The 288,358-nt window shown below is 40.8% G+C and overlaps 1 protein-coding gene across 9 annotated transcripts; it reads left to right on the top strand.

The window, feature by feature from the left end:
* Nucleotides 1-124,168: 124,168 nt before the first annotated feature.
* Nucleotides 124,169-285,107, top strand: LRRC7 (leucine rich repeat containing 7). Of its 9 annotated transcripts, XM_056844359.1 has the most exons (26): nucleotides 124,178-124,366; nucleotides 133,702-133,819; nucleotides 151,935-152,013; nucleotides 157,417-157,506; nucleotides 159,540-159,596; nucleotides 192,398-192,461; nucleotides 195,122-195,196; nucleotides 198,090-198,234; nucleotides 199,172-199,244; nucleotides 204,449-204,578; nucleotides 208,617-208,732; nucleotides 218,059-218,128; nucleotides 220,447-220,546; nucleotides 222,548-222,672; nucleotides 224,896-224,946; nucleotides 226,149-226,346; nucleotides 228,242-228,353; nucleotides 230,581-230,761; nucleotides 231,458-233,135; nucleotides 245,538-245,687; nucleotides 253,566-253,685; nucleotides 257,954-258,169; nucleotides 259,737-259,829; nucleotides 265,686-265,760; nucleotides 276,045-276,102; nucleotides 276,193-276,394. In XM_056844359.1, the coding sequence occupies exons 1-26, from the start codon at nucleotides 124,178-124,180 to the stop codon at nucleotides 276,210-276,212; spliced, it is 4,383 nt and encodes a 1,460-aa protein (XP_056700337.1). In that variant the 3' UTR covers nucleotides 276,213-276,394. The 9 variants fall into 9 exon arrangements, with proteins under 9 accessions (XP_056700342.1, XP_056700343.1, XP_056700344.1 ...); XM_056844364.1 differs by lacking the exons at nucleotides 276,045-276,102; nucleotides 276,193-276,394 and adding an exon at nucleotides 284,849-285,107 and having other exon boundaries at nucleotides 124,169-124,366; XM_056844361.1 differs by lacking the exons at nucleotides 276,045-276,102; nucleotides 276,193-276,394 and adding an exon at nucleotides 284,849-284,867 and having other exon boundaries at nucleotides 265,703-265,760.
* The last annotated feature ends 3,251 nt before the right edge of the window (nucleotides 285,108-288,358 follow it).

The following is a 288,358-nucleotide window of genomic DNA, read 5'->3' as shown; positions in this document are numbered from 1 at the left end:
ACTAAAACCTAAAAAAGATTCATTTGTTTTTATGGTTTGCTAAATATCAAAACAGAGGCAGAGGTGATTAGTAATGGTACAAACTATTTACTGGCCATAATTTGAAGGCCACAAATGGTTTTCTAATGTATAAGCATTTTAGAATGTTTGATTGGTTTGAATACAAATTGTGCCACTTTCTTCTTTATTCCATCCAAACAAAGCAAGCATAATTTGGAGTAATAATCAAAGAGAAAAACCCTTACATTCTGCCTTATAATATATGGCAGTTTGTTTCTCTGAGTCACCTGGATGTGCTTTGTTAAACCTTGCATTGAGGGCACATCCGGCTTGATCGCTCTTTTTGCTTGTATTTCTGTAGCACAGGGCTCGTGATCAAAGTGCCTAAGTCTAAGAGCCTGATTCCAAAAGCCATCATGGGTCAAGACTCCCCCAGACACACACTCCTATTGCCACTGTTAGTTCTGGTCTCCACCCCTCTTCCTTTTCTCATAGTCAACTGATGTTGATGCTGCATCTTCCCATACCACCAGGGCCCATGACAACACTCGACCCTGACATTAGAATCTGAGAGTTGCTGCCATCTCCTTCACCTTGACTAGAAGTAGATAGTAGTCAGTTTTATTTATTTATAATACTGGTCTGCTGCTCCAAGGATACATGTACTTTAGGGTCCCCCCCCCCAATTTAATTTCTTAAACCCTTGTGGAGAAGTTTGTGATCTTCCAGAAGAAGAAGATAAAGAAGACAAAGAGTTGGTTTTTATATGCCTATTTTCTCTACCTTTCAAGGAAAATCAAACCAGCTTATAATCTCCTTCCCTTCCTCTCCCCACAACAGACACCTTGTGAGGTAGGTGAGGCTGAGAGAGCTCTAAGAGAACTGTGACTAGCCAAGGTCACCCAGCTGGCTTCATGTGTAGGAGTGGGAAAACCAATCTGGTTCACCAGATTATACACCGCTGCTCATGTGGAGGATTTGGGAATCAAGCCTGGTTTGCAGATTAGAGTTTTAACCACTAAACCATGCTACCCTTTAGTCAAGAACCACAGCCTGGCCATTCCTGGCCTGTAATATGAATGGCATCTATAACAATTGCATGTGTAGAATCACATTGCAGTGAATTGAACTGAACTAAAAAAAATTATGTCCCACTTCTAGTTTTGTCAGCTTCCCACTCAGCCTCTGTAGCTGTGCCTTTAATGGTGCTGGATGGGCAGGAAATAGCATTTGATGATGTTTCTGTATTGTGAAATTCTTCATCTATTGATCTGTGTACAGAAAGCTAATGAAGCATAAAATCAAGCTTGGTAAATTGGCAACCATATGTTTCCTTAATATTCTAGCAGGCTCTTTTGAAAAGAGACTATGACAAGCCTAGCTCAAAAATAAATGTCAGTACTTTGATGCTTAAGCATTGTTAGAACAACTTGAGAAGCAAACTTTATGTTCTTATACAAGATGAATAGGCATCATTTGTAAACTGAAGTACAGTCTATGAAATTCAAGATGAAGTTGATGTCAGTTAGAAAGCAGGTGAGCCTGATTGATGTTATAACTTTTACAAAATAATACACAGAGCTTTGTTCAGCAACAACTCAAATACTATTTAATGGCATTATGATAGTATAAGTGTTGACTCCCAAGGATGAATGGCATGATTTAGGTCAACATAAGGTGGAGTAGAAGAAAAAGCCTAGGAACCTTCAGGATGGAAATAGCTACAATATTATGGAATGAGACTGGAAGTACATTTTAATCATGCATAATTATTCTAGTAAAGTAATAGAAGTCCTTCTGAAGAAAGAATGGGGAATCAATCATGTTGAAGATATGCCTTGCACAGAAAACTGGCTAGATAGAACAGCATATGCTAAGCATCCCCCGGTATTGAAAAGAGCAGCTTCCCCTCACAAAAATCTCCATCTGTCCACATGTTCCCCCTAGATATTTGGGTCACAGCTGGGGGTCACAATGCTGCTGCCAGTCTGAAAAAACAATACCGAGCAAGACCAATGGTCTAAAGCAACTTCATTCTGAAGCAAATCCTATATTTTGTACTGGATTGTGGCCAAAGTAATTATGGAACCATGTATGCTGACTAGTGGCTTAGGCTATTCACGTTCCAAAACATACCTTCTTTGTCTTCTTTCCCTTCACGTGAGGGGAATTGATGGGAATATGATGAAATTGCTCTTTATCCCATAGCAGGGGTGCACACTGGAAAAATTATTTTAACTCTGCTATTGTAATTTTAAAAAGGAAAGGTGTTGTTACTGAATTATATTATATTAAATTCTGCTTTAATGTTCAAATGTTTTAACATTTTGAGATTCTCTGCCTTGGGGAAACTATTTGGGTGGAAAGGTGGCATAGAAATGTTTTTAACAAAAAAACTCTTAGGATACATCAAGTATTAGGTGTAGAAGGATGCATTTATTTCATACTTTTATTTCTTCCTTTGCTGAGTTATTGTAAACATACATCTTCTTATCAATACTTTCCCTTTGTTGTTGGTATTTCCAGGTGCTAAATAAATGTTCTTTCATTATTTGATCAATTTAGCTTTGTGCTTTATTTTTTTTAATACCAGTAATTGCCCCCCTTGGATCCATGCTTATCAGGAAAAGGAAAGAAGCCATTTATTGGATATAGATTTGCCAGCCCTGGCTAGACTCTGAGGAACTTGATTCTCCAGAAGACAAAAGGAAGCAACTAAAGGGCCCTTGTGAACAAAGTGGGGAGGTTAAATTACTGGCAGTGCATTCCTATGCAATCGTATTCCAGTCTAAACCTGTTGATGGACTTTGAATGGGGAAACTGCACAGGATTGCAAAGCAAATGACTTAAATAGTTGTTCCCCTCTAACCCCTTGTGACAGCAGCACAGAGAAACCTTATGTTTTAGGCGTTTCTATGCAGAAATACAGGAGACGGGAAATTCAGTGAGGCCTGGTAACTTGGGTCTTCATTTGGAGTTTTTCTTACACATAAAATGGGAAGCCTATAGATCCCATTCTACTTGAGGGATCTCAAGGATTACCACACAAAAATAATAGATTGTGCTTCTTTCAAAAGGTAGAGTGGACCTACCTGTGTAGTGAATATTTGGCTACTTCTTTGGTATCTGCAGTGTACAATTTTTCACACCATAGAATGTAGCCCTACTGAAACAAGAGTCTTCATAGTACTGAGAATGAAAAAACATCCTCAACATCTCTAATCTGAAGGTTATATTACAAAGCATTGCTTTTACTCTCCTTGCTGAAGCTGAAAATAAAACATCCAGGGAAGACTCTGAAGAACAGTTCTAATTGTCTTGTCCTTGTGACTTCATTGCAAGTGGCCTTCATTCATTAGATAGTGCCATAGTTCTTTGTGAATAATTCATATGTACACATGTATGTAATATAAATAGTACTGTATACATAAATTTGATTGAAAAAGAAGCAGTGCATGAATCATGGGGAATTTAGAGCAAGTCACAGTTCGGTGAGTCATTTGAGGGTTATTTTGCTAAATCCTATGTCTGGTTGAGTCGTGGGAGTGGTGGACCAGAAGTGTGATTAGTATATCTCTTTAGTCTACTATGACAGTTATGAGTAGCGGCTTTTTCTTTGTGTGCTACTGTTTAACTGCTCCAAAATATCAAGATTCGTTTCAGGTAAACAAAAAAAGGGGGGGGAAATAACCTCACAAATAATTACATTTTAAAAATAATTTCTTAAAATAATAAAAGGAATGGATTGTTCCCCAGATAGCTCCCATCCCCAGATTGAACTGTGAGGCCATTTATGCAGGGATATTTAGTTTGCAGACCCTGCTGGACTGCTTTGAGGCTTCCTTTGCATTATTCATGATTTTACGGACCTTCAGACGTGACTTCACTCTGGCCTCGTTCTTTCCCCACAGTACTGTTTTAGAACGAATTTAAATACTGCTTCGAGGCAAGAGCAATGCAAATTCCCCCTATTTCCATGCATAGCTTTTAACTTCGGGTTTTTCTCCCCATGCCCATTTTGGCTTTTCCCTCCCACGTACCTGTCCCTCCCATCCAACCTCTTCCCTCAAAGCAAAGCACAAAAGAGGGAGTTAAACCTTCATGAAATGTGCAGGAAGACACTGAAGAAGGCTGCAAAGATTGGAAGGCAGCACCCGGCAGGGACCTGTTGAAGAAAGGTGGGAAGGAATACCCAGAAAAAGCACATGCAGTCCCTTTAAGAGCTGACCCACCCCTCCAAGTAAAGTGCAACAAGGCTGCTTTTTCAGGGGAGGGACTCAGAAGCTCCGTGATTCACTGGGGATGCTTAATTAATCACAAGATATTGGGGGGGGGGACCCTCATGCATATGGTGTTTGAGAATTTGGAGCAGAAAACTGTGCAGCAAACCAAACACAAATTTCCCCTGCATAAATGACCTGAGTTTCTTAACACTGAAAAACCTACAAGGCAGTAATGGAAAAAACTGGAGTTCTCCATTTGCTTTCAGATTAGAATGTAACCTGTATCCACGAATGCACAGTCTCTTCTGCTTGCATTCATAGTTTTAACATCAGTCCCTGCCAAATCTTCTCAAATTGTACAAAAGCTTGTCATGTTTGCAGCTTGACTTTTAGATCCTGTTGGAAAGTGAGAACAGGCAGAGTTCACAAGATATTGACACAGTTTCCTGGCATCATCCTGATCTAAGCATTTTCACACATCTGATTTATTTCCAGCTGTCTACATTTTAAACTCCCAGCATGGCATTGTAATATGGCTGCTCAAACTATATTCTACTAGTCTGAAAGCCAGTGTGATATAGAAGTTACATGGTCAGACTAAGCCCTGAGAGATGTGGGTTCAAGTCTATATTCAGACAAAGGTCACCAGGTGAGGACGAAATAGGAGAGAGAACCACGCATGCCATCCTGAGCTCCTTGGAGAAAGGGTGAGAAATACATTGATCCTATGAAGAAAAACATTAAATCAACATGTTTCTAGTTAAATGGCTAACAAAATGTCATGAGGTAAGTAATAATATATTTTAGTGGACTGGTTCTAATGATCAGAATTCAGAGGGTTAATTTGGGTGTGTCCAAGATACCCAAGAAACCCAACTACTCTTTGAACAGCAGACACACACACCCTATTCACAATGCCATATTTTTCTTTGAAAGTCCAATCCATTTGAAGGGTGGTCGTTGTATGACATAATAGGATGGGTGCTGTTTGAGAAACTTAAGTCCAAAGCCTCCCTGGGCATACTGAATTCATTGCTTATATATTTCAAATTTTGTTGAAAACTTCAGAAAGAGAACTGAGGATTTTTCACCTGGAACAAAAATGAATAAAGGTCTCTCTGTGTGTAAAGTGCCGTCAAGTCGCAGCCGACTTATGCCGACCCCTTTTGGGGTTTTCATGGCAAGAGACTAACAGAGGTGGTTTTCCTCTGCACAGCAACCCTGGTATTCTGGTCTAGTAGCACCTTAAAGATGAATACAAAATTACTCCAGCATAATTATTTGTGGACTAGAACCCCCTTCTTCAGAGGCAATGTACTGGCAGAGTTTTTATATAGGAGATATGAGCAAACTCAGCAGGGTCAAGGGGCCAAGAAATGCAGAAAGCACAAGATCAAACAGAATTGTATAAAATTCAGATCTAGTCAAGACAAGTACACTAAATTTTTAAGTCAGTTCACTCCAATAATTGATGGGGAGTCTTAGGTTTTGCCAAGAATATGTATAGTGGCTTTAGTCTGATAAGACTTACTTTGAAGTAAGAGTGTTTAACACTTGCTAAGAACTTACTCTCAAGTAAGTGCATAGCCTTTTTTATTTGAAGAGAACTTGCCTGGTCTTTTCCCTTTTCAGGCAGGAACAGCACTGAAGCAAGAAAAGAGCAGATATGCCTTGCTGTAAGTATCACAGACTACCTTGAAGTCTAAAGACATTAGAGCATGCCATCTGAACTTCCATAAGAGCCACGTTTTCTTAGCATAGATTAATTATCTAACAGGACTCTTGGTAGTATGTGATGATATCAGCAGCTGCTTGGTGATATCACAGAGCGATCTGATGTGCAGAGACCATTTCCCCACCTTTTTATATATTTACATGGAAATCCACAACTACAGTTCAGTACACTGTAGTATATATTGGACGACAACAGGAAGATTCATTTCCATTAATGTACCAGTACTCATCAGATTCAGCCCAGTTCAACCCTTTTCAGACTTGCCACTTTTCATGGATGCATGGGTTGGTTGGGTTAGATCCACTAGGCTGCATCCACTTTTAGAAAAGAAATACAGGCTGCATCCACACAGTGTTGGATATTATGCTATCGTCGCACTATTGCAATTTTTCACTTCCTGGGTTGTCTGATGAACACAGAAAAATCCAGTTATGAAGGATTTCTATAGCACAATATCCAGCAGTGTGTAGATGCAATCTTTTTATAGGCTACAGAATCTGCTTAGGCTACTCTGTTTAATTCTTAAAGGTATCAATCAATCAGTCTTTATTAAAAACAGTCATAGACCAGCACAGCTCTTCACAATTTACCATTAAAACCCTTAGTGTTGCTCTCTAATCACAGGTTAATTCTTAAAGGTATGTTACAATTAAATGCTGTCTTTTCACTGTCGATTATTTCTTCACAATTCAACCGATCTGTTCTGAATTCCATCTTTGCCCCATAGGCCATAGGTACGAAAGATAACCTACACTAATCAGATGGTGTGTGAAGGGGGGAAGTGGCACATCCCAAATATATGGCGAATCTGGGTTCTACTTACTTGCCTAAACAGGAGTTCTATTTACACAAGCAATAATGCTCATAGGTGGATGCTGCTGGGGGGGGGGGGGACTTCTTGCCCAGCACCACTGCCTTCCTCAACTAGCATGCACAATGTTTGCAGAGCAAGGACTTAATACCACATTGGATCAGTGAAGTAATATCAATGGGACAGTGAGTTTAGTCTTCCATTCGTTCAGAGGCAAAAATCAAAAGGATAATGTAATACAGTTAGAGTGCTTTACATGAAACTTTAAATGAAATACTGCACCATATTATGGCATGATGAATTCGGGCATGTCTTTTCATAACTGAAACAGTGCTTGTAATGGAATGATCAGAATATAGTGTACGACTATTTCAGTTTATAACACAGTTGTGGTTTAACGGAATTTACAGTTGTGTGTGTAGATAGATTGATAATAGATGATAGATAGCCCAGGCTATCTCAGATCTCAGAAGTTAAGCAGGGTCAACTCTGGCAAGTATTTGGATGGGAGACCGCCAAGAAATACCCCACGAGGGGTCATCATAAGAGTCAGATGTGACTTGATGGGGAGGGGAATCAAATACATGAGCTTGGATACATTGGAGGATTGCTGCATAAGAGGGGATTTTTGCTGTCTCCCCCCTCAGGCTGCCCTTGTCCCCTTGGAACAGCATTTCAGGGGGTATTTGGGGTTGTAGAGGGAGGGGAAGGTGATAAAGTCTTCACAGAGATCCCTTCTGTTCACAGAAATTACTGGGAGATCCAAGCCATGCTGTCGTCTGAAGTGTTACTTGAAAGTGGTAGATGGAGAACATCTCTTTCACAGAATAAACTTTACAAACACAGAACACATTCCCCTTCACACAATGTGTAGGTTTCAACCTGAATCGTGTAATGGAGGTCAAAAGCAACAGGATGTAAAGTTCTGCATTTAGATAGGAAAAATCAAATGCATAATTATAGGATGGGGGAGACTTGTCTAAGCAGTAGTGTGTGCGAAAAGGATCTTGGGGTCTTAGTAGACAAAACACTGAACATGAGTCAGCAGTGTTATGCAGTAGCTAAAAAGGCAAATGCAATCTTGGGCTGCATCAACAGAAGTATAGTGTCCAGAATGCACAAATAGACATCTTTAGTTACAAAATGATGAAATGTTTACAGGGCTACCCTGAGTGAACTGCACATCAGAAATCCATAGGGTTGCCAAATCCAGGTTGGGAAATTCCTGGAGATTTGGGGGTGGAGCTTGGTGAGGGTGGGGTTTAGGGAGAGGAGGGACCTTATCAAGGTATAATGCCATATAGTTCATCCTCCAAAGCAGCCATTCCCACCCCCCAGGGGAAACGGATCTCTGTAGCCTGTAAATCAGCTGTAATTCTGAGAGATCTCCAGGTCCCACCTGGAGATTGGCAACACTAGAAATTCAACAGTTGAGACAGCAGCAAGTAGATAGCTATAAATGAGTCCAGTGAATTAAATACATGCAAAAAAGGCAGGAAAAAAACAGAATTAAAATAAAAAGTAGATAATACATTCAGTAGCATAAAAGAAACAGGGTGTCATGAACATTTAGAAACATGCTAGTGAGAGGTGATTAGCATTTGTAGCAGGCTCCTTTGCATTAAAATTACTATAGTGGCAGCCAAAGAAGATAGAAAAGGAAGAGGGGTGTATTTCTTTCCTCAGTTATGATTTTACTTTGAGAGAAATGCAAGTAGGAAGCCAGCCAGCTAAATTGTTATTCTCCATGCGTTGCTCTGAGGAAAACCTGCACTGCATGCTAGATACATGCTGCATACTTTTATTTGGCTAAAGCTGTACGGCACAGAAGGGTATGCGCTGCAGAATCAAGGAACTAATTTCAATTCAGTGATGGGTTTTGCTGGTAAGAACTGAAATCATTTTTAAAACCCTTGTGAATGCTGTGCCAGACTACTATAAACCTACTGGTAGAATTGGTGATTGCTGAGATGTATGGCATATTTCATGTAGCAGAACCTTTAATAATTGTGTATGGGTGGGCTGACAAAGGCAGGCATATGCTAGTTCAATTGGGCATACAGAATCTGCAGTATATAATATTGTATTCTATAAATAAGGCAATCGTTTGAGGTGTGATCTCAAGAATCCTACCTATTAGAGAGTATATTTTCTCAATACTCGAATAAAAATCATATATACAAGATCACACTTCCATATTATATTTTATGAAAGTTGTCTTTTTACTTTATCGTGCCCTGGTTACATATTCAAACTCCTTACATATTTTGGAATCACCACTTCACCCATAAACATTTACTGGCATGATAGAAAAATTCCACACTTGTATCCTCTTGTCATGGTAGTTAAAAGGTATTCTTGGATAACTAATCTATGTTAAGAGATTTTGTAAGCATCTTTGATAAAGACACTACACAGTGCAATTTGAAACAAAATTATGTCTTTCTAAGTCCATTGAAGTTTAATTCTTAGAAGACTGTAGCTCTGTTTGAGAACAAGTATGTAGAACAGTGAAGTAGAACCAAGGGCATATTATTAAAGAACTGATACAGATTAATTACCCATGAAACTCTTTAACCATCCTGACATATTTAGAGATATTTCAAGAATAATAAAAGAACTGAATTGATCTACCTTTTCAATACACTTTTACCTGAGCCAAATCACTTTCCTGAGCACAGAGATACCCAGAAAAGAAAGATTCCGAGGGTAACCATGTTGGTCTGCAGTGGAACAGTTAGAAAAGCAAGAAGGTGAAGTGGATTTTGAATGCAGTGAAATAAAAGCAGAAGACAACAATGTGCCCACCCATGGATATGTGTCCATGCAGACCCCCACCCCATGGAGGTGCCATCTCCAAAAGAGAGAGAGAGAAGAATGGGGAGCAGAACAAACAGGAAATGTTACAGATGGGTGAAGAGAGGATCAAGCTTGAAACTAGGATGGTGGTGGAAGCAGAAATGATAGAGGGGTGCAGAATAGGGTCTTGGAGCTTAGCTGAATGAGACTAGGAAGAGAGGGAGGAGAGAAGCACCCTGATACCAAGGAGCAGATCAGGAGGGACAAACAGAAGGGGAGTGGAGGGAGGGAGGAGAGAGGGATATCTGGGCTTTGAGCAAATAGGAGAACAAGCAAACAACCAGGAGAGAAATTGGCAGGGGAACCAGGCTGAAAGTGAGCATGTCTGAGGCAAGAGAGGAACAAAGAGAGAAGGATGGGGGGGGGGTGCAGTGTGTTGTTGGCTGGTATATAGATGAAGGTGTATGACGGAGACCTATCTCACCATGAAACAGCATGTTACTGCACTTTAATTCTTATTATGCTGCTGTGGTTTGATTCAAGATGGAGTCTGCCATTCCTCTGGCTGCATAGGTCCCGGGAAGGTAGGGAGCAATTATTTTAACTCATACTTCATAATACCATAGTATTTCACAATGGATATTTCTTAAAGTGTTTTGAATTAGTCTACAAAGTCCAGGGTTGCTATGCAAGGGTAGGCAATTGCAAGCCACCTCTGTCTCTTGCCTTGAAACCCTTATGGGGTTGCTATAAGTCAGCTGCAACTTGACAGCACTTTTCACCCCCACCACCAAGTGAAATTAAAGCCTACAATGATTGAATCTACCTTGTTTCTTTCTCATTCTGGCTGTATTAATAACACACATAAGGCACACATACCATGAAAGGCTCAAATGTGTTTTTAAATCACATTTGAATACCATCTCAGGTTGCATCAAAACACACTCTGTATTGTGTAGGACAAACAGTCTTCCCCTATCTTTTCTTTGACATTTTGCTCTGGCAGCTTTATCTCTGCTGTGGTGGAAGAAGTTAGGAAAACACTTCCACAAAACATAGTGTGGAGGTCAAGAAAACATGCAATCCACTGTACTCACTGAACATACTTGGTATTTTAGACTTAGCTTGTGTAGAGGTCAAAAGCGCTGGACTAGGATCTGGGAGACCCAGGTTTGAGTCTCCACTCTGCCATGGAAACTTGCTGGATGACCTTGGCCAGGCACATACTCTCAGCCTAACTTACCTCTCAGGGTTGATGTGAGGATAAAATGAAGAACGGAGAATGTTATAAGCTACTTTGGATCCTCATTGGAGAGAAAGGTGGGATATAAATGAATTAAGTAAATACATACATTTTCCCTACATAGAAATCATGAATGAAAAATCATGTACCGTATTTTTCGCTCCATAGGAAGCCCAGCTCCATAAGACGCACCTAGTTTTTAGAGGAGGAAAACAAGAAAAAATCTTGTTTTCCTCCTCTAAAAACTTGTCTTATGGAGTGAATGCCGGCTGGGCGCGTGCGCGTCAGGACTGTGCGAGCCGGCGTTCCCCACCCCGACGGCCAGCTGGGAGGTGGGAGGTGCGCACAGAGCCGGCTGGGCACGCTGGAATAACACGAGCCGGCTCTGTGCACCCCGTTCCAGCGCGCCCCGCCAGCTCTGTGCGCCCCGCCCGCCTGCCAGCTGGCCGTCTGGGAAAGGAAAGCCGGCTCGCGCTAGAACGACGCGAGCGCACAGAGCCCGCTGGGCGCGCTGGAATGACGCAAGCCGGCTTTCCCCGCCCAGACGGCCAGCTGGGAGGCAGGTGGGGTGCGCAGAGCCGGCTGGGCATGCTGGAACGGGGAGCACAGAGCCAGCTCGCGTCGTTCCAGCGAGCCCAGCCGGCTCTGTGCGCACATTCGCTCCATAAGACGCACAGACATTTCCCCTCACTTTTGAGGAGGAAAAAAGTGTGTCTTATAGAGCTAAAAATAGGGTACATCTTCACATGGGAAATGCATTTAATTATGTTTCCCTGAGTAAAACATCTAGAAAGCCACTATAGATATGAAGTTGCGATTTGAAGGAAGTGACTCATGTACTTGCAGCAAAAAGAAGAGCAGTGTACTGAACACATAATGGTTTACATTGAAATTATCTCTATGCCTATGAGACGTTATACCGTATATACTTGCGTATAAGCCGAGTTTTTCAGCCCAAAAAAAGGGCTGAAAAAGCCAGCCTCGGCTTATACACGGGTCAATACGGTAGAAGGGGGGAGGGGGGGAGGGAGGAGGGAACTTACCGCCGCCGCCGAGCCACCGCCATTTTCTCCTGCCGGGAGGGGTCTTGGGCAGCCTCTCTGCAGCCGCAGAGAGACTGCCCTGGCCCCCCCCAGGCCCCCGCTGCCATTTTCTCCTGCCGGGAGGGGTCTTGGGCAGCCTCTCTGCAGCCGCAGAGAGACTGCCCTGGCCCACCTAGGCCCCCGCCGCCATTTTCCCCCACCGGGAGAGGCCCTGGGCAGCCTCTCTGCAGTCGCAGGAAGGCTGCCCCGGCCCTCCCCGGCCCCCGCCGCCATTTTCCCCGCCGGGAAGGGCCCTGGGAGGCCCCTGCCCGTTGCGCCGCTACCGCCCACGCGCCTGGGCGCCTTCCTCCGGCCGGCAGTGGCCCGGAGGGGCCTCCTGCCGGCCCAGGAAGGACGCGCCGCCGCCGCTTCGCCGCCTCTCCAGGTAAGTAGTGGGTTCAGGGGCTTTTCCCCCTCCCCCCCTTGGATGGCACTGGGGTCGGGGTGGGTCGGGAGGGCCTGGGAGGCCGGCGGGAGGGCGACCTGGGGCAGGGGCCCTGCGCTCTAAAATGGCGGCCGCCATTTTAGAGAGCAGCATTGCGGGTAAAGGAAATTTCTTATTGCCCCTCGGCTTATACGCGAGTCAATAAGAAATTCCCTTTTCTGGCCTCTAATTTGGGGAGGTCGGCTTATACTCGGGTCGGCTTATACCCGAGTATATACGATAAGCGGTCTTTAGTGTTCTAATGTAATCTTGTGGGAACTCTGGAAAGAAGTGTCTTCCACTTTTGTCACTTACCTGTTACACAGCCTTTGTACTTATTTAATTGGAAGAAAGTCCTACTACATTCATTGGGACTTCCCTCAGGTAATTGTACATAGGATTTCAGTGAAATCACTATAGTAATGTTTAATTGTTACATATGATAATATCTTTTGCAATAGTGTTTAAGAATCCTTATCCTACATTAGAACTTTTGGTCTAAGGCAGGAGTTTCCAGCCTCTTTGAGCCTGTGACCACTTTTGGAATTCTGACACAGGATGGTAGGTGCAGCCACAAAATGGCTGCCACAGGAGGTGGCGCCAACTACACAATGGCTGCCGTAGGAGACTGAGCCAACCACAAAATGTCAGTGAGTGAGGTTATGCATAACTCTAATAGTAACTCTTCAACATTTTAGGTGGAAACTCTGTTTAACAAGGCACTTTAAAAAAGGAACATATTGTTTTTAAATATTTTCTTGCATATACACAACTTGCTTTCAGTCACACAGTGAAGATCCTTGTCCTGTGATGGTGGCAGCTGCCAAAGCAATGTTGCTGTTTTTTTAATCTGCACAGCCAATCAGATGGCGAATCAGAAGTCCTGTTCGGCAAAAGCTCCACCTGGCCCCACCCACTTTCTAAGAACATTTGGTTGGTGCCAGGAAATAATTTGGCAGCCGCCATGGTTCCCACAGGAATCATGTTGAGGTCCCCTGGTCTAAGGCATAAATTATATCAGGCATTTCCTTTTTTTTAGTAATTCCTTTGTTTTATATTTGGACATGAAGGCATAGGAGAAACATGGATCCAACCTCAAATAGCATATAATCCACCATAGGTAGTCATTGGTCACACCAAACAGCTTAGTCAAATCCAAGGTAACAATGGTATACAAAACTCTTGTTTAAGATTATTTTTTAAAAACTGCCCCTACTTAGGGCAACAAAAAGACAAGTCAAATGAATAAATAAAAAGAAACCTAGAGGGTCACCCAAATTAAAACAAAGGAAGTACAGAAAAAAATGAAATGCCCGATGTAATTTCCTGCATTTTAGCAGATTATGAAGCATTTCAAGACAAGCATTCCATGGAGAAAAGTAACCACCTCTTTGCAATAGGATAACTTGCCAGTTGCAATAATTGCTCTGTCAAAAATACCAGCAATTGCTTCATACCAAAGGTAATAAATCTATAACATCCACAAAGCACTGGAATACATTAGAAAAGTGGTTATAAAAACTGCTTAAAATAGCCAGCATCAGCATTTTTAAAACACCAAGGCAAGTTATCTTCTTCTTGACGGATCCAAACACTAAACTCCCAGCTCGCTTCTCCTTCTGATAAACTATCCCTTGTCAGCTAAGCTTTTCAAGAATGTGAACGGATAAAGCCAAAAGTGGCACTTATCCAATGTAGACAGAGGTTGCCAGTAGCTGTATTGGTTTTATCTCAAATACCTTTTTGGTTTAATTATTTAACTGCTGGCTTTTCTATTCTCAGATGGAGACTGCTTTTCCCCCCTTCTTTTTGCTGATGGCTTCAACGCACTACCCAACACCATCAGAATATGTTCTGGAACATTCCCATCAACCTGCACAGGTCTTCCTATAGAGGTTGGAAAAACACCCACCTATCTTTTTTTTTTTTTTTAATCTAGCTCTGGAGAACTCAAAATCTTATATGCTGTTGTGATGCTTCTACTGGTCTTCATAAAATATATTATACATCTTTAGTTTTTGGATCTTATCCTGGACAACAGTTACTACCAGGGTTTTCATAGAAAATGACAAACTGAATCACTATATACCACCAGTATATAGTATATTCAGTAACGTCAATATCCTTTATTTTAGAAAACCTCCGTTTCTATCTGTACCTTAGACTCCTTGCTTACCCAGACTATCAATTTTGTTGTCTCATTCGTGTGTTTGAGGGGACTCTAAATGTTCTTTCCATTGCTAGTGTGTTTCTTGAGGTAAAACCTCATATTCTTCATCACTTAAAGTCCAATATTTTGTGAATGGTAGTATATTTACCATAATACTGAATGCTGTTTGGAAGGTAATAACGCCAGTACTGTCGGAACCTATAGGCTAGCACCTTTGCCATCACCACTTACAAACAGTACCATGATTCCCAGGCCAATGCCATTTGTGGCATTCATTTAATTTTTTTTTCCATTATTTAATTTACTTTTTTAGCATCTGAGCAACTTTCACACAGTCATGTCCAAGGATGGGAATGCTCCGGAAGGCCTTAAAAAAATAACCTGCTGAACACTTGTCCCCGTGCACCAAATTGTCCACCATTTCTAGTGCAAGTATTCACAGCTCCCTGCCAAAAAGTAGCAGCAAGATGATTCTCTCTGTAGCAAGGCTGTCCCCTGGAGCAATACCACCTGTTTGTATGCATGGGCAATGGGAGAAGGGAGGGATGGTGAAAGAAAGAAGATGTTTCACTACTGGCACTGTATCATAGCTAAGAATATCATAGCTAAGAATAAAATCTGGGCTTCTTTTGTGTCATCAGTAAGAAGGTTGGAACAGAGAGTTCCAGATTTCTTTTTGACCTTTTGATCCGACAACCTGAGTCTGGTTGAAACCTGTGGTAATTCTTTCCATCAGAGAACAATTCCTGTTGTTAAAACATATAAGCTCATGCCTTGAGCCACAGGAGCCGATATGCCTTTGGGGGTAAAGATTAAGAAGAATAAAAGGAAGAACACGGCAGCACAATGATATATTCTGGAGGAACAAAAAGGATGCGGGAAATAACAGGCTCTATTCAGGAAAGGGGAAAGGCAATGAGAGCAGTGAGTTCAAAAATACAAATGGAAAGGGGAAAAGGAGAAGACGGGCAGCAAAGAGGAGAAGGCAGCAAATGGAAAGATGAAAATCAGAGTCTTTTCAGATGAGTCAGCTTTGTTTTCAATTGCTCCCCAATATAAATCTAACATCTACACTAGCTCACTGTAGTTTTTAGTATTGCATATGAAAATACTCTAATCGTGTTCAGCTTTTGCAAAATAGAGCTATACAGCAGGAATGTGGTGGGAGATGGTTCTTCAGAAACAGTGACTCATACGTCTAATGCCATGAGATTGTGGTCTTCAAATGGTAACACAAATAACTAGCAGGGATGCCGTAGGAATCTGGAATTCATTGGACAAAAATCTATTATTAGACTCACTTGTGAAAGTGACAAATGTTCCAAATGAAAGTAGCTTTTCAATTCATTGGACGTGGGAAGTGCCACAGGTGGGGATGGAACTTGGGTCTCTTAGGAACAAGATTTAAGAATCACTTACAAAAACAGTTTATAAGCTGCTTCGCTGAAAGCATTAGACCCCCTTCCCACCAAACCCCATGTACCATCATAACAGATTTCTGGTGGAAATAGCAGATTTCTGATGGAATTCTACCAAATCAAAATGTGACACCAAGGGAAACCAAGTGAAACAGGAGCAGACTGAGTGGTGAAAGCAGCCCTGAAAAAGGGCCACACACTTTCACCTGATGGAGGGCTGGGGCCAGTCATGCAAGGCTGGGACTGGCTGCCTCCCTTCGCTCAGCCTTACCAAACCAGTCCTACAGGCAATCACAACTGGCTGCGCCACCAAAGGGCAGGGCCAGCATCAAAATACTGCCAGGGCCGAGGGCTATCAACTGTCATATCCCCCCCCCCACTCCCTTGCTGGCGCTCCATCACTCATGCTCCCAGATGCTTGCATTGCTATTTGTCCCTGGACATTTCCCAGAAGGGTTAGCCCCCAACGATGGTTCCCAGATGGGTCAGTCCCCCTCTCTGCAGGGAGAAAGCATCAGAGGGTACTCAAACGAGAGGGAAAGGAGCCAGTGCACAGACTCACCCTTGCCCCACAGTCAGAGAGCTACTGACCAGCTAGGCTCCCTGGAGCAAAAAGGCAGGCAGGAACGCCCCTGATCTGTAGGGCTGATTGACAGATGGGAGAAGGGGGAAGAAAGGAAGAAGAGACTCAAAAGGGAGAAGGGTGGAGCAACCTTCCCTATAAAAAGAGAATTCTTGAAGGGCCAAGGAGGATACAGGCTGGAGGGCTATATTTCTGTGGAGCTGACCATTTGGGATTCGGGGGGATTCGGGTCGTTTAACCCTCTTCCCATCCCAATCTGAGACCCAGGGACACTCCATTGATAGGTGGCACCATGGCAGAGAAGTGGCAAGGGGAGCAGACTGTGCCAGGTGGCTACACTAAGGTTATGGGCAGTACAGCCTGGCTGTGAGCAGTGGTAGTGCTTGCAAGTGGGCAGGAGAAGGACATGCTGGCACGTGGGGAACATGCAGATGGGTGGGAAAGAAGGAGAGCAGGAGAGGAGGGCCTGGGGTGATCAGAGGAGGGGGCCCTGCGAACTCTCTGCCCAGGGATGCCCAAACCTGGAAGTGGCCCTGATCAGACAAGAACAAGCTGGCAGTGACAGGGCCAGGCACAAAGGTGCAAGGCTGGGTACTCTACCATCTGATTCTGCATGGCAGCAGGGGCCTCACTGGCCTGCTCACTGGCTAGGCAGGGGGCACAGGCGAGGCAGCCAATCAGGATTTTTCCTAGTTGTCATAATGGCCAATTCATCCCTGAAGTGAAGCAACTATATTTCACATAGGGTTGTCTGGCCCAGCCTGGCAACCAGGAGGACATCTAGGAGGGGCATGGAGGGTGGCCAGCAGCCAACGATAGATTTTCCCAGAAGTCATGTCACTCCTTTCTAGGAATTGGCCGAAACTGTATTGTAAAAACCATAGGCTTTACAGCAATTCCTAGAGAGCTGTAATGTCACTTTCAGGTTTCCCTGGAAAATATATCACACCATCAGCTAAAGGCCATTATTTTATTTTGCTTTATTTTTCTCTCTCCACCTCTTAAACCAGTGATGGGAAATGCCAGCTGGATGCAGGGGATCCCCTGCCCCCATGGGGGGTAGGGTTGCCCAGCCAATCCTGGGCCATCTGGAGACCCATCCACATCACGGAAGGCTTATGAGGATCACCTCAGGTTTTATTAAACAAGACAACAAAGAAGGCAGTCTCCCATTTGACAATACAAAAGGATGCAGTTAATAAATGAAGCCTCAAACATGTATACGTGCAAGAGAAACGCAACTGCAAGCATCATACACAGACAAAGACACTAGATCTGAATCTGGCTTCCCAATGGCCTAATATTGATGGTACAGAAATATCCTAAATAAATAAAAAATATGTGTGTGTACGAAAGCTGGGCTCACTGTTCAGGCATTACTATGCAGTAGCTAGTAAGGCTGCCAAACTCCAGGCCTGGAGTTCTCCGAGAGTTATAATAGATCTCCAGGCAACATCGATTTGCTTCTCGGAAGGCAATGGGGGCTTTGGAGCTCACTCCCCAAGCTCTGCCCCAAACTTCCAGGAATATCCCAAGCTGAAAGTGGAAACTATCCCGGGGAGACATGTTTGGTTACTAGAGACTGCCACCACCTTTGGGGGAGAGGTAAGAGTATTGGAGTGCCAGCTCCGCACATACCAAGCCCACCTTGACCTCTATTACTGTCCGGTAGGGTTGCCAGGTCCCTCTTCGCCACCGGCGGGAGGTTTTGGGGGCGGAGCCTGAGGAGGGTGGGGTTTGGGGAGAGGAGGGACTTCAATGGCACAGAGTCCAATGGCCAAAGCGGCCATATTTTCTCCAGGTAAACTGATCTCTATTGGCTGGAGATCAGTTGTAATAGCAGATTTCCAGCCACCACCTGGAGGTTAATGAAATCGATACGTATGCTGACCCAACAAAGTTGAATAAAATAACAGCACCGGCTCAAACTATTTTCATGCAATAATGTCAATCCATAGTTCACCAAGAATTCAATATCAGATAACCAAGATAAATAGTAATAACTGCATTACTAAGGTTAAAGAAACCAGGTTGCTTCACCAGTACTGGTGAAGCAACCTGGTTTTTTTAACCTTAGTAAAACAGTTATTACTATTTATCTTGGTTATCTGATATTGAATTCTTGGTGAACTATGGATTGACATTAGTGCATGAAAACAGTTTGAGCCGGTGCTACCACCTGGAGGTTGGCAACCCTACTGCCCGGCTACGCTCCTGCACGCCCTTCCCTCGCAATACATTGCGGCCACACCTCTGCAGTCCCTAATCCCGGCCCCCCGTGTCTCCGCGCGCCTCAGCTCCAGCTTTCCGAGCAGACCCAGCCGCCGGCCCACGCGCGCGCGCGCGCCCGCGGGAGAAAGAGGCCGGGGGCTCCGCCCGGATCCGCCAACACGCGGGGAGGGGCCGCGCCGAAGGCTCGCGCCGCGAAGCGGGGGCCCGGCCGCCACGTGCGCGGCAGCCAGGAGGGGGCGGGGCGCTCGTCCACGACTTCCACGCCCACTCCTCTCTCCTCCCCCGAGCGGCTCGGCGAGCGAAGGGGCGCGCGGGAGAAGCAGCGGCTCGCGCGCCCAGGCAGGAGGCTCACGCGCCCCCGTGGGGAAGGCGCCCAGGGTTGCTCCGCGGCGGGGGCAAGGGGGGCACCCTCTCCCCCCCTTCTTCGAGGGGGCCGCTCCTCCTGGCGGGCGGGGCTCGGCCACATGCGCGCGGCACAAGCCCGCCCCCCTCCCGCTCTCGCCATTCCACCTGGAAACCAAGGCGGGCGAGGGGGGAGGAGGAGGAGGAGGAGGAGGGGAGGGGGCGCGTGAAGCTGCCTCCCGCCGGAGGCCTTGAGGAAAAGACCCAGCCCGGAGCCGTTCGGGGCGGGGGGAGTCCCCCCCGCGCGCCCCCTCCCCCCGTCCCCCCTTCCGTCGCCGTGGAGATGTGAAGGCGCCTTCCCCGCATGCCCTTGCGGAGCCTCTCGCGCCCCGCACTGACGGATGCGCCGGGGAGGGGGGCGGCTCGGGCCCCCCCACGCTTTTCGCAGCGCCGTCTGCGCGGCGGCAGGAGCCCCCTTTCTCCGCTCGCCCCTCCTGGATTAACTGGATGAGGAGCTGGCGTTTGGCGGGGTCGCCTCAGCGGACCGGCGGACCGAGAGGCTCCAGCTGACAAGGTACCTGTTCGCCGGCCCCTCCGCGGAGGGGGAGGGGGAGGGGGAGGGGGAGGGAACGGACCCCGATGTTCCCCTGAAGGGTATCCGCGCCGTGCTCTGAAGCGAAAGGGGAGGGGGATCGCCGCGTCTCCCTCGCAGCCCGCTTCGCCCACCCCTTCAGCTGCGGACCCCGACCGCGTTGCAGGAGCCCCCCGTGACGGGAGCTGCGGGCGGCGGAGACGAATGGACGCTTCCTCCGCCCTGCAGTGCGAGCGTTTGCGCTGCTGCGGCGTCCCTCGGTGGGGAAGGGGCTGCTGGTTCCTACGGCCGGCGGCTGCTAGGGGCGTGTTAGCCGGGGAAGCGGGCGGAGGAGGAGGTCGCGCGCTCGCTCGCTCGCCCTCCTCTCCGCTTCCAGGATCTCCCTGGCTGGGGCTACTGTCTCAGCGGCGTGGAGGAAGCGCCCTGGGGTGCTGGTGCGGCTGCCGGTAACCGGAGGAAGTGCAGCGGTTGCTAGGGAGAGGAAGCGCTCGCTGCGAAGGAGAGCAGCGAGCAGGGAGCGTGTTCGATTCCCCGGTTACCGAAATTGTACCCTCCCCCCCCAGATCTCCACTTGTAGGTTTCGAGGGGGCGGAGTAGATGAAGAGGCGCGCAAGGTGCCAGATGCTCTTTGGTTGCAGCGAGAGAGGCTCCCGCTCGGCACTTGTGGGCAGGGAGAGTTGCGGCGTGTTAAGGTGCTGCGGGGTCTCGACTCGACGGGGGGGGGGGGAAGCGACGGCGCTAGTACGCTAACCTGGTGGCTGCGTATTGCGAAGTTTTAATGCTTTTTTTTTTTTTTTTTGGTAATGAGGACGCCTGGATAGCCTCGGTCTTGTAGTTCCAGCGTTGCATTCGAGGAAGGTGCCAAATAAACCAGGAACGCCCGTTCTCTTCTCTGCTGCCTGCGCTCCAAGAAGCGTGTGTAGGGGGGGGGGGAGGGCGGCGGCTCGCTCACTTTCACCACCTCGGGAAAGAGCGAGGTGTAAAAACGGAGTGGGAGGATCTAGGATGACATTGATCTCAATGCAGTTCGGATCGTACCTATTGGAAATCGCTCTGCAATGGTGTGTGGGCATCGCGGCCGCTTCCTGAACCTCAAGTAGTTTTTGAAGCCGTCTCCCCACCTTGCCATCTTGCTGGTTCTGTGTAAATGTGGTTTTTGAAAACGGAAACTATAATGTCCATTCTGCACGACCAGAGGCTTTGGGAACCATTTCCAACACTCTCATCCCACCAAGAAGCCTTTTTCTCCCCCCCCCCATTATTGTGACTCAGAATGGTTTGCCTCTTTTGTGTCAGTGTAAAAGAGGTGCTGTAACCTAACTTCACTTGCAGTTCCTTTCTAGCCACCCCTATTAATTAAACGCCCACAGTGTGCTTGTCATTATGTACAATTTAGTTGAATTTGGATTGCATTTGCAATCATTTGCACCAGTGTAACTGCACTCAGCTGAATGCTTCAAATGACTTCTAGAGTATTAAGGAGGGTTTTGATTGTTTTTTTTTTAAACTTAACAGGTCCCCATTAAGGATGGACGTGGTCCATTATGTCAGTCTGATGCACACGCATATCAATTGATGAAGCCCAAGTGACCTTGGGCAGGTTACAGCTCTGTTAGAGTTCCCTCAGCCCTACCTACTTCACAGGGTGTCTGTTGTAGGGAAGGGAAGGTGATTGTAAGCCAGTTTGAGTCTCCCTTAAGTGGTAGAGAAAGTCAGCATATAAAGACCAACCTTCTTATCTTAAATTTAGTGTCAGCTATAATAGTCCAGGAAATTGGAAATGTATTGGGAAATATTATTCTCCTCATTTAACTGAGGAACAAAAAGTGAACTCTAGCTTTCAGATAAAACTGAGCGACTGTATGCCATAAAGATGGTGGAATACATTATTTTAGCCAAGGAAAATACCTATAATTGTAATGTTCTCAAGGCTGTGAATTAAAGTTTTATTAAGGCCATTTAACTTTATGGAATTTTCCACTGACTACTCATCTTAAATATTTCTTGAGATCTTATTATTTAACACATATTAAATGGTTCTAATAGAAATCACACTTTACCACTTGTATCTAGTCAACTCTTTCAATAACAATCAGTGTGCAGTTCCTGGAAACTTCTGTCTCTCCACTCCCAGCTCCATGTTTTCCATTATCTGCTGACCAGGCTGTTGTAGCATTGGGGCAGGGGGTGGGGGAGAAAGTGCAGAGTTGTTTATAGCCCTTGTAACCCTGCCTGTCTATCAAAACCAAAAGGCTCATACCACACAAATCTCAATGTACTGCCACCATCTAGCTGCTGTGGCCTCTACAGCAAATTAAAATTCTTTTCTACAAAGAATCTCAATATTAACTGAGTATATCAGTTTGGTACATCTGCACCTCAGAAGTGTGTGAGTTGGTGTAATTGGGAGTTAAACCCCTCTCCCCAAAAGAATGTCAAAAGAATTCAGAGTTCCCAATTTCTCTTTTAATGCTTTTTGCCTTAAAACTAAGGTTTCCTTTGGGCAATTTTTTTCATACAGTACCTGACCTTTATAACATCAAGTAGGAACACTCCCTCCCCCAAAAAACCTGTAAGAATATTTTGGTTTCAAGCCAGTTCAAAGAGGATGGGACACCATATGACTGCCATTTCATCTACATCTAGTTCTGCAGCAAAGAAGCAACAACAACCAAAAGCAGGAAACTTAATCTTAAAAGCCCTAAGCCAGATCCTAGAAGGAAATGTTTGAACTCACACAATTTTCTCCTAGTTTTGAGCCCTTATCCTGTCTCTATTGGTGGACCAATGAAGTAAAGAACTGACAGCTAACACATTGTAGAAAATTGCAGGGTTTTAAAAAAATGTTTAATTCAACATTGTATCTATATCTGGATACACATTTACATACATTTTTGTGTGAGACTTTGTGTGAGCCTGGATTCTCCCACAAGAAGTAGAAGATACACCCCAACAGTCATACCTGTAGTCCTTACAACTGAGATGAGGTGTCCTTGGACCTTAAGAAAAAGGCACTTTTGAATTAGGATTACCAGTGTTTAGAAATCCATCCCAAAAAAGGCTGTTTCTGTCATACAGAGGCATAGGGACAACAAACATGAGCAGGTTTTGAATGAATGTATAGGCAGACACTTTGAAGTTCACTTGGGGCGAAAACGCACGGTCACTTTATCCTCCTTTAATCCCTGTTTCAGCCAGGATTCAGCCTGGATCGAACACATGCGTTTCACCTAATGTGCATTCGATCCTGGCTAAAACAGGGATTAAAGGAGGATAAAGCAACCATGCGTTTTTGCCCTTGGACTTGTAAACAGTTATGGTTCATCTTGCTTACAGATAGTCAGCCTGAACAATTCTAATGAATCTAGATATGGTATTGTCAAAGTTGATATTCCTTCAGCTTCACCAGAAGCTCAGGATGTCAAATATCGTTCTACCATGCAAGGTGTTACGTGGAGAAAATGAGATGATATTAGGCTGAAAAATGATGACTGGCTCAAGTTTATCCAGTGAGCTGCTTAGCCAAGTGAGGATTTAAATCCAGATCCTAGTCTGATACTGTAACCACCATACCACACTAGCTTTATGTATATCTGTAAGGTTTTCAACCACTTTCTATGCTTCTCTGCTCCCCCTTCCCTGATTAAATATACTTCTCCCTCTGGAATTCAGCTCTAACTGACTTTTAGGTCCTAAACTCTACCTGAAAGCTGTAGTTTTGGAGAATCTCTTCTCCTCTTCAGTTTTAAAGAGTTGCCTTGCATATAAAGTAAGAAATAGGTTTCTGCATGTAGAGTCCACTCTCAAAATAGAGACCTGTTAAGCCCTTGCTGTGTCAGGAAGTTGGCTGACACTTGGCATTTTATGTATGTAAACTCCAGGAAGTGTAAAGCACCTTTGTTGCTTGACTACCATTGAAATGGCGATCAAATACAAAATGACTTCGACAACAATAAACATGCAATATATTCCCTGAGTTGTTTGTCATGGCGGTCACTTTTCATAGTAAGGCCCAAGTACCTTGGATTAATAAGAGTTGTTTCCAGCTTACTGTTGGCGAGAATGTCATGGTTCTTCTTTGTAAGAAGCAGCCAGATTGGCATCTTTGGATGTGTCTTAGAGTTTCCTGCTTTTTAAAGTATAAGTTTCTGACTGGATAAAGTACGATAGATAAGAATATACCTTAGGTATTTCTAATGTCACCATGGAAACATTTTTCCTCCATGCTTTGTACTTGGCCTTTTCACCTAAAGAGAGCAAAACAGAGAATTCTATTTTTTTCCTCCTGGGAAGAGGTGTTGTGGGCAGTTGAAATGCAGAGAAGGAAGGTTGTTTGAATAATAACAACTGTAATATGTGTTCAAATAAGGGCAGTAACTTCTGCTGACAAGTTATGTGGGTGTTAGTTCTACGCATCAATTTATTCCAGTATTTAACAAAAGATGCAGACTTACCATGGCAACCTTTCTCTTTCTTTCCCTCCATCCATCAAATGTTGCAGTGCAAATGTTGCATTAGAAATAGCAGCACCTTCTTAAAGAAATAGCAGCACTATAATTTACATTCCAACTAACTTTACATCAATGTAGTGTTTCTTCTGAATACAATTTCACCTGCTTTGAAAAGAACTGACCTATTTTAACCTAAATTTTAATGTAGCATTTAGATTAGATTGACTTCACGTGACTATTTTTAAAAAGTTTGATGAAAGCAAATTGGTTAAGTCATGCTTTTAAGAATGTGGTTATGTTCCATCGAAGAGAGAATGCTTGGCTTTAACTGTTAATACATTAAAACAGTCATGTCCAAAGTCTGGCCCGGGGGCCAATTGCGGCCCCTGGGCCGGTTTAATACGGCCCCCCAGCCGAGAAAAGGGGGCGCGTGGGGGCTGCGCCTGTGCTTTGCATCCCCGACCGAGGGGGCGACGCTTGGGCGGAGGGTCACCTCGATTGGCTGTCTCAGCCCCCCCCCGGAATGAAGGCCAGCGAGTCTGAAACCCTAGAGAGGCCACTTCCTTCTTACCCAGAGCCCGCGCCTTTGTTGTTCTGACGCATGGAAAAGCAGCAGCAGCTGCTCCCGAGTGGGTCAAGGGTGATCCTGAGGATGGGTTGGGGGGGACACGAGGGTGGGAAAGGTGGCGGGGGGGGAAGGGAAATGCAAGAGAGGTCAGAGGCTGGCCCCAATCCGGGAGAGGAAAGACACCCCCGCCACACACACACACACACAAACACCGAAAAGCCTGGGAGTGGGGGGGCTGCTCCGTCTGGCTCGCCTTTTTCCTCCTTCCTCTCTGCAGAAGGCTGGGGTGGGGGGGAGATGCAGCCCCTTCCCTGCATTGCGGAGGCCTCGTGGGGGATCCAGATTTGCAGGATGGGTGGGAGGGAGGAGGGGAGAGACTGAATGGGTCTTGAGTGGGGGGATTGTGAGTCAAGGAAAGGCAGGGGGAGAGGGGGCTGGATTTGGGGGCGGGAAGTGTTTGAAGTCAGACCCCCCAGCAGGTTCTCTCCAAGGCAAGTGGCTGCTTCGAAAAAAGGGATGGGGTGGGGGAAATAAATGACTCCTGGCATGTATCGTGTTTGGAAATGAGGTGTGTTCAGATGGGGCTGAGTCTGCAGAGGACACCCGTGTTCATTCCGGAGGTCAAAGCCCCAAGCAGAGAGCAAAGAGGTCAGAAGGAAAGAAGAGAAGGGTTGGTTTTTATATGCCCACTTTCTCTACCACTTAAGGGTGGCTTACAATCGCCCTACCCTTCCCCCTCCCCACAACAGATACCCTGTGAGGTAGGTAAGGCTAAGAGAGCTGTGACTAGCCCAAGGTCACCCAGCTGGCTTCGGGTGTAGGAGCGGGAGAAACAAATCCAGCTCACCAGATTAGCCTCCACCGCTCATGTGGAGGAGTGGGGAAATCAGACCCGGTTCTCCAGATCAGACTCCACCGCTCCAAACCACCGCTCTTAACCACTACGCCACGCTGGCTCTCATGGGGAGAAAAACTGCACATTCCTCCCTACACGGGAGATGTCACAGTGTTTGAATCTTGGACTCCATGAGAATGAAAATTAGTTTATTTCCTGACTCAGATGAGGGGAGGACAGAATACCCCCGGCATGGTTGAAGGGAGAGAGTCGACAGTCCCAGAGAGGCACGTGAGCGGGGTGGGGGTGGGGATGGGGAGGAAGAGTTCCTGCTCCCTCCCTACAGAAGGAAGGTTGGAGATTTAGAAGCTGGGGGGCGTCCAGTGAGCTTAAAGGGGTTTTGGGGAAAGGAAGGAATGTAGCCATGGTTTTTGTGGTGCAGTCTGTAGTTATGGGCATAATAAGTATGCAATAAACTTTGCATAAAATAGTTAATTTGCATCTAATTAATTTAATTAAGAATGTCAGGCAAAATGGTCGGCCCTCACTCATGTTCACTTCATCAAATCTGGCTCTCTTTGAAAAAAGTTTGGACACCCCTGCATTAAAAGGTAAAGGTTCCCTGTTCAAGCACCGGGTCATTCCTGACCCATGGGGTGATGTCACATCCTGACGTTTACTAGGCAGACTTTGTTTACGGGGTGGTTTGCCAGTGAATTTAACAGCATTTGCTTGAAAACGTACAGCATTTTGGTTATAGAAATGTAGACATTTATCCAAAACTCTGTTCACAAGAAATCACGGATAGTCACTGTTCTCAGCTATAATCACCCTCTTACCTTCTTCATCTGTAACCCTGATAATTAACCAGCAGAATAACCCTTTATGTAAAATTAATGATTTGTTACTTGGTCATAAAGTCACTGAATTGCATGACTATTCTGTGTTGGCTTAGAAAGTTTGTAGTTTATAACAAGTCAAAATTACTTGCCCCCCTCCTAACTTTTCATTCATTAATCAGTCACACTGAAGGATAGAAGAAGGTATGGATTCCTGTAAGCTTGGGAAGATTGTGTATATATTCTAAGCTTTACACTTGTAAATTTTAATTTATTTTGCATGTTATTTTATTGAAACATGGCATTTTATAACCAATTTAGGTATGTGCCAGCCAATTTGTAGTAGTGGGGTGGTGGGGAGAAGAAAGATAAACTAACCAATATTTGAGGATTCCTGCTAAAATGGCATCAAGATTTGGTAGTATTAATAAGATAAAATACTTGGTCACAACTGTGACAGAGAGGGCCAGCGTTTTCTTGGAGTATAAAGTTATGAGTCCTTTCAGGGCACTGATTTGATTGTTTCTAACCCTTGCTAAAGCAAAGAGTATTTATGATGTTAATACACATAGTTGTGAATTTCCTGCATTGTGCATGGGGTTGGACTAGATGACCCTGGAGGTACCTTCCTACTCTATGATTCTACAATTCTAAGTAGGTGTAGGAGATGCTTTAAGAGTATATAGTGGTTTGAAGATTTTTCAGTAATGTTAGGAGAATAATACCTCGTTATATTCAACCGTTTTATGGGATATAATGTGGCCTCTGGCCTGTAACAAAACACTGGAAACTGCTGATGAAGTTGACTAAGAGTCTTGATATTAAGCTATAACAAAAAATTCTGATAACATTTTGTAATATATTTAAGTCATATAAAGAATAAATGAATGCAGACCTGATCCCCATTATGTTTTGGAATTAGTTTTAACAAACCATGGTGCTTCTTTAAAATATTTTTTGTTTGCTTACTATGAATTCCTGTAAAATGATAAAAATATAAACAGATTGATAGAGCTTCAGTAACCAGTCACTGATACCATTTGGGGAAAGTATATGTATGAATTAATTGATGAGATTGTGCATGTGATGTTCCTTTACTGTCTTCTGTATTGAAACTGTAGAAATAAAATATAGAATATTGCTGAAAGATAAAATAATATACAATGTACAGTTAAAATCTGCAATGTAAATTAACAGAGCTTCCTCCTAACCCCTCTTTTAAACACTGTATTGATCGTAGGCAATCACAACCACTCTGAAACCACAACAACCCATTGCGTATCTGTTTAGGGAGCTTTTAATGTGTGTGCTGCTTTTCATTGTAAACGTCACTTAAAATCTACACAAGTACATTAAATGCTGTGCTAAAATTAAATACTCAGTGGGGCTAAACTAAATGCTAATTTAAGACACTAAATGTTAGCTTGCTGGAAATGTGTACAGACCACTATCTGCTCTTCCTTGAACCTTTAGGTAGAATTTCATTTGAAGAGAGAAAGTATGTCCCAGGTGGTGAGGTGAATGAGACAATGGCATGTCCTTCTCTTCAGGTCATTATCCCAGTTCACAAAATGGGTTCTATTAGAAAGAAATCCAGAACAGTATTAAACTGATTTAGTTGTTACAATGCAGGAATTCCCATCAAAACACAGATTCCTCCATTTGTGTCAGTGGAGAAAAACTGTCTATGCATATATTCCTTTGCCAGATCAGTCTTCTTTATTGTCATGATATGGTGGGATATATGTAGTGTCTTGATGTCGGTATCAGAGCACTGAACCTAGGATCTGCTGCTGTGTATGTGTAGGTAAAATGAGATTTTTTAAAGTCTGACTTTTTTGAATTATACCGGATTCCTTTTTTTACCTGAAGGACTGTCTCCTCCCACCAGCTTACCAGTTAAGATCTGCCTCTTAAGCCTTGCTCTCTGTGCCCCCATCTTAAGAAGTAATGGCGCCTCACCTTTGAGTGTCCTCCCCTTTAAAGCTCACCCGGTGCCTGCTTTACTTACTTTTAGGTGCCAGACATTTTAAAGGCTTCGTAAGAAAATTGTGAAAATGTTAAAGGATCTGGAAGCCGTGTCACATGAGAGAGGCTGAATAAATTATCAAGCTAACCTTAAGAACATAAGAACAGCCATGTAGGATCAGATCAAAGGCCCATGAAGTCTGGCATTCTGTTCACATAGTGGCCAACCAGCTACCTCTGGGAAGCCCACAAACAGGAAGAATGCAACAGCATAATCCTGCCTGTATTCCCAAGCAATTGATTTAAAGAGGCATACTACCTCTGGTACTGGAGGGAGTAGATATCCATCACGAATAGTAGCCATTGATAGCCTAGTCCTCCATGAATTTGTCCACTCCCCCTTTAAAGCTCTCCAATGGCCATGACCATATCCTGCTGCAGCAAGTTCCACAAATAATACACTGTGTGAAGAAATACTTCCTTTTTTTCTGTCCAGAATCTCCCACCTTTCAGCTTTTGATATTAGTGTTATGGGAGAGGAAGAATAGTTTCTCCCTGTCCACTCTCTTCACACCATGCATAATTTTCCAATCCTCTTACCTTTTTTCTAGGCTAAACAGGCCTAAATGTTTTAACTGGTCCTAATAAAGTTGCCCTACCCCCTGATCATTTTGGTTGCTCTTTTCTGCATCTTCTCAAGTGCTGTGATTTCCTTTTAAGGTGTGGTTACCAGAACTATACACAGTATTCCAAGTGTGGTCTTTGTACATAGATTTGTACAAAGGAAGTATAATAGTAAAGGCAGTACAATGGCAGCAGTTTTATTCTCTATTCCTTGTCTAATTATGGCCAGCATGGAATTTGCCTTTTTCACAGCAACCACACACTGAGTTGACATCTTCATCAAGCTATCCACTACCACCCCTTTCTTGGTCTGTCACTGCCAGCACAGATCCTATCAGTGTATATGTGAAGTTGGGATTATTTGTCACAATATTCATCACTTTACACTTGCTCACATTGAATCTCATTTGCCATTTTAATGCCCATTCCCACAATTTGAAGATATCCTTTTGGAACTCTTCACAGTTCGTTTTTTGTATTAACCACCCTAAATAATTTGGTGTCTTCTGCAAACTTGGCCACCTCACTGCTCATACCTAACTCCAGGTCATTTATGAACAAGTTGAAAAGCACAGTTGCCAATACAGATCTCTGAGGGGCCCTGCTGCTCACATCCCTACATTTCCTTGAGAAAATAACTTATCAAATATTGTAGAGGGCATTATAATGTAGAGAAGGAAAGGCTTACTGAATTTATTGAGCAAATGACCCAAAGCCAGTTTTTTACATTAGAGAAAACAGATGCCATTGGATTGAATTGGTGGGGAAATATCCTAGTTGTAAGAGTGACTCAGCAATGAAGGAAACTATTTGGAGAATGTTTCTTGGAGGCTTTCAAGAAGAGTCTGTTGGAGAGATATATGTTGGAGTTAGGATGTGGTGTCTTGGATCATCCAGAGGCTTTTAAACCATGGCTCCCATAACTATGTAATTCTAGTAAGCCTGTCACAGGTTCTTCAATGAGAAAAACAAGAATGCTGGAGAAGCTTCCATGAAAGCCAGCTGACAAACCTCTACTAGTTCCTCCCATGGTGGGCACTTTTAGGTCACAGAAGGAGAAGCTAAGGCCTAATCCATCAGCTAGGGCCCCCACATGGCACTGTGTGCACTCTACCTGATGTCCCCAAATCTACTGCAAAAATATAGGCATTTCCTGCAGAAAAATCCCATGTTCTTTTCTCACATACTATTATGTCCCCAAAAGAGCAAGGAATGAATCACATGGAATCTAACGTTGCAAAATCTGACTCAAAATGTAGAAAATGTCTAACCAATATCCCTTTATTCCTGGTCATTCCCACAATATGTGAAATAACTATCCTGACAGGTTACTAGATCTTCAGTGGAGAGTAGGTCCTACAGCTGTCATGTGAACAATCCTAGATAAAGTACAATGCCTCATTATACCATTTTTCTGTTATGCCCACATTCAAGAAAAAAATTGAATATTGAACTGGGGTATTCAAGTTGAATGAGGGATGTTAACTGCCAATCACTTTCTTTTTTTTCTTCCTTATATACCAACTGAATTATCCTCCAGTTTAGATAACAACACTGGGCAACTGGCAGGTAGTGATGGTGCCGCCTTGCGGAGAGGCTGTTCATCTCTCCTGAATACATCAACACTAGTGCATGAATGGTAACCCTGAATGACCTTAAGTTTCAAGAATCTGATGATGCTGCCAACTTGTTGGCAGTGATTCTGGATGCTGTCGCAATGTGTATTGATGAGTCTGGTGAGAAACCAAAGAAGATAACAACACCTACATTTTGGTTATGAGGCCTTTAAAATTGGGCATTAGGTAGATGGTCAAATTTTTCTAAACACCTAAATATATCTAATACCCATTTAGTATATGAGATTTTAAAATTACAGATATTAGAAAAAATACGTAGTCCCCACTCCAGTTTTCTACTTAATTTCTGCTAATGATAGTACTGGTTGTTCTTTTGTTAAATTGTTACAAGACCTGCATTTATCCACTTGTTAAAATTATCAGTATGTTTTGGCTCACAAAATTCTGATCTAAAGATCGCAGGCATAGCTGGTGAAAATCTAGCTATTAATTTAGGATTAAGCTTGTTCTGAACTTTTATCAGTGCTGGTCATACATAGGTTGAGTATCCCTTATCCGGAATGCTTGGGACCAGAAGTGTTCCATATTTTGGATCTTTCCATATTTTAAAATATTTGCATATACATAATGAGATATCTTGGGGAGCGGTGAAGGAGAAATAAGGATGTACTAGTAACAAAAGTTGACTTTGAACTAGAACAAATAGCATCACCACATAAATGACTGGTTTTATTCCCTTTATTGCCCTTTGAATGTACACTCCAGGTATGGAAGCTGCATGGGGTGTTTCTTGGCTCTTACGGGGTGCAAAGTGTGCACACCTGAAGTGCTATGCCATGTTCCAATATAGACATGCCATATAGCTAATTTTGTGCTTGCCATATCAAACAGAAGCATGCTCATGGAAGAATAAGAATATACTTTAAAACATCTCTTTGAGAACATCTCTAGTACATTGAGGTATCATCAGACAAAATGTGCTTATCAGCTCTGGAGCTCTCATGAAAACTCAGTTTTAGTTTTGAAAATATTTTGTGCATGTAATGTGATTGAAGAGCTGACCTATTAAAAAATGTTTAGGAGGGATCGTCCTTTAGTAAGGAAAAGGTTTTAGAGATGAAGTACTTTCAGGATATTTTTATGCATACCAAAGAAGTAAGAATGAATAAATAACACATTGGAAAGCTGTTGGTAAACGTTTTGAGAGTTTAGCCGAAGTTGTTGTTTCAGAAGCTGCTGCAATAAACAGGCATTCTGCTTAACATTATGCAAAGTATTTTAATTTATGGACAGGGGCATGGCACTCTGAAGGTAGAAAGTGATGGTTGTGTTCTTGCTGAGTTGGCTGCATCGCTGTATTTGAAAGCTAAGATGTTCAGTAAAATGCTTGAGTTTCAGTGTTCTAGGTATGCTGTGAAGTATGTAAATACTGAGGTTCTTGCCTATTCCTGTGATAGTAGAGCCAGCATAGTCTCAAATAAAGAAACTGTTTAAATTCTTCACCAGTTTATGCTCATTGACCTCATAACAGTCTATTGAGATCAGGGGTTGATAACTTGCTCAGCAATGAGGTTATGCCAGGAATGCAAGCTGATGCATTATGCACATTGCAGGTGCATTCAGTAATATCCATCTCTTTAAAACTTGGGGCAAGATGCTGCAATTGTTTTGGATTTGTAAAAAGTAAAAAAAAAACAAAAAACAACTACCTTAATTGGCTCCTTAGGTAAGGTAAAGGTCCCCTGTGCAAGCACCGGGTCATTCTTGACACATGGGGTGACGTCACATCCCAACTTTTACTAGGCAGACTTTGTTTACAGGGTGGTTTGCCAGTGCCTTCCCCAGTCATCTTCCCTTTACCCCCAGCAAGCTGGGTACTCATTTTATCTATCTCGGAAGGATGGAAGGCTGAGTCAACCTTGAGCCGGCTACCTGAAACCAACTTCCGTTGGGATCGAACTCAGGTCGTGAGCAGAGTTTTGGACTGCAATACTGCAGTTTACCACTCTGCGCCACAGGGCTCCTTAATTGGCCCCTTAGAAATCATGAAATGTACTTAACAACAAAAAAGTGGAGAGATCATCTGCCTTTTGTTATATGACTGTTTTCCACATGTTGCCACCGTGTTCTTAAGCAGATGCCTTCAACACAGAGAACCAGAAGCATACGTGAATCATGAACACACAAAGCTGCCTTATACTGAATCAGATCCTCGGCCCATGAAAGTCAGTATGGTCTACTCAGACAGGCAGTGGCTCTCCAGGGTCTCAGGCAGTTCCTAAATGCTGAAATTCTCAGCTGGATGCTATAGCAAGTGAGCTTTTTAGAGAAATGGGACTCTGACAATACTTTTGAGAGATTTACATTCTTTGTGAACAAGAAAGTGTAACCCAAGCCTCTCTTCTGATCCCAAAGCAGGGAACAGTGATGGAAAACTCTATGAAGCCAAAGGTGACTATTCTATTGACTCAATGCTGTTTATCAAGTTGCCGATTCTAGTGGAGTAGCCCATGGTGCAGCAGAAAAAAAGTAGCATTGTAAAAATAGATGTACCTGTGATCCCTTGATTCTAGTTTGGTACAGGTTATCACAAGGTATTTTTGCCATTTTCAGATTTGCTGTCAAATCCTAGCAGATTGTGGTTTCAAGGCTGATTTCTGTCATGTAATGGATTTATCTGTCTTCATCTGAAAGTGTAAGCGGCTTCTTTAAAGTTCTGTATGACTTGTTATTGACAGTTCTTCTCATTTTTAAAAAGGCACAGTACCCAAAGGGTTGTGTATACCTAATAAAACCTAAAAAGGTAAAAATAAAATAAAATCATGAAACTAGCGAAGGACCCAAACTAACAGCACAATCCTAACAACACTTTCCTGGAAGTAAGCCCCATTGATTAGACATGAGTAGGATTCTGAATAGACCTTCATAAGATTACACTGACAGGGTGAGGGCAAAGCAGCTGTCTCATTTTTTTAAGACAAAAAATTTCAACTGGCAAAGGGTTATGCCATCCTCCTTCTTTCCCCCTCCCTTTCCACACTGCTGATCTTTGACAGAATGTAGCTTCAGACTGTGGTGGAAGGAAATGTCAAGGATATGAGGAAAAAATACAGTGCTACACATAATCAGTTATGTGCACCAAAGATCTACAGAGCTTATGAAGCTGCTTTGTATCAAGTTGGAGCGTTGGACCATCTATCTCAATATGGTTTCTTCTGATGTTCAGTGGCTCTCCAGAGTCTCAGGAGTGAAAGGTCTTTCCTGATGCCTGCTATCTAAGGCTGGTTTCACACGAGAGGTTTTTCCATAGTGGTCATGTTGGGCTGATGTAAGTGTTAGTCATTTAGCACTTGCGATAAAGATTCCAGATGGCACAGGATAATCCATTTTTTTCACCAGTGTTAACTGTGGCATCCCTTTCACACCAGATGTGTATCCCATCTCCCCTCTCCTGCTTTTGTCACACCCCCATAATGATTCTTTGCCCACTCCTCTTGAAAAAGTTTGGTTCAAGTGTAGCACTGCAAAGACATAGGGCAATTCTAAACTCCCATTTTAAATGAACTGTGTATTCGCTCACTTGCAGTGCTAAACAAGACATTGGGGTAGATTCCCCCCTCCCAGTCTCACTGTGTAATGAATTAATTATTTATGTATAATTGGGCTTCATTGCTGTTCTGAACAAAGCATTTGGTGCTGATTCCCTTCCACCAACCTCATGTATTGGGGTTCCATTTTGGTACTGAGCTGAAAAAGACGCTGGTGCCAATTCCCTCCCACAATTTCTTTGCTTTTGTATTGTGTACACTAGGAGCTCCAAGGTGCAGAGTGGTAAGCTGCAGTCAAAAGCTCTGCTCACGACCTGAGTTTGATCCCAAGGGAAGTCGATTTTGGGTAGCCGGCCCAAGGTTGACTCAGCCTTCCATCCTTCTGAGGTCGGTAAAATGAGTACCTAGCTTGCTGGGGGTAAAGTGTAGGTGACTGGGGAAGGCAATGGCAAACCACCCCATCAACATAGTCTGCCTAGTAAATGTTGGGATGTGACGTCACCCCATGGGTCAGTAATGACCCGGTGCTTGCACAGGGGACTACCGTTACCTTTTTTACACTAGTAGTTGTGCTATGATGTTGCCGTGACCCCCAAAATAAAAAAAAAACAACCTCAGGCAGGCAGTTCACTGTGAAAATGCAGATGAAGGGGGCATTCTTTCGGGGGGGGGGGCTCTGCTTTAAAAAAAACCCAAAAACTATTTCCTGGCATGATGTTGTCAGGATGATCTTTTTGCTTGTGTCCAAAAGAGAATGGTGAGCCTCCTCCTGCCCAACTGTGGGTTTGCCACCCTCTGTAACTCTGTTTGAGGTCAGCCTGCCTCCTTTCTGAGGCCTCAAAATGGGAAGGGGGGAAGGTTATGCCACCCAAGTCCTCTTCCTTCCCAGGACGGGTTTTCTCTTGGCTCCCTCTCTTTCAGCTGCCTCTGTAGCTCAGCCCTTTCTTTTCCTCCTCAGACAGGTGTGGACATTCCCTTTTATGGGATTTGCTGGCCCCATCCCCACCTAGCCTGTATTCAATCCCTTTCATCCTGCTCTACCTGGGAGGATATGAAAGGGAAGCCTTCCCTGCCTCTTCCCCCTGCTGCTGTGTTCCTGTCTTTCTCCTTCCTCTGGCTGTTCAGGTCTGCCTCTTAGCTCTCCCATACTGGCCTTCCCCAAGTCTGGGCTCGACTTTGCCTTCTGACCATGTCCGTCTCTGCTCCTGGCCTTGACCTCAGCTGTATTGGAGCAGTCTGTCTGGGTCCTGGCCACCTCCCTCTCCCAGTCTTCCTCACGTGGCTGAGTCAGGTCCCAGCTATCCCCAGCTGGAGCAGGGTTGAGTCAGGACTGGGCACTGACTCCCAACAAGAAGGTTTTAACGAAAGGAAATGCCCTGTTCACACCTTATGCAGGAATGGAAGATGACGTCATGTGGAGAGTTAGGTCCCTGAAATGTGGAAGATTCTCTTTGTAGAACCAGCAAAGATTTTTTAACAGGAGAGTCCAGTAGTTGAAACTGGGACCTTGCACATGCAAAGCAGACTCTCTCTTACTGAGAAAATAGAAAGGTGATGTGGGGAAGCAATTTGAGCAGCCAAAGTGGTCGAAAGGCATGTGTCCTCCACCAAGAAGAATGTCTTTGATTCTCTACAGCAGGGGTGGGGAATGTTAGGCCCGGGGGCCATTTAAGGCCCACAAAATCATTTGGTCTGGCTCTTTGTGGGTCCTGGCAGATCTCTAGCTTGGAAGGATCTAAGATAGGTGATCCGCCCCCTTCCGCGGAAAGGCATAGCCTCTATTCAAGGCAGATGTAAGTTTGTTTTGCCGAGAAAAGGAACATTTCCCCCCCTTGCAGAAGAGTCATTAGCTATGGAGCTGCTAGGACCGCCCAAAAAACTGTGTTAACCCTTTCCCACCTGGGCCATGGAGAAACGTATTCCCTCTGTATTACAAGAGGGCTGGGGGTGGAAGTGGCAACAATGGAGGGGTTAAAAGGGGCAGGGCCAGAATGCGCGTGGGGGCAAGTTCTTAGCCAGTGTGTCCTCATTTCATCCTTGCAGGCGGAGGTAGCAGGAGCCGGCTGTAGAATCCAGTCCCAACCATACGGAGCAGGAGCAACTCTGGCATGTGGCTGGACGGCTACACTCGGCTGGTGCAACAGACCATCCTGTGCCACCAGGTGGGCGAGTGCTCTACTGGTTGGATACCTGCCTGCTTGCCCGCGCAGGGGGGTGTCATCTGGGGCAGCTGCCTGCTTGGGGCTTGGTCGGCTAATTTTAAGTTGATAATTTTGTATGGCCCGTGAATTATGTTATAAATATCCATATGGCCCTTGGCAGAAAAAAGGTTCCCCACCCCTGCTCTACAAGTAAAACTTCAGAACTTATAAGATGTCTCTAATTACATTCCTGTTACTTTGAGATTCATGAGAGTTGCTTTGTTACAAGGAAGTTTTGAAAGATGTAGTTCTTTTGTTACTTCTGAGAGAGTATATAGAAGGACAACATGCACATCTCATTACATGGAGATGCTACAACTCCAGATGCAGGGATGGCTCATGTGTCCTTAGACAGTGTAAAGGTATTCTGAAACAATTTGTGTTTGCTGTCAACTCACAGCTGACTTATGTTGACCCCTCAGGGGGTTTTCAAAAGACATTCAGAGGTGATTTGCCATTGCCTGCCTCTGCGTGGGCTGAGAGAGTCATAAGAGAACTGTGACTGGCTCAAGGTCACCCAGCAGGCTTCATGTGGAGGAGTGGGGAATTGAACCCGGTTCTCCAGATCAGAGTCCACTGCTCTTAACCACTATGCCAAGCTGGCTCTCTGAGACATTATAGTGCAGTTCTACTGTCTCTTGTGAAACTTTCCAAGTTATTTTTCCATATTTTTTCTGTGACTCCTTCCTCTTCGTCGCTTCTTCATTTGGTATCTAGCTATGGTAATTTTCGTAACTATTTATTTTATTTTTACTTCACATAATTTATATCCTGTCTTTCTGCGCTCACAAAGGTCACTAAGGCAAATTGAAACAAATTGAAACATACATACAAATTACAACAGACACACTATATAAAATGCAATGCAAACATAAATACACACCTAATGCATTAGTCTGGATTTTTACCAGCATAGATTTAGACAACCAATGATCTGATGTTCCTGTTCATGTGACGTTCAGATCTACATTGTAATGCAAAGCTTTAAAAACAATGCCATTAAATTATTCAGTTTTTAAAACTCTTTACAACCTTGTGAATTTTATATTTGACAAATGGTTCTTATTCATGCCAGCACTTCAGCCTGACGTTCTGGGACTTGTGGGTGTTAGAGAACAGAACAAATTTCCATATCTGCAAATTTGATCCCACACCCGAGTTTTAAATGGGATTATTTTTGATAGTGCTTATATGGTAGATTTTTTCCCTTATAAACATGAATATCTGTATCAGTAATTATGATTTTAACATTATCAGCTATGAAAATCCTGCCAAAAATAGCTTCCAGTATTTTGTCGTATTGTATTCTTTTAAATATTTACCTTCTGATTTGAAGGTTCAGTAAACTAGACAGAAATAAAACTAGAGCGGGATATGGGTATATCTTTGGCGTGGAATGGGCTTGAAATTGTGGTTCTTACTCCTTGTAGCCTGAAGGAACGTGTTGCTCTAGAGGTCATACATCTTTGATATTCAAATTGTGTGGGGCACCTAAACCTACAAGCACAGCAGGATAGTCTTATGGTTTTCTTTCTCAGTGACCTAGTAGAGATTCAGGGCCTATATAAAGATGCAGGACCTGTTGTTCTGTGATACCACAAAATAGAGCAAATATTGCTGAGTGATTACTGCTGATATATTTTGTTTTGTGTTTTCATCACAGGATAATGTTGTGATAATAAGACCCTTTGGCAGCCAAGAATGTGAAACAAAACAAAGAGGAATAAAGAAGAGATGTGATGAAAGAGCAGCTGGGATTAGGGTGGACATCTAGTAAATATTTGTTAGTGCTGAAATGTGGAACTTGACATCCAGTTTACGGTATTAAAAGTGGGCTAGACCAAAGCTACGAAGAAGCAGTCTGGGAGAGTTGTTAAGGAGAGATCTTAGGGAACTCAAATGTGAAATTGTTGATCTACTAACCCGTATATGTTACATGTGACTAAAATCAGCAATTATACCAGAAGACTGAATAATTGCACGTTAACATCAAATTTTAAAAAAAGGGAACCAGAGGGGAACCAGGAAATTATAGGCTAGTTAGTCTAATATCTGCCCCAGACAAATTAGTAGAAATTATAGTCAAAGACAGAATTATTAAGCACATAGATGAACAAAGCCTGCTGGAGGAAAATCAATATGCCTTCTGCAAAGAGAAGTCCTGGTTCTCCAGCCTTTTGGAGTTCTTTGAGAAAGTGATCAGTGACCTGGTAGACATTATACTTGGACTTCCAAGTAGTTAAAGTTCAGACTTGGGCATTGATAATCCAATTGTAATCATTTCTATTGTTTCAATATGTAATCATTGTGGGGAAGATATAATCCTATAAATTGATGTTGTTTTGGGATTCATTCCAGATTAGAATCTAATTTACAAGGCTAAGAAAATCAAATCTAGCATCAAATAGGATTTATTTCCAAGTGGAACCAATGAAAGAAATAATTATCTAGTTGTCTTTCCAGGAACTTGTTCATACAGAATGGGCAGATATCAACGGTCAGAGAAATACATAAAAAAACTTCCTTGGGAAGGCAGGACGTCAAGTGGATTTCTGTAAGCAAAGAAAATGCTTTTTAAACATTGGGTTAGTACAATTTCTAGAGAGGTCATCGTCTGCTGCAGCAAAAACAAGTATGAGTCTTGTGGCAGCTAAAGACTGACACATTTTTATTATTGCAGAAGCTTTCATGAGCTAGAACCCACTTAACCAAATGTGTAAGGGGAATCCTTATTTGGCAGAGTGGAGAAAAGTGTTTAAACAGCAGGGATAAAAGGCTATGGAATCTAAGAAACAGTGTGATGTTATACAAAATTCAAATATAATCAAGAGAAGTTCAGCAACCATTTGCAGTAGCACTAATTTTGTTCTCATCAACCTCCTTAGAGACCCAAAGCAGCTTACTGTGGTGTGCAATTTAACTGCTCAGGGCTTGGATTAAGCATGGCCTCACCTGCGGTACAGGGACATGCAGAAACAGGGGGCTTGACTCTTCTGCGTTCCATCAGCCACTCACAGTATGATTAAGTGGGGGGTGAGTTGTTCCTTTTGGCTGCTGCAGTTCCTCACTTATAAAATAAAGTTGGCCCTAACAGTGTTGGATCCTGTTGTTCGGTATCTGGCTACATATTGATCTGCCTTTAGCAGCAGCAGCAATCATTTCTCTTCTGGCCTATCTCTCTCCAGTCACTGTATCTTTCTCTGCCCACACCACACCCAAATGTTCTACCCTCCAAGTCTGTTTTTTTTTTTTTAAAGTGTTGTGGAGATTTCACTGCTTGACTAGTAGTTCAGCATAAGTATGTTTACTTAGAAGTGTCACTGAGTTCAGTATGTCTCATATCCAAGTATGTGTGCGCAAGATTGCAGTCTTACCTTTGTATGCACATGAGCATAACAAAGAATAAAGAACAGCCAATGAAATAAGGGATGGGTATATATTTTTGTCTCACACCTCGTCATTGTTTGGAACCATTGTTTGTTGCATTAGATTTGAATAGAATGGGTTAGTCTGTTTTACTTCTGCTAGGCAGAATTGAAAATCTTTATAATTGGGTTTCTCATATGCTTTAAGTGATGACAGCTGTGCTTTAATTTCTTGAATAAAGAAATGTATTTATGACTGCACTGTCCTCTTTTTAATTAGAGCACAGTCCAAAACTAGTTAAGAATAAGCAATAAAATACTTTTCCAGAATTTGCACTCTGACCCAGTGCCGCTGAATGAGTTTGTGTTCACAAGTCCATTATATTTCCATGTCTTCGTTAATGAGGACAATATCTGATGTCTGCATGTTCTGTTTTTGTCTATGGGTTCACAGCTTCCCCCCTATAAAAGCAAAAATCAATGTATCGATATGTCTCTGTATAAGAACAAGATGGTTTAAAACTATAAAGAGGATTTGCAGGAACCTGTAATTGACAAAGCTGTGGCTTCTGTTTTCCCTAGCCCAGCTATCTGTGGCTTCCTCTCCCTTCCCTTCTGGCTGCTCTGGGCATAACTTCTGTTTTTCCCTGTTTATCACCAAGCCTCTATTAAAGACCCTGTTGGTCTTGGCAACAAATATTTACTGACCCCTTACACATGTTAAGGGAAGAAAGAGTAATGTTAATTAAGTGCCATCAAGTCACAACTGGTTTACAGCAACCCCTCATGGGTTTTCAAGGCAAGAGAGGAGCAGAGGTGATTTGCCATGGCTTTCCTCTGCATAGCAAACCTGTTCTTCCTTGGTGGTCTCCCATTTGAGTACTGACCATGCTTCGCTTCCGAGCTCTAACAAGTGTGGGCTATTTGTGCAGCCTGTCAACATAGGGTAGCACCAGTGTTTTATGCCAAATAAACGATCATATTTTATTATTTCCCTTTCATGATCACTTAATTCCCATGACTCATGTAGAGATGCGTCCTCTTGAAATGAACAAAGCAGTTCTGAAAACCTGAGTTCCCTCCTTTGTTAACAACCCAAAAGAAAAGTCTTGCAGTGTTGCTTCTGCGACTTTCAAGCTGGTTTGTAATTATAGCTTAGCTGCATCACCCAGTGCGTGGTTATCTTCATGATCCTTTTCCACTTGAACATTATTTGTCCTCTGCTGCAGTGAAGTGAGCCATTCAGACTGGCAGTTTCTAGAGTTATCATCTCAGCTTGCAACACTTGTGAAAAAGTATGCTTTTTAAACGCAGGTACTGCTGTAGGGACATGCCTCCACATGAGTTTAGCAGTTCTGACCATTTTTTTAACTGCACAAACTACTGATGTTGATCTCCCAGATAAAGTAGCTTGCAGAGAGGCAGCAAAGCAGAAAACGTTGCTCTCTTTATGTTTGGGTTAACTGTTGTGTGATATTATGTAGGTTCCTTAAAGAACACGTAACCCTCCCTCTGTGCTGTAGAGCCTGATAGCCTCAAAAATAACTTTCTTTTGGTCCCCTGCATAAAAAAACAAGAGGCCCGTTTCCTTAAGATAGCCTCCTGTCCTGAGAACCTTACAAATTTAAAAAAAATTATGCTGAGGAAACAATAAAGGTGGGGATAAATTGCAGAATAATGAGTTTGTCAGTTATGGGTATTTACATATGGTTTCATTTGGGGATAAGGAATGAAGATTTGTGCCAAAGATTGTATGGGGAAAACGGGATTCATTTAAGCTATTTATATTACACACTCTCAGTTTAAAAAACTCAATGAGGCAACTTGCAATAATAAAAGGAATAAAGCCAGGCTATTAACATCTAAAAAGATAGCAACAGTACACAGCTGTTTTGGCTGCTACTCACTGAAAGGGGCCTTGTTCACTCTCCCTTTTTCTTCAAGACTGGCCCCAGATGGAATCTGAGAGTGAAGGTGACTGTTGGCCGGGTTTTCAATAGGGGACTGGATAAAAGAGCCGGGCATTGTGGGAGCAGTTCTAGGCATAAGGCTTGGGTTGCCAGGTCCCTCTTTGCCACCGGCGGGAGGATTTTGGGGTGGAGCCTGAGGAGGGTGGGTTTGGGGAGGGGAGGGACTTCAGTGCCATAGAGCCCAATTGCCAAAGCGGCCATTTTCTGCAGGTGAACTGATCTCTATCGGCTGGAGATCAGTTGTAATAGCAGGAGATCCCCAGCTAGTACCTGGAGGTGGACAACCCTACATAAGGAGCATTGAGAGATGTATGGTGAAATTATTAGAGGGAGTTGGCGACACTCACATAGCTAAGAGTGGTGGAGTTGGAAGAACAGAGATTTTTCACTGAGATTTATTATGATATAAAGGTGAAGAGAAATGGGTGAGCAAAGGGGAACTTTTGATGGCAGCCATGAGGAATTGGTGCTGGATCTGGGAACGGGCAGAAAACTAGTGTAGGGGTTTAAGGAGGGGTGTCACTTGGTCAGAGGGATGAAAAGGTAAACTATTTTGGTGGTAGACATCTGGATAGAGGCCAGACTGCTGAGGTATAAAGACAAAAGACCAGAGGTGAGAAGATTGCAGTTGCAAACCTGGGAGGTGGCCTGAGCATGAACCAGGGTTTTGCAGATAACCCGAGAGGAAAAGCTGTGCATCAGCAATTTTGTAGAGAGCAGCAACATGAACAGCAAAGGAAAGGGAGGGCTGTGTCTTCAGCTAGTTACTTTCTATTTGTCTAATTGCTCATTCAGTTTTGCACAAGGGGAAGCTCTTTCTCTGTCCCCCCCCTTCTTACAAAAGTAATGGCTGCTGATTGTGAAAAGGCTTGCTTGAGGTCATGAGCAATGTTGTCTAAAACAGTATAGCTCATAATATTTTTGTCTAAGGTAGTAAAACTATTTTTGAATATTTAAGAAAATTATACCCTATGAGGTTGATTAAAGTTCTATTCAGTGTTAAGCATGTGCTCTGGTTCTAGCAACCAGAATGTACTTTTTATTTAGGAAGTGTCTAAATAATGGCAAAAATTCTGAATACAAGTCAGTTATTCTGAATATTGTCGAATATTGTCGAAGGCTTTCACGGTCAGAGTTCATTGGTTCTTGTAGGTTATCCGGGCTGTGTGACCGTGGTCTTGGTATTTTCTTTCCTGACGTTTCGCCAGCAGCTGTGGCAGGCATCTTCAGAGGAGTAACACTGGCGAAACGTCAGGAAAGAAAATACCAAGACCACGGTCACACAGCCCGGATAACCTACAAGAACCAGTTATTCTGACTTTTTTTTTTGGTGATTTAAATGGATTCACCCAGAAGTAAAAGGAGATAGGATCAAGAAAACCCAAGGTCTGCTTAGACAAGAACCAAGCAGTTGCCTGATGAAAGGGGGTTGAGAGGAGGCAAAACGAAGAAGAAACAGAGAGACAAAAGCAGAGAATGCAAAAATGAAGTTTTGGAGTAGACATACATAATACTCGTTCATTATTTAAAAACAGGGAGCCCTGGATAGTGGAATGAATTATATCTTGCTATAATTTGACACACTGCTGCTGAACATGCAGAAGATGAACTTAAGCTTGGATTTGGTGCACATGTGACTGAAACTGTAATTTTTGTTCTGTCTAAACATTTATAGCAGAACTTAACCAGCAGAATACTCAACTGGTGCTAATGGTCATATTACCATCGCTTCTGGATTGCAACTGCATTCATTTAAAGTAGTTTAGCCAAACTTGATGGCTCACATTTAGAAATAAATGAGTGAAGTTCAGTTGATCTATTTCTGTTACAGTAGTTCTGATCACACAGTATTTATCACTCTTTCTGATATGTCTTCTTATGATATCCCTAAAAAGAATATTTGAAAGAAATAAAGTACATATAAAAAGAGTGAGCACATAGGGTTATTAAGAGACTTCTGTCTTAACTGGAGGATAGACAAGAAAAATGGCTGTTATTAGTGCAGCTAATAAAATTTGTATAAGGAAGCCTGTAGTTAGCATTGCTTTTTTTTTTTTTTTAACGCATACCCACTAAAACAATCCTGTTTGGATAAGCAGAGATAGGTAAAACTTGCAAGTATGTTTCCTTAATGCTATGCTTTATTAATGCCATGGTTTAAATTTCTACATAGCAATTTTAAGCTGCTTTTTAAAGCAGCCGGCAAATACTTTACTTGAGCACTTAAAAGATTTGCTTTTTCACCTCTTCTAGATATCATAATAGAGCTGTGCAGCTTGATCCTGTGCATGTTTACCTGGAATCAATTTCACTGTGTTGAGCAGGGACTCCCAAGTGAGTTTATATAGGACTCTTAACTTTCTCATTAGTTGCCTGACTGACTCTGTGGTACCTGGCTCTGCGTGCAACCAGTGAAGGTGCTTATACTTGTTGTGTGAGAGGTCTGTCATGCTAAAGCCACAACATAAACCGCATATATTTCAGTGGAGTGTGCTAAAGGGAAGTGGATTTTGGATGGTAGATTTGTATTGATGTGATCAGTTCCAGCATACTTTCGTGGCAATGGGTTTGTTTCACCTTATGGCATGACTTAATGCTTTCACCTATATCACATTCATTCTTAACTGAATTCTCTGTTCTCCACTCCAGTGACGGATCAGACACTTGGCATGTTTCACACTGCTTTTATTCCCATCTAATTAATTTGGAATCATGCCTAGCTAATACAGAGATAGTGTTCACACTCCATGATATTTACAGATGAACTGATAAAACTGGAGCAATGATTAAATGCTGAAGTTGTTAGACATTAGCTAGCATCATTAGGGTCCTCTTTGACTTTCAAAAAAAACTCTGTCTCCACTCTGGTAGAATTATATTGGGGGTTTTTTAAATAGCATTTTAGATTACCTAGGAGGGACAGAAGGCACTGCATGAAGTCCTGGAACAAGAACCGTCTGTCAACAAATTAAGCGTGATCTCAATCTGCCACTCATAAGAAATTTGGAGTTGGTGCATTTAAATTTTATACCAGCTTCACTTTACGGTTTATAAAATGTTTAACCCCCCCCCCCCAATATTCTGAGGAAATCTTGTGGGATGGTTCTTTGTTTAATATGGAAACTTACACATTTGGAGAGATTAATGTAGGTGGGTAGAATTCACAATATTTTAATTTCATGTAGAAGTTAATGTTAGTCCAGACTAATGATAATTAAAAAAGCAGCCGTATACTGTCCCAAGTCCATGTGTAGCTTTGAGCTGCAGCTAGTTCCATTGTGTTCAGATACAAGCCTCACCACCATCAGGACTGCCTGTTGGGGCTTCTGTTTTGGGCTACTTGCCATGCAGGTGGCGATCCCGGTGCTCTTGTAACTGCACTTACTCACTGCCTCTATATCCACAGTTCATATCAGATACCAACACAGGTGTTTGGTAGCTTAGCTACTTCCTACCCTTTCCCCTCCTGTTAATGGATCCAAACACTTCACCTTGTAGCTTTGGCTGCTGTAAAAGATGTCTTATTCTCACCCTCCTATGTGTTTCAAATCCCAGGGGTATCTCTGGAATCAGATTGTTTTATCTATATTCAAAATTTCCATGCTGCTTTTTCAGAGAACCTTCTTGTGGTGGATTACAAAACAAAATACAATAAAAAACAAACCACATTAAAAGCTGTTAATTAAAACTGAGCTAGAGCATAAAAACAAAATATTGAGAAGTTTACAATGTGTTTTAAACAAATTTCAGGCTAAAAGGTGTGTAAATGGTTTTAAATAAATGTTTCAACCGGTGTCCCTGGCCCCAAGCCATTTAAGGTCTTAAAGGTAAGAAAGAACACTTTTGAGTTGCACCTGAAAACAAATGGACAGCCAGATTAGCTTTAGCTGCTCCAGTTCCCCCATACGTTAAGATGCTGTAGACACATGAGTGCAAGACAGTAAAAGAATTCTTGACCCTTTTTGATCATGTTTAATTGCTGAAAGCCCAATCCTTTAGAGCAAAACTTCTTAAACTGAGGGTCGTGACCCCATATGGGGTTGCATAACTGAATATGGGGGTCGTGAAAAATTTGGCAACAGTAAATGGTAAAATTATATGTATACCAAAGAATTGTTTTAAAATAAATTTCTTTATGATTTATTATCAGTAAATGTTTGATTTGTATGCCTATTTTATATACCTATATACCCAAGGTCGCGTAAAAATTTCTTGGGCGAAAAGGGGTCGCGAGTGGAAAAAGTTTAAGAAGCCCTGCTTTAGAGCATCTTTTACAAAAGGAGGAATAGCATAAAGCTACTGAAATTACCATCTCTGAATTCAACAGTATTCCTGTGCATTCTATATATCCTGGTAATCTCTCCTGGGATACATGTGCAATATTCTTTTGTTGTTGTAAAAGCTTCTGCTAATTCAGGAATTGTGTGTTAGAGAAAGCATCTAGTTGGTTTTTTCCACAGTTCTTCTGCTATTATTGCTGTTTCCTCGCCACTACAGCTGTTGCTTTGACTATCATGATCTTGCATTGTTTTATTGCCAACACTGCATTAGGTACATGGAGGAACACACATAGACTTTTCGTAGTCTAAGAAATATGGACAGGACAAAGGATGACAAGAGAAGCATTAACTTCATTGTGGTCATCATTTTTTTTCTAGTCACTGATATTTCTTTATCCTCCTTGCTAAAGGGTTCCAGACTTCGTAGCTTGTTGTTACATATAAGCCTTTCCGTTTAATACATGTTTTTATTGTCCTATCTATCTCAGTCAGATCTGGCCACAGTGATTCATGCTACGGTCACCTCCAGGCTAGACTACTGCAATTCGCTATATGCAGCACTACTCTTGAAAATGCTCCGGAAGCTTCAGGTTGTCCAGAATGCAGCTGCTAGATTTTGACCGGTGCATTGTGGCCTGCACACATGCAGCCAATACTGAGGCAGCTGCACTGGTTGTCAATTGGTTTCCAGATCAAATTCAAGGTGCTGGTTTAACCTTTAAAGCTCTAAATGGTCTGGGACCGTCACGCATGAAGGACCACCTCTCCCATTACAATCCCCCACATTACTTGTGCTCTTCATGCTATCACAGGGTGGTGCGCGGCCCTCAAATGGCTCACCTATCTTCTACCAAAGTGAGGGCCTTCTCTGTGGTGACCTTGTCCTTTTTTTTTGTCCTGATGGAATGTTTTATAAGAGGATATGCATGCCCTGCAGGACCTTGGTAGCTTCCGTGGGGCTTACAAGACAGAGCTCTTCCAGCAGGCTTTAATTAGTCATTGCGTATGTCTCACAATTCTTGTATTATTTCCACTGCATTATTTTACTTTTGGGTTGTTGGATGCAGCTATGTTTCAATAAGAGGTTTATATAGTTCATTTAAAATTGTGTTATATGTTTATTATTATTATTGCTTTTAAGTTTCTTTAATGAATTGTATTTTCCTTTGTTGTTAACCACCCCAAGCCTTGCTTGTCCAGGGAATGATGGGTTATAAATTTGATAAATAAATATTTGGCTCTCTCTCTTTCTCTCTCAGAGAGAAAGACAGTGATTAAACTGTATGCAATACTCAAAGTGTGGGTGTATTGCTGATTGATATAAATTGATAGCTATACTATTTTTACAGCTGTCTCTGATCTGATTCTTGAGTCCTTATTTAATTTAGTAGTGTGGTCTAGCAATGCGAAAGGATAGGCAGGATAAAAATTTTAGTTGAATTGCTTCCTGGCGTATCTTGATGGCTTTTCATATTGTGTGAGATTTTCTGAACACCCTTGGTGTTCAAATGACATTCAACTATCAGCCTACTCTTTTTAAAAATAAATATTGAGAATCCTTTTAAGTAAATCAGTATTCTTTATGTCTCATTGTCACTTTCTTCATTGATGGAGGGGCAGAGCTGAGCAAAGACCAAAAACAGATTATTTTACTTCCTACTTTGTGTAGTCTAGCATTTGAATTTCTGGTTTTGTTCATATGACCAATTTGAATTTATTACCATTCTAAGAGTATCCTGGAGGCTTGTTATGACTGTCAGCCTGTTGTGTTAGGTTACAAACCTAGATTCAGTTGTCACTGCAAAAATGACCCTTGATTTCCTACAGATGGGGCATATACTGCATATGCTTAATCCTTGAAACCAAATAGCTCTTTAAGTGGATAGTGCTATAAACAGAATGTGCCCCGAAGCTAATCACTAAACATTCAGAGTTCTTCCTCTACCAAAACAGCACAGAGGACAAAGTAATCTTGCTACTGGAATTCTAGAGCAACATTTAATGTTGAGTATGACTTCCAAAATTCTATTTTTTAATTTTTTTTATTTATTTTCGTAATAAAGGGGGTACAGAAAGGAAAAAGTAGGGAAAAACAGATAGGGGTTTTTGACATGTCGTTTGTTGTCTCCAGGCCCAGACTCAATCATAGCTTTAGCTTTAGCCCATATTTGATCTTAATTTAGTATTCTATTGCTTAGTTTAGTTCATTCGTTTCTATCACTACTGTCTTTGCTATAATTGCTATGCTTAACTTTATATTAAAAATAATTAGTCATTAGTTAACAAACCTGTGCTCTCCTTTCTTACTAGTTATTAAATCGTGCATGTCTATGTTAATCATTTAGCATATAACCATTCTAGCCTTAAAACTAAATACATTTACATATTCTCTATTTCTAATGTATCCTCTACACCGGTATACTGCTCCATTGTAAACATAATTCAGTCATGGAAATCTGTCAAACAATGACTGCCACTCATGTTTGTAGTCTTCCATGGGTTTGTTTCTGAAAAGGTGTGTTAATCTCGACATTGTTGCGTAGTCTTGTAATTTTGTAATCCAATCAGTTCTTTCTGGCACATTTTTTGCTTTCCAATGTTTTGCAAACACAATTCTGGCCGCGGCAACTGCATACTGGAATAATTCTGTATGGGTAGTTTTAATCTGTACTGGTACCATCCCAAGCAACATGTTTTTAGCGTTTAATTCAAATTTGACATGTAACATGTCTTGGATTTCTTGGTGTATTGCTTAACAATATTTTTGGGCTTTCTTGCATGTCCACCACTGGTGAAAAAGAGTTCCTTCTTTGTCCGAGCATTTCCAACAATTCGCTTGATTAGATTTATACATCTTCTGCAAGTCCTTTGGGGCGAGGTACCACCTGCAAATCATCTTGTACCAGTTTTCTTTTATTGCCTGTGATGATGTAAACTTAATATCCACCTTTTTGTCCACATTTCCCCCCAGTTTTGCATGGGGATCATTTCACCGAAATTCTGCATCCATTTGATCATGCATGTCTTCACTTGCTCCTCAGCCGTTTCTTGAAACAAAAGCAGTCGGTATATCTTTGACAACAAATGGTCTTCTGATTTGGTGATCAACTGTTCAGTCAGTTGGCTTTCTTTGGCTCCCCCTGTTCAAATAATCGGTTTTTAGTCCATGGACTACTTGGTGGTAAACAAACCACGAAATCTTGAAATTTTCTTGGTGAAGTTCCTGCAGTGTTTTTATTTGTCCATCTCTTCTGAGTAAATATTTATACACTATGTAGTCATTTTTGGTCCTACCCACGAAATCTAAATAGGCTTCTGTTGGTGACATCTGGGCTGAGGGAGAGGGGCTAAGTATTCCTTTCATCTGATTCCACACTTTAATTAGATGGGTTGTGATGACTTCCAAAATTCTAAAAGGGAGTTGTTTAATGGTTAGCTCATACTAGAGATTGCAGAACATGGAAGTGCTTATGGTGAAAGTGTTTTCTCCAGTGATGCATGACTCCTGTTTACATGTTACAGTGAACACATGTACATCCTGCATGTATGTGCATACACCTGAGTGCCAACACATGCTCGGTTTAAAGATGAAACTAGGGATGAATACTTGGATAAATGTGTTGTTTCAGTTACATTTTCAGCTGTATATGCATTAAATGTAACATGAGAATTACTCAACACACATATAAAGAAAAATCAAGTGTATGCTGTACCCAATTTGTATCAAGTTCACTGTAACTTTTCAACTGGGCTATGGTGATGGGTTATGTGACTGGGTGTCTTTGTCACTGTGTTCTGTGACCGTCTTCATTGCTTTCTCTTAAACTGCCCTGTGGACTACCTTTTCCCCATGCTCTGACATGACAGCTTAACTCATTGGAACAGGGCTTTCTGCAGGTGTCACCTTGCATATGGGCAAAATCAGCAACTGCCCCAATATGTGCATTCTCAGTTATGGTCCCCATCTTATGGAATGACCTGCTTGAGGAGGTCAGGAAGGTTCCCACACTCCTGGCTTTCCACTAATTATGCAAAACTGACTTATTCAAGAGGGCTTTTTACATAAGTAATAGGGCTGTTATGTAATGGTTCAGAAATGTGAACTATACTACTGTGTATAGCTTGTGCTTTTCTGTTGCTGCTAGTAGGATCCAACTATGTGAGGAGGTTTTTTTGCATTTTTTTAACATGTTATGTTAATATTTATGCTTTGTTCCAGTTTCTGTTTCAGATTTCTGGTGAGTTCCAGATTTCTACAATCCAAATTGTACTGCATTTATTGGGTATCCTGTCCTGTTGATTGTATTGGCTTACTCTCTATAATCCACCTTGAGTCCCAGTGAGAAAGGCAGACTATAAACAATGTAAATAAATAAATAAGTTGCATGGCTTACTGAACCTGATTCTTTAATAACCTGCTGATGGGCCAAAGCTTTTGTTTCTCTTATCTCATTGAGCCAGCTATTACTTGCATTGACATGGTTATGGACTGGGTGTATGCAACTTACCAGTTTAATAAGGACAGGTCACTGTACTGTCTCTTGTTGCTACCAAACTTCTTCAGTGTGAGCAATTGCTTCTTTGGACAAGGGCTTGAATTTTTTTTTTTTAATACAGATGACTTGTGTTTGTACCTCTGTCACCATGGATCTGGACCTGTTAATATGTCTTGGCCACCCACATATATCATTAGAATGATCATTGTCTCTTGATTATATCTTCCTTGGAGATGAGATTGGAAACCAAGTAGTGGCTTGAACAATGGATTCTGAACGGAGGTAATCTGATTCAAATCCTTGCTCCACCATGGAAGCTCACGGGGTGGCAACCTGGGTCAGTCAGTATCTTTCACTCTAGTTTACTTTATGGTTATTTGGAGGATAAAATGATTAAGAAGAACATCTTCTACATCTGATGTTGGAGGAAGGGTGGGGGAAATATTGATAAATGGTATTGGATAATAAGTCTATGACAGAGAGAGTTATTTTGAATAATAAGATGGCCAGAAATATTTGGTACTCGAGATACTTTTTGAAATACAACTTGAAATAGTTTTATTTGTATCTTTTAGTGGGATCTAAAAGTCAGGTTAGTAAATCTTCAGTAGCAGGAAATTTAGATTATTACAGAATAACAGAACTGAGAAGTTTGAGATGGTTAAGTTCAAGAGATATATTGTACTTCCAAATGTATCAGGGTGGTTCACATACAAGTTTTTTAAGCTTTATTTTTTTACTGAGAGTGCTTTTCTTTTGCAATCACTGGTTTGTTTCTTAAACTTAATCTTCTTTTACACATTCTTAAATTTAAGTTTCTGTTCTTTTCATGGTGGTTCTTTAGTTGCAGGAGTTAGGAACATTAACACATTCCCCTAATTTGTCTCTCAAACTAGCCTGGGATCACTTTATTCACAAGAGATACTTCCCATTAAACTCTTAAGAATCACTCTAAAAACCTTAGAACTATTTTCCCTGTATGGATCCTGTCCTGATCTAAAACCCAAAAATGTGTCCCTTTTCACTCCTCTACCAGACAGCCCATAGCTGACACAGCTGTTTCCAAGCTCCGTCTGTTAACTTCTCTCACAGTCAACTGTCAGTTCTTAACTGTCAGAGTTCTAACTGCCACTTTCAGAATTCTGTTTGAACTCTCTGTCAATCATGGGGGTTCTATGACCGGGACAACTTTTTAGAATGCAGCAGTCCATCACAAAGTCCTTTGTGCATATTTTTTAATGACTGGTTAGTTGTGATGGTTGCTTTTGGTCTCTGTGTGAGAATCTACATTTCTAGGACCAGTATTTATTCATCATTGTATAAATGGCCATTGGTGACAACAATATTCCTGAAATTATTTTCTTTCAAATATTGATGATAGACCATTTACTTGAGGGTTGCACCCATTTATTAAAGGAAAGGAATTTAAGTTTAGCTTTTGATGCTAGCAGCAAGAGCTGTCTTCATTTTAAAGACTGTATCTTTCTTTGTTGCTTAACATGCTACTTTCACTTTCTTTGCCGACCTTGATCTAGGCCATGATATTATGAATAAAATTAACACAGAACCTTACCGCTCTTGTTAGCCAGTAGACTAGCATTTAAAAGCAGGTGGTTTTTTTTTTTTTCAAGGATAGCTCAGCATGTTCTCAGAATTAAACCGCTGTAGCAATCAAGAGCTAATTGGAAATAAGGATAGGGAAAGGGTAATGTTAACAAAGATCTCCAGCACCTCTGAGTCAGCATTTCTAGTTAATCAGGCTGATCTCTGTCAAAATACTGAGACAAGTTACTGGCTCAGCTCCTCTTCTCTGACTGACTTTGAAGATCTGCTAACAACTCAGCTGTGGAAGGTTTGGATATGGCAATATTAAGATTTTGAACTTTTGCTTCCAACTTTTTAAGGAATTTTGTTTGATTTTGAACTAATTTGCATTGTAGAAAAATATGAAAAGAAAATCTTCCTTTGTGTAGCTTTACTTAGTGAAATATTTATGTGTTTTTGTTTACAGCACTGCAGAATGTTAAATGATTCTTAAGATTGTTTTGATTGAATAGTCATACTGGATTTGTTTAAGTATGTTTTGCACAGTGACAGCTAATGAGCAGTGTGTTGCTTAACTGTGACTACAATATATTTTGTTCAAATTATAATTAAAGAAATGTTGATAATCATGTTTTAGCAGTACCAATGCATGACAATAGAAGCCACATTTACTGAGCATATATGGTCAATGTGGGGCCATAGGATTGATGTAAACATTCTAAAACTGATATTTTTACTGCACTTGAAAGTTGCATTGTAGGATTAACCTGCTGTTCATTTGACTTGGCATTAGACAGGCTCAGTTGGACATTGGCACTGAGTTCTGGGCCAAATCATACTTTTTTCTGTCATGAGACAGTTGCTTTATATATCCAACTTAGCCTCAGAGTGCAGATCAAAAAACCTACACAGTGGGGTCAGGTGCCGAAAGGGTAGATGTTTCTACAAATCTGGGAATCATCCCAAAACTTTAGATGAAGGGTGTTAATACCCCCCACAAAAAAACCCCAAATGATGTCTGTTCAGCTGACAGATAGACATTGCAATTCAAACAAAAAATTATGAACAAGCTCTCACAACACAGTGTAGCAAAATCTCAGTAGTAACCTGGTTGGTGATAGCTTGGAGCAGATGAAATGCTTCAGATGCTTTGTGTCCTACCCATTTCCCCTCAGTTTAGGAGGCAATGGCATGAGGAGGAAAGCTTGGAGCAAAAAGTGACTCATGTGTCCTTTTTGTCCTCTTTTCTCCACCTCCCCAGATGATTGGGCTTTCTACTCTAAGCTCAGACTTCCTGATCAACTGACCAGTGGTGGTTGTGGATGGGCTTGGAGCTAATTGTGCTCTAAGATTCCATTTGCCACCAGCAGCCACCTGATTGGGGGTCTTAAAGCAGAAAGTACCTCTGGCACACTTTCTGATCCAAGTTCCCTGTTCACCAGGCTGCTGGTGGAGGGGATTGGCCATGTGCTCTTTCCATCCCAAGTCACCCATATTATTAGTTTGTAGTTTACCAAAACATTACATCCCTTTTTTCCCAGTGGCTCAAGTCTGCTTACAATACTTGATTAAAATGATAAATTCTCTCCCCCTCAGTGTAACACCTAATAAAATGCCTACCATCTAATCTACATTTAAAAACTCTAGTGAATAAAACAGCCTTTCAGCACCTCTTGAATATCTCCAAGCACACTGCTCCCCTGACTTCCGTGGGGAGGCCATTTCAAAGAGTGGAAGCAACAACAGGAAAAAGCACTGGGCTCTTCACCTATCACGAGGGGTGGAGGCACCAATGGACTACAGAGAATAAGATGTCCTTGTGGGTCTCCTGCATGTGATAATATATTTTTTGGAATGTTGATTTTTTTCAGGTCTGTTGGAATGCAAACTATGCATTTTATGTTCCTTTAATACATTTATACTTTTTGTGCTGCAAGTGCCTGGAAGAGGGATGGGAGGAATCAGAAACAGTATGGAGCAGGTGTTGACCCACCACTCCCTGAATATGATTTGGAAGACTATTATCACAGTAATAACTGGTGATCTTATTACATGGAGAAAAGATTGTTCCACAGTGTGTATGATTTTCTACCAGATGGATTGTTTCCAAATCGTGGTGTAATGGTCCTCTTTACCAATTGTGACCTATATAATCTAATTATTTAAGTTCTGAGGTTTCCTGGGGATGATGCCAGAGGACATTTTAGTCTTTACTCGGAGTGGATGGCTATGGAATCTGGTTTAACTTTGAGTGAAGAGAAATGCATTATAATGATCCTAGTAGAAAGTGAAAATTAGGGCACAGTGCCAAATGTGAATGTAGGACAGTTCTGTTCTTAGCAGAGTGTTAATACAACAGGAACCTTTTGTGGCTAAAAGTGCATATTAATTTCTTGACAAGAATTGATTGATGGTTTGATTGCCCGATACTGGGCAAGGCTTCTCTTTGGAGAGACATTGTTTGGTAAGCATGATGAGATTAGGCATGATCTCCTCATTCTGCTGGCTCTCGTCTATATGTTGTTGTAATCGACCAAGGTTTGTTTACTGGCCCCAAAAATGGGGAGAAGAGAAGTGGATCTTCACTTCCAAATGGAAGAGGAGATAAAGACAAGCCAAAATGGAGGCATGATAGTACCTGCTAATCTCATATTGTGTGGAATTCTGGCTGAATGACCATCCATCCAATAGCAGTGAGGGTCTACAAGGCAGTATTGGTTAAACAGATTGTTCTCAAATTATAATTAATGTTTCAGATGCATGATAAATTTAAACAATTCTGCCTCCACTGGCATATATTGGAATGGATCTCTCACTGCTGTTAGATGGATAAGGATTATTCATTCAGCATTCCTCTTTTCAGTGCTTGAACACCAAAAGAGCAATAGAAATGAGACTGTGCTTCTATTATCCAAGCAGGTCCACATTCTTAGGGACACCACATAATGCACTTCTGTTATGTGCACCCCAAGATCTAAAATTTGTTGGGGAGCTGTGACTGGCTGAATTTCTCTCCACATGATGTATGAAATGGTCATATGTCTCTGACTATTCAGTCTTGCCTGATACCTCACTGGATTTCTGCATCGGTTTTGTTCTTCTAGGTAGATGAGTAATTGAATTAGGCTAATCAGAGGCTATCAGATGTGATACACTCATACTATAGACCTTAAGCTAGGTTGTACTTGCAGGTATTACAGACTTATGCTGACATAATCTTTAATGTAAACATTGTACGATGCCCATTGTCACTGTGTTCAGGACCATACGGAGCCTGTGTGTCCAGCATCTGCATGGCCACTTAAATGGGGCACTTTTTTATTTGTATTGTTTCTCACAATTATGTACTTTGTATGTATCAGTCTGTATCCTGCCTCTTTGTAAGGCTAAAGCCTATATACAACCATTAGAGGAAGATAACAAAGTGTATATAGTTGAATTCTATATGTAAAACAAAATAATCTCATAATTCTTTGGGTTGATATTTTATTTATTTTTATTATTTTATTAAAACATTTTTATGTTGCCTTTCTACCCAATCAGGGTCTACAATGTGGCAAATATAAAAACACTGAAACAATTAAAATGCAATTAAAAATATACAGTTCAATTAAATACACACAAACAACACTAGAAGGAGGGCCGAAAACCATTATTGGGAGTATGCCAGACAAAAAAAAAAAAAGGCTTCACCTGCTGGTGAAAGACACCGATAGAGGTAGACACGAGAATCTCCCAGGAGAGTTACAAAGTTTGGTGCCGCAATGGAGAAGGCCCTTTTTCAGGTCACCACTCATCTAGCCTCAGATAGCAACTGAAGCAGGGCCTCTGAGAATGACCGGAGTGAGTGGGCAGGTTTGTATAGGAAAAGGCAGTCCTTAAGGCACGTTGGTACCAGGTTATACAGGTCTTTAGAAGTCAATCCCAGCACCTTGAATTTAGTCTGGAAGCAAATTGGAAGCCTGTGTAGGTGGAACAAGACTGGAGTGATATGGTCCCTACGACCCACTCCAGTCAACACTGTGGCCACAGCATTCTGTACCAACTGTAGCTTCCAGACAATCTTCAAGAGCAGCCCCACGTAGAGCGCATTAAAGTAATCCAGTCTAGATGTTACCAGGGCACACACCACAGTGGCGAGACCTTTACTGTCCAGGAAGGGCTGCAGCTGGCTCACCAGCCGAAGCTGTTGCAAGGCACCCCTGGCCACTGCTGCCACCTGTTTATCCAACAGCTAGGGCTAAACAAAGTCTTGCTTAATACTGGAAGGCATTCAGGATTGGAATTGGGGCAGACCTGTAGGGGAAAGGAGATCCAGAAATGCTAAAATTGCCTCTCCGTCTGCTTTTGTTCAGAGGTACTGGTGTGCTGGTACAGACAAGAAGACTGTTCCAGAGTAATGTTTATGATGGATATAAAGGAGAAACTATAGACAGACAAAAGGTTAATGGATAAGAAGGCAGACAAAAAGTAGGAGACAGAAATATTATTAATCTTCCATGAATGGATGAAAATAAGTTTTAAGCAATTTGCCCTTTCTTTAGCCTATTATCAAATTGTTCCCTTCTTAGTCTGTGCATATCTATTAGTAGGAATATTTTACATGATAAGTTACAGTCAAGGACACAAAGAAGAGTGACAGATGCCTCATTATTGCTTTGACATTTTTCCAGTATGCAAGGGAAATCTGTTGGAGGTTATTACACACATAGATCTTCAGGCTATGTTGGAAATGTGGAAGTGGACGGGACAATTTATAGTGCTTGTGTACCAGATTAAATCCCTTCCAACGAGTATATAGTTTTAAAGGGCATAAAATACAATTAATTGCAACAGAACTTTTTTTCTGCATTCATCATGACAAGATCAATTTAACCTTACTGGCTCTCATTAACCTGAATTAAATTATATTGTAGAGCAACTGTTTAATTTGTCCTGGATAAATTCAGATTAATCTGAATCTCTCAATGTTATCATTTTTTCCAAACTTGGTTTCTAAGATCCTGATTTTTCCAGTGCTGAATGAAGCAGGTCTCCCTATACAATTGGCAGATGAACTCATTGTAAATGGCTTCCTATGTCCTTGCCCCCCAGGAGCTTCCTTATTTGTTTTTCTCCCTTCTGGTTCTGAAGTGGCCCAAGAAGCAGGAGATTGGATTTGTGCAGATGTTCTTGTGCAAAGCTCATGTGGGTTGCTAGAAGAAGATAACATGGACACATCTCACAGTAAAATGAGGCAACTTCAAAGGAAAATATATATAAAGCTTTGTTATACACTACCAAAAGCCAGTAAGAGGAACAAAAACTTCATGTTAGTGTATTATGTTGCTTCTAAGTATTCTTTTTTAAATTCATGTTATCTATCACTTATCCCCAATTTTGTCCAAAAACTTGTCAGAGTAGTTTGCATTAACATCAAAACTTGAAGTACATAAAATAAGAATTTTTTTAAAAATGGCAAGATTACTTATTAGCAGTCAAAAACATTTCTTCAGCCCAATTACTACTCCTGTTTGGGCACAGATGGTGTGGAGAGCCTGTCCCCATACAGCCTGTCATTGGCAGAGCAGCCTGGGTCTGCTTTTTTGGTTCCCTTTTATTAGGTGGTACTTCTCTAATCCATGATAGTTGTTACGAAATTAAAAATAGAGTACCTAGTATAGTAGCAGAGTAGTTAATTTTTCTGCTTGTACTTCTACAGGAAAATATCTTTTATTAATCTGACAGCAACATATTTTTGCTTGAAAGTTATGTATTTTGCAGATAGAAATATTACATCGTGATAGAGTATCTGCTATTAACCCCAGAAGTATTGGTGCAATGTAACCAAGCTATTTTCATATGGAGGAATGAAGCAAGAGCCTTTGAAATTCTGAGAAGACTCAAGCAGCATCTTAGGATACAGAGAAGTGTCCTTTTTCCATCTGCACATTTAACTGGAATACATGGGCCAATGTATCTCTTCATACTTCAGTCTTCAAAGTCTTACCAAGCACCAGAGAGGAGGTCAATAAATATACAGACAATGATTTATTGGGTAAACAAATGACACAGCTTTATTGATTACAACAGATGGAGCATTGGCGATGCATAGGGAGCGGATCCACAACATCGACTGACCATTGTGTCATCCAATAGATCAATAGATCGACAGATCAATAGATCAATAACCCGATCCCAACCCACCTGTTGGGGTAGCAACCGGAGTGGCATATAAGTGGCTCCACAGGACGTAAATATCTGAGTGGAACCGATGCCACCTGGGAGTGGAGCTATGAACAGCCCCTGAGCTGGGCATTGATGATGTACTCCATCCCAAGACCCCTTAAGGGGGTCCCCAAATGGGGGAAGGTAGGTACGCTGGCACATCTTCCCCCAATTGGATCTGTCCAAATGCCAAAAACCACCTAAGCAGTGCCAAAAGAAAAGATAGAAAAACCATGAAAAAAGGGTGGGTGGGATTTACCGTCGCCAGGCACGAACTCGCCAGCTGGCTGGGTGCACCGGCTTTTAATAGGCGACGGGGGCAGAGCAACGCAGGGGTGCCTGCGTCGTCAGCCCCCAATGCTGGCACATTATTTTGCCCGCCCTGAACACAGCAATAGGCTGCTAAGTTAGAAGGGGCAGGCAAAGAACGCCCAACCACATGAAGGGGGTGAGGAGGAAACGCTTGCCCCCGTGGAGCTCCCCTTTCTTCTGGAGCCCGCCCCATTGCCGCAAAGGGCGCCCATGGTGATTCATGGGCATGGTCATTGTTCATAGTTCTCTGTTTGCTCTGCAAGTTGTTTTCTGTCTGATGGCTCACATGTGTTGGCCACATAATTTCGGCTCATAGCAGTTCTCTGCTTGAGTCAGGTTGCTGCTGTACACAGAATCCCATGTTTTTAGATGCAGCTTTTTTATATATATAAATATTTTTATTAGTTTTCAGTATTAAATAGGGATACAGGGAAAAAGAAAAGGGAAAGGGAAAACCATCGATTAAACAATATTTATCATTAAAAAAATGCATAGTTCTACCCCCTTGTAAGGTTCAATATTACATCATTTATTAACATAATACATTTGATCGTCAATTTAGCTTTCATATACCTCCTAAGATTTTGTTATTTTTTGATTTTGATATATTCTTAGAAGGAATTCCATTTGTCTTTATTTGATCTTTGAATATCTTTTTGTAATATTTCTGTTAGGTGTGCCATTGTTATACATTCGTAAGCTTTATCCAGGTTTCGATTTTTGGTATTTTATCTGTTTTCCACAGTGATGCTAAAACTGTTCTTGCCGCTGTAATTAAGTATTTTAGTATGACCTGTTGGTCTTTACTGCATTCGTCTGGTGTTTTACTCAGGAGAAATAGTTTAGGATCATATGTTATAGATTGGCCGATGATAACTTCTATATTCTTATGTATTTTCTTCCAAAATTTTTGGACTGATGCACATGTCCACCAACAGTGATAAAAGGTGCCTCTAGCTTTGCAGCACTTCGAGCACAAACCAGATGTCGAATTCATATTCTGGATATCGCTCGGCGTGATGTACCACCTATGTAACATTTTCAACCAATTTTCCTGAATCCCTTGGCAGAGGGTGAATTTAAGATTTCTACGAAAAAGCTGTTCCCACTCGTCTGTTGTTATAATCTCATTAAAATTTTCAATTCATTTGATTTGACATGACTTTATTTGTTCATCTTCTGTATCGTATGTCAGCAATAACTTATATATTTTACCTAGTAGATGTTCTGTTGGCTTACTTATTATCTGTTCGAACTCTGTTTTTCCTTTTAGTACTCCCCGAGTCCAGCAGTCCTCTTTAAATCTTGAAATTAGTTGGTGGTATGTTAGCCAGGGTATCTGCGGGTAGTTAACTTGTATCTCTAATAGTGTCTTGAGAGTGCCATCTGTTTTTACCAAATCCTGATATTGTATTGTCCCATATTTTTTCCTGTCTGTTATAGAACCATAAGCATTAAAGGGCGCCGTCAGTAATGACCCATTAAAACTTAATCTTGATTTCATTTTCCGCCAAACTGCCACCATATTTTCTACAGTTGGATGGCCTCCCATTCCTACTAAACTTTTCCTCCAATTTCCCCCCCACAGTAAATAATGCGCTCCACCTTGTAAACTTGCCAGCTCTAGTTTAGTAGTCCTATCGTTAGATGCAGCTTGAAGCTAATATGCAAGGAGTATAATCCTGCATGTAGTGGCTGCTTAATCCAGTTTGCTCAACTTTAGTGGTAATGTAAAACACTGCATTCCATACCCCAATAAACAGTATTCAGAATAATTTGATCCTATCTGATTTTTGTGCAGGGGAAAGAGGAAACCTTCCCTCTGAAAATATATTTTTAATTTCATGCCAGAACCATTACCCATGACAAGACACCTTTTGCTACAGCTTTGCCCTGTGGGCAAGATATTTTTTTCACAGAAAGAACACTTTCTTTTCCTTTTATGTTTTTTTCTAATATTCGTTTCACCATGCCACGTGAACACTACCTTAGCAGTTGTGGACATCTCTGCATGCTGCTTTTTCTTGTCAACAACATGTGCAACTTGTATTATTTCCCTCTTGAAATAAATGCTTGTCTCTAAGGACAGAGTTTCAAAAAAATGCTTTAATATTTGATGAGTCTTTTAGCCTCATTCAAGGCCACTTGTATTTTATGTGCTGTGCATGCAGGTTTTTAACCAAAACCTCCTTGCTGTTCTCCATTTTTCCACCTTCCCCAGTTATGTTAGAAATCACTCAATGAATTCTTTCATTCATTCCTCTTTTGTTGCAAAGCCCCTCACAGTAATATATTCAACATAATCTACCCCATGGGAAAGATGCATTTTTTTTTGCATACAACAGTTCTCCAAGTGCTATATAGTATATTACAGTTTTTACTTGAATTATTAGTGATTTCATATTTTAAAGCATTATGAAATAAAACCAGTTTATATTGAATTCCTTAACAGTTTTCTAAATAATAAACAGATTTCTTTGCTTGAAGCCAGGCTCATGTTCCTTAGACTGCAAAATAACATGAGTCAAAGGAGTGGTATATGATAGTGGTTTTGTGAGAAGTCTTTTGCAAAGTGAAAGATAGCTTGATTCTTTTCATTAAAATAGCTTGATTTTTTGTCCATTATGAGATTCCATTTTTGCTTTTTAGAAAATTGTATCTAAAGATGATTGAAGTATTGGCAGTATCTTCCTTTTGGCATGGCTCTAGTATACTTCAGTGTAAGTACAGTTAACTCACTATTGATGGAGGAAAAGGGAGTGCCTGCCACTGAGGGAAGAACCTGATTTTTTATTTCCTGGTTCCCATAATAGCTCTAGGCAAACCAGCATAGTAGTGAAGTTAACTACAACAGGTTGTAACATGTGCCAAATGGTTTATGCAGTTGTAAGTTAACAGGTTGTAAGTTAACTTCAGGACTAGTTAATTTATTCTTTAAAGGGGCACTTTGCACTATTATTTTTAAAAGGCTACAAAACCATGTATCTGGAAATGCACCTATCTTTTCATGTAATCAAAACCGAGGTCTAGACATAGTTCCAGAGCTACTGTGGGCATTTAACGAAGGAGGTAGTTCATCGCTGGCACTAATGAACAAGCCATGGTGTTCATTCCAAAATCTAAAAGTATGTAGAGCTGTTTAGGCTAGCCCAGGGTGTACCATGAAGTGCTAGGAAAACCTGAAAAAACAGTTTGAACATGACTCGGGTTGCCAGGTCTCTCTTTTCCATCAGCTGGAGGGGTTTGGGGAGGGGCTTCAATGCCATAGAGTCCAATTGCCAAAGTGGCCATTTTCTTCAGGTGAACTGATCTCTATCAGCTGGAGATCAGTTGTAATTTCAGGAAATCTCCTACTACCTGGAGGCTGGCAACCCTAAACATGACTGACATAAAAAAGTTACTGTAGGACAGGCAATGACAGCTCTGCAGCATTACCTTTTAAGCCTCTGATAAGCTATCATTTGTACACAGCCAAAGATTTTCTGGGTAATGATTGTTAGTGGCAACTTGGAGAAATAGCTTGTCCAGCTTCCAGTTTTACATTTCTGAGTGTGTGTTTTTTAAAGCTGGGATTTCTGAAAATATATAGAGAAGACGTATTCCCTATCACTTCCTTTGTTTTATTTATTTTTATTTTTTTATTTTATTTTATTTTTATTGTTGTCAGTGTGGATAATACAAATTGTATGCAATCACAGTAGAACCAGTTTCTGTTACTCCCCTGTGTATAATCCACTGTTGCTTGCTTTGCCTTGCTTTGCTTGTTGGCGGGAACTCCAAATCCAGAGATCTTTGCATAGTAATAAGCTACATATCTATTGCTGCATTTGTGAAGAGGAGATCTATCAGTGGAGGAAATATTCTAAGCAGTTCTGCCTCTCTCTGTTTCCCACTGGTCATCTGTTTGATAGAAATAATGGGAAGACCTATGCATTAGGACATAGAATGTTATCTATATTTTCTAATCTACTTAATGTAAAAAATTTGTGTTAATGTAAATGAGGTACCTTTTCAAAATAAGCAAGTTGAGCCTTCTAAACTCTTGTAGTATTGCTTGAGATGTTCTTAAATTATCAGTTACACTGAATTTCTGTATGTACATGTAAAAACTCTTTGTATCTACTGATAAATATCTTAAGTTACTGAGTTTAAGTTTGTGTGTGTATATACATATATATGTGTATATATAGTGTTCAAATATAAACTGTTTCTAAATGTTATGTCTAGTAGTAGCAATATCTGTTTTCCACTGACAAAAGCAATTGGTAACTAACCAATTTCAGCAAACCAATAACTATCAATTACCATTGATCAAAGGACGACATTTCCTCTGCATTTCATATATGAAAGCTTTTCAATTTCCAGTAATAAAAATATAGATATGTGAACATGAAGGATTTTGTGTGAAATACTGCTAACTGGGTTGATGGAATTTGCAGTGTATCACAATTGTCAATTTTTGGAAAGAACATGATAGCTTTGTGTATTTGATTTCATACCATTAGAAATCAGTATGTACACTTTAATGCTAACAGTGATGATTTAAGTTTAACAATGCATCTGATTACCATTTAGGAGAAAATGCATTCAACCTTATTCAGCATACAGAATGTTGGTTGGTAATTGAGCTGTATAGTGGCCTCCTGCTTTCAACAGAGTCTGCATAAACCACTTGGCACTTATTACTGTTTGTGGTGAAAGACTAGCTAGCCAGGAAGGGACCATCAAGGAGAACAAATCACTCAGAAACCTTTATACAGCTGATGGATTCCCAGGGTTCGTGCGATTTATGCTTCAAAGACACTCACATGAAAGCACTTGCCCACCTATACTCATTTCTATCCAGCAGTGTCCTCAGCATTTGGTGTAACAGCACTTCAAGAATGATGGAATAATAGATATTGAACAAAAACCCATACTTGGTATTGTAAGGCTATAAAAGTACTCCACTCTTGTATAACGGCAAGCAAAACTGTCTTAGGGCAGAAGTTCTCAAACTTTAGCCATTGAAAAACCCTAGGTTTGATTTACATCAGATCCCAGAGATGTGACTGGATAGAAATCTCAGCATAGGTGGGCAGCTGCTGGAAGTTCCAGGAATGGAGTTAGCAGTGTGCCCCCCACCTATAAATAGTAGGCATGTGTGGGTCTATTTAGATCAGGACCAAAATGCAAATGAAAAGGGTCAAAGCCTCCCTCTGTAATATTTCCCAAAACTGTGAAACCACCCTCTGGAGCTTTTACATGCTCTATTAAGGCAAGGCATAGATGCTAATATGAGTACTTCAGGCTTGGATACTCATGTGAACCTTTGGAGATAGGGGAGTTTCAAAGGTGTTGGGTAGTCACCAACAAAGCTTTATCTATATACATTTGATGTTTAAAACCAGGTGCATTAATTGTGCTGTACTCAGTGGTTATATGTAAGACATTTCAGGGTGCAAAGCTAGTTTGTAAAAAAATGCTTCAATTTAATTTGAAGTCGTATCTCTCTATTCACTTGATATTCCTAGTGAGGCTCAGTGGAAAGTATTGTACTGTACTTCATCAAGCAGAACGTTATTTAAGGGGAAGTCTCGTTTCCCCGAGCTGTTAACAGCATGTTACCTAACAGGCAAGCTCCAAGGGAAGCATTCTCTAACAGGGACTTAAATACTGTACTGGCAAAACTGCAGCTGCTTTTATAGATGGACACTCACGTACAAAGTGAATAGTCACTTATATGAATGTAGTCTGAAAAACATCGTTCAGCACACTAAGAAACTGAACGAAGAAACTGAGTACAGAGACACTGTCCTTCAGTGTTACTCCTCTGAAGATGCCGGCCACATCTGCTGGCGAAACGTCAGGAAAGAAAATACCAAGACCACTGTTACACAGCCCGGATAACCTACGAGAACCAATGAGTACATTAGTATCTTCTGTTCTGTAGACATTTCTGCCTTAAAGGTGATAGCGAAACAGCTGTTTTCCAAACTTTTTCCTCCAAGGTCTAAGGAGAATGGTGTCACCCAAATTTGGTTCTCCTGCCAGGACTGTCATATCCAGAATGTTTTACAATTAGAGAGCTAAAACATGGATTCCAAGGCAAACTGGATCTTTTAAGTCCATTGTATACATGGATCCCCGTTTGGCACAATCTTTGAGGAGAGAAAGATGGCAGAGAGACAAGTATTTAACATGCCAGTAACTCGCTTGCCCAAAGATACAGAAAATTGATAATCAAGATGAGAGCACAAAACAGCAGGATTAAAATGTTAAACTTGCAATAATGGCATGGCAGTTGACATACAACAATCTAATAAAACCATTCACTTTGTGAAGTCCTAGTGTATAGTTGCATCATGTTTAGCAAAATGCCCAGTATATGTCCTTCCATGTGGCTAGTCCAGAACAAAGCAGTGTGGGCAGAAGATATAGATGAGGAGTTGCTCTGAAAGGGCCAGAAGATGCAGTGGCATAAATGGTGAAGGAATTTTGGATAGGAAGCTAGGAGTCCCTAACCAGATGAGGGATGCAGTGGGAAAGACCTGCTAGCAGTAGACCATTCCAGCTACGAACAGGATGCTAAGGAATGGGGAGTGGGTAGAAAGACAGAAAAGGTTAAATTTGGGATGGAGAGTAAAATAAGAGAAAGAAAAACATACTCTGCCTGTCTTGAAGATGGGCTGGTAATTTCTTGCTAGTGGTGCTGGAAGAAGGTTCTTGAGGGAAATCAGTTACAAAGATGGAGGACCTGGATTTACTCGGGGTGCCAAACAGGGGAGTTCTGCTATTGGCCGTATTCAGTGCAGGATTAGAATCCTTGGTGGTATTAGACCAAAAGTGTAGAATCCTGCTTTCTTGTTAGTGGATTTGAACTTTTGGTGAGTGGAGGATGATGTGTAGCAAGGGTACATAGAAGTCCAAATATGGACATAAGGAAGGGGAGAATGATGGATACTAGGTGAGGTAATAGAAGATAGCAGAATGATCTACGTGGGATGTTTGAGTAACCTTGTTGGTAGACTACTCAGGGCCTGTTTGACAAAGGCCCGAAATTGGCTTGATGGTCCTTTCTGGCTTACGAAGGAAGAGTGCATTGTGAGCAAGATCCTGTGAGAAATAGTCCATGGCACAAAAAAGTTAAAACTACAGAATGATGACCTATCTATAAGCTTCTTCAACTGCACCCATCCACTGCATGGCCATGTGAACCATCCCAAGACAGAGAAACAGGCTGTTACAATTCATGTAGTTGGTTCTCTGATTCCATATTGAGGTAGATGGATTTATGTCCTAATAAAAAGAAAAATAACCTGTGAATAACTGTTTAACAACAGAATGGTCTTTTATACATGGGAGTTTTACCTGGGGTTTGATGCTCGCTCAACCCACACTTTTCTGTTGCGAACCCCAAAATTGCTATGTACCAGCAAAGTCACCAAGCTCAAATCCGGAAGTGTCTGAGTCCCCGCCCCTTGAAAATGCAGCTTTGCAATTGGTTGTAGTTCTTACTGTGAGAAAAATGTCCAGTTCCCCTCTCCCCCGGTTGGAAACTCAAGTGCCGTTTTAAAACCCATTTAAAAAAACACAGCTCTTTAAAAGGAACGGGGGTGGGGGAGAAACCCAAGCATTGTTTTTAAACCCTTTCTTATGTGAGACAAATGTCTGCTCAGAAAGAACTCTGGTTGGGAGACAAAAATTAGGAAGCATTTGTGTCCCAGCCCCTTGAAACCCTGCTTTGTTATTGGCTGTAATACTTACTGTGAGAAAAACGTCAACCCCCCAGCTCCCCTGTCACATGTTTTGGCTTATGCATGGAGATGAGGATGATTTCAGGGGAGATCAGGGAAGAGTTGGGTTTTAACAGGAACGGGAAGACCTGGAATTTGCAAGGACTAGGCGCAAGGACATCTCTAATGGACGGAAAACTCATGCATAACTCCAACTGAGTCAATCCAGGGGCAAACATGAGTGAAAGTACCTATGCATGAAGGAACTATGTGAAATATGTTGTCATCTTAGGTTTTAAAAGGTAGCTTTCCATGTATGGAAGATGTACTGATACTCACTGTGGTCTTTTTGAAGTTTGTATTTTGGGGATAATTACTCTGTCCTGATTTATCATATGGAATTGCGAGTTTATAAATATTGAAGAATAACTGGGAGGATTGTCTACTTAAGGACGTAGCCTTAGATGGACTCTTTTTTTTTTTAATTTGTATCCCACCCTCTATCCCTGGCCGAGGCTGGGCTCAGGGTGGCAAATATCATCAAACAACAGACAATATAATAAAACTAGATAGATAGATAGATAGATAGACAGATAGATAGATAGATAGATAGATAGATAGATAATTTATTTACGGCCCTTAGCCAGATAAAACAAGAAACATGGACATATTTTATTATATATAATTTTTAAAATTTTTAATTTTTTTATCATTTTATCATTTATAGTTATATATTGAAGTGTAAGGATGTGACTCTGGCCACCAAGACTAGATTAATTCATGCCATCATATTCCCTATTACTATGTATGGGTGTGAAAGCTGGACAATGAAGAAAGCTGATAGGAAGAAAATAGATTCCTTTGAAATGCGGTGTTGGAGAAGAGTGTTGCGGATTCCGTGGACTGCCAAAAAAACAAATCAGTGGGTATAGATCAAATCAAGCCTGAACTGACCCTAGAAGCTAAAATGACTAAACTGAGGCTGTCGTATTTTGGTCACGTCATGAGATGACAAGAGTCACTGGAAAAGACCGTCATGATAGGAAAAGTTGAGGGCAGCAGGAAAAGAGGAAGACCCAACAAGAGATGGATTGACTCAATAAAGGAATCCACAGCCTTCAATTTGCAAGATCTGAGCAAGGCTGTCAAAGATAGGACATTTTGGAGGACTTTCATTCATAGGGTCGCCATGAGTCGGAAGCGACTTGACGGCACTTAACACACATATAGTTATATATATATATATTTTTAAAAATTTCCTTATAGCTTTTCTGTTGGAGTTTTCTGTACTATTCCTGGCTTTTCATGTTATATAAATGGCATGAGAGTAAATTTAAACAGTCTCCCTGTAAGCTGGATGTGTGATTGTGCTCTGTTTTCTATCAGCTCATGGTGGGAGAATGATGCTGGAGAAGCTGGGCCTGCCGAAACTGTTCTGCTGAAGCCTATGTTGTTAACTACCAAGCCAGTGCAACCTATCAGCTATGAGTGCTACTTCACTGATGCTTGATAAGTCTGTTTTTGCTGCCCATCAAACCACTGTGTCTGGCTGATAGGCTCACTACAGGGTGGATAGCCACAAACAGAACAAACGCTTCAGTGAGCCCATGAGTAATTGATCATCTTTTCATTACTTTATAATTGATTTGTATAATGGGGGTCACATATGTTTTTTTAAAAAAACCTTTACTATAGTGATTTAATCCAGCCAAATACAAATGCTTGTTGGTGGAGGTCAAGAGCAGGTCTATAGCTTTGGACGTTCATGCTTCCTATCTGGTAAGGCTTTGTCAGCAAACCTCTAATTTGACAGATTCTTGTATCCTTATCTGCTTAGTATTTTAGCCTAAGCGTAGCCATTCGTTTGGCCATTCTGGCTATTTGCTTGATTTGCATGCCACATTTTGGACCTTTCAGGAAACCCCCAAGGTGTCTCACAACAATTTAAAACACATTTGAAATGTGAAAAATAAAATGAAACAAGAGGGCATGCTAGTACAGCAAAAGAAGAGCCAGGTACCATCATCAGTCAGTTAATCCAAAGGTCTCCTGGAACAGGAATGGTAGTGTTTTGCTGAGTAAATACTTTGTGTGATTTGTGTAAACATTTCTGTGATTTAATGTGGGGTTTTATATGTGTGTTTCTCAGATTTAAAATGTAGACCTCTGGAATAAGAAAGAGGGGGGCTGGATGTGTAACTGAAGTGTTTTATGATTAGATGATAGCTATATCCCAGGGGGCTGAGTTGACTGGTTTGAGGAGAGAGTTTGTTCTGTATGTTTGAGGGAAGAGAGTTGAGTGGGTGAAGAGTGTGAGAGAAATCTGTGTTCTGTGTGGAAGTTATAAGCCTTATTGGCAAGTGAGGAAAATAAACTTGTGTGAAAGTTATTAGCCTAACAGCCCATTCCTGAGTTCCACTGGCAGCCGCACCCAAAGGCCTTTGGAGGCCGGCGGCGGCCCATGCCAGCGCAAGGACCCACAGCGCCGGCGTATGTGAGGCGCATGCTGGCGTTTGTGGCCCCAGCCCTGGTGTGCAGGGCTGGACGCTGGTCTCCGGCACTACCGCAGCAGCGCTGGGCCCGAACACCAATGGAGCCTGCTGCCAGCGTCCGGCCACTGACAAAGGCCATGGCGGAGACCCAGGAGGCGTTCCCAGGGCGTAATGGCGTCCCGGGAGGCCTTCCCGGGGCTTTACGGCGCTGGCCGTTAGGCGGCCTCCTGAGCCATTTTGGCTCAGGAACACCCCCTTTTTTTGGTCAAGATACGCCACCTTTTTGGTGCAACCCTATGAGGTTGCATGGATTTTTGGCAGCGGGCGTATCTCCCATGCAACCCTATGAGGTTGCGTGGATTTTTGGTGCCGGGCAGAGGTTTTGGCGGTGCCGTTGCCTCCTAAGCCCGGCGCACACATTCCTCTCAGGAATGCACTGTTAGTGAGAAAATAAGCCTTTATGGCTAGGTCTATTCAAGGAACTTTTGAGAAACAAGAACTGTACCTATCTGAAACAATTACACTAATGAACTTTACTGCATCCATTATGCTGTTATATTTCTAAATAAACTCTGTGTTTAAGGAACGCAGCTGTTTCTTTTAGAGTAAATGATCCCCTTTTACCTCAGAGCCACCCTCCCCAAACACTGACCATTCTGTCATTCTACCAAATATAACTAAACCATCCTGTTCTTTGGGTCCAACTAAGAAGTCTAAGGTGGCAGTGAAAATAAGTAGGAAATGGTAAGGAAGGCAAGGAGGCAGCATAACACAAATCATCTGAGAACCTTGCAGAGAGGTGCCTTTACAGGTGTTACATATAAGGGGTCTCAGAAAAGAGCAAAAATGTTATGGGAATATTTTCACTGTTCATTAGAACATCAAAAGAGGTGGGCCAACATCACTTCCTGGGGCAGGGAGATTCACAACCTGTGGACAGCAACTGAAAAAACTCTCAAGTCCCTGTCGATTTTGCTTCATGCAATACAGATTCCTTCTTCCATGTTAACTCTGTAGTATTCCCTGTCTGATTTGGTTGCTGACCTTCCTACTGATGAAGTACAACAAATTTTTGCTTCCTCCTGCACCATTTTCTGTCTTTTGTAAAAAATTATCCTTACCTATGATTCTCACCTGTCTGATCTTTCCGCTCCCACACCTAATTTCTGACATTTACTGACATCTTATTCCTAGTTTATCACACAGAATTAGATGGAGGTCTAATTCCCACTGTTGGCAAATTGATATATGTCTCACCTTGGTTTACAGGTGGCAATTCACAGAACTAAATGCACTTCTATGAAAAAAATTAGAGAAGGAACGCTTGAACATAAAAGCTACCATATTGGTGTTTACCACCTCAGTGAGAATTAGGAAGGGATCCTAAGTTGGAGAGGCAGTGAAGTCCATTCCAGAAATTCAGTTGAGGCAGGTTTATTGGAGATGGGGAGCTGTGGAGCTGGTGTTACGAACAAACAGGAATAGTTTAGCAAGAGGCACAAAGAAGGATTAGGCAGGGGTAAGTCTATGAACTGCACAAAGGAGATGCGTGGTTGCACCTTGGGTGCTGATGAAAGAAAGTCTGTATTGGGAAAGCAGTGACCAAGAATACTGGAACAAAAAGTACCTTTGAGCACACATAGAGTATATTTCCTCACTTTATGGATATCTTCAGTCTCCTGCCTCCCCACACTGTTAATACCCGAACATCAGATTATCACTGGTTATGAAGAGGGGAATTTTGACATCTCTTCTGGGGAAAAACCCATAAGTGATGCCGTCATGACCTCTGACACTCTACAGATCTCCCGATGTTATGGTAAATACTGCAGAGATTGGGGGAATTCCTAGAGTGTTGCTCAGTGCAGTGGCATAATTTCCCCCTGCTGCTCCATTGATCAAGCATGGGAGATGAAGACCATTGGCAGGAGGTTGCCTGCCTGTACCAGTAATTAGCAACCCTACCTGGCTAACTTTCTCAATTTGAGTGGGGTGGAGTCAGAAGTGGTCAATAATAAATGCATTTTCACATTGAAAGTTCTGGGAGGAAAGTTCAAAGAGGATAAAGTCAGTAAATTTGTTTTAAAGTATTTATTTCATGCCAGTTCCTTTGTATGCCTCCTTAATTTGTTTGATCAATAATTATTAAGGGAGTTGTATCAATATAATCTTGAGGTGTTCAAATTAGATCATCTCTGCCTGCCTAGAGTGTAGAACGGTGCCCTGTTACCATCATTCTTCAAGATGTTAATCTTTGAGTTGCGACAAAACTCCTGTTTTGTTTATAAGCAAGGAGAGCAATAGTATTGTAGCACCCAATGAAATGAATTCTGCCCTGATCTCTTGCAATGAATTAATAAGTACTAAATATTTAATGTTGGAAATAAAAGAAAATTATATTCCAGGAAACAATAGATTATTTCCCATGAATCCATGGTGGGCTGTTAAAAGAAGTAACTTGAGGGTGGGGTGGGGCAAATTGTGCCTTGCTTGGGATGACAAAATACTGGCCCTGCTAAAAGATTTAGCTGTAGAGCAGGAAGTCCTGGTATCCATGGTGCCTTTGTCATTAGATGGCTTTAGGGAGCCATTCTGTTTCAATCCTCCATCTGCAACATGGGATAATCCCAACATACCTTTTAATGGGCTGTTTGTATTAATAACAAGGCATTTCACATCTTCAAGGCAGCTGTGTATGTGAAATGCTTTAAGGGCCAATTTCTTCAGAAATGGACTGGCGGGAGTTGCAAATCACTACGTTGAATCCATGACTTAACTCCAACCTTCGTGTAGATGCATGTAGATGAAATTTTGTACTGTTTTGAATTTTCTGTACCTGTCTGACTTTGCAAGTTTACCTCTTTTAAAAAGGGAATTAAAGGCAACATTGAAACATGTTTGTAGATAAATTATTCAAGCATTTATATAGTGTCTTCCAACTTAACACTTGACTTTCCAAAACAATTGTATCATGCTTACTTTAAAAAAATGGATCAGCTGAAGTATGTTCCACAGTCTGCTATTTCATCATTTGTGCATGGATAAAAATGCAATAAAGGTATCTAGCCAGAAGCAGGAAGACTGGCTTTGAAAGAATATTGTTAAGTCATGAATATGCATTTTGAAAAATCTTTTAAAGAGCAGTTTTCCCTGGAGGGTACTGCTCTATTTAACATTACAATCCAAAGCTTTCAGTAGATGACTCCTTTAAAGTTGCTTTTTGTTTTCTCCTCCCTTTCTTTTGAATAATAATCCCTTTGCTTACTGTTCTTCTATTTTTTACTGTCTTGCATTTAACCATCCTTTCAGGAAAAGTAAATTCACTGTAATTAAGATAAACTGCCTGGTAGTATTAACCTGCAGGTGAACAGTCCTATTCCTAAAAGTAATACACCTGTGAATGTTCTTGGTGTTGTCTGCTTGTGCATTTAAATACTTTTGTGTCCAGGAAGTGGGCAGCATTCATATCAAAAGCTAGGAGACTGCCATAGGACCTATTGTTTGAAATTCCCGTCCTAGTTTTCCCCATGTTGTTTAAAAATCATAATAAAACTAGTGGAACACCCGATTACCATTTATCTGCTGTCTGGTAAAGATAAGGGGTAAAAATAAGGATGTTACTCTGTCTGTAGTTTATTACCTAACAACTGCCTTGAAGATAAGCCAAAAGTTATGCCTAAATGCTCATTTGCATACAGGTGCTCTTTTTGCACTGGAACTAGAGGAGCAAGTCAAGTGGTAATAGGGAGTATACTGTTAACAGTATGCTGGTGATGCTCAGCTCTGCTTCACCAGATCTAGATTTCTGTGATCCAGAGGAGGTTGTGTGTAGTTCTGAACAGAAGAACAAAATGATTATGGATTGGAGGAGACTGAATACACTGAACCAACACCCAGAAAATACAGAATGACTGACCTTCAATTACAGCTTGGGGAGAGCCGGCGTACACTGGGAGAGTAGAATCTTGCCCAGTTCTATGTCTTTTGGATGAATGTTGGTCCCAAGATCCTATGCAAATATAAATGTATGCTAGGTTTCCAGTCATATGTAGAAGACTTCCACATGCATACATATAGATTATTTTTCATAAATTATATGGAATGCAAACAGGAATAGGGGTTGGACCAGTGGATGTGACCATGCTGTGCTCCATTTACTTTCTCTAGATTATATTGTAGGTATGATGCTGGTGATGTTAACAGGGCATAAAGTTGCCTAATTAACAAGGAAGATGTCTAGTTTGGTTGGGATTGTATTCTCCTTGAAAGATGAAGTACACAGTGTCTTTCTGGATCCAGCTTCCAGACCCCTAAATAACAGTCACTATTCAGGGATGCCAGCTGCACTTGTTGCTGAAACCAAAAGCCCAGAAACACATCCTTATAAGGAATATAGCAAATGGGAAGTTACAGAGGATCCCTGCTGGCTAGAGAACAGGAGCTACAGGAAAGAAGAAATAAGGAAAAAAATGATCTGGCAATTGTGGTGAGAGGCCCCCAACCTGGGCCAACCTGGTTCATCCTCCAGCAAGCTGGCAGGGAAGGGGTGGATGGAATCCATTATGGTCACTAGACATGGTGTAGCCATGTATGGTGTGACTAGAGCAGAGCTGATTGTGCTAGGGCATGCTGCTCTTCCTATACTTACATGTCTTCTGTCTCTTGATACAGATAGATTGCATGATAACTGGTACAAGAGGGGTTTTAGGTCAGTTGTAATTACATGTTGTGTGTGTGTAAAGTGCTGTCAAGTCGCAGCCGACTTATGGCGACCCCTTTTTGAGGTTTTCATGGCAAGAGACTAACAGAGGTAGTTTGCCAGTGCCTTCCTCGGCACAGCAACCCTGGTATTCCTTGGTGGTCTCCCATCCAAATGCTAACCAGGGCTGACTCTGCTTAGCTTCTGAGATCTGACGAGGCTAGCCTGGGCTATCCAGGTCAGGGCAATTGCATGTTACATGAGCCATATACTGGGTGACCTGAAATTAAAAAACAAACTCCTGCTTTTAAGTGAACATTTTCAGCCTGGGGCTTTGTATGTGTATAGGCTTCTGCTGAACATTTATAAGTGGGTGGCAGGGCTGGTGGGCATGGTTCTGCTTCCCCCTTCTGCATGCACTGGTTGTTCATATATGTAAATGCCAGGTAAGATGAGTTGTCTATGTGACTTCAAATGCTTGTTTACGTAATTGGCTTTAATGATTTTGCCAGATTTGTGATTCTTTCATTTTGTAATTGATGTCTGTAAACATTAAATGTTGTTTGAATGTCACTGACCTTAAATGCTTTTGTAGGAATCGTTAATTGGAGAGGCTGGAAACTGCTTTCAGTGCATGGCTTAATAGACTTTTGAACTAAGATCTTTCAGTCCAGTTATCTGTCCACTAGACCATATATATACATTGGCCTCCGTGGTTTTGTTTGGCATAACTGATGAACAGGATGCTGTTTAAATGACTTGCGCTGGGAGATGGACAAAGGGAGTGTGACTCTGTTCATTCTTGTGGACCACTCAGCAGCTTTTGATACCATTGATCATGGTATCCATCTGGACTGCCTGTCTCTGCTGGGGTTGGGTGGCACCTTTTTGCTCTGGTTGTGGTCCCACCTGGAATGTAGGTTTCAGAAGGTGGTGCTGGAGGACTGCTGCTCAGCCCTTTGGCCTGTGGGGCCTCACAAGGCTCCATCTTGTCACTATACTCTTTAACATCTAAATGAAACCATTAAATTAGCTCATTTGGAGATCTGGACTCAGCTCTGTCTTGTACTTACAGCTGATCCCAGGGAGGCTGTAGAAACCCTGAACCGGTTCCTGGAAGCAGTTTTGGAGCAGATGTGGGCAAATAAAGTGAAGCTTAATCCTGACAAGATGGAAGTGCTACTAGTGAGCAGAATGTCTGACTCAGGATTTAAGCTGTCACCCATTCTGGGTGGAGTTGAGCTCCCCTTGAAGGAGCAGGTTTGTAGTCTAGGGTGCTTTTGGACCCAGGCCTACTGCTGGATTAGCAGGGGGAAACTCTGGCCAGATGTGTCTTTTACCAACTTTGACTAGTTAGCTAGCTGCAGCCTTTTCTAGGCAGAAAAGATCAGTACACTGCAGTACTTGCTGTGGTTACACATAGATTAGATTATTGCAATGCTCTTTATGTGGGGCTGCCCTTAAAATTGTTCAAAAACTTCAGCTGGTACAGAATGCTGCAGCTAGAATGTTAACTGGACCATATCATTCTAGTCTTGGCTCATCTACACTAGCTTCCAGTTTATTTCTGTGCACAATTCAAGGTACTGTTGTTGACCTTTAAAACCCTATATAGTTCGGGACAAACATACCCCCCTTATGAATGTACCTGACCACTATGGTCATCTTTGGAGGCCCTGCTTTGAGTACCCCTTCCTGTGAGATTAAGGAAGTGGCAACCTGGGAGAGGCCTTCTTGGTTATGGCACCATTACTGTAACTGTCTCCCCAGGGAGACTCGTCTGTCCCCTTCTGTTGCCATCTTCCACCAGCAGATGAAGACTCCTTTGTTTTGTTTGGAAGGAACCTTCAGCAATCCCTCCTTCCTGCCCAATGTTTTTTAATTGTTGTTTTTATGTTTGTGTATATATTTTAGCCCTGATTTAAATTGTTTTATTTATGGTTTTGGTTGGTTTAATGGTTTTTGTGATCTTATTATATATGTTTTAAATTTCCTAGCTGCATTGATGGCCCTTATGAGAGCAGAAAGGTGGGGCATAAATTTTATATAAAAAAAAAACTAATGGAAAACTAACCTCTTCCTTCCACAAGCAGTATGGCTGACATCTCTATTGAGTACTATTGTGTTGTATGGAGTAGAAAGAAATATCAGTACGGCAATACCTGCAGAGATTGCTGTGCTACAGTTGGAGTTCAGGGGTTCAATTTTCTGGGATTTTCTATCATCTGGACTATCATTGTTGATTCTAGTGACTCCAGCACCATTGCACTAAAGCCTGGGTCCAAATATTATGAATGGAAGTTAGTGTGGTTATTTGTTGTTAGTCTGTGGAAGGTTTCAGGTATGTAGGAAATTAGTAATTTTTAGGCATGAATAAGGTTTGGCTACATACCATTTTAATGTCAGTTTAAGGCTACAGTCCAGTCAGTAGTTAAATTGGAATGTGCCATCTGATTCCTGAAGAAAAATCTTGCTCATGTTCCATCATGTATCAAGGCAAAATGAGCTCTGGCCCAGTGCAAAGCTGAAAGGGTGATCAGACCGCCACCCAAATCCACTCTGTTCCAGCAAGACTTTTCTCCACAGGAGGCGGGAGAGCAATAGAGAGAAAGCCAGGCATTAAGTTCTTGGACACAGCAGTTATGTTTATAAAGCTCACACCAAGAAAATTCAAAAACACTTAATTGTATTTCACTCATACACACTCATACACAGGTTGCACCCCATACATACCTAGGCCAGCTTTAGATGCAGCTGCTAGAATTTGAATAGGAGAATCCCAACAGGTGGTGAAGGAGATTTTGCCCTCCCTTGGCCTTTTCTTGGTTTTAGACTCCTTTGTGTTTCAGGCCCCATGTGGGCTACATCCTCCTCCTTTCTATCAAGGTATTAATATTTTTTGCTTAATGATATTTTAACTAGGACCATTTTTTTCACGGATAGCAGCATTTATGAAAGAATTACAGAACAGTTAACATACAAAAATATATATTCTAAGTAAGGTGAAAACCTTTTATAAAAAATCTGTATACTTTTGCACCATCCCATTTATAAAAAAATCTTTAAAATACTTATCGATTAAAATTACTTTAAAATAAATGTATTTTTTTATTAGGAATAGATTATATTTATTGATTAAATAATCCAACAAAACAAGTACAACCCTGGAACTTGTCTGCTGAACTTTACCTGAAGAATTAACTACCTGATGACTTTAGTGAACAAGATTTCAATTTATAGAGAAATTTCAAACAGTTATAGAATATATTCCTTGTTGTACCTATGTGATATAGTACTTTATTCTGTAAGTCTTCTGAACTTTACCTGATGAATTAACTACCTGATAATATTTCAACTTGTAGAGAAATTGTAAGCAGTTAAAGAAAACATCTCATGTTGAACTTATGTGATATTGGACTTTACTCTGTAATTCACATCTTTTGGAGTAATTAACAAAAAAGTTGTATAATTACAGAAATACTATGTATGTACATTTACAAACTATGTTGAACATTGAAATTTGTTGAACTATGATGATCAATAGTATTTTTGAACAATGTATCAAGCCTGAACTGACACTAGGAGCTAAAATGACTAAACTGAGGCTGTCGTACTTTGGACATATTATGAGAAGACAGGAGTCAGTGGAAAAGGCAATCATGCTAGGAAAAGTTGAAGGCAGCAGGAAAAGTGAAAGACCCAACAAGAGATGGATGGATTCTATAAAGGAAGCCCCGGCCCTCAATTTGCAAGATCTGAGCAAGGCTGTTAAGGATAGGACACTTTGAAGGACATTGATTCATAGGGTCACCATGAGTTGGAAACAACTTGACGGCACTTAACACACACACTTACTAGTAAAAATTGGATTTATATTAAAAACCTATGGACTGTATAAAATTATTGCTATCTATGATTATATACACATACATTATAGGTACTACTTTCTGTTTTTATACCTTTAGTATACTTGGTACCTATACTCCCTATTATTTATACTTGTTTCTGTTTGGGACAGCCTGGTGAAAACCTTTTCCAAAAATGTTGGAATTAAGAAGAAAACCTTATATATCAATGAATTATCAATGAATTTAAAAAGCTAAAATAATATTCCAGAAACTTTAATCAAATTATAAACTATAAAAACTGAGGATCAAAATATATGAATATTTGGTTACATGTATAGGTACCTTCCCCTAGTGTAAAAAACACTTTTTAGTAAAATTGTACTTGTACACATGGAGATGTCACACCCTTTGAGTTATTTATAATTGTACATAGGCATAGGAAAGATGGTTGTGAGTGTGTGACATCCCCATGTGACAAGCTTTTCTTAATCGACAATAATTCCATATATAAAGTTTTTTTTCTTTTTTTCAACCTTTTTGGTTACCTGATGTGCTGAACGATGGCCATGGGAATCAGTGCACAGTAGGATTGTTAGAGATCTAACCTTCGGGCAGCCCAGTCATGAAGGGGGGGTAGATAGACGACAACCAGGAACGGCACAGCCGCACGGCCTCCTGAGAGGCTTCCCTGCTGGAAATATCATGAAAAAAGACAGCTTTGCATGAAGCCCTGTGAAACTCCCCCATTGGGTTTCATGGGGCTACGCCAGCTAGTTTTCAGGCATAATTCCACGCCTGCAAAATGGCGCATTCTTAAAGTGAAAGGGCTTTGGAAGCTGTCTAAAGGCAACTTTGCTCCTGGGAACGCCTCCTTGGATGCCAGTGTGGGCACTTATGCTGGGAGAATGCTGCTGGGGACGCAACACCGGTGCCTGAGGCCCATGATGCTGTGTTGCTCCCCTGAGCTGGCATAAGTCACCTTGCGCTGGCATTTGTGCCACTTTGGGTGGAATAGATGCCAGTATGGGGTCATGCTGGCTCCTATGCAGCTCCACCCCCCCTTCAGGATTGCACAGTTAGAATTCTTTTCCATTGCAGTGGCAGTCTACCTGTGGTCAGACTCCCTGTCCAACCACTTGGTGTGATTTTGGTGTGACAATAGCGCTGTGAGGTGTCATTAACACACTCTCTTCTAAGTCCCCAAGGGTCATGATACTTGTTAGGGCCTTTGTCTTCCAATAGTAGAAATCTAACCGTCTTTTCATGTGACAGCATATTCCAAGGATTTATTAATAGTTGATACACTATCTCAATCACAGATGGAGTACTTCTGGCTCCTAGCCTCTCTGGCACAGAGATCACTGGAAGAAATGCCCATGGCACTGTGGTACCTTAAAGGGGTGAGGATTGGCAGGATATAGAGAGCTTTTTGGCCCCACAGTCCAGGCATATCTACACAAGGGCCTGCAGGGCCTTCAAGAAATTTAGGACTGAAAGGAAGTTGCAGCAGTCTTAGCCTATCCCAGTGGATCACCTCATGCAACACTGAGTCCAGCTACTTGCATTGTGCTGTTCAGCCAGGGCCAATGGGAAAGCTGTCGATACAGGCGACTTTAGAGCAAGAAGGATACTGGAAAGATGATAGGCCCACAAACAGCCAAATAAAAAGGATGGCAAGACATCAGTCTCTGGAAACTTGGGCATAGTTTTCTTTATTGTATTGTTCCTGTATTGTGTACAAATGTAAACATCATGAAAACAGCTTTAAAAACTGGCTCTTATTCTGAATTTTACACATGAAATAAATATCATGCTTCTGCATGGCTAGAGATAAACTGTATGCCCGTATGAAGCAGTAGTTAAATTTTCTTTGAACCATCCAGCATTTGAATATCAATCAGAATTTGTATTTCATACAAAATTTTAGGAACACCTCATTGCTTTGTGTTGCAAGATTAATTTATTTCTACCTGTAAGGTGACCCACAAATGAAAACCAGCTTTGATATATAAATCTCATTGTCTTTTTAGGAAACAGGTACTGAAATATTCCTTAATGCTTTAGACTATTTTCGTGCATTTTTTGTGCAGATGCAGTTTTTGTTTCCACAATCTGCTAAACTAGAAAATGATATCATAGGTAAAATAAAATTACTTTAACTTGTAGTCTTGTTGAAAAACAACAACAATCCTTTTGGAGCATCACTTTACCTCTATTGTCCTATTAAAAAGTCTAAAGGAAAAATGTGATGAAATATTTAGCACCTGAGGCACTTTAAATAAACATCTGAGAAACCTCAAAATAAACATGTCAGACCTCCAGTCATTCTTCAACACAACCAGAAATGTTTTGATTTTATATTCCTAGTTAAAACCTCTGTCCCTTCTCTTTGGATACAATGCATAGGTTTGAATCAGAACAAGTCTAGCTTGTGGAGGGCAGACTCTAATCTGGAGAACCAAGTTTGAGTCCTCACTCCTCCACATGAAGCTAGTTGAGTGACCTTGGGCTAGCCACAGCTCTCTTAGAGCTCTCAGCTCCACCTACCTCACAAGGTGCCTGTTGTGGGGAAGGGAAGGAGATCGTAAGCCTGTTTGAGTCTTTCTTAAGTGGTAGAGAAAGTCGGCATATAAAAACCAACTCTTCTTTTATGCCAGGGGTTCACATACCTCGGCAAGCATTAAAACTAACAAACACCATTAAAACCAACAAAAACGTGAAGCTGTTTGCAGGCATGCACCTTTCTGCATTTGTTGTTTTAGAGTATGGTGTGATTTCATTTTAGTTCAGTTTTTCAAGCCTATCGCTTTCTGATAAATGGAGGGGGAGATTTTGAAAAAGCTGTGTGATCCTGAAGCACTTAGTTCCTTTCTCCAAATGGTGTTGGGGTTTGATTTGCCATCACTTGTCTCTGGAGTCTTCATATGGATGGATTTCCTTTCTCAGCTCTGAATGGCTTTGTGAGATCCAGAAGCTGTTGGGCCTAGTCAACCAATCTCATTCTCACCCTCCATGTGAAGATTTTCTTGCATCTACAGTGTTGGCTGCACACCAGGCCATGATAGCAGCTCTTAAACTTTCACAGTAGATGAAAACATAGCAGAAGACTAACATGTGGCCATGCCTTTCTGAATAGGATCAGTTGGTTCCATGGGAAATGCTCATCAGTATCTTGACATGTTTGACTGTACCTAAAAATTGCCTTCAACACTGAAAGTATAAACAATTGCGTTTACATGAGCTCATTCCTGTTCTTTGGGACAGTGTTTACATTGGCTGTTCTTAAAACTGAAGAATCTTCCTGCACTGGGAAGACAAATCACTTATTCATTTGTTATCTTGTATTGCCTGTTTGCAGACTTGATATGAAATGCTAATGGTCTGACTCCCAAGTTTAGCTGTTGTTTTTTTAATTCAAAGCCTGGACATTCTTTTTTAACCTAAATCAGGGGTGGGGAACGTCAGGCCCGGGGGCCGTATAAGGCCCGCGAAGTCATTTGGTCTGGCCCTTCATGGGTCCTGGCAGATCTCTAGCTCAGAAGGATTTAAGACTGGCGATCCACCCCCTCCCGCAGACAGGAATAGCCTCTATTCAAGGCAGATGTGAATTTGTTTTGGCAAGAAAAGGAACCTTTTCCCCCCTTGCATAGTTGTTAGCTTTGGAGCTGCTAGGACTGTCCAAGAAACTGTGTTAACCTTTTCCCACCCGGGCCATGGAGAAACGTATTCCCTCTGTACTACAAGAGGGCTGGGGGCGGAAGTGGCGAATGGCCCGCGAATAATGTTACAAATATCCAAATGGCCCTTGGCGGAAAAAAGGTTCCCCACCCCTGACTTAAATGAACACTTAACTGAAAAATTACTCCTCACTTCCCCTCTGATATAATTTATGGTGTCCTACAAATTAACTGCTTATTAAATAAATTGAGTAAAAACCAATATCTAATAATTCCTTTATGATTTTTGCTTTCTTCTGGTTTAGGAGACTAATAAAGTAATGCAATGTTAAGTAGAGAAAGGAGGTAATGCCAAACTTAGAATCTCCCATGCTAGGTATGTCTCATAATTACAGCAACAGGCAATCCAGGGTGTGGGTGAACTGTTTGGAGACTTTGAGTAAATTAAAGGACTGTGCAGAAAAATATTGGGGAGATTTGTAAAGGCTGCAGAAACATAGGAACCACACATGCCTATTATATGTATTGCTGAGCAGCCACTGATGTATTATGGAAATACTGAAAGGCTTCCTCTTAATCTCCCTATTCTGCTTATTCAAGTGGAGGCATGCTTTGCAGCCCAAAGTTCCTGTCCATGAGGACAGCTGAGAAGTGCCAGCCCCACCTCCCCACAAGCAAGGGGCAGCCTGTTTGATGAATCTGCCATTGCGACTGCAGTGCCTTTTTAAATGTTTACAATACTGAGCTACATTTGAGCCACAGGTTGCAGACCTACGGGGAGCCAGTGTGGTGTAGTGGTTAAGAACGGTGGTTTGGAGCGGTGGAATCTGATCTGGAGAACCAGGTTTGATTCCCCACTCCTCCACATGAGCAGCGGACGCTAATCTGGTGAACTGGATTTGTTTCCCCCACTCCTACACACGAAACTAGCTGGGTGACCTTGGGATAGTCACAGCTCTGTTAGAGCTCTCTCAGCCCCACCTACCTCACAGGGTGTCTGTTGTGGGGAGGGGAAGGGAAGGTGATTGTAAGCCGGTTTGACTCTTCCTTAAGTGGTAGAGAAAGTCGGCATATAAAAACCAACTCTTCTCCTTCTCCTGCTCCTCCTCCTCTTGTGGTCTGTTCCATCTCGTGGTCTGTTCTACCTTTAGGTTCATATTTCATTTTATCTATTAGTGTGGCACTGCTTTTTGCAGTCAATAGATTTGTTTTTTTTTTTTAATTTTTTATTGGTTTTTATAATATAATTTTTCCATGTTAACAAACAACAATATACGTAGTATTAAAAACTAAATCATAGGTAATGTTGTTATAATTGTTTAAGTGCTAAATAAAAATAAAAAATAATGGAAAATTTATTGACTTCCCCATCACCTCCGTCCGCCTCTTAATAAAGTATTCTATCCCATCGTGATATGGTCTGATCTTAATTATTTTTATATCTCAATGAGGTTTCAATCACATTATACTATCAATATAATTAAATACGTTTCTTTATGTTAACAGTCATCTAGATCAGATTAAAAGGTATTCTTCCATTTTCCCCAGTCCTAGTTCATATTCACAATATTTCATCCACGCCTCCCATTCCCCCATAAATTGAACATTGTCTTTTTGATTTAAAATAGCTGTAAGTTTTGCCATTTCCACCAGTTCAAACATTTTCATAGTCCAGTCTTTTTTCCCAGGAGTGTCTGCCCCTTTCCATTTTGCTGCATAAAGCAGTCTTGCAGCTGTAGTCGCGTAAATCAAAAAAGTCCTGTGTTTTAACAAATCATCAGGTATCATACTTAATAGCATCATTTCTGGTGTTTTGGGTATGTTTTTTTTGTACTATTAGTCTTAATTCGTTATAAATCATATCCCAAAAATCCTTAGCTTTGTCACAAGTCCACCACATATGATAAAAAGAACCAACTTCTTTATTACATTTCCAACATTTAGGGGATGTCACTTTGTAGATCTTTGCAATCTTCTTAGGCGTTAAATGCCATCTATACATCATTTTATAGATATTTTCTCGAATTGACTGCACATTTATTCCTTTCAGGTCTTTCGCCCATAGTCTTTCCCATTTGTTTAGGGCAATATCATGTCCCACAGTTTGAGCCCAATTAATCATTGTTGGTTTGATTATTTCCTGCTCACAATAAATTGTTAAAAGAAGATTATACATTTTAGAAATCAGTTGAGTATTATTATCTAATAACATCCTGTGAAAAGATGATTTTTCTTTAGAGAATCCATTCTTCATATCTTGTGTAAATACTGATTTAATTTGATGATATTGAAGCCATTGTAAATCGTCTTTAAGTAACTGAAAGTCTTTTAGTGAGCTTTTCTTTCCTTCCCAGTTAATTAACTCTGGGTAGGTGATAAATTTGTCCAATCTAAGTGGGCGTAATGTCAACATTTCTTGAGGTGATATCCACATCGGTGTTACTGGTTCAAGAATATGTTTATATCTCATCCATATATGAAATAAGGAGGACCTGATTATATGGTTACGAAATGATGCTTGTATCTTAATTTTACCATACCATAAATAGCCATGCCATCCACTTATATTGTTAAAGCCTTCAAGATCTAACAAACGCGAATTGGATAAGTTTTTTTTTTAATATAAATTTTATTTGGTTTTATACTAGAAGTTTTCCATTACATTGAACAACATCTATAACAATATCAAATTTCAATTCTAACTTAAAGTTGTTATAGTTCCATATCATATAATAAAAAAAGAAAAAAGAAAAATGGAAAAGTTTTTAGACTTCCCCTTCACCTCTATCTGCCTCTTAATAAAAAGTTCATCCCGTCGTAGGTAATCTAATCTTAATAAACTATCAATACCATATATAGAAAAAAAAAACCATAGTCTGTTAGTAAATATACTTATACTTAATCATTATAAAAAAGATCAGAAATAATCCTCTGGATCAGATTAGAAAGTATTCTTCCATTCTTCCCATTTTTAACTCATATTCACAATAATGCATCCACGCCCCCCATTCCCCCAAAAACCGAACGTCATTTTCTTCGTTTAGAATGGCTGTGAGTTTTGCTATTTCTGCCACTTCAAACATTTTAACAATCCAGTCTTTTTTCTCAGGAGTTTCTAGCCCTTTCCATTTCGCTGCATGAAGCAGTCTCGCAGCTGTTGTGGCATAAATCAAAAAAGTTCTTTGTATTGCTAAGTCGTCTGGAATCATACTCAATAGCATCATTTCTGGTGTTTTGGGTATATTCTTTTGTAGTATTAGTCTCAATTCATTATAAATCATGTCCCAGAAGTCTTTGGCTTTGTCACAGGTCCACCACATGTGATAAAAGGAACCAATTTCTTTGTTACATTTCCAACAAGTAGGGGACATCGTTTTATAAATCTTTGCAATTTTCTTGGGTGTTAGATACCATCTATACATCATTTTATAAATGTTTTCTCGCACTGACTGTGCTTTTATTCCTTTTAGATCTTTGGACCATAATCTTTCCCATTTATTTAAAACAATATCATGTCCCACATTTTGAGCCCAATCGATCATAGTTGGTTTAATCGTATCCTGCTCACAATATATTGTTAAAAGGAGATTATACATTTTAGAAATCAGTTTTGTATTATTATCTAGTAAAATCCTTTGAAAAGAAGATTTTTCTTTAGAAAAACCTTTTTTAGCATCTTGTACAAAAACTGATTTGATTTGGTAGTATTGGAGCCATTGTAAATCATCCTTAAGAAGTTGAAAGTCTTTTAGTGAGCATTTCTTTCCTTCCCAATTAATTAGATCTTGATAAGTAATAAATTTGTCTGGTCTAAGTGGGCGCAAAGTTAGCATTTCTTGAGGCGATATCCACATCGGTGTTTCTGGTTCCAAAATGTGTTTATATCTCATCCAGATACGAAGTAAAGAGGACCTGATTATATGATTACGAAATGTTGCTTGTAATTTAATTTTATCATACCACAAATAGCCATGCCATCCACTTAAATTATTATAACCTTCCAAGTCTAACAAACGTATATTTGACAAGTTCATCCAGTCTTTTAGCCATACTAAAGCTGCCGCTTCAGCATAGAGTTGAAAATTAGGCAGTGCTAAACCTCCTCTAGTTTTTAGATCCACCAAGTATTTATAAGCAGTCCTTGGTTTTTTCCCTTGCCAGATGAAGTTTGAAATGTCTTTCCTCCAAGTTTCAAAATATTTAGTTTGTGATATTATTGGTAAACTTTGGAATAAGAAGAGCATCCCCGGTAAGACATTCATTTGGATCGTTGAAATACGTCCCATTAGTGACAATTTTTTGTTTGACCATATAATCATATCAGTTTTAATCTTACCCCATAACTTGAGGTAATTGTTGGTTATCAGATCTTTATTCTTTGCAGTAATCCAAATTCCCAGGTATTTAACTTTGTTAGCTTTCTCCCAGCCAGTATATGATATAAATTCCTGTTGCTGTGTTTCCGATAAATTTTTAAATATTATCTTTGTTTTTTCTTGATTCACTTTAAAGCCTGATACTTTTCCAAAATCGTCCAAAGTCTCCTGAAGTATATTCATTGACTGTGTTGGATTTTCCAAAATTAGCAGTAGGTCATCCGCGAATGCTCTCAACTTAAATTCATGTTTTTTAATTCTTAACCCGCGGATGTCCTCCATACTTCTTAGTTTCACACATAGCGGTTCCAACACCAACAAAAATAAAAGTGGAGACAAGGGACATCCCTGTCTAGTCCCTTTCGTGATTTGGCAATTATCTGACATTGATTCATTAACCAAAATTTTAGCTTGTTGGGAGGTATAAATAGCCGATATACCTTTCTGAAAACGATCTCCAAAATTCAATTTATCCAAAATCCGTTTCAAAAAGTTCCAAGAGACCATATCAAAGGCTTTTTCTGCATCCAAAAATACAAAAGCCGCAGTTTGTTGAATATTCTGGTCATAATATTCCAGTGAGTCTAGTAAAATTCTTACATTGTCTTTTATTTGCCTTCCTGGTATAAAACCTGCTTGGTCCTCGTGTATAAGATCCTTAATAAATTGTTTTATCCTACATGCCAAAACCGAAGCAAAAATTTTGTAGTCCACATTTAACAGGGATATAGGTCTGTAATTAGATGTTTTTTCTGGATCTCTTCCTTCTTTGGGTATCAATGATATAAATGCATGTGACCAAGTCTCCGGGGATGTTCCCTCGTCCAAAATTACATTGTAAAGTGAGCCAAAAAATCCAACTAAATTGTCACTAAATGTTCTATAAAATAATGCAGTAATTCCATCTGGTCCAGGTGTTTTATCCGTTTTTTGTCTCAGTATTGCTTCTTGTATTTCTTCCCTTGTTACTGGAGCTTCAATACATTCTCTCTGGGTCATTGACAAAGCTTTCATCTGTATTGAGTTTAGAAATTTATCTATTTTCTGTTTTGGAGTATTTTCTTTCTGATATAACTTAGAGTAGAATGAAACAAATTCTTTCTGAATTTCTGAAGTTGAGTAAACTGGTCCTTTAACAGTTTGGATTTTTGTTATAATCTTCTTTTGGAATGAGTCCTTCAGTTGTGTTGCTAAAAATTTTCCTGGTTTATTTGCATATTCAAAATACTTTTGTTTAGCAAATTTCAGATTTTTATTCATTTCCTCCATTATTACCAAATTTAATTGGTGTTTAGATGCAGAAATCTTTATTTGAATTTCTCTTTTCTCCTCTTCCTGTGTTACCGTTACCAATTTCTGCTCCAAATTTTGTAAGTTCCAAAGTATATTGTTTGTAAATTGCAATTGAGTCTTCTTCCAGGCCGAATGTTTCTGTATCATAAAACCTCTCAGAACAGCTTTGAATGCATCCCAAACTGTATTCAAAGAAGTTTCCCCATTAAGGTTAATTTCAAAAAAGTCTTTCATTAAAGCCTGTAATTCCTTTTATATCTTGTTGTCTTTTAAAAGTTTATCATTCATTCGCCATCTAAATGCTTGTTTATTGTTCCAATCAAAAGTAACAGGATTGTGATCAGAAAAAGTTCTAGGTAAGATATGAATTTTACGTAGTTGCGTGAAGATTGATTTACTGGCCCATATCATATCGATTCTGGAGTGTGAATCATGTCTTGCTGAATAAAAGGTGTATTCTTTAGCTGTTGTATTCATTGTTCTCCAAATGTCTTGTAATTCTAATTCTGAAGTCATGGTAAAGAAAGTTTTAGGCAAGCATCCATCGTTGATGACTTTTGCTTTTGATTTTTTGTCCAGAGATGGGAGAATAATTCCATTGAAGTCGCCCATCAATAAAATTTGGTCTTTTGCGTGCTGGACTATCAAATCGTGTAATTTTTCGTAGAAGGATTTTTTCCCTTCATTGGGTGCATAAATTCCAACCACTATTGTCCTTTGTCCCAATATTTTAGTTCTGATAATTACAATTCTTCCTTCATTGTCTTTATATACTAATTCTGGACAAAGATTGGGGTGGGCATAGATTACCACTCCCTTTGTTTTAGTTTTGGCTGAAGCAATAAATGCTTATCCAAGCACCTGTTTCTCCAAGTATTTTTTATGCTTTGAAGCTATATGGGTCTCTTGTAGACAAATTAGGGAGTATTTATATTTCTGTAGATATTTGAAGATTCTAGCCCTTTTAGTTTTCTCATTCAGTCCATTTACATTCCAAGAAATTGCTTTTGCCATAATGTAGTATTTTTTAGCAAAATAAAAAGTCTATAATTTGGTACCTCCTTCTGCACCCTGTACCTCTTCTTCTTCCTCTTCTTCTTCCTCCTTCTCTCCAGGTAGTTCTTTAAGGTCCATCTTATATTTTCTCAGAAATTTCCCCACATCTGCTTGAGATAGAATTGTCGTTTTCACTTCCTTGTAGGTGAAAGCCAAACCTTGTGGCATAATCCAACGGTATTTGATACCATTAGCTTTCAGTGTAGACACAAAGTCTTTGTAGTTATTCCTCTGTGAGAGTAGATGCCTTGGAATATCCTTCAGTAGTATAAGAGAGGAGTCTCCTGCTGACACTGGATTTTCATAATGAATCTTCATAATCTTATCTTTAACTCTGGTGTCATAAAACACTATCATCAAATCTCTTGGCTTAGATCTTCTCATTCTAGCAGGTAATGGTATCCTATATATTCTGTTAATGGCTTGTTTTAATTCTTGTTCATCTATCTGAAATAAGTAGGCCAAGTTTGGTATTGCAGTTTCTTTATTATCTCCCATCATATCTGGAAAGTTGCGTATACGAAGATTGGTCTCTCTCACTCTCATCTCCATCATTGCCATTTGATTTTTTGCCGCCATCTGATCAGTTTGTATTGTTTCAATCTGTTTTTCTTGGCTTGTTAATTTTTTCTTTGTGTCCTTGTGCTCATCCATCACTTTCTTAATTGATACATCCATCGCTTGCATATCTGTCTTCATAACATTCATTTGAGTTTTTACTTCTTTCAAGTCTCCAGTGACCACATCCAACTTCTGATTAATAGCTTGGGATGCTTGACCAAGATTTGTCATCATAGAAGTCAGCTGTGCCATCTGTGTAGACATCTGTTCAAACTGTTTATTTGTTGCCTCAGTTTGTTTAGTTAGCATATCCTGTAGCTTTTTTTCCATGGTCGAGGTTTGTAAAAAGTCCCTTAGTTTAGTATAGGCAGGGCTGTGTAGTGAGCCAGAGCGGGGTCGAGACATTTACATTCAAAAAAAGCTGGTAAAATACATGTCCACAGATAGGGCCTTTAAGGTGCTGATTAAAAGATGATAATTCAAACATCAGCCTAATAATTTTTTCGGGTTGAAAAGAGTCGAAATTGGCTTTAAAATTGCATTTTAAAGTTTTAAAATACCAGTGAGTTTTTTCGGTCGCTCTAGATCGGGTTAATCAGGAAGTATACCGGAAGTTGCAAGTGCTGCGGACCTTCTACCGCCTCTTCTCGATGGTTATTCCTTCAGGAATGATTTCAATGTAACTCGAGTGCGACGCATATTCAGTCCCACAGCTACTTCCTGTTGTTTTAGTTCCGATGATAGAGAGGGTGTTATAGAGAGTCTTCCGTTCCAGGCGCTCCCTTACTACAAACGTGGCAGGAAATTCTTTTCGCCGGAAAATCAGGAAGAAAGATCACCCTCCCCTTCCCTCGGACCTTCTCATTGGTGATAGATCTTGTCAATCTAAAAGGTATCCTTCCGACTCTTTGTTATGGTTTAGGCTGATCAATTTGATAAAGGTCCTGTCGCTAATCCCGATGACTAACTCAGATCAAACTTTTTCAGTTCGAATTAAGGAGGAATGGGGGTCTCAGAAATGTTCTTATCAGCCCCCCGTCTGTTCAAATATTCCAGTAAGTAGACGCAGAGTTCTTTGTACTCACTTGGGTGTCAAGAGGTGAGGTTCTTTTCTTTATGTAGTCCTTATGCTGGTAATAAGGTGGTGGAGGGTAGAGCTTGAGGCCAGAGTTGCGTTTTGGCGATGTCCTTCCCTAGTGCCCTCGCAGGACCGGCGTCCAGGACTCCGAGGGGCTTAAAAAAGCCCCCTCAGAGTACCTAGGAGGTCAAACCGCGTTTGCGGGCTGCAGGGAGTTCCTGCTTTCCAACCCACTTGCAAGGGTCGGATTGGGGTATCTATGTACCCCAGAAATAACGCAAACTTGGATTTCTCCCAGGACAGCCTGGGGAAATGGAGTGCTCTCTCCAGCGGCACCACCGGAAGTCCACGAATTGGATAAGTTAATCCAGTCCTTTAGCTATACTTCAGCATAAAGTTGAAAGTTAGGTAGTGCTAAACCTCCTCTAACTTTGGAGTCCACCAGATGTTTATAAGCAATCCTCGGTTTTTTCCCTTGCCAGATGAAATTTAATACATCTTTCTTCCAGGTATCAAAGTATTTAACATGTGATATTATAGGCAAATTTTGGAATAAGAAAAGCATCCTTGGTAAAATGTTCATTTGGATTGTTGATATACGTCCCAAAAGTGACAATTTTTTATTTGACCAAATGATCATATCAGTTTTTATTTTGTCCCATAGTTTAAGATAGTTATTAGTTATCAAGTCTTTATTCTTTGCAGAGATCCAGATTCCCAAATATTTGATCTTATTAGCCTTCTCCCAACCTGTGTATGATATAAATTCCTGTTGTTCTGTTTCTGATAAATTCTTAAATATTGTCTTTGTTTTTTCTTGGTTAACTTTAAATCCCGATACATTTCCAAAATCGTCCAAAGTTTCCAACAGTATCTTCATTGATTGTGTTGGATTCTCCAAGATTAACAGGAGATCATCCGCGAATGCTCTCAATTTGAATTCATGTTTTTTAAGTTTTAATCCGCGAATGTCCTCCATACTCCTTAGCTTACAGCATAGTGATTCCAACACCAACAAAAATAATAATGGAGACAGAGGACATCCTTGTCTGGTTCCTTTCTTGATTGCGCAGTTGTCGGACATCGATTCATTCACCAGAATTTTTGCCTGTTGGGATGTAAATATGGCCGATATACCTCTCAAGAAACGGTCTCCAAAATTTAATTTTTCCAATATCTTTTTCATAAAGTCCCATGAGACCATATCAAAGGCTTTCTCTGCATCCAAAAATACAAAGGCCGCCGTTTGTTGAATATTCTGGTCATAATATTCCAATGAATCTAATAAAACTCTTATATTATCTTTAATTTGCCTTCCTGGAACAAAACCTGCTTGGTCTTCATGTATAAGGTCCTTAATAAAATGCTTTATCCTATTCGATAAGCCCGAAGCATAAATCTTATAATCCACATTTAACAGCGAGATAGGTCTATAATTTGAAGTTTTTTCTGGATCTCTTTCTTCCTTAGGTATCAACGATATAAATGCATGTGACCAAGTCTCTGGGGATGCTCTCTTATCCAAAATTGTATTACAAAGTAATACAAAAAAGTTCACTAAATTGTTACTAAATGTTTTATGAAATAGTGCAGTAATTCCATCTGGTCCTGGTGTCTTGTCCGTTTTATGTTTCATTATTGCTTCTTGTATTTCATCCTTTGTAATTGGTGCATCTATCCATTCTTGTTGGGGCTTTGAAAGGACATTCATCTGTATTGAATTTAAAAACTTGTCTATTTTCTTTTTTGAGATATTTTCTTTCTGATATAACTTAGTATAGAATGAAACAAATTCTTTTTGTATATCCGTAGTTGTATAAACTGGTCCTTTAGTGGATTGAATTTTTGTTATAATCTTCTTTTGAAATGAGTCTTTCAGTTGGGTCGCCAAAAATTTTCCAGGTTTATTAGCATGTTCAAAGTATTTTTGTTTAGCGGATTTTAAATTTTTGTTCATTTCCTCCATTATTATCAAATTTAGTTGGTGTTTAGATACAGAAATCTTCATTTGTATGTCATTTTTCTCTTCTTCATGTAAGGCCATAACCAGTTTGTGCTCCAAATTTTGTAGATCCCAAAGTATATTATTGGTAAATTGTAGTTGAGTTTTCTTCCAGGCCGTATGTTTCTGTATCATAAATCCTCTTAGAACAGCTTTAAATGCATCCCAAACTGTATTCAGCGAAGTTTCCCCATTAAGGTTAATTTCAAAGAAATCTTTAATTAAGTCCTGTAGTTCTTTTTGAATCTTGTTATCCTTTAAAAGTTTATCATTTAGTTGCCATCTAAATGCTTGTTTATTGTTCCATTCAAATGTAACTGGATTATGATCAGAAAAAGTTCTTGGTACAATTTGGATTTTACGTAGTTGCGTGAAAATAGATTTACTAGCCCATATCATATCTATTCTGGAGTGTGAGTCATGTCTCGCTGAATAAAAAGTATATTCTTTAGCCGTTGTATTCATTGTTCTCCAGATGTCTTGTATTTCCAATTCTGAAGCCATGGTGAAGAAAGTTTTAGGTAAACATCTTTCGTTTTCGTCTTTTGCTTTTGATTTTTTATCCAAAATTGGGAGAGTAACACCATTGAAATCGCCCATCAAAAGAATCAGATCCTTTGCATACTGAGAAATCAGTTCACGTAGTTGTCCATAAAATTTAGCTTTTCCTTCGTTAGGTGCATATATTCCTACTACAATCGTCTTTTGCCCCAATATTTTGGTCTTGATAATTACAATTCTGCCTTCATTGTCTTTGTACAGTAGTTCAGGACTAAGGCTAGAATGAGCATATATCACAACTCCCTTTGTTTTTGTTTTAGCCGATGCAACAAATGCTTGTCCAAGCATTTGCCTATCCAGGTATTTTTTGTGTTTTGTTGCTATATGAGTCTCTTGCAGACAAATTAAGGAGTATTTGTATTTCTGTAGATATTTAAAAATTCTAGCCCGTTTGGTTTTTTAATTCAAACCATTCACATTCCAAGAAATTACTTTTGCCATGATGTAGTAATTATTGAAGCAAAATATTCAGTTTATAACACAGTGCCTCCTTTTGCTCCCTGTGGTTCTTCTTCTTCTTCCTCTTCCTTTTGTTCCAGGGTTAGTCCTTTAAGCTCTGTCTTGTATTTCCTCAGAAATTTTCCCACATCCGATGGAGATAAGATTGTCATTTTCATTTCTTTGTAGGTGAAAGCCAAGCCTTGTGGCATAATCCAACGATATTTGATACCATTAGCTTTCAAAACAGACACAAATTCTTTGTAATTATTCCTCTGTGAGAGTAAATGTCTTGGTATGTCCTTTAATAATATTAGAGGAATATCTCCTGCTGAAACCGGACTGTCATAGTGGATCTTCATGATCCTGTCCTTGATCCTAGTGTCATAAAAAACAATCATGAGATCTCTTGGTTTAGATCTTTTCATTCTAGCAGGTAATGGTATTCTGTAAACTCTGTTAATGGCTTGGTTCAATTCTTGTTCTTCTATTTGAAATAAATAAGCCAGATTTGGGACTACAGTTTCTTTGTTGTCTCCCATCATATCTGGAAAATTGCGCAGATGAAGGTTGGTTTCTCTAACTCTCATCTCCATCATTGCTATCTGATCTTTAACAGCTGTCTGATTAGTTTGTATTGTTTCAATCTGCTTCTCTTGGCTTGCTAATTTTTTCTTTGTTTCCTTGTGTTCTTCCATCACTTTCTTAACTGATGAATCCATTGCTTGCATATCCGTCTTCATAGTATTCATTTGGGTCTTTACAACTTTAAGGTCTTCTGTAACCACATCTAGCTTTTGGTTAATAGCTTGAGATGCTTGGCCAAGATTTGTCATCATAGCAGTCAGCTGTGTCATTTGTGTAGACACCTGTTCAAACTGTTTAGTTGTTGCCTCTGTTTGCTTGGCTAACATGTCTTGCAATTTCTTTTCCATGGTTAAGGTTTGTGTCGCTTCTTTCAGTTTTGTATAGGCAGGGCTATGTAATGAGCCAGAAAGGGGTCGGGATGCAGACATTTACATTGAAGTAAGGCTAGTAAAATACATGTCCTCAATCAGGACCCTCTGATTAGTTGTTGATAGAAAATGTTTCAATGATCAGCTTAATAATTTTTTCGCTTTAAAAAGACCCCTATTTCACTTTAAAACAGCTTTTTAAAGTTTTGAAATACCAGCGAGTTTTGCCGGCCGCTCTAGGTCGGGTCAATCAGGAAGTATTCCGGAAGTTGATTTCACCGTGGACCTTCTACCGCCTCTTCTCGATGGTTGTTCAGGAACTATTTCTATGTTACTCGAGTGCGACGTGCATCCGGTCCTACGAGTTGCTTCCTGTTGTTGTAAGCCAGATGATAGAGAGGGTGATATAGAGGGTCTTCCGGATTAAGGAGATCCTTGCTGCAAACGTGGCTGGAGGACCCCCTTTTTTTTCCTTTTCTTCTTCCACCGGAAGAAAGAAGTTCACCCTCCCCTTCCCTCAAAAGTACTTCTCATTGGTGGAAATTTTAGTCCATCTTATAGGCGTCTTTCTAGCTCTTTGTTTTAGTTTAAGCTGATCAACTTGATAAGGCTCCTGCCTCTAATCCTGATGGATTTTATAGGTCAAACTTATCCAGTTCGATTAAGGGAGGGACAAGGATGCTGGGAATGTCTTCATCTACCCCCCAGTTATTCAGTAACATCAGTAAAAGACGAAGGGTTCTTGCGTACTCACTTGAGCGTCTAGAGGTGAGGTTCTTATCTTAAAGTAGTCCTTATGGTGGTTGTAAGGTGGTGGAGGGTAGAGTCTTATGCCGAAGTTGCGTTTTGGCGATTTCTTCCCTAGGTGCCCTCGCAGGACCGGCGTCCAAAACTCCGAGGGACTTAAAGAAGCTCCCTCAGAGTATTTGGGAGGTCAAACTGCTTTTGCGGGCTGCAGGGAGTTCCTGCTATCCGACCCACTTGCAAGGATCGGGTTGGGATGCATATAGCATCCCAGGATTAACGCAAACTTGGATTTCTCCCAGGACAGCCTGGGGAAACGTAGCACTCACCCCAGCGGCACCACCGGAAGTCTTGCAGTCAATAGATTTGTGTTCCTGCTTATTGGATATGTTTGTGTTTGTTAATATGTATAAACTGTTCTATTTGTCACTTTGTGCATAATTTTACATAGAATTTTGAAAACAATACAGTTGGCTATTCAGACCCACAAGATGGTTCCCAACCATCTGGTCCCAGTAAGAACTGGACAAATCTGACCTTTCATCTGAATGGAGGATACAGATCAAACTGCATCTTCTGCTACCACAAATGTGTTGCTTCTTCTGAGTATGTATATTGTAGCTACAACAGCTTTAGAGAGGTCTCTGGGGTGATCATCCCTTGGAATCTAAGGGGCATGCTTTCCCCCTTTTTCTGTGTTTTCAGGGCAGTTCGTCAAATCAGTGTAGAAAATTCCCAGTGAACAATTTATGGACTAACCAATCCCCCCACAACCACCAAATCAGCTTTCAGTGTTTTTACATATTGCAACCTGTATTCTTTAACAAAAAACACACACACCTCTATCATGACAGTTAAGTGATTCAATATTATGGCTTCCATCTCCATCCATTTGTAATGTTTAGGCAAAGATTTTAATTCTCCTCCTTGTTTTGAATGGAAACTATCCCTTCAGAAAACAGCAGTCTGTGGTGACTTGCATCTATTTTCTCTTTCACACTACATCTAGTATTCCACATCCCATGACACAGAGGTGTGGCTTTTCATTTGGGGTGTGATTGTCTGACTCCAAGCTGTTTTCTCCAACTTGAAAATGTAACATCCCACACTTTTTAAGCCTCACTCACTGGTAAGAGCATAAAACACAAAGGAAGCAAGCTACATCCTTAGACAACTGTCGTCTTTCTGCTCATGTAAAATTATCTCATACTTAATAATGAAAGTTTTTTTCCTTTAAGACAGTTTTGACACATGAAATAAATCAGTTACATTTGCCTCCTGTGGTTATTTTTTAGCTTATAAAGAAATTCTACCCCCAATATTTTGTTAATTGCTTTGAGAAGCTTCGGTACACAATGAATGAGAGCCTGAAATTTTAATAATGTACAAATGCCTACCATCTACCATCTTTTCCGGTTAGATTTGTGTTTTAGTTATTAACAGGGCTGCCAAGAGCCACCATGGGCCCCTAGGAGGGTTGCCAACATCCTGGAGTTAGCATCTAGAGACCTCCTGTTATTACAGTTGATCTCCAGATGACCAAGATCAGTTCCCCTGGAGAAAATGGTTGCTTTGGAGGGTGGATTGTATGGCATTATACCCTGCTGAGGTCCCCCCCTCCCCAAACTTATCCCTTCTCAGGCTCTGCCCCCAAAATCTCCAGGTATTTCCCAACCTATAGCTGGCAACCCTAGCACTTGGACAAAGATTCCATCTGGGGCCCTCCATATAACCCTGATCCAAACCCAATATCATAACAAAACAAATCACTTGGCTGGCTGTTACCACACATCTATAATAATAAAAGGACCCACATCATCTGTCTGTCAATTTGTGGCAGGCTTAACTAATTAGAAAATAAAACTAGGAATCTCAAAACTGACTACCAGCTTCAGGATAACTGTGGGAGTTCCAGGGCCAAAAATGAAAAGAATCGGAATATCTTGGCCCAGGTTATCTCCAGACCACCCCCATGCTATTAGCAGTGGAAACTAACCTAAATTCTAACTTCATTTCCTCATTTTTTACCAGTGAGGCAGATTAACATTCTGTTGTCTTGATAATAATAAAAGTCGAAGATTATTTGCTCTATTGTCTGATACTAAGCCTGAAACAACTGCTTCGGTTGCAAAATGTTTGGTAACGTTATTGCGACGGGGATCCATGAAGCCCGTCTAATATTTTAAGTTGCTGTTGTGATTGCGGTTTATCTAGTGAATGGTCAATGATTATGACTATTATTGTTTATTGTATTATATCACAGTACAGCTGGATGGGCAGATTATTTTAACCTTTTGCTTAATTTCAATAATGTGGTATATTTTATATATTTCATATTTATTTGTATTTTATATATTCTGTATATCTCTGAGCCTGATGGGGCCCTGGTTTCTTCATCTTGGGTTGGTATGATTTGATTTTGATCGTGAGAATTTGTACGAGATGTCTTTTGAACTATGCCTATTAAAGGTTAATGAATGAATGAATGAATGAACATTCCATTGTCATGCATGTAAAGGGTGGAGAAGGGAATCATCCTTTTACTACTTTGATAGATTATGGGGAAATATTAACTTCTCCTGTCTGTTCATCATATTAACAAAGGTTTGCTGCTATACTACTATTAACTACATTCTAAGCTGAACCACCTCTGTTAGTCTCTTGCCATGAAAACCCCAAAAAGGGGTTGCCATAAGTCGGCTGTGACTTGACAGCACTTTACACACACACAAGTTGCCATACAGGATGGATGAGATGGAGTTGAGACCAAGATTGAAAAATAAGGGGTGGGGGTAGAAATAAGAAGTGGGGTTAGAGGAATGGCAGATAATGAAATGAGGAGAGCAAAATGAAGAAGGAGAAAAGTGTGGGAAAGAGTTAGAGAAATTAAGGGAAAAGCGATTAAAGGTTTTTTATTCTGTTACCACACACTAACAGGGCTACCTCTTGGCAAGATCTGGCTGTGTAGACAAACTATGGAGCTGGGTGGAACTAAAGGAAGAGGGAAATTATAGACTGCTGAAGATAACTTTATTAAAAGGCTGCATCCTGGCAATGACTGTAGTTTGCCCTATTTGGCCTTGCCTTGCTCCAATGGTGGCTTGGCTGATGGGTTTAGCGGGATCTGAGAAGCAGGGGTTTCCCTCAGCCTCCTAGTAAATATTGTAGAAAGGCCCAGCCTGTGGAACAACTGTTTACTGTGTTCTGCCTTCCCTGCACCCCTGGTGGCTGCAGTGCAGAACTGCATTTGATGTTGTTTTTTTAAGGAAATGCATTCGGTGACTGCAGCATGACACTGGCTTCAGGAACCCTCCATCTGAATTGGGCCCCAGGGAATTTTTGCCCCCCCCATTGCACTTCTTGGGAGCCAAACCCCACCCTTCCTAGGCTCCACCCCAAAAATCTCCAGATATTTCCCAACCCTGAGTGGTGGGCTCCAGTTTTAGCAAAATTATCTTCTCAAATTAACGCCACTGGTGTCTTCCCTTCAGGATGGAAGCTAAGTATTGTGCTCCCAATGTTTTAAAAAGGGAGTAAAGATGAGCCAAAAAATTATCACCCTACAAGTATGCTGGATACAGTTGTTTTTGCCACCCCCCAAAGCTTGCAAGTCATCCCACCCCAATTCTACTCTATGCTGACGATGCAGTTCTCCTGTCCCGCACAAGAATTGGTTTGAAAAGGTCTTTGCAAACTTTTTCTGAGTACTGCTCTAGGGAAGGTCTTAAAATAAACCATCATAAATCTAAGATTATGATCTTCACTAAGAGGAGAAAAATGCCTCTTTTTCGCTGGGTATTAGATGGCTTTGAGGTTGACCAAGTCAAGGAGTTTGTTTACCTTGGCATTCTGTTCTCCCATAACCTAAATTGGAATGCCCATCAAAAAGCAGTGTCCAACAAAATTAAACCTGGGGTTGGTGCTATTGTCAACTTTTTTCACACCAAAGGTGGCAAATATATTCCAGGGGCTATTCAGGTTTTTAACCTGATAATTACCCCAATTATCCTCTTTGGTGTTGCCATCTGGATAACAGTCATCAATGAATCTATAGATCGTCCACTGCTTCAGTTCTTATGAAAACTCCTAAATGCCCCTCGATGTGTTGCTGGCGTTACTCTTCGTTCCGAGTTTGGCCAAATGTCACTTGAAGCTAGGGCGTGGTTGGCCGCCTTTAAACTACACCTTAAACTGTGCTTTAGCACTGAGGGGTTCCTAGCTTCTCTGAAGCATGACCCTTTTAAATCCTCATGGCAAAATATCTTAGATGAGAAACTGTCGTTGTTGGGCTTCTCGCAGGATATGTTATTAGATCTTGGGAAAACTGAAGCTTTTACCAAAATTAAAAAGCGCATTAAAGAGCTCGATTATAACAGCACTACTTTTCGTGCTCGTCGCGTCTGTTCATCCCAGTTCTTCGGAATACCCCCTCCATGTGGTCTGCCTGCCTATACATATTATCTGACAACTCCTCGTCTCTGTAGAGCTTTTTGCTTGGCTAGACTGAATGCTAACCCTTCTGTGGTAATGCAGGGCAGAATTCTGAATATACCATACTCAGAGAGGATCTGCCCTTGCTCTTCTGGGTCTATTGACTCATTAGCCCATGCCCTTTTGGAATGCCGCTTTTACGAGGAACTTCGATCACACTATATTTCCCCCCTTTTAATATACAAATCCAATGCCTCTGTGACTGACATAATGCCTTTTTTTACTAAGCGATAGGGACCCCAAGGCTACATTGTCAGTGGCAAGATGTTTCAATCCTTATATCCCTCCAACACTAGATATATGCTGCTCAAGATCAATTGATCAAGGAGCTTCTAAGGGATAAAAGGAAAGGATACAGTTGTTAAATCATACAGCAAATCTCTTTGTACCATACTGTACCCAACTCAGAACTGGCAACCCTGGTTGGGTGGTATCATCACCCAGAGGTTGCTTCCAGACTTAGGGTTGTCAATCTCCAGATGGGACTGGAGGTCTCCCAGAATTACAACTGAATTCCAAATGACAGAGATCAGTTCCCCTGGAGAAAATAACTGCTTTGGAGGGTGGACTCTGGCATTATATTTGGCTGATTCCTCTTAGGTCTGACCCCAATAAGTCCTCCCTCAAATGCCAAAATAGTACTGGAAAGAACCCTGCCCCCTCCTCGTGCCTTTTTACTCACAGAAACCCAGTCTGGAATACTATGGTCCCCTAGAAACAACCACTGAGGGAATCTATTACTTAAAGCTACAGGTGCTCCTTTTATCCTTTTCGGGTTTTTTAAAAACCCCAGTGTATTTTATTTAGATCTCACATTTTTCTGCAACCCTGGGGCCCTATTGAGGTTTGCAGAAAGATCTGTCTTGCCCATTCACATCTCCAGTTATGGGATTTAAGTATCCTTAGATTTGGGTGACTTCGGTATTAGTATTTAGATAGAGAAAACATTTCCTCACAGTTCTTTTAAAAATTAAAGCGCCCTTTTATAAGAGGATCTTAAATTTACTTTTAAGAGATCTGTTCACATTAAGTTCTGCTTTAATGCTAAACTGGGCTATTATTAAAAGAGGAACATTCCAGCCTAAAATGTAAAAATTCAGATTTTTAAAGGAATTTCTTTTTTATCCATCATGGCTATGGAAATTGGCTTTTTAGGATAAGGAATGAAGTACAACTCATTTTATAGCAATTAACTTCCTTGTGTTTTCTGGGAGATCCCCCTCCCCCATAATTTCACAAGAATTAATGTAGAAAAATATGTTGATACAAAAAACTTTTATGTTTGTCATCACAGCTAAATAAGCCTTTTGTGGTAAACAAATTTTTATATTTAGGGAATATTTAGGTAAAGTGCTGTAGAGATTCAGAACGAAAATGTTTTTGGATCACATATATGACTTTTATTAGTATAAATGCATTTTTTAATTCCCATCCTCCTAAACATGTATAAAGCTTATATTGAGCAAACTTGGTGGGGGGAAAGGATATACTATAACCGTGTAGAATAAATAAATGAAGCATGGGCATGTGGACAGTATAGTCCTGTGTTTAAGTTCCATGCTCTTAGAGCATATATCTGTATTACAAATCCTTCAGGCATTTTACAACCTGCGAAAGAGGTAACAGTTAATATTTCCTGGAAATTCTGCAGTCCTCATACTAAAAGCAAAGTGACGGTATAATGGCAAAGGCCAGCCCCAATCAGCCTCCACAGCAGGTTGGTGATTGGGGTTGCATGCAAATAAAGGACATGGCAATTTCCATAAAGGAATGAGATGATGCTGTAGTGGCTAGTGGTCGCTTTTTCAATTGATCCCAAGATTGCTGCAGAGATTAGGTGTGACAAGAATGGCTTAAACAGTGAATAGGGAAACAGGTAGAACATTAGCTCAGGGAATGCAGGAAAATTAGAATATGTATTCTTCAGAGCAGACTGAGCAAGGAACGGAGTGATTAAAGGAGAGATACTAACCTCTAGGTTCTAGCTGGAGATCTCCTGCTATTACAACTGATCTCTAGCTGATAGAGATCAGTTCACCTGGAGAAAAGTGAACTCAAGACAGTAGAAATCAAGAGATACTAACCTCTAGGTTCTAGCTGGAGATCTCCTGCTATTACAACTGATCTCCAGCCGATAGAGATCAGTTCACCTGGAGAAAAGTGAACTCAAGACAGTAGAAATCAAGAAAGTAGAACACATTTTTCCAGTTCAGTTCCCAAAGACTACCTATCCTAGGTAGACAGAATAAATATATTTGATGAGGAAGCCCAAGAACATTTTCAGGTTTGGTCTACTTCTAGGGAAGGAAAGTTTTGGAACTGAGAAGCAGCTACAAATATTGCTTATTTGTATAACTGTCTTTCAAGCTTGGTACATAGATAATGAAGTGAGCATGTGTTTGATCCTCGGCTAGTCATTTAATCATTGGAAGTCAAGATATATAATTCATATGGAATTTTGTTGTATTGGAATTGCAATTGTATTCAGCAAATAGTGAGATGGCTTTGTTTTCAGAGTTGCCAGGTACATCCTGGCAACTGGTGGAGGATAGGGGGTGGGGGGAACTTACCGGCAACAAACGTGAGGCTTAGGGCTCTGTCACCAGCAGCACATCAACATCACTTCTGGCACACACCAGAAGTGATGTCATCACATTGCCGTGGGGATGCTCTGGGTAAAACCTCTATGGTAGAGGCCGTTTTTACCATAGTTTTTACCCAAATTCTAGAGTGTCCCCACGTCATCGGCAACATGATGGCATCACTTATAGGAGTGTTGGAAGTGATGTCGACGCATTGCTGGCAACAGAGGCCTAGGCCTCAGTTTGGTGCTGGTAAGTCTCCTCGCTGGGAGTCTGGCAACCCTAATTGTTTTGCTATATGTTTGCTTCTAATAATAATTTCTAGTTGTCAGCTATAATTAAAATTGTCCTTTTCTAATCTTACTATCTTACTATCAACAGAACTTTCAGGTTGCTGATCTGAGCAGCGTGTTCACAGTTTTCCTTTATTAAGATCTTGCTGAGCCGATTAATATTTCAGAAATTACTCAGAGAAACTGTGGCCAAAGACCCTGTAAAATAATATCCCTTTAGTGCAATAGTATGAAGGCAATACTCACATTTTGTTCCATTGTACATTTAGTATGTAGGTTTCTAAAACTATTTTCCTGGTAATTCCAAAGTTTATCAGAAGTTTACCTAGCATTCTTCAACGAGCACATAAGTAACAGCAGACAAGCCTTCCAGAAAGGCAGTTTCACTACTGATTTTCTCTTGCAGTGTGGGGTTGCAGTTGAATGTTGGACATGTTGCTTTCATGCTTTCAGTTCCAGTAGGAGATCACAAGTAGGGTTAGGTTGCCAACCTCCAGGTATTAGCTGGAGATCTCCTGCTGTTACAACTGATCTCCACCTGGAGAAAATGGCCGCTTTGGCAATTGGACTCTATGGCATTGATGTTCCTCCCCTCCCCAAACCCAGCCCTCCTCAGGCTCTACCCCAAAAACCTCCCACCAGAGGCAAAGAGGGATCTGGCAACCCTAAGTAGGGTGGATATAAGCAATGAGTTTTTTGTAAAAATCAAAGTTTGAACATTTTAAATATTTGATTGTTATTACCGTATATACCCATGTATAAGCCGACCCGCGTATAAGCCGAGATGCCTAATTTCTCCCCAAAAATGGGGGGAAATTAGGCACCCGCGTATAAGCCGAGGGTTGGCTTATAACCCCTCCCCCCCCGCAGGCTTACCTGACAGGGCTCCTGGCGAAGGCGGTGGTGGGGGCGGCGGGCCCCCCGCAGGAGGCTTCCAGGGCAGGGGGAGGTGGGCACGCCTGGTGGTGGCGGCCGCGCGGCCTTGGAGCGGCTGCAGGAGTCTTCCCCCGGCCCTTCCAGGGCGGTGGGAGCCAGGTGCGCCCGGCGGCAGCGCGGCCTTGCAGCAGCCGCAGGAGGCTTTCACAGGGCGCTCCTGGCCGGGGGAAGCCGCATGGGCCCGGCAGCGGTGGCGGCGGCGATGGCGGCGACGGTAAGTTGCCTCCTCCCTCCTCCCTCCTCCCCTCCCCTACCGTATTGACCCGCGTATAAGCTGAGGCCGGCTTTTTCAGCCCTTTTTTTGGGCTGAAAAACTCGGCTTATACGCGAGTATATACGGTAAAGCATTTTTATAAAATTTGTAAAAATAATGTCGTTTAAAAACTAAATCTTTAAAACTAAAAAATCTTTAACACTTTAAAAACTAAAAAATTAAAGGTGGGATACAGAAAAGTCTCCTGGCCTCTCCCTTACTTGTATGCCATCAATAGGAGGCATGAAAAACAAGGCTGCTTACTTGGGCTTTCATTAGGAACTTTGCAGCACAGAGATCCCTGATAATTACTGTTTGCCTGCTCTTCTGGGCCCATGCTATATTTATTTCAGAATGGGAGGGATGTAGGGTTGCCAGGTCCCTCTTTGCCATCGGTGGGAGATTTTTGGGGCAGAGCCTGAAGAGGGCGGGGTTTGGGGAGGGGAGGGACTACAATGCCATAGAGTCCAATTGCCAAAGCGGCCATTCTTTCCAGGTGAACTGAGCTCTATCAGCTGGAGATCAGTTGTAATAGCAGGAGATCTCCTGCTATTACCTGGAGGTTGGTAACCCTAGAGAGATGACTTAAAAGTCTTTGTTTTGGAAATCAGTTTCAGAGGGTAACCATGTTGGTCCTCAGTAGAAGAGCTAGATTTGAGTCCAGTGGCACCTTAGAGACCGAGAAGATTTTCAGGGTATATACTTTTGGTCAGTTCCCTTCATCATACATCAGTTATCTTAGCTGTCTTGCGGCTTTGCTTGTTTCCTGACAGTGCACTCCCAAAGGGCCTGAGAAGTGACTGTGGACTCTGGAAGATGACCCAGACACTTCTATAACACTGTGGAGCTTTATAGGGGGCAATTCAGAGTTCTTCAACAAACAAATTGACTTCCCTGGAGGTAGATAGTTTGAAAACTATTGGGTTAATATACATTACAAGTTATGGCTGTTGCGGGTATTAATGTAATTTGAAATTAACAATTAAAATTGTAGACTTGGTTTTATAATGGCATAGCTTGGTTAACTAATTAGTTAATTTGTTTATACAATGTGTAAATACTATATAAATACATTGTGTAGATATTTCACAACTGCAGATTTAACTCTGCATTCCCGACTTGTGATGCAGAGATCCAGCTTAAAGAAGACAGGAAAGAGTTTTAAAACCAATTAGAGATTTGAGTAACCGGTGAAAAACTTAAAAAAATAATTAAACCCCGTCCCAATTTTTTCTGAGGACTTTTTTCAGTTTTTCCAATGGAAAATTTGGAAAATTTTGGCGAGCACTACTCCCCCCCCCCAACTGTTATACTGTGGACATATACAATATTTTCAGTTTTTTCTTTAAATAATTTTGACAACAATTAATATGCTATATGTATAATGATAATATATTATTAAAATGTTGTGTTTTCAGTGCCGTAAAGTTTAGCTTGATATTCAAACATGCTGGTGGTCTACTTATTGAGGCTCTGAGAATATTTATGTCCAAATAAGACACTTTTCTTTTGCTTTTTACAGAATTTGTTTCCTACCTTCAACTTTTACTTTTTTTTACCTCTCAGGTAAAATTAATGATACATGTGCTGTGGTAGCATAGGATACTGCAGTTTGCAATTCTTTCTCAAGTATTGGGTATATTGGCAACTTTTCTTACAGAAAATGAAGATAGTTATACTTTTGAATTCCATACAGTACAATTTTGAATTCCAAACAGTACAATTTTATATGCTACATAAGTTATAAATTATGTATTTTATGATGGTCAATCAGTAAAAGAAGTTTAGGTTTGATAGGAAAGTAAGTACTGCATATATTTCAATCCCCCCCCCCCCCGTTATTTTTTTCTGAAAAAGGGGTACTTTCCCCTCATGGCTTTAAAGTTTTTGGAAATTTTATATTTCTAAAAGTAGCCACCCAGCTGGTTGGACCCATCATATACTTGCAAAGTAATTAGTGGTTTCCTTAATTGAGCTCCATGCTTACCGTCTCCTGCTGTAGGCAGGAGTGAGGTGAGGTGCCCTTGCAGTTGATATTACAAGAGCAACTTTACTAATGCCTTTTGCTCTGTGACAGGGGTGGCCTACTTCAGTTTGGGGAGGGGAGGAAAATCCAGGACCTACCACGAGAAGAAGAAAAGTTGGTTATTATACCTGCTTTTCTCTACCTTAAGGAGTCTCAAAGACCCTTACAATCACCTTCCCTTCCCCTCCGCACAACAGGCACCTTGTGAGATAGGTGGGGCTGAGAGAGTTCTGAGAGAACTGTGACTGGCCCAAGGTCACCCAGCAGGCTTCATGTGGAGGAGTGGGGAATCAAACCTGGTTCTTCAGATTAGAGTCAGCTGCTCTTAACCACTACGCCACGCTGGCTCTCATGAGGATGGCAACCCTATGTTGAATTTGTGTAGTCTGTGGGGGATGAGAGTGATTTCATCCCCTAGCAAATACATGAACTTCCAATAGGGTTGCCAACCTCCAGGAGGGGCTGATGATTTTCCAGAATTACATTTAATCTCAAGATTACTGATAGGGTTGCCAATGTCCAGATGCTTATGAAAAAAACAGATACCACTGTACTGATACTGCACAGTTAAAAAATTAGTACAGGAGCGAACAACTATGTAACAAAGTGCAAAAATATCTATTTGCGAGCTACCACATAACATACATCACAACAATCAGTAGTCAATACATCACTATCCAAAGTCTATATATGTATAGCATGTCATTGTTTATTTCTTCCAAAAGTTATGCACAAAGCATTGTTCAGCTGGTATCTTCAAGAAGTGAAATCAGAGTAGAAAGGGGATACGACCGTTTCAATGTTCTTCTGTCCAGTTCTTCCTGAGTCCCCTAATTCATCAATTTTATATTATTCCAGCCTCAATATTTCATGACTGCATTCAGAAATTCAAGATAGTCACCAAGTTCCACATAGGGATCCACAAAAATGTAGCAGTTTGTAGATGAAATGGTGGTGGAGCACGCTCATCCTTGCTGTGGTGTAAAGCTGCAACTTCTTTGATGTCTCCCATAGGGGCAAAGCAGCTTCTGGGCCTCAAAGCGGCAGTGATTGCCTCAGTGGTTGCCCTGCTGCTCACTGCTGGTCTCTCAGCTGGTCTCTTTACCCACCCTCAGCCACTGCTGCTGCTGCTCCTCAGAACTAGCAGTTTTTTAAAAAATTAAAGATTAACATTCTTGTATGAAGATTTGTGTATATTATAATGTTGGGCAACTGTCTCCCCCCTCCAACAGTATAGTGTATTAGGGAAGTGGAAGTACTGACTTTAGAAGTGTGTATCAAGTTTTAAGAAAACTAACTTTTGTGGCCGTTCTTACACTAGATCATGTATGTCATATGAAAACCAGCTCTGTGGTTCTGTTATTTTTTTCTTCCAGTGTCCAGTTTTTGTTGTTTATGAGGAGATGTAATTTTCGTTATATAATGAAATATTATACAGTGATGTTATAATGAAAATATAATTGGTAAATGGAACTTTCATTTATTTCAGTCTAAATTCTTGATGTCAGATGCTAATTATTAGGGCCACAGTATGAAGAAACCTAGTAGAACCATATTCTCCTGTTTAGATCCCCCCCCCCAATAATAGGACCCTCTGCTCTGTTGGGTACACTGTAATTATTTTGCTATAATGATATCCCATTTTGCAACTAATGACATATTTTCACAAAAAATGTTTTTTGAACTATATTGCATATAACGGTTGCTAATCAGCTGTGAACAAAGAATCATAGATGTGAATTGCCAATTATAATATAATTTAAATCTGTGTCATTATTTCTTTGGGCCTGTTGAGTTTGTTCTTCTAATTTTAACCTGTTTTGATAATTTGGATGTAGAAGTTTACTGCAGTCTGAAAAGATTAAGTCCCCCCCCCCCCCATACACTTCAGGGATCTTCAGTACTAAAGGAAAACTCATACATAGAGAAGTAAATGCTTAAAATTTTTCTTAAATAGCAGTAACGAAAATGGCTAGGCCCCAAATTTTAGGAGTATAGACTTGGCTGTATATATTTTAATTATGTTTAATAAGAAAACACATAAATTCTGCCTCTGAGTGTGTTTTGGCCCTGCAAGCATCTTGGATGGGAGTCATAGGTAAGGTAAGAACATAAGAACATAAGAAAGGCCCTGCTGGATCAGACCAAGGCCCATCAAGTCCAGCAGTCTGTTCACACAGTGGCCAACCAGGTGCCTCTAGGAAGCCACAAACAAGATGAGTGCAGCAGCAGCAACCTGCCTGTGTTCCACCGCACCCAAAATAATAGGCATGCTCCTCTGATACTAGCGACAATAGGTATGCAGCATGACTAGTATCCATTTTAACTAATAGCCATGAATACCCCTCTCCTCCATGAATATGTCCACTCCCCTCTTAAAGCCCTCCAAGCTGGAAGCCATCACCACATCCTGGGACAGGGAGTTCCACAATTTAACTATGGGTTGTGTGAAAAAATACTTCCTTTTATCTGTTTTGAATCTCTCACCCTCCAGCTTTAGCAGATGACCCCGTGTTCTAGTATTATGGGAGAGGGAGAAAAACCTCTCCCTGTCCGCTCTCTCCAAACCATGCATAATTTTATAGACCTTTATCATGTCTCCCCTCAGCCGCCTTCTTTCCAAGCTAAACAGCCCTAAGCATCATAACCACTCCCCATAGGACAGTTGTTGTAGTCCCCTAATCATTTTGGTTGCTCTTTTCTGCACCTTCTCAAGCTCTGTAATATCCTTTTTTAGGTGTGGTGTGACCAGAACTGTACACAGTATTCCAAGTGTGGTCTCACCATAGATTTGAACAAGGGCAGTATGATATCAGCAGTTTTATTCTCTATTCCTTGTCTAATTATGGCCAGCATGGAATTTGCCTTTTTTACAGCAGCCACACACTGGGTTGACATCTTCATTGAGCTATCCACTACCACCCCAAGATCCCTTTCTTGGTCTGTTTCTGCCAGCACAGATCCCATCAGTGTATATGTGAAGTGGGGATTTTTTGCCCCGATATGCATACACTTACCGTATTTTTCGCTCCATAAGACGCACCTGACCATAAGACACCCCCCCCCCCAGCTGGCCGTCGGATCGGTGAACTCTGGCTTGCGCCGTCCCGACGCGCCCAGCGGGCTCTGTGCGGCCCGCCCGCCTCCCAGCTGGCCGTCGGGGCGAGGAACGCCGTCTCGCGCCGTCCCCTCGCGCCCAGCTCTGTGCGCCCCGCCCGCCTCCCAGCGCGCCGTTCCGATGCGCCCAGCTCTGTGCACCCCTCCCGCCTCCCAGCTGGCCGTCGGGGCGGACAACGCCGGCTCGCGTCGTTACTGCGTGCCCAGCCAGCTGGCAGGAAGGGCGGGGGTCCCTCTGCCCGGCTCTGGGAGTCCCAGATGGACCGGGCTAGGGTCCATAAGATGCACATTCACTCCATAAGACGCACAGATATTTCCCCTCACTTTTGAGGAGGAAAAATGTGCGTCTTATGGAGCGAAAAATACGGTACTCACATTGAATCTCATTTGCCATTTTAATGCCCATTCTTCCAGTATGCAGAGATCCTTCTGGAGCTCTTTACAGTCCGATTTTGTTTTAACCGTCCTAAATAATTTGGTGTCATCTGCAAACTTGGCTACTTCACTGTTTAACCCCAACTTCAGGTCATTGATGAACAGGTTGAAAAGCACTGGTCCCAACACAGATCCCTGAGGCACCCTCAGGTAGTCTGAGCTGTGGAAGAGAATGTAGGGTATAAATGTGCTAAACGAATAATTACCATCGTGGTTATTGGAATTTGCATCCTGATGAAAGTGCCTAGGATTTCAACACCACAATATATATAACAAAGGCTTATATGATTAAACGTGCACAAATGCAAATCTTCAACCCTTCACACATACATACTTGAACTCCTCTGGTTCCTTTGCTGACTTCTGAGGTTGTTTGCTGCTCTTATTAGTTATTGTTGTTGTCTGGTTTTGTTATTGTATTTTTATCTTGTATGATGTTATTGTTTTTCTTAAACTTGTATGATGTTAGCTGTCTTGTATATGATTTTTTCTGAATTGAAAGGTGGAACATAACTGCGTTGATAATAAATGCATGAAATAAAATGCATATACTTTCATACAAATAGCACCTTTATCTGCCAAATGAAAACATTTCTAGGTATGTGCGTGCTGGCCTACCAACTGAACTGGCTGACAGTGTTTTACCTAATTACAGGACAGAGAATGTCTTCACCATGCATTTTATACTTGTTATATTTTTCATTTATTCTGTTTTGCATCCTGCGTTCTGTTCATTATAAGCTCTATTTCATTCTTGTGTTCTGGATGACAGCAGAATCCTTGCCTGAGACTTCAGGGTGGCTTTATTACTACTGTGTGGTTCATAATGATAGTCCATATGCTCTGACAAACATGTAATCAACCATGTAATTGGCTACTTTTCCAGTTATCTAAACATGGCACCTCACAAATCCTGCAAGATTAGGCATTATTCTCTAGCATGTATGTGGCCAAGAATGTGCAAGGAGGAACCTTGACCAAGGATATGATTAGGGTTGAGTAGGATATGAGTAGCATATGAGTAGGGTTGCCATGTCTCCCGCTATAATGGGAGATGTTCTGCTGACAACCCTTTCTTGCTGCCATCCCTCTGAGAGGCAGTGGGAGAATTTTTTTAATTACTAGTGTTATGTGCAGCATAATGTCACTTCTGGGGAAAACCCAGAAGTGACATCACATCGCTGTATGAATAATTTCTACCATAGGTTTTACCATAGAGTTTCCAACAATTCCCACAGCAACATGATATTATTTCCAGTTTTCTCCAGAAATAATATCATGCTGTGTATGATGCAATGCTATTTCCCATTTTGAAGGGTTGAAGCCATTCTTAGGTTATGCCCTAGTCTAAATCTTGCTTGCTGGATTTCAGACATTATGAGGTTCTTAAAAAAAAAAAAATTGGAATTTCTCTAAGGACTTTCCTAGATGGAATTTCCTAGATGGAATTAAAACAGCACATTAATAGTCACAAAACTAGACCAAGAATCAAATCATAGCTGACTTATGGTGAACACATCTTGTCAGAATCAATAATGATCCATTTATTTTGTTTACCATTTTTTATTCATTCATATTTCACATTTCCAAATGTATTTATATCACTGCTAGCTGCTCTTGGAATCCAGATAGACAGAAAGATGAACTACTTTTTGTATTATTGTTGCTCTTCTTTGAAACATTACATAGTAGATGAAATTGTGTGTGTGTTGAAGTTTCTATGCCATGTGTATTGTCTTGAGTTATAAGCTTGTTTTTAATCCTCTGCTTTCCATTGGTGATATGGTGGTGGTATTTTGAGGACCGAAAAGATGTTTTTTTTCCCTTTGAGCACTTGCATGGATAAGGAGAGCAGATTCAGATGCCTTATTTGTAAATAGAAATTATAGGTTTCTTAGGGGCAAGTTTGTTTTTGGAAGGGTTTTTAAGAAAAGAAAGGGAGTTTTGTGGTCTGGTATTCTTATTTTGAAATTTGATAAATATATTTTGCAGGAGTTGGATCCTTCTTGATTCTTCTTCAGCACTTTAACTATGTTCAGGATTGAAGCCCTTTGAATAACGTTAATGTGCAGTAAAGAAAAGATAGATATGACAACACATAAAAGTCCTAAACCATCTATGAAAGTTAATCAGGTACAAAAATGAACAAATTCTTCAGTGTTGATTATTTAATGGTACAAATGGTGTATCCTTGAGGTGGGAGGAGAAATGCCATTTTTTCCTTCTTCCCCCTTGCTATACTTCCTCCCCATACCTGCTTACCTCTTCAGCCCTGTGAATGACAAGGCAAGCTAGAGCCAGTGTAGTGTAGTGGTTAAGAGCGGGGGACTCTAATCAGGAGAACCAAGTTTTATTCCCCTCATCTTCACAGGAAGCTGGGTGACCTCGGGCCACTAACAGTTCTCTCAGAACTCTCTCAGCCTCACCTACCTCACAAGATCCTTGTTGTGAAGAGAGGATGGGAATATTGATTATAAGCTGCGTTGAGACTCCTTAAGGTAAAAAAGTGGGGTATAAACCCCCCCACTCTTCCTGCTTTGAGGTGGCTATTGCCACTACATTTTTGTGCAGCATTTTTGGTTGCTATAGGACAGTGATGGCGAACCTTTTAGAGACCGAGTGCCCAAATGGCAACCCAAAACCCACTTATTTATCACAAAGTGCCAACACGGCAATTTAACCTGAATACTGAGTTTTAGTTTAGTTTTAGTTTAGGAAAACAACTCATACATTAACATCCTCACTTCATCCCATGCTAGCGGAGTTGCTCTGGCCGCATGGCCGGACGGTCTCCGGGAAGCGCACCCCTCACCTTATAGAGCACGTAGTGCAGGTACAGGTAAAGGATGCGTCACTTGAAGTCGCGCAGGGTCTCGGCCGGCGGGTAGCGGAGCTTGAAGACGGGCAGGCTGCGCTTGCAGCACCGCAGGCAGGAGGCGCACCGCAGGACGTGCCCGAAGAGCTCCAGCTCTCCATCCAGCCCTCACTCTCGTACTGCTCCAGCATGTAGGTGTAGGCGTGCTGTGGCGGCAGCAGCCCCCAGCTTCGCTGCTCCATGCCCGCCCTGCCTGCTGCTGCTGCTCCGGAGCCACTTGGCTGCTCGGAGGCCCATCGAGAGGCTCCGGGAATCAGGGGGGAAAGGAAGGCGGGAGGCAGGCCCGAGCGGAGGGGAGGGGAGGGACCAAATGGCCAAAACGCATGGGAGGTTTTGCCTTGGATTTGCAACTCTCTAGGTGTGCTGGGGCGACAGCGTGCGTGCCCACAGAGAGGGCTCTGAGTGCCCCCTCTGGCATGCGTGCCATAGGTTCGCCACCACTGCTATAGGACATGATGCCCAAACTTGTGACATCTGTGCATAAGCAGACATTGCTTTAAACTTTGTGCAGGGGTTAACTCCAAATTTTGTTTTAAAATTGTTTGTCTTTTTGAAAAGCTGTTTACTTAAATCTATGTACTAGTCCTATGTAGTCCTGTTGTGTGCTTTAAAGAAAAAAGTCTGCATGGGGGCTCCCCTCGGCTATTAGTTATAAGAACCTTTTCCTGTTGTGCTACTTTCTTGCTGTTTTTTATTACCTGACAAGTTGGAGTCACATGGAATCTGTTAAACTGCTTTTTGTTACTTTGGAAATATAATGCTAATGAGATCTAGTTAAAACTGTATTTTTTTTTGTTTTTTAAACAGGGGAGAAAGCACTCTGTCCCCTGATTAGTAAGAAATGAGAGTTAGAAATTGTGCTGAACAAAAGATCCTTTAATTAAGCAGAAATCAGATTTTATTGTAATTAGTTTACTTACTATCTGTGGTCTTTGGCTAGATTAAACTTGGTCTTTCAAAGTGAATAAACCTTACAGATAATTATAAAGGCAAGGCAGAGCAGACATCAAGATATTAAATAGCATTGTTTACATTTGCTTTTCTTTTATAGTGTCTTTTTCCCCTGACCTAATATGTAATTCAGAAGAAAGAGAAAAGAATTTATAATACAGATGGTATCAAAAGTTTGAAACTTTAGAAAAATGGTAATGCTTATTGAATTGCCCTGCAGAATAACATGTTTAATACAACTAATAGAAATGTGTCAATCAGGCGGGAAGTTACAGGAATTTATGGCGGGGGGTGGGGCGAGACGAGGACATGGTTCTTTATTTTTTGCCCTTGCAATGAATTCATCACTGAGCTAATTGGTGTTGGGATTTGGTACAACAAGAGCTTCTTCTGGAGTCTGATCATTTTCGTTACTACAATAACAGTCCATTCCTGAGGTGGGGGGCTGAAAGTGGTCTGGAGGTGGTGTGTCCCCGCCGCTATCATAACTGGCCTTTTATCATGAAATAAGAGGCACTCAACTCCGGCAGCGGGGGCAGTTTTGTGGGTGCCTGGGTGCCATGGAGCTGCATGCTGCTCCTCCAACACCGCAGTCTCCCTGGGACCTAAATCCCAGAAGAGAGATGTGGCGCTGGTGTGGTGGGCGTTCCCGGGGTGTTTCCAGGGGCGGAGCTGATGGTAGACAGCTTCCAAAGTCCCTCCAGCCTGGGAACACCCCCTTAAACAACACCGTTGCTGCGCCAGGTTTTCCTGCATTGCTGTTTTCTATGGGGGGGGGGGAAGTCCCATTTTCATTTTAAAAATTTTTAAAAGGCTTTTTTAAGCCTTGTGGCAGTTTCTCTGTCAGTATTGTCTGATCAGGCCAGTAGCTGTTCTCCAGGGTCTCAGGCAGAGGTCTTGCACATCACCTACTTGCCTAGCCCCTTTAACTGGAGATGTCGGGGATTGAGCCTGGGACCTTCTGCATGCCAAGCAGATGCTCTACCACTGAGCTGCAGCCCCTCCCCTGGTGGGTGCAGCAACAAAATGGTTGCCATAAAACGGCTGCTGCAGGAGGCAGAGCCAACCACAAAATGATTGCCGCAGCTTAACTTCAGTAACACAGTATGGATTTTTGTGCTGTTGTGGCAGCTGCTACCAAAGCAACATTTTAAAAGATCTGCACAGCCAATCAGAAGCCTTGCTGGGCAAAAACCCTACCTGGCCCCAACCACTTCCTAAAAACACTTGGCAGGCACTAGAACACATGTAGGTGGGTGCCCATGGGCACCCTGTTGAGGAACTCTGATTTATAGTATTGGCAATTTAAGCCAATATTGTTTCTGTATTGTATTGCATTAAAAGTAACTGCATTTCTCATTTCCTTTGCTGTATATGTTCTGAGTTTTCATCAAAATGGCATTTGAGATTTGTCGTAAGGACTACATTTTCTGACGAATAAATATATATATGCAGTGCTAATGCATGCTTTTGGAATGCCTTTGGGGAAGTGTATTTTTGTAGGGTCTACAAACTCATGTCATTGTTCAATAACTTGTTAACCTTAAGAGAATTTGAAAAACTGTAAAAGGTATAGTGTCCCGGGGCATTTGTTTCTGCAGTACCAGATTCTGAAAAACACTACATGAAGTTTCCTTGCACGCATGGACCAGAAAGGTTAAGAAATGAGGTCAGGAATGGACATGTGTGCATGTGTATGCACACACATGCATTGGACTTAGAATACTTATGACTAGCCATTTAAAACTTTCAGTTTAGTGGTAAGTATGCTATCTGGAAATGTAAGATGGGTAGTGCAATTAACTATAATTTAGGGGAGAGTGTTACTTCTCCTTAATATGCTGCCTGCTTCTGGTACAAATGCGCTATCAAGTTGCAAAAGTATGTTCTTACATAAGAAAAAAACACATAAGAACATAAAGAACATAAGAAAGGCCCTGCTGGATCAGACCAAGGCCCATCAAGTCCAGCAGTCTGTTCACACAGTGGCCAACCAGGTGCCTCTAGGAAGCCACTAACAAGACGAGGGCAGCAGCAGCATCCTGCCTGTGTTCCACCGCACCCAAAATAATAGGCATGCTCCTCTGATACTAGAGAGAATAGGTATGCAGCATGACTAGTATCCATTCTAACTAACAGCCATGAATACCCCTCTCCTCTATGAATATGTCCACTCCCCTCTTAAAGCCCTCCAAGCTGGCAGCCATCACCACATCCTGGGACAGGGAGTTCCACAATTTAACTATGGGTTGTGTGAAAAAATACTTCCTTTTATCTGTTTTGAATCTCTCACCCTCCAGCTTTAGCAGATAACCCCGTGTTCTAGTATTATGGGAGAGGGAGAAAAAACTTTCCCCCATTTCCCCCCCTGGAAATTGTAAATCACTGCTAAATGTAGCTTTTGAAAGAATAGCATCAATAAGAATAAAGAGTACATATTGTAATTTTCAACTGCAACCTTTTCAGGTGACTAATGTTCACAACCATTTAAGATATGAACGTCTTGAATATTTATAGGTGATTGCAGCATCTCCTCTGTGTTATAGGATTTGATTGCAGTTTTATGGTTATTTGGTCTTCTATGGCTTCCTTCAAAGATTAGTGGTGGGAAGTATCCCTACAAGTGTGTAGGAGAGAGAATTCCACTCTCTCACTTACCTGTTAAGGAGCAAGGATACTAAATTCAGCTGTTCAGAGGGACATACTCAGTAAACATGCTTAAAATTTAACAGCTGATGCTAATTAAAATGTAATTACTGTACAATAGATCAAAAGTCAGCATCTGGTCCAGCTAAATTTTAAAATTGCTTTATTCCTTGCTTTCTGTTTACACTTATACCCCTAGGCCAAAGGCTGTCAGACAAAAAAAACGTTATTGGCAGTGCTAAACATAAAACTAGGTGCACTTTGGTCCTAGTGACGTTCATTTCTGCCTCTTTCACTCATTCTTCACATTTTGAGAAATTGTGAAGGAGATTGTTCTGACAGCATTCATATGTTAATCTCCTTGGATTGCCAGAGGCAGGCAGAACTCTCACTGTATTGATACAATGGAGCATCTGAGTGTGCATTGTAGCCCAGATAGACTCTTCAACACATGAGCTCAAAAAGCTGTTTTATCTGTTTGGTTATCACCAGGGTTGTTAAGGGGAGGAGAATTTCTTGTCCCCAGATTCACTTGTTTAGATAAAGCCATTGATTCCTCTCATTCTCTTTTTTCTCTTTTAAAAGAGGGATTTCTTTTTTCATTTCTCTGGTTTCTCTTTGTTGAGACATTAGTGCATCCTGTTGCAACTTCAGCCCTAGTAGTTGGTTTATGCACCACTGATCTGTGAAGGAAGCCATAGAAGACCAAATAACCATAAAAATGCAATCATATCCTGTAACATAAAAGAGATGCTTCAATCACAAGGTGGTCCATTATCAGGGGGAAAGATATGTTAGGAAGGACAATGCCTGCCTTGAAACATCTACAGAGTAAAATTCTGAAATTTTGCAGAAACTTCCTTCCTGGCTCTATTCTCTTTGAATTTGATCAAAATGGAATTGATCAGGAACTGACTCCAAATTCCTAAAAAGAAGAAAAGAAATGGATGGTCAGTTTTCAGGGGAAAATTGAGTAAAGAGGAATTAAAATAATTTCTCTTGACAATGGTTAACAATGTGCTTTAAAAAACTTTGTATAAGTTGTTTACAATCAAATATGCAGGAAATAAAAATTGTAAAATCATTGTAGTAGCAGTAAGCCTGTTTTTTATGATCACAGATGGAACCAAATCATATATCTCCTTTCCATAGTATCTGCTGCAGATGGGTGCAAGGGTTTTGGCTGTCATGCAACCCTGCTATTTTTGGTGATGTCCTTCTGCCAGGAATCAAAACCAGCACATGAGACTTTGGCAGTGATACACAACCATTGATTTTCCCCTGTACAAACACTACGTAGGAAAAAGAGCTCTTGGAAAAAGAGCTCTAGTTGTCCAGCAGTCGCCTCATCCATAACTGTACCTACTCTTTGTAGTAATAAGTTTGGAAAGCTTGAGGTAGATACTGTTGCAGGAGAGAGAGCAGAACTGATCCTTTTTCTCTGCTATAAATGCCGTTTTTGCAGCAGGGGCACAACCTGTTAGCTGTGGGAGGGCAAACAAAGTGGCTTGTTCATTTTGTTTATGTCTTGCCTTTCTTCTGTCATTAAACTCATGGTGATGGACAGGGCTCTATAGAGGTCTTGCAAGCTGATCAAAGCCAAGGCTGTTGTATCATGTCCCTTCCAACCATATCTCAGACTTCATGGCCTTTGACTGTTTTAAAACTGTGCTGTTATATCTGGTTTTCTTTCTTGGTTGCCTTCAATCAGTTGTGGAGGAGGTCCATTGAATGGTTTCCAAGTCCCTTGTGTTGTAGTTGTATTGAAGTAGATGTGAACCTGATCAGTGCCTGTATGGAAAGTCACTGAAACTTCTGTTTTCTCTTAGCTTAAGCTTTCCATTATGCTCACAGCAAAATGTTTCTTTGACTAAGGGTCATACAGATGCACATTAAAATGAGGCTAACAGTAATCAGAAGATGTTTTGAGCTTTGTTTTTAAACAACCATGAGACAAGCAAATTAGCAGTTATACATGTGACATCCACTTGCCATTCTGTTGCTGTAACCTCTGCTGCCAGCTCTCAAGGTGATGCATAGGGCTCTGTAGAGGTCTCCCAAGCTGTCTCTGTCTGTTGGGGAGCAAATCTTCCCTACAGCACTTGCTTGAATAGGCCTTTTCCATCTCAAACACTTGACTGGGGAAAGTTTTCATACTCAGCAGCAGGAAGACAGGGTGGCAGCAGCGATGGGATAAGTGAGCAAGCACCAAAACTACTTGTCTTCAGGGTGTTTTTCTTTTCCTACTCAGTCACCTGCACCTTCTTTCTTCTGGAGTGAAAGTATTTTGCAGCTGGGAACTGTGGATCAAAACCTCTCATCTTGGTCAACTGTTGTTGGGACACCTCATTCCCTAACAGGGATGAGAAAGAGGAGGATGTGGCAGCAACAGAGCTTCTAGTGACCAAATATATTTTGATGCTGGATTAGTGCATGTGCTACAGATGCACATATTTTAGAGCATTTACAGCATTCTAGAATCATAGAGTCATAGAACTGGAAGGGGCCGTACTGGCCATCTAGTCCAACACCCTGCTCAATGCAGGACCAGCCTAGAGCCTCCCTGACAAGTGTTTGTCCAGCCTCTGCTTAAAGTCTACCAGTGAGGGGGAGCTCACCACCTCCCTTGGTAGCTGATTCCACTGCTTAACAACTCTTACTGTAAAAGTTTTTTCCCCTAATATCCAGCCAGTACCTTTCCGTCCACAATTTAAACCCATTATTGCGAGTCCTTTTCTTCTGCTAACAGGAACAGCTCCCTGCCCTCCTCTAAATGACAGCCCTTCAAATATTTAAAGAGAGCAATCATGTCCCCCCTCAGCCTCCTCTTCTCCAGGTGTGGCCTGACCAATGCTGTGTATAGTGGAACTATGACATCTTGAGATTTGGATGTTATGCACCCCAAGGACACGTTAGCTTTTTTTGTCACTGCATCACACTGGCTGCTCATATTTAAGTTATGGTCCACCCATACCACAAGATCTTGTTCACACACACTGCTACCCAGAAGTGTATCCCCCATCCAGTATGCATGTCCCTCATTTTTGTTACCCAGATGTAGAACTCAGCACTTATCATTGTTGAATTGCATCTTGTTCACATCCATCCACTTTTCCAGTGTGTTCAGATCTCACTGAATTCTACCTGTCTTCTGGTATGGGCCCTTCCCCCTCAAGTCCCCACCACTTTCACCTCATCCACCATCTTTTGCCTGTTGGTAAATATTAAGTTGAGTATGGCTGAGCTCCTTGTAGCGACCTCCACCATTTGATGAAGGAATTTGTTGGCCAGGAAGGTAAGGAACTTACATGACTGTGGTCACTTTGCAGAGTTTGTCGCCCAGCACACATTAGGGAAGTTGAAATCACCCATAACTACCAGCTCTTGATGTTTGGATACCCTGTCAAGCTGCTCGTGTAGGGCAGCATCCACCTCCTCACTCTGGTCAGGAGGTCTATAGCAGACTCCAACCACAATACTTTTTGTTCTTCCTTCCCTTTTCCTCACCCAGATACATTCCACTGGGCTGTCACCCTCCTCCTCTAGTATTTCTTGACAAGCAATCCCTCTCATCACATACAGCGCCACTCCGCCACCTCTTCGACCTTTTCGGTTCTTCTTGAACAACTCATATCCATCCACTACTACATTCAAGTCATGGGAATCATCCCACCAAGTTTCTGTAATGCCTACTAAATCATATCCCTCTGACTGCATTAGACTCTCAAGCTCTTCCTTCTTATTGCCCAAGCTTTGGGCATTGGTACATAGACACCTGAAGCCCCACACCTTTGTTGCCTTTAGACCCGGCCCTCCCAGGTAGGCCTCTGCTGTTTGCTCTCCTTCATTTAAATCCCTATGTTGGTTGTCTCCTTCCCCTTGTGGTATTAGTTTAAAGCCCTCCTGATGAATCCAGGTTTCTTCCAAAAAACATTCTTCCCCACCCTTGAAAGGTGAATTCCATTGCATGCTAGTAGGTTGTCATCCAGAAACCTAGCCCATGGTCCCAGAATCCAAATCGCTCTTGCCTGCACCACCAACACAGCCAGTGGTTCCCATTATCTTATGTTCCCGTCATATTCCCCTTCCTTTGACAGGAAGGATTGAAGAGAACACCACTTGTGCCCCCATTCCCTTCAGCTTCCTCCCGAGAGCTTCATAATCAGCCTAATGTTTTCAGTGGTGTTCACAGCTGTGTCATTGGTTCCCACATGGACCATCACAAATGGCCCATGTTTGACCAGTTTTGGTATCTGGTCAACCATATCTTTAATTTTCACCCCTAGCAAGCAGCACACCTCTCAGGCCATGGGGTCAGACCTCGACACATGACGGTCCATACCCCCCAGCAGGGAGTCACCAACAAACAACACTTTTCTTTTCCTTCCAGTGCCATTTCTTTGTGTTCCCCTGTTCTTTTCCCTCTGTCTTCCTTGTGTTTGTGATTATTCCACTGGATTGTTTCTGGCTCTGCCGCCACCGCAAGGGCCTGGAGTCGATTCCGGAGCTCTAATGGCACTGAGTGCCATGTCGCTTGACATCTTTGGGGACGTGCTGCAGCTCTCTGAGGAGCCTTGTTAGGGTAGGCAACCACACTGTTGTCCCTTTTAACAATCTCCTCTTCCCTATGCAGGGCTGTCAGGCTTCTGTTAATAAAATCCTCCCCTTCTTTGGTGTGGTGGAGAGTAGCAATCTCTCTTCCAGGCTCCGACCCTTGTCCTTTAAGACATCTATCAACTTACACGTGACAGGTGAAGTCCATCTTGTCCTCAGGGAGGAAACAAACTCGGCACACTCCCTTGTAGTGAATTCTTTCACACTAGAAATACCTTGGTGCATTGATCTAACCTGAAACTAACCGACCTAAACACTGTCTCTCTAGCACCTCTGCCTGACTCTCAGCACAGCTGCCTCAGCTCTGAATCAGCCCTGCCTCTGGCGAGAGGAGCCTTGTAAATCAAAGGCTCACAGCCCCAGCTCTCAACAGCCCACAGCAGAGGGCAGGGCCAGCAATTAACCCCCAGGCTCACAGGTCCTCTTCACTCAGTAGCAGCTCTCTAGCAGCTCTGCCTCCCTATCTGAGCCTCTTTTTTTGGTTGTTTTTTAAAAAAATATATTTACTCTATTTTAGGTTTACAGAGTTTTAAACAATAAACATACATAACAATACATAGCATGCAGTAAAAAAATAGAATACCTGATATCGGTAGAAATATCTATAGTTTAAGGGACTGAGAGAAAGAGGACAAGGGGAAATACACAATGCTGATTCCTCCAATTCAAATGTGTATCCATTCTGAATGTGCTTACAGTTCATACCTTTAAGATTCCTCGCCTTTAAGATCTGTAAGCATTAACCTACCCCTTCAGTAATTCCTGACTAAGAAATTCCTTTCCAAAAGGTAATAACTGTATTACTTTGAAACACATCAAATAAATTCTGTGTTATGGGGAAAATGTTTTTTAACATATGAAAACAATTATGCAAGATTACTTTACAACCCTGTATTTGGTTAAAAAAAATAGCAAGCTCTTAGTAGGACTTCAGGAAGGGAAAGAACCGCTTCTTAATTTTTGTCTGTACATGGCCTTATATGAGACTGAGTGAAATGGAGTTTTTAACTTTTCCAAAGTACCATTTCCAATTTTTGATGAAACTAGATTTTCAGCTCACATGTTGAAGACTAGGTTATTCATTGGTGTGTTGCTTTCCCAAGTTTGTTTCTCAGTTAATTGTCTCATGATTATTTCACTAACAAAATTGGCAACTCTGGTTATTATTATGAAAGTGTCTCCATCATAGGATGAAACAAAGCATGAAATGGTGGGACATTAGATAACCACTATCCCATGGGCACTGGCTGGATTCTAGCTTGAAATACAGGAGAGTTGAAAGAATGTGGTATACTAGCATGGTGAGAAGTTGGGAAGTCTAGAGTAGTAGAAACTGTAGGCATATAAAGAGATAATGGGGAAAACTGGAGAAGAGAGAAGGAGGGGCCCAAGATGAGTGGAACCCTCCTCCATGGTTTCTAAGAGGCTCTGTGGTATAGAGGTTAGAGTTTTGGACTAGGAGCTGGGAGACCTTGATGAAATTTGCAGTCATCTGAAAAGCACATTCAGTGAACTTGAACCAGTTGCACACCCTGCCTCATTGTAAGTTACAACACATGGTTGTTGTTAGGACAAACAAGGGGGGAGAACCATGTATGTCATCTTAAGTTCCTTGAAGGGAGAATTAGGGTAAAAATGTATAGACAGAAAAATAGAAGAGGAGGATGTCAGAGACCTGAGGGTGCGATAGACTCAAGAATCCTCGTTTATGGCTCAGCTCTCTCTGTGTGTAAGATGCTGTCACTCAGGAATATGCTGAGGGTCTACTTAGGTAAGCAGAGTTTAACTTTATCCAAAACAAATAGTATCAAGCAAAGAAATGAGAATAAGGCCCACCGGAGTCTTTCATAGCAGTTTACCTAGATCCTGCCATAAGTAAGGCTTGGCCTGGAACTGTTCCACACTCTTGGACACTGGAACTTTAATAAAACATGGAATAGAATTTTGAATATTACACTTGACACACTTTAACAGTGACATGATCTCAGTGGTAGACAAAGAAGTGTGAGTAGGAATAGGAACTGTGTGGGTGGGGAAAACATTTCAGTTGTTTATATATTTAATTCAGCTTCTGTGACGCATGTGTGTGTGTGTGTTAGGTGCTGTCAAGTCACTTCCGACTCATGGCTACCCTATGAATGAAAGTCCTCCAAAATGTCCTATATTTGACAGCCTTGCTCAGATCTTGCAAATTGAAGGCTGTGGCTTCCTTTATTGAGTCAATCCATCTCTTGTTGGGTCTTCCTCTTTTCCTGCCAGCCTCAACTTTTCCTAGCATGACTGTCTTTTCCAGTGACTCTTGTCATCTCTTGATGTGACCAAAATACGACAGCCTCAGTTTAGTCATTTTAGATTCTAGGGTCAGTTCAGGCTTGATTTGATCTATAACCCACTGATTTGTTTTTTTGGCAGTCCACGGAATCCGTAACACTCTCCTCCAACACCACATTTCAAAGGAATCTATTTTCTTCCTGTGACCCATAGTTGAGTGAATTAACAGAATGAGTTTGCATGTGTGTCCATGCACACACACATCAGTGTTGAATTCTAGTTCAGCACCTGGTGATTTAACATTCTTGTTTCCAATAGATGGATTTTTGAAAGAATTTTTGCTTTCAGTTAGTGCTGTGTTAAGTTTCGATGTGCTTCCTAGCCCTGATTTGTTCCCATTTGAACAGTCCTCCCTGCCAGACAGATGAGAAGCCCTCCAGTTTTCTGTACAAATCTGTTTCCCCAATGCACTTGAATATAAAATAATGCGTATATTTGAGCCTAAATATTTAGACATACTTGTGAATTAGTTGCTGTCATTGCACATTAGTGCAAATGTTTATTGATGAGTTAGTTGTCGCAGATTAACTATTATGATACAGGTTATATAAATAATACCTTTCTCTGTAGAGGGTCAAACAGTTCATGGCTGCTACCATAATATTGGTAATCCTCATTACCAACCTTACCTATCAAAATCATGATGTGATATGAACTATGGGTATTTCCCCCCTTGGTTTGTGTGCTTGTGTAGACATGACTTTTACATTTTTGAGGTTTTACTGTCTTTGGTGTGTGTTAGCCATTTTTTTCTTTCTTTCAAGAAACAGATATTTCTTGCTTCCCTGGTATGTAGAAATCTATATCCTAGCTCTGTGTGGCCCTTTTGTGCTATTTTTTTTTAATCTGCTTGATGAGGTACCTGTGATTTCTAGATACAAGACAATAAATGGGAAGGCTCAAGATGGTTGCAAAGATAACAATGCAGAGTGACCCATGGATAGGGTAGGAGTTTCTACATGTTCAGTTCAAAAGGCAAAATAGAGGAAGGGAGAATTTGCATGCTCAAGCCCCTGAGAGTTTATAGAATCCTTGTGGATAGGATTTTGGGAACTGGGTGAAAGTTCCAAATAGCTTGCAGGATCCAACCGTGTGCGTAGTCCATCTGTTCCACTATACAATGTATCCCTGAAAATACTAGCAGAGCTCCAGTTTGTCTCTATAATCTGAAACCATGTCTGAAAGATTTAGAACTTCTGATTCTTAATTTTCACTTTGAGCTACTTGGACTTTAGAAAATGGCAAGTCTGCCTGAATTAATACAAGCTTCTCAACTATTTCACATATTTTTATTTTATTTTGTGTATGTATTTTTAAACATTCATTAGTTTATTTCATGGAGAAGAGGAAGGAATGTGAGGTCAGTAAGTGTCAGAGGCTCTGCTTTGCCACCACATTGCAGGAACAATAAGCTTGGACCAAATATCTAAAGGCTCTGAATTCTGCAACATTTGAAGGTTCTTTTCCAACATGAAGTTCTGAGAGTGTTGCTGGTTTTATGTTTCAGTTTAATATTGTTACAGGCCTATAATGGCTAATGTTTCTATCATTAAGCTCTGGATGTAACATTTGTAGCAGCAAGAATTGTTTGTGTCCATATTGTTTTAAAACAATGCCTTAAAATGTATTTTAATCATCATCCTAAAATATTTTACAGGGGCTTTTTCATTTTTTTCATAAAGATAGTTTTCTAGAAAAAGGATAGGAAAAATTATCAGAAGAGAAGAAATCGCCCTATGTTGTTCAGTCTGGGTTCTGTGTCTTCATATTTTTTATCTTGTGGGGTGTAAGTAAAAGGGATCTGTTGCCTTTGCTAATTTATCTGGAAATTATGAGATGAACAGCTGCTTATGTGGGATGGGCAATTTGGAACAGGGAAAAATAGATGCTTAAAAGCTTAAAGGTTCCACTGCTGCTTTAGTCCCAGTTGATCTTTACCAGAACAAGTTTTGTAGTTTAACATTTGCTGTTGTGTCTGTGTTTGAGACATTTATCTATGAGGCCATTGAACCTAATAGGTTTCTGACTGGCTGACTGAGCAAATGTGTAAATCTAGTATTTCTTCCCACCTGCAGCAATCGCTGCTTTCTTTACTTCCATACTGAAACTTTTGCTTTTGAGTACACATTACAGCTTTAATTGAATAACTGAGTTCTGATTTGGAAGCTTTTCAATTGGATTCCCAATGGTGGCAAAATGGTAAGAAAAATGAGCCGGTTGACAAACAGCAAGCAAATTGGAATAGTGGCTCACAGTGAAAAAGTTGCTATTTTATGCAGTGTTGGGTAGAGAAACAAATAAGATTTACCAAATCCAACCACTACAAGTCTGCTAAGAGTGTGTGCATATTTACTTACACATGAGAAAAGGAATATGGATTTCACATATTCATGTGCTAATGGAGTGTTCATATTAAACCTGTCTCAGGATGTAAATGGCATAAAAAATTAGCCCAGCCAGAAAACACACTTGAACTTGAAAAATAGAAACTTTATGTTGCTATTATGCAAAGCAAAGAGCTTATGGAAATTATACTCATAATTTCTAGCATTAAGAATAGAACAATGATACATATGGATGCTGTTGACTGGGCTCTTAACCATATCGCTAGATACGTTTTGAACAAAAAGAGAAACGTTTTGGAAAACAGCTTTTTCTTCCTTCCTTTCTTTCTTAGTGCAGTGTTTGGAGATGACAACCAAAAGGAAAATTATTGGCCGCCTGGTGCCATGCCGATGTTTTCGGGGGGAAGAAGAAACCGTCTCAGTGCTTGATTACTCCCATTGCAGCCTTCAGCAGGTGCCAAAGGAGGTTTTTAACTTTGAACGGACATTGGAAGAGCTTTATCTTGATGCCAATCAAATTGAAGAGCTACCCAAGGTAAATCTTGCCCTTTCTAAAATATGCAAATATGCTAAATGAGTATGTAAAGCATTCTTGAGCTCTTTGTGCAAAAAATACATTTTGCTTAGGCAGTCTGCTGACTTCAGGAATCCACCAGTGCATTTGCTTAATATGCTAACTAATTCACATTTCCTCTGCTTTTAGAAAACATACTTGTCTAAAGTCAACCAACACTGATGAGAGATTTTTAGTTGGCTTCTATCCCTGATAGTACATAAATTCAGAGTCCTTCATTTACACCATGGTGTTCAATGTATCTCCAAAGAATAAAGTATGTAATTTGTTTATATGTATGTTCATTCAGTGATAAAATGTTTCAGTTTTGTATTTGCTACTGCCCAGACTGGAAACCTTATATGTCTTATTGCTTAAAATGAGATATACACTGGACTTTTCATAAGCTGGATGTGACACTGATCACAAGATTAGAGCCTTAGCAGGCAACCCTCTGCTATCTTCTCCTATCCACATGTCTACCAAGGAAACATGTGACTTGTTGTTTTCCATTTTTCTATAGAACCAAAAATCAGGGAAGGGGTGTCTGCTGCGATCAACTGTTAAAGTATTTTTAAAAAGAAAAAAGTGTCACAGCCCACCTCTGGCTCATTTAGGACCTTGGACAGCAATCCATTCGCTGAACTGAGTGAAGAAAGTAATAGATTTGGGCTGGGGAAGCTAATCATTTTCTTGCTTCTCTGAGGAAGTGGACTCCCAGGAATATGTGGAGAGCTCAGTTAAAAAACAACAACAACCTGATTCCAAGAAGTGAGAAGATAGTGGGAGTTGGGAGAAGTACAGATCTAACTTGAGAGGCAAAAAAGGACTCAGACCAAATCCACAGAGGCAAAAAAGAAGGATAAACGTATCAGCTAGATACATAAGTTCCATAGAAACCTGAATGCCTTGTACTGGTGATGCACACTGTGGAATAGTTTTCCTTCCCTCTCCACCAGCATAGATGGGTCAGAGAATTAAACTGGGCCAAACTGAACAGGGCACGACCAGACTGGATAAAGCCCACCGGCTTTGGTTTTCTTTTTATGGATTATTTGAAATTTGGTACCTAGCCATCCTTTTGCCTTTCTGATGGGAATCTGAGGTCTTCACCTGGTCAGGTGGGGGATTCATGGGCCAGCTGAGGGGTGTGGATGGCAGAACCATTCGCAGATCATTTTGCTAGCTGCTCTGGCTATTAGCCCTGTGGACTTGGGGAATCTCTGTCTCTCTTCCTGTGATATGAGATCCACTTCCTGCTGAATCTTTATATGCCAGATGGCAAAACCCTGGAGTTTTGACTACATGGAGAAACCATTTCATCTTAGTTATAGAAGAGAAGGAAATTCTAGGGAGGGGAGAACTGGACTGTCACCATAGGAAGTATGACACACACAAAGAGGTAACACAACATATTTTGGGCCCTGGGGGCTTAATTCAATGCCTTTCATAATTTCGTCCAGTTTAGCTATTCCCAGAACATGGCTACATTCAGATCCCTGTAACCTTTAGGCTCTTATACTCACTCCCTTTATCCCTGTGCACTGCTAAGAGTGAAGACTTTCTAGTTATGGCTAACTTCAGTTTTTAATGACATCTACATCGGAAACTGTAACGAACTGTGGCTTGTTTAAAATCCTGATATATAGGCATGAAAAAACCACGGTTGTTTAAAAGGTCTGATTTGGATGACATGACAAATTGCAGTTTCTTCTGTGCCAGGAAATCTTTATTTTTGTTCAGTGCACACAGAGACGGGGAGCCCACATAAGTTCAAGGACTTCCAAGGGTTTATTCTTGGACCCTACAAATATATAAATGTTATGAATGAAATGATGGTTTGCTTGGTCTTTCTGTGGCACACTGGCTTTTATTTGACAGATCCTGATGTGTACATCACAGCGTGAAGAAGAAATAAGGGTTTAAAACATCCACCTTCTGAATTTCTGAAGCTGCATCCATCTCAAGGGGGCTGGGAAAAAGGGAACTGGAGACCAAGCTGAAAGGAAGCATTAGCTTTCAAAAAAAGCTAATTAGGAATAGCAAATGAAAGACACGGCTTTTTAGTATTTTGGGATATACATTTACTTGCCACTCTTCTCAAAAGAGATAGCATTTAATAAAGCTGAAAGAATCTTTCTAGGGCACATTTATTTTTTATATCTAAGCAACCTTCTCTCTGAGGAGCAAACTGAGCAATAATAACCGAAGTACACAAACTCACATTCATCTGCTGAAACAGCCCATCACTTCTTATAATTTGTGTGCGAACATCTGGCTACAATGCAGTGATAAAACTTTGCAACTTGTCCTTCCATAGTTGTCAATTGATCTCAGTGGATGTACCAGTAAAATATTTTTACTCAATGCTCCGATTATGAGTTAGTTTAAAAGTTCAGTTTTAAATGAGGTTTAGTAATTTTAAGAAATTTCTTTGAAGAAGAAGAAGAGTAAGAAGAAGAGTTGGTTTTTATATGCTGACTTTACCACTTAAGGAAGAATCAAACCAGCTCACAATCACCTTCCCCTCCCCACAACTGACACCCTGTGAGGTAGATGGAGCTGAGAGAGTGTGACTAGCCCAAGGTCACCCAGCTGGCTTCATGTGTACGAGTAGGGAAATCAGCCCGGTTCACCAGATTAGCCTCTGTCGCTCATGTGGATGAGCCACATCAGAGTCCACTACTGTGACTGTTGTGAAACCAGGTAGCTTTCCCATAGTTACTATGGTAGCACTTATTCTGTCTAGAGGTGTTCAAAAGCCAGATGCCAGGGCGGCTTATATTTCATGGTAAATTGTGAGAGCATTGTTTTGATCATTATCTGGGAAGCTGGATCTTTTTCAAATATGGTGGATACTGTCCTTCTCTGTTGGGTTGGATGGGAGCAAATACAGAAGCAAGACACTGCAGGGAAATATGGTACTAATCAGCTTTCACTTCTAAACATTTCACTTTGAGCTGAGCAAGCCTCAAGCTTTTAAAGGATGGCCTTACTTAAATCTCCCAAATAAAGCCCTGAACCATATTCCTAGCCATGAACCTTTATACATTACTGCAGTTGTGTGGGAACTGCTTTGCTGTGGTTTCATCCTGTGATGTTGCTATAATTGTTTAAAAAAACAGCACTACATGGTCAGGGGGCAATTGAGTAGGACCTTTTTAAAAAAACTATTATTTATTATCTTAACATTATAATTTTACAAATAACAGAGGTATAACAGTACTTCAGAGAAAATGTATGCCATCCTTGTACTAATTATTCCAAAATGTTATCAAGGAAGTCCATTGTTCAAAGAACTTATCCACATATAGATTATTACTGTTACATAACTATTGTTTACAGTATGTTAGTTTGGTCAAAGATGCAATTCTCCATACTTTATATAACCATTCTGAGGTTGTGAGAATACCTGTATGTATGTTTCCAGTAAGTGGCAATGCATATTTATGCAGCAATTAACAAGTTTGCTTCAAAATTGATCTCTTGTACCATATCTCTAAGGTAACCAAGTAGAATTATTTTAGGGTCCTAGGAGACCTAATATCCAATATTTTCATGTGTTCATTTCAATATTGAGATCCAAATTTTCTGGACCCCCATATTCCCTAAAAATATGGAATTGGTCTGCTTTAGAGCATGACACCAGTGGTAAATTTATATATACTTGCTTGTTTATATGGGGTTAGATAACACCTCAATAATGTTTTAAACTAAATTTCTTTGCTTTCTGTTGGAATCTGTTTTTGGAGAACTGTTTTCCAGATCCAACACTGTTCTCTAAAGAATATTTTTACTCAAGACTTCTTCCCATTTCAACAAATGCTCATTAAGCACATGTGCTTGATTTAAAATTAGCACATACATATTTATTTCTTGATATCAATCAATGTGTAGTTTTTTTTCAAAATATGTTTTATTCTGACAGTGTCAATATTTTTATTTAGAGCCATTATAACATGTCTGATCTGTAGAAATTTGAACAATTTCAGCTGCCTTCTGCCCATTTTATCTGTAATCTGTTCATAAATCAACATTCTGCTCTCAGATGGGGTTAAAATAGCTGCTTCCTGCAAATGTACATTCCTCAATAAATTTGGGCGTAACATCTCCTTATTTAGAATATTGACACAACTGGGGACAAATCATGCTTCTATCTATGCTCTTGAAACTGAACAAGAGCTAACAGTTTTCTTTTAACTACAACTTTGATAGCTTTTAAGTTTTTTTCCCCTTACCATGACATTTAACTTAACCACTTGATAGTTGAGTGGGACCTTACCATGCTACCATTGCCTAGCTGAAAGGGAAGGACCCTGAGTAACATTAAATGTTCCAGAAGCCATGTGGGATGAAGCCATGGAAAAGCAGATGCCCTCCCACAAAAAGGGTATTTCACTTTAAAGCTATTTTGATTTCTGACATCCTGGCAGTGGCAGCTTTCTCCCATCTCCGTGCTCATACTTGCAGCTTTGTTTTGTCCCTGCTCTTTCATTTGCTGCTTCTTGTGAGCTGAAAATTTCATAATGAGCAAGAAAATGGATATGCAAGTATAAACATGAAGGTATGGAAAGCTACTGGCCTGGCTGGTTGCAAGATGACGGTTAAATTGATTGAAGCCCTGCCCAAGTTAGGATTTTTAATGATATAGTGTGATTGGTTGTGAGTCTTTGTCCTTTCATGGGTGCAAGACAAGACAAGAATGGAACAAAGAAATCCAGGTCTCACTAAAAGAATACATGTCCCTTCCTCACCTAGCGCTATAGAGGGTTGGTGGCCTCATTTGTTTCTACCACTCTGGCGCAGCAACTCAGTGGATGAATTGAAATGTGCTGCTGCATGGAAGCTATACATGACCATAGACATTTTTTGAAGCCAAAGGGAAATGGATGTATTGTGACAAGTTGAGCTTTTATGGTATATAGTTTTATTCAAGCTTTGAATGATTTGACTTTGGTTAGTATGTCATAGTTTTCTGGTAAAATTATAAACATAGGATTTCAATGTTTCTTTATCAATACCTGTATGTATCTCTAGGCATCCAATAAGTTCTCTTCTATGCTCTTACTATATACTTCTTCCACACTTTTGCAGGCACCCATCAACCATTTGAAAAATTTTATTGGTCAAATTAAGATGCATATTTTATGGATCTTTACGTAGAGATAAAATATATAGTTCAGAATATATGCAGCCTGATGTGATGTTCATTAAGACAGAAGTTCAATTTTCTATCTAGTAAGTATGTGTGGGATTACAAACACAGGAGCACAACTAAGCCTGAGATGAGAGTTTTGAAATCCCATGGATGTCGGTGTGAAGTTAAGCATGTGGTTAAATTTCACCCATGAAAACAAATGAAATTTAAAATGGCTTAACCAGCTGTGCCTTTCCCACAGTATCTTATTCAATTGCTTGGTCAACCTCCCCTCTTCCTATCCCTTTAGTCAAATTTAGATTCTTAGGGTAGTGGCTTGTTCGCTCCGCCGGGCAATTGTTTATAACTGGAGAAGCAATTTAGTTAAGCTCTCCAGGGGGTTGAAGGAAAAGTGATACAGAAGAGTGAGTCATTTTCCCAGCTGTATGTGTCTGTTAACTGAGAAGGCTGTGGATATCAAATCATATTTTTCTGCCTGATAGAGATGAAATGGGGTGTGATGGAGGTCAATTTGCTGTTGGATATTTCAGACTTATTTCCTCTTTTTAATCATAAAGTATGGTTGCTATTTAAGCAACTATTTAAAGGATTGTTTTGGGGTGGGAACAGAAGTATGCTTCCTGATGTTACAATAATATTACAGTTATCTAAAAAGATTATTTCAAATATATGTAACATGGGACCAAAAGCGTATAAAATATAACTTGTTATGCAGAATGCATTGTGTGAGTATAAGATTGGGCATAAAAGTAGACATACCTCTCCTGAGGAGAAAAATAACCTTGCATTGAGCTTTGTGGGGAGGGAAGGACACAGAATGGTCTTCAGTTCAGCTGCAATGATTCCAATCTCTGATTTGCTTCTCTGTGAAATAATATATAAACAACATAGCTGCAATGGCTAGATTCTCAAAGTTCAAAATACCAGTTCACCATTTACTCTTCAAGACAAGCTGTTGCACTTCATTTCTCCGCCACTGATGAGTGTAAGCCAACTAGAAGGAATGGGTGCAGGGATGGCTGGCTGAATGTTTATGATGGATGTCGTATTGTACGGTTTAAATTACTAGACATTGTTGAGGAGAAGGGAAAGGAAATAATGCATTGCTGCTTTTAGTGAGTAACACCATGTAGAGCCATCGCTGTTGTAGTTCTTTTAGATTTCTTTTTAGATTTTGTGTTTGGAAATTACAGTTCAACTCTAGTACCCCCACTTATCACTGACTAGCTGTTTTAGTTAATGTGTTTAGATATATCACTTGTAAAGGAAGGTTGAAATTCAGTTGTTTCTTTCCTGAGTGCCAAAATAACAAGGGTGCTTGTTGTTTCAACATAAAATCGGCAGGGGGGCACAATGTGGTTTGCTTTTATTTTATTATTTATTTTATTTTATTGCATTTCTATCCCGGACTCCCCAACTCGAAGGTCGGGCTCAGAGCGGCTTTTGAAGAGAACAACTTAGCTTTAGAGTCAGGCAGTTGGCGTAGTTGAAATGAGAACTGCTATAGTAGAGTGAGTCCAATTAAAAGATTAAATTCTCTTAAGAAGGGCTTTGTGAACAATGCAATTGAATATGATGCCACCTTCCATTTATTCAAAGGGATAGTGAATATAACAGGACCATGCCTATACATTTCCCCCCTTAAAATCTGCATGTATCTTCTTACCTTCATAATGGGGCGCATTTTGGACATAATATAGCCTCTGTCATACAAGAAAATGAACAAAGAATAGGTAGAGGGAATTTTAAAGAATATATCCTGTAATCTCTCCATTAAGTGAAATAGGTTTTTGTTTCCTTTAGCACCCTGTAGAGATGGAAGAGATCCTGAGGAAAATATACAGGTCGAAAGACAAAAAGAAGGGCTTCTTCACACAGTGCTTAATTAAGTCGTGAAACTCAATGAACCAGGATAGAGTGAGGGCCACTAGCAAAGGTGGCTTTAAAGGGAGCTTAGGTTCTTGAAGTTTGGTCCATCAATGTCCATTGTTTGGAGGTATTAGACCTCTGAATACCAGTTGCTGGTGAACACAAACAGTGGGAGCCTTTGGTGTCTGTGCCCCTGTTTGGGCACCATTTTAAAAAATAAAATATTATCGATTCTAGATGCAGATAGTCTTGCTTCTAGCCTGTGTATTCTTATGCTGTCTGTGAATAAATACAATTCTGCAAAAGCACAGAACAGATTATTGTGCAACCTCAGTTGCAGCGCTGAGAGTTCTTGCACAATTTTAGGTTCCTGCCTAAAAGGAATAAGTATATTATTGCATGTTAGTCACGCCCATTATAGTGTTAATATTGAAGGTCATGCTAATTTTTAATGTTAAACAAGGCTACCTGAGAATGTGTGCCTGTTCAAAACAATTTCTTCAAAGTAATTTTATTCCTTTTTGTGAGTGCATTTCTCCCTCTTGCCTTATTGCTCCCATTACTTGTCATTTCTTTCAGAAAGAAAGGTAAATGACAGAATTATTTCAAAATGAACCATTTTGTTAATGGATATTGGTTTGCATTAATCTCCTATGTTCAGCAGCCCTAATGGATGTAGTTTCTGCTCAGTTGTTCTGAGGTTTTACAGAGTACCTATTTTAGGCCTTTAGAAGAGATGGTGGGACCCTTTATAAATTGTAATGTAGCTGCACAAAGAAATCCAAACTGAGGTAACACCCCAGTGAATTATGAGAAAGTGAATTGCAATAGGCTGTAGTTTGTTTACCAAAATTCTTTAAGTATTAGCTTTGCACATTTTGTACTGTACTTAAATCCAAGCATATTGTGATTGCATTGAATAGTAAGGGCTTCTGAAACAGACATTCTGCTCCTTTTTTAGCATTATTTCGTTTTCATAAGAAAAATGGTTGAAAAAGGTAGTCATATTAGTATGTTGCAGCTAAAACAACAACGAATCTTATGGTTCCTTGAAGATGGGCAGCCCATTCCTGAGCCTTCGGCGGCCGGGGACGGTGGGTCTGAGACGCCACTGTGGTGCCTCCGAAGCTGTTTTCCAGCCACCGAAAGGCTTTAAAAAGCCTTTCGTAGGCTTTTTATTTTTTAAATGGGGCATTTTGTCCCATGAAAACAGTGAGGATGGCGCAGCAACAGTGTTCTCTCCAGCAGTGTACCCGAGGCAAAGGGGTCAGGAAGCTGCCTACTGACAGCTCTGCCCCCCAGCACACCCTGGAAACACCCCCCCCCGGGATGCCAGCATGGGCTTTTGTGCCAGTGGGATGCCGGCGGAAGGTCCAGCCAATGTCCCTGGGTGGCGCTGCTGTGGCAGTGCCAGGAGAATGGCATCCAGGTCTCCGCACCAGCATCCATGCCACCCTGGACAGCTTAAGTGGCACAGGCGCTGGCGCAGGGGGTGCGAACGCCGGCACAGCCCCTTCCTGGCCTCCTAAGGACTTTCGTCCTTGAGGCTCAGGAATGGGATGTAAGAGATGTATTGGCCGGCATTTATTTTATCAGATGTAGACAAATGGGTTCAAAACCTCTTTGTCAAGGAAAGATGAATTCCTATGTTTGTTCAAGCGACTACCTTTAATTTAGTAGCTGATCAATATGAGTACTTCTTAGTTCTTGTTCCTGTGTGTCTCTTCCACAAAGAATGATTAATAATGCTGGTTAAGTTAAGAACTTGGTCACCTTTAATTAGCTTAAAGTTGGATGTGCTGTAATCCTTAATGAAGTTAATGAGTGGGAAGTTGGGGTATCTGCATTGGGGAGCCTTCTGGCACCTTAAAAACTAAGAACATTTTATTACAGTAGACTCCTGTTAATTTTTACAGTGAGGTAGTATTGTAAGGAGGAAGTGTACTTAACTACAGTTGAAGTCTGCCTTGTTATATGTATACAGATCCTTACCTGGTTATGAGCAATATACTTCGATAATTTTTCATGTTATTGTAATCATACATACATTTACTGCTTAATCTTACACAAAATTATACCTTTCTAAACTTACTGACTTTAATGGTGTTAGAAGGATGTAACTCTGTTTAGGATTGCATTGTTAAATACATAATTTTAACTAATTTACCACTAGATCTGTTTGAGGGTTTTCTTCAGGCTATTTGGATATCAATCAGTATCTATTATTACCTCTTAGTGCTAAACTGAAGCTTGAAGGAAAGATTGTAATGCATTTTCTTTTTTGTTGCAGCAATTGTTCAACTGTCAAGCTCTCCGTAAACTGAGTATTCCAGACAATGACCTTTCAAGCCTGCCAACCAGCATTGCTAGTTTAGTTAATCTCAAAGAACTTGACATCAGTAAAAACGGTAAGAAAAAAATATCCTTGTTTTTCGGTTGTAATAAAATAATGGTCACATTAAAAGCTATATTGCTCTTTTTGCCTTTATGTTGAAACACGTCTCCTGGAAAGATGTTAATCTGGCCAATTTAAACAAACAAAAAGTTCTTGTTTGTATATCTTCTTTTTTAAAGTTTTATTTCAATATACAAATAAAACATATACACATAAAACATAAACAGTCATATTCATACAATTTATGTGGAGCTTACTTTTTAAATTAACATTTTAGAAGTTTACTTCTTTTTGGGGCCATTCCTGAAGGGGGGGCAAGCTTCTTAGGAGCCAGCATGATCCCGCACTGGAGTAGGTGCCACCTTATCATGGAATAAGGTGGCACCTATGCTGGTGCAGGGGCAAACATGGTGGTGTTCAGGCGCTGCTGGCCCCTGCCACCAGTGGAGCCACACCGGCAAGGATTTCCTGGAAGGGAAAGCTGTGCCAGCATGGGGGGGCATTCCCAGGGCATTTCTGGGGAAGGAGCTGCCATCAGGCAGATTCCTCACCCCTTCGCCTTGGGAACACCCCCTTGTGCTGTGGTGGAGCTGTGCCCCCTTTTTTTGGGACTCAGCCCTGTTAGAGGCAATGGAGGATTTTCCTCCGTGTTGTATACTAAATAAATTTAAATCCCTTTTCAGTGGCCAGGAAGAGACTGGGGAGGCACCACGGCTGTGCTGCTCCCAGCCACTGTAGATCTGCCCCCCCCTTCGGGATTGGGCTGCCCAAGTTACATTACTCTATCTTCTCAATTATCTTCATATCTAATAACATATTTATTATAAAACATATATTACCTACATCTGTTTTAATTTAATTATATTTATAATTTTTAACTATATAATTTAAAAAGTTATCCCATTTCCCCTGAAATTCTGAAATTGGTCTATTACCGAAGGCTTTCACTGTCAGAGTTCATTGGTTCTTGTAGGTTATCCGGGCTGTGTGACCATGGTCTTGGTATTTTCTTTTCTGACGTTTCACCAGCAGCTGTGGCAGGCATCTTCAGAGGAGTAACACTGAAGGACAGTGTCTCTCAGTGTCAAGTGTGTAGGAAGAGTAATATATAGTCAGAAAGGGGTTGGGTTGGAGCTGAATCATTGTCCTGCAAAAAGTATCAAAGGTAATGTGCTAATCATTGTCCTGTAAGTATCAAGATAATGTGCTAATGAGGGTGTGGTATGTTAATATGGAACCATTGTATCCTGAAGTGATCTGTTAATGTGTGAAATCCAAAGCTAATCCGCATGGCTATTGTGGACTGTAGTCTTTGTTAGTCTGGAGGTTTGCAGGACAGGAAGCCAAGCCTTATTCATTCTTAAACTCTCTTCTTTTCTGTTAAAGTTGTGCTGATGTTTATGAATTTCAATGGCTTCTCTGTGCAATCTGACAAAATAGCTGGTAGAATTGTCCAGTCTTTCAGCGTCTTGGAATAAGACCCTGTGTCCTGTTTGTGTCAGTCCATGTTCAGCCACTGCTGATTTCTCAGGTTGGCCAAGTCTGCAGTATCTTTCATGTTCTTTTATCCTTGTTTGTATGCTGCGTTTTGTGGTCCCGATGTAAACTTGTCCACAACTGCAAGGTATACGATATACTCCTGCAGAGGTGAGGGGGTCTCTTTTGTCTTTTGCTGATCGTAGCATCTGTTGTATTTTCTTGGTGGGTTTAAACACTGTTTGTAGGTTATGTTTTTTCAAAAGTTTCTCCATCCTATCAGTGACTCCTTTAATAAATGGCAAGAATACCTTTCCTACGGGAGACTGTTTTTCCTGAGTTTTCTGATTTTTGTTTGGTTTAATGGCCCTTCTGATTTCATTTCTGGAATAGCTGTTTGCTAGCAGTGCGTGATTTAGATGATTAATTTCTTCCTTGAGAAACTGTGGTTTACAGATCCGTCTTGCACGGTCCATTAATGTTTTGATTATCCCTCTTTTCTGTCGGGGGTGGTGGTTGGAGTTTTTGTGTAAGTAGCGATCTGTGTGAGTTGGTTTCCGGTAGACCTTGTGACCTAACTGAAAGTTTGTTTTACGGATGACAAGGGTATCAAGAAATGGGAGTGTACCCTCAATTTCCTTTTCCATGGTAAACTGAATGTTTGGATGGATATTATTGAGATGGTTTAGAAAGTCCATTAATTTTTCTTCACCATGGCTCCAAATAGTAAATGTATCATCTACAAACCTGAACCAGACTGTAGGTTTGTAAGGTGCCGATTCTAATGCTGTCTTTTCAAAATATTCCATGAAAAAGTTTGCTATTACTGGACTGAGAGGACTTCCCATAGCTACTCCATCAATCTGTTCATAAAATTCTTTATCCCATAGGAAATAACTTGTTGTCAAACAATGGTGAAATAAGGCTGTTATATCTTCCGGAAAAATCTGGTTAATCAATGAGATTGTGTCTTTTACTGGAACCTTGGTAAAGAGGGATACAACATCAAAACTGACTAATATATCCTGTGGATTGAGTCTCAATGGACTGATTTTGTTGATGAAATGAGTTGAATCTTTGATGTAAGAAGTGGTTTTTCCAATGTGGTCCTGTAGGAGGGTGGTCAAATATCTAGCTAATTCATATGTTGGGGAACCAATGCCTGCCACAATGCCTGCTGGTGAAATATCAGGAAAGAAAATACCAAGACCACGGTCACACAGCCCGGATAACCTACAAGAACCATTGGTCTATTACGTATGAAGGATGTTAGATTTGCCATAATCACATATTCATCCAAATCACATATTCATTCATTCAAATTCATTCCATTTGTATTTAAATTAGGAAGTCTCTCCATTCCTAGTTTCCTTATCTTGTAACATACCTTCTTTGAGATATTCTGCTAAATTTAGGTAAACAGACCACGTTGCTGTTTACTTCATTGCTGAAAATTGTATAAATCAGAGAGATATTTCTGCATTACAAATCATATATCATTTTACACCTATTTGCCTGCAATGGCATTTCTTATTGAATAATGGGAATTATACACAGCACTTCACAGAATTAGTTTATCAGATGGTGATTACAAATTCAAGTGACATAATTGTGTACATCTGATGCAGTGAAAGCAAAGTCTTGGGGCACCTTAAAGACTAATAGGTTTATTGAAGCAAAACCTTTCTGGGCTTGGACCCGCTTCATCAGATGCATGAAATAACATTTTAGTCAGCAGACTTTACATATGCACCAAATCAAAAGAAAATGTAGGTTAAAAACTGTGGAATGTTAGATACCTGTGACCTTTCTACGCAAAACTTAAAAAGTGCACACAGTATCTGTAACTGGTGATAACTAATTTACATTAAGCAGTTCAGCACCTGTAGTGTCAGCTCTGTTTTAAGCCTGATGGATAAATCAATCTTGTAGGGAAAACTCAGATTCAGCACTTTCTCTTGGGAGTCTTCCTTTGTTGAAGAACAGTGATTTTCAAGTTTAGAACTGTATCCTAGTTGATTCCATCCACAATTACTTCAGGTTTGGAGACAGTTTATATCTTTAGGTTAATGGCACTGAAATTGGAATACGTGTGGCTCTACAACATAACAGCATATTGAAGGCAGACTTAAAGCAGTGCGATATCAATCTTATAATTTCTCTGTACTTCTTGAGATACGTTGATGGCATTTATAGCATCTGGATCCATGAGAAGGAAGCCATTGAGTTATTTTATCAGGACTTCAACAGCATGTACCCCACCATCAAACTGAGCCTGGTCCAGTCCACACAGCATACATGAAGCTGCCTTATACTGAATCAGACATTCGGTCCATCAAGGTCAGTATTGTCTATTCAGACTGGCAGCAGTTCTCCTGGATCTCCGGGTTTCACATCGCCTGATCCCTTTAGCTGGAGATGATGGGGGTTGAACCTAGGGCTTTATGCAGGTCAAGCAGATGCTCTATCACTGAGCCATAGCCCCTCCCCGAAGAAGCAGAGGTCACTTTGTGGACACCATTGTTTAAATACAAGGTGAACATAAAAGCACCGCCTTATATCAGAAACCTGCTGACTGCTACATATATCTCTAATTTCTTATCTGTCTTTTAGAGAAAGCTTCATAAACTGTGGGTCACGACCCCATATGGGGTGGCGTAACTGAATATGGGGGTCGCAAAATTTTTTGGCAACAGTAAAGGTTTCTGAACCTTTTATCAGTAAATGTTTGATTTATATACCTTTTTATATACCTATATACCCGGGTGTGCCGAGCCCGGCACTCCGACAGGAGGGGGCAAATCACCCTCGCTTGTTGGAGCTCTCACGGGGGGCAATTCAGGGGAGGGGGATGGAGCGGGAAGACGGCAGGAGAGACCATATGGAGAGAGAGGAGGGGCCCAACTAGACAAGAAAGGGATACCTACTAAGAAGGAGGTAGAACAGACAGAACAAGAACGAGGAACACAGGGGGTTAATAAGAAGACAGCAGGGAAGCAACCAGAAAGAGTTACTAAGACAGGTGTGATGATACAACACCTGGGCAAGGGAAGGAAGGGACCAGACGTTAATTGGTGGGTGGGACAGATCTTGCAAGGGAAAGGTTAAAAGATACAGATAGGGAATGTTTCCGAGGAGGAGATGGGTCAAGGAGATGACTGTGGGCGTTAACAGTTTATCTCCAAGGAGACCACGAGTGATTGAGGAGGCAAGCGGTCTCTGCAACTCGGAAGTCTGAGGCAAAGCAAAAAGGAGCCGAGTGACAGGTTAGTGAGAGGGACAAACAAGGCAGGGAACGAACCCTAAACTTCTCGAAAAAGGAGACAGACATGGACCAACCGGCGGAAAAACAGGTGAGCCATCACACCAGGGTCATGTAAAAGTTTCTTGGGTGAAAAGGGGTCACGAGTGGAAAAAGTTTAAGAAGCCCTGATCTAGAGTTCAGAAAATGATAAGTTGTCTATCGCAACTGTGTTTGCTATAATTCTTTAGGAAATTGTAGGATTTACATCAGACATTCTTAAAATTACAATATCCACCCAATGAAGTATAGAAAGATTGACAAGGCCAGGCTGGTACTCAGGGATAGGGATGCTCGAACATCTGTCAGTACAGCTGATTGTTCACACCATATTCATGTATATTTGAGGGAACAGTCAACTTGCAGAAACTAGAGGTTGCCATCCTCCAAGTAGCACCTGGAAATCTGTTATTACAGTTGATCTCCAGATGACCAAGATCAGTTACCCTGGAGAAAATGACTGCTTTGGAGGGTGGACTCTATGGCTTTATTCCCCACTGAGGTTCTTCCCTTCCCCAAATCTCACCCTCCCCAGGTTTCACCTCCAAAATCTTCAGGGATTTGCCAGCTCAGAGCAGGCAACCCTATTAGTAGCCAACTAGTCAGTTTCTGCTGAGGAAATTTTAGGATTGGGGAATCAGAAGCCAACTCCCAGCTGGTCAGCTGGCGGTTGTGTTCTTCTGATTTCCCATCCTGAAAACTTTGCTGCCTCCCTGACTTGCTGAGATGCTGCATATTTAGGGGTTGGGGTAGTCAGAAGCCCAGCTGATTTCTCTTCTCCCCACCGCAAGCTGTTGGGTTGGATTGCAGAGAAAAGTAGATAAACCAGCTCTTTCAACCCTACAACTACAACCTTTTGCAATGCAAAGATTTAAAGCATCACATCAGTCCCCATCCAGCTTGGGGGGCGGGGGGAGAAATGAGCATTTTTCTCCTTTATGCTATTGCTGAACAATTTGGATGGGATGGAACTCTGTTGTATAGCTATGTTATGGAGGGGGCAGGGTAGATAAGAAGGAAACTCCTAGCTGTGAGTTGACTTCTGGCCAACAGGCAGCTGCAAACTAGCTCAGCAGCTGTTCACATTGCTGGATCGTATTGAGTTGCTTAATGCAATCTGAAGGTATTGCTGATCAGCTCACAGTCTGTGAGTTTTGTACAAGATAAGTTCACCTGCTAAGCAGGTCCACTAAGAAATTTGTGGCATCCCTGTTGAGAGTGTCAAATCCTAGACCCTCCAGGGATGGGGGAGATTAACTAAACAAATTACAAAACAGCTCATGTGTGACACCTCATGCCTCAGCAGATAGCCTGCCACCAGTCTCTTTCACTACCCAGTCAGTCAGAGGACAAGGGACAAGCCTCTGACACTTCTGGAACTAAAATCAAGAAAGTCGCCATTGTAAGGTAGGACACTTACAAGGTGAGTTTCATAAAACAATTAACTTGGTAGCCGTAGCCAATCAAGGCCAAAGTACTAGATTGAGATTGAAGCCTCCTGAATTCAAAGACACCACAAAATATAATTAAAGTGATTTATGAAAACTGTGCAAGAATAAGAATAAAAGAGTATATTCTCCTCAGGATCTCTTCCATCTCTTCAGGGTGCTAAAGGAAACAAAAACCTATTTCACTTAATGGAGAGATTAGAGGATATATTCTTTAAAATTCCCTCTACCTATTCTGGTCATCCTCCAAAGTAATCATCATATGTTGACAATATCTTTCTGCTGTTTGTAGTGGATTGACAAGTAAATCTTTATGCAAAGAAATAAATGAATGCAAATTTGTCACCAAAACTGCAATATTCAGACAATCCCTGTACATTCCCTCTGTTGGTGATCTGAAAGGAGCTACATAGGGAGAATCTGAAGGGAAACTACTGAGATAAAATCAACCCTACAACTAAATTCTATCAACTAGTGATTAAACAGAGCTGATAGTTTAGCCTCTACTGATGTTTAAACTTTTATTACTTGATAAATGAACACAAAATTTGTCACCAAAGCTACAATATTCATAACATTTCTGTACACCAGGAGATTCTGTTCCTGATATGACAGTCACAATTTTTCAACAAAGGCTTCCCCTTGCAAGTACTTAGTGTGGAACAAACCTCGGGCTGGGGATTGGGGAGATGGAATAATGATTGAGGTGGTGATCCATTGCGTATATTTTTCTCTTTGCAAAAATACAGTGCAAGCAGTATCTGGATTATGCATACTTCTATCACGGTGTCAGAATCCAGGAACAGATCCCAGAGAATCAGCTTGTTTATCACATTCTGAAATGTCCAGTGGATTCTGACGGTTTCAGAAGTGAAGCTAGTGATGTCCAGACCAGGCTGAAAATTCGTGCCATGAATTTTTCTCTGGATTCTCTGAATTTTTCTCTGTGGCAACAATGTGGCTATCTGATTGTGCTTTAGTACACATATGAAAAGCATATGTTAGATTTACCTTTTTGCCCTGGGTAGGATTCTGGTAATTTGGTGATAAGTAGTATTTCCATGACACCATTGCCATATTCAGATTGCAACCTGATCGAGGACTTACAGTAATCACTGTTGCTACCCTTGTTGAGGATTACAATGGAAAGTAAGCTAGGGCAATTAACAGTTGCCCCAGCAAAAGTCTCAGACTTATCCTGCCTTCCATCATAGGAAAGGTGCACCAATTCCCTAAAGCATCTTGGATGCCATCCTTTGTATTGTTTCCTGTTCTGCAATGTTCTTTATGGGGCATTCTTCACGGTAGATTTTGCTTCTGTTTTGCCACGGACTAAAGAAAAACACGATTTAAATGTTTTTTTCATGGCCGCGATTTATCCCCATCAATTATCTATAGTTTTGGTTTTTCATGGGAACAAAGCATGCTGTATTTGACAACGGTTTGGTCTGTCCCTTTTGCAGGAGCCCTCCCCTTCCAACAGGCTCATTGTTTATGCCTGCCCCCAGCTCCGCCCCAACTCCGCCCAGCAGAATACCTCATGCGGTTCACCAGCCCCAGCGCAAAAAACAAGCACCAGTCCCTCTGGTCTCCTCCACTTTTCTTCCACCCTCGCTCTGTTCTGCTTTGGGAACAGTCAGATTCCAAATTGGGGGGGGGGGGAAGGCAGCGCTTTCCTCAAAGCTACCCTCTATTTTCTATAGGTGTGGAACCCATTGCCCTTTAATGATAGACAGGATTGGGGGGGGGGCAGAGAATCCATGTGCCCAGAGAAGTGTTTAACTGAAAGTGGGAATGGGGGGTGGGGGGAGAGGAAAGAAGGCCCCTGGATTGCGCGCTGGCCATGATCCAGCCACATTGCATCGTGAAAGACAGGAGGGCTCCTAGCTTGCGTGCCAGCCCTGATCCAGCCAGAGTGCATGGCGAGGGGGGGAGAGGAAAGGCCGCTGGATTGCGCGCTGGCCATGATCCAGCCACATTGCATCGTGAAATACAGGAGGGCTCCTAGCTTGCATGCCAGCCCCGATCCAGCCAGTGTGCATGGCGAGGGGGGGAGAGGAAAGAAGGCCCCTGGATTGCGCGCTGGCCATGATCCGGCCACATTGCATCTTGAGAGACAGGAGGACTCCTAGCTTGCGTGCCAGCCCCGATCCAGCCAGTGTGCATGGCGAGGGGGGGGAGAGGAAAGGCCCCTGGATTGCACACTGGCCATGATCCGGCCACATTGCATCATGAGAGACAGGAGGGCTCCTAGCTTGCATGCCAGCCCCGATCCAGCCAGTGTGCATGGCGAGGGGGGGAGAGGAAAGGCCCCTGGATTGCGTGCTGGCCATGATCCGGCCACATTGCATCATGAGAGACAGGAGGGCTCCTAGCTTGCATGCCAAACCCGATTCAGCCAGTGTGCATGGCGAGGGGGGGAGAGGAAAGAAGGCCCCTGGATTGCGCGCTGGCCATGATCCGGCCACAGTGCATCGAGAGAGAGGAGAGAGAGGAGGGCGATAAGAGGAGGCTGGCCACCCCTCTTCAGAAAAGTGATGGGAGGGAGTTTTGACTTGGGTTTTCCGCTCTCAGGATGCACATTTTCCCCATCCGATTTCTCAAAAATCCCCCCTCCCCTTTGGGGCAGAAGGGCCAACAGCCCCTTCTCTTGAAGATCCCCCACTGCCCTAGACTGAGCTGCCGCCATCACCACCCCCAGCGCGCGAGGAGCACATGGCGTGGCCCCGCCAGTCTCCCCCTGGAGCCAGCCGTCCAACGTCCCCCTGGGCTTGGAGGTGTGGGCCCAGCTCCAAGACCCATCCCGGGCAAGGGGCGGGGAAGGCGTGCGGGGATGGAGGGAGAGAAGTGCCAGGATTCTAGGCAGGCAGGCAGGCAGCCAAAGGGGCGGTATTCTTGTCCGAGCACAAAATTCCCCCAGCCAATCTCCGTTCTTGGGGGAGGAGAAAGGAGACGTCCCGGGGAGCGAAGCAAACATTTTTTCATGGGCATCCGAGCAAGAAAACACATGTTCACAGGAAAGATCGTTTCAAAAGTGGTTTGGATTGCCTCTCTTTTAACCCGGCTTATTTTGCTAAGGGGGGGAAACCACGGATCTGCAGTGAATAACCAAAATTTGCCTCCGATGCAAATCAGCATTGAAACAGCAGCAAATGTCCGTGAAGAATACCCCTATGAGATACAGTGGCCAGAACAGCCCACAGTATTCCAATAGCTTTGTACAAGGGCATTAGAATATTGGCCATTTTATTTTCAATCCCTTTCCTAATACATTCTAGCATGGCCTTCGCCTTTTTTCACCAAAGCCACACAGTTAGTCAACATTTTCATTGAGCTTTCCACAACAACCCCAAGGTCTCTTTCAGCCCATTCCTGAGGGGCGGCCTGACCCTGCCGCCAGTGTAAGTGCAGGGGTCGAGCTGGGGAAGAAGCCACCGGTTAGGTGGCTTCCTATCCCCTTTTAGCCACCATCAGCATACATGTAAAATTCGTATTTTTTGTTGTGGTATGTTTCATCTTACACTTACCCACATTGCATTTCATCTGCTTCCTTGTTGCCCACTCACCTCAGAAAGATCCTCACAATCTTATCTGTTCAAAATTTGCCTTGGTTATCACTATGCTAAATGGTTCGGAATCATCTGCAAACTTGTCTACTGCACTGCTCAGCCCCAATTCCAGTTCATTTAAGAATAAATTAAATAGCACTGGTCTCAATACTGATCCTTGTGGGATCTCACTGCTCACTTTCCTTCATGGTGAGAATTGTCCATTATTCCTTCTCTCTGTTTTCTGCCATTTAACCAACTTTTAAGCCAAAAGAGGGCACAATAGGGAGGATTGGAATACACAAGATATTAGCATTTAGATAGGAATCCAAGGCAGAGGCAGGCAATGGCAAACCACCTCTTAACATCTCTTGCCTTGAAAACTCTATGGGGTTGCCATAAGTCAGTTTTGACTTGATAGCGGGGGGCGGGGGGGGGAAGGAATCCTAGGGCCCTGTTAAGTGGCTTTGTGATGACCAGCAGAAAGGATTGCTTTCCACGAGGAAGGCAGAACACTGTGTTCTATGGAGCACATCTTAATATAGTTTTCAAGCAGAGAGTTGACTAAAACTGAGCAATTTCCAGGCACTGGGGGTTTTCATGAGCAGAGCAAAACCACAGAGCGTGAAATTCTGACAACAGGGCTCATAATAGATTCCCTTTAATTTTCAGTGTTGCCTGTTTGGGGAGTACAGTGGCGCTCTGCTCATCTAATGGTGTCAGAATACAGAGTTACATAATGCACAAGATGTATCATTAAGATGAACATTGTGTTATACTAATTTTACCTTTAGGGCATGCCTGAGCTATTTTTACTGTTTGCCAGATCCTTTCCTTCATCACTATACTGGATACATTCTTTTTTAAGTGTAGTTTTTATTGAGATTTTCTTTGGGTGTATGCATGTACGGTATATGTAGGACTTTCAAAGCTCACCCCTTAATTTCATTAAACTCTCTATATATTGAATTTCTGAAAAAGATCCACTGTGTTTTTTATTAAATGCATTTTCTGGAAATTATGCTTACTGTTTTCAGTGGAAATTTTAAGTTTAGAATTGATTTTTGGTTATAATGTACAGTGTTACAGATGCGTTAAAAGTGCCTGACAGCCAAGGATGAGAAAATGCTTATGGGCACTATAGAGCACACAAATAAGATATGGAATTCAAAATAGAAGAGAATGAAATTGTTTAATTTAGAGAGAAGATTTAGAAACAGAAGAAGAGCCTTGCTAGATCAGACTAGTAGCCTATCTAGGCCAACAACTTGATTCATATAGTGGTTTAATATCCTGGAGGGTCAACAAACAGGGCACAGAGTCCAAGGCCTTCTCCTGATGTTGCTTTCTTGGATTTGTGTTAGATTTTATTTGGATTTGGGTTTAATTTCCAAAGGTTCATTATAATATTTTTAACACTTCATGCCCACATCTAGGACCTTTGTGATTTTTCTGTTCTTGCTTCTGTTGCTGTTCCATTTTTAGCAGTGGCACTTGGAAGCTTAGACATCATGTAGGCTCTGCAAAATGAATGTATGGAGTGGTTCTCTATACATATATGAAAAGGGAGAAGGAAGGTGCCAGTAACACTGGCTCCTAAGCATACCCAACATACGGGACATTCTAAATGGGATGTTTGTCATGTAGGCAGAAATAGTTGTGGCATAGTAGGCTGGTATACACCTGTTTTCTGTCTAGAACTTTCTAAAAGTTTAGCAAAACAAGGCTGCTGTTTAAGGAATAAAAAAAATTAAGACCTATTATATGTATATAAGCCCTTCTATGCATCCAAGAGGAATCATTGTCCTTGTTCAAACTCTTTCACATCTGTAGACTATTACCATGACGTAACTAAAAAAATAACATCCAGTGATGATTTGTGGACTTAAAAGAAATACAATAATATATTTGCAGGAGACACACTTATAGCTAGTAAAATCAAACCATTTTTACTAAAGGCACATTTCTGATAGAAGAATGAATATTGGCAGTCTTTTCTACTCACAATAATTCACATTCTCAGACAGTGGAATGTGGTCATCAGCTGACCCTGTCATGATTAAAATATGGTTTTTGTTTTCTCTCCTCCACTACCTGTGAATCCTTGCCCATCAAAAAGGCAAGAAACTGTCAAATGAGCTTTCTGATGTGCTCTTTCAAAACATCACTATATTTTACTGTAAAGTGAATGTCCTCTCTTGCCAATCACAAATGTGGCAGAACAGGCCACAGAAACTTATACATAATCGTGGGACTTCCTAGGTATGTGTGACATATTACTTTGTAAATTAACACCCCCCCACCAAGAAAAAAATTAGTCTAATGATTGCTGGATTTGAGTCCAGGAGCATTTTAGATGGTGCAGGCTAGCTTGATCTCATTAGATCTTAGAAGATAAGCAAGATTGGCCCTGGTTAGTACTTGGATGGGAGACCACCAAGAATAGCAGGGTCATTATGCGAAGGAAGGCATTGGCAAATCACCTGTTAGTCACCTGCCTTGAAAACCCTGTGGGTTGCCATAAGTTGGCTACAACTTGACAACAATTTATACACATGCAGCATCTTAGAGACCAACAAGATTTTTTGGATATGAGCTTTTGAGAGTCAAAGCTGCCTTTATCAGAGAACTTGACTCTCAAATGCTTATACCCCAAAACTCTTGATGATCTCTGCAATTTCCAAATTGTATTCTCTTGCTTTGTCTTATTGTTTCAGTCTGTTTCTGATAGACATGTTTGATGGTCAAAAGCCACTGTTGGCTCCCCAAATGCATGCTTCCCATATTACTCAGAGCCAATACAAATATCCTATGGCAACAAATCACATAACTTGCTGCTGATATGAGTAATATCATAATATGATAATACTTTTCATACTTTTTGATTGTTTTTCTTATTCAGAGTAAGAAGGAAGAAAATATTGTAGATTAGAGGTGTGGGGCTGTTCACATCAATTGCTTCTCATTGTTACCTCTCTGTCCTTTGTTGTACCACTCCCTAGGTACTAATACTATAAAATGTTAGGTTCTAAGCTCCTTGAATTATGTTGGTTTGTTAACCCATCCCCATGTACATTGTGGTGCTATAAAATGAAAGTTTTTCGGTGACTACCATTCTTAGAAATGTGCTCCTCTATGATGACAGAGAGAGGATACTGCTACACCAAAATTGGAGGGGGGTACACAGGGAGTAGTGCATTGCCTTAGTTCTTCTGTGAAGCCAGTGATTGTGTTATCAAGTGATTAGTGTATTGTTGTTGGCTGAGGGGAAGCCTTGATGGCCCTAGAAATGACAGCAGGCCTGGTAGCAGAGGCTGGGAGTTGCATGGGGCCCCTGTTTTGCAATGGATGGGGAGCCAGAGCCCCTGTGTTAGCAGCAGTGATGGTGGGGACTGCTGCGGGCTGAAACTGGAAGCCATGCTACATCCACTGGAGTTGTTGCTGGGGGGGAGGAGAGCCGTGGTGTCCCTAAGGATGGCAGCAGTGATGGGAGGGTAATTAAGAAGGGAAGAAGGATTCCCACCTAGTATCATGGTTCCCCCCTTGTGCCTTCATTATGTTCAAACCAGAGAGTAAGATACATCATCAGTTTTGATGTAGGCCATTTGATACAAGTGCTAATATAGCTTAGCCATTTGTTTCAGGTATTAAAAAATGTGGTAATTTCTTTGCGAGAGCGTATGATGCTAAGATCATTGTTTACATTGTTAACAGCAGAACTTCAGCTTTCATGGAGTTTACTAGAGAGCATCCACCAGCATAACAACACACATTCTTTTGTATTTGTGACAGCTGATTTACAAATTCTACCTGGACATAAAGCATATATTGTTTTCAAAGACAGGAAATGGTATCAGAACATAGCAAACCTATGTGTTATCATAATCAATATTTAATTAAAAAACTATTTATAGTAAAAATCTATTTAATTTATAGTAAAAGAGGGGAATGATTGATACAACCTTAATTCTGAAGAGTCTAGTTCCAATTTCTTCTCTCTTGATTTTCTGGGCTGTAGCAGTTTCTTAGACCCTTAAAGCGGTCCAACGATGTAAGGAGTCTTTACGAGGTGTTAGCAGGGGGGAAATTCCTTCCTGCTTAAAGACATGAATCATGTATATCCCATGATAAAAAACCTCTCTTTCTTGGTCCACATTACACTAGTTATTTCTGTAGAATAAAATTTCTTCTTCATTCCTAGAGGACTAGGTAGCATCATCACAGATTTCAAATCAATAGTATCTATGGGTCTCTTTAACAGCTCAAATTAGCTTTAGCTTGGTCTAAGGTATGCCAAAAAAGAATAAAACCATTGAAAGGATACACTTTCAAGATAATTTGTGTCGGCTGCTTAACTATCAGTTTCTCCTTGTTAGGGCCCCTTCTAACTTACAAAGCTCTAGCTGAGTCAATTGAGCTATTCTTAGGTTGTAAGAAAGCTAATTTATTGCTAATGTCCTGTAGTTTGGAAAAAATATTCTGTAAGGTATCAGCAATAAGAAAAGTGTGGTCTGCCAATATCTTTAGCATAGAAGTAGCAGAGCTACCATCATAGTCCTGCCTACTTAGTTTCAGACCTGGCATCCCACCCACAGAACTGGAAGGCTCTTTAACAGACTGGGGTATTTTTCACGGTGGATTTTGCTTCGGTTTCGAATAGGAGCAAACAATAAACCGATTTAAATAGCTTTTTCATGGCAGCGCAGATTTTCCCCCCCCATCCCAAGGAATTTTCAGTTTTTCATGGGAGAAACAGCGCATTTCTCTGCTCTGCTTACGTCTGCTGCCGCTCATGACTCACCGCTCCAAATCCGCCTAATCCCGCCCACTCTTCCCATGATCCTGTGTGTGTGTTGGGGGGGGGCATCCTGAGAGCGGCAAATCCAAGCCAAAACTCCCGTCACCCTTCTGAAGAAGGGCAGCCAGTCTGCTTTGGGTCTCCCTCCAGCTGGTGCGATCCTATGTGTGTGTGTGTTGGGGGGGGGCATCCTGAGAGCGGCAAATCCAAGCCAAAACTCCCGTCACCCTTCTGAAGAGGGGCAGCCAGTCTGCTTTGGGTCTCCCTCCAGCTGGTGCGATCCTATGTGTCTGTGTGTGTGTTTGGGGGGGGGCATCCTGAAAGCGGCAAATCCAAGCCAAAACTCCAGTCACCCTTCTGAAGAGGGGCAGCCAGTCTGCTCTGGGTCTCCCTCCAGCCGGTGCGATCCTGTGTGTGTGTGTGTTGGGGGGGGCATCCTGAGAGCGGCAAATCCAAGCCAAAACTCCCATCACCCTTCTGAAGAGGGGCAGCCAGTCTGCTCTGGGTCTCCCTCCAGCCGGTGCGATCCTATGTGTGTGTGTGTTTGGGGTGGGGGCATCCTGAGAGCGGCAAATCCAAGCCAAAACCCCCATCACCCTTCTGAAGAGGGGCAGCCAGTCTGTTTTGGGTCTCCCTCCTGCCGGTGCGATGCTGTTAGAGTGGCAACTCCCCCAGCCAATCACCGTTCTTGGGGGAGGAGAAAGGAGACGTCCCGGGGAGCGAAGCAAACATTTTTTCATGGGCATCCGAGCAACAAAGCGCTCTTCTACTGGAAAGTACGGCTCAGAAGTGGTTTGGATTGCCTCTCTTTTAACCCGGCTTATTTTGCTCAGTGGGGGAAAACACGGATCTGCAGTGAATAACCAAAATTTGCCTCCGACGCAAATCAGCATCGAAATAGCAGCAAATCTCCGTGAAGAATACCCCACTGAGACAAAGATAGTGAGCTATTGTCTACACACTTCCAGCTGGGAAGTTAAAAAATCATCCATCCTACTGTTCTTACAATGTAAACTTGATATATCCCTAAAAGGGCAAGCTCTTTTCAGGCCCATTGAATTAAAAGATACGTAAAACAGAAATTTATATAATTCTAAAATACCTATTAATACCTAAAATATCTATAAATACCTGTAAAAATTCTAAATACCTAAAATCAATATACAATATACATAAAAACTTTGTGATTCAGCACAGAAATTTCAGCCACCTAATATATATTTATATTTCTTCAGGTTATTCAGTAAAATACTCAGATGTTGTTCAATATATTCATATACTCAATATACTCAGTGTGGAGTCAGTTTACCATAGCACAGAGAATACCAGAGAGTGAAGGTTTATCCAGAACCTTTCACACTCCTTAGATTTGCCCACCTCCTGTGGAAAACAAATCTTTCCCTCCAAACCACTGAATCAGGAGTCTCCCTATTTCAGGAGCCATTTCCCACTTAGCGACTGAAGAAAGGGTTATCTCTCTACCACAGTCTTCCCCCTGTCACCACTCAGGTTTGGTTTATACACGCTAGGTAATATATGAACACACAGGTTCTTAGAGTCTGTGCACACAACCGCATAGTTCAGGAGCTAAAGGATCAAGAACTTCTTTCTCCTTCCAAGAAGACTCCTGTCAGCTCACCAGACTCCACCCATTGCCTGCAGTTCTTCAGTCTCAGAATTTACTTTTAACACTATATCCGTCACAGCAGACATGTTTGCATGTGAGTTTCTCCTAAACCTGAGAACACCCTAGTGTTCTCAAGGTGTACATTGTTGTGAAAATAATTTGACTCCATGTCTACCACCTGTTCTAGCGCTGAGTCCTTCAGTTTTCATGAAGTACTTAGTTTCATCTTGAGCTTGTCATGTTTATATATAACAGTATCCCCCTACTTTATCTTCCAATTTGGAGTCCCAAAGCAGCATACAATGCACATGAAACATGTTGTGAGAATGAGTGTCAAGTGGCCATTAACTTCTCAAAGATGCATTCAACACACATCTGAATTGTCTGTTAGCTTTATTGTAGGCCTGGCACACATTTGAAGATGTTAGCATCACTTTCTGCTTGAAACATGCATCATTCAAGAGGCAACAACTACTGTTTCAGCTTAACTTATGACTTGGATTCAGAGGAGGCCATGCACAACCAGTGGATATTCAGAATTATCCTTCTGTTATTTTAATCACCTGTCTTGCCTACCAAGCCAGTTATTTAACTTAAGGGACATTTGGAAGTATTTGAACCTAGAGTACTTTCCCCAGTAAATACCTGCTGCCACTAATTCCTCAAAAATGTGTTCACTTCCTACATTTTCCAGATGTCTGTTTAGTCTTATGGCATATTTATGCAATATGAAGAATTACAGTCAAGAAGAAAAGAATCTGGTAAGATCTGTATGTACCGTATATACTCGTGTATAAGCCGAGTTTTTCAGCCCAAAAAAAGGGCTGAAAAAGCCGAACTCGGCTTATACACGGGTCAATACGGTAGGAGAGGGGAGGGGGGAGGGGGGAGGAGGGAGGGAGGAACTTACAGTTCGCAGCCTCGCCCGGGAGCCTTTCTCCTGCCGGCAGGGGCCTGGAGGGGCCGGCAGGAGGTCTCTGCCGGCTGCTCCGCGGCCGCCCAGGCGCCCGGGCGCCTTTTTTCTGCCGGCAGGGACCTTCCTGGGCCGGCAGAAGGTTCCTGCCGGCCGCTCTGCCGCCGCCCAGGCGCCCGGGCGCCTTTTTTCTGCCGGCAGGGACCTTCCTGGGCCGGCAGAAGGTTCCTGCCGGCCGCTCTGCCGCCGCCCAGGCGGCAGGGAGCCTTTCTCCTGCCGGCAGGGGCCTGGAGGGGCCGGCAGGAGGTCTCTGCTGGCTGCTCCGCCGCCGCCCAGGCGCCTGGGCGCCTTTCTTCTGCCGGCAGGGACCTTCCTGGGCCGGCAGGAGGCCCCTGCCGGCTGCGCCGCCGCCACCCACGCGCCCAAGCGCCTTCCTCCGGCCGGCAGGGGCCTGGAAAGGCCTCCTGCCGGCCCAGGAAGGCCACGCCGCCGATTCGCCGCGTCTCCCGGTAAGTAGGGGGTTCAGGGGCTCTTCCCCCTCCCCCCCTTGGATGGCACTGGGGTCGGGGTGGGTTGGGGTGGGGCGGGAGGGCCTGGGAGGCCGGCGGGAGGGCGACCTGGGGCAGGGGCCCTGCGCTCTAAAATGGCGGCCGGCATTTTAGAGCGCAGCATTGCCGGTAAAGGGAATTTCTTATTGACCCTCGGCTTATACGCAGGTCAATAAGAAATTCCCTTTTCTGGCCTCAAATTTGGGGGATCGGCTTATACTCGGGTCGGCTTATACCCGAGTATATACGGTATATTTATTATGATGGGACTCTGCCTTAGCTATAATCGTGATTTCTTACTAGGTTAGTTATATTTGTTCCTTTATGTTAAACTTCTGGTCTACCTAGGACTAAATTGTTTTCACTCCTATGGATTATAGAGCAGTTGTTTTATAATGCTTCTAGATTGCATAATGCGATTATATCTGTCTTCTCTCTCTCTCTCTCTCTCTCTCTTGTCCTTTTTTAGGGATCCAAGATTTTCCAGAAAATATAAAGTGCTGTAAATGTTTAACAATAATTGAAGCCAGCGTCAATCCTATTTCTAAGTGAGTATCCGTAAATGGAGTAAATCTTCTATACGTTTCTCTTCTATACATGCAGTGTTTCACATGTGAAAATATGTAGTACAAATGGAAGACTAATCTTACAAGTAGAATTATGTGTTTATATGCAAGGAGCTGACCCATGTATGAAAGACAGGGAGTCCTAAAAACACAGAAAGGAACAAAGATGTGATTGACCTTCAATGAAGAACAGGTTTATTTTACAATACACTAATAAAATGTTAGGGTTATTACTGGAGTTACATAAGATGAAACTGTGAAGCATGCACCATGAGGAAAAATATAACATTCAATTAAAAAGAAAAAAATCATTCAACTTAATTTCAGCTGGTGCTGTGAATTAGAGAATGTGGCCGTTGAGTGTTGTCCAGTTGCAAGGATTAGCAAGGATCTGGGAGACTGGGGTTAAAATACCACTTCAGACTCACACTGGGGCAGTTAGGATCTGTCAATCTCCATATCCCGTCTATAGAAAGGGAATAATTAGCAGTTTTCCTTTTTTTGCAAGGGAAAATGCACCACAGGTTGCAAATTACTTATCAAATTAAATTATGAAGGGGAAAATAAAAGTATGAAGAGAAACTTTGTTTTAGGAGATAATGTGGATTATGATAAGGGAGACAACAGAATATACATTGAATATACATTGAATGTGGTTGAAGGAGATATATGAGCTGGGAAGCATTGGTAGTGTATACTGTGCCTTACTTTGGGAATCACTTCACAAAAAGCAAAAATATTTGTTATACTATAAACTCTGCAAACTTTTATATCTCATGTAGAAGCAGAAGGCAGCCAGGGAGGATCAATTATGTCTTGTAGTTCCTTGAATCAAATACACTATGGAAGTAGTGGAGATTGCTTAGAGTTGGGCAATATATTGATTTGAGCTGATTATGGGACTGAAACTGTTCTGTTGTCTCCGTGGCCTGTGCCATAAGAACTGGGTGAAAGCAGCCCTATTAATGGATCTCTCAGTATCCTTAGATGACCATTACCTGCACTGTCCTTCTGAATATCTGGGGGGATTGAAGACTGAAGGCACCACATTGCTTTAGTTGTGTTCCTGTCTCACAGAGAAACAGCAAATGGTGTGTCTCGAAGACTGACAACGCATTCCTGAGATTCGTCATGGGGGAACGGCAGGGAGGAGGCATAGTCACGCCGCCTCCTAAAGCCATTCCCGGCACACTGAAAAACAAAAAAAAGCCTTTTAGTGTTTTTTTTTTTTTTGGTAAAATGGGACCTTCTCGCCTCATAGAGAAAAGCGAGGCTACGCCTGCTAAAAAGCAGGCACAGCTTCTTTCTTCTCTGTGCCGGCGTTCATGGGGTGAAAGGGAACAGGAAGCTGCCTAACGGCAGCTCCTCCCCCCAGCCCACCCCAGGGAGGCCTCCCAGGACGCCAGCGTGGGTCCTTCCAGCGGAAGGCCTTGTCGGCGTGCCGGGGCGACACTGCCATGGCAGGACCCGCAACCGGCATCCAGGCCTTCACTCCAGCATTCAGGCCACTAATGCTGGTGTAAGTAGCCCAGATGCTGGTACTGGGGGGCCGAATGCTGGCACAGTGCCTTCCTAGCCTCCTAAGGGCTTTCGCCCTGGAGGCTCAGGAATGTGCTGTAACACTGTGGGGTTCCATATGATTCAATTGCCTTCCGTATTATTTTTCATATGTATATGTAGCAGTTGGGTGCATTTGGTCAAAGACTTGGGATGAGGTGTCAGCAGTATGCTCATCACACCCAATTCTACTATTATTTTTCCTAAGATCCAGGTGAAGTAGTGAACTCCCTTAAGTACCTGAAATTTGTGACAGACTGACTTTGACATACTCAGTCCATGTAAGATGGCAGTGTTGATTGTGAGAAATCCTACTAACCATGGTGGATAGTCTTTCCTGCTGTAGATCTCCCCTGAAGTACAGTTCCTTGATACCTATATAGTAGCTGTTATGTAGACTACCTTTTTTTCTGCTTCAGTTAATAAACTTGCTAGGCCCTCTTCTGGAAAAGAGGGGATAATGCATGGATCTTCATTCTTTGGTAATTTCCAGATTACTTATTGTAATTTATTTTACTTGGGAATGGTGTTGAACACCTAGACTTGTGATATGGTTGAGGCAAGGCTAACATCTATCAGGAATAGGGGCCCTTTCAATGGACCTTTCAGTTATTTCAATGGACCTAGGCTGGGAGACTCTGCATAGGATTCAGTCTTGAAGTCAACTGGTCTAATAAAAATTGCCAATGATTTTCAACTCCAGTCATCAAACACAACTATTATGCAGCATACAGACTTGAGTCTGCCATCTTAAATGTATATTAATGAAGGATCATCCATGTCTTCTTCAACCACAGGAAAGAAAGGTAAGGCTCAGAGAAGTACTGGTATCTCTCCAGGCTATAATATATGAAATCATGAAAGTAGGACCCAAATCCAGTGTTTCAATATTACAAGAGCTTATTCCTAGTAAAGTTTCATACCTACCACAATGACATTTCATATATGAAATACTTTTGCAAATTTTACAAAAAAATTTAATTGCAATAGTTATAAAAATAAAAATACATAAACATACCAGTGTGGAAGAAACAATATAAGAGTTTTGATCCAGCAGATTGCTTTTGCAAAGCACTCACAAGTAGGTAGGTGTCAGGCAGCACGAATACAGGAAGATCATGCATACCTCTATAAATCTAGCCTTCTGACTTTGTACAGTACATGTTACTTGAGTGCTGGATCACAGCTCACTTGCATGATATATGGAGGAGGGCAGGATGGGGCACATTTCCTACAGTACTTCCCTCATAGTCTGTTCTAGCATTGGTGGGTAGTAGGTGAAAACAGCTTTTCTCTAGGATTGCAGGAACGGTAATAGGCAAAACCTCTACTCAACTTGATTCAGAACTCGCTTGGCATTTAACAGTTCTGTCCTAGTTCACAGAGTTGATGCAGGAGTACTGATGTGCCTTATCTTATTGCTTTCCTGTTTTGTACTATTTATGAAGATTTCAGCTATTTTTTGTACATGTCCTAAAGCTGTGATTACTGTCCTAGATTTGGGTGAAAATATTACTAAACTAGATGAAACAATATCAGTTGTTCAATGAAAGGTTCAGCCTCAATCAACATTATTTTGCATAGGTGCCTGCAAAGCAGCCTGGTCAGCCTGGATGCCAACTATTACATGTACTGAATTTTTATTTTTCATTCTGAGCTGGTAACAGCATCTTGGAGAACTGACACTGTTCTTAATATAGTCAACCTAGAAAAATAGTATTCTGGATCAGATTATTAGGAGCTTTTCTATGTTATAACATGACTACTTAGGAATTACTTGGACTGTCTCTGTGCACTTGTATGAATATAGGCAAATGATGAATAGTGGCATGTGGGTCAGATGTGATACCCCAAGAATATTGTTTACATTACGGTGTTTGTCCTTTTTATGTTGCACTTGAAAGTCCACTGTATTGAAGTTCAGCAGAGAGCCCTAAGACTTAGCCCCGGGAATATCAGTGAGCTGCTATTCTAGAGGTATATGACTTCTGAGCTGGTTTAGAGGACCTATCAAAAAACGTACCCAAGTGCTGTAATATTGGTAATTAGGAAACAAACTGCACATAAACTCAATATGGTTAGCAATACCTCCACTTTTATAGGTTCAAAAAATTTAACACACAGTATAAATACTATATTCCATTATAAATTGAAAAATAAATTGAAAGTCCACATATACAAGTGTACAAAAATGTCTCTTAACTGTGGCAATGTCCGTGAGATCAAGAAGATCGCAAGTAGCAATTCCAAAATAGGTTGGTATGCAACGTTCAAGGAGGACGCTGGAGACAAATGCGCTCTCGTCTGTAAAGATCCCGGCAGCGTCCTGCAAGTGCCTCAAGGCTACTGGAACTCTATCCCTCCCGCAGGAGGAGGAGTCGGGAGACCGGAAGGTCCCGGCGCGGCAGATGAGAGCTGTGCTCCGAAACAACACAGGAAACAAACACAGGGAACGTTCTATCCGGAAACGCTTTCGCCAAACGGCTTCATCAGCCCAGCTTTCATTTCATGAAAGTTATTTTCTGCAGCCCTATATCAAGGTTTCTATGGCAGGTTTCACAACGAATTCTCCAGCCATTAGAGGACCTGGCAACTTTGACTTAAAAAAAAAACAAAAAACAGCCAGCTGTACAACTTCTTTGAGTGCCTTTAGAGGTCTAATTTATGATGGTACCATTAGGCAGGTTTTTTTTTTTTTTTTAAGATGGCACTGGAAATGGATCTGCTTATTGATATTGGTAAAAGTTAGGTCTTAGCAGTAAAGCTGACGTATTAATACTTGAAGAATATCATGATGCGAAGACATCTCAAGGAAAGCAGGGTATAATTCATTTAATTGGTATTGGTAAAAGTTAGGTGCTAGCAGTAAAGCTGACATATTAATGCTAGAAGAATATCATGATGATAAGACATCTCAAGGAAAGTAGGGTATAATTCATTTAATACAAAGGCTGTGCTAAGGTACTTCAGGTGTGCAGCAGATTTATCAGACTAATGACTCGTCCTTGTCATGTAGAATATACTATTTAGTTACTTATAGCATCAATTGACATTGCAGTAAATATGCTTCTCAAATATAAACAGTCCTATAGGGGTTTTATCTCAACTGTGGAATTTTAATTTATCTGGTTGGATATGCTGTTTTTGTTTTATTTAACATTTTTTGTAATTGGTATCAGAAAAATTTTGTAATTGGTATCAGAGAAATTTTCTAGACAGCTCATTATGCCCAATGCAAAGGAGCCCAAACTAGAATGGTAAAACTTTATGGTTACTTTGTAGAGACAAATTGCAACAGATGTTCACGGTTATAGACCTTAGTCTACATATGATTTCATTCTGCTCTCTCCCTCCCTCCCTCCCTCCCTCCCTCCCTCCCTCTCTCTCTCTCTCTCTCTCTCTCTCTCTCTCTCTCACACACACACACACACACACACACACTCACTCTCACTAAAAGAAAAGAAAAGAAATTTGGCTTAATTCCAGAGGATGGAATGTTGGATGGAGGTTGTTTTTTTTAAAGTAGAACAATTGTTGTCCAGTATAATTTCAGAATTAAAATCCATCACTGAAAAGCTTTTATAGACAAGTGAAAAGATGAAGGTAACCTTAATTTGTCAAATGCATAAATCTCCTATTACAGCAGTGTAGTATATCATAGGTTTCAATAACTGGCAAAATGTTCGCGTTGACAAATGGCTCAATAAATTTTCCCCATTCAGTGTGCAGCAGTGAGGGTGTGAATGCAGACACTGCTCCACTGGGATATGTTTTTATTGTTCCTATAGTAACATAAGTGTAAAAGCTAAATCTTTAACTTGTTTTCAGGCTCCCAGATGGTTTTACGCAGCTTTTAAACTTGACCCAGCTCTACCTAAATGATGCCTTTCTGGAATTTCTTCCAGCTAATTTTGGAAGGTAAGCATTGTCAGTTCCACATTACCAAAAGAATTTGGATTTGGGGTTTAAAAGATAGCTTACAAAACTGAAACACAAAAATCAGAGTATGTGCTTAACTATGGTTCTTCCTTTTCTTTCTGAATTAAAGGTGGGATTTAATTGTAGTTTCTTAGGGCTAAGGGGCTTGTGGCCTGGGAAGAAGAGATCTTATAGAGGAGAGAGCTGCTAATGAAGTGGGGAATTGATGGAGATGAAAGTAGGATAGTCCTGACCCAGATCATAACAGAGCTGAATTGCTCACACCAAACAGGCTATACACCAAATTGCCTAGGGCCACTCTCTCAATCAATAATATTAGTGTAAATTTGACAATAAAGGGATGGTTTGTCTCATTGGCCAGTGGTGTGTACTAGATTGTGAGGGGCATATTTCTTTCTGCAGGTGAGAAAAAGAAACTGTTTTCCAATTATTAAAAATATGTAGTTAAGAATGAATAACATTAAAAAAAAAACAGAACAAAATACATAACTTATTTCTGGGGGGAAATTGCCTGACTTTAACCATCCCAGTTTGTCCTCAGGTTGATAAACCGTTACTGGACCGTTGATAAAATATAATAATAAAAATAATATATATATATTTAAAAATAAACCAACTATCTTTCTTGTAACATCCAGAAAAGTGTCATATAGTGTATACTATATTTATTATTTATAAAGTAATTCAAAAGGGATGGAGTTAAAAAAAGCCTATGGGAAGAGTTTTATCTTTAAAAAGAAACCGATCTTGAGAAAGGGGGAAGGGACACAAAATGGGGGGGGGGGAGAGGCAAGGCAAATGAGGGGTTATTAAGATCTCAGGAGAAGAGGTTCATGTTCAACACAGGTATGTTTTCCCAAGATCCTGGGTTATATTCAAGCCTAGGACTGACCGAATGTGAAATATATAGCTTGGGACCAGCATGTGTGAAGGACCACCTACTTCCTTATGAATTTACCCAACCACTACAGTCATCTTTGAAGGCCCTACTTTGAGTGCCCCTGCCTTCTGAGATTAGGCAGGTGACAATCTGGGAGAGGGTCTTCTCAGTTGCAGCACCAAAGCTCTGAAACTCTCCCCATCTTCTGCGAGTGGGTGAAGACTCTTTATTGTTTCATCTGGTGTTCCTTCCTTCCTGCCCAATGCTGTAATTGTTTTTATATGCATATTTTAGATTTGGTTTTAATTGTTTTAATGATGTGTTTGTGTTCTGTTTTAATGTTTTTACATGTATGTTCTTAACCTATTAACTCCCTTGGTGGCCCTGATTAAGGCAGGATATACATTTTGTAAATACATAATAAATAAATAACATACCTTATTCTCTAGAGACTGTAGTGATGATAACAAGTCTTGGCCAAAATTCACTGATATCACTGGAAGTTTTTCTACTGAGATCCTAGAGAGAGCATTAGAACACCATAGTTTTCTTTTTCTTGTCTTGTATAGTAGTCTTCTCCTTGTCTTGGTTGTCTATTTTGTAAAATGTATTCTTCTAGCTTACGGAAACATGAATAATTTGCTGGATTTTATTTGAGGAAGGGTTCAGATATGCAGAAGAAATCTGTATTTGCTGAGAAGTAGGTTAACCTAACAATTTCTGGTAACATGCATTTATTTTCGCTTTTTAATTTTTTTTGTAAGTCTTACTTAAAATGCTCTCATGTGGCTTGTCATGATTTTGCAAAATAACACTGCTAGCAATCAGAATTGAAGTATATTGTCTTGAAGCTAATTGAATGCTCAAGAGCTTAGAAATATGCTGAATCTTAATATTCAGCAAATATTTGTCTTATTGAAATAATCAGCAAAAAATAATTTAAAGCTGTTATTTTCAGCAGCAGCCATATGGCTATGATTCTCATTAGAGGTTGGCCAGGTGCATAGAATAATTTCATGCAAATATATAGCTAAGATAATTTTTACTGAAATAAAGAGCTTCCTGTAACAGTTGTTTATGTTTGGTGCCTTTTTAATTGCATTTATGACATTTTTCTGTTTAATACTTCTAGACTTGTTAAATTACGAATATTGGAATTACGAGAGAATCACTTGAAAACTCTACCAAAGTAAGTGCTTATGTAGATTAGTTACCTGAAGTATTTGGAGTGTCTTCTTTCCTGCCGAGAATTGTGCTGTTTTGCTGAATGATTTCCATTGCAGTCTATTTTAAATCTTTTGAACAAGTACTTGTTTTGCTGATACATTTTTAGCTATCAGCATTGATGCCTACAAATAATAAGTGCTGAATGTAAATCATGAGCACTGAAAAGGGCAGGTAAACATTTACATTTGAATGCAGTCTAATATGTGCATTCTTACGTATGTTTAACACAACTTCAGTCAAAAGACCCCAACCATTGGAAAGCACATATTTTCCTATTATGGAAGTAACTATACTCAGCTGGCTAATGAAATGCCATCTTACACATTACATTTCAGGCTTTGCCTTCCATTCAAGACAAGAGGCTCTTGCAGTTGCAGTTTTCTAAGCTGACATTTGTTTCATGATAATTCATCACCCGCACAGGCATGATCCCTACCAGTCTCTTACCTGAAATATCCCAGGAGTAGGCTACAAGCTCTGTGAAAAGCTCCCCTCTCTGAAAAATTTCCTTTCCCCATGTTGTACCATGATTTGTGAATGAGTACTAATCATGGTGAATTTGAGCTAATAACATTTTGCAAACCAGCTTCACACTAGGGTTTCAAGCCCTGGTTAGTAAAAAATCTTACTATTTTAATGCATCTGTTACAGTGGTTCAATCTGTGCAGAATCCTTCTGTGGCCCTCCTAATATTTGCATTAGGTGTATGCCCAGTGAGACCCAGTGCATATGAGTCCTTTATAGGATATGGAATTTATATAGATTACATATGTGTTGAACATCAACTTAAAAAAAACCAGATTATTTAGCAGGATAAAAATTATTAAGGGCATCAACATCATCTAGTAATTACCAAGTCTAAGATTAGAAGTAGTAGGTGACACTTGGAAAGTTTTAATATCTTGTGAATCATAGAATGTTTGTGGGATTAGAAACTCTCTGGCAGTGCTTGTTCTGAACTCAGGTAAGGCACAAACATGTGAAGAAGCTTTTTGAAATGTCTTCTGTGGATATTAATGTGGATATAAAAATTCTGATATAACTTTTCTATGACATGTATACACAAGAGGAGTTCTAAAATTTTGTGTCTTGAATAGCTAACGTTGTGATGAAATTGAGTCAGAGTCATTTGTCACATCTGTATATGATGCAATCTCCATTATTTGCACTTCAGTTCTCTGAATCTGATCATCTGAATTTGTGTATCCTCTGTAAAATTTTAATCATGTACCATGAAAACACCCTGGTCTGGATGGCCGAGGCTAGCCTGATCTCAGAAGCTAAGCAGGGTCAGCCCTGGTTAGTACTTGGATGGAAGACCACCAAGAAATACCAGGGTCACTACACTGAGGAAGGCAATGGGAAACCAACTCTGTTCATCTCTTGCCTTGAAAACCCTACTGGGTTGCCATAGGTTGGCTGCAACTTGACAGCACTTCACACACACACACACACACACACACACACACACACACACACCATTAAAACTCTGCTTGATTTGGATGTCTGAACTAATCAGTTGTCCTGATTTCGATGCTCAACAGGCCTGTAAACATATGAAGCTGCTGCACTTGGAGTCAGTCTTGCTCCACTGAGCCCAGTATTTTCTACTCTGGACACAGCTCTTCAGAGTCTCCCAGTCCTGACACCTGAGATAGCCAGGCACTGAACTTGGGATCATCAGCATGTAGAATGTGTACTGCCGTTAAGCTGTTACTTCTCACCCAGGGTCCATTCAGTTCAGTACATGTTTATATTTGATACACACCACTGTAGCATTGTAGTTCTTGCTAGTGATCTGTGATGGCTATTTAGTCATATGTTTATTTTACAGGTATATTGATAAAACCCACAAGTTACACTTATGACACAAATGCCTCTGTTGGTGCTGGACATTCAGTGACTTACACTACAAAGTGACTTAGTATTAAAACAGTGAAGGAGCCTGATCCTTGATGTTTACTACTGGGATTATCCCATGTTTGCATGTCTATCAGTATGGTAATATTTTGCTTCATGCATTGAAAAATATAATATGACAAAATACAGCAACTGAAACACTTTCTCAGCATTTTAATACCACAGAAGGCTTTGATATGTAATGTTAATGTAAAATAGATATTATTTGATTTAGTGATGAATGTACCCGGGATGAAATATGGCCATTTGTGTTTTATACATATTCCGCTGTAACAAGGAAACAGGCTTAGCCATTGTAGTAGCTAATAAGTAAGTGGTGTACTGATTTCATACCACCATGTGGTATAAAATACAATTTCTTACCACTGGCATATTAGAGATACCTGACCCCCAGTCAATTTGCAGTGTGGGCAAAAACAGATATTAAATATATCTGAATATTCCACATACTAATTCTTGCAAACCCACCCTGACATACACACACACAAAAGGTTCAGATGCTATATGGGACTAGTTGCTAGTGCCCTAGGAGCATTATAGAGAATTTCATTTTTAAAAGTCTGTGCTTCAGCATGAGTTCCACACATGCTCCATACAGTTTTTTTAACAAGGTAGCTAAATTATTGGCTAAAACAAACAGGGTATGTACAACTGTAGCAAATGTGCATTATGGCTGCAATTCTAAAGGGGGGGCAAATCTCCATAGGAGCTGGCGTTAACCCATGGTAGTGTAAGTGCCCACTTAAACCGTGATAAGGGAACTTACACTGTCATGGGTGGTATCAACGCCAGCTCGGGGCCGTGACGCAGGTTTTTTATTTTTCAACATGTTTGTTTTCCTGTTTTATGGCTGGGAAGCCTCTGAGGAGGAGGCACAGTTGCACCACTCCTGGTTGCAGTAGATCTACCCCCACCTCAGGATTGGGCTGCCCAAAAACCATCCAGAGCAAACTTTGCAGGCTGAATCATTGTCCCATTTGTGAGAAGCATGCAGCATTACCTATTCTCGTTTTAAATAAAATATCTTCCATTTTTATCCCGCCCTTCTTCAATAAGCTCATCTTCACAACAACCCTGTGAGGCTGAGAGAGGATGACTACACCAAGGTCATCCATTGAACTTCATAGCTGAGCAGGGATAAAAACAAATTTCTGTCACCTGATGAAGGTACTAAGGCCACTAGGGATAGTCAAAGTGAAAGATCAGTGTTATGATGGCATCAACCTGATCATTAAGTGGGGAGGATAACCTCCTTTTCATCCATAATGTCAATGATGCAATAGCTGATTACCTGCTATTGTTTTCCATACCACATGACAGAGTATAGAATCATCCGTTTTGAAGCAAAAGAGTGGAGAGAAATGTAACCCAAACTCTTCCCCAGTGGGTCAGTGCCTGTGTAGATGGAGAAGGGGAAAGATTGCCTGCAGTAGTTCTTCAAAAGTGGGTTACTATTCTCATGTAAATTCTGGGAGCAGCAGTGACCTCTTTGAAGAGGGAGAGGAAGATGAGTGCCAGACGCTACAAGTATGTAGTGGAGTGTAGAAGTGTCAGTGATGGTGTATGAATTTGTGCCTACGTTATTTGTGTTACTACTATTTTGCTTAGTATGTTGTTGGTTAAAAAAACAACTCAATCCCTACCAGAAGCATCCCTAGAAATAGGCATGTAATCCTGAAATATCCAGTGTTAGTTATAGAAAGGATATAAAAATATCCTGAAAGGGGAAGTTTAAGAGTACTATTTTATAATAATTATTATACTATTATGCTTATAAACAATATATAAGTTGCATTTACTTCCAACAGTGGCAGGGTTCTTTTTGTCTTCATGGTATTTCTATTCGATCTATTCTATTCTATATCACTTGAAGAAAAAGTGTAAGAAACTGAAAGGAAGAGAATACAAACAGGTTATTAACAGCATACCACTAATTAGTTGAAATATAGTATCATATTTTTCTGCTGAGGACATGCATTCTCAGGATTGCATTACTTGGATGACGCTAATGTTTGTTAAAGACCATTAAGCCTATCTTTTGATAGGTACTAGTTTTTCAAGGAGTGTCAGGATGTCTCTTTGCATTTGCTATTGTGAACAATGTTGTTAAGTGTGTTTATCAAAAGTGGCAGTTCCCAACTTTGTTGTGGATTTTTCAGGTCAGGGAGACGCAGCATTTAATTGATCAGTATGAGTTTCTGAGGGTGCCAGCTTTCACTTTGCAGTTTTTCTATAAATTTGGGGGGGGGGGGTTTGCTGAAGTACTATTTAGCCCTCTTATAGAACTCTCACTGATTTTTTTAAAAAAATCTTATTTTTAATTTCCTACTGAAATTGAAAGTTGGATGTACTGCAAAATGCAGTTTGGCTCGTTCAACACTTGAAAAGGCGTGGAGGGGAGAACATAAGCCCTTCATCTCACCAAACTTCAGGCTGATCAGGATTGGGCCCTCACGGCATTTGTATAGCGCTTGTGTTAGGCTCTAAAATGGCAGCTGCATCCCTCTGTTGGACACATGGATGCTGTCATGTCTAGTTTGGCCCTGTGTCTTGGAAGCTAGCATTTTTGACCTTTTAAAGCAAGTGTTTTTCTGTTCTGCATAAACTACTTCTGAGCATTTAAAATGTTTTTAGACCTTTTATATGTATGCAATACCAGTTCAAAGTTTATAATCTGAAATGAGCAGTGTGTACCTACAGTAACTCACTTTGTGAAGATACAGAGTGGCTGCATATATAGTTTAAACAAATATTAATAGCAAAAATGGCTTTTTCATATAAGAAATAAATCTTTATGAGCCTAACTTCATAAATTTTAGTAGGTTTGAAATCGTTAGTTTCAGATTAAACCTGTGTCTTTTATTTTTTGATTTTCTCCTTGTGATTCCATGCTCAGTGGTGCTATTGCTTTGTGTCCACATCTGTGTATGCCTCTTGCTTCAGGCAGCCATCCCAGTTTAGTGGGTTATCCGTGTGTTTATCCAGGTGCACAGAAATCAGTTGCATAAGATGTCATATGCTTCAAGTCAGGATAGTTTTGCTCCATCTTAACCATTTTCTTTAGAGAAACCATCAACTTACATGCAAACAATGGAGTACACATCTGAAACCATGGCAAGTGTTCCTGTGTGTGACTTGAGGTAGAGAAATGACAGGTGATTAAAGAATTAAACACCCCCTGTATCTCTTCTCCAAAGTATCTTCTCTAAAGTTAGGGTTTTTTTTTTCTTTTTTAAAAAACTTTGGGCTGAGTATAACCTGTAGTTAGCTTCTGATAGCACACACTGTGAATTGTAGGATTTTTAAAAATCCCATCATCACGTCATCCAGTGTTCACAAATGAGTCATCTTGCAACCCCAAGTCACAATGAATAATGTTTATTGATTTCACGTTTATATATTAATCCCCTTTTTGACCTGTCCTTTATATTTCACTGCCACCATTTACTATTAAAGTTAAAATATTCTTTATAACAACTCCAGTAGTTTGGTGAACAAGGAATGAAACCATAAGTTAAAACAACAACAACAACAAAAAGTATTGATTAAAGAATGACTTCTTGAATATATAAAGATGATATAGTTGCATATCTGGATATTTGCAATTACATGTAATTTCTTTAACGGTAGTATAAATCAGTCACTCACTGTTATAGTATATTGCAAGTGAGGGAGATGGCATTTCTTTTAAACATTTGATTTGTGAACAAACAGCCAACTTTCCCTCAGTGTAGTCTTTCCCCCCACAGTTAGTTCTTACAGAGCACCGACTGACTTTGCACTGGAATCTTCTTTCTGTGCATTCCCTTTCTCAGGCTTCTCCAAAGTAACTGCCAGTACTTCTGAAGCTCTGAAGACACTGAAACATGGTGCTACTCCTCAGCTGGCCTCCTTCATGTCCCTCTTCTTTGGATTTCCATCTTCCTCATCTGTCATTCACCTAGAACACTAGCAAGATTTCAGTCCAATAGCTCCTTAAAAACCAACTAATTTCCCCGGGTATATGCTTTCAAGAGTCAAAGCTCCCTTCATCAGATAGGGACGCCAGCTTATTCTTCCTGTTTCGGACAGCTTTTCTTCAGCTGCCCGTTTCAGTCATTGTCTTCAACCTTTACCAGGCTGTGCATAGGTTTATGTATTCTCTGGCCAACATTCCTTCAGCCAAATAATGTTCACCATATCTCAGGCCACCAATTCATTGATTCTTAATTATGGACCAAGAGGAAGGACTAACTGACATCAGCTTAAGACCTGCTCCCATATACTGATGCCTTCTGTGAGCTATACTGTAAATTCCACAGTGTTAAGAATCCCTTAGTTACAGTAAATAGGATCAACTGTTGCTTGGCAGGTTGCCAACAGAAGCTTACGTGACATTTATATGTAACCTTATAAAATCCCTGCTGTTAGATACACTACACAATGTTTATTTATCTGTTTATTTAAAATATTTATATCGTGCCTTTCCATTAAATGTTCAAGGTGCTTTACATTGTTAAAATAATAGTAAAAACAAAATCCATAATATCATTCAAACGCAAAGCTTAAATACAACAGAAATTAACAATTTCACTTAAATTAAAATAAAATGGAGTAAAGTGTCCTCTCCTAAGAAAACTCAGCAAACAATAAGACATCTCTTATGATCAGTACCCCATAGAGCACCAGCTAATTCATCAACTAATGGAGGCTATAGGGGGAAAACGCATGGTCACTTTAGCCTCCTTTAATCCCTGTTTCAGCCAGGATTCAGCATAGGTTTATGTATTCTGGCTGAATCCTGGCTGAAACAGGGATTAAAGGAGGCTAAAGCGACCATGCGTTTTCGCACAAACCAGCAACTAAAGCCAGCTGAAATTGAAAGTATTCACCTGGCACCAAAATGACACCATGGATTGTGCCAGGCAATTTGGGGGGGGGGATGAGACTGTTCCACAGTTTTGCCACCATTGAAAAGCCCCCATCCCAGTTAGCCACCTGCCTCCGTTCCACAGGAGAAGGCAAGCACCCAGTTCAAGGCTTCTGGTTAAAATTTTCAGGGTGCAGGCTGGACTATATGGGAGGAGGTGGTCCTTTAAATACCTGGTTCCAAACCATTTAGGACTTCAAAAGTCAAAACTAATATATGGAAGTGTGCCTGGAAACCCACTGAAAGGAAGTATATAGGCTTTCTAACATCAGTGTAATATGAGCACAGCAGGGAGTACCTGTCTGTATCCAAGCTGCAGCATTTTGCACCAGTTGAAGGTTCTGAGAAATCTTCAAGGGTTAGTCCCACTCTGAGTACATTACAGTAATCCAATATAGAGATTATTAGGACATGACTAATTGTGGGTAGGTCATTTTTGTCCAGGAAAGGCTGTGGCTATTGTGCCAAATGAACCTGGCAAAAGTGCCATGGAAGCCATTTGGGCATCCATGGTCAGTGCTGAATCTGGTTTTGCACCCCCAAGCCGCTCCTTCAGGGAGAGTTCAACCTCCCCTAGAACAGGTAACAAACCTCCAACCAAAACCATGTCAATTTCAGCTTGCATCTAGACTAATGTTATTGCAAGTGCAAAGGCTTCTGTCAGCAAAGGGCAATTTTCCTTTCTCCTCTTCCCTGGCATGGGAGCCTGAAATCCTGTTCATGGGGGAACTGCCTTCCCCCAGCTCTGCAGCACAGTGGCAGACTTAGCAGCACACTGAAACTTTTCGTGCTGGCCACTTGTAACTGATTAGATGAACTATGCCACTTTTAAAGCTTACCTAAAGTTCAAATCCCTGCTGTGATCTTTACCCAAATATCCCTGCCATAGTTTTTCTTTCGACATATATCATCATATTTCTTTGTATGTTCCCCCCAAACTATGAAATTCATTTATCTCTCTGCACACATTCCTAAATGCAGCCTGCATTTGTCTTTTCTATTATTTGGTTTTTTTTAAATCTGCAGGTTGTATTTTGAAATGGCAGTCTGACTCTCACAGACTAAACTCACATTCTCTGAGCCGAATGCTTATGTCACTGCCCTTCTGCTCAGCCTTTCTTTTCCCTTACCTGGCATGTTTTGCCAGATTTTTGAGGCTATGTGAAATTCTCACTTCACTAGCATTGTGCTCAGTGTAATCCTTCCCCCACCATCTGTTCCTTGCTTCTGTTTCACCCATGCGTACTGCTCATCTAACACTACTCATCTTCAGAATGCTCCAATTGCACATGTTCAACCGTAATATTTTTCATGTTTTAGGCTTTTAAAAAAATTATGCATGAAATCCATGATTTTTCTACATACCTCCAGAGGATATCATTACTTTCTCCCTCTTGTCAGCAGAAACTCAGGACAAAACTAAGACATTACGATGTCCACAGTTTTGACCTGTGGAGGTCGATGCCATTTTAGAGAAGACTTTGGCTGTGGGGATCTATTTCAGGACTTGAAAAGGCATGGGAGGAATGATTATATGGTTCTGTCTCATTTTAAATAGCCAAGTTCTTCTCTAAGTTGGAGTCAGCATCTGTGGGTTGAACCCATGAACACATAAACATCTGGTTTGGCCCTCACTCATGCCCTTTTCCTTGGACCCTTTTTGGCATCCATTGAGTCAGCATGTGGAGTGGCTGTTTCATTAAGGGAGTGTTAATACTGGATTTATTTCATCATCATCATTACCTTTATTAGGCATTTAAGATTTATTTATTTAAATACATTTTCATTCCTTCATTTATTTAAATGTATTTATTTCAGTGCCTAGCTTTACTGAGTGAAAATAGTAGCAGCTGTGCCTTCTGTTTTCTGCATGTAACTGTTTATAAGCCAGAAAATATTAGCATGTTACTATAGTGCATAAAATATTATTATACACTACTACCTTTTGTGTACATTTATTAATGTACACAAAAGGTAGTAGTGTGTAATACTACAGCTCAAGACAGGGTTTGCACACAGTGAAGGTCCCAGCCTCAATCTCTGGCAGGGTTTTGGGTTTTAGGACTGGGAAAGAACCTCTTCCTGAAGCATTGAAGAAATCAAACCAGTCCAAGTAGAATTTAAAATGAGTTGTGTGAATATACTGACTCTGCCTTAATCACCAACAATTATCTTGTTTATTAAAGTGACAAAATTGTGGGTGGTTAATTTTCCATTGTTTTTACTGAAGGCTGAATATATATTCATAAATGTTATAATAATGTCATGTATAGCCAAGAAGTTACTTGTATTAATGAGAGTGATTGCTGAAAATATCTTGGTAAGCATTCTTTTTTTAAAAAAAAATCTAGTCTCTAGCTTCCTGTGACACATAGTCCTGTTTGACTATTTTTAAAGGAATAATAAAATATGAAAATAATGGAAAGAATACACTCTTTTTTGCACGATGTCTCAGATATAAGTTTTCTCCTTAAAAGCTTGCTTTACTAGACATCTTTAATTCCATGATTACTAGAATACTATACTGTATTAGAATTAGGGTCGTGCAACAAAAAAAATTTCAGGTTCGGGTTTATTGGGCCTGATTTTTTTCGGTAAACACGAAATAAGCCGAATACTGATATCGGTATTCAGTAAATATGGGTATTCGGCTTATTTCCCGGTTTACCGAAAAATTCAGGCCCATTATAGTCTATGGAAAATTCTTTTTGAAGCTTCTGTGGGGGTGTTTTTGGAGGTAGAGTCCCCAAATTTTCAGGGTAGCTTGAAGGGACCCTCCTTGCATGAACCCCAAAGTTTGGTGAAGATTGGGTCAGGGGTCCAATTTTATGGGGTCCCAAAGGGGTGGCCCCCATTCCCCTTTGGAACCCCATAAAATTGGACCCCTGACCCAATCTTCACCAAATTTCGGGGTTCATGCAAGGAGAGTCCCTTCAAGCTACCCTGAAAATTTGGGGACTCTGCCTCCAAAAACACCCCCACAGGAGCTTCAAAAAGAATTTTCCATAGACTACAGTAGCCCTATTTCACACGTGCTGGGAATTGCCAAGTCAACTTTCTCATCATTGGTTTCAATAGGCCCATGCAAAGCAATGGGGGGACAGGTCTAAGTTCCAGTGGAAAAGTGGAGACATATGTGAGTAAGCAGTCCAATGCCACCCTCCTCAAGAACTCACACAAGCCCTACACAACCAGATACCAACCTAATCCAGCAGCACAACAAACCATGTACAGAAGTCTAACGGACCCAAGACTCTACAAAAAACCTGAAGCACACCACACCACAACAAAATCAAAAGTATTGTAATGAGTCAGAAAATATATTGTTAAAGAGTTCAGTGTTTTCATGTGATATGTTTTAGGCCCCTTTCACATTGCCATTCTAAAATAGTTGTTATCCATGGTTGGCCCAATTCCAAGTAAATTGGTATGGGGGGATTTCATATAACATTTTAAAATCCATTTATGAGCCATGTCTGAAGCACTCTGCCCATTTCAAACCATGTCACTTTTTTGCAGCACGTAATAGGGCAGAAGAAAAAAGCGGCACTTTCAGAAGCATCTCAGAGATTTCAAACACCACACTACAGCAATTCAGAAGCGCAAAAAAGACCTGAAAACAAAAGAAAGGAGGTTCTTGTAGGTTATCCGGGCTGTGTAACCGTGGTCTTGGAATTTTCTTTCCTGACGTTTCGCCAGCAACTGTGGCAGGCATCTTCAGAGTAGTAACACTGAAGGACAGTGTCTCTCAGTGTCAAGGGTGTAGAAAGGAGGGTTTTGGGTTGTTTTTTTTTAAAGGCTTAGCCCCACTTTGCAAATGGGACACAAGCGGCTTTGTTTGAAAAGGTTTTTTAAAAAACAACCCGTTGGCAGCTGGAAGCCAAAATGGTTGTGTCTGCAATAACACAAGAAATCCATTAGCAACTGGCTGCTAAAAAGGACTATAACTGCTGTTTGAAAGGGGCCTCTAACGGAAATCCAAATATGCTGATATCTCTGTTGTTATTGTATGAGACTCTTTTTATACAAATAGAACATTTCCTTTTGTTTACTACAAAAATTATTTTTTGTTTTCAACGTTTAGTTTTTCCCACCTCTTATTGCTAGAATTAAGAGACATGTGCTAAGGTGGCATAGGTGCAGCAGTTTACAGTTCTCTCTCTCTCTCTCTCTCTCTCTCTCTCTCTCTCTCTCTCTCTCTCTCTCTCTCTCTCTCTCTCTCTCTCTCTCTCTCTCTCTCTCTCTCTCTCTCTCTCATGATTTTACTTGTAGAGGCTAAGGCATTTATACATTTAATGTCCATATATATGGCAGGTAGCATAATTTTATATGCGAACAATGTTGTAAGTCAGTGGTACTCACCCCATGACATGTGAAGAGCCACTTTCACAGTTGCCATCCACCAAAAAAGCCACATAACTACCCTGTGCCACCCCACCAAACACACATAGAATAAAATAATACTATTTATATTAAATGTAAACTGTAACATGTTTAATTGCCAGAGTACCTCTGAGCATGTAGGCTTGTGTCTTCCTACACTTGTTGAACCTTAGCCAGCCCTTGGGTATATGGAGTGAGGGGAAGGGCTTGCAAGTCCAACGTATGACACAAAGCAGTGCACAAGCTTTCAAGAATCTTTATTAGTCTGGGATTTCAAAGATAAATGTTTCCTTATGTTAAAAATACCTTTCAAGTTGTAGTGCTGCAAGAAACAGGGTGGTTAGAATTAGAGATGGGAAGGCCTGGAAAAAAAAGGGAAAAATTGGGGGGGAAATAGGGTTTTTTCCATTTTCCCCCAAAGCCATTCCCCCCCGAAAAAAACCACCTTTGGAAAAAAACGGACAAAACCCTGTTCCCCCCCACCCCAATTTTCTCGTTTTTTTCCAGGCCTTCCCATCTCTAGTTAGAACTTGTCTTTTTGCTAACTGGGAACCATCAGCTAATCACACATCACACTCAGCCACTTCTCCTAAAAAGTGAGGTGGGTGCCACGTTGAGGAATGGTGCTCAGAAGAGCCACAGATGTCATGGCCCAAACCACTGAGTGAATATCACTGTTATAAGTGATACATTTTGCATTATTAAAGAAGCAAGCAAATAAACAAACCCAGCTTTGATAGGAAAGTAAGTTTTGCATATGTTTAAATTTCCCCCCAAAATTCTCCCCCCACCCAGGAAATATCCAACCCCCCACAAGGCTTCAAAATTTCAGTAACAGAGCAGTATTATGCAGTATTATACTCTCCTGAGGTTAAGCATACCTCAGTCTTCCCTCAGCCACATGACCACAGTATCCAGTCTCTGCCCTAACACAGAGTGGTTAAGAGTGGTGGTTTGGAGCAGTGGACTTTGATCTGGAGAACTGTGTTTGATTCCCCACTCCTCCACATGAGCAGTGGAGGCTAATCTGGTGAACTGGATTTGTTTCTTCACTCCTCCACATGAAGCCAGCTGGGTAACCTTGGCCAAGTCACAGCTCTATTAGAGCTTTCTCAGCTCCACCTACCTCACAGGGTGTCTGTGGTGGAGAGGGGAAGGGAAGGTGATTGTAAGCCGGTTTGAGTCTCCCTGAAGTGGTAGAGAAAGTCGGCATATGAAAACCATTATTATTATTATTATTATTATTATTATTTTTAACGTGATGCATAGCTTCAAACTGCACATTTCAAGTCATCACATTATTGGTCTTACATAGATATTGAATAACATAGTCAACACCAACGTAGTTAAGGGGAAGGGGCTGTGGCTCAGTGGCAGAGCATTTGCTTGGCATGCAGAGGGTCCCAGCATCTCCAGTTAAAGGGACTAGGCAAGTAGGTGATGTGTAAGACCCCTGCTTGAGACCCTGGAGAGCCGCTGCTGGTCTGAGTAGACATTTCTGACTTTGATGGACCAAGGGTCTGATTCAGTATAAGGCAGCTTCATGTGTTCAAGCTTCCACCTGCACAGTGTCATTTTTGGATGTATGGAATAGGTAATCTGATCACCTACATGCCAATTTATGTTGTTAATATTTTCCAACCTATGTAATAATTTTCTGCATGACACTGTACAAAATTGTTTTCAAGTAGAACATAACTAAGTTCCTGTATAGAAAAACAGATTGTGATCTGAAAACAATAACTGTTCTAGACTAGAATTATTTCAAACAACTTGCCGTCAAATAGGATCAACTCATGTCAAGGAGAAGTTTTCCTAACAGAAAAGCATAGTGTGTTCCTACTTCTTCCAGTGCTGCTGCTGCTTCCATGCTATGCATGTGCCCACCTGGACATGCCAGTGCCCATTGGCTTCCTTCCATGGGCTGCCAGCAAATCTTGCCCCCTTACCCTTTTCAGGTGAGGGAACTGAGCAGCATACTAATTTTCATTTCTTTTATAGATGTGCAGAATGCTTTTTGTCCACCATGATGTTGGATGAACTATTCAGAAATATGTCAGCTTTGTCAAGTAAAATAATAATGTGCTTTTCCAGCCAATTTTCTGCTGGGTTATGATAGATTACTTCACATGTCATTTTAGTTAAATTGGAATGAAACATGGTATTAGATAGACATGATTGTTTTTAAGTGGAAGGAAATGTCTCTTAATCACAAATGTTGTTCGTTATTCTACTTTGGGTTTAATTTTTTTTAAGACAGGAATTGATTGATGGAGAGCAGATGCAGAAGCATCATATAGGAAATGACTGGAAGAACATTGGATATGTCATACATTATACTTTCCAGCAGACAAAAAGTGAATTTCTGACTCTGGACTGCTCATGCAGTTGCCAGCTCTTCCCCCTTGCATTCCATTCTGTCTTCAAAATATGTAGCCAAATTGTGCTGAGTAATTTGACATTACATTAGTTCTCATTGCTTAAAATTGCCAGTATGAAGCTTCATAATTTTAAGAATAATCAAGCGACCTCAAAACAATATTGTTTGAATCTATACAGGCAAAAAGAAATTATGCTTTAAACTTGCAAAGAAAAAATCAGTTGCTACTATGAAAATACTATAGTTGTGGGGATAGCTGCATCCAATATAAGAGAGACATGTAATACCTTGAAGACTAAAGATGGTATTGTGACATAAGCTTTCACGAGCCAAAGCCCACTTCATCAGGTGTCTGAAATGTTCTTATTTGTTAGAAAATAGATGTATATCTAAATACTTCATACCTATCAGCTGCAGAGTGGAGAATTATTGTAAAGGAATGCCAGAAAGTACAGTTTCTCCAGGGAAAGGTGTGTAATATTATTTTTCCCACCCAAAGTATAATTTCTTTTGCTGATTTAGATTTGATTGATGGGTATTGAGCTTCAAAGCAATTATTTTACACTGCTACAATTTGGCTAAACTTTATCTTCTATTCCTGAAATTTGACCAAATTCTATAATGTACCAAGTAGATTTTTCATGTCATATTCTTAGAACAATCAATTTCACAATGGGTTTTCAGGCTCTATAATGGTAGAAGACTGAATAAACTATTTTAAAAATATGCTCTCCTGCCATTCTGATTTCTTGGAGGGATTATTTTGGGAAGAAGTCTATTTAATGAGCACAGTTAGTGGTCATTTTCACTCAGATGAAAATGTTTGTCATCTGACTGACTTACTACAAGGGAATTTGAACTAGCCAAACTGAATACATTGGTCAAATTAAAAATTTTGTTATAAAAAATCTCATGATTTATATATACAACTACATAATGTAACCTGAATATCTCTAGAATATCTCTAGCTTGCCTGATAGTCTTCTCTAGCAGTTTTCAAGCAGCGGCCAGGCAAACACTTGTCAAAGGTCATTTATGCATGGTCGCTTTACCCTCCTTTATTCCCTGTTTCAGCCAGGATCAAAATTTTCAGTATGCACATTACCTCATTCCTTGGAAGCTCAACCCTATACCAACGCAAAATGAACCCGACTTTTCCCAATCCTTTTCTGGCCCAAATTAAACCGTTCATCTTGGCTCATTCCGGAGTCACAGAGCATGCATGCTCTGTTCTCAGGTTGCGCTTCGCCCCACCCTTTTCCAAACCCCTCTTCAAGGCAGCATGCAGATAGCCAAACAGGGGAAGCACAGAAGATTCTCCCACAGCCAATCACGAAGCAGTGTGTAAAGAGGCAGGGATTCAAGTGCTTCCTGCTTCCTCTGAGCTCTTTCTGAGCAAAAGAAAGGCTTTTTTAACACGAGGCTTGGATTTCCCCCCCCTTTCAGATTGACCATGTTTTTTGTTGTTGTTGTTGTTCTTAAAAAGCTTTTTTTATGCGTCAGTTGGGTCTGGGGGGGGAAGAAGATCTTCTCTCAGGGTGAGTACTGCGAAGTCAGCCAATTACAGAGCAGCATTTAAAGGGGTGGGACTTGATTTGAACTTGGGAGACTGCTTTTCTGTATTCAGCCTCCATTAGCACACAGTTTCGTCCCTGATCATTCCAGTCAATGCATACAGTTTTCCCCAACCTGGGTTACTTTGATCCTGGCTGAAACAGGGAATAAAGGAGGTTAAAGCAACCATGCATAAATGACCAAAGATGTTCTAGGCTGATCCTGCATTGAGCAGGAAGTTGGACTAGATGGCTTATATGGCCCCTTCCAACTCTATGAATCTATGAGACTATTCAGCAGAGGTTCTAAAATCAGGTTAAATTACAGAAGTGAAGTAGGGTGTCCATGATATGTGCTGGGGGCAATAGCAGTTTGACAGCATTCACACACACAAAAAAATGATTTTGATAATGCCAAAGTATGTTTCTTGGTTATCCAATAAGTGGTAGTTTCCTGCACCTAATGAAATCATGCCTTGCATTACAAATAAAGACAAAGTTCTGTCTCTGGACCACATTCACATTTAATAAAAATCACTATGTTGGTTTGTTCTATATGGTAGCTTTCGAGTGATTAATTTATTAGTAGATTTATTTAATTTTATATTGTCAGAAACGTAATTTAAGTTGAACCACAAGCAGTTCAATAATTGTCAGTGAAAAAGTAATATATAAACATTAAGACTCTTTAAAATGTACTAAAGCATTATATGATTAAAAAGGATTCTAATGTGGTATATAGATGCAGGATGTTTGCTGCTAAAGAATCACTGTTAATAAAGTTCTAGTAATACAATTTGTTGCTATTTACTGTTCTTCACTATGCAGTTGAGGAAGACAAATTGTATGAGTTGGCTACTGCAAAGTATACTGTCCTGTATAACTATTTTGGTGAGGGAACTCATAACTGTTACTCTGATTTCATTATAAAATTAGGCTATGCATACTACTCAGTTCGTTGTAAGAGACAGAAAAGAGTTTGCATAAACAACTGATAATTTAACATATTACTTCCATTTCAAGTGGTCTATTAGCTTCATTTCAAAACCATTCTGGGACAGTTTTAAAAGGCAATTTTTGGATAGCACCAGCCCTTTTCTACAGCAGTAATGTGATCTCTAGTCCCCACACATTAACAAAAAATGTACTTTGTCATCTAGAAGCACTCTGGCAAACAATGCTGACATACATAGGTGACTGGATCTCATCTCAGCCTGGAATACCAGTGAAGTGTGAACTCTAGCAGCCTCAGAGAACATGGAAGCAGGCATGATGTTTCAAGAGCAGGAAGCCTTGTTTCACTGGGTGCAGTTGCCTTTTTCTGGAACCTAGCCAGGGACTCAGCGAGTGGGAAGAAGAAGGGCTGTTGTGTGAACAAGAACCTGGCAAGTATTTCTGGGGTAAGGTGAGAGAGAGGGTGGGAAGGGGACTCTCTGTCTTCAGTATTAGGTTCCCAGTTGCTCTCCTGTGCCCTAATGGATCATGGAGAGCCCTTCCCTGCTTTTATGTATCTATCTCGTTCAGCTTTTGCTACTATTGCTGTAAAGAAGGGGATTTCATTTTCAAATGGTGTTGTAGGTACCCGGCGCTGGAATGCCCGCCGGGGCAGTTAACTAGTTGTATTGCTGATCATTACCTTCATCTGGTAAAGCTCAGTGGTTGTTCTTGCCTTTGCTTCTCTTGGCTTTTTGCCATTGCTCTAAAGGAAGTGGCTCATCGTAGAGAGCTTATAGTTCACACTGGGTAGCCATGTTCATCAATAGCAGTACAAAAGAGCAAGAGTCCAGTAGCATCTTAAAGACTAAAAAAATTCTTGCAGGGTATGAGCTTTCGTGAGCCACAGCTCACTTCTTCAGATACCCAGTTTATAGTGCTTTTGAGTCCTATCCCTGGCACCCATCAATAACTTTCCTGGTGCCCTCCGAGTATTTTTAGAAAATAGGCAGGGTGATGTGGAGCTTTTGTCCAGGAAGGTTTCTGATTGGCCATCAGAAATTTGATTGGCTGCACAGATTTTTTTTAAAAAACATTGTTTTGGCAGCAGCTGTCCCCATAGCACAAGGACCTTCACTGTGTGATTGAAGGTAAGTTGTGGCAACCATTTTATGGCTGGCTCTGCCTCCTGTGGCAGCAGATTTGTGGCAGCCATTTTGTGGCTGCATTCACCATGCTGTGTCAGAATTCCAAATGTGCCCACATACTCAGAAAGATTGGGGATCCCTCCCTTGGATCCTCCTGAGAGTTGATGGCTCTTGAGAGTGCCTGTAGAGAAGATCTCTTGTCTCTTTGTCACTGTTTATACCAAAACGTACCCACCAATTTATACCAAAACCTACCCACCAATTTCCCTCCCTTCCCTTACATCATTCTAAGCACCTTCATCCACCCATGTTTCCTTTCCATGATGCCAGAAAAGAAAAAGAAGTGTTACAAATAGGGTTGCCAACACCAAACCTTGGGAGTGGGGTTTAGGGGAGGAGAGGGACCCCAGCAGGGTATAATGTCATAGAGCCAACCCTCCCAAACAGTCACTTTCTCCAGGGAAACTGATCTCTGCAGTTTGAAGATTTTAATTTTTTTAATTTATTTCATTAGAATTTTATCCTGCCCTTTCTTTACCAGGGTAGGCTCAGGGCTGCTCACATCCAACAATAAGCATCCACAATATTCAACATACACATACTCTATTTGTAGAGTATCAGTTGTAATTCCTGGAGATATCCAGACCCCGCCTGGAGATTGGCAACCTGAGTTACAATAAGCTCCCGTGATAAGTTCAGATGGGGCAGCAAGCACAGGTCTCTTGAATAACAGTTCTCTTTAAAAACTAAGCGATATCGTTCCACAGAATCTGTAGTGGGTTTTACTAAGGAGATCTAGTTAATTGCTGTGGGTCTAAGCAGCAGGAAACTCCTTTTATCCTTCCAAGTGTATATCTGGTTAGCAAAGAGTGGCAGTTCACCCCTCCTTGTCAGGGTAAAGTGGGATAACACTTGATTAACCTTGCATGGGTTTATGTACAAGCAGGACTAAGCACAGACACCTTGGGTATTTCTGATCAGAAACAGTGCCTTTTTCGTTTCAGATCAGAAATACCCATAACAAGGCATTCCCAGTATTTCCAAAATTCAGCTCCTTTGAAAACTGGGGATATTGGGATGGATTTGGCTTTCACTGTTTTAAAGAAAGACCTGGTGTCCAGGAACCAGGTCTGCCCCCTTTGATTTCAATGAGAGGTAGAGGTAGAGAGGCAGAGGCTAGGTATACCCTTATTGATATTCACTATTCCTGAAATGGAAACAATATTCCCAAAATGATATCCACACTCCCAAAAATTTGTGAAAGCAATAAAATTTTTGAACTACATGCCACTATACATACCCACATGCCTATTTTTGGCATACTTTGTTTTCCTAGTATGAGAATGTACGACCATTAATGCATCCTTTCCTCCATTTTCTTGTGTACTGGTTTGACTGAGACAAGAATGATAATTGTTCAACAAAATGTTAGTCTTTTGTTTACCTTAGTTTACGCTTATGGAACCTTGAATGTTTTTAATTTAAAGGGTGATACTTTGAGAACTGTTGCTATCACCCCGTATGTAAATGTTCTGCAACTCCAATGCGATTAAGTGGATCAGAATTTTGGTGTTCACTATATTTGGCAACTGTATTCAGAGTTACAAGTGCTAGAGAAAATAATTATATCAGGTAGCAGCAACCCCTTCCCTTCTTACAGTAATGTTTTAAAAACAATCTAAAGCTAAGTTTTTTTAAAAAATGAAACACGATTCAGGGCCTAGGAATCATGTGGAGTTGTAATTAACCCAAAACTCTCGGAGCTTTTTTCTGACACTGCCATTACTGAAATATTTAACATGGTTGTGAAACACAGTTATAATTTTAAACTGATGGAACTAGTGGAATGGTATTTGGGAGGAGAAGGTTTTAAACTGCAGTCCTGCATGAAACTAATTTAATGCCATTAAACTTAATGGGAGATAATTTGAAGGTAGGAAGATTTCTGTTCTAAGTATAATTAATTCAGCTGTGACAGGATGGAGATTCAAAACTTTCCTTGTGTTTAATCTGAGAGTATGGTATGCAGAATATACCATGAAATGTACATATGAAGATATGGTTTATAATCTTGATGGATCTTCCATATAATCTGCATACTTTTCCAATATAACTACTACACAAAAGGAGCTACTTCCTCACTACATTTCTTGGTTGATGCAATCCATTTTTCCATTGCAGTTCATGGCCTTCAAAGAATAGTTACTGGTTGAGACCTCTTGCTACATTATGCATTATCAATGCAGTATAGGTCATACAAACTCTTACACTGGTTTGCTTTGTACTGATATTAAAAATTCTGACTCGCTTTTCTCCCAATGGGACCCAAGGCAACAAACTAAAAGATCAAAACCATTCAACCCCTAGGGCTGATAACTCCCACTGAATGAACAACATGCTTGCAAATGTCCTTTTGAGCAGTTAGCACTGCTTCTGGAAGATTGTAAGCATTGAAAGTCAGGGCTTATATCTTTCTTGACAACTGTCAAAATAGAATCCTGCATGCTCTTTATGGTCTCCCTTTAATACTGTACAGTCTTGCCATTTTATTTAAAAATACAATGGAACCAAAGTTTATTCAAGAGAACAGAATGAAGAGATCTGAATGTTGATGAATCTGGTAAATATATGAAAACCATTTCGCTTAATTTCAATTAGTTTGTTACAGCAGAAAAGGCATATGAAGGGTAGGTTTGCCCAGCCAAGAAGACATGTCAAAGGCAAGAATTTATTTCACATATTTCAAAATGTCCCCTGAGCGTTCTTTATTTCTTTTTGCAGTTTCTGTACATGGAAACATTAAAAAAAAAATAACCATGGAGTTTTTAAAACCTTACTTTATTTTTTTAAGCTTTCATATTTTTCTGCAAACCTGGAAATTTCCCTTTAATTGCAGAAATGCCTACCCTAGTCATGGGTAGCCCCCTCTGGAGGCTTTTTGATACACAGGATGGAGCCATACTTAGAAATTATATATATCACCAGCTCTCAAACAATTTGAAGTGGAAGCCACTTCAAAACATCACTTTTCAGGAACCTCTTGCTAAGTAACTTCATGCTACTTTCCCCCTCCCAAGCATAAAGTTCAGGAATCATACATTGGACAACACTAAACAAATTTATATTTTATTGTTTATTTATTTATTCAATCCTTTGTACCCTGCCTTTCTCGCCAACGGGACCCAAAGCAGCTTACATGGTTCTCCTCTCTGTTTTATCGTCACAAGGTAGGTTAGGCTGTGAGAGTGTGACTGGCCCAAGGTCACCCAGTGAGCTTCCATGGCATGAGTGAGGATTCGAACTTGGATCCCCCAGACACTAGTCCGACACTCTTAACCACTATACCACACTGGCTCTCCATGCTTAGAATGTATGAATATGTAGCTACTGAGCAACATACTGTATTCATGGCCATTTCACACATTATAGAGAAGCAAACCCAATTTGACCTTACAGCCTTCCTAAATCCTTCTCCCAGTTCACACTCTTCTTCTTCTGTCCTGGCCTCACAACCTGCCTGCAAGAGAGTTATGGCCCACTTTTGGGTCCCAACCCACAATTTTAGAACTACTGAGATACAAGAGATTTTTGTTTATGGGGGGGTTTCATTTGAAATTAAACATTTTCATTAATATGCTACTTGCCTTCAGAAAAGAAGGAGAAAGCTGGACTCTTAAAGGAGAAATTAACTATTATTATATTGAAAATGCAGGCAAGTTTTTAGAACCCATTTAGAATAGATTTTTAATGTTAGCTGACATTATACACATGTAGGTTAAATAGACATGAGTCTCAAATGAACTGTACAATTCATTTGAGTTGGTAGAATTTTATTAATTATTGGTGCTGGGAAATGCGGACGGAAAGATGTCTAAAATTCTGAGACATCAAGCTTTTATAACCTCTGTATTCTGGCTATTTCTGGTTAAAATCTAGTATTTAGTGCATTGGGGGGGGGGAATCTTAGCATTCAGTGGGTTTCCCTAACTGAATTAATCATGTAAATGTTAATTCAGAAGAAAGGTTCAGTGCATAATCCAGAAATATTCATTTTGGGTTGACTTTACCCGATTAGAAATTAAGCATGAAAAATTGGGTTTAGGGTTTTGGATTAAAACTTAGTTTAGTTCCTTAGGTTATTTTCCCCCAATGATCAAATGATTTTAAATCACCATATGGATGAATATTTTTATAAAATAAAGGTTTTCTTGTAACATTTCCCAAAGAACTCTTTCTCTCTCTCTCTCTCTCCTTGGCTTTGGATCTCTGTGAATGTTCAGACCAAAATCACGGGAAATACCCAAATCTCTCTTCACCCTCCAAATTTATGTTTGATGATTTAGAAAAGCTGAACATTATCAAATTATTTCCTAATGTTATAAATTAGCTCTGAGTGCCATGAACCATTTGGTAGTTTTAGTCACCTCTTCTGCACCAGCAGTTCCATCTTTTGGGCATTGAAATTGATTTTTCTCATCTTAGCATTTGAAGATCCAGAGTGTGCCCCTTGCCCCATCGCCTGGGAGAGTACAATGGCACCAACAGCAGAGGATGTGAAGGCACCTTTTCGGGCACCTGAAATGGCAGCATCAGGAGCATCAGCACGAGTAGACTGTGTTGAGGTAGTTCTCCCACACTATACTATGAAACCAAAACAGTTTGGGGATACTACACGCTGATGAAGGCTGCCTCTTACTAGACTGACCTTTATGCGAAAATGTTTGCTGTGTGTTAGGATATACACATTTTCTTTGTATGGTCATGAGAAGAGAATTTGCCCTTTCCATGTTTGAACTTGTGCTTATGCGTACACTAAGCCAGTTCCTAGCAATCTTATCAATTTACAGCCAAGCGCTTTGAAGATCAATATTACTGCTTCTAATGTGGTCAAAGCAGTCATTATGCTTTGTGTAATTCTAAAAAAAATATCATTATCATGTAGCTTAATGTAGGGAAACTATTAGCAGACTTCCAAGTTTCTCTGAAAGTCTTCAGTCTACTATCACAGTTGATTCAGAATATACATTTTGCTCACAGGAGATTGTGGGTCACTCCTGTGATAAACAGTTACATTAAAAGGACTCACAGTCATATGTCCACTTGATAGTCTGTTACAGGCCTGTGGGGACCACTTTGGACACTCTAGAGCACTGGTTCCCAACCAGGGGTCTGTGGACCCCCAGGGGTCTGCGAGAACTAAATTAAGGTCCGCGAAACAAAGTTATAAATCCATAATAAATTAATATTTTCAATTAAAAGTTCTCTATTATAAAAATATATATTCAAATATTATTCTAAGTTTAATGTTTAACTAACAGTTATGATTAAAGTTTATTTTCAAATTCTCAAAATTTTTATTTTGAACCTTGGGGTCCCTGCACCAAACAAAAAAGTCCTAGTGGTCCCTGGTCAAAAAAAGGTTGGGAACCACGGCTCTAGAGGAAGCATGAATGATTTTTGCATGTTCCTCCCACACTTTGGATATCATTACTGGTGGGAAAATGTGCCCATGCTTCATGGAGAGGTAGGCATCTTGTCCCTAAATTAGGGAAATGCATACCTCCCAGTAAGGGTAAGTGGACACTTTCAGCAAGACTTGAAAGGTTGAAAGAGGAAGCCAAAGTTGTACGTTACTCCTTTGCTGTTCCTTGTGGCATCCAAAATGGCTCTATTTTTTTTAACAAAGGATAAGGCCGGCTGATGTTACTACTTTGAGTAGAGGAGTGACTTACAATGCATTCTCATTAGCAAAAAATAGTAACCTTCAATGTGACCGTTTAGTTTGCCATATTGTTGAAGTCTCTGATCATATATATGGTTTGATAATTTCATGATATTGTGCAGAGCTGAAATTGGAGGTTTTCCATGTTTTTAAAATTAAGGTGTGTTCTATTTAGTTTGTTAGCCATATCTTATGTGCTTAATAATAGCATTGTGCTCACTTGTGAAGCCCAGAAATGTATATTTTGATCATGGGTATTTTGTACATTTTTATGATATAATTTCCACAATGTGCATGGTGCATATTCTCTCGAGAGGCATTTATATACAACATTGGAACAGAGATGTAATCCTTTAGTTATGTACATCAGCAGGGGAGTGTGTGTGTGTTTCATCAATTGATGTCACCATTTAAACTGCCATTTAAGAACCAACTTCAGACCAGGCTTGCAAAAGAATTATATAGCAATGTATTGGTCTTTGTTAGACATGAATGTGCTTCATATGTTATATGTGGGTATAGGTCATTATCAGAAATCAGTATGGAGCATATGGATTCTCTTTTATCAAATTTAGTAATAGTTACATTTTTCAGTAAGAAAGGGAGCTGTGTTATACTTTTGTTTTCTGTTTCTTCAGTATATTTATTGCACACTAGATCCTTTTAAAGACTTTTAAAAATGAAAATCAGATAGTGTCTATCTTCCCATACTTGGTTTTCATAGATATTACAAGATATATCAGGTATGCATTACCTTCATAGAAACTGAATTGTATTTGTCAAAACTGAAATGCAAAGAGTTTTTCCAGTATGTAGATACAGATATGAAAAGTGGAATATTAGATTATTACTTCCTGTGTTCTTCCAGCTGGCAATGCCAAAGAGAAAGTAGCAAGGAACTACTCTCAAGAAAGTACTTCTTTTTGGAGGTACATTGCAGTCTAGGTGCAATATATTATCTTAAAACTATAGGTTTTTTTCCCAGCTAAAGATGCCATTGTGATTTGAAGGGATATCAGGACAGTAGTTGCATCTAAGATCTAAACATATGCTATTAAAAATATAAAGGCTGAATGTGACAAATGCATATGTGGGTGCATATCAGAGAGCTGGGTGTTGCAGGTGCCTGTTGATGGTATGAGAAACCAATACTGATGCTGTGTGGTGTGTATGATGTGAAATGGCTGTCACATAGGAGCTGAAAATGACTAGTATCAAAGCAAAGTGTGAAATCGCTTGTCAGTTTCACTATCTTTAATGGATCCAGTAAAATTCTTTTACATTTTAACTGAAGTTCCTTAGGCAGTATGCATCAAAAACAATTTTACACTGTTCATTACAATTAAAACAGTCACTAAAATCAACCACATATCAAAATATACATAATAGTAATTATTATTAAAACAAAATAATAGCTTAAGAGTAAAGAGAGCCAACCCTCCCCCTTGAATCTTGCTAAAGGCCCAGCAAAACAGAATTGTCTTCTCCTAGTTCCTAATGCTGATAAAGTAGGTACCAGGCAAACAGATATCTGCAAATCCCATAAATAGGGCACTCAGAAAAGGCCTGTCTGGTAGTAACCCACCTTAGCTCAGAAGGTACGGGCACAAAGAACTGAGCCTGTATCAGAGCTCTTAGCCACTAGGCATGTTCAACAGGTGGTACTTCTGATCCCAGGATGTTTAGAGCTTTAAAGAACCAGCATTTGAATTGATGAAACTGAGTTATAAGTCTGTGGAGTTCTTCCAAAACTGATGAGATATGTTCATAATAGTCAACAACCTTGCTACTGCAGTGTGAGCCAATTTTTGTTCAAGAACTGTCTTCAAAGAAAGCCCCACATAAAATACATTGCAGTAGTCCAGTCTGAATGTGATCCGAATATGGATAACTCTGGCCAAATTTTTAGTACAGATACATTTTAATATCACTGAAAGCTAATTTGAGTTTAAATGGTTTATGGTTTTTGGTGAACTGTGAAAGCTGGAATATTTTGATGGACTACCAAAAAAAACTATCCCTAAACCTTACAGTTTGCTTTTGTTTTGTAAATATTATGTATTTGGTTTATTTTACTAATTTTTGTGTAGCAAGTCTTACTGACTTCAGTAGTTCAGGATTAACATATAATTGTATATGATCTCCAGGTTTTTCTGTTGTAGATTGTTATGGTAGTTTCATGAAAGTTTTATATGAATATTTTTTAATAATTTTTCATTGATTTTTAAAATGTAGGATACAAAAATTAAAGAAGGGATATTGGGGGAAGCAAGAAAAAAATCATAAATATAAGCAAAGTAAAAGTTTTATATGAATATTGTATTTAAATGAAAATTTTGGATGAACTAGTAATCTCTGAAACATTACCAGCACTGCTTATGACTGTTAGAATAACTATCTAACGGTACAGCTACTCATTCTGCATATGCAAATTTATTACATGTGCAAATTTACCTCAGAACTGTGACCCACCACTTCATGCTTAATCTGTGGAAAGCAGGATGTTTTGTCAAGAGATAGCATTGGACTCCTAGTGGCCCCTACTGGCAAGACTGCCTTCACAGCCAGTGCAGACTGTGGCCCAACCTTAGGGCAGCCCCAATGAAGCACTGGCACTAGCAGCCAGGGAGGAAGCTGGGGCTGGGAAGAAACACCCAAGCCCAGCTGAGCCATCAGCAGCCCAGGCACTAAGGCCTGAGGAGGGGGTGCACCCAGGGGGCCTATGGCCTATCCCAGAAAGCCCCAGGGCACAGCCAATGGGAGGGTGGCTGGAGGAGGAAGTGAGGAGGCTGGCAGCCTTGCAGAGAGGAAGGTGGGAGAGCAATTACTATGCCCTAGGAAAAGGCCAGGTGTGGCTGGGGAGGTGGGGATTGTGGGCAGAGCTGAAGGAGGGGCTAGACTGTTTTAAAAGGGCTCTTGTAAGAGGTCAAGGAGGAAGGAAGGGCATGGCTGGGGGCTTGAAAAGTGCTGCTGTTCTGGGACAGAGAAGGAATCAGGTGACACAACCCCTTTTCTTCCCATTCCTTGGGAAATCATCCAGAGGGTCCCAGCAGGATGGCCTTGGTGTAGTTGAAAGAGCTGGAGAGGGGAGAGAGCTGGAGAGAAGATGGTGCTGCTGCACTCGTCTTGTTAGTGGCTTCCTAGAGGCACCTGGTTGGCCACTGTGTGAACAGACTGCGGACTTGATGGGCCTTGGTCTGATCCAGCAGGGCCTTCCTTATGTTCTTATGGAGAGCCTCTCAGCTATCTCTTTGCCTAGTGGAGTTGATTGCAGCTGCAGCAGGTTCATAGTGGGGGTTGGTGTGGGGGCAATGTTTCATAAGGCCCTTTCTCTATGTCGGTGAAGTATGATACTGGAATACGGCTTCACAGTATTTGAGGATTTGACCAAGTCTCTTTTTACTTTGGAAAATCGCTATTGCAGAGTTTGAAAAAGGTTTCTTTCAAAACCTAGTTCAGTCCTTGACCCATAAGGCTGGCTCAAACAGCTGCCTGTGACTGTCATCAGAAGCCTCCAGCTCTTATTTATGACAATTTCTACTCATTTACCATCTAGCACAGTGTGGCTGCTACTGTAATCAGAGAGGAACAAGGCAGTAAGCACTGAAAACCGCAACAACTTGCTTTCAGTATTGCTCCTTATAGAGGGTGGGTGGATGGGTTAAGTCTCTTCTAATAATAAACCAAGATTATATGGCAAGAATATCTTAAGGAGTGTGAATCAACCATTGATAGAGGAAAAACTCCCCATAGGTCAATTTGAGGTTGAAGAATATTTACTAGTCCAAATTTGAGAGAGCTAGATTTGAGTCAGTAGCACCTTAGAGACCAACAAGATTTTTGAGGTATAAAATTTCAAGAGTCAAAGCTCTCTTCATCAGTTAGTGAAAAGTGCTTTGACTTTCAAAACCTTATCCCCCAAAAACTTTGTTGGACTCTAAGGTGCTACTGGTCTCAAATCTAGCTGTTCTACTGCAGACCAACATGGCTACCCTCTGAAAACACTTGAGAGAGACAGTTCAGACCTCTTCTAAAAGAAGTCTGAATCAGTCCGTCAGCCAGAAAGGGCTTTTTAATTGACCTTGCAGAAGATTAAGCAGTTTAACAGGGCTGGTTCACAGTTCCAGGCCAGAGTACTTCCCTTTTAAATTATTTGCAACAGCACTTGTAAGATAGCATGAATCAAGCTGTGAACTTTGATTTTGTGGTGTGATGGATTTCCTGGGGGCTAACTACCACTCAACACAAGATTTTTTTGTACCTGTCACAGTGCAATGTCTCTCCTAATTTCCCACTGGATTCCCAGTGAGCACTTAAAAAAGAGTAATGTTTCAAGGGGATAGGATCTGGACTTAGCTATAACCCTTTTTCTGGCCAATGACCGTAAAAACAATAAAAGTAAAAGTAACACAAAAAAAGGTATAACCCAATCTAGCTTGGATTGCAACTATGCTAAAATTGATAGGCACAAGATAGTTTGCTTTTCAAAGTCAACAAGAACAAAGTTTATTTCAGAAAAAAAAACCCATATAACTTGAGGTAGACATCAACACTTAAACACAAGTTATGGGATGTTACATTTTACACAACTCATACCTCAGGAAAGTGTGTTTATAACAAATCAACGAAGCACTCTTCAGCAAGTAAGTTACACACCAGGTCCAAAACAGCTGACAACCAAGTTGAGAAGCAAAGTCCCAGGGTCCAGAATATGGAAAGCTTAGTGATTTCAACAGTGTCCAGAATGTACTTGGGAAAGCGGGTGGATCCAAGGCTGGCTACAAATGCATGGGGTCTGGAAGGGGATTTTATACCTCTTTAATTGTATTAGCTGGGAAGAGCGCTGGTGCTTGGGGCAAGGTTGCTCTAGGGTATGAAATTTGAGGATTTCTAAGGATTTCTAAAATAATGGTTGGTGGGAGTGTCCTTGATAATAAAATGTGAAATTTACTGAAGAAACGTATAGTGGGTAAGATGATGCAGAAGAGTGTATAATTATGTTATGAAACAAGAGGGGAGCTCCCTGAAGATCGGGAGACTTGGTTACCATTCCACACCCTGTATAGTTAATTATGATCTAAAAGTGTCAAGGACCAGCTCTGGAATTTGAATAGTTCCATGATTAATAGCTCTGTTGAGTATTCGGGCAAGTGCCTTACTCCTAGCTGGGAGCATCCTGGGACATCTCTGCCACTTCCAGGAACCCCTGGTTTGATATCAAGCAGAATATTTTATCCACACCTCTGACAGCCAGCTCACAGGGGCTTCATAGCTTAAAAGGGGTTTCTGGGGGGCAACTTGCCAGTTACCATAACATGAAAACTCCAGCATCTTAGTTATTATACATATTGTAATTAGAGCACAATAAATCTTAGCCTGAAAAAATAATAAAATTAGTTAATTAACCTGGTGAAAAAAATGACGTTTTCTATTACAGCTAACAATTTTTCCACCATAGGGACTGTGCATGATGGTTAAACATTAATTCTAATGAGCGTAAGGATGTCTGACTATTTTGGATTATGGCCTATGTGTAGAAAGATATCAGCAGTGAAGTATTAGATCTGCCCACAGAGGAATTATAAAAATGTGAAGAAAATGTCGAGTGATTATTAGATTTGGCTGTAAAAGAAAAAGCGAATGTATAACCATGACAACCGCATTGCAGAATGCCCAGGTGTGGGATATATGGCTGTTCGAGGAAATAAGCAGACTGAATACTATGAGACTTATTTTGGAAAACAGTGGGGAAATTACTTTGATTTTAGAACGAATGTAATATGTTAACTGTTTACACATCAAAACAAACATAACAGCGACTAGAAAGAACAGAGCGATCTTATTTGTACAACTCCTAATCTGATTAAAATCATTGGGAGACCATCTTTTAAGGTATACAGAACTGCTGTGTGAGCAGAGCCATTTTTCTGTGGCAGAAGGAGCCTTCCCCTGATGTGAGACTCTTCCACGTTGAACCTTACTGTGGAAGATGTTCAACTGACACTAGTATTGTTAAGACAAATTCTTATAATTCCTTTTAACCAAATTTCTCCCTGAAATCCAACAATTGGTTTCTTTCCCTCTTTTTCAGAACTAAAGAAGTTTCGAGTCAGTTTTATTTTGATGAAAGAAAAAAATTGAAAAGAGGAGGGGCAGGAAGGGCGGTTCTTCAAAATTTCAGAATTTCACTCTAGATGTTAAGCAGCAGGCAATGACTTCCCAAACCTTCCTATCATCCTGCTAGAGTGCCACCCTGTGGTGTGTAACATTAACAACTGCAGGGATTGAAGTGACCATAGAGTGCTTTGGTTTCTCTACAAATTGAAATCCCTCTTTTAAATGAGGGGGGGGGAAAGAGTATAAGAGGGACCAGTGGCTATATTTTAACAGTGCAAACTGGAACATAAATTAAGTCACTCGTGTGGCTCTCAACTGAAACTTTTGCTTCAGAATGGTGATCTTTGAGCTATCTAGACCTTCTTTTTTCATCTTGAACTCCCAATCTGCCACAGTGGAGTCATTTTCAATTTGCTACCTTCTCACTGTTGCCTTTTGACCAAACTGCTTGTGACGGTGGCAGAGAAGTGTTTCCTTTCCTGTGTTCACCTCACTCAAGCATAGAGTACATGGTGGAGAGGATTTCCCTGACGATAAAAAGATCAAGAATTTAGTAGCCAATAATTATTTTCTGATAGACAGCTGGGAATCATGCTATTATATAGCCATAGCTGCTAAACAACATTCTTGACCATAGGTAATTTAGGAAAAAGTGAGAGCAGATGGAAGAGTAGCTGTTGCAATATTAGGAATGAAAAAGTATTCTATACTAGCTCAAAGTAATATGAAAATGTTATAATTAGTTTGTCATTTGGACAGTTCATTTTTCTCCCTTGTTAAATCCTATTCGTGAACTGTCAGTTTGATGCCAAAAGTCCCACAGAGTTACTTTCCTATAATTGTGTGTGGGATGGAAGAAGTCTATCAGGTTGACCCTGTGACCTCACCAAGAGTTTCCAAGGTGCAGCCACATAAAGAGAGACAGAGGTGTGGATGGACAGCACGAGAGAGAGAGAAAGTGAAGCAGAGATGGGTATGTGTTGCTGTACAGAGCTCAGTTTCACCTACAGCAACACAAGAGAGGTTCACATGACCTTTCTTCTAAACCATAATAGGCATAAGTGGGAAAATATTATTATTATTATTACTATATTGTTATTATTAATAATATGCCTCTATTGCTCACAGAAAGATCTGCAATTTGTACTATTCAGCATTTGTCATGGACACAGCCTTCTGTACCAACAGCAAGCAATTAAAAAGCTCCAGAAGGATTAGTTTCCTGTTTTCGCGGATCCATTGGCTTGTGTGTTTTCTATGGTAAACATATTTGGGCTGAATGGGGAAAACAGAACTGCACCTGGCAATGCCAAGGTGAAGACGGGAAGCAAGAGATGAGACATTATGCCTATTTATCCAGTTGTATCAGAGCTGTTTGAATGTAGTAGAGAAGAAGCCAAAACAGAAGGGACATAATTGTGGCGGGGGGGGGGGGGAGCTGATTGTGTGTGGAGATGGCAGAAATGGGAAGGGAAAAAACATCAAGGGGTCAAGTGGAGGTTTTGAACAAAGGTAACAACTGAGATGGAAGAAAAAAGTTTTGGCAGAGGTGCATGACTCTAAGAAGAGCTGGGAAACAAAATTGATGGGAGTTAGGTAGATGGCTCACATGAGATATTTTCAGTTTTGTCATACGAAATCTTGAGTGGAGTGTGAATCAGGGAAAGTAGTGGTACAGAGGGCATCAGAAGTGGAGAAGATAGGTTGAAATTATTAAGAGTTGGTAGAGATCAGGAAACTTTAGTAGAGTTGTTCAGCCAGGGTACAAGACAGACAAAAAGGAGAAGAGCTTACAAAGAATAAAAATCAGTCACCTCTTTCTCAAGAGGCATTTAGTGCTATGAGAGGATGAAGGTAACAAATTAAAGGAGTGAACCAGGCCTGGGAATGGGAAATTAAGGAAAGTTGTGAGAATCAGTTAAAAGTCAAGGACAGGAATGAGTTGAAGGCAGAAACTTGGAGGTCTAAGCAATGTTCATAAGTGGAAAGTTCGGGGATAATCACTTATTACGTCTGCATACAAATATTCTCTGTTACGTCAGCAGTCATAAAATTCCCTTAAAATCTAAAATAAATAGATTTTATTTTTATAGTTACTTAAATAAATTTTATTTTATTTATTTTAGTTACTAAAATAAATGAGCTTGTTTACTATAATGGAAAACAGTATGAAATATGTTCACATAGGAAACCAGCACAGAATAGTGGTATGATATTGCCAGTGATTTTTAGTCAGTTGACCTCACATAACCTTGCTCTTGCTAAAAGGTAAAGGTAAAGGTCCCCTGTGCAAGCACTGGGTCATTCCTGACCCATGGGGAGATGTCACATCCCGACGTTTTCTAGGCAGACTTTGTTTGCGGGGTGGTTTGCCAGTGCCTTCCCCAGTCATCTTCCCTTTACCCCCAGCAAGCTGGGTACTCATTTGACCAACCTCAGAAGGATGGAAGGCTGAGTCAACCTTGAGCCGGCTACCTGAAACCGACTTCCGTCGGGATCGAACTCAGGTCGTGAGCAGAGCTTTTGACTGCAGTACTGCAGCTTAACACTCTGCGCCACGGGGCTCCTACCATCACTTAATTTATTCTCAGCAGATGGGATGGGGCTAATTTTTGCTCTTCCCAGGAATAGGGTCCACTTTAGTCTCTGCTTGTTCTGCCGTAGCTTGAAACTGTTCCTTAAGGTTGGGTTGTTCATAGCTGAAACTTCATAACCCTAGGAAGTGTTTGATGTCTCAAAAGGCTGTAACTGGAATGGAAGCAAAAGTAAAGGCAGACCTTTACTTACAGGACCCCAAAGCAAACACACTCAGTAGGGAGTGCAAGTCTTACTGCAGTACCGATCTCAAAGCTACAGCAGCACCTTTGAAACCCCCAAACCTCTTTTTCAACCAGTTTCAAACTTTAAAAGAAAGGTCTTGCCCCAGTTCTCCACACTCAAGCTGTGCAATCCTGCTTACAATTTTTCCTCCCTTCATGCAGGTTTGAATGGTTGGTGAGGGGACACCTCTCTAAAACACTTGGATAATCAGAAATCCAAATAATCTGAGTTAATGTGACCCAGAATAAAATGGCTGTAGATATGCAGCACAAATCAAGAAATTCAGATAACTCTGGTTTTGCTAATGGGGATTACATGTATATGCTGATGCCTTTGCCATAGCCTGTTCTTCAGCATAGGACCATGGATATAGTAGCAACTGTGTGGTCCTCTGCTCATTGTTAAAATGGTTGTGCATATATATGCTCTTGTACATATACTGGACAGCACATTTTCTGGGATTTCATTTGTGTTGGGCAGATGGGACTATATTTTAATGGGGTTCTTTTTGTTATTTTTTATTCATGCCTTCTTTGCTTTGCCTTTCTTTGTCTTCCTAGCCCTAAGCTAAATTTATATCTTTCTTATTCATCCTGAGGATTGCCAGGCCACGTAAACATGATGACAGGAGAAGCAATTCTTGGCAGAATTCTCCCTCCTTAGAAACCCCTAAATGACAGACCCATTTTGCTCATATGATATATTTGTTTGGGTTGGGATTAAGAAATGCTCGTGTTTTGACCCCGCTATTACTTGTGGAGGCAGGAGCTGCCTCATGCATATCCACATGAGTTTTTCCCCACATTGCATTTATGTAACTGGTTTAAAATTACTATCACTGGGTAAAACCCTCATTATTTATCTTTGCTTTCTTGCAGGTCAATGCTCAAGCTGACACAGCTGGAGAGGCTTGACCTAGGCAATAATGAATTTGCCGAGCTGGTAAGAGCAATGTATTTTTAAAGGACATTTTAAAAATGTCGGCATAGACTGACCCTTCATTACACAAATGCCCTAGTCTAATTAACATGCTGCTCACTGTGGAGCCATGTAAATACACACAGCCAACTATTGCATCCCAGTGCATTCAGGATCAAGAATATTTACATTGCTTTGCTTCCCATACGTGGGAAAACTGTCCATGATGGCATTTTGCATGAACAGTAAACAAATCATGTCTGGGCTGATGGATCTGTTTCTGCAAGCCAAATGTTTTGTATGCATAGATAGGGATAATGGTGAAATAGTACCAATAGTCCCTCTTTATGGTACATGGTGTTGTGGATTAAAGGGTTTAATCTGAAGGGGAGCTGTTAAGTATTGGGCCTTGATTTAGGGTAGGGTACCGCAGAAGCTTACTCTTCCTATTTAGTTGATCATAGTTTCTGACATCTTTAGCCAGATCTGCAATTGCTTATCTGGGTTTCTAGCACCCATGTTTCTGTCCTAAAGAGCATAACGTTGCCTATCCCTTAGTGGTAGATTCCTGGGAAAAGGCTGTTAGATCTAACCATTCATATTCTGAAATGTGACTTCTCACACAGTTAATGGAATAGTAATTTATTTCGAATTTATTACTCCTGGTACGCCCCCAAGAGAGTGTTACGCTCTGCGAGTAACAACCTACTGGTGGTCCCCAGCCCAGAGAGTATCTGGCTGTCTTCAATTAGGCCCTGGCCTGGTGGAACTCTCTGTCCAATGAGACCAGGGCCCTGCAGGACCTTACGCAGTTCCGCAGGGCCTGCAAGACAGAGCTGTTCTGCCAGCCCTTTGGTTGTGGACAGATAAGTATATATTATCATAGCTGGCCTCCCTGCCCACTTCCTCTTTGTTTATGTCACTCCATCTATTCTTGGCAGGGTTGCAAACCTCTGGGTACTAGCTGCAGATCTGCTATTACAGTGGTCGGCAAACCGCAGCTTGCGAGCCGCATGCGGCTCTTTGGCCCCTTGAGTGCGGCTCTGGGCTGCAGGATTGCAGCCGCCCACCCGAGAGAAGCCACCTTCCCCGGGCGCGGAGGGCGCGGGGGGGGGCTGGCTTCCTTCGGCGGAGGATCGGGGCAGCGCGGTGGAGGAGAGCCTGGTGTCCCTTCCCCGCCCCGGCCGGGCTCTGCACGCACGCAGAAGTCCCGCAAAAGTTCTCCGCCTTTCTGCCAGCCCAGAGCTGCCGTCACCGCGCCTGGGGGTAGGGGGTGGGTCTTTGCAACGTGCTGGCCCGAGCACCGGGGAGAGGGAGGGAGGCCCTTATCCAGCACACACACACCCTCCCCCGCCTTTCTCACCTGCAAACTCCAGGATGTCGCCCTCGTGGCCTGCCCTTCCCTTCCGCCGCTGGAGAATGCCAGCGAAAGGGGAGGGGGAGGACGCCCCTCTGCCTTCCTCCTCCTCCTCCTCGGAGGCTGAGGCGCTGAGGAGGGGCGGACTGGCGGACGGCAGGCTGGCCGGGGAGGGAAGGAAGGAAGGAGCCCAGACGGCGGCGAGGAGGAGGAGGAGGAGGAGCAGGAGGCTGAGAGGCGAGCGCGGGAGACCAAGACGGCCGGGATGCACCAGGGCGGCCGCCGAGAGGTCACGCAACTAGAAGATCACATCTTGAGTTACTCTCTACAGGCTGGTCCCCTGTAGATCTTTTCAATGCTCCCTGCACATTCTCTCTCTTTCTCTCTCTCTGCTCCCTTTTCCGGAATCAGGGATGCAACACATCTGGAAAATTTCAGGGCTGTGGGTATTTTCTTCCTCAAAAAAAAATGCACATTTTGGGGAAGGGAGGGGGGAGAGAGTATGGAAATATTTATAGCAGTTATTTGATCCCCCAAATACAGAACTCGTCCAAATCCTTCTGACTCCAAGCATCTAACATGGGGGTCGGGGAGATGCAAGGCCATTGTTCACATTAAGTGTTTGTCAGTCATTGTCATGATTTAATTTTTATCAATAAATAAGATCATTATTAAGTATGATATCAAGTTTTATTCAGTGTACCTATAGTTTAATTAAGACTTAAAACTTTAATTAAAGTTTATTAAGTTAATAAACAGTGTACCTACCTATATAGTTTAAGTTTAAGAAATTTGGCTCTCAAAAGAAATCTCAATCACTGTACTGTTGATATTTGGCCCTGTTGACTAATGAGTTTGCTGACCACTGTGCTATTACAACTGATCTCCAGCCAATAGAGATCAGATCACCTGGAGAAAATGGCTGCTTTGTAATTGGTCTCTATGATATAGATGTCCCTCCTCTCCCCAAACCCCACCCTCCTCAGGCTCCATCCCAAAAATCTCCAGGTATTTCCCAACACAGAGCTGGCAACCTTAGTTCTTGGTGGGGCCGGATTTCTTTTCTCCCCAACCCCGGCTTACTATGGCCCAGTGTGCTATTAATGTGCACCAATCGATCCAAAGAATTGTATTGGTTTATTGTCATATTTTATTGGAAAGAGCGAGTTATAAATCTACTACTAATAATAATAAGTTATTAAAAAGAAACCAACAAAGCAGTCACATTAAAGAACTTTTTTGTTATAAAAGGTGATCAATATATAGTAATTAGAAAATAGTGTTGGTTTGTTTAAATATTACATTTATAAAAGCTACTTTTTTCCAGCCTGAAGTTCTAGAACAAGTTCAAAATCTAAAGGAATTGTGGATGGATAATAATTCTCTTCAAACACTGCCTGGGGTAGGAATATTTTTATTATGTAATTATTTGGTAAAATATTTACAGAAACAAATATAAATCCATTTATGCATATCTGAAGGTGCAAATTATTTATGTTCATGTATTAATATATTGAAATAAAGTTTTGTACAGAGATACTAATATGTCAGAAATAATAATTTATAAATAGTAAGTCTATTGATCTATTTCAGCAGTACACGTTCTGTCACATCTTAGTTACATATACATTTCCATGCTGTTTCATTTAAAAACATGCAAGATATATCATTTCATTAATAATAGGTGTGTTTTGGAATGATGTAGAAAGCATTGAGGATCTTGGACAGAAAATTGGTGGGTGATACACGGGGGCTTAAACAAAGGCTTTAGGTATTCACTGTGACAGGCCTTTGAAGCTGTGCTTCTGAATATGGGGCTAATAAAGCATGTACTCTTTAGTTCTTCCCTTTCTGAAGAACTAAATCTCTTCTGCAAATTGCATGGATACTGTATAACAGTCTGATGGGTATAACATATTGCCCTGACATGGATAGCCCAGGCTTGCCTGATCTTGTCAGATCTGAGAAGCTAGGACTGGTTAGGACTTGGATGGGAGACCACCAAGGTTGCTATGCAGAGGCAGGCAATGGCAAACCACCTCTGTTAGTCTCTTGCCATGAAAATCCTATGGGTTGCCATATAAGTTGGCCGTGACTTGACGGCACTTTCTGCCATCACCATAACATGTGAGGTCTAGAAAATGCACTCAGGCAGCTTTCCAGATACTATCACACAGGAAATATTTCAGCTGGTGTTTATATACATACCAAGGTGCAGCCTACCCATTTAGAGTCACTTTGGAGATGACAGGCCCACTCAGCCAGCTCTATGTTTACTCACTTCAGTGTTCAGATGGCAACACAAGATCATCCTGACTTAGGGTGCTGGGGAATTCCATAGGCAGTGTGTGCAGCTTCAGCCTCCAGAACCTCCACTTGCAAGCTCCTCTCTGAGTATGACAGATCTGCAGCACTGGCTGAGCGCAGAAGTGATTACAGAGAAAGTGATGATGGAAGCTGATGGTGAAGAAAATAGAACTAATTTCTAAATCTGCCTTAATAATATGTCTTGACTCATTCATTTTTCATGTACTGAAGTTTCACTGACTTAAGGCAATGGTAATACATATCTTGGTTAAGGCAGCACAAGGTATTTCTGAGTAAGATTTAAAATCCCCAGAGACTGCTTTGTAAAATATGCACAAGAAATACCTCCTTAAATCAAATTACATGATAAGGCATTGAAGCTATATCTCTGCTATCATTCAGTTACTGTGGAGAATTGCACCACTTGAAAAAAAACCAGTTGCATTGTAACTCATAAGAAAAGTGGATTGTGTTGTCTGACAGGAGATATGCAATTGGCTTGCTCCTTTATTGGCTGGCACTGACTCGTGGTCTGCCTCTTAATTTTTTTTTTAACTTTTGTAATCTTAATTTCAACGGTCAACCTAATAAAGTTGGCATGAAAGAAATCACAATAATTTATAAGGAATTTATTGTACAAATTCTGTTTCCAGTGCAGAAGGTTATTCCTATTTGAGCAAATCTGTCTCCGTAATTGACAGTGATGTGTCTGTAATAGCATCGTTATTGTCAACAGTACTTTTACTGGGCTTTATAGCACAGAAGTGTGTGTTTTCAGGATATAATATAATATGCTGCAAAAATGTATTTGAGTCACAAAATCAACCATTACTGAAATCACTACTTAAGCTTAACATGATAGCATTTTATGACAATTGCAATATGATTCAATGATCAGATAGTGAATGTTTCATTTTATTTGCACACATCCAAAATAAGGTTTGGATTCTATTCCCCCTCCCATATGAACAAGTGATAAACAGTGTCAAAGCTAGCAGTGCTGACTATTCCCAGAGTTTCAGTCCAGTAATTGGAACTGGAGAATCCCTCAGGGAGAAATTGGGTTAAAAGGCGTTGTGCCTGTTCTTATACATAGCTTCCAGTCAAACAGAAGGTCCTTTTCTGCATAGAGTTCCTTTTTGCAAAGCTGCTCAAATGCAGTGTTAAAAAGTTATTGATGATTTGATTATTTATGTAAGATATAACTTCGTTAAAATAAAATGTAGGAAATTATTCCTTATCCAAGACATAATGTTGCCTTTGAAAGATTAATTACAAGAAAGTCTTGTTTAAACAAGTTATATTAGATTTGAAGTAATATGCAATATAAGACAATATTAGACATCAATTGATTGATTTAAACACTAAGGGTACGATCCTTCTCTATATGGACACAGTGCCTATGCATTGGGGGATCTCCATAATACATAAAAGCCATTCTGTTGCACAGGTATATAGCACACTAGCTGTAAAATGAGATGGGAGGGTCTGTGTATGTCACCTGTATCCCTGCCCAGCTCTGTCCCTTTTTCTTAGCTAAAAAAGGTGAGCGCCAAGCTTACATTCCTAGACTGAGCAGAGGAGGTAAGTGGGATGTGAATATGGGAAGTGTACATAGGCTACCAGTGGCCTGGTGCAATGCCTTTATGTGTGCCCATGTGGACAACAGGGCTATTTGAGGATCCTTCACAAAGGTAGTGCACTCATGTATGGAATGGTCATGTTACTAATGTTTAAGGAGTTCAATGGAGATAGTTGCGGCGTTCGTAGATAGCGTGTAGAAAAGTGGTTTTAATTTTCAGGTTTTGATTGTACTTTCCAATTTATGTTCAGGCAGACCACTACTGCTTCTATAAACCGATGTGTAAAATATATTAATGTTAACCAAGTGTGCTTGTCTGTCTATTATGGTATAGTGTTAGGTATTGGAAATTGTTGTGAAATACAAATCTAATCGATTAACCCTGTTCTTGTGTAATGTTATCAAGCCTTTAGGGAAGTTAAAGCAGCTGGTGTATTTGGATGTGTCAAAAAATAGGATAGAAAGTATTGATATGGACGTATCAGGATGTGAAGCCCTTGAAGACCTACTGTTGTCATCCAACATGCTACAACAACTGCCAGATTCTATAGGTAAAATAAACTAACTGTTTTTGTCTAAATAGATGGGTATGTCTGAGGGCATGTTGCAATGGAAATAGGTTTTGGTTAAATGCTGATTTCTATTCAAGTGTCAGTTTCATCTGGTTGAGAAGATGGCCCCACACCATCACCACCATTCAGGGTCCTCTAACAAACAGTTATTTTTAGAAAGACATACTGTTATAAGAAACTTCAAAAACCAAAGTCTAAAATTTTGAAGACATCTTTCATCATATAGAAGGATACTTCTCATCAGATTGTCTCATCACATTTTTATACTCGTGTATGAAACACAACTATGTGGAATTTAGTTTCTTGCTATGAATATGCTGGAATGGCAATCCCCACATACATGACATTCATATCTTCAAACGTGAGTGTGAACCTGCATATTTGAAAATCTGCTTTTCAGCTCTGACTTTTCCCTCTTGAATTTATAACAGTTGCTATCAGAAGTTACATGTAAAAATCCAGCTGTCAGCAGTGGGAGAAGCAGTTTTTTAATACGTTTAGAAAAGCTGCCTGTTCTATCTGGAGGAGAATTCTGTTGATAATAGTGCAATTCTTACACTCTTCAAAGTCCACTGAGTTCAGTGAAGTTAGAAAGATATAACTTGGAGGGGTAAAACTCAGCAGTCCTAAGCAGTTACACCCTTATAAGTTCATTAACTTTGCTAAGTCCATTAACCGTTTAGGCTTTAATTGTTAGGTTGCAAGTTATCCTTTCTTTTTAAAGGATTATCCTTTATTCTCTTTATTTCAAGTCACTACTGTTCAAATTTAAACTCCTTTGAACATGCACCACCATAACCAATAATATTAGAGGTTTGAAAATAAGTAAACAGGAAATGAACAGCAAAGGAGTTTACAAGATTCTTCTGAAGCATAATAACTGATTTAGCAACGCTTTTTTTGTTTTGTTTTACAGGGCTCTTGAAAAGGCTTTCCACTCTAAAAGTAGATGACAATCAGCTTACACTTCTGCCCAATGCCATTGGAAAGTAAGTGGAAAATATTTTTAGAGACAGGGTGCAACCGGATTCATTTAAGTTCATGTAAATATAATTGATTCTGGGTTAAGCACACACTTAAATCTCTCCCATGTGAATTAATGGGATTTATAAATGCTAACTTCAGTTGGATTGCACTGGAGTGTTCGTTTTTATTCGGAACTAACTGGAAATGCTTTCCAGCTCCTGCAGTCAGTTATGGAAGATAACAGAACAAAGAGTGGGAATAACCACTACTGAAGGAACAAATAATTCATACAAGTAGTTAAAAATAAGCTTGTGTGACCCAATGGCAGGTTCCAATGTTTTTAAGAAACATCTGACTTTTCTCACATAATGTTAAAATCATTTCAATATTTTTTAAAACATTTCCTTAAGAGGTTGACAATATCCCGTATTGTACTTAATGAATCTAAACACCAAAAGTATAGAACAACCAGTGATTTGAAAAAAAAATATTTACAAACTATAGCTTTAGTAGCATTTTCCAGATGTTTAGCAGGATTAATAATATAAACACAGGATACATAAACTTCAAATTTATTAAAATAATTGCTTTGGCAGAGAAAGTGTTCCTTTGTTTTGTTGATGGCTGTTTTGTGACAACTATAGTAATTGTATATTTGCATAGTTTTACATGGTGATTTAATTTATATAACAGAACTGTCAACTTGGAACTGGTACAAATTGTATCTAGGAAAATATTGATTTTGGCTGAAGTATAAGCTAAACATACAGTTAGAGTGCAGGTGGTTTTTGAAATTCACTAACGTGCTGGGAGTACTACAAAATATTGTAACTTGTCCTGAATTTTAACTGCACAGGACTTTTGTTACTAACTCTTGCCCTGGTGATTCAGACTCATGTAAGCGTGTGTGTCCATTCATCACTTTCTTAATTAAAAGAAATTATCAACTATTTTTAAAGATGCAAAACAGTTCTGGGGATGAGGTCAGTTGGGGCCCACCAATCAATGCCACGTACACAGGATTCCAAACCTTGAGACGAAAAATCTGTTTGGATTTGCACAGTCAGAATGCTTGCAAATAAATTCCAGGACTCTAAAAAAAGTTGTGTCTGACTTCACCCAATTTAAAAATGTGTCCAGATTCTGAAGCAAATTAACCATTGGGGAATTTTTCCTCAAGTATGCCAATCAACTTGGGCCAGTTTGTATGTTCATGGATGTGGACTAACCCCCCACCCCCAACTGCTCTGGGCAGGGGAAGCAGATGTCACAGTGGTGAAGGAGGTTTTTGAGGTACTGTTGCCTTATCTCCTGAATAGCACCCAAGGAGAGAGGCGGAGTGGTGCTACAGGAATGGTGAGGAGAGGCTGAGTTCTTGCAAGTGAGGGAATTCTTGTCAGAAGCAAGAGGTCCCAAAAGAGCATTTATTGTTCTTACCGATTTAAGAGTCAAACCCTACAAAATCTGTGAAAAGACCTTAGATGCTTTTTAAATTGCTAAATGGCAATCATGAGACCCCCTGATTTAGTTAAGGAATTCAGATTTAGATTAGCCCTTCCTTGCAGTGCCATTTTCCATACCTCAAATGATTCCTCAAAACCGTTATTTGCACTAATCTTATGTTCCCTACAGAGGGGCAAATAGAAACTCCAAGAAGACATTTGAGATTGGGAAATTGTCATGGAGAAAACAGTTGCATCCACACACGAACATGCACACACCCTAGGGGCCTGATTGAATTGGGGCTCCATGCTGACCTCATCAACAATTTTAGATGCTCTGGAAATACTTCGTTCCAGCAACTTATCAAAGGATATTATATTTATTTTTATAGTGCTATTTGTTATGTTGTTTATAGTGCTATTGTTTAATTGCTTTGTTATATTTTACTGGCTATGGTAAGCTGATCTGAGAAACTTTGTGTTGATGTATGAGATTAAAATACTTTAAGCAAATATATAAAATATCCATATAAAACCCCTTATAAATACCAAAAGAATAACACTAAGTAAGGCATTTTTATTCCTTTATTTTCCGCTCAAGGCTATAGCTATATGAGCAGAGATGGATGGATGGATGGATGGATGGACGGACAGACAGACAGACAGACAGATCCCCTCAAAGATCTCTGAATTTAATTAGTGATGAAATCAAGAATAAGTATTATTGATTTCACCAACTATGCAAATACGCTGAACTTTGTACTTGTTGGCTTTCTTGGGCTTTAGGATGACTGACAGTAATTCCAGTAATTTCAGTATCAAGTAATTAATGAAATTTGCAAATTTAATAATGATAAAACATATTTTAAATAGCATTGCAGTGGCATTCAGTATCACATTAGAATAAGTGCTATTGAAATCACAACTTTTTGTGGCATTTTCAGTATTCTTCATTCTAGGCCCTATTGGTGGTGGCAAGGAAATTACATTAAATAATTGCATCTCTGGTCTGGCTGTAGAGGTGTTGGAAGGAAAGTGTGACATGATGGCTCCGCAAGGTGGTTTGCTAAAGCGCACTCACCTAGAGTCTGCATCTGCTTCTGTCAGCACCAGCTCCAAGTGGATCTGGGCCAATTTGTCTGAACGTTTCCTTTAGAAATTATCACTTCTTCTAGCTTGAATGACAGCTTGGCAGCTGCAAGCATATATTAAAAGCCTAACAAAGCTTTCAGCTGTTCTGTTTCCAGCCCACTTCATTAATCACTGTGTGGCTCTCAAAAGGATGACACACTCAAAGTCCTCCAGTCTAGGATGGTCTAGTAGTTAGCTGCCGAAAAAAGTATGGGAAACCAGATGGGTTGTGGGTTGTAGAAAGGCTGCTGGTAGCTTTAGGCTCTTGAGCGTCTGAAGAGTTTGTAAAGATACAGAACAAAAAAAAAATACTGAAGGCTTTAGCCAGCACTCATTATTTTCATTGTTGCCACTGAGCTTCTAAGAGAAAGACTGGGATGTTGGTCATACATGGAATGTATTATGTTCTTTCATATCTAGTGAGCGCATGTGTGTGACATTGCAAACCCAACTGAGGCATGTGTCCTGAGTCTCCCCCCCCCCCCAGCAACCCACAGGGGGAAGAGTTATCTTGCCCTCTGGCATGCAGAGAGGGTGGCAGAACTACCTCTGCCAGGTAGGAGAGGCAGTTCTGCCGCCCTCTCTGCATGCCACAGGGGCGGCGGCTGCCCTCCTCACCCCACCCCCAGTTACAGCCCTGCAGACATCCAGTCTCCCCATGAAGATTGCTAACATTGATCCCAGCATGAACTTCCCTGAGTCAGATCTCATCCCCTCAGATGTGTGAAGACAGAATAGGAAAATCACAGAAGGGCCGTCTGTGAGGGGGTAGGGGTGGGAGGGGGCTGGAATCAAACATCCATTAAAGAGGGTGAAAGGCTTTAGCAAACCCTTTCACCCTCTTTAATACCCCACTCTCTCAGCCTTTCTGTGTATGCTGAGGCGAAAGCATTAGCCTGAGTATATTAGTGAGGAGATTATTTTTCTCCTCCTCCATTCCCACACCAGTATTTACCTCAGAGAGAAATTTGGCACAAGAAGCTTCTTAACTTTAACAAACAGAACAGGGAAGTTTATTGAACAGTATTTACAAGATGGATTTTTGATGAAAAGGCAGAATTGGAGGGAAAACTCAAAATCACACACACACACACACACATAAGCTCTCTCTGAAAGAATCTTGTGTGTGTGTGTGTGTGTGTGTGTGTGTATACACACACACACACATATATATACATACATATATATATATATATATATATATATATATATATATATATATATATATACACACACACACACACACACACACACACACACACACACACATACTTCTTCTCAGTCTGGCTACCATGCTCAGATTGCTTTCTCCCTGTCAGAGCTCAGAGTGTCAGCTTTCTGGCTCCGCCCCCTCTTGGTTTCTGTGAGTTATTCCTGCAGATTAACCCCAGCGTGGTGTAGTGGTTAAGAACGGTGGTTTGGAGCGGTGGAGTCTGATCTGGAGAACCGGGTTTGATTCCCCACTCCTCCACATGAGTGGCGGAGGCTAATCTGGTGAACTGGATTTGTTTCCCCACTCCTACACACGAAGCCAACTGGGTGACCTTGGGCAAGTCACTCTCTCTCAGCCTCACCTACCTCAAAGGGTGTCTGTTGTGGCGAGGGGAAGGGAAGGTGATGGTAAGCCGGTTTGATACTCCCTTAAGTGGCAGAGAAAGTCGGCATATAAAAACCAACTCTTCTTCTTCTTCTTCTTGTTCGTCACAGAGCACAGTGGGGCAGCAGCCAGTCAGCCAGTAAATTCTAGTTGTGCCCCATTCCCCTACCTGGGGGGTGCCTGGGCAAGAGACTATGCTGACAGCCTGGTATAGGGCCGCCAGCATCCCTGCAACATTAACCTTCCCTCCCAGCATCATTAGCCAGCATTCCAAGGTGCATTTTCCTGGGGGTTTGTCCCGTCACACAACATGGGGCATACAGTGGGGTGAAGCTGCCTTGCGTTGCCCCCTTGCACAAGCAAACCTAACATACAAGGAGTCACTTGAGATTGTAGATTTTTCTGCCAAGTGGTAAATTGCACACTGATCCAGCGTTGAGCGGCTGTGCATAAACCCAGCCTGCTCAGGGCCAATAGTGTGTTCTGACTGAATCCAGTATTCAAGTTTCTGAGGGAAACAGTAGTGTGTGGGATAAACCATTGTCTGCTTCAAATAGAAGGTTTCTGCATGTGTACTTGTATTATAGCCTTTTAAGTATCTTTATACTGTAATTTTCAAAAATATTTTCACCTTTTATGTTTAATTGCAGTTTGCAAAGGTATTTTTTTGTTTTATTTATCGTCTTTCTTACTGAGATTCAAGATGGATTACACAATATAAATCAATGCAATCAATAGAATGGTACATCTAATAAGTGGTGTGTTCAGACTAGAATTGCAGAAATTTGAACAAAGCTGTCATCTGAACAAAGCATAAATATTAAACATGGAATATTAAACAGCGTAGAACATGATAGTACATACGTAGAAACACAATGCATTTTCCTGGAGCAATCTATTATGATGTAGCCCTATTTCCTGTATAAAAACGCCCTCCTGAACAGTTCTGTTTTACATAGTTTGCAAAAGGTAGACTGTTCATTTAACATTAAAAATAATGAGATGGATAATTGATAAAAATTGTGAAGTAGACTAACAAATGTCCTTAACATTTCAGTTTATCTTTATTAGAAGAATTTGACTGCAGCTGTAATGAACTGGAGTCACTACCTCCCACTATTGGCTACCTGCACAATCTGAGGACGTTAGCTGTGGATGAAAATTTCTTGTCTGAACTGCCCAGAGAAGTAAGGATTAATTATGGAATACCACTTACATAAACATTTCCCTGTCTTCATGCACTGAATTCCCACTGAAATCACTACTGAATAATGGGACTAAAAGCTAGAGGGGCACATTTTGGGCTGTGTTTGTATGCCTCTATCCTTTCTTTCTTTCCTTCCATTTTCTTGCCTGGAAGCAGCTCTCTTGATGTTCTGCCTTAAACAGGAACAATGGAAAGTGCCCATCTGTGGAAAAAACCATCTCCCTACTTTATTTTTATTTTTTGCAGCCCCATCTGATTCCTGGAAAGGTCAATCTTAGGGTTGTGTGTGTGTTAAGTGCCATCAAGTTGCTTCCGACTCATGGCGACCCTATGAATGAAAGTCCTCCAAAATGTCCTGTCTTTGGCAGCCTTGCTCAGATCTTGCAAATTGAAGGCTGTGGCTTCCTTTATTGAGTCAATCCATCTCTTGTTGGCTCTTCCTCTTTTCCTGCTGCCCTCAACTTTTCCTAGCATGACTGTCTTTTAATCTTAGGGTTACAGGACCACAAAGAGAAACAAACACATGGCTGGGGAGGGGGCTTGAGTGAGGAGAACAAGAAGGTGAAATCACTCCTCTTCTGTCCTGAATGCCGGCAGACCTGAGGGCCAGAGGCGGGTAGCATTAGCAGTCCGAAGGTCAATACCAGGCTGTTCCAGGTCTGGGTCCAAAGTCAGTATCAGAAGTGAAGTGCAAAAGTCCATTCCAAGGTCAAGGTCACAAGTGTATCAGGAGAGATCGGAGTCCAAAGAGAACACAGGGTGGTAGTAACAAGTTTTCCCCATACTGGCCTGGATGCAAGTGCCTACTTAAATAGGCCTAAGGTGAACCATCTGTTGCTTGTTCTTCTGACTCAGCAATCCCTGCTGGGTGAAGCTCATTAGTCTCATCACTGTCTGCTGGGAGTGCTCGTTGCTGGGCTTGCAGTCCAGCACTCCTATGCTCATGTAGGAGTGCTGTGAACCTTTAGCACCTCTGGCTTTGGGGGGCTCTCTGATGACACTGCCTGTAGCTGGACCACCGACACAGGTGAGTGTGCCCCATTACATCTTCTGCAAAAGTAGCTCCACGGAGAAAGGGGGGTGATTTCATTCCTTTGTTTCCTCCTCACCTCAGCCTACCAACCCTGAGGGCTGAGCTGACTTCTGCAGAGATCAGTTTTTGGTTGTTTGGACCTCCACAACCACAACACATACTGGGAGTAAAAGGCCCACTACCCTCATCCCAGAATCTATTTTGTTACGGGTTATCCCAAGTACATTACATAGCTGGATCCTGCCCAAACCAAGCTGTCACTTGTTTTCCAGGGAATTCTACACAGTCTGATTGCTCTCTGTGCATGATAACTTTTACTCCCAATGTCACATGACATTTGGCCCACAGTATCTTCAATGGGTATTTCACATCCACATCACTTCCCTGATGGAAAATTAACCGTCTGGACTACTTTAAACCCCAAAACACAGAGATATCACTTCCTTTTTTGTGCGACTATATTTCATGTCAGTGGATGCAATTACTGATCCCTATGGGCAAAAACGCATGGTCGCTTTATCCTCCTTTAATCCCTGTTTTAGCCAGGATCGAACGCACATTAGGCGAAACGCATGGGTTCGATCCTGGATGAATCCTGGCTGAAACAGGGATTAAAGGAGGATAAACAGAGCTCTTTCTGTTTTTGTCTTAAGCCACTAACAGCATCCGAAGGCCCTGAACCATATGGTAGGGGAGACTGCAAGAATGTTTGGCCTTGGGAAACACAGGTATAGGAAGGGAGTTGCCTGCTGGTTCTTATCCCCTCCCCATTACCCATGGCAGAGTTTATGAACAGTGTTGGGAAGGACAGATGTTGCAGCACTTCCCATCTTCGTCTGTAAATTCTGTCATCACAGAAACCTTCACAGGGCAAGCATTATTGCAAAGTACTTTTTTCCATCTTTCCTGTACCTAGCCCAAAGTAAGGAAGAAAACTTCCAGATATGGGACTGTACAAAGGCCTTGACAAAGGGGAAAACATAGTTTCTTCCAAGTGATTCCTCATGTACTGAACTATTCTTCCTACCTTCTCTGCTGCAGTTGCATTTAATCTAGCTCAGAGGGATTTTGGGGAGGCTTGATCTGAGGCCCCTTCTACCAGTATGCTTTTGAAATGAAGAGCACTTGAAGGAAGTAAACATAAAAAGAGTGATCTCTCTATAATGATCTGTGATACTTGCCATGCACATTTATAGTAGCAAGTGTGTCATGTTGTGCTTGAATCACTTAAAAAATAATAACATTGACAGTTTAATGACCTATTTTAAAACATTCAGACTGTGATCTATTTCAAATTGAAGGGGTAAACCTGTCTGTGGGCTGTACTACTTTAGACTTCATATGGAAGCTCACAGATGACTGAATGCTTCATCATACAAAAAAAAACACCCATTGTATATAGTTAACTACCAATGCAATCTATGCATAATTACAATTCAGTGGATTCTGACTGGAGTAACTCTGCATAGGATTGCATTGTACTTGACATGGGAAATGATTCTCATGATATGCAGTTTTCTGTGGGCTGTCTCCCCTGCCATATGGAGTTTTTTTGTTTTATATAGAGAAGTATTTAATCAAGCAAGATCATGGTTGAAATCTGAAGTTCTGTAGCACAGACCTATGGATTGAGAGTTAGTATAGTGCAGTGATAACAGCGTCAGATTGGGGAGATCCAGGTTTAAACCACTATTCAGTCATGAAGTTCATTGAGTGGTCTTATGCTAGTAATACTTTCTATGCCTAACTTACCATACTAAGTAGGGATTTAATGGAAGAGGGAAGAACCATAGACCCTACTGTGAGCTCCTTGGACAAATAAAAATTCAACAAAAGGCTTTTCCATCCCAGTGAGTAGACCTGTGTCTAGTACTGTGGTAATAAAGAGTTGTACACTGGAAACAGGATGAATTCTAATAAGAAAAGCTGCTTGGAGTTTCTGAAATAAAGCATCCAGTTCTATCATCAAGCAGATCACTAAATAAAAATCACAATTCACAAACCAGTTAAGGAAGTTGAAGTGAATGGAATAAATACAGTTTTGTTGCTCTGGTACAAAGTGGACAGTACTAGACTCAAGATTCTTGGTATTTGTGTAGCCCCACAAACAGCACCGGTACGTAGATTGTATATTGGACTATATGCCCAGAACTAGTGTCCCCACCATGTCTGTTGCTCTACCAGAGCTCCCTAGTAGTACTTTTTAAAGCCATTTACAACATGAGCCATTTAATCCATTACATATTTATGGCACATGACTGGGACTTTATAGGGTCATCCATAAACAATTTCATGCCATAATGAAGAATATGTGTGTAGTAAATGAAGGATAGACTATTAACACATGAGATTTTGAGAGGGATTCTGGTCTTCTAGAAGAATGTAAGCTGGCTTAGTTTAGTTCAGTGATAAGTGCTTTATTGGGGGAGGAAGCTGACCTTCGGGTGATAGTACCAACTAACTGTATTTCATTTGCAGAGCAGGTTGTCTGCCTGTACAGAAAGAGATCTGTATTTGCTATGTCACAACTACAAAAACAAACTAAGAACAATTCCAGCATAATCAAGTTTGTGAACAGGGTTGCACCAAACAATGCAATGAATAAGTGTATATAATATGTTATTTTATTCCTGTTTTATCTGAAATGTTTTTATTTGAGCCATATGCTGAATTTTTAGCATGCTTTATAGGTGTGGATACTGTGTTAAAAAATTTTTATTGCCAGTCACATCTGGCAGTTTGCAGTGTGCACAGTATACATCTTTAAAATTAATAAATACCAGTCATTCATTTTATTATGCATAACTAAGAAATCCATGTTGATGGGAAAGCAGTTTCTTCTCTTGTGGGCCTCAGAGTGGAAGATGGGAGGTACGGTTTTGGTCAGTTTCTTACTGGTACTGACTACCTTACTGAATACTGTATCAGCCTTCTTTTTCTCTGTGAAAAGGCAAGTATTTTAACAACTGTCTTTGATGTCCACAGATTGGAAGTTGTAAGAATGTAACAGTTATGTCTCTGCGCTCTAACAAGCTGGAATTTCTCCCAGATGAGATTGGTCAAATGCAGAAACTCAGAGTCTTAAATCTGAGTGACAACAGGTACTGGTTTTATCATCTTAAATTTCCTGCTATATCGATGCTGTTTTGGACAGACTGTCCACTGCACAAAATACATGCCTTGTAATCTGGAAAGGCCTTAGGAGGTGCAAGAAATCGTCAGCTGTGCTAGTCCAAAGGAAAAATAAAAAAACTCAGAACATAGCCTCTTGTCAGGGGTGGGACACGCCCACCACCATTTTTTGCCACCCAGCCCACAAACCAGATCTTTCAGTGTGAAGGAACACAAAAGAAAAAGCTGATAAGAGGATGGAGTCAGCACACAGGGAGAAACTGTCTTTCAAGACATGTGGGTCCCAGACTTTAAAGGTTAAAAGCATCACAATGTGGCAGCCGGCAAGTCTTTCTAAAACTTGTGTAACAGTTACTTCTGTCAAAGCAAAGCATACTCCTTTCTTTGCTGTGCGTGCAGAGCAGCTCACTATCGATCAGGACCCAAGGAATACTGGAGGAACCATGTGGGAGGGCATAGAGGAGAAGAAAATCCATAAAACTGTCAGCTCTAGTCAGATAGGATTTGGGCTACCAGAGGGTTAGGCTCCGTGGAATCCTTTCTTAGGAAGGTATAGGTCTTAGAGCCTTACTTTCAGGGAAAGCAGGCTAATTTAGTGAATGCTTTAGGAAAAGACTGTACCTGCCTCAAAGCCTAGCTTCTGGGGAAAACATGCTAAAGATTTGGAGTTTCTAGAAGGAGCTCATATGTTGTAGAATTCCTGAAGTTCTGGAAAAGCCAAACATTCATCTCAATAATTTTAAAGGCTTGGTTAATAACTGATCTCTGCAAGTAACAATTCTCAAGTGAAAAACTGAAACTGAATGAGCCTAGGAAATGTTGTGTTATACTTATAAATAGGGTCAAGGCTCTTTTCTGAACATCCTTACTCCCCTGTCCCAGGACATGAATAAAAGTTACTGTTTTTTTCCTGATTCCCTCATGTCTTATGTGAAATCCTAGGGAGAACAAGGCATTTCTAGAATATAACCCAGCCAGTACCAGAGGAAAGAAGCAGTCTAACACCATCATAACTGTAGCAGACAGCAACACGAATTAGGCTATTGTAAATTCCCTCATGTGTACTTAAATAACTGAATTTAGAAGCCACTTGGGTTCAGTCTGTCAGGTGGACATTGGGATCAAACTTCACATTATGCTACCTCTCCTCTAATATTTAAAACCCGGACCACAATCCGTTTAAGGTAGATGTTAGAACTCTTGGACATGGTCTTTAACAGAAACAAACAGGAAGTCTGTATTCCTGACATTCTCTGTTTTGCAAAAATATTCTTAAGTAGGTCATTCTTTTCCTTCAGATGAGAATGTTTTGAATGAAATGAGGGCAGAATTCACTCTTGAGACTTGTGGAAAAGAATTAATTTGTAGTATGAATGGGGTCTTATGTAAAGCTGTTGTGCCTGGTTAAAGATATAGGACTTATTTTAACTGAGAGTATTCAGCTTGGATAATATTCTAATTGAAATAACCAGAATGAGCATATGGATGGAGGACTAATGGAACTTTGGTTAAGGCATTAATTACTAGATGTGAAGTACTCAGAATGGAAACCTGTGAACAGTAAGAATCCTGAGAAGCTCACTTTTAAAAAGTTTGACGAGAGGGTGCCTAGCGAATGATATTGAATGTGGCTTGCTGAAATCTCAGAAAATTGTGGAAGCTTGACTTTCTAAAGTGTTGGTTCTCAGACCTTGGAAGAGACCAGGATGCAGGAGACCAAGAAGACTGCCCACTTTTGCTTTGGTAGCTTAAAAGTCCTTTTACTTACCCCAGCAAATGCCTTCCAAGTAGCCTGACAGATTTGACTGATGGAGTCCTGTCTGTGAAGCTGCCAGGGTGTCCACAACTTGATCCTTCCTATCCTAGGTCCTTTAGCCTAAATCAGTCTCAGGTAAAAAGGCATTCTGAGACTGGAACACATATAAACTTAAGGAGTTTTGAGACCCTGAGAAAGCAAATCAGAAATGGATAGAATCCACCATTTTTCTTATTTCCATCTGTTGAGAACCACAACCTTTCTTGGCCAGTGAGGCAATAAAGGTGTCTTGTGTCTTCTGGGAAACTTTCTGCAATGGTTTTCTGACTAGGATGGACAGGGAGAAGGCTTAAAGGACTCTGACAGGCCAGCGGTTAGAGCATCAAACAAACCTGGAGAGGAACCTGCTCATCTTATGATTATTGGGGAAGTAAAGGGATCCTCAAGGTACCCCCATTAATTTACTGTCTGCTTGAATACTCCATTCTTAGCTTCTTAAGGTCCTGGTGACTTAGGTTTAAACTACATGATTAAAAAAAAAACATTTTCCTGAACTTAAATGGCATGGGGGTGTTATTTTAACCCTTTGTTGTTAAAATGTATTGTGAAGTTTGGCCTTAGAGAGCAATGGATACGATGGGTGGGCTTGAAGAAGTGATATCAGTTTCCCAGTGTCTGGTTTAAACTCACTCAGCAGGAATCTTAAATCACCACATTTAGTAATTTGGAGGCAATTTGTTTGCTTGGGGGAAAGTTGGATAATCACACTAAAACCACATTCTACCAAATATGATGTTGGAAATGCAACAAGGAGCTTTTTAACCACTATCCATAGTGCAGGATAAAAAGGTAAATGTTCAAACACCGGGTGACCCGTAGGGTGATGTCACATCGCGATGTTCACTAGGCAGACTATGTTTACAGGGTAGTTTGCCATTGCCTTCCCCTGTCATTAACACTTTACCCCCAGCAAGCCAGGAACTCATTTTATCGACCTTGGAAGGATGGAAGGCTGAGCCAACCTTGGGCTGGCTACCTGAAATGACTTCCATTGGGATCGAACTCAGGACGTGAGCAAAGCTTGGACTGCAGCTTACCACACGCAGCTCTGTATAGAGCAAGATAGCAATCAGAAATTTCCTTCTGTAACCAAAACTCTTGGTGCAATTTCTCAAACTTTGGCTTCAACTCAGTGTCATTTTGTAGCTCAATTAGTTCTTCCTCCACTACTACAACTTCCTCAGAATTTATCACCCAATCTGAGATTTCCATTGAAAGAAGATTCTCAGATCACTCAGACATATCCAAATAGTCACAAAAAATCTCGCAGACCATCATCTTGTATCCCACCTTTCTCTTCTAGCTCAGACAGGCTCAGAAATTGGTATTGCTCATTACAGTCTATATTGCGATTGAATACAATCAACTTTGAAATAAATGAAGGGACAATAAATTTGGCCTTAATAAGATTGATCTAATTTCCTTGCAACTGCAAATTTGTTTCATTGAACTTTGCAAATAGTTCTGATAAATAAGCAATGTCATGCCTGACCTCTGAGTTCATCACTAAGGAAAGCATTCATGACTTCAAAAAACTTCACAGCAGTGTCAAAAGGGCTGTAAAATTGTCTTACACAATTGCCCTTTGACAGCCAACAAAGTTCAATATGAAACAGCAAACGTTCAAATTTTTCATTTTTACTCACTGCAATAATGATAGTGTGTAATAAATTTGATACCTTTGTAGGATTAAAATCAAGGACAATAAAGAAATATGCTATAATTCCATTAAGATAGCCTTTATGGAACTTTTATGATGTAATAGGCAGTTGTGAAAATTTTGCCAAAGGAAAAAAGTGCCTCTATGCATTATGGACATGTAAGCTGAAGTATTTTACCAAGGGTTAATACTATTACTTTGAGAGCAGTAAAAGGTCCTGGAAGACTGAAGGAAAAAAATAAGAAAAATAATGGCTTGCGCTTAAAGGAATGAAGATGACAATTTTAATTTATTGCTTCCTTTTAAAACTTTTGGTTTTTTTGTTTCATTTTGTTACTGCAATTCTGAATAAAGGCATGTTATATTTTCTTCATAAAGGTTTGTCTAAAATGGTTTATATTTGCCAAAAATATACAAATTTCCCCCAATATTGCTATTTATTTACCATATTTTCTCTTACTACCATAATTTTTATGATTTATACCCTAAATTTTCCCTCAATTGCCCAATTTTTTCTTTCTACTCCCTACATTTTTCCTGTAAATGGTTTTTTCCTTTTTGAAAACATCTACTGAAAAAACCCTAGAAATATTAACATTTGGTGGGCTGCCACAAAAATAACACTTATATAGCTAAAAAGCGTGTTTCATAATCAACAGGTTCAGTAACCCAGAACACAGGAAAATAAACACAATATAAATTCAATACAATTAAGGACTTACCAGCAAAAACTTGAAAAAGGACAAAGAGACAAAAACAAATGCAGTGATGACAGTTTTTCAAAATGTAGTGTACGGGTTTTACTAGAGCTCTTATAGCGTATTTACTACAAAATACAAGTTTCCACCAGATTTCAGCACTATGCAGAGGCAGAAACCTGGAGTGCCACTGGCTACTCAGAATCATAAATACAAACAAATATGACCAGAGGAAATAACTTTCAAAGCAATAAGAGCAGTACATCTTTAAATAAGTGAACAATGTGGTTGAAAGGGCCCTCCTCCAATGCCCCCCTCCACCCCTTTGCAGCTTAGCACCATCTAGGTAATCCCCCCCCCCTGGGGTGATACTGTCCACTTTGGAAACCACTGCTCTAGCCTGTTCAAGTGTATATTAGTCGTTCAGAAAAGCACATGCTGCCCTGTCAATGTGCTCTGAAAGGACAATATGGCTTCAGGAAATTGTAGCTGTTTTGAGATTCCTAAAGTGACCGTTTCCCCTGAGTCACTAATCCTGTAGTAAGTTCCCCATCCCACTAGAACTGTAATATGGTATCCACCCTGCCTTGGATGTATAAATGCATCTCTCTGCACAAAAAATGGGAAAGAATCACCACAGCTAGAACCTGAATATTTCCCGGAAAGGTTTTTTTTCTTTCTTGTGGGCCCTCAAGATGATATCCTTCTGGTAGGGCAGAAGATTGTACTGAAGAGGTGAACACCCAGTAAATTCCTCTGGCTTCAAACATAGACATGTAGCTTTTTCATATCAAGTTTATTTCTTTGTATTTATTATTTTATTAAAACATGTATAACCTGTTTTTCTTCATGGTTCCAGTCAGGTTTTAGATTGAGCTGGGCAGGGGTAGCTGTGGAGGCAGAATAAATGGGAAGGATACAACTGCTAGTAGGCTAACTTACCTCCAGCTCAGAATACTGGCACAGATTTATGCAGTGACATAATTAGTCAAAATGGCCCCCTGAGAGTATGTTAGACTCGTATGAAATTCCAAACTGGTAATGCTCCCACAGAAGATCCAGGTTGAATCTACTCCATGCTCTTCTGGAGGGAAGAATTGGATTCTGATGGGGTCCCTGAATGTTCTAGAACAGGGGTCAGCAAACTCATTAGTCAAAAGAGCCAAATATCAACAGTAAAACAATTGAGATTTCTTTTGAGAGCCAAATTTCTTAAACTATATAGGTAGGTACAGTGTTTATTAACTTAATAAACTTTAATTAAAGTTTTAAGTCTTAATTAAACTATAGGTACACTGAATAAAATTTGATATCATACTTAATAATGATCTTTTTTATTGATAAAAATTAAATTGTAAGTCCCTGCCATTTCCCCCTCCCCGTCTGGAGTCCTCGTCTGGAAGCTTGGTCTACAGCCATAAAAGCCTATTGGTAGACCTGGCCTCCGGCTGAGTCCCATTGGGAGGCCAGGTCTACCCATTGGCTTTCTTGGCAGTAGACCTGGCCTCTGGAGGCCCATAGAAGCCAATTGGTAGACCTGGCCTCTGAAGGGGGACTTTTCCCCCTCCTCTGAGTACAGGTCTACCGACAAGAAAGCCAGTGGGTAGACATGGCCTCTGAGGAGGGAAAAAAGTAAGTAAGGCATCCATAAAATTAAATCATGACAATGACTGACAAACACTGTACATTTTCCCCATCTGCATTCTCAAAACTCTGCAGGGGGGCTTATTGTTGAGTTGTGCATCTGAGTGGCAAATCCAATGCAAAACCTCCCATTCACAAATGCCCAATAACCCCCATGCAGATTTTTGAGAATCTGGATGGGGAAAATGTGCATCTGAGTGGCAAATCCAAGACCTCCTCCTCCTCACCGCCGCCTGGGCTCCTTCCTACCTTCCCTCAAGACCTGACCCAGGACTGCCCCGGGCGGACACTGACGGGCCCCGCGCCCCACTTACCTCTGAGCCCGGGGAACAGGCGGCGCAGCACGGCGGGAGCGCAGCGTGGACAGAGCCAAGCCGCGATGCCGAGCAGGGAGGGGCGAGTGATGGGGCCCCCGACAGGAGGGCGAGCCAGAAAGGCATTCTCCCGGCCAGCATGCCGGGGCTGAGAGGCGAGGCCAGGAGCAACCTGGGGCAGGGCAACGCCCCAGCGGGCCGGCGCGCAGACGCCGACAGCTCCAGCACCAGGCGGCCCTTACAACAAGGGAGAGGGGAGCCTAGAGGAGGCCCCGGGGGGAGGTAGCTCTCGGGCCGGATGGCCGGCGGGAAGACGGGCCCAGACGGACACCAGACGGCCCCCCGACCAGACCACCCGCCGGAGAGGAAAGGAGTGGGGCTGGAAACTGGGAGGGCCCTTGGAAGTTCGGGGAAGGTGGAAGGGGCGGGAAGCGCTTCAAACCCCCGCCGGCCAGCTGGGTGGGACTGGAAAGAGCCACACTCAAGGGGTTAAAAAGCCGCATGCGGCTCGGGAGCTGTGCTTTTGCGACCCGTGTTCTAGAAGCCTCTATTGCTTGCCTCCTGAAGTTAATGGAGAAGTCATGCAACACATCTCAAGATGTCTTCTTCCTCTGAGTGAGAATGGATGGCTTACATCATATCCATGAGCAGATCATCTGTCTCCATGTCTGAGGTATGGGAGAATTAATCCATCTGGTCCTGGAGCAGGCATGTGGATTTTTTCTTTGCCTGCTTCCCTCTCTAGGCACTGGACATGAGCTAAACATCTCTTCCCTTTAGGGGCTGAACTTTACCCTTAAACCTTTGGCCAGTATTGGCTGTTATTATATGCAGAAGTCTCAGCCTAATGAGGGAATTGATATATTGTGACGCATAACTGTAAGTTGATCTTCAATGATGAAAATTGCATCTGATTCTTAAAACAGAAATAAAGTGTTATATAATAATTGAGACAGTCTCTTTCTGTTTCTTCTATTTGAGTCTTCTAGTGCTTAAGTATTTCTGCTTAATTCATGAGTAATATTATGCTGACTACTGTATTTTCTGGAGGCTAGCAGTAATTAAAGCTATAAGCGGATTCATTTAACTGGAAAAGGTAGTGAAAAATTGAGCTTCAACAAAATTAGCATCCCTTCCCTTCTTCTGGGAACCAATTAGAACATTGCATACAGCTCTGCTTCCTTTTGATATTTGGAACCATTTAACATAAAAGTAACTGGAACTTTTTTTACAACAGAAGTATGTTTAGCATATACCATATTTGATAAATACTGTGTCTTCACTAGGGTTGCCAACAGTTGGGCGCGCTGGAATGACGTGAGCCGGCTTTCCCCGCCCGCCTCCCAGCTGGGAGGCGGGCGGGATGCACAGAGCTGGCTGGGCACACCGGAACAGCGAGCTGGCTTTCCCCGCCCCGACGGCCAGCTGGGAGGCGGGCGGGTCGCACAGAGCTGGCTTGCGTCGTTCCAACGCGAGCCGCCTTTCCCCACCCCGACGGCCAGCTGGGGGTGCGTGTTATGGTCAGGTGCATGCTATGGAGCAAAAAATACGGTAACTTACTGGCTTTAAGATATTAGCAGTACCGTCTTAAGCAGAGTTACACCTTTCTAAGCCAATTGATTTCAGTGGTCTTCAAAGAGTTCAACTCTGCTTAGGAAAGCACTTTAATACACTTAGTTCCCTACCTTGGTTTCCTGTAATCTTCAGCCCATTTATCCTGATAGAGTAGCATCCTACTGAGACATAAGCCTGAGCAGAATAGAACTGACTTTTGCCTGGCTGGAGCTGCAGTTGGACTTCCCTCTTTGTGTTACATCAGGCAGAAGACATGGTGGCCTTTGAGCTCTTGGGTGCCCTCTTATTTTGCACAGGACAGTTGCTGAGGGAGAAGCAACACCTCAGGTACTAAAGAGTACCATATAAGTACTTCTGACCTTGTGAGCACCATGCTTCTGACCTTGTGAGCAGGACATGACAAGAAAGTTAAAAACAGCACTTCATAGAGTGCTTTGCCATACACAGGGTTTTCATCTGTCAGACATGCTATGAGAAATCAAAAGATGTGTAAGAGGATTCCTGAGATACTATAAGCTTCTGGTGCATCCTCTAACTGCAGCATTGTAAACACTGAAAACCCTAAAGAAAGCCAAATTGGGTAGTGGGGATGAAGTGCTGGGGTAGAAGTCAGGGAGCAGAAGTCACTGGGAAAGGCAGCTTTACTTTCCGTCTTCTTATCAGATAGCTAGCATTTTTCTTAGAAATAAATGAGGAGACTCAGTCTCTTTTCATTAAGCACTAGGCAAGGTCTTCAGTTTAGGGGGCCACACGTTCCATGCCCAAAGATTGGGGGACATGGCATCATGGCCATAGCCCAAAGCAACTGAGCTGAGGAGGAACCGGGCACCAGAGAGGAGCAGCGATCCATCATCATTTTAACTTATCCTTACCTGCTTTATGCATTTTGTGAGGCTGTGTTCACAGTCATAGTGGCTAGCTGTGGGTTTTTTTTCAGTATTATTTAAGCATGAAGTGTGGTGATTTTGAGAAATCCACTCTGAGCTGGGGGAATATTAAGGAATATTTGCAGTAATCTCTCAACCAAGAGGTCTAGCAAGTTGATCATTCATATATATGAGGACTAGAATTCACAGGAAGCTAACAAATCGAAGAAGAATCCAAGATTTTGAAGAGCTGCAAATTGCCTGTCCAGTTTTATGAAATATGTAACATTTGTTTATGATATGATATAGAATAAGTGTTGTGATGATTAGAACAAAACTGTGGTTATGTAGAAAAAGTTCCTTGCGCTCAAAGATCTTTCTGTAGATATGATGTTTAAGTGCCTCAAAGCTATGACTTAGATAAGTTTTATGAAGATGTTTTGTGAAATTGGCATTTTTTTAAAAACTCTGACTTTTATGGACATGTTTTGAGGAGTCAGAAGGTTAGATATGCATAAACAAAAACTTACACCAATAAAATGTTTCTGGGAAAATCAATAATTTAAAAGGAATGTTTCTATTAAAATGTCAAAAACAGTACAATAAAAGATAAACAACTGAAAATGGGCAGAATGTTAATTATCATCTGATTGAAATGTATGTAAGCAGGACTATTGTTTACATAAAGAACTCCTGTTTCCTCTATATTTTTATTTCTACAGACTGAAAAATTTGCCTATTACTTTTACAAAACTAAAAGAACTTGCAGCTCTGTGGCTTTCTGACAACCAGGTACAAATATAATCTGTCCTTGTCTTAACAGCTCAATAATACAGTTGTTTGTGGAGTTCAGCTCTAGTATAATAATATACGGTACAATCAAGCTAGTCCTTCAGTGTGATAGTTTCTGGGGGGAAATGTGGCAGTTGTCTAGAAGCACTCATCAATCACACCCACACCCTTATTTTTTCCCAAACCCTTTCCTATTAACAAGCCCTTTCAGTAACCTATCAAATATGTAAACTCTCCAGTTTGGGTGTGGGGTGAATGTTAGTACGGAAGCAACCCGTTAGGAAACTGTCTCCAATGCATGCTTACACTAGTTCTGTTTTTCTAAGTAATGGGTGTAATTGAATGGTAGGTTTCTGTTAGCAGAAAACAATGAAATAGAATCTCCACCCACCCACCCCCAGTCACTGAGGTCCCCAAAATGCTGTTTCTGGGGCTCACAAGACTTGAACACAGCAGGAGAGGCAGATTGGAGAAACTGATGAAAGTTGCCCTCCTTTTATGGCTGAATGGAAACTGAGTTTGGATGGAGATCCATTTCCATAGGTTCTCTAGTATTGCAAAGCGGTGTTTTGTTTTGCATTGACCCAGCTGTAGCCTAACAGGATTAGTAGTGCTTCAGAATACTCCCCTTTGTGAATATGTTATTAATAAAAATGAGCCTTTTAATTTTACTGGTATTCCAGTGTGAACTTTGTTACTATTTATATCCTAGTAGAATAAGTTTTACTATTCTAGTAGAAGGATGCCTGCTGAGTCTAGGCATAGAGGTAGGATGGGATATTCTGTTAGTGATATAAACATGACTTTGTAGAAATGTTACAAACCTCTGTAACTGTGCAGTCCTGAAGGGGTGGCGAAGCTGCTGAGGTGTTTACGTTGAGTGTGTGTAAAGTGCTGTCAAGTCGCAGGCAAACCATAGGGTTTTCAAAGCAAGAGACTTAGAGCCCAATCCTAAGGGGGGATACTTACTCTGTGCTTGGAGATGGCGTAGCCACACTGCCTCCTGAACCGCTTGCTGCGGCGCAGAAGGTAAAAGAAAAGAAAATCCTCCCAAGCCTCATGAAACTCCTCCATAGAGTTTCACAGGGCTATACCTTTTTGCAAGTATAACTCTGCAGCAGCATAAAGGGGCATTCCTGGGCCAAAAGGGGTTAGGGAGCTGATTAATGCCATCTCTGACCCCAGGAATGCCCTGGAAACTCTCACATCTATGCTGGCGTGAGCCATTGCACTGGAAAAACGCTGCTGGTAACGTAGCACCAGCGCCTGAGCCTCATGCTGCCTTGTGGTTCTCTTACCCTGCACTTACACTGGCATAAGGGTTACGCTGCCTCCTCAGCAGCTTGGCCCCCTTCTTCAGCATTGCACAGTTATAGAGGTGGTTTGCCATTGCCTTCCTCTGCATAGAGACCCTGGTATTCCTTGGTGGTCTCCCATCCAATTATGACCCTGCTCAGCTTCTTAGATCTGACATGATAAAGATAGCCTGGGCCATCCAGGTCAGGGCCATCCAGGTTTATGTTTGTGCAAACCTATTATTAAAACTTTAAACTATAACGATGTTGCATGCATCTTTCTGGATGAAACCCATAGTTTTATAAACTGTAATGACCTCCTTAAGAGAGAAAAAATATGGCAACATAGACCAGTAACTAAGTAATGAGAAAATAATGTCATATCATGTGGTTGGAGGTATAGAGTTGGATCTAGCCAGCTTTTCCAATCAATCTTGCCCTCTTCCTCTCCTTAATACAGCCTCCATCCCACATGGCTTCTGTTCATGCAGTTCCCACGAACCCCAGTATACCTTTTTTGGAATGGCCAAAGGGGACCCCTCCTTTTTCAACAGAGGAAAATTTGGCTGGATCCAACCATGACCTTCTGCCCATTATAGTCTATGATAGCGGGTCTCTTGAAAGGTGGCATATGTAGGTGGGTATAAAGTGCCATCAAGTCACAGCCAACTTATGGTGACCCCAGCAAGGGCTTTCAAGGCAAATGAGAAGCAGAGGTGGTTTGCCATTGCCTTCATCTACAGAGTCTTCCTTAATGGCCTCCCTTACAAGTACTGACCCTGCTTAACATCCAAGATCTGACTTCGGGCTATACCCTGCCACCTCCTTTCCCAAGATGGCATATAAATTATCTAAATAATTATTGTGAAATTATGCCGTTAGCAAATTTTTGATCATAAAAATTAACAATAGCTCTTTTGTATCTGGACATTATTTTTAACATTCCTGATACTTTCACATTTCTATTTATTTTAGTCCTCTTTATTTGGATTTCTGAAATTATTGTTTGTATTCTACTTATAGTCAAAGGCTCTTATCCCTCTTCAAACTGAGGCCCATCCAGAAACAAAGCAAAGAGTGCTGACTAACTACATGTTTCCTCAGCAACCTCGTGGTGATGAAGGTAAAGTATTGCTAGCAATATTTTCTAAATATGGGAACATATACAGTAATTATTTAATGTGGGCTTCAGTGTTCTGAACAATTACTCTATGAGGTTATTATTTATTTTATTGACAAAACTTATATCTCACTTTTCTGCCCTCACAAGGGGCACCAAGGTGGCTAACAAAACATACACAATAAAATCACATTTTAAAACCATTATACACTAAAAACCTTCCACAAAAACATGCAACATTAAAACAATTTAAAACAGAGCTAAAATCCATACAAAGACATAGAAACAACAATTAAAACATTGGTCAGGAAGGAGGGATTACTGAGGGAATACCAAATGAAACAAAACAGTCTTCACCTGCTGGTGGAAGATGGTAACAGAAGGGGGCAGATGAATCTCTGCCTGGGGAGAGATTCCAGAGTTTTGGTGCCATGACCAAGAAGGCCCTCTCCCAGATTAGCACCTGCCTAGTCTCAGAAGGCGGGGGCACCCAAAGCAGGGCCTCCAAAAATGACCGTAGTGGTTGGGTGGATTCATAAGAAGGTCCTTCACGTATGTTGGTCCCAAACCATATTCAGCTTTGAAGGTCAACACCAGCATCTTGAATTGTGCCTGGAAGCAAATTGGGAGCTAGTATGGATGGGCTCTGGAGTGATATGGGCCCTACAATCTACTCCAGGCAATATCCTGACTGCTCCATTCTGTATCAATTGAAGATTCTGAACATTTTTCAAGGGCAGTCCCACAAAGCTCACATTGCAGTCATCTCATCTAGATGCAATCAGGGCATGACGTGCAATGACTAGATATTTTCTGCCCAGGAAAGGCCACAGCTGGCTAACAGTCGAACCTGGTAAAAGGCACTCTTGGTCACAGTTACCACTTGTTTATCCAGCAGTAGGCCAGGTCCAAGAGCACCCCTGGACTACAGATCTGTTCCCTCAAGGGAAGTGCAACCTCATCTAGAAGGGGTGACACCTTAAATTCCGGGTCAGACCTTCCACCCACCAGTAGCACTTCCATCTTGTTGCCATTAAGCTTCAGTTTGTTGGCCACATCCACTCCAAAACTGCCTCCAAGTACTGCTTCAGGTTTTCTGCAGCTTCCCTGGGATCAGCTGAAAGTGCAAGATAGAGGTGAAGGTCATCCTCATATTGGTGACACCCAGGCCAAATCTCTGGATGACCTCACCCAGCAACTTCTTGTAGATGTTAAAGGACATAGGGGACAAGATTGAACTTTGCAGGACCCCATAAGCCACAGGCCAAGATGATGAGCAGAATTCCCCTAGCATCAACTTGTGAAACCTACCCTCTAGGTAAGACCAGAACCACGACAGAATGGTGCATTCCAATCCCAGCCCAGATAGATGGTCCTGAATGATACCACAATAGATTATACTGAAAACTGCTGAGAGGTCCAGAAGAATCAACAGACTTGCACTCCCTCTTTCCATCTCCTGGCACAGATCATCCATCAGGGTGACCAAGGCTATTTTAGTCCCATAACCAGGCCTAAATCCAGTTTGGAAAGGATCTAAACCATTTGCCTCATCCAGGAAAGCTTGGAGTCATCCAGCCACCACCTGTTCAGTTACCTTGCTCCAGAATGGAACACTGGAGACTGGTCAGTGATTATGGTGATAATTACTGTCTTTACAACTTGTGTAGACTTCCACAGCATTGGGTTCCGGTTTCATATCAGCCATATACTGGCTGAATCTCTGAGGCAGATCCTGATGTATGAAGTTAAATGACTAATGACTCATACTACTGTTTTGAGGGTAAACACAACAAAAATTATAAGACACTATTAAGTTTCCCTTTTTAGGTCTAAATGGTGGGTGGAAAGTCTTGACATACTTTCAATTATTTGAAGCCACTTCAGATAATTTAAAAGTTAGGAATGCAGTGCCATTTTTTCTAGGTTAGCATTAGCTAGCATTTGAAGGGAATATTTCAGGGGTTTGTTGCAAAGTTTATATTATTTGGGTATTAATTCTAGATTTCCAGTCTGACAGTGATAGTTTTAATCCAACTCTATGGGAAGAGCAGCGTCAGCAACGTATGACAGTTGCCTTTGAATTTGAAGAAAAAAAGGAAGAGGAGGAAAATGCAGGAAAAGTTAAGGTAATTGGTATTGTACTTCTTGGGTTTTGTTGCTTTGGGGGTGTGTGTGTAAAGTTTGGTGCACAAGCCCCACTGTAAAGAAACAGAATTCTTAAATGTGTGGAGTGAATCTTATTGAAATATTAGCTAACTGACTAGATCTGTGACTGTGCCTCCCATTGTTGGCTATGGTAGATGGAACCCTAAGTACCTACAGGCTTTTTGTTTTTCAATAGTAGGAAATAGGAAAGTCCTGCTTGTACATTTGTGGCTACATCATTTAAGTGCACTCAATAAGTTTGATTATATTTCCCCACCTGCCCCCAGTAGTCTGTTGACCCTATGGTATGTGTCTTCAGAATTAACTGACATTATTTTTGCCTGATTTACACTCACACAAATAGTATGTTCTATGCAATATATTCCATGATACAGAGTTTGTGATCTTATATCAGTATTCAGAACATGACTGTTGCATCTACTTCCCTGTCCTGAAGTACAGAGCTGGGCCAGTGTCATGATTACCTTGACATGTTCTTAATTTTATTATATGTCTCATATGACTACCTGAATGCCCTGTTTAGCATGCTAATGTTTGGTTCATTGCTAGGAAACGTACCAAGAATGCTGGATGCAGAGAACCATTGCTTCTCCTGGAATTTCCATGCGAGCTTTGCCTTGCTAGCTTGGGGCAAATGTAATTTCAAAGAGGTTATATTTCTCAGCCCATTAACCAAAAAAGCCTTGATTAATATGCCTAAGGTCTTAAGTATTTAATCCAATTTTAGCTCCATAGTTCCTTTTCTGACTTTACCATCTGTCCATTTTAAATTAGATTTGCTATGGTAAGGAGTCATATCTGTCAAATCAGTTGCATTTGAAAGTTCATCAAAGCTATTGTTGAGGTTACGTGCAAAGTAATAACACCCCACTTACCTGTTCCAAGCCTTATCTTTTGACCTAGCTCATTCCAGAGTTCTTGAGACAATTGCAAAGCAGTGTGTCTTTATGGATCACTGTGCTGTAAGGCTGCTACTGTGTGAAAATGCAGTAAAACCAGCACTGTTATTCAAGCCAAACATTTAGAATGGAGCTGGAATAAAATTAAGAATTAAAAAAAACTTAGGTTTGAGAGAACATTAAGGTACTTCAGATTTTGGTTATGCATGAGAGTTGTAACTGAAGGCTGCCAGCTGTGACGAGGAAGTACGTATTCCCGAGACACATATTCCCACACTCCCAATTGCTAGATGTGTTTAATAGGGAGCCTGTGTAATATCTGCGGTTGGCCTTGTGATCCCTTCAACAATGCAGTTTTCAGTCTTGTCTGAGTTTGCACATGTATGTTCATCTCTTGATGACTACTGTATCAAGTGGTGATTATTATTTGTGGAACACTCATCAGAAATCAAACACAACAGACGGAATGGCTATGTTCTCCTGACACAATTTCAATCACAGTCTTTTTCAATGGAGAAAATTTGTTTGCTTGCACAAATTCCAGTTGGGGTTAATCTGTTGTAGCAAAACTCACCAAATGATGAAGAACTGGGTGATAAATCTATATATGTGGATTAGCCCTAACATCCCTTCTGTTTTTAAGAAGCTGGCATATGTAACTCCAATTTTATAGCATAGTGAAAGAAACACAAGATTGCTTTCAGTTATATAGTGGAACTCCTAATTAATTCTGATAGATAAAATCACCAAAAAAAGAGACAAATTTGTCTGGGCAATGCTAAACATCTACAATATGATATATTGTAGAAGTGGTATTTGGTATGCTGTAGAGGGGAAATTATTTTGTAGATTCTAACTGTGTTTATTGTATTCCAACATATCAAATGGTACATATCAGTCCAACATATAGGTGTTTGAAGGTGATTCTCTTGTCTATCAGTATATTGCAATGCCATATGAAGACACCTCTGTGTTTGGCTGATATGAAGGTACTTTTCAGATGAATGAAAGAGTCCTTAATAGCAAGAGCCGGATTTTCAAGGAAATATATGCCCTGAGGCACTGTACACATTAATCTAACTTTTATAGGCTTTGGTTTAATAGGCTTTGGTTTATTATCTTTAGTTTAAATGAAAGTAGTATTTGATGATGGATCTTTATTACAGTTTTTCATAATAACTTTGTATCAGTGGATCTTGTGAAATTTACTTTGGTCAAGTATTTCATTTGTTTGCTGCAATGAATTTGATAGTAGAAATTAAAAAAAGCAATTCTTCTATCCAGGAATATTGCACTTTGGAAGGTTTTTATCCCCAGCGGCATGCTACTTCTGAGGTAACTTTAAATGTGAAACATAAAAGACCATGACTAGAAAGGGAGTCTAGACTTCATTGGTAATTGTCATTCTTAATATCATTTTAATATCAACTACGGAAAGCCTTCACCCTAATTCTATTTAGCACATTTGCCAATACAAATAATAATGAAAATTAATATTGAAGTAAGTTAAACTGACTTGACTCAAATCACCTTACATAATTAATCTGGTTACACTGTATTTTAGTGTCCTTTCCCACGCATGCACTATTTGGCTTCAAAATAATTTTTGAGGTTATATGTAAGTCTCAAATTAACACATGGCCCAGTTTGTGTAGTAAGCTTCTTCAATTAGACCATCACCAGTTGTAGTCTTTCAACTGTAAGTCAGCTAGAGCAGTAGCAAGTCTGTATTCCACACATCACTGACAGCTTTCTTGTTGAAACTTTACGTTGACTTGTAATGTAGTATTTCACATTTGCTATTGGGAATCATGTTTGGATGTTCTTGTCCGTAATGCATATTTTATTATATTTCAATGGTGAATGTAATTTGCTGTCATACTTCGTAATCTTCACATCAGTCAAGCTTTTTGAATGGATGCCAATTAACTTGTGTCTGTATTGGAACCTTAGCTTTATTTGTGTGGGTTTTTTTTTTACTTTGTAGTAAAAATAATAGTATTAGACTTGCACAGACACACTCATCCATAAAAGAACATAATTGTCCCATATTAGGCGCAATCCATTGGAGTTTGTCCCATTTATTTTATCAGTATTTAATAACACCTAACTTTCACTGGACTGTACACAGTACATTAGAGTGTGCTGTGACAGTTTTTTATTATAAATCCAGAGCGTCTTTCCATATGATAGTGAAGGTCTAGATTCAACTTGAACCACTAGAGAAAAGTCTGAATATGAAAGTATAATTTTAATCAAAATATTCTTACATTATAAAGTTTTAGGCAAATGGAAAAATGAACAACTCTCAGTCATTAAAACCACAGTGGCTTTTAATTCTGCATTTGTCATGATATAGGTTTTAGCACTCAGTATAGAAAATGTTTTATGTTAACATTGTCTCAAATACCTTAATTCACTGTCTGTGTGTTGTGTTTAAATAGCCTTGATAATTACAATCTGAAGTGTAAGGTTCATGTTGTTTTTTTAATTTCCTATTTGTGCTTTTTACTTTATTTTATTAAACAAAAACTCAGGTTGAAATAAACTTAAAGCGTTATCCAACTCCATATCCAGAAGATTTAAAGAACATGGTGAAATCTGTTCAAAATCTGGTGGGTAAAAGCCATGGAATGAGGCCTGAAAATACAACGCCAACTGCCAGTACTGAGCAAAGTATGAAAAACAAGTATGAGCACAAGTGGCCAATGGCAACTAAGGAAATATCAGTGGAGGTAAAAATGGCAACACTATTTGCTGATTAGACAAACCAGTGCTTGTATCAAGATCAATGCAATATAGATCTCTTCATTAAGATCATTGTAAGTGTGCATCAGTTTGCCTGCCGCCCTACTCTCACACAGTTTTACTTCAGCTGTCAATGCTTCCTCTCTGGTTTTCTTTTTCATGGTGACACCAAAGGGTTCTCATATTATGTAGTACAAACTGCTGGTTCTTAGCTTTAAATCCCTTCATATCGAATAACTTATATACCTGGATTATTGAGTGGCCCAACTTAAACTAGCACAGCAACTTTATTCCTCAGGCCAATCCTTGCTCTCCATTCCTTCATGCAGACTGGTTAAAACCACTACTGCTTGATCCCAGGTTTTTTCATTAGCATCTACTGCTCTGTTAATTGATCAGGAAGGCACCCACTCAGAACTGTATAAGCCCGTGCAATTAAGTCCAGTCATTATTTGGAAGCTGTTGTCTTTTAATGTATGTCAGGCAGATTGTTCTGAGATGTTGCATTTTGGGATTGTTTTCATTTATTTATTTTTTAACTTCATTTATACCCCACCTTTCTCCCCAGTGGGGAACAAAGCAGCTTACAGATCTCCCAGATCCTAGTTTAACACACTAATTCTCATCATTTGGTTCCTTAATTGGATAAGACAACCTTGAAATACCCCAAATAAATGGCTATTTCCAGTATGTCAGCACTGCATGGCACATTAATCTGTCACAAAGTGACAACTAATGCAACCATGAACAAAGTTATACCCTTTTAAGCCCACTGAAGTCAATGGTCTTAGAAGGCCTTGCAGTTGTACTGAAAGTCATTTTGTTATTGATCACAATATTTTTGCCACAGTCATAATATTTCATTCTTAAGCAACTTGCATAGTTTAAAAGCATGTAGTTCCTTCCTTTGCTTCCCCTCCTGCTTTTATATGTGACTCGATACTATGCTGTGATCATCAGTGTTACATATACAACAAGTAGGACCTGGAAAGGAGCAAGATAAGGATTAGTAGAAAGGAAAGAAGGAGTAATGCACTATCCCTTAACAGGGGATGGAAGAGTAGGACAAGCCACAAGTGCACCAGCAATGTGTAATTCCAGTTCTCAGAATCAGTGAATGCATCACCTGAATTGAGTTACTAGGATGCAGGGTGTTCTGCCTTTTTATGGTCTACATTTTTTTCTGGGCTGGGTTTTTAATGTTGGATTTAAATTAGTATCTTTTAATATTTTGTTTTTATTATTTTCTTATTTCAAGTATTATGAAAAAAGAAACCGTTCTCTCTCTCTGCTTACTCCACACCACACATAATTGTATAAATTCCTCACAGAAGATGCTGGGATTAGGAGTTGGTGGGAGTTGGGGGGGGAGGGAGGGGCTGTCAGTGAGTTTCTGGCAATTCCTAGAGAGGAACAGCATAACTTCGGGGATTTTCCTAGAAGTAATGTCATGCTATTACTGATGGTGATTTCTAACTTTTTTTTCTCATGGCAGCTGCTATTACTGATGGTGATTTCTAGCATATTCAAGCCTCATCAGGCTGACTTTTTGGAGTTTGTTTATCTTTTTTCAGTATAGTGGGGGAGTCCAAAAAGTATGTCAAGACCCCTACCAGGTGGCCTGGTTTTGCCACTTACATGGGACCAGCCACTTTACAATAAAAGATAGTGATATTTAAACTTTTCTCCATCCATCATAATGTTAACTTTTACAGAATTCAATTATGACAAAAGCTGCAATCATATTAGTTCCGTTTCTGCATGGAAACTCTACAGTTCCATATGCATGCCATCGTTGGTTATTCAAATTTGTTGTGGCTTCACTTGCTGAGCTAACCTTTTAAAATTGTATTTCATTCTCCAATATTATTTAATTTATCAGGACCCTTTTGTACATCCTGTGAATGATATGAGGATGGGAGAACTTCGCCCCTCCATGACTGAAACACCATTGTACCAGCCTAAGCTTGTTCTCTTGGGAAAAGAAAAAAAAGGTACTGGATCGCTTGGTAGACATTTGGAAGAAAATTATGATGACAGTTGTAGAAGTAAGAACACTGTGCATGACACTGCTTTCTGTTAGAGCTGGCACATAAAGATATCATGGAGAATTCATCTTTCATAGAGAGAGATAATTTATTATGCTATTTTGAATTTAAGAAAAGGTGCAGTTGAGAAGGGTATACTGCAGTGGTACAAATGAGCAATAGTTAATGGATGATCCCGAGCCAAACTACTTGGTCCTGAAAACTCTCCCTTCGTCATATCTTTATTATTCTAGCAGTTTGGGCAAGATTGAGGGTAGTGCAGGGAAGGTAGGAAGCTGCTCCCACCCCTAGCCCACAATGAAGCTAATAATGTAGAACTAACAAACTTAAGTGTTTCATCATAGTACAGATTGCTTTCAAATAATGACAATATAATAATGTACTTTTCAGTATTGATTCGTCAGTATGGTCAGGAGATATAACTTGTCTTAGATCAGTCTCTGTACCAGAGAACTGGAGAATGGCCAGTGTAACACCCACTTATAAAAAAGGTTCCAGGGGGACCCATGAAATTACAGGCAAGTTAGCTTAATGTCTGTTCCAGGTAACTTGATGGAAAACATTATTCAAGATAGAATTGTCAAGCATATAGAAGGGCAAGCCCTGCTGAGCAAAACCCAACATGGCTTTTGTAAAGGTAGGTCCTGTCTCACTAACTTTTTAGAGTTTTTTGAAAGTGTCAGTAAGCATGTGGACAGGAATGAGCCTGTGGACATTGTGTTTTTGGATTTCCAAAAGGCTTTTGACAAAGTCCCCCACCAAAGACTGCTAAGCAAACTTCATAGTCATGGGATAAGAGGACAAGTCCTCATATGGATTGAGAGCTGGCTGAAAAATAGGAAGCAGATAGTAGGAATCAATGGTCAGTTCTCACAATGGCGATATGTGAACAGTGGGGTACCTCAGGGATCTGTATTGGGACCGGTGCTTTTCAACCTGTTCATCAGTGACCTGGAGTTGGGGATGAACAGCAAGGTGGCCAAGTTTGCAATGACACCAAATTCTTGAGGCTGGTTAAAACAAAATCAGACAGTGAAGAGCTCCAAAAGGATCTCTTCAAACTGGAGGCATTAAAATGGCAAATGAGATTCAGTGTGAGCAAGTGTAAAGTGATGCATATTGGGGCAAACAATCCCAACTTCACATATACATTGATGGGTTCTGTGCTAGCAGTGACAGACCAATAAAGGGATTTTGGGGTTGTAATGGATAGCTTGATGAAGATGTCAAGTTGTCAACCCAATGTGCAGCTGCTGTGAAAAAGGCGAATTCTATGCTGGGCATAATTAGACAAGGAAAAGATAATAAAACTGCTGCTACCATACTGCCCTTGTACAAATCTATGGTGAGTCTACACTTGGAATACTGTATACAGTTCTGATCACTGCGCCTAAAAAAGGATATTGCAGAGGTTGAGAAGGTGCAGAAAAGAGCAACCAAAATAATTAAAGGGCTAGAGCAACTGCCCTATGAGGAGCAGTTAAAACTCTTAGGGCTGTTTAGCTTGGAAAGAAGGTGGTTAAGGGAGACATTATAGAGGTCTGTAAAATTATGCATGATATGGAGAGAATGGACAGGGAGAAGTTTTTCTTCCTCTCTCATAATACTAGGACGCGGGGTCATCTGCTGAAGCTGGAGGGTGAGATATTCAAAAATGATAAAAGGAATTATTTCTTCACACAACGCATAGTTAAATTGTGGCACTCCCTGTTCATGGAGGATAGGGCTATTTATGGCTATTAGTAAAAATGGATACTATCCATGATGCATACCTACTCTCTCCTGGATCAGAGGAGCATGCCTATTGTGGTTGGTGCTGTGGAACACAAGGAGGATAATGCTGCTGCAGTTGTCTTGTTCGTGGGCTTCCTAGAGGCACCTGGTTGGCCACTGCAAACTGCTGGACTTGATGGACCTTGGTCTGATCCAGCATGGCTTTTCTTATGTTCTCATGGCAGGATGTCCTAGAACTCAGATTGCTGCTGTTGGCAAAAGCAGCAGAAGAAGGGATATTGCACCTCTTGGGATTCTTTTCAAAGAACTAGCCACAGCGGGACAGTATAGAAATTGCACCATTGTTGTAGCTTATTACAGTAGCTATTCTATGTGTAAATGTTTGGTTGTGTTTTCTCCCAGGGAGTTATGTTTTCATATTGCTTGCTCTGTTTTCCAGAGTCAACAGATGAGTCCGAAGCAGATAAAATTCACTGTATGAACAACAGCGTTTCTTCAGGCACCTATTCAGATTATTCACCATCACAGGCTTCTTCAGGGTCTTCTAATGCTCGTGTTAAAATGGGGTCCATGCAGACTACAGCTAAAGATGCAGTGAATAATTCCTTGTGGGGCAACAGGTATGCTTATTTGGCTTTGCAACTACTTTGATGTGGAACTTGGCATTGCATATCCAAATAAAATAAAAGCAGGTTAAGGCAGCGTGTGTTCCACTAGAAAAATTATGATTTATACTAAAATAGGTCATAAAAGATTAGTTCATTGTAATTTTAGATTTGATAAGAAAGTAAGTATTGCATATATTTCCATTTGTCCTCCCAAAATGCCTACTAATTCCCCTTAACGTCAGAATGTCTAAAAGTTTTGCATCTCTAAATTAAACCGGCTTTCTCCCAATCTAAGATGGCAGTGCTTACTGAATACCTGATCAGACCAAACTCTACTGAAGAAGTACTTTGAAAAGGAAGGAGCTGTAAGGCTGTCCTTACTGTGAAACAATGTGAATCTGTATACTTTTGAGCTGCACGTTTCAGAGGAGACACCAGTTTCTTATGTCTTCAGTTCTACTTATAAAATTCTCAAAATGAAAATGAATGCACTTAGCCATTTAAAAAACTAATTTGTAGTCAAGTAAACAAGAGCCCCGCTGCTGTCCCTGGCCATTTGCTTTGTTTCCAACTTAAACATTTATTGTTCAATACTGGAGTGTACAATACTGGAGTGCACATGCAGTTATGGTAAGATATTTGTTAGCATTTTCTTGTGCTATGATCACTCTTTTTGAAGAGGTTGATTTTTATCTTTGTTTCTTGCAGGCTTGTTCAATCTTTTCCCCAACCCCTTGAGACAAAGCCATTGCTCAGCCAGCGAGATTCGGCTCCAGCAGGAAACTTGCAGCAGCATAACGATAGGCGTCAAATGAGTGACACATTTGCTGACAGCTGGAATGATGGTTCTCATTATGATAACACAGGATTTGTAGCAGAGGAGAGCACAGTGGAGAACCCCAGCTCCAACCCCCTCTTAAGCTCTAAATCAAGAAGCACATCTGCTCATGGGCGCAGGCCTTTAATTAGGCAGGACAGAATAGTTGGCATTCCCCTAGAACTTGAACAGCCTACTCTCAGAAATACACCTGAATCAGAAGTGCCTCCATCAAATCCTTGGCAGAACTGGACAAGGACCCCTAGTCCATTTGAAGATCGGACAGCCTTTCCTTCAAAACTGGAGAGTACCCCTACCACCAGCCCTTTACCTGAAAGAAAAGATCGTGTTAAAGACTCTCCTGAAATAACTGGCACCTTTCCTCCAGGAACAGCATGGGAGTATCATGATGCAAATGCTAACAGAAGTCTTAGTAATATGTTTTCTCATATTCACTGTCGCCCTGACCCATCTAAAAATATAATTTCCATCAGCAAGAGTACAGAGAGGCTTTCTCCAATGATGAGAGAGTTAAAGACAAGTAGATTTAAGAAGTCGCAGAGTATAGATGAGATAGATATTGGCGCTTATAAAGTTTATAATATACCGCTGGAGAACTATGCAGCCACTACAGACAATGCTGGAACACATGAGATGCCAGACAAAATGATGCGGCCAGAACATGGAATGTCTAGTATGTCTCGTAGCCAGTCTGTGCCAATGCTTGATGATGAGCTTCTGACCTATGGAAGTGTTAAAGTTCAGCAACAACAAAAGCCTTCTGTAACTAAGAAGGTGTACCAGTTTGACCAAAGCTTTAATCCTCAAGGATCAGTGGAAGTGAAAGCAGAGAAGAGGGTACCACCACCTTTTCAACACACTCCAGATTACATTCCCCAGCAGAGTAAAAATGTCCCCAAGGATTTGGTTAGCCCAAGAGCCTACCGAGGCTACCCACCTATGGAGCACATGTTTTCATTCTCTCAGCCTTCTGTTAATGAAGAGACTGTCAATACTCAGTTCTCAAGTCAGGGATCAAGGGCTGGATTTTTGAGAAGAGCAGATTCATTGGCCAGTTCTACAGAAATGTCAATGTATAGAAGAGTCAGTGAACCACATGAACTGCCTCAGAGCGATAGGTATAACAGACCCCAATATAGAGGAGCTATGGAACGCCAAAGCAGCATTTCTGTGCCTGAATCCCAGTTCCTCAAAAGGAATGGCAGGTATGAAGATGAACACCCTTCATATCAAGAAGTGAAAACTCAGTCTGGAAATTTTCCAGTTAAAAACCTAACACAAAGGAGGCCATTGTCTGCAAGAAGCTACAGTACAGAGAGTTATGGTACCTCCCAAACCAGGCCAGTTTCAGCTAGGCCTACAATGGCAGCTCTGTTGGAAAAGATACCATCAGACTATAACTTGGGTAACTATGGTGACAAGCCGTCAGATAACACTGATTTAAAGACAAGGCCTACCCCTGTGAAGGGAAGTGAGAGCTGTGGTAAAATGCCCGCTGACTGGAGACAACAGCTACTTAGACATATAGAAGCTAGAAGGTTAGACAGGGTATGTTTGGCATTTCTCTGCAATAAATGCCTTTTAGTTTTTATATTTTCATATCTCAAAAGTTTTTGCTTGCAGTGGCTAATATTGTTATCCAATAGTAATTCCTGTATTTTGTGTTATGGGTAAATCATCTGTGAAGTCTGTTAAGGTTATCAATGAGTATTAAGGGTCCTTGAATAAGAGTTAGTAAAAGTCCTCTCTGGTATAGAAAAAATGTTTAAAACAAAAGAAAATCAAAATTTCTGCCAGAACAATTGTGAATTTTGTCAGGTGTTTACTTTTAAAGTGTATAGGTAAAATGCTCAAGATAAGTTCAAAAACAAAATACAGAGTATTTGATATGGTGATAGTGGAAAATGCCATCAAGTCACAGCCAACTTATTGTGACCCTGTAGAGTTTTCAAGGCAACGTCCGCATAGAAACCCTGGACTTCCTTGAAGGTCTCCCTAAGTACTGAGGGCCAACCCTGCTTAGCAGCCAAGATCTGATGATACTGAGCTAGCTTGGGCCATCCACGAGCGTTTGTCATAGGTAGGATTAAAGTTAATGAGAACAGTTCAAAATTCCACAGAGCTTTAGGGCACATATGAAACAGTCTGCATACAGAAACACTCTGTATACAGAAACTGCTTTCTCCTCTTCCGTGTTAGCAATGGGGGGGGGGTCTCTTGTAGAAAAGTACAGGTGACATCAGAACCCTCGAGTATACTTGAGCTGTTGGACAATGGCAAATTTTTCTGGATGGCAAATATTTCTGTATTTCCTTTATCCTTTGTAGATTATGTAGCCATTCTTAGGTGCCTTGCAGATTACTGTTCTAAACCAGATGTCATCCGTTGTTGGCCCATTTCTGAGTAAAGCAATACAGAGATGGGCGTTTTATACAGCTCATTTCAATCCATGTAAAGCACTCTGGCACTGCTTTTCCCCACCTTTTTCTGAGGCACATTCTTTTTCACCTTTTTTTAAAATGTTCTGAGATTTGCGCTCTAGTACCATAGCATTCCAGCGCATCCCAACGGGACACAAATGACTTTGTCTGAAAAGGTTTTTTTAAAATCCGTTAGCAGCCAGGAGCCAAAATGGTTGTGACTGAAATGACACCAAAAAATCTGTTAGCAATTGGCTGCTAAAATGAATTATAAGGGCAGTTTGAAAGGGGCCTTAGTCTGATCAAGGAACAATCTCCATGTTCTGATGCTTCAGTGTTAAGCCTATTTACATGAAAATAAATCAGTTTATTTGGATTCATGTATTTCCAAATGTGAGTAGGATCTCCATATCGAATACCTAAAGACCCAGCAGTGGCCAAAGGTTTCACATTATACCTTATGATCTTAATATTTGTTTAAAATACTATCTTTAGTATTTATCATCTCATAACTCTGCAAGCTTCAGCCAGTATTAGAGTTTAATAATGTTCACAGAGTCTGAAGTAGGGCTGTGCAAAAGATAAAATTCGGTAAATTTTGGGTTTATTGGACCCGATTTTGGGGTGGGGGGAAACCCAAAATAAGTGGAATATTCATACCGGTAAATGGGTATTTCAGCTTTTTAAAGGTTTTCCTGAAAAAAATAAGGTCCATTTTTGTCTATGGACATTTTTTTCAAAGCTCCTGTCGGGGCATTTTTAGAGGTAGAGTTTCCAAATTTTTAGGGTAGCTGCAAGGGACTCTTCTTGCATGAACCCCAAAGTTTGGTGAAGTTTGGAACAGGGGGTCCAATTTTATGGGTTTCCAAAGGGGTCACCCCCTTCTCCATAGAATGCTGATTCGGCAATTGGCTATCCAGCTTAGGCTTTATTCTCTATTTTAATATTCGGCCCCAAATAAACTTGGAAAAGCCGAAATGCCTTTTTCGGGTTTGTTTTCAGGTTGGTAACCTAATATGCACAGCTCTAGTCTGAAGAATTAAAAGTGATGTGTTACATTATTTAGAAACATTGTTTATTGTCTTGCGAGGAAGACACTGTATAATAAGAAAATAGAAATGTCCAGAAAATCTTTTTGGGAAAGCAAGTGTTCTGATGTTATATTAATCTTCTTTTAGGTATGTATTAGCTTGGGCTCTTTGAATGCCATGTTTCTTTAAAGCTGAATAACTTTTTCATTAGCCCTTTGTGGCCCTGTACTTTTTTTCATTATTTAGTTTATCATTTGGACCGTTCTGTCCTTTTGCTGTCTTTATTGAACAGGAGCAAGCTAAATTATGAAGGCCATATGCATACATGATTTTAGCCATGTAATTAAACTGGGCCAAAAATAATTATGAAGCATTGGGGCCTTGAGCAAAATCAATTGCATCTTCTTCACCTCTTGCCTCTTCTATTGGCAGAAGAAATGCAGCAGAGCAAGCTTGCTGGTTGTGTAAGTGGGATGAAGGGTGAATTTTGCCTGATTTCTCCCTCCTTACTGGAACTCACCTCTCATGCCTTGTGGCATTTTGTTCATGAAGCAAATTTGACCTCCCACTACCACTGCCACCACTGCTGGTCACAGTCTATGGCTGCAATCTTGAGGGGGGGGGAGGTGAATCTCCTTAGGAGCCGGCATGACCCCGCACCAGTGTAGGTGCCACTTTATCATGGGATACAGATGTAAGTGTGCAAATATGAAGCAGTGATCGGGCCAATAAAATTACATTTAATTGCATGTGCATTCCAAAATTAGATTTTTATTCTAGATGTTTAAATATAGATTTAAAAAACTCTATGACTTGTGAAAGAAAATAACTACATACAGTTTATGGATCTCCCTGTTCACTTCTTTGGGGTTAAATATGATTTATGAATTTAGGTGTTTCATGAGGAATATTTTTTTTTAAAGATAAAGGTCCCCTGTGCAAGCACCGGGTCATTCCTGACCCATGGGGTAACACCACATCCCGACGTTTCCTAGGCAGACTTTGTTTTACGGGGTGGTTTGCCAGTGCCTTCCCCAGTCATCTTTCCTTTACCCCCAGCAAGCTGGGTACTCATTTGACTGACCTCGGAAGGATGGAAGGCTGAGTCAGGCTACCTGAATCTGACTTCCGTTGGGATTAAATACAGGTCGCGAGCAGAGCTTTTGACTGCAGTACTGCAGCTTACCACTCTACGCCACGGGGCTCCTGAGGAATATTTACCTCTCCAAAATGTGTTAATAGAACTAGGTTTCAGACGATGTACACTGTCAGTGTATGAGTAAGCCAGTCTTGGATCAAACACCACAGACAACTTTTGTATTTTCTGACAATCTCAAATACAGTCCTTCTTTGGGGAGTGAGTTTACGCATGCAGCTGCAAAAGTGTTTAGGAGCCACCAATCTACAATGTATGAATTAGCTTTAAGTAACCTGGTATGCTGCTTTGAATAATGTAGGGCAGCAAGAGTGAGCTTAAATTTAAAACACAAAATGGAAGACTGACCTTGATGCAAAGAACAAAATCCTGCTATGTCTTAAAACTGTGGTTTTAAAATGTGAATATTTGTTACTTGAAAATGTTTTTATGAACTCCCCTCAGGGCCAGTGACAGAATTTACTGGGTCTGGTAAACTAATTGTATTTGTATGAATGTGCATGCTGACTAGAGATGTAGCATTGCTAGAACTCTAAAAAACACATTAATGTCTAATGTCAGGAGTCATAAAATGACACCAGTCTATGGTTTAAAGTATATCTGGCACTGTGGGTTTATTTTATGGAATCTAGATACTAGGGGGGGAAATCTACTAATTCACTCAAGACTCTATGCTAACCATTCTGAGCTCTGGCCCCCTCCCACGCCACAATTCCATACTGCTTTCCATTTTGTGATTGGCTGAGGCCATCTAAGGCTGCCTTGTGTTGATTGTGGTTTACTTGTGTCTCTTCTCTGTGTCAGCAGTTCTGACTCCATTTGAAAGAATAGAACACGGGGCCCCAGCATGGCACCCGTGGGCACCATGGCACCTGCCAACACCTTTTCTGGTGCCCGCCAAGTATTTTTAGGAAGTGGGGAAACCCCCAGGTAGGGTTTTGCCCAGCAAGGCTTCTGATTGACTATTAGAGATTTAGTTGGCTGTGCAGATGTTATAAAATGTTGCTTTGGCAGCAGCTGCCACCACAGCACAAGGATCTACACTGTGTTACTGAAATCAAGCTGTGGCGGTCATTTTGTGGCTGGCTCTGCCTCCTGCAACAGCCATTTTGTGGCAGCTATACTGTTGCTGTGTGCACCATACCATGTCAGAATTCCCAGTGTGCCCACAGGCTCAAAAAGGTTGGGGACCCCTGGAATGGAAGACCTTCTGGATTTCAGCCAGGTCAAGAATAATATCTTGTAACTGCTCTTATTATCATCCCCGCATACACACATACACCTTTCCCCTTTAACAATCAGCTGCTTTCAACATTCTGCCCCTTCTGGAATACATTTGGTCATCAGTTGGCTTCTTTGGGGGGGGGGCATATTTTGGTTTATTGATACTTTCATCCACACAGGGGCCAGCTGTTAGATATAGTAACTATATTTTATTCTGTACAGTTCTTTGCTTTATAGTATTTATACATTATTATTAATAATAATTGCTAATCATAGCTAAAATGTAGAAATATATCAGTATAAATCTGTATATTGTTTAATTTGAACAAATTATTTCCCTAGGGCTTTATGATGTATATTTTAGAAAAAGAAGCATGGTAAACTTCTGTAAAAAGCATGGGATACTGTTTTTTAAATTGAGCATCTCTTTCTCATATTGAAGCTTTGCTGGTGCAGATTAACCAAAGTCTTTGTCCTCTATGGTAAATAGTTGTCAGTTTTGTTCACTATTAACAGATTATTTGCAGTAAACATGTACTATAATTGAAGCATCCTATACTGTTGTATTTCTTCAGATAAAAAAATCAGTTCATACAGAAAAAATTACAAAATATTAAGAATCCTATGTATAAATGTATGTATTAACAAGATAACTTAAGTCAAGTGCTTAAAGACTAACAAAATTGATCAGCGTCAGCTTTTGTGAATCAGACATATCTTCCTCAGATGCATGGAGTACATAAGCATTTTTCAGGCTCCCTTATGGGGTTGGGAGTTGTAACAAAGACCTATTGTAAATCCTGTTGTATGTAATTCTGCTGTGAGTCTCTGTGAAAGGGACTGGAATAGATATGGTTGATGTTCATAAAGAATGATGAGAGAAGTCAGAAATTCTAGCCTCTCATGGTGTCGATGCAGTAAGATCCAATCAAAACAGTAACAAATCAATTCAAAGCAGGATTAGAAGATAGAGAGTGGAACATCTGATAATTTCAGATAGTTACTTTTGTTAGTGTACAATAGCAAGCTAAAGCAGAAGCCCAGTTACACCTTATTGACTCATACTGGAACAAATGTAGTTAGTCTTTAAGGCACCTTCTTTTTTATTTTGGAAGCTCTGGTTTCTCTAGTCATTCATTATGAGCAACAACTATATCCATTATAATCTCTTTCAGGAAGACTCACACCTGAATGATTTACAACAGGTCAGCAGGAGATCCGGGGTGGTGGGGACATGGAGGCAGCTGTCAGCGACAGCATGATGTCACTTCTGGGAAAAACCAGCCCGATGGCCATTTTTTAATTTTTCACAAGCAGCAGCAGGAAACAAACACTGAGGATGGGGGATAAGGTTGCCAAGTACCCCAGCAACCAGCAGGAGAGGGGGGTGGGGGTCTTAGCAGGCTTAAAATGAGGCCTAGACCTTGACGTCACTGACGTATTGATGTCACTTCTGGAAGTGATGTCATTGCACTGCTGATGACAAGGGAGACTCTGGTATTTGGGAAAAAACTCTATGGTAGAAGATGTTTTTACCATAGAATTTTAGTCCAAATACCAGAGTGTCTTTCTTGATGTCGCCAACGTGATGACGTCACTTTTAGAAGTGACATCATTGGCGACATTGAGGCCTAGGCCTCATTTTCCACCTGGTAAAATCCGGGTGGGTGTCTGGCAATCCTAGTGGGAGATTCCCTGCCCCCACAGTATGGCTGGCAAACCTAGGTCTCTCTCTTTTCTGCAACTCCTCCCCCATTGTAAATTTGGATTATAAAGGTGGCTGGAAAATGATCATGCACTCTGCATCTGAGGAAGTGAGGTCTGACTCCTGAAAGTTTATGCTGATAAACTTTGTTAGTCTTAAAGGTGCCACTAGACTCCTGTTTTGATTTTCTGCAACACACTGAAATGGCTACCCTTCTGAATTAAAAAAGATAGTTACAATTCAAATATCAAAGGTGGAATACATGTATTAGTGGAATTCAAAAAATGTGTACAGATATAAATTATAAATATACAAACTGTTAATATATGTGAAACAATGTGAATGTTGGTTTAACGAATTCATTTTGAGTAAATCTTGAGAATACAACAATATAGGAACCCACTGTCATAATTAATGTAACAAACAGACTAGATGACAGTCCCACATATTGACTGCCTATAATAAAGCCTATCAAGCAAGAAAGAAAATATTTTTGGACATAGTTTTGGTATCCAAATTACTATAAACAATCATTCCATTGATAAAATTCAAAATGTATTCCAAATAATAGTGTCATGGGCCCCCCTGTGACGGACTCGGAGGAATCAGCAGAAGAACTGGAACAGCCGACCACGCCTCCAGGAAACGTGGCAGAGAAGCTGTCGGCTGATTTACAAGGGCTAGTAGAGGCTTCAACAGCTAAACAGTGTGGTGGATTCCAGCCTTCCTCGGAAGCCAGAGGGAGGGAGACAGCTGATGAGTTACAGCAAGAAACTGGCCCCACAGAGCTCCGAAGAAGAAAGCAGCGACAGCTGCTTAGTGAAAGATGGCACTCGGCGAGATTACTCAGACGTAAAGAAATTACAACGGCTGAAGATGACAGTGAGTAATGGCAGGATCAAGCTGACTCCAATAACCAGCCAGATTTAAGGTGTGGCAAAACCCAGATGAAACGTGGATGCAACGTGCTGAACTCCAGCCACACGCCACTCTAGCTTGTGACCTTGGACTGACTTTATACACCGACCTGCTGACTTACTAGTGACCCTGACCTCGGACTGCCTATTTGACACCTCTGCTGTTTAGCCTTTGATAAGTATCAGCCCCGGCCTGACTTTTGGATTGTTTATCGGACTTGCTTTCCCCGCTATCTCCACTGTTTAGTGCAGCCGTCCGGCTGTAGAGGTTTTGGCTTCTGTGCTTCCCTCGCATCCTGCCACTCCCTCCCTCAGCTCCCTCTGCACAGTGCTGCAGTAGCAGCCTGGCCCGCCTGCCCTGCCAGTACAAATACCCTTTGTGGTACATTGGTACTGTTGCTTTAAGGACAACTCCCAGAGGCTGTCTAGAACAGAGGGGCTCAGGCCTTGTGACTAGAACTAGAAGAGGGGTTAGAGTTACACGGGCCTAGTTGTGGCCTATTGAGTTAGTTGTTGTTGTGTTATAATAAACACAGTTCTTATATCCACTACTGGCTCCGGCACTGGTCTTTTCCCTCCTTAAAAGGCATAACATGGTGTCAGAAGTCGGCACAGGTTTGCAGGCCTCATAGATGCAGCACAGTGAGTACTCAATACAATAACCTCAAACCTGAAAGTACAGCAGCTTCACCAGAAAACTGCAGTCTGTTTCCCATGGAGGGCTGTTCACCGCCCCTATCCCTGATTGGGAATCTTGCTGACAATTGGAGAAGGTGGGAGCAGCGTTTTCGCCTGTATCTGACGGTCTCTGGAGCGGGCACCAAACCAGCAGCCTTCCAAGTGGCCCTTTTATTACACGTAGTTGGAGAAGAGGCCTTGGAGGTCTACAACACCTTGGTACAAGACCCTGCAGCTGACTCTACCCTAGAGCAGGCTTTAACCCTACTTAAGAATTATTGCAACCCCAAAAGAAATATTGTATTTGAGCCCTATCAGTTCTGGAATCACCCACCATTGGGAGATGAACAGATTGATTCATATGTAACAGAACTGAAGAAGAAGTCAAAGACCTGTGAATTCTCAGATCAAGAAGACATGATTAGGGACAAAATTGTCTTCAGTGCCACTGATAAAGGACTCAAGGAACAACTGCTCAGGGAGCCTGATCTAAACCTGCAAAAGGCAATAGACATCTGCAGCCAAAATGCAAATAGAAACAGTGTCCATACCAGGCCCAGAGAAAACTGTTCAAGTTGTGCTAAAGGAGACAGTTCAGAGAAACTCAGAGGACTGCCAGTCACCTCAGCCTCAAGCAAACCTAAAAGCAGCAAAAACTCACACTGAAAAGATGTGTACACATTGTGGCAAATCCCACCCTCCACGGGCTTGCCCAGCATTTCAGACTAAATGCTATAGAGGTGGGAAAATGAATCACTTCGCTTCAATGTGCAGAGCACCCAGCAGAGATGGATGGAAAGAACACAAATCCTCGTCTACACTTGACTGTGACCAGCTTGTTTTTGTTGATGCACTTTCTCAAAGGAGGAAATCTCATGCAGCAAACTCAGAGCCATGGTACTGCACCCTAATCATAAGAGGTGTGCTCATAAAATTCAAGTTGGATACTGGGGTGGAAGCAAATGTTCTCCCAGTTCACCTTTTGAAAAACCTGCCAGGCCCCATACAGATAATTCACTCTATGACCAAACTGGTTGCATATGGAGGTTCCAGAATTAACTGTGAGGGAGAAGTCACCTTAAAAGCTACAACAACCAAATGCAAAGCAAATCTTCATTTCTTCATTACCAGTGCGTCAACCATGCCAATACTTGGAAGGGAGGCCTGTGTGCAGCTCTGCCTAGTATGCAGAATCTTCCTGCTGGACACCAAACCACCCACAACTAAGGAAGAGCTTATTGCACGATATCCCACAGTCTTTAAAGGGTTAGGAGAATTCAGGGGCACACATCATATACATATAGATGAAGCAGTTACCCCTGTCATTCATGGTTGCAGAAACATACCTTTCACTGTCATGGACAAGCTGAAAAACTCGCTGAAGCAACTAGAAAAAGATGGAGTTGTGGCTAAAGTGAATAGAACTACTTCCTGGGTCAACAGCTTAGTCATTACTGAGAAAAAGAATGGCAACCTCAGAGTCTGCCTTGATCCCAGGGACCTTAACAAAACCATACTGAGACAGCACTACTCCATCCCCACGCCCACAGAGGTCCAAAGCCAATGGCTGGAAAAACAATATTCACCATTCTAGATGAGAAGGATGGATATTGGCAAGTAAAGCTAGATGCAGCCTCCACTGAATTGTGCACTTTCAACACACCCTTGGGAAGTTACAGGTTTCTCCGTCTTCCTTTCGGCATCAAATAAGCCAGTGAAGTCTTCCAGCAGAAGAACAATGAAGTGTTTGGTGACATCAGTGGTGTCCATATCATAGCTGGTGACATGATCATAGCAGCATCAACGCAAGAAAAGCATGATCAAATATTGCAGACTGTGATGGAAAGAGCCCAGTCTGAGAACATCAGGTTCAATCCAGACAAGATCCAGTTCATAGTGAGTGAGGTCAGATACATGGGACACATACTTTCGGCAGAAGGTATTAAACCAGATGACAGTAAGGTTCAAGCTATAACCAGCATGACTACTCCACAAGACAAAAAAGCCCTACAGAGACTTCTGGGGATGGTCAGATTCCTTGCACAATGTATGCCAAATGAAGCATCCCTGACAGCCTCACTTAGGCACCTGCTCCGAGAGAATGTCATATGGCAGTGGTCCTGGGAACAAGACAAGGCACTGCAAGACCTAAAAGAAGCATTGAGCACAGCACCTGTACTCAAGTTCTATGACTCTAACAAGCCATTAACCATCCAAGCAGATGCCTCCAAAGATGGCTTAGGCGCCTGCCTATTACAGAATGTGGGCCCTGTGTCATATACCTCAAGAGCTTTGACTGCAGCAGAGCAAAATTATGCCCAAATAGAGAAAGAACTTTTAGCCATCGTATTTGCCACTAAAAAATTCCATCAGTACATCTATGGGGTGCCGGTTTTGGTGCAGACAGACCACAAGCCACTTGAAGCAATATTTTCCAAATCTCTTGGACAGGCACCTGCACGCTTGCAATGCATGTTACTACAACTGCAGAAATATGACTTGACCATCCAACATGTTCCAGGCAAGGAAATGCTCATTGCAGACACATTGTTAAGAGCTGCACTACTAAACACCTCAGTCCCACATGACATTGACACAGAAGAGAAAGTAGTGTATGAGGTGGACCCTGTAACCGCAATTGACACAGATCTGGTGACACGCATTAAACACAGCACAAGCCAAGATCCTCAGCTACAGGCCCTGCTCAAATTTATACAAGCAGGCTGGCCACAATCATACTGGCACTTGAAAGATGTTATTTCCCTACAGGATGGTCTCATGATGACAGGTGACAGGATCACCAAACCCACCAACATAAGAAGAGAAATACCGAGTTCTCTACACAGATCTCACCAAGGCATCCAGAGGACAAAGGCAAGAGCAAGGCAGCTCATGTATTGGCCACAGATGACCCAGCACATAGAGCAAATGACTGAAAGATGCACAGTATGTCAGGAACAGAGACCAAGTACTCCAAAGGAACCGCTATTGCCACATGAAATCCCAGACCTTCCATGGACTAAGATAGCAGCAGACATCTTTGACTTTGGCAGGCACTCATACCTGCTCTTAGTAGACTACTACTCAAAGTTTCCGGAAGTTCTGCGTATTCCAGATAAATCAGCACATTCTGTTATTGCCAAAATGAAAGCTGTGTTTGCCAGGCATGGCATCCCACAGGAAGTAGTGTGTGATCATGTCCCATTTGCCAGCAGAGAAGTTTCACATTTTTCCAAGTCTTGGGGAATAAAATTCACTCACAGCAGCCCAGGATACCCTCAATCAAATGGAATGGCTGAACGCATGATTCAGACCATCAAGTTAATGTTTGTGGTATATTGGTACTGTTGCTTTAAGGACAACTCCCAGAGGCTCTCTAGAACAGAGAGGCTCAGGTCTTGTGACTATAACTGGAAGAGGGGTTAGAGTTACACGGGCCTAGTTGTGGTCTATCGAGTTAGTTGGTTGTTGTGTTATAATAAACACAGTTCTTATATCCACTACTGGCTCCTGCACTGGCTTTTTCCCTCCTTAAAAGGCATAACACCCTTAACTATTCAAATTGAGCAAGTTATCTTGGATATTTTAAAAATCTCAAATATAAATGATAATTGTAATAGTTGTAATAGAAAAAGTGACTGAAGGGATACCATTAATCTCAAAAACATAGACATTCCCAACATAATAGGAACAAACTCACAAGAGAGCACAACAGTACTTCACAACTCTTGTAGCATAATTAAAAAGGGTCAGCTCCTCTCCCTTCTGAAGTTGAATTGAGAATGGGTGATAGTTCTTTACTTTTTTAATACATACGTTTTACACAGGCTTTGTAGTACTTTGTGCTTTTTAATGTTTTGTGTAAACAAGGCCTGTGCCTTTTATTTTTCTTTCTTTGCATATGGATGCTCGCATCTATTTGTGTTGATCAGTATACATTCTCTTATTTAATTGCATACAACTGGCCTTTTCTAAAATGCAGTGACTGAATCTGCAGACCATTCTGAGTAATCTTATGGAGAAAACTTAATATAATTGAGCTTTATAAAGCTGTCCTAGGAGATGCATATACTGCTTCATTTCCATGGACTGATGAAACGTGTTATCAGAGTTAGCTCTGTATTTCTAGAAATGTGCTTGGTTTACTATCTTTAACTTTTGTGTTAAATTCATGAAGAATGTTACTGATTTATTCAATTAAGATCAGTGTGATTTTTGTAAATTAGACTGTATATGCAGTGGGCCATCTTTTGACAGTGCAGATTCAAAATGACTACGTGACCATTGCAGTACATTCTGCGAGATCTCTTGTAAGGGAAGGCCCATGATGTTGACTAGAAGCGATTGATGATTGTTCTGTGTATGAACTAATCACGCAGAATCAAATGCTATATTTTTCAGTATGGTTAATAAAACAGAATATAGAATCATCCAGGATGTTCTTCCCAGTTTACTATTTGCAGAACTTAAATGCAGAATTTTATCATAAATGGGTTTATAGAACATCTCAAGATAATCCCTCTTTTGTGTAAAAGACACCTTATACCTATCTATCTATTAAACACAATTTAGAAGTCACTATCAAATAGATTTGTTTGCTTTTTTGTCAGTGTCTTTTTATGGTAACCATTTTATGTACAACTAGCACTCTATGTGCTTCTGTCTGACTCAGTGCATGCACAACGAGCTACTTATTTCTTGGTATTGTTTGTTTGCTTAAACTGAGATCATGTGAAGTTAGTCATATATGTGCAGTATTTTCTCTTAATGAGCATGTGTGTTCATATTCTGTCACGTGGTTGTTATCTCCTCTACTCAGACTGCTGCTTACAAACACAACACTGTTAACCTTGGCATGCTGCGCTCTGGAGGTTTGTCAGCAATGCATGCGGGCAGAAGCATGACATTAAACTTGCAGACTAAATCTAAATTTGAAAACCAAATGCATCAAGAGCTACCTCTACCGAAAGTAAGTATGAGATAGCCTGCGTATATCAGAGACCACAAAAATAATACTTTCTAGTGTTCTCCTTCCTCTTTTTTTTCAGCTTTTGCATATTACTCATGCTTGTGTCCTATAAACAATTCAAAAAGCTAACATAATGTGCCTACCTTTGCTTCTTCAATTAATTGGCTCACCGTGTGACTGTCATGCTGCTTTCTGCTCTTCTGTTGCAGTCATTCTGTGAGCCAGAGAGGCCTAAAGATCATGTTCCATGTTGTAGATGGTTACATATGTTTGATGGTGTCCTAGATGTTTAATGTCAGAAAAGGTCCATTAGAAACCATATTGGGGAATAATTTAGCGAGCAAGTACGGATCATCCACTTCAGTTGCCGAGTTAAATACGAGTTTATGATCACAATACTTTGAATTGCAATTTCAAAATGTAAATCCTAGTCACCATTTTTATTGATACAATAGAGCATTTGTGGAATTTGTTATACACACATATTTTAATACATATATCCACACTTATTTTAAACACAACATTATGGTAGTCTGATTGTAACACTGCAAAATATTGCAGAATCAAGCATTACGTAATCAGCATGACTACAAATGAGTAAGCCTTTTATTTTGATTGTTTAGTTAGAATAAAAATAAGATTAAAGGGTTTTTTAAATGTAAAAAGTCAGCAGCAAAAAAGAACGGTTCTTCACTGTCAGTGAGAATAGGCAGCCTGTCTATATTGCTGCAACATAGCTGTAAGTTGTAAGCATTAAGGAACTCACACTTTGCAGATTTAACCTAATTGAAAGGGTTAGGAAGCAGCAATGGTAGTCAAGTCAAGACAAACAACTGCAGTCTTTGAAGGTTTTAGGTAACAGCTAGCTAAGCATTTATTTTTAGAGGACAGGATGAGAATTGGTTTAGAGAACTCTGTCAAAACGTAGGAATTGAAAGTTTCCTCCAATAAAGGATTCCATGTTTAAAAGTAGTGGATATTCTTCCATTCCCACATTGTACTCTGGTGCAAACATGCATGTTCATTATTAAGCATTTTTTAAGTTACTACTAACCTGCCATTGCAGTTTTGATTGATGTACTAATTCTAGATTGTTGCAAGCTATCACGTTTCTGGTTTAAAAACTAAATCATTGCCAACAACACTGGCATTTGAAATATGGATCAATATTCTGCCAGGATTAGCAGCATAGGCAATCTTTTTTCTTTGCACTATTTTTATGTATTTTACTTCCAATGTGTTGAATATTGTTATTCCTTTTTCCCCCAAAGTGTGTTGAAGTCACTGGGAATTTGCTGGAATGACCCCTATGATTGTGAATAAATATCCAAAAAAGTGTCTCTTCGAGGTGTTGCTGTAGTGCTTCTTATCTGTTTGTTTGATAAATGCCCTAAACCAGCAACACATGGCTTGCAGCAAGCAATTGTAAATGTATGACAGATTTGTAAAAACTTTGATTCCTTGAAACTTCTTGGTATTATCTAGCTGATTATGCAATTCTGCATATCTGCAGGAAATTGGAAGAACTTATCAACTAAATGCTAAACTCTGAAATATTTCAGTAGAACTTTGTAGCATTTTATATGCTCACCTGTTAGTTGTTCTGGAATGGTCTGTGTGGGGTCATGTGTTTTCTAAGTTCTAAAAATATTAATCTAATTTTTTATTCAAAAGCTATATCAATTAAATTAACTGGATGTAAGAATAATCTCCAACTTCATGTTTTCCAAATGGGAAATAAATAAGTACTTAAGCAGGAAACTTTCTTTTTCAGGAAGTAAGTTTCCTGCTTAAGTACTAGGGTTGCCAACCTCCCAAGTGGTGGCTGGAGAGGGATTACAACTGATCTCCAGGTGTCAGAGATCAGTTCACCTGGAGAAAGTGGCCACTTTGGAAGGTGGACTCTGTGACATAATACCCCAATGAAGTCCCTCCCCTCCCCAAACCTCGCTCTCCTCAAGCTCCATCCTCAAAATCTCCAGGTATTTCCCAACCTGGTATTGGCGACCCTATTAAGTATAGACCCCCTAAAAGCAAAAAAACTGAGAGATTTTACGTTTTGATTTAGGTATATTTTATTACTTTATACTTTTATTTGATTAAAAAAATTAGCACGATTAATAAAATGGTTATAGGCTCAGTTCAGACATAATACAAAACCATAGTTCAATTTAACTAATTGTAGTAAATTGAATGTCTGAATGTGAGCCACCACACGAACTCTGGTTCTTAAAGCCAGGGTTTGAAATTGGTTTATTAACCACTGTTGTTCTGAAGTATGTTTTGTATTACGCACAAACATGGTGTCCTGGCTTGTTTCCTGATGATGCTCTGTGCCCTGCCACCCTGTGATTGGTAACCCGGGCTCAAAATTGAGTTTGCTCTGCTTTTACCACCACTTGCAAGTTTTCCTTGCCCAAACAACTCTTCCTACTGTTGAAAGTGCAAGAATTCTGGCATGCTCTGTCATTATGTGCAGAAATCAAAAGAATCTTTACTTTTTATCATGCAAATCGGGGTAACTGTGAGATAAGTCTGGATCGCCCTCACACCCATGGGTGTCTTGCTGCCACTCTGGTGTAAAGCTGGCTCTCCTAGCATGTGATAGGGCAGGTCTGGAGGTATGTTTCTCCCTTCTCCACACCTGCTGTTTGGCTGGGCTCTTAGGTGGGATGGAAAGGTGCTCAGATGACTCAGCAGGGACAGGACAAGAGGAGGAGTTCTTGGGGTAACGAGTCACACCAGCCCATCACTTATGCTGCGCCTGGCAGAGTCCAAGGTTTCAAGCTCCAGAGGCATCTGGAGTGGTACAGGCACAGGTCTGGAAGTCACCCGTGCCAGGAAAGTATTCCCTTCTAGACCTGCCTTGCTGCCACTGGTATGCATGGTGGGCTCCACTGGCAGAAAATGTGAAATAAGGTTGCCAACTATAGGATGGATGGGGCAGTGGCGACTGGACCCTTGGAATTTCAAGAGTGTGTGGGAGAGAGGGTTAAGTTTAACAGGATTTCTGATTTGGTGTGAAGAAAATGTTAACGTCAGAACTATATACTTTCACTGGCACAGGGGGCATGTATTTTATGGACTTACAATAGTGCCATCCAAAAGAAAGTAAGTTGTTGATACAACACAGCTTTCTCTCAGACAGACATTGTAACAGAGGGTGTTTCCACATGTGTTATATCATTGATTGTGTATCTGTACCGCATCGGGGGGGGGCATTCTTTTGTGTGCATGTTTTGTTCCCTCTAGTGGTCACTTTGACCTTTCCTAGCTGTTTCAGGTTTTTTACGAGTTCTTTTAAAGAGGTTTGTCCACATGTGTTATTTCGTCAGCTGTGTGCCCATACTGCATCATCCCCCCCTTTTCCCACGTGTTTTGCTCCCACTAGTGGTTGCTTCAGTTGTTCTTCCTTTTTTTAATTTTAATTTTTGATATAAAAGGTATACAAAAGGAAAGGGGAATAGGGATATCAACAACAAATCTGAAAGAAACCAGAAGAATGAAAAGAAAATCAAATAGATTACAATGCCATGCTATTCAACACAGTCTTACGGCTGTAGTGACTGCTGTACATGAATCTTACAGCCAGATGCTAATCATCTTATCAAAAGTATACATCTATTCTAGCTTCAGTCTTTCCTAGGTGTTTCTGGGGGTTTTTTATGAGCACCTGTAAAGTACTCAGAGAAAGCCTGGAAAGAAATAGTTGAAAAATCGAAGCAACCCCTATAGGGAACCCCTGTAGAAAAGAAAAAAATGGGGCAGTATGGGTAGGTACACAATCAATAGAACTCACATGTGCAGAAAAACCCAAGTCCTCAGAGATAACCCAGAATGAAATAGTTGAAAAAGCAGTTCCTATAGGGAACAAAACAAGTACAGAAAAAGAAACAAATGAAAGGGCGAAAACGCATGGGATGTTTTGCCTTGGATTTGCCGCTCTCTAAATGCACATTTCCCCCAGCCAAATTCTCAAAACTCAAAAATAAGCCCTCTTGCAGAGTTTTGAGAATTCAGATGGGGGAAATGTGCATCTAGAGAGCGGCAAATCCAAGGCAAAACCTCCCATGCGTTTTCACCCCAAAAGGCCAGTATGGGCACACAACTGATAGAAATAACACATGCAAAAAAAAACATGCTGGGATATCAACCACATCTTTCTAGGAGAGAGTGAAAGCTCTGAAAGTAGACTTTGTCAAGGCAAGGTTAGAGTAAGTGATCATCTGTGAGCTCAATCCTGATGTCACAAACCAACCATAGTTAAAACAAACCATGATGTATTATGTTTGAACTGAGCCAGCGTTCACATACATGCAGTGGAAACCCAAGATGTTTTTGATGTCTGAGGCAAAAGACCCAAATATCCCTCTCAAAGTGACAAAATATACAAAGTTTAACTTACTTAAAATTTACTGCCTTTGACAGGCTCTTTTACACTGCCTACACAGCTAAAAATACTAAAAGCAGCAACAGCAAAATGGCTTCAATCCAAGCCTGCCCTTGTGGAACTAGAAGGGGCACTTCCACACATTCAAGGATTTCTAATAATTCTGCTTTCCCTTTGCAGCCCTCTATGTGCATCTCATGCCTTTTACTAAACAGCTTTTCAGGGATTGTCAGAATGCAGCAGGGAGGGAGGGAGGGAAGCCCCACATTGCAATTGGACCTCTATTGATAATTGGTTGGATCCCAACGAATGTTATAAAATTGAATGTCAACTTCTGTTGGAGCCATATCTTTTCTCTCTCTTGGTCCATTTAAAATGTGTCGATTTCCCTACATTTACCCTATTAATATAATTCATGTGAACATTCACGTGGTACTAAAGTTACTGGCATGTATGTTGTATGAGCTGGGCTGGGACTTTTGCCATTTAAAAGCCCAATAAAAAACGGATGCCCCAATCCAGCAAGGATGATCTCCACATGGAATGACAGTTACATGAGTGAGTTGTGCTCTTTCTACATCTGTATGTTGTTCATTTCTCCCCAAATAGTAAGACAGTCCAGCAGAAACTCCATTGAGTTTAGTTTCCTTTAAAGGAAAGACACTGGAGACTTGTGTCTTTGTGATATTTATTTTATTTACAAATGTACAAAAAAAAACAGAGAGCAGGCAGATACGCTCCTTTAGCAGGCAGGAAATCCAGTGACACCACATCCTGTTCCCAGAAACATAGGTGAAACATCAGTAGAGCATAGCAGTGCCATTGGAATACCAAGTTTACAACATGTGCCCACCATATCATGCCATCCTTTAAAAAAAAAAAAACTGCTGGGTTAAGACCTGGCCTCACCTAGAAGGTAGAGATCAATGGATTTTCCAAAATCAAGTTGGAAACCAAGGGGCATATATTACAGCAATATTGCTCTCTCTGTCCTTGTTTCCACACTTTGTGTTGAAACCCCACCCTTGACCTTAAGCCTGTTTTTCATTGATAGTAGCCAAGTCAGTAATTGTGGACACTGATGCTTCCTCAGTAAGGAACTATATGATCCATATTTTTAATTTGGTTGTTATTTTTGAGCCACAATGCAGCAGAATGTTTTCTGATGCAGCACCAACTTAACTTATGCCCTTTCCTAGTAAGCTGCTGCTGCAGCCCCCTTAAGACTGCACCCCTGTTCTTAGCTAACTCCGGCTAAGACTTCTCAGCTTTCCTGGTTTAAATTGCAGAACTGTCCCCAAAGTGTTTCTGTTCCCACCCTCTACTAGCTCTGGGGCATCTCATGTTCTGAAACTCTTCTGCGTATTACATCCTAAAAGCTGGAGGGAGACTCCTAGATACGAGGAGAACATATTCTGTTATTACCACCCACTGATGAAACATCAGCAGATCCTCCTGGACAATTAGTATGACATCAATCTATCAAATGATGGATCTCTCAGCATCTATAATGCCATATGTTGCTTGTGAACAGGATATGTATTTTTAAATGCTGTAATTGCTGCTGTTTTTTAATGATATATCTGAGGAAGAGAGGCAAAACAGAGATTAACAAAATAATGTTCATTGCCAATTGGATTAGTTTCTTAGTGCTTCAATTTAAGCCTGGTATAACAACTAGAACTGAGTCCAGTAGCACCTTAGAAACCAACAAGATTTTTGAGGTATGAGCGTTCGAGAGTCAGAGCCCCCTTGGTCAGATGATGAAGGGAGATTTTACTCTTGAAAGCTCATACCCTGAAAATCTTGTTGGTCTTTAAGGTGCTACCGGATCCTAGCTGTTCTACTGCAGAACTTAAACCAGCTGCTCATGGGGTAAAAATGTGAATCCTATACAAATAAGTTACAAGCTTGATTTTATTAGAATTCAGAACCACTGAAATATTATGATAGGAATAAAGGAAAATAACCATCCAGTTTAACTAAAGCGTAGCCTAATCTGACAATTTTGCAAATTTTAGCAGAGTTTCTAAAGCAGACCACACTGGAGTAAGTTACTGGTCTTCTTCCTATTCTCAACAGAGTTCTGGACTATTCAAATACAGCTTTGGCCTTTCCTCTCCTCTGGCTATGAGGGAAAGGGCTATATTATTTCTCCTCCCCTGTTTTGTGTGTGTGTGCCTCTGCTATCCACTTCAATCAACTTCCTCCTTTGCTTACCAAGCGTTCCTGTGGTCCACCATGTTGTCTAATATATTGTTGCCCTCTTTTCCTTCCCTGCTGCTGCTTCCCTCATCCCACTGAGAGCATTTTTTTTTAAAAAAGACAAAACTGGCTTCCTGAACCAAGAGTCTCACCTTTTCTTATAGTGGCACTGCCTTTGGAATGACCTTTTAAAAATAATTTGCTCAGTTTTAGAGAGTGGCTTCCCATGAGCTTTTTATACATCCTGTGTGAAAATTAAGTCTGTCCAATTCATGTCCTTGCAATAAATAAAAGGCAGCTTCTGCACAATTGTCCTCCTTTGAACATACAACTGTGATAAACACCTTTAAGAGTTTTCTTTTTTGTATGCATAACATGGTAAACAGCTTTTAGAAGAGTGCCTTTCATGTTAGCATTCACGTCAAGATTTCTCTGAACAGAAATTATTGCTTAGATGCTATATTTAGATGCTAAATTTTAAACTTTTCATTATGGCATGATATTCTGATGGAGTTGTGAATCCCACCACCCATTTCTTCTTATTCATAAAGCTTTCAGTGTGATCATGTCGCCAGTTTTGTTTGTTTTAAGCTAATTTTGTCCATTGACTTTAGTGGGACTAGGTAGTTTCTTAAATCCAAACACAGTTGCTTGACTAATTCTGGATCAGAATTTCTGTTCTTCTTTTTAAGACAACAAACTTATATGCATTCCTAAACTGGGCTGTTCATTAAAAGGTATGAAGTATACTCCCTATGAAGTAACAAGTATTATTTTGAAGTATGATTTTTAGAGAAAGGATTATATTTTTACTCCGATTTTAACACTTGTAATATTCTCTACCAAAGAGTTTCCACGCTTAAAGAGTATGAGTATCTAGCAAGAAGTTTAGTGTCTATAAAACTGTTGCAAGAAGTTTTTTGTTTTTTGTTTGTTTGTTGTTTAAACAAGGTTCTTCTGATAGAAACATCTACAGCCCTATCCTATGCATGCGTATGCAGGATTTGCTCCTAATGTATTGAATGGGGCTTACTCCAGGGCAAGAATGTACAAATTGCATTTGGCACATGCACTAAAGTCTTATCCAAGTCTGTAAGAAATGATAACAGAACACAGATGGTTTTTAAACTATGATAAAATGCAAGAATATATATTGTATGGCTGTTTTACAAATAGAATATAAATATTTAACTGAAAAAATCCTATTTGGGGTGTAGATGCTATATGCTTTTGTGCATTCAGTTTTCCTACTGTTAAAGAATGCTTTACCATTTTAAAAATAGACCCCGTCACAACAGAGCAGCATTCTAGACAATGGACAGGAAGATGTTTCTGCTGGCGGCCCATGGAATCCATATCCTCTTGGAAGGCGAGATGTGCCACCAGATACTGTCACTAAAAAGGTAACATATATCAGTTAATATTGCCAGAATCTAAATACTGCAATTCTGGGATAATAAAGTTATATCAATGAAATTAGGAGGAAGCCATAGTACTGTAAATTTATACCCCCTCCTTATGATTCCTTCTTAACCATGATTTGAAACTAAGAGTTATAGCCCAGTCTTAAGGGGAGGAATAGTTAGTTGATGGCTGGGGACAGCTCAGCGGTGCTATCTCCTGAGAGGGTTCCCGGCCTGCAAATAAAAAAAAAAAATGGACTGTTGACAAAATACCGTGAAACTCTCCTAAAGAGTTTCATAGGACTACAGCAGTTATTTTGCAGGCGTAACTTGACGCCTGCAAAATGGCAATTCACAGGCTTTGGGAGCTGACTAATGTCAGCTCCGCTCCCGGGAATGTCCTGGAAACGCCCCTCTGTTCGGGCACTTATGCCAGAAAAATACTGCTGGGAAAGCAGTGCCAGTGCCCGAGCCTCGCACTACTGAATCGCTCCCCAGAGCCGGCATAAATGGCACGGACGCTGGCGCAGGGGTCATGCTGGTTCCTATGTAGCTCCACCCCCCCTTCAGGATTGTTGATGGAAGATCTTGGAAAAAGGGGTTCATAATCCTTCAACCTATTTTCCTATATCTTAGCCATGATTAACAGATTGCCGTATTACTTTCATACCAAAACCATGTTTCTTCCATTTAAATGAATTCTTATGTTACTGCTCCCAGTTGGCTTCCAGATAGGGTTGCCAGGTCCCTTTTTGCCACTGACAGGAGGTTTTTGGGGAAGAGCCAAAAAAGGGCAGGGTTGGGAGAGGGAAGAGACTTCAATGCCATAGAGTCCAATGGCAAAAGTGGCCATTTTCTCCAGGTGAATTGATCTCTATCAGCTGGAGGTCAGTTGTAATAGCAGGAGATATCCAGCTAGTACCTGGTGGTTGGCAACCCTGCTTCCAGAAAGGTAGAACCTTCTTAATATATATGTAGCTAACTAGCTTTTCAGTCAATACTCTGGACAAATTAAGGGAACGTTTTACTGCATTTTTGTGGGATTGCTTCTTACTCCACCAGTAAGATCAATCAAAGTGAATGTGTATTTTCTAAGAGTTTGTAACATTTGATTTTGTAAATATATCTCAAGGTATACCTCACTGGATCTGAGTGCCCCAGATCTCTACAGAATAATAAACCCGACAGGGAAAGAGAAAAGATAGAAAAGCTCCTACAAGGAGATAATCCCTCAATCACCTCTCAGGTAGCAACATTTTGTACGGCTGCAATGAAAATTCGTTACCACAGAGTAGTCTCTTAGTCCAAATGGCAGATGTATCTTGGATGTTATTTATTTTATTTTTTGAGTGACCTAAGACTCGGACTGTAAACCTTTGTTGGTAAGACCATTTTAGTCCACGTAACTTGTTTTATCTGGCCAAGGGCCACAAATAAACTATCTATCTATCTACAGAATAATAAAATATATAAGACAGGAAAAGTGATATCTTATGCAGGGTCAGTTTTGAAAAAAAGCAAGTTATTGCCTTTTTTGGTTGGGCTTTTTTGTTTGCTGGAACTGAAAAAGTGACAATTCTATATACATATTAGGGATTCATGGCAGGGGACTGGTATAAGAGCTCCATGGAGCCCTCTCCTCTTCATCCATGTTCATGTAAATCATAACACGTCAGTCATTATTCAGAAGAGGAAACCAGTGCACACCTACCATATTCCCCCACTCCTCCACAAGACCAACAGTGGAGTCCTAAATAGAGGCACACACTACTAAGCCCGTTGATTTCAGTGGACTTAAAAGGCTATAACTCTGTTGAAGATTGCACTGCAAGATACACTTGTTGTTCCTGCTGTGATCTGAAACTTTTTCATACTTGTTGATTTAATGATGACATTAAAAAGGTCCTGTCAATTTGAATCTTTGTAGCACATTTCAGTATCCTTTTGCATCGATGCGTTTTTCTAAACAATCACCTTGCATGCCAGGATCTGTTGCATCAGTCATTGCTATGCTTTTTTGCCAACAATTTATATTGCACTGTCAATAAAGGATTCCCAGATGGAAATAATTAACTTTTGTGAAGGATGTTAAAAGAATATATAAAATACAAATGAAATCATGATATACACCATGGAGATTATTTCACCAATCACAATAAGTTATTTTGTTTTCTGCAGAAAGATTTATTTCACTTCATCCATATACAGTAGAAGATGTTACAAATGTCAAAGAAATAGCAATATGAGGCTGTGCAAACAAAAGCTATTTAAATGGCTGAGAAAATGAATTATGAAAATTATTTACCTATCACTCTCCATTGATGGGTTTTTAGTATGCTGCTATGGAAATGTTAATCTTCTTTCACTGAATTTGACCCCAGGTGAATCATTTCTGCCATAGCAGAAGAAAGCTTAAAATGTATGAATCATTTGAAACTGGCTTCACAGTGTAAAAAGATTAATACAAATGTAATTTTAGATAATAAATAAAGGACCAATTCTTCTTTCCCAGCGTTACAAATATAAGTCTACATCATTAGAGTAGAATTTGCTTCAGGTCATCAGGCACAGAATTGCCACGTGAAATCATTTTTTAAACTTGCAGAGCACTATATAAGTAAAGTAAATTAATACTGAGTGTACATAAACCAGAAAAATCTGAGCGCTTACATTTCCTTGACATCTGTGAGATGGAATTAGGCATTAATTTCATTAAATCTAATTTCTACATTGCCCTCCAACTTTCTCTGGAATGTATCCAAGTGTGAGAATTATTGTTGCCTAAAAGGATGTTAATTGCAAAACAGTGGAAGGTTCTATCTTCAGTACTTAAGTGGCTCTCAGTACACTAATCCAGATAAAGAAACTGGAAATAGGATAGGGAAAACATGGGAGTAGCAATACTTACATTATGGGCTTTGACACTGAGCACCACATGCCTCCAGAATCTTCTAGAGCAGTGGTACTACCTCAATGGCTCATGGAGAGCCACATTCACAATTACCATCAATCAAAAGGGCCACATGTATATGGGCTCTGCTGGGGGGAAATGGGTGGGGCACCTTTCTTTTCTCTACAGTGCCTGCTTGCTTGGACCTGGCCAGCAGCTGCAGGAGCCAGTTCTGCCCCATGCTGGTTGGTGAAAAAGAAGGCAGAGATAGGATGCTCAGACTTTCCACTTCAAGAAGCTGCTTGGGTTGGGCCGTGAATATTCTGAAAGGAAATTCCAACCCAGCAAGTAAAACCATCACCATCCCACTGTGCCCAGTTTACATTTTTCCTAGGTGGCTGTCATAGTGGTGACCGTTTTACTTTCCTCTAAAGCTAGCTTATTCTCCTGACTGTCGCCTGGGTGCTGTGAGAAAAGCACAGAGGCTTCAGAGAAGGGTAGGGGATTGTGGGAGAGGATTGTCCCTTTACTTTCATCCCTGGCACAAGAGGCCCAAGGAGGCCCTGCACCTTTACTTCTTTTCCAGACCATTTCAAGGTGGGAGCCACTTGCCAACCATAAGCCCTACTGAACGGTGGCCTTGCATACTTTATGGGAGCGTGGAGCAAGTACCATATTGGTGAATGGTACTCAGATGATCCACAGGTGGCATGTCAGAGAGCCCCATCTGACTACCAAGCTACTGAGTATCACTGTTCTTGATAAGGATGCCAGACTCCAGGTGGGTCCCATATTCAGGGAAGCCTTAGCCAACTCGGGACCTCCCAGCCAACCTCCCACACCTCCCAACACCCACAGAGGTCCCTGTCCTCCCCAGGCTCCTTCCCTAAATCTCTAGGGGCTTCCCAACCTGGATCTGGCAACCCTACCGCCCACAGCCAGGAGGGACCTGGCAACCCTAGTGGTGGAGCTAATATTTTAGGAGAGAGCTTTACCCACCCTGAGCAGAGGTTGCTAGCACACACACTTGGACGGATGGAGCTGTGCCTTTTCAGTCAATTCTGTTTCCTCCATCACAGTAGCAGTAAGTTTGGAAATGTTCTCCTTGGGTATTCAGATATAGCAATTTTTTTTCTGTTTCTTATTCTTTCCTCATCTTTTCTCTACAGTATTCTGACTTCATTTTCTGGCTGGCGGGTTTTCCAGCTCCCCTGCAAGTCCGCATATTTATAGCACAGGGCACCACCTTTAAAAAGCGCTTCAGCATGGCTGCAAGCTGCCCTTTGCAGATTCCTACTCACTTTTTCTTAATATAAAACTTTTAATAATGGTTTTGTTCCCCCAGTTAATCTGGTCTAATGGGCTATTTTACACACAGGCAGGTAGCCATATCCAGACTCTGATGGGATCACAAAGTCTGCAGCATCGGAGCCGAGAGCAACCATATGAGGGCAGCATGAATAAAGTGACCATCCAGCAGTATCAGCCACCCCTGCCTATCCAGATTCCTTCGCAGGGCACTCGAGCACCACCAGCAGGGAGATGTGTAATCCAAACTAAAGGACAAAGGAGTATGGATGGCTATCCAGAACAGGTGAGTTTGTATAGCTGTATAATAACATGGCAATCTGCAGATTAGGAAGCAGCTAAAGGACCTGTGAAGAAGTGAAGATTGTGCAAAAAGGTGGATTTGAATCTGGTGTTTTATGGGAAGGATTTCAATATTTGCTATGGTTTACTGTTACTATATAGGCATAAAAACATAAGAAGAGTCCATCTGGATCAGACTACTAGTCTATCTAGTCCAGTGTCCTGTTTCACACAGCAGCCCAGCAGTTGCCCTGGAGGGCTAACAAACAGGGCACAGAGGCCAAGGCCTTCCCCTGAAATTGACTTCTAGCCATAGGTTTCAGGGGTTAGTAGCCATTGATGGACCTATACTCCATGAATCTGTCTAACCTCCGTTGTAAGCTATCTATGCTTGTGGCGTCACTGTCTTCACTCACAGTAAATTCCACAATTTAATTATTCATTGAGTGAAGAAGTATGTCCTTTAGTCCTGTACCCATTACCCATCAACTTAAATGGGTTCCCCTGAGAATTATGTAAGAGGAAGAAGATAATCCCTTTATCTAATTCATGCATCATTTCCTAAACCTCTGTCATGTCCTCCCTTTTTCCTCAACTAACAATTCAAATTTTTATTAAATTCATATCATTGTATCAACATTTATGGAATGCAATTGGTGTTACAAAACATATCACCATTGGCTGCCCATTTGTGTCTGGGCACAATTCAGAGTGCTGGTTCTTACCTTTAAAGCCCTAAATCGCTTGGGGCCAGGGTACTTGAAGGACTACCTCCTCCCCTATTGTCCAGCCCACCAGTTAAGATCTGTCTCAGAAGCCCTGCTTTCTGTGTCCCTGCCTTCAGAAGTGAGGTGGGTAGCAAACAGAGACATGACTTTTTAAGTAGTTACAGTTGACTTAGGGAATACCTTTCCCCTTGAGGTTTGCCTGGCACTTAAATTGCTTTTTTTTAGACACTGGGCCAAAACATTTCTGTTCACCCAGGCTTTCAATGAAGAGGTTGCCTTGGAAACTGTTATTTTAAGCTTCACTGATCTGTTTTTATGGTGTAATGTTTTTATGCTGGGCTGGGTTTTTAATTATGGCTGGCAGCTCTGGGGAGGGGAATTCCTGGAGATTTGGGGGTGGTGGAGCCTGGGGAGGGCAGGGTTTGGAGATGGGAGGGACTTCAGCAAGGTATAATCCCATAGAGTCCATCATCTGAAGCTGCCACTTTCTCCACGTGAACTGCTCTCTGTAGCCTGGAGATCAGATATAATACTGGGAGATCTCCAGCCACTATCTGGAGGTTGACAAACCCTAGTTTTTAATGCAGGATTTTAATATATTTTATTGTTTTGTTTTATCCTTTATTATTTCGTAAGCCACCTCAGGCAATCTTCTGGAGAAGCAGCATAAAATTTTTCTAAGTAAATCAATCAATCCCCAAAGTTGTTTAAAATAAATAAATAATGTGCTCTAAGATAGTCTCATTGAAGTAATAAGTAATCACAACTGTCAGGGAATCAAAAACCTGTGGTGATTAATTTCATGCAAGCATTTATTCATCCCTTTGTATCTTTTAAATGTAGTTTTGTGTGAGGATAGAAAAGAATCCAGGCCTTGGATTTAGTATCAGTGGAGGAATAAGTGGACAAGGAAATCCTTTCAAACCTTCTGACAAGGTAAGAAATTAATTTCTTATTTGAATCGACAACTACAGATATAATGGGAGGTGGGTGAAGATTTGGACACTGGTAAAATTAATTCCTCGTTTGGTTCTTGGGTCAGGTACACTGTCTCAGCCTAACCTATTTGACAGGGTGGTTGTGAGAATAAAATGGGGAAAGGAAGAAGAACTATGTATGCTACTCTGAACTCCTTGGAGGAAGGGAGGGATTATCTGTGGCCAAGACCATGTGCTTTTATTAGAAAATAGCCAAAGTGTATTAAGTTTGATAGATGGGAGAAGGAATGCAAAATTTCAGCATTTTCTCTGGCTTCACTTCTTCTTCTATCCTTTGCTGGTGTCAGCTTTGCTTTTCCAAACCAAACTGCCTGCTATTTCCCAAGCCAAACATGGCCTCCAGGAAGGAATGCAAAAGCCTTCCTGAGTGAGAACCATTGCCTCCTTCCTTACTTTTCTCTCTAACTCAACCCTTGGTTAGTGGTGACATCAAGAAGTATCTGAAATATATTTATTCTCTCCTGGAAACATTTTTGAGAAGAGGGAGGATATTGTTTTCTCCCCATAGTGTCTCTGGCAGAAGATACTTTGCCATCCAGGGACAGGCATGGTCATCAGGTTTTGCCCCACTAGAACTTTATTCACAAGTGTAGCACTTTACGGTTTCATACAGAAATTGATGACAGCTATTTGCTTGTATTTGAGAAAATACGGGCACTGTGGGTGGGAGCTAAATCTGCCCATGGTTTGGAATGGGATGCATACTTTGAGCTGTTTTTCAGATGGCAGTTGTTTATTTTGATCCATGGTATGTAATGGAAGCATCTGAGAACCAAGTCAGTCTCTATTTCCACAACCTTACCCTAAGTTCTGCTTTATGGTCAACCCAAAGTGTGATGGAATGTAGAGGCTAATTATAATAATATATAATCCTCAAAGAACCATTATAAATTCATTTGTATGTATTTGTATTTAGATAGTTACCATGTTTGGCCACAGAATCCTTTTTAGAAGAAAATAAGATCAAATATTGTTAAATAAACAAGTGACACCCTAGATCCATGTCTGTGTGAATTTGGCCCATTTTGCAGTATGAGCCCAAATTCAAAAAACCCAAGTGCAGGGGATTTACGTTTCTTCTACTGTGGCTCACTCCAAGCCTAAGGAATTGCAGGCTTTAGGTTCTATCTCTAGTTTAAAGACACCCTCAAATTTAGAGCGTTACCTGTATTCTGTAAAGGCTCTGTGACCAAGTGGTAAAGTACCACTACAAGGTTCGAAGAAATGCAGAGATCCAGATCCAGTGAAAACTGGAAATAAAATTCTTTACTTGGAATAAAACAAGTATCTGGGCTGGTGAACTGGCAAATCTCAAGCAGTCAAAACGCCAAGCATTCAATGATACTTACTTAATACTAGAAGCTCACTAGAAGCTTAATACTAGAAGCTTACTCCAGGCATCAAAGCACAATGTAAGTCAAGAGGGGAGGCAGGAGAGAGAAAGCAACAATACAGAAACTGCTGATTCTTGAAACTCCAAGGCAGAGGCCCAAAGGTCTAGGGGTTATATCATCCAAATGGAGAAAAGAAGTGGTGGGTCACATCTCAGCCCAGTCCAAACTGGAAGCTCTGTACCCGCAATGCTCAACTGGTGTGCTGGTAGCAGAAATGCAAACCTTAGGGGCCAGTATCAGACAAGCAGCAACATTCAGAAAACAAAACATTCTTCCCCCCCCCCAAAAAAAATTGGAAAGACGGAAGGGAGTTTGGTGTGGCCTTCAGTGTGTCAGCTGACTGGTCCAAGGGGACAAAGGAAAAGTGGCCTGTGGGCCTCGGAATAATACCAAATAAGGTAAGCAAGAGAGGCTTCTAGGGCAGGAGGAGTATGTGTTTGCAGGCAGTCTTGGCCAGCTCATCAAAGTGTAGCTTTGGTGGGCAATTAAAAACTTCACAGATTGGACTGCTGGGACAATTAGCCCAAGATGTGAAACAGAACTGACACTTCTCTGTGCATAGACATGGATGCTGTGCATGTTAACGCAACAGTCTCTGTTGGTGACTAAAGCACAGAGAGTAATTACTGGGGTCCCTGGTTTAATGGTCTGAATGCAAAGCAAGGCTTCTCCCGGGGATCACTGTTCTGCTTCAGTTAGCACCAAACTACACAATACAATTTCTAACAAGATCTGACCCCTCTCACTTTCTGCACAGCCATGCACCAGCTGCAGGGAGTGGCGTTTTAGAAGTCTGTAGGAAGCCAGTTCAGGTTGGGACTGTGGTATGGGAGGTAGAGGAGCTCCTGCCTACCAACCCCTACCCCCCAGCCATTTTCCCAAGCCAAAATGACCCCAGGAGAAGTTTTGCCTCATTTTGGAGCTGCATTTGCACTGAATGCTTCACATAAATCTCCAAAATGGAGCAAATGGGAAAGTAAGTTGGGTATCTAGGTAGAAACTGTATTGTGTAGTTTGACCCTTAGAGAATTAAATTGATGCAGGCCTTCTTCTTTGCTGACCCTCTGCCTTTTGTTTGTGAGGTGGCCAGGGACCTGGCCTGATGCAAAGAGGGAGGAGAAGCCGGTTCGGAGGGAGGGGGTGTCACAGTGAACAAAATGGCAGTATCTTCACAACAGTTAGCCTATACCCATTTTATTATGATGCTGCTCACTGTCACAAGCAGTTTTCTTATGTTGTTAGTTTCTGAATTCTGACTATAAAGATGGATTATATAATAGCCTGACTACATATAAATTCCAAGTTGCCATTTAAGTTTAAAAAAAAGTATAAAATATATGATTGCCTTTAATCGAGATTGAAGTACTGTTTGGCCTTTTATGCAGAGATGTTTCCCTATGGTCACCCCCACCAACTGCTTCGGGTCTTCCTTTTGATTATGCCTGCATTTTCTGCCCATCAGAGGTCACCTTAATCTCCCTACACATTTTGCCCAGGTTTTCCAGATGCTGTTTTAGCCAGAATCTGAAAAATGTGGGCAAAACGTGCAGGAGAGCAAGGCAACCTCTGATGGGCGGAAAAGGCAGGCATAATCAAAAGGAAGCCCCATAGCAGCCGGCGAGGGTGACCGCGGGGAAACATTCCTGCATAAAAAGCCTATAATGTACTAATTTTATCCCTTATTTTCAAGAGATAAGACACGGCCCTATGTTATTCTAATTTGTTTTGTGTTAGTGTAAAATTCTTCATCGGTTGATTTGACCTTGCAAATCTACTGCACTACCGGCCTTTCTTGGAGTGCCAAACTCTTTACCTCTGCCTACTTCCTGTGCCTGCTGTGTAACTCCTCCTGCCTTTCTTGGAATGCTGAATTCCTCCCTCTGGCCGCTCTGCCCTGCTGCCTGTCTCTGGGTGCCAAATTCCAGCTTCTCCACTGCACTGCTTCCTGCATAGCTTGGGGTGCCAAGGACAAACCATTTCCTGCCTCCTCTAGTCTACTGTCTACTTTCCTTCCTGGAGGTGTAAAGTGCTTGCCTCTGTGCCCCACTATGCAAATCTGCCTGTCCTTTTCCCTCTCTTATCGTGTTTTTCCTTGGCAATTTGCTGTCAGAAACAGCCAAGACCTTTGACCGAAAAAGGGTGGCTACCCACAGAGGCATATCTGAGAGTGCCTTTCTGTGAGGTTATCAAAATGCCATCCATATTCAGACTAGGACATGCTATGTCGGTTTCTTTAGGGGTCTGAGCTGTACGTTTTTTTTGTGGAAACTATGGCTTGGATCTGGACTAACATTTCTGTAGGTACAAGGACTTGTGCCCTCAGATCTGATTTTTCTGCCTCTTCCCTTCATGGCAACCCGAAAGGCCTCCCATCATTCTGGGATTATGGGGGACACTTCAGGCTGCCTCAGGATGGGAGGAGTGGGAAGATCTTGCTCTGCAGGGGGAAATTCTTCCACCATGGAAACCAGGGCTTTTTTTCATGGCAGTACTCTCCGGTGTGGGGTACTGGCACCTTTCTGGGAGCCCTCCCTAGCCCTGAGGGGCCAATTGATGGAAATCAGTGCAACCTTATATATGAGTAGCAGCACCTGTCTTTTTACAAAATAAGCACAGTTGGAAACATTAGTCCAGATTCAACCCTGCACATTTACTGCAAGTACATGTTGTTTTTTAAAAAGCAATCATTTCTAAAATAATGGTAGCTTTAAGGGGTAAGCAAACATCATTATAACTAGAAATAAATCACATTTTGTGGGAGATTGCGACAAAGATCTAAACTTCTGAATCACCACAAGGGAGGCACCTACATGTACAATGGAGATTTGGAGGTCACACCTTCCAGTTTGGAAGAATTAAAATAAGAATGCACATTGTTATATCTAAGGTTGCATTAAAATGCCACAATACATTGGGGTTTATTTAACCCACAGTTTGTTTATCAGCTCACCAAGGTTTCTGGAACCACAACTTCTGGAAAGCATAGCTAGTCTGGTCTTTGCCTCCTTTCCCACCTCAGAGCAAAGTCTCATGTTCCCATCCAGGCTGCTGGCAAAACTTCCTTACGTCTTCCACCACTTACTATTATTGGCTGTAATAAATGGAGGAGGATAGAGGAGGGGTGAGAGAAACTGAGGACAAGCCAGGTGTCCTCCTCATTATTGGCTAAGGATCATCCGTCTCCCTCCTCTTTTATGCCTGTCTGCTTCACATAATTCCTCTTAAACAACATAAATCTTACACCCCCAACCCAACCCGCTTTCTGTCTTACCTTTAGTCATCTACACTTCCCACATTCCCCCAATCATTTCAGTGTATCCCCTAAACGTCTTTAAAACAAAATAGAAGCAGCCCCCCATTGCTGCTTCAGTGGATTGGATCCAGTGCACAATTTCTGCGAGCGCCACAGCTATATGACAAAAAAGACTGTGGTAGCTGCTTGTGCTAAATCAGGCTTATTGTATCCCCACCTGTGTTTCTGCTTGTGCAAGATCTTGTGCAACCAGTTTCTGGGCATTCTAATATATAGGGAGGGAAACCCTAGGTGCTGCATGAGACCTGGCACTACTGGAGCTATGCTAAGTCCATTTGTGTTTCCACTTGCATGTCGCTGGATCCAAACCATTACCTTTTAAATTTCCTCTCTGTAGAGGCTGAAGTATCTGGTGAGTCTGCACTAGCGAAGAGAAGCTGTGGAAAGAGGGTAGAAGGTAGGAGTGGGGAGACTGGCCTTAGGAAGCACCATCTATTGCTGAATGCATTTTGGATGCCAAGATTTTCTGCTGGTCTGTGATTCCCTCTGTGTATGCAGGAGCCAGGTGCTACTGACCAAATTAGGATTTCTGCATTCAGGCATCATGGTAGACCAGAGTAGACCATGCCTTAAAATCCCAGCTTAGTATGCATCAAGAAACCAGTTTGTTGGCAACCAGTTTGTTCAGTCATCACACTAAATCAGAGTTTAATAAAACCATGGTTCATAAATTGTGATTTATCATTATATCTGAATGGCATGTTCCTGTTTCTAAATTATTGTCATTAAATGTTTGGTTCATAAAACTCAGTCTTCTTCAACCAGTGTGGTGTGATGGTTGGACTAGAACTGGGAAGACCTGGACTCAAGTATCCTTCAGCCCTTAGCCACTCACTAACCTCCCTATCAACATTGTTGTGATGATAAAATAGATGAAAGGAGAACCATGTATGCCATCTTTGAGCTCTTTGGAGGAGGCACAGGGAAAAGTGGGATCAATTCTTAAGATTCAGCAAAGTAGTATGGCTTATATTTGGCATAGTATATGGGTTTATTCATGCTAGCAGTCCTCCAAGTAAGTCATATACTAACCTTCAGCCTAGTTCTTGGTGATAGTATCCTAACCTCTGTTACTTCTGACTTATAGGGTATCTTTGTTACTAGGGTTCAGTCTGATGGACCAGCATCCAACCTGCTCCAGCCCGGTGATAAGATTATCCAGGTAAGTGAAATTCTTTACTTAACAAAAGCATGGATTTAGTGTAGATAGTTAGATATGCATACTGCCATATTGCTCTTTTTCCTGTTTTCCCAAAATGAGGTTAGATAGTCCCTGGTAGAAAATTAAATGCTACAGTACTAGCAAGCTACAGGGTAAGTAAATTGCTCCCGTCATAAGCAGATGTGAACCCAGGGATGGTGGGAGGGGCATTTTGTGGTTCTGTAAAGGAGCAGAGTGACCGAAAAAGAAATGACATGGCTAGTATGTTAAAGGGTGACATAAGTTTTATCCCAGGGGTTAAGATGCATTATATCTCTGGCCAAACTATACGTGTGATTCTGCAGAGTACAGAGTAGAACGCAATGCCTTATTTCAGTTGCACAGTGTGAAAGTTGCTCCATTGTGAACCTGGACATAGACAGTTAGCTTATGGAGCTTTGTCTTTTACTCATTTGCATGTGTTTTACATCAGCATAATTTAAACTGAAGCCATCTGGAAAGATGCCTACATATAACTTCTGTCAGAAAAGTTGTAGAAAAAAAGCAGTGATCCACACCATGCCTTATTCTGTTCATTATGACTGCTCGGTAACGAAATTGGAGATAACAGACAAGACCCAAATGTTTTGGAGCAAGAGATTTTATTTGGTTTTTATGTTATAATGAGATACCATGTGAACAGACTAAATTTTTTAGGATTTTTGTATTAACCATTGTTGACTAACTTATCCAATTTTACCGAACATCAATTCCAGTATCCAATTCACATTTCTACATATTCAAAACAGTTTTACCTTCAAATAAAAACAGAACATTTAGCTCAGACTATTGCCAATAAAGAAGACCCCTAATACAATTTTATATCCATCTTTTTTTGGATTTCCTTGTTTGTGTTTGTTTAAGCTTTTCCCATGCTTATATTTCACTACTCATTGCTATTCTTCAGTATTATAACTAAAGATAAAGCATCTCATATGCATCTGGAATTAATTTAAAATGTGGCAAACCTGAACTCTAAGTGAGGCATAGGTGATCTCAGTAAAAATAAGGTACTCTTGTAGCTTGACCAGGTTAAGGGGTACCTTCAGTCTGATGGTTTTGGAACAATGGAAGCATGTCTAAATCCGTTTTTTCCACTGGCTGTGACTGCATTAGAAATGCATCTACAGTTCCCATAGCTTCAGTTTGCATCAGTTCTTTACAGGTCTGCACTGTAAAAATATAATTGTAGTAGACATTCAGACACTGTTCTCCAGGACCATTTTTTTTCCAGTTTCTGGGAGCACCATGTCTTCCCATTCACGGCATGGAAAATATCAAAAAGCATCAGTGCAGTTGTGCCATAGGTAGATTTTTCCTTTCCCTAGATTTAATGGTCACTGGCTCTCCATCAACCACTTCACACTTTAAAAAGGGGAAATGAAATTTAATTTTTCCTTGACACTATACAGAGAAGAGTTGCCACATCTCTCATGCAATTGACCGATCTGTTTGACAGCAGATAACACAGTATCTGCTTCTCAGAAAGTGTATTTAGCTGTTTTATCCAGAGAGTGATATATTTATTTCATGCAATATTATTGATTTGGTTTATTTGATCATCCATTCTTGATTGTATTTAGGGAAACTGCTGAGGACTCAAACTTGGTTAAGCCATTGGGGCTATATGACAAAATGTTTCTGGATTTCAAAGCACATTCCTCTGCATATTGAGCAGCCCTTTATTAATTCTAATGTATAGCCTGTTCTATCCCCAAAATGTAATGGAGTTACTACATGCTTTCAGTATTCTAATCTCATTTGACTGCAAGTAAATGTCAGTATCACTGTAGTGTTACCTGGTTTGGAGGCAAGGAAGGACTACAGAAAGTATCGCGCTGAAATGCGCCCCAAAGCTCTAGCTAACATAGTGATACCTGTTGATACATAATTCATAGTCTTAGCCTGAAGCTAATTTTGCCATTGCAATAAATTCACTTACAAAGGGCATGCAAAAAAATGATGTCCATTTAAGGATAATTATTTAAAAAGTTACTTTTTTGTTTTACTAAGCTTATTTCAGCAAAATATTCTACAGGTAGGTGGAACTGAGTATAATTGTGAACCCGAAAGGCTATTTATAAGGGAACTTTACAGAGAAACCTTTCTTATCACGTAAGCACAGTATGCATCAAAGAAAGGCAAGTTTATCCAAAGTGAATCTTATCATTTGCTGCTGATTGGGGGGGGGGGAGGAGGTTAACCCATACATTGGAATAATAGAGTCCTCATTTACAGAGTATTGTTGGTTTTAGATCAATGTAGTAGTTATTGCCAAGATTTGGTTTCTTTATTTTTTAAAAAATCTCGTTTCTTTAGCAGTGGGAATTTCTGTTAAGGAAATAAGAAACAACATTTCTGCTGCATATAGGGTGGGGATTTTAGGGTTTTGTCTCTGTTTTTAGCATATGCCTGTCATATGTACCCACTCATTCTCTTGTTTTCTCTCTTTCATTCACACACACGCACACATATTGTTGTGTTTGCACTCACCCCCATATCCTATTTCTTCTCTGTCTTTTATTATTCACTGCAGGCCTTTTTTATAGATACCATCAAAACCATTGTCTTCCATGCAGAAAAGGAAAGAAACACAGGGTTTTTTTACAGCAGATATAATACTGTTGGCTTGGCCCAATGATAATATCATCCTATAAATGGTCTGGTTACATATAATAACCCTGGCCCCTTAGTTCAGTTGATACTCCCAGGGCCAAACTAGAATTCAGTGGCAGATGTAGGTCAAAGTATCCTGTTTATCACCTAACAGCATTGGAGGAGGGTACAAGTTGCAGGGGACAAGTCATGAGTAGGTAAGAAGTGGATTCCCCTTCCCCAACCACCCTTCCTTCCATTCAAGCTGTGACCTCCTCCTGTTGTTTTTCAGCTGCTCAGCAGCAACTGGAGCCCAGACTAGACATTTGGCATGTTGCCAGATGTCTATATTTGCCCTCATTGGGTTACCATAAACTCTGTGTCGCATTCTTGCTGCCTGGTCGCCTTTCTTTCACACTGAAGTAATCAAAGTTTTAGTCACAGTTGTGATTCCCGGACACCTAAGGTGACTTCCGACAGGGGTATTGTGCATAGAGCAGCTCACAGTGACAAAGATGCAGGAAGCTGAGTGGCCCATTGTGGCCCAAAGTCAATGTAATCCAGTGCTTAGGGACCCTATGAAGAAGTAATGATCCAACAGTTGAGGAAAGGGAGCAGGAAAGCTGCAAGACCCAGCGGTGCCGTGCCGGTTGCAAAATTTTGTTCTTTTAGTATTTAGGTCAGCACAATGTATAAGAATGGTTCTGTCTAGCCCTTGCTGTTTGAAAGCGTGCATAGTTTGTTATGTTATTTTGGATGATATAATATTTAGTTTTGGATTTTTGTTGTGGACCAACACAGCTGCCGGCGTCCCCTCTATGAATTCTCATAACAGCTTTTTCAGTAGCCATGTTATCACATTCATATAAGACCTAAGAAATCTTAGAAATAAAATAACACTTAAAGTGGTCTAAAGTAGTATCCAGACCCCTGTTGAAGGCTGAATCAACTGTTAGGCCAAAGTCCTTGACTGTTAGCCAACAGTGTTGAATGAGCCACCCTGTTGGACCAACACAGGATGTCATTAGTGTAGTCTTTTGTTGGCTCTGTTTATTTAAATTATATTTTTGCATCCTTAGGTTGGTTATTTAAACTGTATTTTGGTTATTTTTGCAAGCCCCTATATTTTGAGCCCCTATTGTTTGTTCGTTTGTTTTTTATTCCATTTGTACCCCGTCCTCCCTCAGCGAGGCTGGGCTCAGGGCAGCTTTCAACAAAAATTTACAATACATTACAATATAAATATCAGATTAAAACATTTGATTTAAAACCATTATTTCCAGTTTAACTTAATACAGTGGTGTTCTAGCTACATATCATAGAATAAGAAAGAAACTCCTCAGAGGCGAGGGTAGTCTAAAATGGATCTGGAGACCAATGGTAACTCGAACTCCTGGGTCCCCACAGGGTAAAGACAGGAGGAATAAAGGAAACAGGGGGAAGAGGGGAAAGGAACAAGGGAGGAAAGGGAGGGGGGAAAGCCGAAGGAACAAGGAAGGGTAAAAGGGAAGGGAGGGAGGGGAGGCCAGCTGATCTATTTCACTGTCTCTGCCTTCAACCATATGCCTGGTGGAACATCTGTCTTACAAGCTCGGCGGAAATGGGCTAAGTCCCACAAGGCACGGATCTCACTTGACAGAGTGTTCCGCCAGGCTGGGGAGAGAAGTGGGGTAAAATGCCTAAATACATAAACACATCTGTAACATCAGCAGCATGTTGGCTGCTGTGAAATGCCAGTTACTGAAATATTTTGAGGAAGAGGATCTGCAATGTCTTTATTCTGTGCCCAACCATGCATTTTCTTGTAGTGCTGAACCAGAAAAAAGCATCAGATTTGAAATGGGGCTTATTGCTGCATCTGCACTCAATATCATATTTTTGTTTTATTCTCCACCATTTTAGGGGCAACCAAAGAGGGCATTTTCTGGGGCCATTGATTTGGTGTGGAGGTCTTCTCATTTCAGATCCATTCTGAAAAGTACTCAGATCATGTGGATTACGTGTCCCAAGGATTGAACTTTCTCCCTTGCATGCTGTTTTTTCTGAATACATGGAGCTTTTTTCATAGAGCAGCGTCCTAACCTACAGTGTGAAGTGATCCAGTCTAAATAAAGCATTGATCCTGATGCATGTGCAAGTTGGGCTTTAGAGGTTGTTATCTATGCATGCAGCAGAAGGAGGTAGTAGCAAGTCAGATTATGGGCCATGGGTCCGACTTCTGAGAGCTGCCCCACATAAGCAACTCCCTGAAAACAGAAAAACAACTGGGGGGAGGGGAATGCTGTACACTCTTCCTGCTGTGCATTGTTCTGTTTGCAGGGACTTTTTAATGTAGTGGCACATTCAGATATGATCCCACCTGTGGTCCAAAGCAATGCAGTCCATTGTTACATAAGCAGAGCAGGCACTGTATGATTCTGTGTACGACCAGGGGGAAAAAAAGAACTCCCCATCGGAAAACAGACTCTCATTCCCTTGTTTTTTTCTGACATGCCCCTGTAGCAAAAGAACTGGTGAAATTTTTAAAGGCAGATGTACTTAGCATTTAGTATGTTCAGCAGGAACTTCTACTGCACAAGTCTCATAAAAAAAAAAAGTGGAAGTTGCAAGAGAGCAGAGCTTTTCTTACAGCTGTGCTTCCAGTCTATTAATTTCAGAGCCACTTGCGTATAAGTTCCCTATAGATTGTGCACATAATCAGTCGAGCTTCATAATAATCCATAGTATAATTGGATTGTGTCAACCTTTTTAAAAATCTGAGGCAATGATTCAACCGTCCTTTCACTGAATCAGAAAACACTGCTGATGTGTATTGACTACATAGCAAATCAATGAAAATTTCATGAATGTTACTCATTCATGTACCCTAAACTTGAGTCTGCTTAATAGCAGTGCTTATAGCCTCAGATTTACTGTATGAAATATGGGCATTCAACAAAAGCAGTATGGAATTGAACCAAAGTGGTCAATTTTTCTTAATTTCCTTATGGATTTTGGTCTAGTTGGCCTGTATGATTAATCACACTGAGATGAGAAATGACAATTAACGAGGAGAGGAAGAACTCGCTGCAAAAATTCCTGGCACCACTTAGAGCTGAGCTAACTTGGCCCTAAAACATCAACCATTCCTTCATGGTTAATCTTTGGTTAATTTGTACACAAGTTCTTCTTTATTATTTCTGGCCTCTGTGTATCACACCCCTGGGATTTTGTGATGGTCCATCGTCCTTTTTCAGAACCTCCTAGGGCTCAGAAAGGGCCCCTCCAGCAGCTTAGACTCACCTCTTGTGCTTCAGGTGGGTGGGTTGTACTACTTGTTCAGTTCTTCACTGATTGCCACAGCAACAGCCATCCTGACGAACTTCCCTGTCATTTTTCTTAAAGATCTCACTTCACAAAAAAATTAGAAAAAATAAATAAAAATTAAATAAAGTAAAATGAAAGTCATAAAGAGCCAGCGTGGTGTAGTGGTTAAGAGCGGTGGACTCTAATCTGGAGAACCAGATTTTATTCCCCACTCCTCCATATGAGCGTGGACTCTAATCTGGTGAAGTGGGTTTGTTTCCTCACTCCTACACATGAAGCCTGCTGTGCTAGTCTCAGAACTCTCTCAGCCCCACCTGCCTCACAAGGCGCATGTTGTGTGGCGGGGGGGGGGGAGGGAAGGGAAGGTGATTGTAAGCCACTTTGAGACACCTTAAAGGTCGAAAAAAGCAGGGTATAAAAACCAACTCTTCTTCGTCTTCTTCTAAATCTATGGAGCTGCAGTCAATATTTAAATGTTCAGCTTGTGGGGGAGAAATCCCCTCTACTGAAAATTGTAGCTTCTGTCTCTTATGTTTAGGAGAACAACATAAAACAGATAGTTGCCAACTTTGCTGTAATTTTCCAAACAAGCTAAACATAATCAGGATTTACATTTAAGAGCCTTGCTATTACTCTCTTCTTCCTCATCACACTGGCTGGATTTTCTGATTTGCTCAGGTTTCCGGGTTCACTTTTGATGTGTTAAAGACATCATTATCAGACTTGCTTTATTTTCTGTTTTCACACTGTAAGTATTATGGGGGCTTATTTGCAATGGACTATGTTAGTAGCATTGCTGCTAAAATTCACTAGTCGCAGAACTTCGCTAAAATAGAATAAACTATAACACAGAGAGACTAGGAGGATTCATCAGCTTCATTGTGTGTCCTGTCAAGCACCGTGTAGGTCAGGAAGAGTCAGACCTCTGTCAGCCTTTGAGAGCTTTCTTCCATATCTCTCCTGTCCCTGATGTGCTGAGGCTTGCTCAGGATATCTTGGTCTCCTGAAGCCAGGTTCACAACCACAAGGGGCAAGGGTTTTTCTGTGGCGCCCCCTTTCCTATAGAATTCATGTCATAAGAAACATTCACCATGTGAGAAAGATGAAGCATTATCTTCTGATGGCCTTACCACATCAAACTGAATGTGGTTAAATCTTCATTCAGTTGTACAAGTATGTATTTGTTTATTTCAAATATTTAACTATTCACCTTTCTCCTAAACATCACAGAACCCAAGGCAGGTAACAACAATGTAAAAACAACTGGATAAAAAACATTAAAACAACAGGTATAAAATACATTAATGATGTATTTAAAAACCACTTTAAAACCGCTTCTTTCTCCACTAGCAGAATATTTCCCCTTTGCCCTGGCTCAAAGTGCCCCAAAGGTTGTGCACCCTGCAAACAAGCTAGAAAATCAGGGAGGCTGTTCCATAGACATAGGCAGCCAAAAAAAAAAAAAGAGGGTATCTCAAATCTCACTGGTATTGGAACCTGGCTAATTCTACATTCTTATTTATGTACCTTATCTACTGATAGGAAAGTTATTTCAGTTGGTTGTCTATGATGGTACATTCACAAATGCAAGTCATTACTTGATATTACAAGAGATGAGCATGCATGTGTGAACTGGTCCTTTCCCTAGAATCACAACATCAGTTACACCTGATTCACACAACCTGTCAGTGGAGTTGTTGCCACTTGACCATGCAGTCACATCCAGACAGTTCCAGCTGCAAAAACCAATCATTTATTTTACGGTCATTTGTCCAGAAAAACCAGCTGCAAATATTTGTGTTTGAAATAGCTGCCTATTCAGGTTTAACTATTTTAACCATCCCATGCAACTCTTCCTTTTTTGCAGTTTGCAGCTGTGTGGCAAAAGTTGCAATAAGGACATGGATGGTTGTGCACATGGCATGAATGTGTTCCCCTCATACAATTGTATTTTTGTTGCATTTCTGAGTGCAGTCCTTAGAATCATTAATGCAACAGGAGGGAGGCTACACTACATAACAAATAGTTGAAGATTCAAAAGTTGCCAGGTAGAAAGTCCATGGCTTTATAGCCAAGGAAAATCCAGCTTGTCTTTTGAACATGAAATTACAAACACTTCAAAATATGCCAAATACATTATAATAGCACTGCTAAAGCAAACAATTTTTCTTCCATGTTCTATTTAACTGCTCTTTGTATCTATTTTGGAATGAAGGGATTGAAAGTTTGTAATAGGATTGGTTGTATATGTGTACTTAATGTTATTCATAGTCTCCCTTTTGTGGAACTTTTAAAACTATAGCTGAAAAGAATGAAACTACTACATCCATATTGATATTCAATATATGGATTGCTGGGTATTCCATATTTATTTAAAATATGCAATAGTGATAACTATTGCTAAAATTGTATAGCTTTAGGTATTCTGTATGTTTGTATTAATAGCGGTTACACTTACAACCCAATCCTATGAATGCTTATATAAAAGCAGCAGTAAATTCAGTGGAGCCACATGAATAAGATTGCAGTCTTAGAACATTACATATTAAGTCATGTTTGTAATTTTATGACTGCATAATTTTAACAGTATTGTTGTTAGATTAGTCATATTTTATTATGCTTTGTACAGTTCCCATGAGGAACACTGGTTATATTGGAAACATATTTGCTTAGCAATAAAATCCCTGTATCTTCTGCCTACTTCATTTCTTTTTAGTCAGTAAGAAACTTGCTTGTTCAGCCTTTTTATATTAATGCTGGACTGCTCTCAGAAGAGATTCTTTTCTGAATTCAGTTATGTCGACCAAACTTAAATATGGTGCTGACAGATCCATTTATTTAAACTTAGAACTATTCCACTTGCATGTAGAGTGGAGGTTCTTGTTTTAAAATTTATCCCATTCATGATGCTGGAAACTAAATAGAATCAGATAAAATATAGCCTAACCTTAAAACAATCAAAAGACATAAAAGAACAACAGCATCATTAAAACAACTGGATGCAACTGTTGCAGCTGTAAATATTCAACATCCCCATCCCAAAATTGATAGTTAAAGTAGCTGTAACTCAGATCAGAAATCAATATATCCATCTATGGATACTTAATTTCAAGGATCAGTGCCATATACAGACACAAAGAATTTTTTTTTGCAGACCTGAACAACCCACAAAGTTTGCTGGAAAATACTAACACTTGCCAAAATTGGGGGATAAATCCACCTAAAAGAGAAGAATGTTGTTTGCATGAGTACGGACAAAGTGCACTGAATGGCGAGGGAAAGGGGAGGAGCCGGCCAGGTTGATGGTGTTCCTGGATGCCATCACTGCTGACCCCAGCTCTGCAAGTACTGCTTCTCTTCAGCTGGGCAGCTGGGCAGGGGAGGGTGCCTGACAGCCACTGGCTGAGGGCAGCCCCACCACTACCATCTCTCTTCTGGGGATAGAGAGGACTGGGAGCCACCCCTGCCTCCCCCCTCTGCTGCTGAGGAATCAGCAGTGCAGGAAGGCATCAGAGAAAGAGTGGGAGACACAACTGCTTACACTCTCCATGTGATCCAGGGGGATGGGGAGCAGTCAGAGCAGCAGGGAGTCGTTTGGGTGGGCAAGTAGGCAGAAGGGGGGTGGCGTAGGAAATATTCCTCCTCCCCTGTGAGCATGGTGGATCCCTGCAGGGGGAGGGTAAGACTCCTCTCTGTGAGTCTCATGGATCCCTGCTTGTACAAAATAATACCAGACAATTCAGCGATAGAAAATAAATAATAAAGAAACAGCCAACTGAAACAAAAAGGTTGAATTTTTTTAAAAAGAGGGAAATGGGGGCACTATGGTGGGTCTGCTATCTCCTGCATCTCCTATCTAGCTTTCCTTCCTAAGATGTTTTTCTTCTAGACGTACCCTGATATAACTTAACTGGGAGAAATGTACATAAGACAGAGGCTATGGAAGATAAGCTCAGGCATAAGGAATATTCAGTTGCCCTTATCCACTTACCCGCATTTCCTTTCAAAATCGCCATTGCCTTCATTTACACTTGATTTTGGCAAACTTTGGTTTAAGCAAATGGACGTGCTGCTGTCCCATAGAGTTTGTCCCTGAACTCATTAGTCTTTCTCTGTTAGGACTCAGCTCTGCTGATAGTAAGACAATGGCCAAACACATAATTCTTAAAACGGGTTAGTTGAGCACTTCTGTGTCATGTGATTACCCTGTTAGGGATGCTCCTTAGCATATGGATTGTGTCTTATGTCTCCAGTAGAAATTGCTGGCATTCAAAATACCAGTTATCAATGAAGTGGGCAGTGGCAAAGTAGCCAAACCACAGCCACAATACTTTCCTTTTTCAGATTTCAGAACCTGGTTATTACTCTGACCTCTGGCCAACTAACCTGGGGTGGTTCCATGGTAAGTCTTACAATAAATTTAAACTTAATAGTTATTTTGTTAACCAGAAGTGGCAAATGAGGTTCTGAAATAAATTTGTTCTTATTGCAGATGGCAGTGAGTATACATGAATCTGTGGATATCTCCTAACCCCTGAAAAAACAAAATCACCTCACACAGCCCACTTATAAAGCATCATCAGAACGTCTGAGTTAAGGAAACAAGAGATGAATATTGTTTGCTAGCCTCATGCATTACTATGGCTCATCAACAAAGACATTTCCAGTGACGAAAGCTACTTCTGAGTCCGATAGCTCCAGTGGCATACACCAGTTAAAGCTGTTATTGTAAGGCCAAATTAAAGGGAAATGGAACAAGTTTTGTCAGGGATCATATTCCTTTTCTCTGAAATCTAGCATGCATCTTATTAAAGGCAATTACTTTCTAGGCTAATGTATAAAGGAGATCATATATGATCTGTTGGTTTAGTATTATAGCTCAGTTTAAATTGTCGTCTTTCACCAGAGTGCTATTTTGACATTAAATATATATTTGACATTCAATTGGTGTCTTTAGGACTGCAACCATGTGAGCTTGGAAGTATAACTGTGCCACTTCAAGATGGAACCAGATAGGCTTGGATTTATTCACAAAGCATTTTCTTGCTTCAGAAAGTTTTGAGATCCTAAGTTTCATTTTAATTTCTCTTGGGTTTTTGTACTTTTGAGAGAATTATAACACATGCCTACTTTAATACTGCCCTAAATAACCCATTTGTTTCAGAATACAATGGCTAGGATTCCTTTTGCTTTCTCTGCTTCCATTTGTGACACCCATCCTATAGCATGTGCCATTATAGCAGTGAAGTTTAAGAGCGCTCACATATTCATATGCTCTTTGTAGCCAACTACATCTAATTTTCATGCAAAAGTTGTAGAAGAAGGAGGGCGTGAGGCTGAAAGATTGTTTATGATGAAATAAATTACACCAGTCAACATCCCATATATCAAACGCTCCATTCTGCATGTGTAGGGAATATGTTCTGATTCAGTGATTTAAATGCTGGGATAGGAATAATTTCTTATGTTTGCACTGTATCAAGATCTGACACACAGAACCAAAAATGGGAATGAGTTTTCTGTCAGAGGACCATCTGAAATCCACCCCCCCCTTTTAAAAACAAACAAACACAGGACTACTCAGAGTAAGCAGAAACAAGTTAGGGTTTTTCTGTCCTTAGGTTGGAAGCCAGAATTTAGACCATCCAATAAGAAAGGGACATCTGCAGACAGATGTTTTTGTAACAAGGCTATTTACTATAACATGATAGACCATCAGCCTTTACATAGAATCTAAATGGAGGTCAGCATCGGGCTGGCTACCAGCAAGTAGTTCTCTGAGATTTGCACACTTAATTCAAGGCTTCATTGAATGTCTTTAATCTGTCTGGAATTTGTACTCTTTCTCTTAAATTATTTTCCTGCTATTTGTTAAAACAAAATTGAAATGAATTAAAGGGTTTTCTCTTTAATGTGTGAGCTCTCTGTTCATTATGACACTTCTTGCTTCCTTCTACAGAAAAGCAGTATATTTGATAACTCTTATGATGCAACATCTTTTTGTAACTTTTATACCATCTCTTCTCACTTCCACTTCGAATACCTGAATGTTAATAAGTGTCCTATTCTTATAGTCGCCTTGGGAGCATGTGCACATCTGGATAATGTACAGCCCTTTTCCATGTGCAAGGGTTTCCCTACTTTCATAAACGTAGGGAAAAGATCAGTGCATGATGACAGAACTGTGATCACCATTGAAATGAAAGGGGAAATCTGAACTAGTAGTTCCGTATACACATGATTCTGGATTAGTGCAATGGTATTTGGAGGGATCCAAGAGTTCTTTGAGTCATGTCCAGCATCTTGCTCAGCAATCCTTTTGGATTTTTTAAAAACTTTTTTCCCTTTGAACATCAGCCCCCACACCATATCACTCAGTGGTTCAGACATAACACAAAACTGGTTTATTTTAACCGTGGCTACTTTATGAAATTAAGATTCAGCTCAAAGACAATTGCTCAAATCTTGGTTTGCCTCAACAAATGCTGATTTCATTATCTCTGGATTAGACCAGTACTCAACCACCATGTTTACTACTTAACTTTAGGCAGTCAAAGTCTTCTATGGTACCTATCTCAAAGAGCTGTTGTGAGGATAAGCGAGAGGGACCATGTATGCTGTCTAGAGTTCAGTGGAACCATAATATTACAAACTGCTTTTGAAAGTACTCTCCAATTCAAAAGTGGTTTGACATGTGGCATGCAGTACTGTTAATCGAGAAATATCTTGGTTTGAGTGAGTGCTGGACTAGTTGCAAAAAACTAGTGACCACTTTTTGCTGCTAAGAAAACATCAATAGTATGTTCAAATAGAGAGGCCAAAAAGATACCTTTAATTTTGCTTGCTATATATTCTGACCAGGGATCAACAGACTTGAGTTCAGAAGAAATACTCCCATAAAAATGTCTGTCCCTAGAAACTGTCTCCCTACAAAATTGTTAAAGTGGGTCCCATCTTTTTTTAAAAATAAAACAAAGCAGAGGTACAGGACAAAGGCAGCATATTTGCAATGTTTCTTGTCCTCTAGGGGATTTTAACCAAATTCCAGACATGGAGAAGGAAAAATGAAATCTGATTTTAACGAAAATTGTTAAACTGCTGCTTTGAAATAATAATCCAAAACAGTTTAAGTTAAGATGAAACATGGAGGATGAAATAGATATACATAAGATTATATACGTCAGGACACATCAGCTTTGCTTAGTTTAAGAAGAGCTTTTATTAAACTCTCTGTCTCTTTTTCTGGCTTTGCCTTCTCTTACTCAGCAACTCAATCAGCTACCTCAGCAACCCACGTACATTCAGGAGCCCTGCAGGGCTAAAACTAAAAGACATGCAAAGCAGAAACCTTCTTCCCCCCCCCCCCCAAGGTTTCTTGTAAACATTACAACAATTACAACAATATATACCATTTATATAACTTGGAATAAACTGACAAAATGTAAAAATGCAAGAAAGAAATGGACTGCTTGAGCCATTTCAGAGTTTTAAATGCAGAAAATGACTGCTGTACCAAGAAACGCTTAAATTAGCACACACACTGAATTTGACAATGTTGGAATTTTATACAGCTCAGGTAAATTAAAATTCATTCTATTAATGCCTATATTAGTGCTTTACACCATGCATGTTTGTCCTCAAACGAACTCCAAAAGTCATTACTGTACTTACAATTACAATGTTACTAGAAACCAATGCAAATATTTCCTTAAACTCAGATTTGGTTAATAACCTCCACAACAATGTAGAATTATCTTCCCTCTCACTGCATTATTCTGCTCACTGATTAATCTGTGTGTTATGTTAGATCCTTTGCCCCAGTCTTTACAGATATAAACAAGATGGAAAGCATGCCTGAAGCATGGCGTAGGATGATAATTGTTCCGATTTATAAAAAGGAGGATCCAATGAACCTGACAAATTATTGTCCACCATAGGAAAACTTTATGCTGCAACACTTTTGGGGAAGCTTAGAACCTGGGTTGAAGAAAATAACATCCTTGGGAATGAGCAGGCTGGTTTTAGAAAAGGAGCAAGTACAATTGACAATTGTCATACCCTTCAATTTTTGGCAGATAAATATGCGAGCTCTGGAGAAGGCATATTGGCAGTTGCCTTTATGGATCTTAAATCAGCATTTGATACCATCTCTAGGCCCTGATTATGGGAAAAGCTAAAGAAATATGGCATTGAATCTTGCCTCTTTTATTTAATGCAACAGCTTTATAGCTGTCCCACTGACCAGGTCTGGTGTGGGGAGTTGGGCCAGTTATCTGGGGTATTTTTTCTAGACAAAAGTGTTAAACAGAGATGTATTCTTGCACCCCTGCTGTTTAATTTATACATTAATGATCTTAGACCTTGTCTTTTGAGGAATGATTTTCCATCTTCCGTATTTATCCAGTTGCAAAATCCCGATTCTTTTATATGCAGATGATGCAGTGTTGATGGCCAGATCAGTTGTGGGGCATCGTAAATTGATTAAAATTGTTGAGGATTACTGTAACCACAAAGGTCTGTCTATTAATGTAGCAAAATCTAAGGTTCTGATATTTAGTAAAAGGAAAAGAAGGGAAATCTTCAGATGGCATGCAGCAGGCCAATCTATGGAACAAATACTTGGGAATCCATTTTGATGCATCCCTCACATGGAAATCACATATGAACCTGGTGGGGAATAATGCTTTGAAAGTTGAGAGGACAATTGTAAAATACTTTTATACAGCAGGAGGCGAATTTATCCCCTTGGCTTTAAAGGTATATAATGCCAAGGCCTCAAATCAGTTTTTGTATGGTGCGGGAATTTGGATTAGTGCTATCTCTGAGAGGATGGACTGCATTCAGCATAACTTTTTCCGACGCTTACTGGCTACTCCTAGATGTGTCTCAGGCATAACGCCGAGAGCTGAATTGGGTAAATCATCAATGGAGGCTAACGCATGGATAAAAACATTCCTTTAGAAAGTTAAAATCTGTGGGGAGGCCTACTTTACTTGGACTTGTACAGGCAGATGCTCACATTAACCAATGGGATTATTTATTAGAAAAGAAAATGAAATATCTACGAATTCCAATTGACATGGTAAAGACTATGGAGACCATAAAAATAATTAGGCTAATCAAAATACGAGTAAAGGAATTGGACTCTAACAGTACATTTGTTAGGGCTCATAGGGCATGCTCAGCTTCCTTTTTGGGTATTGCCCTTCTGATGCAACTGCCAAAGAATTTCTATTGCCTGACAATACCTAATCTCAGAATAGCTTTTACTGTGGCCAGAATGAACACCCTTCAACAGTTTTGGAGGGCAGATATAAAAAAGTGCCATAGTCAAATAGAACATGTAGATCCTCACATGATAAAGTTGAAACTATTGAACATATGATCATGGAGTGTCCTATATTTAATGATCTAAGGGCCAGTTTAATTAATCTTTATTTTAAAATATGGAAATGTCCAGTGAGGCATCTGGCACTTTGAGGGCGCAGGTGATGTGGCTACTGTCAGATACAAATTATTCTGTTACTCTGTCTGTGGCAAAATTTATAGGGGTAATAATTAAATACCAAAAGAATAACACTAAGTAAGGCATTTTTATTCCTTTATTTTCTGCTCAAGTCAATAGCTGTATGAGCAGTACTAGACAGACAGACAGACAGACAGATCCATCCTTGGGTCAGTGACTACCTGGTTTCATTGCCTCCTATGATGATACTTAAGTAATTTCCTAGCTCTCACAAAGGTGATTAATGTGTGTCTGGGTTCTACTGTTTCACAGATTATAGATGTTTGATTGCATTTCCTTACCCAAAAAAAAAGTCCCTCCGCATATAACAATTAAATATCAAGATGACATATTCTAGTTTACTCCCAGCCACCTAATCATCTACATGGAGGGAATTTTATATGGAGAGGAGAATTTGATCATTCAGTCATGCGACACCCACCTGCATCTGAAGTATTGTACAAGTCCAAACAAACATTTGCCAATTTAGTAAGAACACATGGGGGGACCTACAAGGAGTTGTGGTGGGGAATTCTCCCCCTCCCACTACTATTTCTTCTTTCCCTTCTCTGAAAGTTTTTATAGCCTCTGCCCTTGTGCTGATTCCTTTTGTCCTTCCTATCCAATATCTGCTCCCTTGTCTTTAGCTTTCCTTCCTTCCCTTTCCCTGGCAGCCTCTCTGCTGTTCCAGGCGCTGGGCTGAGCCTGCCCAGTTGCATGATGTCAGCTGCTGGGCCCAGTTGCATTGTGGGAAATCCACAATGACTTGTGGGACACACCTTGCTTTATTTCCTCTTTCGCTTCTCTTGGCAGACTCCATATTCTTGCTTTCTCCTGCTTTCTTTTCTCCTTCCTACCAATCTATTAACCTGCTTTTTACCTGCCCTACATCTTCAGCTTTATTAATTATGTATATATTTAATGTATACCCATATTTCTCCACAATGGGTACTTAAAGCAGCTCACAGCATTCTCCTCTCCTCCATTTTATCCTCACAACAACCCCGTAGATGTAGGTTGGGCTGAATGTGTGTGACTGGCCCAAGTTCAACCAGTAAGCACCATGAGAGAATGGAGATTCAAACCTTGGTCTCCCAGATCCTAATTAGAAACTCTAACCACTACACAGCACTGGCTGTTGAACTTGCAAGTGAGTCATGCAAGTCATGTGGTAGTGAGTTGTCCAGTGGTTGCTGCCATGCTTGGCACTGATGTGTCCTCCCTTAATGGCTAACAGGGCCCTGGAAAAGACCCTGCCCCCTCTCCCTGCCTTTTGCTGACAGAAACCAAAGCTTAAAGGCTGGCAATACTTTTGTGGTTGCCTAGCAACACTCACAACTCCCACTGAGGGCACATTAACACATGAAGTTGCCTTATACAGAATCATTGGTCTATAAAGGTCAGTATTGTTTACTCAGACTGGTAGCTGCTCTCCAGGGTCTTAGAAGTTTTACACATCACATATTACCTGATCCTTTCAATTGGAGATACCAGGGATTGAACCTTCTGCATGCCAAGCAGATGTTATACCTCTGAGCTATGCCCCCTCCCCAAAGGGCATTCATTTCTTAAAGCTGCTGGCACTGCTTTTATTATTTGGAGGGGGGTGCTAACCTCCCATGTACTTTTTTTTAATTTCAGCTTTTTCTGCAAACCTGGGGCTTTTCTTGAGCTTGTAGAAAGATCTATCTTGTCTGTTCATGGCCCCAATCTCTGGACTTAAGTATCCACAGGATAGGCCATGTTGAGAATTAGACATGTTGATTAAGCCAAGTACTTGGCTCTTCACTACTACCAGGCTCTCTGATGGATTTAAAGAGCAAACAGTGGGTCTTGGGTCTCTCTAGGCTTGATTCCAACTCAGAGGTCTACAGGAGGGAAAGTAGTTATTTTGCCTGTAGTGGAACTTTCTGGAGATTGAAAGGCTCTCATGGGCATTAAGTTTTTCATCATTTCCTTCCTTTGCGTAGTTCTTCCTTGCTACTCCCTATATTATTTCATCAGTATTTCTTATTATGCTAGTGGAGAGAGTGGGACTTTTCAATCTACAACTGGTTTATTCTGTTACTACTCATACAACTCAGTATCTCATAATTACACTGGGTACATTTCTATTGTACCTTTGTATTCTGAAAGAGGGCTTAGCTCCTAATTAACTGAAGATGGATGTGGTGGGAGGGGGGCTGTTAGGAAACAATTCTTACCACACTGTTTATATTTCCAGTTAAACTTTTATTTTTCCTCACTGCAGGCTTGAGTATCCATCACATAACCAGTTTCAAAAGAACAAAGAAGCACACCCAAGTCTACCAATATTCAGACATGGCTACACTTTGTATACCCCCTCCCTCCAAAAAACGTGCCCAGCTGAAGCCTTACAAATGCTGTGGTAAATCCTGTGTTCTCGGTGAAAACAACACTGGATGTTACCTCAATGAGTGAAACCTTTGCTTTTGATATGAAGGACATAACAGACACACAATGCAATATTAATATAAGAGTTCCCTTACATAAACTATCATTCTTCGCTATCAAGAAATGTCAGCCAGTAGCCCTTGATAACTCATTGAATAAAACTCATTGAATAAAACTCTAGGTAGAACAATGCATACTCCTTGTATGCTACAGACTTGTGCCCATCATTATCAATTTTATGTAAAATCTAGATCCCTATGAAACTTAAGAGAATAAGAGAATTTTGATGATAGGAAAGCTATGTCTACTTATAAAGCTGCAGTTGGAATGTGCCCATTAGTTTCCTGTCCTAATTCTATAGTACTTTTAACATCTGTTGCTATTTCCTTCTTTCTTTCTTTCTTTCTTTCTTTCTTTCTTTCTTTCTTTCTTTCTTTCTTTCTTTCTTTCTTTCTTTCTTTCTCCCTCCTTCCCTCCCTCCCTCCCTCCTGCTGGTTTGCTTTTAAAAATTCCAAACAAAATCATTAAGCAACATACATGCATTTTGCATAGACAACCTGGGTTTCTTTGGCAGAAAGCTTGACTTTATTTGACATGACTGATACATGCTCCCACATGCTTGGTATTTCAGTTCCTGCTGTTGTCAATTAAATGGTTGTTAAAGGTCACGTGCTGGTCCTCCTGTGCAGCAGCATGTATATGAAGATCTCTCTGACAGATGGTCAGTGCTGATCACTTGACAAGGAGGGGGTGAATGAACTCCTTCCTCTCAGCTCTAAGCGGTGAGATTGGCACTGCCAGCTGTGACAGCTGCAATCATCTATCAGCTGATATGTGGTGGGCCCCATGCAGCAAGGGATAATGAAGTTCTGGATGGAGGCTGGGAGGTTTTTGTTGTATACTTATATGAACGGGGCCCAGTCTGATGGTAAGAAACCCAGTAGTTTTTTTCTGGGTCCAGTTGGCCTCAATGATAAAACTCTGTCAATTGAAAGTGTTATTAGACTACAGAAAGTAACACAGTAGCCGTGAAACAGATGCAAGTGTAATTTAAAGATGACATAGGGTTGCATGCAGACATGCTGACAACTTCATGCAGCTATTGCATTGGGGGTGGGAATTATTGTATTGGATTTACTGTTCTACTGTTTATGTATTGTTGTATTTCTTGTACCGATCTTCATGCTCCATGTGGCACCAATGATAGTTGTTGTTTTTTCTGTTACAGGCGAATGGACACAGTTTTGTACATATGGAACACGAAAAAGCTGTATTACTACTGAAGAGTTTCCAGAACACAGTAGATCTAGTTATTCAACGTGAGCTTACTGTCTAAATATTTTTATAAATAGTGAAATATGCCTAGCCAGATCAAATGTTTAATTAAATACAAATTTATATATATATAAATATATATATAAATATATATAAATATAGAGGAAACAATTTTTTTGCCAATTGCTGGACCAATGGCAAATATAGTGCCAAATGTATAATACTGTATGTCAGTACTTGATCATCCTGAGGAAAAAAATAACTATATAAATATCATTTCCATATTATGTATTAGTTTTCATTGTATGCCTTTGGCTGTGCTTTGGTGCCGGCTACTTTTTCATAATCTTTTTAAAATTATTTCTGTATATCATGTAATTTCAGAAAACACAAGCGCATTCAAGCTCTTAACAGATTCGATTGTCCATCAGAAATACTGCCTCAAAGTTGTATATGCCTTTAGATAAGCAAACAACATAAAATTATTCCCATAGAAGTGTATCACAAGTCAGATATCAATGGTTTATAGAAAACTATTTTCATAGACACCTATAAGGAAAAATATATATAAATCAAGTCATTATTATGTTATCTCCCCCCCTCCCCCATGCAAATACATTTATGCCTTATGGAATGAACTTCACAAACACACTGACTGGGCAGTATTACACGTGCAAATTGCAGCTTCCTTGTGCATATTACCCCTCCAGAGCAGATCCCACACATGCAAAAGGGCATTACACAGCCAAGAGCATCTCACATTAGCACCCAGGGGTGATTATAAAGTAGCTGTTGTTGCATCAGGGATGTGTTTGTACTACTCAAAGGGGTTAGTACTGAACATTGTATTTGAGTCTCGAGTAGGGAGGGAGAATAAGGGACTCCTGTCAGTCCCTTTATTCTCCTCCTTTGATTGCACAATCTCATGCCTGTCAGCATATGTGCAGTCTAGTGCTGCATATAAGGATCATTGGAGCAAGACCATAACTAGCTAAAATGTTAGCATACAAGGTGATGTAACAATGCATATATAATACCTTCAACACTTGGGCCTATAAATAGCCTTGAGAAGTATCTATCATATTGCTTTTGACTGGTGCTTTCAGCTCACTTCATATAAACTTGGGACAGAGGTAGCAAATAATGTTTACCAGTGAGATTATCTGTGTGAGTAGTGACTGATGACTGGCAGGGAAGCCTCGGTAAACATTATTTTTATTGAGAGTGACCACCACACTTTTAGCTTATATTTATAGTCAGCTCTATCCATCTTTGCCTTGGGTGATTTCAGAGAATCAGATGGCAGAACAAGCTTACACCCTGATTCCAAAGGAAAGGTAGTTTACAATTTATGTAGCCAGGGGGCATCAGTTTGTAATTATTAATTCCCCTCTAAAGTACAGAATGGCTCAGTTTGAGCAGGATAGTAATGTAATAAGTGACCCAGATTAATCTATTTTCCCCTGACACTGGGTAAAGTATGCAGTTAATATTTTCCCATCAAAAAACATGGATCCCTTTCAAATGATGTGTAATGTTAATTAAAACTGCACTGAATTTAACACATAAAGTATGCTTTTGATGAAAACAAATTGCATCCTAAAACCCAGATTTCCGCTTGTTTGCCCACTTTGTTCCCCCATCTACTGTTTCTCCAGCACCATTTAAAAACTTTTTAAAGGGGCTGCTTCTTCCTCTTTTACTGTACTATCCTAACCACTCTTGGATCCCACAGTGAATCTGGTGATGTAATGGAGCCAATCATATTTGGTGACTTCAGTGGAAGCGAATGAAACTGTACTTCCTTCCCTCTGAAGCCCAAAAACAACTCTTATGACATCAGAAAGTGTATTTGGATGTGCATCAGAATGTGCATTCAACCACACATCCTTTTGAGAGCTATATTAAGAGTATCTTCCACATCCTTCAGATGTACATTTGGTCATCTCACCCTATTTTGCTGAACTGAACCGAACTGGCTTAATTACAGTGGAACAAAACAGAGTATTGGTGTGGTGACTAAGGAAACAGGAATGTGTTCCCTCTTCCCCACTCCATGAACCATCTGTGTGCCCTTTCAAACCCCCCTCCCTGAAAAAAATTGGAAAACAACATTAAGTTCTAGTATAAATACTTATAAAAAGCCTGTTCCCAACAATCCATCATACACTTGTGTGGGCAAGAAGCCTACAGTGAGAGGGGAGAAGAAATTGCCTTCCTCTAGCACAATTTTGTTCATACTGCTTAGGGTATAAGCCAATGTCTTCTGCTGAAGTTTACTGGACAACAAATTGTTCTGTCTGAAGTACTAGCTTTAGCAATGCCTGGCTGGTCAGGGAGTGAGAGTAGGAAAGCAAGGAAAGGCCTGGAAATTTTCCATAGTTCCTTCCCATCAAATCATGGCAAGCTTTTAGACAGTAATCGTAACATGTATGTATACTGCGATAGATGTTCAAAGCACTTCACGTAGATTGTCTCACTCATCTTACCAGCCCAATGAGCTTTTAGGACACAATTGCTTTAAACAGCTCTGAGCACCTGAATCCATGCTGCCCTTACCTATTCCAAACCACAGAGGTGAGCAACATTGTCAAAGCAAAATGGGATGATCATCAGTTCAGCAGGTACACATGTGGAGAGCCTTGTGGCCTGCTGCTCCATATAGTTCTAATCACATTAATTCAGTATTAGTCTAACAATCCCTTTGGTAGCAAGGAACATTAATATTCTAATCCCAGTATTCTTTGTAACCTGCAAATGCTTCCTAGGCCCTTCCCTAAATCCAGGCTGAGACACTCTGTAGCAATCGTGTACTATTCTTACTCATCTCAGATTCTCAATGAATGGGAAGGTGTTTGACTTATTGAAAAATGATTAGGCTTATGCTACAAGATGTCAAGAAGTAAGTGTTATTTTCTCCTTTATTTGGACACAGATTGATTAGGGGTATTGGAACTTTTACTGCATAGGAAGTGATTTTGCTCTGGAGTAACTCAGTTCTTTTGCCACTTTGTCGAGGAGCTTCATCAGATTTATGGTAATATGATTTCTGAATATATGATTAGGTAACTGGTTTAATTGCCCTGACCTGGATTGTCCAGGCTAGCCTGATCTCGTCAGATCTCAGAAGCTAAGCAGGGTCAGCCCTGGTTAGTATTTGGATGGGAGACCACCAAGGATTACCAGGGTTGCTGTGCAGAGGAAGGCACTGGCAAACGACCTCTGTTAGTCTCTTGCCATGAAAACCCCAAAAGGGGTCACCATAAGTCAGCTGCGACTTGACAACACTTTACACACACACACAACTGGTTTAATTAAAATATTTAAATATCAGCCTTTCCACTCCCAAAGCAACTTAAATTTTATATATTTTTAATTTTATCAAACAAAACTACATCAAACTGTTAAACATCAACAGCCAAAAATAACTCAGGACAGCCCCTCAGGATTGAATACAGCATAC

The sequence above is a fragment of the Euleptes europaea genome, chromosome 2 (genome assembly GCF_029931775.1).
Source record: "Euleptes europaea isolate rEulEur1 chromosome 2, rEulEur1.hap1, whole genome shotgun sequence".
Taxonomy (NCBI): domain Eukaryota; kingdom Metazoa; phylum Chordata; class Lepidosauria; order Squamata; family Sphaerodactylidae; genus Euleptes; species Euleptes europaea.
Note: the sequence above shows the minus strand (reverse complement) of the source record. Positions and strands in the feature narration are given on the sequence as shown.

Coding starts and splice junctions, on each gene's coding strand:
- LRRC7 (XM_056844364.1), top strand. CDS start 124,178: ATGACAACCAAAAGGAAAATTATTGGCCGCCTGGTGCCATGCCGATGT. Junction 230,762..231,457: donor AATTCCTTGTGGGGCAACAG/GTATGCTTATTT, acceptor TGTTTCTTGCAG/GCTTGTTCAATCTTTTCCCC. Junction 258,170..259,736: donor TGGATGGCTATCCAGAACAG/GTGAGTTTGTAT, acceptor TTTTAAATGTAG/TTTTGTGTGAGGATAGAAAA.